Below are 222,724 nucleotides of genomic sequence, written 5' to 3'. Positions count from 1 at the left end.
GGAGTCTCATCACATTGATAATTTTGACGGGTCCAGACCAGTTGTCTTATAGAATACCCCATATTCTCGATTTGTCTAATCCTTCCCTCCCTCTTGCCCCGTAATTAGATTCAGGTTAGTATTTATTTTTATTTTTTTTCCTGCAGAACACACTTGGATAATGTCAATTTGTGTCGTTTTTGGTAATGTGAAGCTTGATCGCTTGGTAAAGGTGGTGTCTGCCCCATTTCTCCAGTGAATGTTACCTTCTTCCATTTGTAATTAACAGGTTCTCTCTGGGACCATCTTCTTCTCTATCAGCCTTTCACTTAGTGATTTTAGCAGCATTGACATATATATAAAAAACTATAGATTATATATATGATAAATATCAGTTATATACCCTCTCTTTCTTTTCTTTTCTTTTTTTTTTGGAGACTCACTATGGATTCCTGGATTTCTTTTTTTTAGTTGCCTTTTGTAATAAATTATTATTGTTTCTGGTCATTTTTCCCCCCCAAATGTGGCCAGGGAAGCCCTTTCAAGACAGTTCTTATGTTCTTTGGGCACTAATCCAACTTCTTTGAGCATTTTCTTGCTTTATGATACGGTAGGATATTTCAGTCATGCCTTCTCCCTGCGGCAGTCATTTCTTCAGGGAGCCTCGGTTACTTTTTAGCAGACAACAGTTCAGAAACCGAGATCTGGATGCCACAAGTGCTCATTGCTCCTGGAGTGTCATTGCTCACAGGTTTGGCACCTGGAATATTAATGAATGGACAAACTACCTGGCCCCAGACACTAAGAATATTGAAACATTTATTTATTTATTTATTTTTGAGGCAGAGTCTCGCTCTGTCGCCCAGGCTGGAGTACAGTGGTGCGATCTCAGCTCACTGCAACCTCTGCCTCCCGGGTTCAAGCGATTCTCTTGCCTCAGCCTCCCGAGTAGCTGGGACTACAGGCACCCGCCACCATGCCCGGCTAATTTTTTGTGTTTTTTGTAGAGACGTGGTTTCACCGTGTTAGCCAGGATGGTCTCGATCTCCTTACCTCATGATCCCCCCGCCTTAGCCTCCCAAAGTGCTGGGATTACAGACGTGAGCCACCGCACCAGGTCCCAGAAACATCTATTAAACAGCAGTGTATCAGCTGCCCATCACTACCACTAATTATAGCCAGCATTTTGTAGAATACTTACTATTTGCCAGCTGTCATCTTAGTGCTTTCATGTGAATTACCTAATTTATGTCCTTTCATAGTCCTACTGTCTCCATTTTTAGATGAGGAAACTGAGGCTTAAAGTAAACTACTTTCCTAAGGTCACATGACTGGTAGCAGGGGAACCAGGGTGATAAACCTGGTCTGTCCGGCTGCAGAGCCTGCACTTAGTAACAGATGGTCCCAGCCAGCACTGGGTTAGATGCCGGTGATTCCAGACTAACCTGGCCCCTGCCATCTGCAGCCCAGTATGGTTGGGAGAAGAGGACCAGAGTGATGAAGCATCAGCAAAGGCCTGGAAGAGCAGAGAGGAAGTCACCTATCAGGTAGGGACTGTTGTCGTTTCCATTTTACAGGTGATAAGATGGCTGCAAAGATTTACTTGCCCACAGTCTGAGAGGCAGAAAGAGCAGAAATGGGTTTTTAACGAAAGTCTGATACAGGGCCTTGGCTCTTAATCACTATACTGCACATTGAAGGGCAGGATGCAAATTATTCTCCTCTGTATTTGTATTTTTTTGAGATGGAATCTCACTCTGTTACTCAGGCTGTAGCACAGTGGTGTGATCTTGGCTCACTGCAACCTCCGCCTCCCAGGTTCAAGCGATTCTCCTGCATCAGCCTCCCGAGTAGCTGGGATTACAGGCACCCACCACCACACCTGGCGAAGTTTTTGTATTTTTGGTAGAGATGGGGTTTCACCATTTTGGCCTGGCTGTTCTCAAAGTCCTGACCTTAGGTGATTTGCACACCTTGGCATCCCAAAGTGTTGGCATTACAGGCGTGAGCCACCACACCCAGCTGCAAGTTATTCTCCTTTTACTGAGGAAACTGAGGCTCAGGGAGGTGAAGTGACTTGCTCAAGTGCTCAGCTAGCAGACTCCATTGGAACTCTTCTGACCACAGAATCTTTTTCCCCTGCCATACTTCAGAGGCTTGAGACAGGTCCTTTTTTGTTTGTTGTTTTTGTTTTTGTTTTGTTTTGAGACATAGTCACCCAGGCTGGAGTGCAGTGGCGCAATCTCGGCTCACTGCAAGCTCCACCTCCTGGGTTCATGCCATTCTCCTGCCTCAGCCTCCCGAATAACTGAGACCCCAGGTGCCCATCACTACACCTGGCTAATTTTTTGTATTTTTAGTAGAGATGGGGTTTCACCAAGTTAGCCAGGATGGTCTTGATCTCCTGACCTTGTGATCCGCTCACCTCGGCCTCCCAAAGTGCTGGGATTTTTTTTTTTTTTTTTTTTGAGACAGAGTCTTGCTGCGTTGCCCAAGCTGGAGTGCAATGGTGTGATCTTGGCTCACTGAAACCTCCGCCTCCTGGGTTCAAGCGATTCGCCTGCTGCAACTTCCCAAGTAGCTGGGATTACAGGTTTGCACCACCACGCCTGGCTAATTTTTGTATTTTTAGTAGCCGTGTTGGTTAGGCTGGTCTCGAACTCCTGACCTCAGGCGATCCACCCACCTCGGCCTCCCTAAGTGCTGGGATTACAGGTGTGAGCCACTGCGCCCAGCAGAAACAGGCCCATTTTGTTCTTCCTTCCTGATGTCCCTTAAGACATTTCCTGGCAGGCTCCTTGTAGCTGTCTCCAGCAGTGACACCACTGTAGATCTCTCTTTTGTCTCTAATCACACAGGTCCTCTCACTCCACACTCAGTGAGTCTTTGCACAGTGGCAGAGAAGAAATGCCTACTGTTTTTTTCTTTAACCTTTCCCTTGCTTCTCACTCCTCCCCCCAACAAGGCTATAAAAGTGATCAAGCATTCCACACCAAAGAAAACCCCCCAAAAATAAAATAAACCTTCACTCAACCTTGCTCCAGGTCTGTCCTACTGTTCCCCCCTCCAAACCCCCATCTCACCTGGGGTGGAATTTTCCATCCTTAGTAGTTGGAGCAGAAGGACAGAGACTAGATTGCAAAGCAGATTCCCAGGCCCCATACCTGGCCTCCTGAGTCAGAAACTCGAGAGCTGGGCGGGAATCTGATCTGCATCTTGATGCTCTCAGTGGATGGTGATCACCTCCACTAACACCTGAGGATCACCCCTTCCCTTCCCTTCCCTTCCCTTCCCTTCCCTTCCCTTCCCTTCCCTTCCCTTCCCTTCCCTTCCCTTCCCTCCCCTCCCCTCCCCTCCCCTCCCCTCCCCTCCCCTCCCCTCCCCTCCCCTCCCCTCCCCTCCCCTCCCCTTCCCGTTTCACTCTGTGACCCAGGCTGGAGTGCAGTGCTGCCATCTCGGCTCACTGCAACCTCCACCTCCTGGGTTCAAATGATTCTCCTGTCTCAGCCTCCCAAGTAGCTGGGATTACAGGTGCCTGCACCACCACGCTTGGCTAATTTTTGTATTTTTAGTAGATACGAGGTTTCACTGTGTTGGCCAGACTGGTCTCAACCTCCTGACCTCAGGTGATCCACCTACCTCGGCCTCTCAGAGTGCCGGGATTACAGGCGTGAGCCACCGTGCCTGGCCAGGACCACTTCTTAAGGCGAGTGCTCCCCAAGACTGTGTTCTTGGGCCACTTCCAGTCCCACTTCCCACTTCCTCCTGGGCAAGCAGCTGACAGCCCTGACGCCATCCATCATCTGTCTCCAGCTCCAGCACCTCTTTCTCCGTAAGTTCAGATCTGTGTATCCTACCTTGTGCCTACTGGATTTTGTTGCATGGACGTCCCACAAGCGTAACAAATAAATGTCTACAACTTCTTCTCAAGCCAGTTCCTGCCTTTGGGTTTCTTATCCCTGGAAAGGGCGTGACCCCTGGGCTGAGAACTCAAGCTGTAAATCTGAGCATCAACCTTGCTTAGTTTTCACCATCACCATCAGTTATCACGTGCTGTGTGACAAGTTGCCCCAATATGTAGTGGTTTAAAGCCACCATGGTTTCTTGCTTCCTGTGACTCTTCTGGGTTCCCTGGGCTCCCTTAATGGGGCTTCATTCAGCCGGAAGGTCCCAAATGGCCTCACTTTCACACTGGCCTTGATTCCTGCCTCGTGGCCTCCCACTCTCATTTTTCAGTGGTCTAGCCTGAGTACCTTTAAATGGCAGCTGGGAATGACAAAACTGGGAAGTGGCTGTCACTTTCACCACGTTCTCTTGGTCAAAGCATCACAGATACGACTCCTCCTCTTGATGAGTGGGGTGGCATAACCATACAGGGACGGGGGTCATTGTTGTCCGTAGAGACGCCCACAGCACCCCCTGCATCCAATCAGACATCAGGCCAGCAGCTGCACCCGCAGGTGGTAGGCTGGTAGCACACATGACCCCAGTTCTCTCCCCGTCTGGATCTGTGCCCTTGACTGGCGAATTTGCAGTGCCCTCCCACGTGCGGGAAGGGGGTTCTCTCCTACCCCTGGACTCTGTGCTCAGGCATGTGACTTATTTTAGCAAATGTGATTCAAGCAAAAGCTGGTAATGGGGCTTTTGCCTGTTTTAATCCCTCTCCGGCTCCCCTGCAATGGCTAGGAGATCTGGGCTGGCCCATGGGAGGTGAAACACATGGAAATGAGCTGAGCCACCCCAGTGCTCTCAGTCAAAGCCGTCCTAAACCAGCGGCCTGAGACACATGAGAAGAGTTCAGCCAAGAGGTGCAGAGCCACCCATCCGGACCCACAGATCCACCCCTCTGGACCCGCCAATCCACCCCTCCGGACCTGCAGATCCACCCCTCCGGACCCGCAGATCCACCCCTCCGGACCCGCCAATCCACCCCTCCGGACCCGCAGATCCACCCCTCCGGACCCGCAGATCCACCCCTCCGGACCCGCCGATCCACCCCTCTGGACCCGCAGATCCACCCCTCCGGACCCGCAGATCCACCCCTCTGGACCCGCCGATCCACCCCTCCGGACCCGCAGATCCACCCCTCCGGACCCGCCGATCCACCCCTCCGGACCCGCAGATCCACCCCTCCGGACCCGCTGATCCACCCCTCCGGACCCGCAGATCCACCCCTCCGGACCCGCTGATCCACCCCTCCGGACCCGCTGATCCACCCCTCTGGACCCGCAGTTCCACCTGTCCAGACCCGCCGATCCACCCATCCGGACCCACAGATCCACCCATCTAGACCCACAGCTGGCTGTAGATGCATGAGTCCTGAAGAACCATCCGGCCAATGCACAGGTTGGTGAACTAGCTAAATGCTGATGGTTTGACACTGCTGAGTTTGGGGTGGCTATAGACAACTGACGCTCCATGCCTTCCAGCATCCCTCCTGCCTCAGCTCAGGCCCCCTCCTCCTCCTGGGCCTGCAGCAATGTCTGTTTCAGCCAGGATAGGCTAGTCTATATACTAAAACAGACATCCCCAAACCGAAGTGGCTCAAGGCAACCAAGTTTATTTTGGCACTTGCTCCATATGTAGTTTCATGGACAGAGGCCCCTGCTCCCTGTGGTTCCTCATGAACACAGACTGAAGCTCCACCGTCTTCTGTGGCCCCTTTTGAACACAGAGGACACAAGCCAGGGGAATTGTATCCTGGTTCTGAAATGCTTCCACTAGAAATGACACCTGTCTGCCCATTTTTCATTGGCTACGATTAGTCACACAGGTCAGCTGCGGTGGTTCACACCTGTAAACCCAGCATTTTAGGAGGCCAAGGCAGGAGTATCGCTTGAGGCCAGGAGTTGGAGAACAACATAGTGAGACCCTGTCTCTACAAAAAATTAAAAAATTAACTGGGCAAGGTGGTGCGTGCCTGTAGTCCCAGCTACTTGGGAGGCTGAGGCAGGAGGATTGCTGGAGTTGGAGGCTGCAATGAGCATTGAGCTGTTATCACACTACTGCCCTCCAGCCTGGGCAGCAGAGTGACACCTCATCTCAAAAAAAAAAAAAAAAAAAAAAAAAAAAAAAAAAGGCCAGGTGTGGTGGCTCATGCCTGTAATCCCAGCACTTTGGGAGGCTGAGGCGAGTGGATCACCTGAGGTCAGGAGTTCAAGACCAGCATGACCAACAGGGTGAAACTCCAGCTCTATTAAAAATAGCAAAAATTAGCTGGGCACAGAGGTGCATGCCTATAATCCCAGCTACTTGGGAGGCTGAGGCAAGAGAATTGCTTGAACCTGGGAGGCGGAGGTTGCAATGAGCCAAGATCCGCCACTGCACTCCAGCCTGGGCAAAAAGAGCAAAACTCTGTTTCAAAAGGAAGAAAGAAAGAAAGAAAAAGCCACATGGTCGTGCCTAAAAAAGTATAGGAAGTACAGTTTTATATGACTGGAAGTGAAGGAAAACCAGATATCCGGGATCACAGTGATGTCTCCCACAGTTCCCTGAATTGTTTCTCAGTCTTAACATTCTTTCCCGATGCAAATCAGACCAAGTCACTCTGCTGCTCATAAACCATCAATGGCTCCCTGTGGCCCACAGGATAAGGCCCAGTTTTCACATGGTGTTCAGTGGCCTCCTTGACTCATTTTGACCCTTCCAGCCTGAGTGTCACGGAGAATGCCGAGTCTACTCACTAAACAGCTGGCCTTTGCCCAGGCACCCTAGTTCATTGCCGTCACTCACACAGGCCTTTCTGCCAGGAATGGCCATTGCCTATCCCTCGCCTACCTGGCTTTGGCCCAGTCCTCTGTGACAGGCCAAGTCTCAGCAGCATCTCCCCACGGAGGCCATTCCTGGCCCGTGGAACTGAACACAGTGCGTTCCAGAAGTCTGAGCACGGTTTTCCATTCTAACAACTTCCAAAGTATGAATGCCATAAACTTAACAAAAATTAGCATTTGAAATTTTGTGTGATTTTCCTTTACACTTAACTTAGTTCTGTGATTTTGAAAGACTAGATTTTAAATTTAAATTTTTTTATTTCAGTCCCTCTGACTGAAGATGGTGAATAATGACTAAAACAAAACGAAAGTTGAATTTACAAAGCTAAGTTAGTGCCAAGGGTTTAAATAGTTAGGCTTCAAAATAATTTTAAAAATAAATTAGTAAAACTATAAAGTCGGAAGATCAGGGTTGCTAGGAGTTTGGTGGGTGGGAGGGGAAAAGGGGTCAACGGGAGTCTGGGGGCACTTTTAGGGCAGGGAAGCTACAGTGTGACACTGTAATGGTGGATGCATGCCATTATACATTCGTCAAATCCCACAGAACCTCTCACACCAAGAGTGAGCCCTAATATAAACCATGGCCTTTATTTAATAATAACGTGTCAATATTGGTTCAGCAACTGTGACAAATGTATCACACTAATGCAAGATGATAAAAATGGGGGAAACTGGCCAGGTGTGGTGCCTCATGCCTGTAATCCCAGCACTTTAGGAGCCCGAGGTGGGTGGATCACCTGAGATCATAAGTTTGAGACCCGCCTGGCCAACATGGTGAAATCCCATCTGTAGTAAACATATAAAAAATTAGTCGGGTGTGGTGGTGGGCACCTGGAGTCCCATCTACTTGGAAGGCTGCAAGGTGGGAGAATTGCTTGAGCCTGGGAGGCGATCTCACTACTGCCCTCCAGCCAGGGCGACACAGCGAGAATCTGTCTCACCAAAAAAAAAAGAAAAAAAAAGATTAGTGAGTGAAACAAGACTGAAACCTGGTTAAAGCGGCTAAAAAGTTAGTTGTTGATTTCAGCCAGACAGGGCCACTTTAAATATTCAAACGAGGTCAGCGAGCGCCCTTAGAAAACATAGGAAGTGCCTGCGGTTCCTTAGTTACACCAGCAGGTGGAACTCTCCCCCCATCTATGATCGAGGTACTCAGGCAATGGAAACAAATTTAGGTTTAGGTATAGACAATTTTCTACTTCTTCCCTGGGATCCGGCAAATATAACAAGGGGCTGTATACACACCAGGTGCTCAACACATAATTGAGTCGAGAAACAAGGCTCAGATGCATTATATAGAGAGAAACTGGAAAGGACATGGATCCTTGAATGCCAGGTGTTCGTGTTCATGCTCCCTGCTTCCTTCTCTGAAAAATGTCAATGATAATATTCAAAGATTTATTACTGGGAAGATTAAACAAGTTAATGAGTAAAAGAGTTTTTTAGAGTGTCTGGCACATTTAAACACTATATAGGTGTTAGTAATTATCAGTTTATTTCTTTTTAATGAGACAGAGTCTCACTGTGTCCCAGGCTGGAGCAGTGGCGCGATCTCAGCTCACTGCAAACTCTGCCTCCCAGGTTCAAGCGATTCTCCTGTGTCAGCCTCCCTGGGATTACAGGCGTGTGTCACCACACCCGACTAATTTTTGTATTTTAGTAGAGACGGGGTTTCACTGTGTTGACAAGGCTGATCTCAAACTCCTGACCTCAAGTGAAATGCCTACCTCAGCTTCCAAAGTGCTGGGTTACAGGCGTGAGCCCCTGCACCCGGCCTGAACATCTTTTCATGAGTTCACTTGACATTACATATTTTTTGTTGAAAGTGTTCATTCAAACCTTCCAGCCCACTTTATAAAATTTGGTGGTTTGTTTTATTATTGAGTTTTGATAATATTATGCATATATTCTGGATGGAAGTCTTTTAAAAATGTTTTTAATTTTTTTTTCCGAGAGAGTCTCACTCTGTTGCCCAGGCTGGAGTGCAAGGGCACGATCTCGGCTCACTGCAACCTCTGCCTCCCCGGTTCAAGCAACTTGACTACCTCAGCCTCCCAAACAGCTGGGACCACAGGCGCATGCCACCATGCCTGGCTAATTTTTGTATTTTTAGTAGAGATGGGGTTTCACTATGTTGTCCAGGCTGGTCTCGAACTCCTGACCTCAGGTGATCCAACTGCTTCAGCCTCCCAAAGTGCTGGGATTACAGACGTGAGCCACCGCACCCAGCCGGAAGTCCTTTATCAATTATGTGTTTGGCAAATGTTTTTTCCTAGACTGTAGCTTGTCGTTTTATTCTCTTAAAAGTTTATTTTGAAGAGTCATTCTTAATTTTGATGAGGTTTTATAGTTCATTTTTTTCTTTTATGTATTCTATTTTTGATACTATATCTAAGAAAGAGTTAACCGAATGCAATGTCAGAAAGATTTTCTCCTGTTTTTCCTTCTAGACATATTATAGTTTTAGACTTTACATTGAGGTCTCTGATCCATTTGGAGTACATTTTTGTAGGTAATTTTGGTATGTGGTGTGAAATATGGGTTGAAGTTCATTTTTTACTGTTTGGATATCCAATTGTTTCAACACCATTGGTTGAAAAGGCTAGCCTTTCTCCACAAAATTAACTTTGTGCCTTCATTGGAAAATAAATGGACCATTTCTGGACTCCCTCTCTCTCAATATAGATATATATTGAGCCAAGCTCTCACTATGTTGCCCAGGCTGGTCTTGAACTTTTAGGCTCAAGCAGTCAGCCTGCTTCAGCCTCTTAAAGTTCTGGGATTACAGGTGTGAGCCCCTGCGCTTGGCCTGGACTCTTTATTCTGTCCATTGATCTATTTGTCTGTCTTTATGCCAGCACCATACTGTAGTTTTATAATAAGGCTTGACCATGATCATTACACTGCACTACAGCCTGGGCAACAGAGTAAGACCCTGTCTCAAAAATAATAATAATAAAAATAGAATAAAAATATATAAAGCTTGAAGTCAGAGAGCCTAAGTCCTCCAACTTTTTCTTTCCAAAATTGTTTTTGTCTGTTCTAGGTCTTTGAATTGTCATACAAATATTAGAATTAGTTTATTAATTTGTACCAAAAAAGCCTACTAGAATTTTGAATGGGTTTAAGTCTGTCCATCAATTTAGGAAGAATTGACATCATAACCATATGAAGCCTTCTGGTCCACACATATGACAGATCTTTCTATTTAAATTTCTATTTTGTCTATTTTAAAATTTCTCTCAGCAGTAGTAGTTTTTTTCCTGTCTTTTTTTTTTTTCTCTTTGTTTTATTTTTGATACTTTCTGATGCCATGTCTTCGACTTCACTAATGTTTTCTTCTACAGGGCCTAATTTGCTTTGTTATGAATGGAATGTTTGTGTCCCCCTCAAATTCACGTGTTGAAGCCCTAACAAAATACCAATGTGGTGATATTTGGGAATGGGGACTTTGGGAGGTAAGTAGAGCTAGATGAGGTCATGAGGATGGGGTCTTCATAATAAACTTTGTGTCTTTATAATAACAGACACCAGAGAGCTTGTGCCGTGTCTCTCTCCATATGTACACACCAAGGAAAGGCCATGTGTAGGCAGAGCCGGAAGCCAGTCTGCAAGCCAGGAAGATAGTCCTCACCAGAACCCAACCATGCTGGTGCCTGGTCTTGGACTTCCAGCCTCCAGAACTGTGAGAAAGTAAGTGTGTAAGCCACCCAGAGTATTATTTTGTTATGGCAGCCTGAGCTAAGACATGTTCTTAATCCCATCTTGCATCAAGATGGATCAATATTTTGCATCTCAGACATTATAGTTTTCATCTCTAGAAGTTCAGCTTAGGTTTTTGTTGTTGTTGTTGTTTGTTTTTAGGTATCATTCATGTCTCGACTAAATGTGCTGAATCTTTTTTCTAGTTTCTTGAACACATAGAATACAGTTACAATAACTTAAAATATCCTAATCCACTAATTCCATTATCTGTGTTATTTCTGGTTTGGTTTCAATTGATTGATTGCTCCCCTTCATTTTGGATCATATTTTCCTGTCTCTGCATGGATACTGCCTCCTCCTTTTCTTCTTCTTCTTTTTTTTTTTTAATTGCGTGCCAGAGTGCTATTTGTGCTTTTACAAATATTCTTGATGTTTTTTTTCTAGGACACAGCTAATTTACTTGGAAACATTTTTATCATTTTGAGACTTCCTTTTAAGCTTTGCTAGATGGGGCTGGGCGCGGTGGCTCATGCCTGTAATCCCAACACTTTGGTAGGCTGAAGTGGGTGGATGGCTTGAGGCCAGGAGTGTGAGACCAGCCTGGACAACATGGTGAAAACCTGGTCTCTACTAATAATACAAAAATTAGCCAGGCCTGGTGGCACACGCCTCTAATCCCAGCTACTTGGGAGGTTGAGGTGGGAGAATTGCTTGAACCAGGAAGCGGAGGTTTCAGTGAGCTGAGATCATGACACTGCACTCCAGCCTGGGCAACAGAGTGAGACCCTGTCTCAAAGGAAAAAAAAAAAAAAAGTTTTGTTAGATGGGACCAGAGTGGTGTAAGTCCAGAGCTCCTTTTGCCCTAATACTGAGGTAAAACCCTTCTGGGATCTGACTTGATGCTACATGAATTATGAAATTTTCTATTGCATCTGTTGGGATCAGGAACTACCCAGCCTTGCATGAGCTCTGGAAATTGTTCCCTTTAATCCTTTTGGGTGGTTCTTTCCCTGGCCTGGGGTTGTTTGCTTGCATGCACACGCTCAGCTGAAGACTTAAGGCAGCCCTCTGCACATCTCAGGGCACTCTTTGCATGGCCTTCTGCTGCCTGTGCTCCATCCTTCACACTCTAGCCACATCGGCACCCCTCCTTCCCAGCTCCATCTCTTGAAGGTCAATGGACTCCCTTTGCCGGACTGTTCGTGTGCCAATGCCTGGAAACTTTCTCCAGGCAGTCAGCTGGGCAATTATAGGACACACTTCATCTCTTTCCCACAGCATGGGGATCGCTGTCCTTCAAGACCTGATAGCCAGTGTCTGGAACACCATTGCTTTATGGATTTTGAGTGTTTTTGGAGTCATTTCAGGTAAGAGGGTAAGATCAATCTGTGTTTACTCAATCTTTTCTAGAAGGTGAAATCTATTAGATTTTTATGGATACACATATATATGTATATTTATATTTAAACACATATATATGTTATATATATGTTTGCTTTTACGTTTTTGAGGAATAAATGTATATATAAATAATGGTATGGAAGGGCTTGATTGAAAAGTAGAAGTCTTCTTCTGTGCCCCATTCCCCTACTCCACACCTGCCTGACCCCCAAAGGTTTCTCACTCTGGCGCTGTTTGTTGTGTACCCTCCCAGAAGTGTTTGGGTGTACAATTCCATATATATCTGCTTAGGTGGTATCACACTTGGTTTCTTGGTTTCTTCACTTTATGTATCTTTTTTTGTTTGGTTGGCTTTTTTTTTTTTTTTTGAGACAAGGTCTTGGTTTGTCACCTGGGCTGGAGTGCAGTGGTATGATCATGGCTCATTGTAGCCTTCACTTCCTTTGCAGCCTCCACTTCCTGGGCTCAAGTGATCCTCCTACCTCAGCCTCCCAAGTAGTTGGGACTATAGGCGTGCACCACCACGCCTGGCTACATTTTTTATTTTTTGTAGAGGTGGAGTCTCACTATGTTGTCTCAAACTTTTGGCCTTAAGTGATCCTCCCACCTCAGCCTCCCAAAATATGTGAGCCACTGTGCCCAGCCACCTAATACAAAAGCTTTCCTTATCAGCCAATACTGGTCTGACTTACTGTTTTTTTTGTTGTTATTGTTTTTGTTTGTTTGTTTTTTTGTTTTGAGATAGAGTCTCTCTCTGTTGCTCAGGCTGGAGTGCAATGGTGCGACCTGAGCGTAATGTAACCTCTGCCTGCCGGGTTCAAGCAATTCTCCTGCCTCAGCCTCCCGAGTAGCTGGAATAATGGGTGCGTGCCACCACAACTGTCTAACTTTTGTATTTTTGGTAGAGACGGGGTGTTGACATGTTGGCCAGGCTGGTCTCGAACTCCTGGCCTCAAGTGATCCACCCGCCTCGACCTCCCAAAGTGCTGGATTACAGGCGTGAGTCACTGTGCCTGGCCACTTAATACGAAAGCTTTCCTTATCAACCAATACTGGTCTGCCTTACTCTTTCTGTGTTGCTGAGCTTTCTGTAGAATGGGTGTTCTATATTTTGTTTAGCTGTCTCTTACTTGGGGATATTTGGTCAGTTCTACTTTTTCACTGCTTGCAGTCAATGCAGCAATGAACGCGGTTCTGCGTGTGTTTTTAGCACACGTGCGTGTGTCTGCAGGTAGATTTCCTGAAAGATTATTGGATCACTGGATGCCAACCAGGGCCAGTGCTCTAAACACCAAAAAGATTTCTTCTGAAATTGAAAGTGAAAAGCAAAATGCTTTGCTATAAATTACATTTTAGGTTTCGAAGGGTACAAATTGATAGCTGGGCGTGGTGGCAGGCGCCTGTAGTCCCAGCTACTGGGGAGGCTGAGGCATGAGAATCACTTAAACCTGGGAGGCACAGGTTGCAGTGAGCCGAGATTGCGCCACTGCACTCCAGCCTGGGTGACAGAGCGAGACTCTGTCTCAAAAAAAAAAAAATGATGATACAGATTGAGATGGATGCTGAATTGTAAGCAGAGCAGGTTCTTTCTGGGTTTTCTCTGTCTGTTTGTGTATTTGTGTGTGTGTGTGTGTATGTGTGTGTGTTTGTCCGCATTTTCCCGTTTCCTAAACACTGCTTAGAGCCACGTCCAGTCACAAATTTTGGCTTCGAGGAAGGCAAAAGTTAGACAAGATTCCTGCCTGCCATAGGGTGCACCAGTGGAACACCTGTTGTCTTGAGTGGCACTGACGACCCATTTGATCTGAGGGATTCTCCCTTTCTTCCCCTCCTCCTCCTCCATGGAGTCTCATGTTGCCTCCAGCACTTGCGGGGATCTGGGGCTAGGTGAACAGGGACGAGGGAGGCTGTGTAGCTGCTCCTGGGCTGGTTGGAGGGTGCTGAGTGCCCACTGCAGGCAGGCCCTGAGTTGGGGCCAGGTGGGGATATGGCCGGGGGATGACACCATGAAGTTCTCAACTCAAGAGACTCTGCCATGACAGGGGCTCAAAACCCAACAGATGCCATTGCTGCCGCTACCACCTTCTATGCTGAGCCCTTAGGAAACATTTCTCTAAGCACAGCCAGTCCCCTGAGTCAAACGTCAGCAAATTAAATTTCCACCATCCTATTGTGTGGTTCTTGCTGAGGGGTTTCCTTTCCCCCTCCCACGCCGGGTTGAGCTCTCCAAGGTCGGAGTTTGTGTCTCATCTGTCTTTCCCTTCCTCGATGACTCCCATGCCTGATCTTACACACAGTGCACACACACGCACCCCCTCTGACACACAGCCTCACACCTCTCCAGGCTCACTCACACACACACAACTCATTCAAACACTCTCACGCTCACCTGTATACATGCACACACGTACTCTTACACTGTCACACACACCTATCCCCACTCACACCCATACTCAGCCACACACACACATTCACACACTCACATTTGCTATTTCTCACACTCACTGTGCATTCTCCCACTGATTCTTTTACAGACTCACGCATCCACACTCACATTTACACACACACTCTCCTCTCACACACCCATCCTCTAACCTACGCACACACAATTGGCATTTGCATATACACACACTCATATCTACTCACACACGCACACAGTCATTCTCACTCCTGTTCTTATACACTCAACACACCCACACTCACAGTCACACTCCCATTTTATCACAGCTATCTGCATGCACACTGTGGCCACATCCCCTGACCCGAGACATATACTATATGCTATAATATACCCATGTAGCATATAATATACCCATATGCTGTAATAATGCCCAGCTATATTCTGCTCCTCCCCTGCAGCCATTTAGCAATACCTTTCAATGGGCTAATATTTGGAATTAGTAATACATTACCATGGTTCAAAATACAAAACGTACAAAAGAGCACACCTGGAAACTCTCCTTCTTGCCCTCTGCCAACTCCTCTCCTGTCCTCAGTCCTTCCGGTGCGATGTGTGCCTCTGCAAAGACCACCCTCCACCCCTGTTTTCAGCCAAATGACAGCAGATTGGACCCTTGCCTCTCCATGCACCTCATGCATCCATCTGCACGGTTACCCCACATTAGCACACATAGATTTTCCAGCCCCGTGCTGTCCAGTATGATAGCCACTGGCCGCATGTGGCGATTTACATTTCAATTAAGAGTTGACTCACCCCATTTCAAGTGCTCAGTAGCCACATGTGGTTAGCACGAAATAGTACATTTCCATTGCTGCAGAAACTTCTGTCAGACAGCGCTGTGCCAGCTGTCACCTAAGACGGTCTCCAGTGTGTTCCTTCAGCAGGCAGATGGGATTCACATCAGGTTCACAGATGCGGCGTGGTTCCTTTCCAGCCCGTGGAGCTCGAGCAGCTGTCTCAAAACAATATGGGCAGGTTCCAGGCAGAGATGGCAGGAAAATGACCCGGCATCCTTGACCTGGAGCATCCAAAGTGCAGGAGGCCCAGGCTGGGGCGCAGGATCGGGAATCCTGCCCCTGGGGACAGTGAGGTCCCTGCCTCTCCCATCTCACCCACCCTCCTCCTCCACTGCCCACACAGGGTAGGATTCTGCTGGCCATCTGGCATTTCAGAAAGAGAATGTCTTTCCCATGAATATGGTTTAAGAGAGATTAATAACGATCTTTTGGTGATGGGCGAGAGGCCTCTAAGCCGTGGTGTAGCTAGGGTATTTGCATTGGAGTACATCATTTTTTAAAATGCTTTCTTTCACTGTACAACATTTTCAGTGATAGTTATGTTTTTGGTTAGTTTTATGGTTTTGTAGCAATTAAATAAAAGGAGAATATAATTCAACTTTCGTGTTTTTTTTTTTTTTTTTTTTTGAGACAGAGTCTTGCTCTATCATCCAGACTAGAGTGCAGTGGTGAGATCATGGCTTATCACAGTCTCAGCCTCCTGGGCTCAAGTGATCCTCTCACCTCAGACTCCCCGAATATCTGGGACTACAGGCGCACACCACCATGCCCGGCTAATTAATTTTTTTTTTTTTTTTAAAGAAATGGGGTCCCGCCACATTGCCCAGGCTGGTCTGGAACTCCTGGGGTCAAGCAATCCTCCTCTCCTCCCAAAGTGCTGGGATTATAGGCATGAGCCATCATGCCTGGCCAATGTTAAAGACATTGTTTGGAATTGGTAAAAGATTTCATGGAGGAACTAAAAATGTCACTTTCCAAACAAAAATATTACACCTTGCAAGCTGCACTCTGCTTTACTGTTGGACTCTTGACATAGGTTCTTATCTGTCTTTACAGCAGGGAAAAATGTGCATGGGTTATACACACATGCACACACGGAAGTAGAGATCATATTTTGTCCATATATATTATATATGCAAAGTCAAATATCAGAAATTTGAGATTCTTTCCTTCAAGGAGCCCCACCTTGCTTAGGAAGATCAAGCAAGAGCCCCAAGTGGATGGCAGACTTTCATGGGGTCTATCCTCACTCGACTCCCCAAATCACTCAAGCAGCTGACCTGGAGCCCAGATGAGCAAGGTCCCAGACACTTCCAGCCTGCAGAGAGCAGTCCACCCTGGAAATTGGCAAGGGACATTTTCTGGCCTCTTGCTGTCTTTTTCAAAGGTTCTGCCTTCCCCTCCACAGCAGCCCTGTCACTGGCATCAGTTTGGGGGAATCTTGGGAAGCCCCTTTCTGGCTTTGGTGTTCATGCCTGAGCTCCCCCACACCCAGAGCACCGTGATCCCAACCAACTCAAACAAGCAGGAGCCACCACACCTGAGTGGGATCTGTTGGCATCTGAGCCAGGGCCCAAGGAGAACCCTGTACGCTCCCCACAGAGACCGTTAGAACAGGATATATGCGCTTACAAAGTACATAGTAATGAAGTGTATAACAGGAGGTCCGCAGGAGCGAGAAATCATCAAGATGATGTATAATGGGGCCGGGCGTGGTGGCTCACGCCTGTAATGCCAGCACTTTGGGAGGCTGAGGGTGGTGGATCACTTGAGGCTAGGAGTTCAAGACCAGCCTGACCAACATGGTGATTCCCCGTCTCTACAAAAAATACAAAAATTAGCTGGGTGTGCTGGCATGCACCTGTAGTCCCAGTTACTTGGGAGGCTGAGGTAGGAGAATCACTTCAACCCGGGAGGTGGAGGTTGCCGTGAGCCGAGATCACACCACTGCACTCCAGCCTGGGCGACAGAGTGAGAGACTCTGTTTGAAAAAAAAAAAAAAGATGATCTATAACCAGTAAAAAATACACATGCTCTTCAATCCTGCAGCTTCTTCTGAAGTTCTCTCACATATGCCCAGAAGCGTATATGGAAGGATATTCATTGCTTTTCACATTATGCTAAATGAGAGTGCTAGACTCAAAAGACTGCATCTTGTATTATTCCTTTTAGGTGACATTTGTGGGGACCAAGGGCCCTATTAGTGGCAGGGGGAAGGGACAAGGAGACTTCCTTGGGTGATGGAAATGCTCTAATCTTGGTTGTGAGTGGGGGCATGCCTGCATGACTTATTCAGGGCTCAGGAGCTGTGTGCTGAAGAAGGAGAATTTCACTGTGTGAACATCGTACCTCGATAAACTTGACTTAAAGAAATCGCACGTGGAAAGATATTTATTGCAGCAATGCTGGTAGTAGCAGAAGTCAGGGAACAACTCAAATGCCCAGCCATAGAGAATGGTCAAATAAATAACGGTATATCTGTACAATGGAGTACTACGCAGCACTAAAAAGGAAGAGAGAGATGTTTGTAACTCGAAGTGCTATGGTCTCCAAGAGCATTTGTTATGTGGAAAATGGTTTGTATGGTATTAACCATTTATATTATATATATATATACACACACACACACACATATATATATACAGATATCATAGATGATATTCTTCATATCATAGTGTGTTAACATTAGGGATATTATAAATATCATAGAAATGATATTCTATTAATACCATTGTGTGTTAACACTAGAGATATTATAAATATCATAGAGACAATATTCTATTAATATCATCATGTGCTAACAACACTGGAAATATTATAAATATTATAGAGATGATATTCTATTAATATCATCATGTGTTAACACTAGAGATTTTATAAATATACAGACAATATTCTATTAATATCATCTTGTGTTAACAACAGTAGAGATATTATAAATATCATAGAGATGATATTTTATAAATTTCATGTGTTGAACTAGGCACTATAAATATTCAGATGATGTTCTATCAACACTGTTAACACTAGACATAAATATTATGTAGATAATATTTTATTAATATAGTGATTTAACACTAGACATTATAAATATGTAGATGATATTTTATTAATATTATAGTATATTAACACTGTGTTAACACTAGACATTATAAATATAATATAGATTATATTTTATTAATATTGTAGTGAGTTAACACTAGACATTATATTTTCTAGATATTTTATTACTATCATAGTGTGATACACTAGACATTATAAATATCTAGATATTTTATTAATATAGTGTGTTAACACTAGACATTACAAATATAATATGGATGATATTTTATTAATATAGTGTGTTAATACTGTGTGTTAACACTAGACATGATAAAATCAGATATATTTTATTAATATGGTGTGTTAACACTAGACATTATAAATATCATCTAGATGATATTTGATTAATATCATAGTGTGTTAACACTGTGTGTTAACATGACATTGTAAATATCTAGATAATATTTTATTACTGTCAGTGTGTTAACACTAAACATTATAAATATCATCTAGATGATGTTTTATTAATATCATAGTGTGTTAATACTGCATGTTAACAGTAGACATTATAAATAGGTGATATTTTATTAATATAGTGTGTTAACAATATACATTTTGAATATAATATAGATATTTTATTAATATGTGTTAACACTAGACAGTGTAAATAGATGATATTTTATTCATATCATGGTGCATTAACACTGTGTGCTAAAATTAGGCATAAATATCTTATAGATGATATTTTATAAACATCATAGTGTGTTAACACTGGATATTATATAGATTATATTTTATTATTAGAGTGTGTTAATACTAGATATTATAAATATATAGATGATATTTTATTAATATAGTGTGTTAACACTGTGTGTTAACACTTGGTATTATAAATATCACATGGATATTTTAATATAGTGTGTTAACACTTATAAATATGTAGATATTTAATATAGTGTGTTAATATTTGATATTATAAATATCATTTAGGTGATATTTTGTTAATATAGTGTGTTAACACTAGATATTGTAAATATCGTGTAGATGATATTTTATTAATGTCATGGTGTGTTAACACTAGATATTATAAATATCATGTAGATGATATCCTATTAATATTATAGTGTGTTAACACTATGTGTTAATACTAAATACTGCAAATATCATACAGGTAATATATATATATTTTTTGAAACAGAGTTTCACTCTTTTTGCCCAGGCTGGAGTGCAATGGTGCAATCTTGGCTCACTGCAAACTCCGCCTCCTGGATTCAAGTGATTCTCAGGCGTCAGCCTCCCAAGTAGCTGGGACTGCAGGCACACACCACCATGCATGGCTAATTTTTGTATTTTTAGTAGAGAGAAGGTTTCACCATGTTGACCAGGCTGGTCTCAAACTCCTGACCTCAGGAGATCTGCCCACCTCAGCCTCCCAAAGTGTTGGGATTACAGGCATGAGCCACTATACCCAGCTGTTAACACTGTGTTAACACTAGATATTAGAAATATCATCTAGATGATATTTTATAAATATCATAAAGTGTTAACACTAGATGTTATAAATATCATCTAGATATTTTATCAATATCATAGTGTGTTAACACTAGATGTTATAAATATGTAGCTAATATTTCATGGATATCATTGTGCGTTAACACTAGATATTATAAATATATAGATGATATTAACATCCTAGTGTGTTAACACTAGATATTGTAAATATATAGATGATATTTTATTAAAATCACAGTGGTTTGACACTAGAGAAGATATAATAAATATCATAGCAATATTTCATTAATACCATAGTGTGTTGACGTTAGATATGATATGACGAATATCACAACAACATTTCATTAATACTATAATGCATTGACACTAGATATAAATATTACAGCAAAATTTTATTAATACCGTAGTTCGTTGACACTAGATATGATATCACAGCGATATTTCGTTAATACCATGGTGCGTTGACAATAAATATGATAAATGTCACAGTGATATTTCGTTAATGCCATAGTTCATTGACACTAGGTATGATATATGTGACAGTGATATTTCATTAATATCATAGTGCATTGACACTAGATATGTTATGATAAATGCCACAGAGGTATTTCATTAATATCATAGTACGTTGACACTACATATGATCAGATAAATGTCATGGCGATATTTCACTCATACCATAGTGCATTGACACTACATATGACAGTATAAATATCACAGCGATATTTCATTAATAAGATAGTGTTGACACTAGATATGAGAAATACCACAGCGATATTTAATTAATACCATAGTGCATTGTCACTAGGTATGATAAATAATCACAGCGATATTCCATGAATACTATAATGTGTTGACTTAGATATGATAACTACCATGGCGATATTTCATTAGTACCGTGGTGCATCAACACTAGATATGATACATATCACAGAGATATTTACTTAATACAACAGTGCATTGACACTAGATATGATAAATATCACAATATTTCACTAATTTCATTAATAATATAGTGCGTTGACACTACGTATGATAAATATCACAGTGATATTTCATTAATACCATAGTACATTGACACTAGATATGATGAATACCATGGCGGTATATCATTAACGCCATAGTGCATTGACACTAAATATTGTAAGTATCACAGCGATATTTCACTAATATCACAAGGTGTAAACACTGTGTGTAAACACTGGTTACTATAAATATCAGAACGATATTTCATTAATATCAGTGTGTCACTGGATATTATCAATATCAGAGCAATATTTTATTAATATTACAGTGTGTAAACACTGGATATTGTAAATATCACAGCAATATTTCTTTTTCTTTCTTTCTTTCTTTTTTTTTTTTTTTTTTTGAGACGGAATTTTTGCTCTTATTGCCTAGGCTCGAGTGCAGTGGTGCAATCTCGGCTCACTGCAGCCTTTGCCTTCTTTCAAGCAATTCTCCTGCCTGAGCCTCCCAAGTCGCTGGGATTACAGGCACGTGCCACCATGCCCAGCTAATTTTTTTGTATTTTTAGTAGAGACAGGGTTTCACCATGTTGGTCAGGCTGGTCTCGATCTGCTGACCTCGTGATCCACCCGCCTTGGCCTCCCAAAGTGCTGGGATTACAGGCGTGAGCCGCCACGCCGGGCCCTTCACAGCAATATTTCATTAATATTACAGTGTGTAGACATTGGATATTATAAATATCAGCGATATTTCGTGAATATCACAGTGTGTAAGTACTGGATATTATAAATATCAGAGCGATATTTCATTATTATCACAGTGTGTAAGTACTGGATATTATAAATATCAGAGCGATATTTCATTAGTATCACAGTGTGCAAACACTGGATATTATAAATATCAGAGTGATATTTCATTAATATCACAGTGTGTAAATACTGGATATTATAAATAACAGAGCTATATTTCATTAATATCACAGTGTGTAAATACTGGACATTATAAATATCAGAGCACCATTTCATTAATATCACAGTGTGTAAACACTGGATATTATAAATATAAGAAAGATATTTATATCACAGTGTGTAAACAGTAGATATTATAAATGTCAGACTGATATTTCAATATTATCACAGTGTGTAAACACGGGGTATTATAAATGCCAGAGTGGTATTTCAGTAATATCACAGTGTGTAAACAATGCATATTATAAATATCAGAGCAATGTTTCATAAGTATCACGGTGTGTAAACACTGGATAATATAAACAGTGATATTTCATTAATATCACAATATGTAAACACTAGATATGTATATATGAGCAATATTTCATTAAAATCACAATGTGTAAACACTAGATATTATAAATATCAAAGCAATATTTCATTAGTATCATAGCATGTAATTATTGGATATTATAAATATCAGAGTGATATTTCATTAATATCACAGTGTATAAATATCCTTGAGATATTGCTGCTCATATCATAGTGGGTGTAATCCTCTGTTATTATGCATAATTCCTTGAGATATTACTTTTAGTATCACCATGGGTGTACACCCTGTGATATTATGCATAGTGTCCTTAAGATATTACTGATAATATTACCGTGGGTTTACACACTGTGATATTATGCATAATATATCCTTGAGACATTACTGGTAATATAAAAGGGAATGTACACCCTGTGTGTGTACACCTGCTGTGATATTATGCATAACATATCCTTGAGATGTTACTGTTAAGATCAGAGAAAGAGTATACCCTGTTTGTGTACAACCCCTGTGATATTATGCATAATATATCTTTGAGGAATTATTGCTAATATCATAGGGGGAGTACACCCTGTGTGTACACCCCCAGTGATAGTATACATAAGATATCCTCGACACGTTACTGGTAATATCACAGAGGTGTGTACACCCTGTGTGTGTAAACCCCTGTGATGTTATGCATAATATATGCTCAAGACATTAAGGCTAATATCACATGGGGTGTAAACGCTGTGTTATTATGCATAACATATTCTCGAAATATTACTGCTAATATCACAGGAGGAGTACCCCCTGTAATATTATTCAAAATATTGTAGAAAGATATTACTTCTAATATCACAGTGGGTGTATACCCTGTGATATTATTTGTCATATTTTACGGCGATATTACTCATATATCACAGAGTGATATTATTTATAATATCAAAAACAGATATGACTCTTAATATCATAATGGGTGTACACCCTGTGATATTATTTGTAACATCATAAGGAGATACTACTCCTAATATCACGGTGTACACCCTGTGATATTATTCATAATATTGTAGAGAGATATTATTCCTGATATCACTGTGGGTGTACACCCTGTGTTATTCATAATATCAAAGAAAGATATTACTCCTAATATCACACTGGGTGTACATAATATGTGTATATCTTGTTACCCTTCAAACAAACAACCTAACACTAATAATTAGTACAGCCCTTATATTCGTTATCATTTTAATCCTAGGCTTAATTTATGAATGAACCCAAAAAGGATTAGATTGAGCTGAATTGATAAATAGTTGAAGTTAAAATAAATGATTTTGACTCATTAGATTATGATAGACCATATTTACCAAATGCCCTTTATTTATATTAACATATTAGCATATACCATAGCACTGCTCTGGGAATATTAATCTATTGATCCCACCTAATATCATCCCTATTATGCTTAGAAGGCATAATGTTATCAATATTTATCATAAGTACTCTTATAACTTTAAATGTACATTTTATTCTAGCATCCATAATGCCCATTATCCTCCTAGTATTTGCTGCCTTATGAGTGGGCCTCGCCTTACCGGTTTCAATCTCCAACACATATGGCCTAGATTACATACAAAATTTAAATTTACTCCAATGCTAAAAGTTATTATTCCGACAATTACACTGTTAACCAATAACATGACTCTCAAAAAACTCTATAATCTGAATTAATGTAACTATTCACAGCACATTCATCGGCCTCATTACTCTACTGTTTTTTAACCAGTTAAATGATAATTCATCTAATTTCTCATTAACCTTCTCTGCTGATCCGCTAACGTCACCCCTTCTAATCTTAACAGCCTGATTACTACCTCTTATAATTCTAGCAAGCCAACATCACCTGTCCAATGAATCACTTCTACGAAAAAATCTCTACATTTCCATATTAATCTCCCTATAAATTTTTTAATTATAGTATTCACAGCCACAGAACTAATTGTATTTTATATCCTCTTTGAAACTACACTTATTTCTACCCTAATTATCATCACCTGCTGAGGTAACCAAACAGAGTGCTTCAATGCAAGCTCATATTTCTTACTCTATACACTAGTGGGATCCCTTCCCCTTCTTGTCACACTTATCTATACTCAAAATGTCTCAGGTTCACTAAGTATGCTAATAATGATGTTTACCACTGAAGAACTATTAAACACGTGATCTAATAACATTATATGACTAGCATGTATCTTGGCTTTTATAGTAAAAATACCTCTATATGGACTTCACCTATGACTTCCCAAAGCCCACGCAGAAGCCCCTATTGCTGGCTCAATAATACTTGCAGCGGTACTCCTAAAACTAGGCAGCTACAGTATCATATGGCTTACCCTTATCCTTAGCCCGCTAACAGAATATATAGCCTACCCTGTCCTCATATTATCCTTATGAGGGATAGTCATGACAAGCTCAATTTGTCTACCACAAACCGATTTAAAATCACTTATCACTTACTCCTCCGTAAGCCATATAGCACTTGTTATTATGGCTATCCTCATCCAAACCTCTTGAACCTCTACAGGCGCAGTCACCCTTATAATTGCCCATGGATTCACTTCATCCTTACTATTCTACCTAGCAAATTGGAACTATGAACGAGTCCATAGCCGAATAATACTACTTACCCAAGGCCTTCAAACATTGCTCCCACTAATAGCCTCCTGATGACTTCTAGCAAATCTTACTAACCTTGCCTTACCCCCGACTATAAATCTAGTAGGAGAACTCTTCATTACTATGGTTTCATTCTCCTGATCAAACATCACCATTATGCTTATAGGACTTAATATGCTAATCACAGCCCTTTTACTCCCTGTGTATGCTAACCACGACACAATGAGGGACACTTGCATATTACGTTAACAGTATTAAACCCTCCTTTACATGAGAAAATACACTAATACTTATACACCTTGCACCTATTTTCCTATTATCCTTAAACTCTAAAATTATTATGGGATTTGCATGCTGTAAATATAGTTTAACCAAAACATTAGACTATGAATCTAACAATAGAAATCCGCGACTTCTTATCTACCGAGAAAGTATTCAAGAACTGCTAACTCATGCCCTTGTGTCTAACAAAATGGCTTTCTCAACTTTTAAAGGATAAGAGTTATCCATTGGTCTCAGGAACCAAAAACATTGGTGCAACTCCAAATAAAAGTAATAAACATGTACTTTTCCACTACTATAACAGTTCTAATTCCCTTAATCTTACCAGTTTTTATTACCTTGGCCAACTCCTGCAAAAAATATTCATACCCATACTATGTTAAAAATATCTATTGCAGGCGTCTTCATTGTTAGCCTCATCCCTACGGCAATATTTATATATACAGACCAAGAAGTAATTATCTCAAACTGACATTGATTAACAATCCAAACTCTTAAACTCTCACTAAGCTTTAAACTAGGTTACTTCTCCACAGTATTTTCCCGGTAGCACTACTTGTTTCTTGATCTATCGTAGATTTCTCAATATGATAAACTCAGGCCCTAACATTAATCAATTTTTCAAATACTCATTTTCCTCATCACAATATTAATTCAAGTTACTGCCAATAACCTCTTTCAACTTTTTATCGGATGAGAAGGCGTAGGAATCATGTCCTTCTTATTAACTGGCTGATGATATGGCCGAGCGGATGCTAATACAGCAACCCTCCAAGCGATTCTGTGACCGCATCGGCGACATTGGCTTCATTTTAGCTGTAGCATGATTCCTCTTGTCCTCCAACACATGGGAGCTTCAACAAGCATTTATTATAGATTCTGCCTCCAATTCCCTTCCGTTAATTAGTCTTCTCCTAGCAGCAGTAGGAAAGTCAATTCAGCCTCCATCCCTGACTTCCTTCCGCCATAAAAGGCTCAACCCCAGTCTCAGCTCTACCCCACTACAGCCCCGTAGTGTAGCCGGAGTTTCCCTGCTCATCCACTTCTACCCTTTAATAGAAAATAAACTCTTAGTTCAAAGCTTTACATTGTGCTTAGGGGCTATGACCACCTTATTTACAGCAATCTGTGCTCTAACACAAAAGGGCATCAAAAAAATCGTAGCTTTCTCCACCTCAAGCCAACTAGGCCTTATAATAGTCACAACTGGCATGAATCAACCACACCTAGCATTTCTTCACATCTGCACCCATGCCTTTTTTTTTTAAAGCTGTGTTATTTATATGTTCAGGATCCATGATCCATAGCCTCAGTGATGAACAGGACATCCAAAAAACCGGGGATCTATTCAGGACTTTACTCCTCACTTCCTCCTCCCTAATTATTGGTAGCTTCACACTTACAGGTATGCCTTTCCTCATAGGCTTTTATTCTAAAGATCTTATTATCGAAACCGTAAACACATCATATACCAACAGCCGAGCCCTCTCTATTACTCTTATTGCAACTTCCCTAAGAGCTGTCTATAGTATCCGAATTATTTTCTTCGCTCTGATAGGACAACCCCGCTTTGCAACCCTGATCACTATTAACAAAAATAACCCCTTCCTAATTAACTCAGTTAAATGCCTAATAACTGGCAGTATTTTCTCTGGATTCCTTATCACCAACAGTATTATTCCTATGTCATCCCCCCAGACAGCTATACCGCGTCACCTAAAACTAACAGCCCTAGCTGTAACCACCCAAATAAATTAAAAACACTATTAACCCCACGAAAGTTCAACACAATACCACAATCTACAGCACCACTAACAATTAACCCTAAGTGTCTATAAATAGGAGACGATTTCAAAGAAAAACGTACAAACCCTATAACCAAAAGAATACTTAATAAAAATAAAGCATATGCCATTATTCCTACATGGACTATAACGATGACTAATGGTATGAAAAACCATCATTGGACTTCAACTATAAGAACACTAATGACTAAAATACACAAAACACACCCACTAATAAAAATTAATTCATTGATTTCCCCACGCCTTCCAACATTTCCACGTGATGAAACTTGGACTCACTTCTTAGTGCCTGCCAAATTCTTCAGATTATCATAGGATTATTTCTCGCCATACGTTATACATCAGATACATCAGCTGCTTTCTCTTCAGTCACCCACATCAGCCGAGATGTAAATTATGGCTGAATAATCCACTATTTTCATGCTGACGGTGCCTCAATATTCTTCATCTGCCTCTTCCTACACATTGACCGAGGCTTATACTACTGGTCATTTATATTTCTAGAAAACTGAAATACTGGTGTTATTCTCCTACTCACAACCATAGCAACAGCATTTATAAGCTACGTACTTCCATGAGGCCAAATATCATTCTGAGGTGCTACAGTAATTACAAACCTATTATCAGCCATTCCATATATTGGAACTGACCTCGTACAATGAATCTGAGGTGGATTCTCAGTTGACAAAGCCACCGTTACACGATTTTTCACCTTCCATTGCATCTTACCTTTCATCATTACAGCTCTAGTAACTGTTTACCATTTATTCTTATATGAAACAGGATCTGACAACCCTTCAGGAGTCTCATCAGACCCAGATAGAATCACCTTCCACCCCTACTGCATGATCAAAGATATTCTAGGTTTAATTTTTCTCCTCCTCCTAACAACTCTAACACTATTGTCACCTGACCTTCTAAGCAATCCAGATTATTACACTTTGGCCAGCCCCCTAAATACCCCACCCCACATTAAGCCAGAGTGATATTTTTTGTTTGCATATGCAATTCTACGATCCATCCCTAACAAACTAGGTGGTGTACTAGCCTTTATATCCTGCTTTCTCTTTCTAGCGATTATCCCATACTTCACATGTCTAAACAACAAAGCATAATATTTCTTCCATTAAGTCGATACCTATTCTGAATCTTAGTAGCTGACCTGCTCACACTCACATGAATCGGAGGACAGCCTGTCTACTACCCTTTCATTATTATTGGACAAACAGCATCCATTATGTATTTCTCCACTATCCTCACCCTTATGCCACTCACTGCCCTAATTGAAAAATAAGCTAGTTAAACTATCCTTGTAGTATAATTCAATACTCTGGTCTTGTAAACCAGAAATGGAGAATTCCCTCCCCAGGACAACTCAGGGAAAAAGCATTCCCACTTCACCGTCAATACCCAAAGCTGAAATTCTAATTAAACTATTTCATGTACTTTTCTCAGCACACATTTTAACTACCACGTCAGTATTAATAAACTAACACTAATACATTAGTGCTTCTGTGTACTTCGTGCATTACTGTTAGTCCCCAGGAATAATATATTGTACTATATATGCTTAATCGCACATAGTGCATTCATATATTAAAGTACATAAAAAAGTTAGCCCACACACATATAAGGACGTATCAAAATTTCTTAATTAACTATAGAACATATACTATTATTAACTGGTCAGTGAAATCTAGCCAACACGAATATTCAACCATATGAAGAACCCTTAATATTACATAGGAATATTACCCCACAATATAGTTTGCAATATCCTGGGGGGAAGATGGGGGTGATATTACTCTTCATATCGGGGGAGGTGTTCACCCACCCACGATATGGTTCATAATATCCAGAGGGGGAGGTGGGGTGATATTACTCCCCATATCACGGGGGGGTGTGATATGGTTCATAATATCCAAGGGGGGACAGGGAGGTGATATTACTCCCCATATTGCAAGAAGTGCTCACCCTCCTGTGATATGGTTCATAATATCCAGGGGGGAAGATGGAGGTGGTATAACTCCCCATATTGTGGGGGTTGTGATAAAATTCGTAATATCCAAGGGCAGAGAGGCGGGTGATATTACTCTCCATATCGTGGGGGGTGTGATATAGTTCGTAACATCCAGGGGGGAGAGGGTGGTAATATTACTCCCTACGTCGCGGGGGGTGTTCTCACCCTTCCGCGATATGGTTGGTAATATCCAGGATGGTAGAGGGGGAGATATTACTCCCCACATCGCAGGAAGTGTTCACCCCTCTGCGATGTGGTTGGTAATATCCAGGGGGGAGAGGGCGGTGACGTTATTCCCCATATCGCGGGGGCTGTTGACGCCACTGCAATGTGCTTCATAATATACCGTACTGCATGGTGTATACCTTCATATGATATTGTTCATAATATCCAGGGTGGAGAGGATGACGTTGCTACCCATATTACAGGGGGTGTAACCTCCTTGCGATATTGTCGGTAATATTCAGGGGTGGAGAGGACGACGCTACTCCCCACATCGCAGTGGGTGTACAACACCCTGCGATAATATCCTTAATATCCAGGGGATAGAGAATGATGTTACTTACCATATTGTAGGAGGTGTACACCCCCCTGTGATATTGTCTGTAATATCCAGGGTGGAAGAGGATGATATTACTCCCAATATCACAGAAAGTATACACCCCCTTGTGATATATTTCATAATATCCAGGAGTGAAGAGAATATTAATCCCCATACTACAGGGAGTGTCCACCTCCCTGTACCATTGTTCATAACATCCAGGGAGGGAGAGGATGATATTACACCCAATATCGCAGAAAGTATATGCCTTGTTATGACATATTTCCTAATATCCAGGGATGAAGAAGATGATATTACTCCCCCTACCTCAGGGGGCGTACAGCCCCCCGTTTTATTTTTCATAATGTCCAGGGAGAGAGAGGGTGATGAGGGTGATATTATTCCCAATATCGCAGGGAATGTACTGAAGACGATATTGCTCCCCATATCGCAGTAGGTGAACACCCCCTTGTGATATTGTTCATAATATCCAGGGGGTGAGAGGATGATGTTACTCTGCATATCGCAGGGCTTGTACACCCCCCTGAGATATTGTCCAGAGTATCCTGGTGAAGAAAGGATAATGTTACTTCCCATATCACAGGGGGTGTATATAGTCCCTAATATCCAGCGGGAAAAAGGATGATATTACACCCCATATCGCAGGGAAATATTATTCTCCTAATATCACAGTGGGTGTACACACCATGTGTACACCCAGAAATATCTGTAATATCCTAAGGATATATTACTCTCCTAATAACCCAGTGGGTGTACACCACATGTGTACACTTTAAGATTATATTCATAATATTCTGAGGAAATATTACACTTCTAATATCACAGTGAGTGTATGCCATGTTTGCTCACCCTGTGATATTACTTGTGATATCCTGGAGAAATACTTCTCTTCGAAAATCACAGTGGGTGTACCCCACGTGTGTGCACCCTGTGATATTATTCATAATATCTGAGGGAGATATTATTCATAATATCATAGGGAGATATTACTGCTAATATCACAGTAAATATACCCATGTGTGTACACCCTGTGATATTATTAATAATATCCTAGGGAAATATTACTCCTAATAGCACAGGGTGTGTACACCATGTGTGTACAGCCTGTGATGTTATTTGTAATATCCTAGAGAGGTATTTCTCCTAATAGCACAGTATGCGCACCCCTTGTGATAATATTTGTAATATCCTAGGGAGATATTACTCCTAATGTCTCATTGAGTGTACATCCTGTGACGTTATTCATAATATCTTTGGAATATATTACTTCTAATATCACAGTGAGTGTACACCTTGTGATATTATTTGTAATATCCTCTGGAGATATCACTTTTATATCACAGTGAGTGTACACACATGGTGTGTACTTTGATATTTGGTGTAATATCTTTGGAGGATATTATGATATTATGATATTATATCCTCCAAAGATATTACACCAAATATCAAAGTAGGTGTGCACCATGTGTGTATACTCTGAGATATTATTTGTAATATCCTCGGGAGATTTTTTTTAATATCACAGTGGGTGTACACCGTGTGTATACACTCTGTGCTATTATTCATAATATTCTTGAGAGATGTTATTCCTAATATTGCAATGGGTGTAAACCATGTGTGTACACCGTGGGATACTATTTGTAATATCCTTGAAAGATATTACTCCTAATATCAAAGTGTGTGTTCAACCTGTGTGTACCCCCTGGGATTGAATTTGTAATATGATGCAGAGATACTACTTACAGTATCACAGCAGGTGTACAACATGTGTGTACACCCTGGGATAGCATTGGTAATATCCTGGAAAATATTACTGCTAATATCGCAGTGACTTGGGGAGATATTACTCCTAATATCACAGTGCATGTACTCCATGTGTGTACACACTGGTATAGTATTCATAACATCCTGGGAGATATTACCCTTAATATCACAGTGGGTGTACACCATGTGTATATATCCTATTATTGTATTCTTAATATTTTGGGGAGACATTACTCCAAATATCACAGTGGTTGTACATCATTTGTGTACACCCTGTGATAGTATTCATAATATCCTAAGAAGATATTTCTCCTAATATCACGGTGGGTGTACACGATGTGTGGGATAGTATTTGTAATATTTTCTGAAGTTATTACTCTTAATATCACAGTGGGTGTACACCATGTGTGTACACCCCGGGATATTATTCATAATATCCTGTTGAGATATTACTCCTAATATCACAGTGGTTGTACACTCTAGGATAGTATTCATAATATCCTAGGGAGATATTACTGTTAATATCACTGTGGCTGTACACCATGTGTACACACCCTGGGATAGTATTTGTAATATTTTGGGGAAATATTACTTTTAATATCATGGGGTATTATTCGTAAACTCCTGGGGAGATATTGCTCCTAATGTCACTGTGGATGTACACCGTGTATTTAAACCCTGAGATAGTATTCATAACATCCTGCGGAGATATTAGTCCTAATATCACAGTGTATGCACACCATGTGTGCACACCCTAGGGAAGTGTTTGTAATGTCTTGGAGCGATATTTCTCCTAAAATCACAGTGAGTGTACACCATGTGTGTACACCCTGGGATAGTATAGTATTTGTAATATCCTGGGGAGCTATTACTTCTAATGTCACGGTGGGTGTACATCATGTGTGTACACCCTTGGATAGTGTTTTTAATAAAGTGAAGAGATATTACTCCTAATATCACAGTAGTTGTACACTATATGTGTAGAGCCTGGTATAGCATTCGTAATAACATTGGATGGAATTACTGGTGATATCACAGTAGTTGCGCACTATGTGTGTACATCCTGAGATAGTATTCATAATATTCTGAGGAAATATACTCCTAATATCACACACATGGTGTACACCCTGCGACAGTATCCATAATATCCTAAGTGGATATTACCCCTAATATTATGGTGGGTGTAAACCATGTGTGTGCACCCTGGGATAGTATTCATAATATCCTGGAAAGATATTACTCCTAGTATCACAGTGGGTGTACACCAGATGTGTACACCCTGGGATAGTGTTCACAATATTCTGGGGATATGTTACTCATAATATCACAGTGGTTTATGCTATGTGTGTACACCTTCAGGTAGTATTCATAGTATTCTTGGGTGATATTTCTTCTAATATCACAGTGGGTGTACACTATATGTGTACAGCAGGCATAGTATTCTTAATATCCTTGGGAGCTATTGCTCCTAATATCACAGTGGTTGTACACCATGTGTGTACACCCTGTTATAGTATCTGTAATATTTTGAGGAGATACTCCTCCTAATATCACAGTGGGTGTACATCATATGTGTACACCCTGTACACCCTCGTATAGTATTCATAATATCCTGGGAAGATATTACTCCTAATATCATGGTGGGTGTACACGACATGTTGGATAGTACTCGAAATGTCCTCAAGAGAGATTACTCCTAATATCACAGTGGGTGTACACCAAGTGTCTATACCCTGTAATAGTATTCATAATATCCTTGGGAGATATTACCCAAAATATCACAGTGGCTGTACACCATGTGGGTACACCCTAGGATAGTATTAGCAGTATCCTGGGGAGATATTACCCCTAATATCTCAGTGGGTATACACACATGGTGTGTACATTATTTGTAATATGCTGGGCAGATATTTCTCCTGATATCACAGTTGGTTGACACGATGTGTGTACACCCTGGGATATTATTCATAATATCCTAAAAAGATGTTACTCCTAATATCACAGTTGTTGTGCACCACATGTGTACACCCTGGGACATTATTTGTAATATCCTGGGGAGATATTACTCCTAATATCACAGTGGGTGTACCCCGTGTCTGTACACCCTAGGACATTGTTGTAATATCCTGGGAAGACATTACTCCTAATATCAAAGTGGGGGTAGGTACACCATGTGTGTACACCCTGGTATATCTGGGGTGATATTACTCCTAATACCACAGTGGATGTACACCATGTGTCTATATCCTGGGATAGTAATCATAATATCCTGGAGAGATACTACTTATAATATCACAGTTGGTGTACACCATGTGTGTACACACTGGTATAGTATTCGTAATATCCTGAGGAGACATTACTCCTAATATTACAGTGGATTTACACAATGTGTGTACACCCTGGGATACTATTCGTAATATCCTGGGGAGGTACTACTTTTAATATGATCGTGTGTGTACACACTGGTATAACATTTGTAATGTCTTGGGGAGATATAACTCCTACTATCACAATGCTTTGACACCATGTATGTACACCCTGGAATAGTATTAGCAATATCCTGGCAATATATTACTCCTAATATCACAGTGGGTGTACACCATGTGTGTATACCCTGAGATAGGATTCATAATTTCTGGGGAGATATTACTTTTAATATCACAGATGGGGTACACCATGTGTGAACACATTGGGATATTATTTGTAGTATCCTGAGGATATATTACTTCTAATATCACAGTGGATGGACACTCTGGGATATTATTTGTAGTATCCTGCAGAGATATTACTCTTAATATCACAGAAGAGTGTACACCATGTGTGTACACCCACTGTGATATTATTTGTAATATTTTAGGGAGATATTACTCCTAATACCATAGTGGGTGAATGCCCTGTGATATTATTCATAATATCCTAGAAAGATATTACTGTTCATATCACAGAGAGTGTATACCCTGTGATAATATTCGTAATATCCTAGAGATATATTACTTCTAATATCACAGTGGGTGTACACCCTGTTGTATGATTCATAATAGCTGAAGGAGATATTACTCCTAATATCCCAGTGGGTATAAACTCTGTGATATTATTTGTAGTATTTTAGGGAGCTATTACTTTTAATATCACAGTGGGTGTACACCTTGTGATATTATTAATAATATCCCAGGGAGATATTACTCCTAATATCACAGTAGATGTACACCCTGTGATAATGTTCATAATATTCTGGGGAGATATTACTCCTAATATCAAAGTGGGCATAAAACTTGTGATATCATTTGTAATATCCTAGGGTGATATTACTCTATTCTTAATATGACAGTGGGCATACACCGTGTGGTATTATTCATAATATATTAGAGAGATAGTACTCCTAATATCACAGTGGGTGTACACCCTGTGATATTATTCATAATTTATTAGGGAGATGTTACTCCTAATATCACAGTGGGTGTACACCCTGTGATATTGGTCATACATCCTAGGGAGATATTACTGCTAATATCACACTGGGTGTACACCCTGTGATATTGATCATAACATCCTAGGGAGATATTACTGCTAATATCACAGTGGGTGTACACCCACTGCGATATTATTTGTAATATCCTATTGAGATATTACTTCTAATATCACAGTGTGTGTACACCATGTGTTTACACCCTCTGATATTATTCATAATATCCTATGGAGATATTACACCTAATATCACAGTGAGCATATGCTCTGTGATATTATTCATAATATCCTAGGGAGATATTACTTCTTATATCACAGTGGGTGTACATCCTGTGATATTATTAGTAATATTCTAGGGAGATATTACTCTTAATATCACAGTGGTTGTACACTCCGTGATATTATCTGTAATATCCTTGGAAGATATTACTCCTAATATCTAGGTAGATTTCCACTCTGTGATATAATTCATAATATCTTAGCGAGATATTACTCCTAATATCACAATGGGTGTATACCCTGTGATATTATTTGTAATATCCTACTGAGAGGTTACTCCTAATATCACAGTGGGTGTACACTCTGTGATAGTATTCCTAATATCCTAGGAAGATGTTACTGTTAATTTCACATAATATCCTAGGGAAGTATTACTCCTAATATCACAGTGGGTGTACACCCTGTGATATTATTCATAATATCCTACAAAGATATTACTTTTAATATCACAGTGTGTGTACACCATGTGGGTACACCCTGTGATATTATTCATAATATCCTAGGTAGATATTACTCCTAATATCACAGTGGGTGTACACTCTATGATTATGATATTATTCATATTAACCTAGGTAGATATTACTCCTTTTGTCACAGTGGGTGTACACCCTGTGATATTTTTTGTAATATCCTAGGAGGATGTTATTTCTAATGTCACAGGTTGTGTACCCCCTTTTGATACCATCAGTAACATTTTAGGGATATGTTACTCCTAATGTCACATGGGGTGTACACTCTGTTATATTATTTGTAATATTTTAGGGTGATGTTACTCCTAATGTCGCAGGGGGTGTATACCCTGTGATATTATTCATAATGTTACAGGGGAATTTTAGTCCTAATATTACAGGGGGTATACACCCTGTGATATTATTTGTAATCTCCTAGGGGGATGTTACTCCTAACATCACAGGATGTATAAAGCCTGTGATGTTGTTCGTAATATCTTAAGGGGATGTTAGTTCTAATGTCACAGGGGATGTACACCCTGTCGTATTATTCCTAATATTCTAAAGGGATGTTATTCCTAATATCACAGGGGGTGTCCACCATGTGTGTACACCCTGTGATGTTATTCATCTTATCCTAGGAGGACGTTACACCTAATGTCACTATGGGTGTACACCATGTGTGTACATTCCCTGTGATATTATTCCTAATATCCTATGGGGATTTTACTCCTAGGATGTTACTCACAGGATGTACACTCTGTGATATTATTCATCATATTCTAGAGAAGTGTTACCCCTAATGTCACAGTGGTTGTACACCATGTGTGTACATCTTGTGATGTTATTCGGCATGTCCTAGGGGGATGTTACTTCTAATGTCACAGTGGGTGTACACCACATGTGTACTTCTTGTGATCGTATTCATAATATCTTAGGGTAATATTACTCCTCTGGTCACAGTGGGAGTACACCATATGATATTATTCATAATATCTTAGGGGGATATTAATCCTAATTTCACAGTGGATGTACATCCTGTTATATTATTTTTAATATCTTAGGGGGATATTACTTCTAATGTCACAGTGGGTGTACACCCTGTGATATTTTTCATAATATCCTAGAAGGGTATTAATCCTAATATCACAGGAGGTGTACACACTGTGATATCATTCGTAATATTATAGGGGATATTACTTCTGTAATATTATAGGGGATTACACCTTGTGATATTATTCATAATGTCCTAGGAAAATATTACTCCTAATGTCACAGGGAGTATACACACTGTGATATTATTCATAATATCCTATGGAGATATTACTCCTAATCACAGAGGGTGTGCACCATGTGTGTACACCCTTCGATATTATTTGGAATATTCTAGGGAGATATTACTCCTAATGTCACAGAAAGTGTACACCATGTGTACACCCTGTGATATTATTCCTAATATCCTAGGGAGATATTACTGCTAATGTCAAAGGAGGTTTACACCGTGTGTGTACACCCTGTGCTATTATTTGTAATATCCTAGTGAGATATTACTCCTAATGTCACCGGAGGTATACACCGTGTGTGGACACTCTGTGACATTACCCGTAATATCCAAGGGAGACATTGCTTCTAATGTCACAGAGGTGTACATCATGTGTGGGCACCCTGTAACATTATTCATAATATCCTAGGGAGATATTACTCCTAATGTCACAGGGAGTGAGATATTATGAATATTTCATTAATATCCTAGTGTGTTAACACTAGATATTATAAATATCGTGGATACTTTCTTAATGGCATAGTGTGTTAGCACCCTGTGATAACATTAGCTATTATGAATATCATAGATATATTATTAGTATCACATGTGTTAATACTAGATAGTATAAATATCGTGGATATTTGATTAATACCATAGTGTGTTAATACTGGGTATTTTATTAATATCATAGTGTGTTAACACTAGATATTATAAATATCATGGAAATTTTATTAATGTCATAGTGTGTTAACACTTGATAATATAAATATCACATATATTTTATTAATATCATACTGTGTTAACACTAAATATTACAAATGTCATAGGTATTTTATTAATAGCATAGTGTGTTAACCCTGTGTGTTAAGGCTATATATTATAAATCTCATAGATATTTTATATCATAGTGTGCTAACAATGTGTATTAACCCTAGCTACTATAAATATGATAGATATTTTATTAATATCTTAGTGTGTTTTAACACTAGATAGTTTCAATATCATAGATACTTTTAATATTATAGTGTGTTAAAACTGTGTGGTAACACTAGATATTATAAATATCATAGATATTTTATTAACATCATTGTGTGTTTACACTAGTTATTATAAATAGCATAGATATTTTATGAATATCATAGTGTGTTAACACAGTGTGCTAACTTTAGATATTATAAATATCATAGATATTTTATTAGTATCATAATGTATTAACCCTGTGTGTTAACACTAGATATTACATTTATCACAGATATTTTATGAATATTATAGTGTGTTTACACTGTATGTTAACATAAGGTCGTGTAAATATCACACATATTTTCTTAATACCATAGTGTGTTATGACTAGATATGATAAATATAAAGTTTTTTTTTTTTTTTTTTTGAGACAGAGTCTCTCTCTGTCTCCCAGGCTGGGGTGCAGTGGCCGGATCTCAGCTCACTGCAAGCTCCGCCTCCCGAGTTTAGGCCATTCTCCTGCCTCAGCCTCCCGAGTAGCTGGGACTACAGGCGCCCGCCACCTCGCCCGGCTAGTTTTTTGTATTTTTTTAGTAGAGACGGGATTTCACCGTGTTAGCCAGGATGGTCTCGATTTCCTGACCTTGTGATCTGCCCGTCTTGGCCTCCCAAAGTGCTGGGATTACAGGCTTGAGCCACCGCGCCCAGCCAAGATATTTTCTTAATATCACAGTGTGTTAACACTATAAACGTCAGATATTATAAATGTCATAGTTTGTTAATATCATCGTGTGTTAACACTAGATATTATAAATATCATATTTTGCTGATATCATAGTGTGTTAACACTAGATATAAATACAGAGATTTTATTAGTATCATTGTGTGTTAACACCATGTGTTAGCACTAGATTTTATAAATATAGATATTTGATTAGTATCACAGTGTGTTAACACTAGAATTTGTAGATGTGTTAGTTTACTAATATCACTTTGTGTTAACACTAGATATGATAAATATCAATATTTTATTAACATCATAGTGTGGTAACACTGTGTGTTAACACTTGATATTATTATAAATATTTTAGATATTTTATTAACATCATAGTGTGTTATATATGATATCATCTATATGTATGCGACATGTGTATGAATTATCTCTGGAAAAATCTGATAATATTAGTTATGTCTGGAGAGGCTACAAGAAGCCAAGGATGATGAGAAACCCTAAATTTCACTTTATACTTGTTGATGTAACACAAAAGACCTTTTTTCCCCTTGCCTCCCCCACACTTCCCTCCAAAATAATACTTTACCATAACCATTTAGTGCTTAAAAAAATACCTGAATCTTTCTCATCAATTTCTTGGCTGCCTTCTGTGTGCAGGCCTCTCCCGTACGTGACTCTTAGAAGATCCTGAGAGGTAAGGGTTGTGAACATCAGGAGGACCAGGGCCCACTTCGTTTCTGATCCCACACTAGAAGATGTGGGTGTGAAGCCTTCCTTAGAGGTTTTCTGTGGGAATGAAATAAATGAGTCTATGTAAAGTGCAAGAGCATTGAAGGTTCTTACTAAATGTTATTTATCTTCACTTTCGCTGCCTTGGTCCTCTCATACCCACTCCTGATTTTAGGCGACTGGGGGAAAATTGCCATTGAACATCATACTCTACTAACAAAGACCATTTGAGAGTTAGATTCATCTCTTTCCCATTTCAACAGCATGAAGAAGCCCCACAAATCAAGCAGTCCTCTTGTTCTATACCTTGTCACTTTGTTGCTACTCCCACTGGCCAAAGAGGGAGCAAAGTTTCTTGGTGTACTTAAAATATTGTTATAGGCTGGGTGGTGGTGGTGGGGTTGGGGTGGAGGGCTCATGCCCTTCCGTCTTGGTGGAGGCCAAGACGGAAGGATCACTTGAGGCCAGGAGTTTGAGACCAGGCTGGGCAACATAGTGAGACCCCCATCTCTACAAAAAAAAAAAAAATTAGCCAGGCATGATGGCATGTATCTGTAGTCCCAGTTACTTGGGAGGCTGAGGGAGAAGGATCACTTGAGCCCAAGGGTTTCAGGCTGCAGTAAGCTACGATCATGCAACTGCACTCCAGCCTAGGCAACACAGCAACACTGTCTTTCTGAAAACAAAAAAAATTGTTACAGAATATAGAGTTAATAACTTCTCTGGAACAAGAAAGCTCTCATTTTAGATACCCATCCATTCACTTATTCAATAGTGTTCTGGATGCCAGGAATTTAGTGGTGAGCAAAATAGACATGGTCTCTGCCTCCTGATGCTCAAGATCCCTCCCTCTATTTTTAGAAACCAAGTTTATTGAAGTATAATTGATGTACAGTAAAATTTACTCTTTTTAGTGGAAACTTTAATGGGTTTCAGCAAATGTGTAACCAACACAATTAAGATCTAGAACATACTGTCTTGCTCTTCCCAATTTTCTTGTGCTCCTTTGGAGTTAGCAACTCTACCCCAACCTCTAGACCCTGGCAGCTACTGATCTGTCCTCTGTCCGTATGGATTTGTCTTTTCGAGAATGCCATATACATGAACTAATACACAATGTCATCTTTTGAGCCTAGCTGCTTCCACATAGCTTAACATTTGAGATTCATTCGTGCTCTTTTGAGTAGTATTGCTGAGTGGTATCCCATGGTACCAATGGTCCTTTTTTTTTCTTGGAGAAAGTCTTGCTCTGTCACCCAGGCTGGAGTGCAGTTGGAGCAATCACAGCTCACTGCCGCTTCCACCTCCTGGACTCAAGTGATCCTCCTGTCTCAGCCTCCTGAGTAGCTGGGACTGCAGGCACCAGCCACTGTGCCCAGCTCATTTTAAAATTCTTTTGTAGAGATGGGGTCTCAATATGTTGCCCAGGCCAGTCTCCCATACTAGTAACTCCTGTACTTGAGCGATCCTCCTGCTGCAGCCTCCCAAAGTGCTGAGGTGACAGGCAAGAGCCACCATGCCTCACCTCAGATGGACCATTTTGATGCCATGTTGGGGACAAAGAAAGAAAGAAAGAAAACAACTTGCTTTGACCAAATTGGCCCTAGCTGATTGAATTCACTGGCTAGACTACATTAATTTTCCCCCCATGGGGCCCAGTTAGGTCTGGGAACACAGTTCCGTTCTAATAGGAAGATAAAATGTCACTTCTTGCCACCAAATCTGTGGATTACGAAACTCACATTCACTTTGCCGATCATTGTTTTGTCTTTTTGTTTTGGACAATATGGCCCCAGCTGGCCTGTAAGTGAGCAAAGGCCCCGCTAAGAGTCCCTCTCCCCAGGCTTTATGACACCAGTGCTGAGTCATAGAGGTTCTGCCAGTCCCCAGGAGAAGCACTTTCCCCTTTCCTGGTGATGACTTTGGATCCTTGAGCAGAGTTTTGCTCGAGGGGGGCTCATGGGGGAACATGGAGTTTCTTGGGACCACTCAGACTGCCAGTTACTGTGGCCCCAAGAAATGCTGTGGCTTGACCTCACTGCCAGCTGTACAGGCTCCAGTGATCCAGGAGTGCTATCAGCCGTACTACCTGCCCGGGTACCGCTACCTCAATTCATGGAGGCCTAGCCTCTTCTACAAGATATCCAACGTCCAGACCTGCCCGGACGAGAGCTCCAGCACCCTGCGGCCGCCCACCACCCTGCCCGCGCTGCGCTCAGCGCTCTTCTCTCGCTATAGCCCCCATGACTGGGACCAGTCCAACCAGCTGCAGGTGCGTGGGGCAGAGGCCTCCCGGCTGTGGGCCAGCCGGCTGACGGACGACTCCGTGAGGCTCTTGCAGGACAAGGACCAGTTGACGCAGCAGATGCAGCAGGGCACCACCCGGAACCTGGGCCAGAGACTGTCAGACATCGGTTTCTGGAAGTCGGAGCTGAGCTATGAGCTGGACAGACTTCTGACTGAGAACCAGAACTTGGAGACAGTCAAGAGGCAGCTGGAGTGCGCGGCCAATGAGGTGAACTGCCCGTTGCAGGTGAGTACAGGGTTGGGGACAGGGCTGTGGCCATGTGTTGGGGATACTGCACACTCATTCCACTTCCCTCGACTGAAGATCAAGGTGGCAGGCGCCTTGCAGGTCGGCTTGAGCTGCACCACCGAATGTGATCAGTAATACAATCTTAGTCAATTCAGGATAATCCCAGTCAAATCAGGGTTTCTTGGACTCAATAGAATTTCCTTTTCTCCTTGAAGCTACATCAAAGTTGCAGGGGTTTCATGAAGATATTGTGTGCATACATATGCATGCCTGAGCATGTGTGTGTTCTGGTCCTTAAAGCACATACTTAAAATAACTGACCTATTTATTTATTTATTTATTTATTACACAGAGTCTCCCTCTGTCACCCAGGCTGGAGTGCAGTGGCTCAATCTTGGCTCACTGCGACCTCTGCCTCCTGGGTTCAAGCGACTCTCGTGCCCCAGCCTCCCGAGGAGCTGGGATTACAGGCGCCCGCCACCATGGCCAGCTAATTTTTGTATTTTTAGTAAAGACAGGGTTTTGCTATGTTAGCCAGGCTGGTCTCGATCTGATCTGCCTGCCTCTACCTACCAGAGTGCTGGGATTACAGGCGTGAGCCACTGCACCTGGCCCATAACTGCCTTATTTTTCCCCGTAATACTTATCCTCTAACATGATGTATACTTGATTAAATATTAGAATATAGGATCGTCTCCATCAAGGCAGAGACTTTTGCCTGTGTTGTCACTGATGTATTCAAGACCTGTATGTCTGTGTGGGTCCGTAATGACCAATATCGGTGCTGATTGATGTTGTTTACACTAACGTTTTGATTGTATTCCCAGCCTAGGACAGGGCGAAGCACAGAGTAGGCATGCAATAAATACATGCTGAATAAATGAGTAAATATCTAAATGTGACTGGGCGCAGTGGCTCACGCCTGGGTCTGGATACAAAGGGGTCTGGATAAGTGAATGTTTCTCACAGCACCCAGGAGAAAGTGATGGAAGGGGTTGAGTGGACACTGGGTAAGGAACCAGCAGCACCTATGGGAACTGACTTTGACCACACAGGAAGATGACTGGCTGCTCCCTGGAGTGTGTGGGGAACTCAGGACCTCTTGCCTGGAAGCCTCCTGCAGCTTCAGGGGCTTCTGTAGGAGAGATCCTGCCTCCGGATCCTCCTGGGAGACATGGCATAGGTTTCCATCACTCTGAGATGTTCAAACCCATGGAATGCAGGGAGCAGATTCCATACAATCCCAGATTCTCCCTGGGAAGGAGGATGGGCAGGGCTGCTTTTCAGAGCCCTACAGCAGCATCCCAAACCTACTGCTCTCTCTCACTCTCTTCTCACTCCCCCATCCTGTCTAGAAAGTCCAGCTCTGCCTGGTCACATCTGGCTTTCTCTGATCAGCCACATGGTGGCAGGGGGACCATCAACATCTCAATTCCATCTCCTGGGCTGCCCCTACAGTCTAGGCAGCCTCTCCCTGCACAATGTCAACCACCTCCTTCCTGGTCTCCCAATTCCTGCTCCCTTCCAACCCATTGTCCTCACAGCAGCCACTGATTGCCTTGATGGCCTCCCAGAAATTAACGTCTTAATTCCTGAATTCCTCCATTCCTCCCCATAACCCCTGTCCCCGCTGTTGCTCCAGTCTCACTTCCTCTAATTCAGTGCCAATGGCTTCCTGTCTGTTTCACTGCTGACCTCAGGGCCTTTGCACCTGCTGTTTTCCCTTCTGGTGCATTTCTATCCAGGTCTGCATCTCTGCTTCTCATGACGCAGTCCTTCTCCTCCTTAGAGAATTCCTCCCTGACCACTCTGCTGGTTACTCCTCACCCACTCACATCACCCTGAATATTTTCATCCTGGCCCTTCACACAGTTGGAAATGATTGAGTTCCTGGTTTGTTGTTGTTTGAGACAAGGTCTTGCTCTGTTGTCCAGGCTGGAGTGCAGTGGCATGATTTTGGCTCATTGCTTGACCTCCTGGAGTCAAGAGATCCTCCAACCTCAGCCTCCCGAGGAGCCGGGACTATAGACACGCACCACCACGCCTGGTTAATTTTAAAATTTTTTGTAGAGATGGGGTCTTGCTATGCTGCCCAGGCTGGTCTCTAACTCCTGAGCTCAAGTGATCCTCCCACCTTGGCTTCCCAAAGCGTTGAGATTACAGGCGTGAAGGAGGCACTGTGCCCAACCTGATTTTCTTATGGGAGTTGTCTCCCCTAGTAGAACACAGGCTGCGTGAGAGCAGGGACTCTCAGCCTGGTTCATTGTGCTATCCCCAGCACCTTAGCAGAGCACGACTCACAGAAGGGGTTCCGGAAATCCTTGTGGCACGGGTCAGTGACCGCCTCCCGTTTCTGAGTTCTCACCTACATTTGCATCATGACATCCAGACCTTGATGTCCTGCTTCCTTCTGCTCCTGGGCCCTTTGTGACATCACGGGCTAGTATGCCAATCGCTGCTGTTCGTCAGCTTCCTATCATAGAGCACCCCTGAAAAGCCCCCTTTCCTGTCCTCTCTTCGGCTCTGCCCAGGTCTGCATGACAGTTGTAAGACCCAGGGCTGTGTGGCAGGGTTGTCCTGACCACTTCCCCAAACTGTGCCTCCACTGGGAGATCTGCAAAGAGGGATTTTCATGCGTATTCACGGGTAATATTTATGGGCAATGTTCTCAGTGATTTACACTTGTCAAGTCGACTTCACCTGCACAATGGACCTGCGAGATAGGCACCAATGTGGCACCCATCAGCATAGGAGGAAACCAGCAGAGAGGTTAAGCAATTTGCCCAAATGCACAAAATAGGAAGTGGCCAAGCCCTGAATGAAGTCAGAAGAGAAGCTACATGGAGGATGGCAGCCAACACCATCTTATCTGAAATTATTATGAAGTTTTACTCTATGTATTATTGTATTTGGGGAAGGCTTGGGGCTGCTGATACAATTATGGGAATCCAAATTGGTTCTTGAGATGCTACCTTGTCCTGCCTTCTCTACATGGGCCTTGCATCTCCAGATGCATTGGTCCTGTGGCAATCCACAGCTCTCATCCGGTGAGAAGGGGAGGCAGAAGCCCATCCAATGCACAGTAATGAGGTCACATGAGGCACCCAGGTTTCCGGCACCTCAGGTCACATGAGGCACCTCAGGTTTCCGGGAGAAAGGAACAGATTGTGGCAAGGGTGGATGTGAGTGCCTTCTGCCCAGGGTCTGCATACAGCTGCAGGAAGAATAAGCTCGTCATGCTGCTTCCCACAGGTGGCCTTGGAGTGTCTGTACCATCGAGAGAAGAGGATTGGGATTGATTTGGTCCATGACAACGTGGAGAAAAACCTTATCCGGGTAAGGTATCTCTTAGGTCTGCCCAGCCCCTGGAAGGAGGTGGGACAGCCAGCAGGTCAGAGAAATTACTGAGCTACCTGTCAGGAGCAGAAGCCACACGTGTCACCCTGTGGAAAGCTAGGGCTCAGGAAGCATGGGTGGAGGCCTAGTTTGCAATTTAGGAACAGGGAGAAATGGAGTTATTTGACTCTCAGTCTTTTCATCTCCAAAATAGGCATGATAATAATACACCAATAACAATAATAAAAACTAGTGTTTATTGAGCACCTACTATATGTCATAGGCTATACCACTTCATATGCATTATTTAATGTAATGATAAAATAATCTATAAGTGAGTGCTTGGCACATAAAGTAGGTGCTAAATTTTCTTTTTTTCTGGGAGTCTATAAAAAGAAAGTAGAAGAAAAAAAAAGAAAAAAAATGGTGGAGCCTCCATAATCAACCCTTAGCTGCCTGGCCCTGGGGTCACGTGGATTGAGGCAGGGGCCCCAAATGACATTTCACCTCCTGGGGTGGAGGGTGGTCAGTGAGAGGGGAGGGGAGAAGTGAGGGCTGTGGCTTGAGAGACAAGACAGGTTCTAAGAGGCACCACTCTTTCTGACATTTTTCATTTCAGGAAGTAGATTTGCTAAAATGTTGCCAACAACAGATGAGAAAATTAGCTCAAAGGATTGATCTCCAGATGCGGTAAGGGTTTTTTTTTTTTTTTTTTTTTTTAATTCCCTCTCCTTGGGGTTTGTTTTGGGACTCCCAGGTTTCTGGGGGACAAGCCAGAGGGGCCCACTTGTCTCTGTGTGGTTCTTTTGGTCAGTGGTGTGCTGGTAAATGTTCAACAACCAGCTTTCTGGGGGAAAAAAAAGAGTCCTGAACGTAGGGTCAGCCAGTTTGGGTGGTGTAAATGCTACCACAATGGCTGATTTTAAGCTGCTAATATGATGTTACTGAGACGTGCACAATTGACTCTCACAAGCCGGTGCGTCGCTTGTTACTCTTGTTTACGACGAGAGCCCTGGCAAGAGGCAGCTGGCCTCCTTGAGGCCCCTCTTAGCCTGTGGTTTCCCCATTTGAGTTCTAAACCTTGGGAGATGACAGAGGGTGGGTGGTATTAGGTAGCAAGGCCAGGGGCTGGGCACCTCTGCAAGGGAGCTGGTGGACGCATTGAGCCAGAAGTCTTCAAAAGAAATCAGCTTTTTGTTCTTACAAGATTATGTAACCGGTATCCCGACAAGCCTGGGGCCCCCCCTCATAATTAAAGGGAGACAAGTTTTACGGGGCTTGGGGCCCATAGCTAAGCCCTTGGCACCAACTCCCCCTGAAAGCAGCTGCCTCACCTCCACCTGTATCTGGCACTCACCTTTAACTCTTTCAGGGCACGCTGCTCTGCTGGTTTTTCCACTTCATTCACTCTTGACACAGAGACACAGAAAGCACGGGACAGGCTGGCAACCTGGCAGTGGCTGTCCGTCCCGCTGCCTGGTGCACATGGGCGGCTGGGGTGGATGCAGAGAGGCCGGGCAGCTTCCAAAGCAGCCCTGGGAGCACACGTCTTGGTTTGCTGTACCCCAGAACCCACCTCCTCCTCTAGGAGCCCTCGGAGCCCCCGAAGTGGTTAGTGCTGGATGTTAGGAAGAAAGACATCACAAGCAAGTTACCCTTAGAGCAAAGAGCTTGGTCAGGGACAGACACATTGGAGACCCCTAGAAAGACATCAGGGGTGGAGGTGTATAGAGAAGATGCAAATATAGCAGGAGGGATGATGGCTGAAAGGACAAAAACAGAGTTGAAGTTCGATGGTTTGTGTGCCCCTGTCGTAATTTCTCACAATTCCACCTGTCACTGGGACTATTGTTACCTATAGTTTGTCTATAAATTGATTTGCTTAAAAAAACCTTAAGCACACCAGGGTGACTACAGTCAACAGTAATTTATTGCACATTTAAAAATAGCTAAAAGAGTATAAATGGGAATGTTTGTAACACAAAGAAATGATAAATGTTGGAGGGGATGGATACCCCAGTTACCTTAATGTGATTGTTACAAATTGCACGCCTGTATCAAAATACCTCCCACAAATATATACACCTACTGTGTACCCGCAAAAGTTCAAAATAAATAAATAATCAATTCAGTAAACAAAATTCCTTAAATATTCATATTTATTTGTTTGTTTGTTTGTTTGAGAAGTCTCACTCTGCTGTCCAGGCTGGAGTGCAGTTGTGCGGACTCAGCTCACTGCAACCTCCACCTCCAAGATTCATGAGTATCTCTGGCCTCAGCCTCCCGAGTAGCTGGGATTACAGGCCCATGCCACCACACCTAGCTATTTTTTTGTATTTTTAGTAGAGACAGTGTTTCACCATGTTGGCCAGGCTGGTCTCAAACTCCTGACCTCAGGTGATCTGCCCACCTCGGGCTGCCAAAGTGCTGAGATTATAGGCGTGAGTCACTGCGCTCGGCCTAAATACTCTTATTTAAACAGACAAACTTTAACAAAGGGAGAATTGGGACAGGCCAGTGTCTTTGTTTTATTGCATTTTTCTTACACTGTTTAAAAAATTACTTATTCATTTTTAATTGACAAAAGTGGTATATGCTGTATCATATAAAACATGATGCTTTGAAATTACGTGTATGTTTCAAAACATTGAAGTAATTTGAACTACTTAACATGTATGTTACCTCACATACTTATTTTTTGTGGTGAGAACAGTTAAAATCTCAGTGATTTTCAAGTACACAGTACATTGTTATTAACTATGGTCACCATGTCTCTGGAACTTATTCCCCCTGACAAACTGAAATTTGTACTCTTTGACCAACATCTCCTCAATCCCCCACCCCCAGCCTCTGGTAACCACCATTCTACTCTGTGCTTTTATTAGTTCGATTGTTTTAGATTCCACATATATGGGGAGATCATGAGATATTTGTCTTTCTGTGCCTGACTTATTTCTTTTTTTTTTTTTTTTTTTTTTTGAGACGGAGTCTCGCTCTGCCGCCCAGGCTGGAGTGCAGTGGCCGGATCTCAGCTCACTGCAAGCTCCGCCTCCCGGGTTCACGCCATTCTCCTGCCTCAGCCTCCCGAGTAGTTGGGACTACAGGCGCCTGCCACCGCGCCCGGCTAGTTTTTTGTATTTTTTAGTAGAGACGGGGTTTCACCGTGTTAGCCAGGATGGTCTCGATCTCCTGGCCTCGTGATCCGCCCGTCTCGGCCTCCCAAAGTGCTGGGATTACAGGCTTGAGCCACCGCGCCCGGCCAATGTGCCTGACTTATTTCACTTTACATTATGTCCTATAGGCTCATCCATGTTGTCGCAAATAACAGGATTTCCTTCTTTTTCAAGGCTGAATAGTATTCTGTCGTGTATACATGCCATATTTTCTTCATCCATTCATCTATTATGAGACACCTAGGGTGATTTCATGTCCTGGCTATTGTAAATTGTGCCGCAATAACTGCCCATTTTAAAGCTAGGTTGTTTTCTTGCTACTGAGTTCCTTATATATTTTGCATAGTAACCCCTTATCAGAGGTATAGTTTGCAAATATTTTCTCCCATTTCTTAGGTTGTCTCTTCACTCTCTTGATTGTTTTGTTTGCTGTGCAGAAGCTTTTTAGTTTGATGTAATCTCATTTGTCTATTTTTGCTTTGATTTCCTGTGCTACTGGGGTCATTGTCCAGACCAATATCATGGAACTTTTCCCCTGTGTTTTCTTCTAGTAGTTTTACCGTTTCAGGTGTTACATTTTAGTCTTTAATCTATTTTTTTTTTTTTTTTTTTTGAGATGGAATCTCCCTCTGTCACCCAGGCTGGAGTGCAGTGGTGCAATCTCGGTTCACTGCAACCTCCTCCTCCCAGGTTCAAGTGATTCTTCTGCCTCGGCCTCCTGAGTAGCAGGGGTTACATGTGCCCGCCACCATGCCCGGCTAATCTTTAATCTATTTTCAGTTGATTTTTGTCTATGGTGTGAGATAGAGCTCTAACTTATTCTTCGGTATGTACATTTCCACTTGTATCAATACCATTTTTACATGATATTGGGAAAGAAAGAAAGGAAGAAGCTGTCCTTTCACCATTGTGTGTTCTTGGCATCTTTGCTGAAAATCCATTGACTGTAAATGCCTGGATTTATTTCTGGGCTCTCTATTCTTCCTTCCAGTTATTTTTGTGATCTTCTATTTATGGCAAGAGAGAGTGGTTTTCCATTTGTAACTGCCATGGGATGTGACAAACCATGGCGCTGGTGGGGACAGGAGGGCTGACGTTTGGGAAGTGGTGTAGTTTGAGCTGGCAGAGTGAACCAATCACAGATTTGAAGTGGGGAGCTGGACCTCAGAGGAGAAATCCTGAGACTGGGGTCAGGAGGCTGCTTGTGCAACCCCAGATGGTGCAAGCAGAGGCTGGGGGAGCTGGGAGAACCAGGGAGACTGAGACAGATGGAGACAGTTCCAGAGACTGAGAGACACACAGAGAGAGATGAGCACTGCCATCAAAAGAGACAGACATGAAGAGATAAACAGAGACAGGGATGGGGAGTAGGGAGACAGAGGGACAGAGAGGCACAGAGTCAGATATGCCAGAAAGCGAAATCAAGAGACGAGATAGAGACAGAGAAAGGCAAAGAGATGAGGAGAGACAGATATGGAGAAAGAGAACAAGAGACCGGGTACAGTGGCTCACGCCTGTAATTCCAGCTTTGGGAGGCTGAGGTGGGTGGATCACTTGCGGTCAGGAGTTCGAGACCAGCCTGGCCAAAATGGTGAAACCCCGTCTCTACTAAAAACACAAAATTAGCTGGGCGGTGACGCATGTCTCTAATCCTAGCTACTCGGGGGACTGAGGCAGGAGAATGGCTTGAACCCAGGAGGCGGAGGTTGTAGTGAGCCAAGATCACGCCACTGCACTCCAGCCTAGGCCACAGAGCAAGACTGTCTGAGAGAGAGAGAGAGAGAGAGAGAGAGAGAGAGAGAGAGAGAGAGATGTTTGAGCTTGGATAGAGACCGAGAGAGATGAGAGCAACGGAGACAGACAGCAAGAGCAAGAGAGAGAGAAAGCAAGCACAGAGTGAGTGAGGGAGAGGATGAGAGCAGGTGAGGGCAGCATTTCGCTTTGTGGAGACTGGAGGCTGAGCCACCCTGGATGGAGACTGTTTGTCGCTGGGCAGTGGCTGTGTGTCAGATGACTCCTGCCATCTCACAGGAGGCAGCTTGTGCTGCCAGAGGGATTGGGATTATACTGATTCACTGAGAGCTGGCCAGAGCCTCATCAGCCAGGCAGAGTCCGGTGTGTCCTCACGCGCTTGGGGAAGCTCTGCCGCTGAACTGCTCAGGTGGCCAACACCAGGCTGCTGGCTCATGGTTTTCTGTGAAGCCTGAGGCCTGCATCTAGGCAGGGTGGTGTCCTTGCCGCACCAGGTGAGAAAAGGCTCTTCCTGACAGAGGAAGTCACGTTTGGGCTTTTCCTGGTGGGCTGACAGCAGGGTGAGCTTGGCACTGGTCCGGCCCTTGGTTGTGGGCCAAGTAGGGAGGACAGGACTGCCTCATCTATCCCCAGGCCTCATGACAAGGGCCAGGCAGCTGGACACGCTGGACTCTGAGGCCCCCAGGTTTCCCTCTAATTCTCTGACATGTTTGCTTTCCACATCCTGGCCTCGCTTCACATTCCAGCTCATTCGGCAGGACAGGGCCCCATTTCTCCAGGGCTCTGCCAATTTGGAAACCCCAAGGGCCCCGGGTCAGGGGTTCCTCCTGCTCCGACGTGACCCGTGCTTCCTGATAGGTGGGAATCCCCACTACTGTCAGAATTTCACTTCCTGGCTCCTGGCCTGCTGGAAATCCCTCACCCGCAACCAACATCCATAAAAGAAAAAAAAAAAAAAAGATATAGATGGAGGAAAGGGAGGGAGACACCCAGAGAGGCACACAGAGGCTGAGACAGAGAGAAACCAAGAAAGAGACAAAGGTTGCAGAGACAGAGACATAGACACAAGAAGGGAGGGAGAGAGAGAGAGACAGAGAACAGAGACACTCAGTTTAGCTGGTGTCTGACATACCCTCACTTAATGGAAGTTATTCCCTTCTCTACTCTTACAATTCTTCTAAACACTCCAAGGCAAAGTTTCAGCTGCCGCTTCTGTGTCTCTAACATCAACTGATCTCTCTTATTTCAGCCAACAGGGAAACAGAAAAAGGACCAGGCTTAGAACCTTCTGGAGGAAGTAGATTCTAGCTAGGATTTAGTAAGTGCCTACTCAGTATTAATATTTATTATTTAGTGAGTGCCTACTTAGTATTAATATTTAGGTCTGAGGTGATCTTCTATCAATGGAAAGGGTGATGGGTTTTTCTTTAAAGACAGGGATGTAAAATTTCCTTTTATCATACATTTATTTACATTTTAAAAGTGATTTTAGGCCAAATGCGGTGGCTCACGCCTATAATCCTAGCACTTTGGGAGACTAAGGCGGGCGGATTGCCTGAGGTCAGGAGTTCAAGACCAACCTGGCCAACATGATGAAACCCCGTCTCTACTAAAAAAATACAAAAATCAGCCAGAAGTGGTGGTGGGTGCCTGTAATCCCAGCTGCTAGGGAGAATGAGGTAGGAGAACCCCTTGAACCCAGGAGGCGGAGGTTTCAGTGAGCTGAGATCCTGCCACTGCACTCCAGCCTAAGCGACAAGAGGGAAACTCCGTCTCAAAAAAATTAATTAATTAAATAAAAGTGATTTTAAAAAGGAAAAATAAGTAGAGTTTGGTATTTGACAAGAATCATGGAAGTGGTTCTCAAATGTCTGGAATTTGGCAGTAATCGTTAAGTCTAAGTTTCTTAGCCAAGATACCAACCATCCCTCCTGGCTTAAGCCCTGGCCCTGATCCATTGTCCTCTCTTTACTTTGGCCCAGTCTCTGACCCCGCCCAGCCCCAACCTACCCAATTCCTGTCTTCACCTAGCCCCTGACCCCGCCCAGTCCCTGAACCCACCCAATCCCTGTCTTCACCCAGTCACTGACTCCACCTAGTCCCTGACCCCACCCAATCCCTGTCCTAACCTAGCCCCTGACTCCGCCCAGTTCCTGATCCCGAGGTCTCTAAACACCTGGTGTTTCTAGCTTCTCTGCGTTGGCACCTGTGATGTTCTCGGCTTGGAATTCTCATTCCCCCAGCAGCAATTCACCCATAATGGCTACTCCAATTTATTGTGAAAACCCAGCTCAGACACCTCCTTGGAAAGCCTTCCCTGACCACCCTCTCATCCTCAATTAACGGTTTCCTCCTCTGTGTTTTTTATATTTTCAAACCTGCACAATGCCCTTACCATTCTGTTCTGTGTGTATATATACACACATATATAGTATTTGTATATATATATACAAATATATAGTATTTGTTCACACAAACCTGTGAGCAACTTGAAGGCAGTGACTGTGTCATCTTATTCATGTCTCATCCCTTGGTGCCCGGCATAGGGTCAGACACAATGATGGATTTACGAAGTGATTTGACTTGCATCAGACTTTGTCCAAAGTATGGGTTGATATCTTCTAAATTAGGTCAGCAAGCTACAGCTGGAGGGACAAATCTGGCCCACAATCTGTTTTTGTAAATAAAGTTTTATTGAGATGAAGCTGCAACCATTTTACATATCTGTGACTGCTTCTGTGCACAGTTCAGTAGTTGCAACAGAGACCATATGACCCACAAAGCCTAAAATATTTATCATGCAACCCTTTACAGTAAATGCCTACCCATCCTTCTTCTAAAGGACAACAGGGGCCAGGTGTGGTGGCTTACGCCTGTAATCTCAACACTTTGGGAAACTGAGGCAGGAGGATCACTTGAGCCTAGGAGTTCAAGACCAGCCTGCACAACACAGCAAGACCGTGTCTACAAAATATTTAAAAAGTTAATCGGTCTGGTGGCTGCACGCCTGTAGTCCCAGCTACTCAGGAGACTGAGGTGGGAAGAGTGCTTGAGCCTGGGAGCTCAAGGCTGCAGTAAACCATGACTGCACCACTGCACTCCAACCCGGTTGACAGTGAGACTCCGGAAAAAAAAAAAAAAGAATAAAGGGCAAATCTGTTTGGACTGGAGGGAGCCTCTGGGTATGTGGTGGGGCATTGAGGTGGGAAGAGGACTGAGAAGCTACTGGGGGGCTTCCTGGGGGGCCAGGGCTTGTAACACACACCTGCCATGTGGCCCAGGCTGGGAATTCTGGGCAGGTGCACAATCCAGGAATGACTCCTCCCTCCCTGCAGGGATAACCGAGATGCTCAGCACGCCCTGGAGAGGGACCTTGAGGACAAAAGCTCGGCGCAGTGCATCGATGAGAAGTGCTTTAACCTGAGAAATACGTCAGACTGCATCAGCTTCTTCCACGGCATGGAGAAAATTGATGGCACGTAAGTATTAGACACCCCCTCCCCATCCCTGGTGTGTCCAACTGGAGTGAGGGCTTCTGCTCCTGCCAACGAATGGCGAAGGGGCATCGTGAGCCAGCTAAGTGGGAAGTAGTGTGGTCGAACGGGGATCCTCCAGTGCAGGTGGCAGAATCCAAGTTGGGTTACCTAAAGACAAAATGGAATTTACCCGAGGGGTTATGGGGGAGCCACGAACTCAAGGGGAAGGCTGGAGAGAAAGGTCCTGGCAGGGGGAGCTGTGTGGTCAGAGTGCGTTCATCTTTCCATCCTTGCCCCACTGTTCAAGATCCAAATTTCAAGAGAGCATGCCATTGGCTTAGTGAGGGTCGCACAGCCATTGCAGCTCAGCAGTTTCACCAAAAAAGAAATTCCCAAATAAGTGACAAGCTTGGCAGGGAGGCCACCTGGGGTCAGCTGGTGCTGATAGTGGTTTAAGAGAGTGAATTCTTGCCTGGCCAGGTGTGGTGGCTTACCCCTGTAGTCGCAGCCCTTTGGGAGGCCGAGGCTGGAGAATTGCTTGAGGCCAGGAGTTCCAGGAGTTTTCCAGACCAGCCAGAGAGAGAGAGAGAGAGAGAGAGAAAGAGAGAGAGAGAGAGTGGAGTCTGGAGCCAGGTTGTCTGGCTTCAAATCCCAGCCTCTACACTAACACTGAGCAAGTCACTTCATTTCTTCGGGCCATTTGTGAATCTATACCCCTGGGAGAAAATTAGTACCCACTTCCCAGGGCTGCTGTGAGTATGAAAAAGGTGGGTGTATGAAGTTTTAAGTACAGAGCCTAGTATAGAATAATAGCAGCCAACATTTATCGAGTGCTTACTTTGTGACCTCATTTTCTCGTCACAGCAGCTACGAGGTGGTGCCTTCTGTGAGCCTGTCATGATCCTGGACATATCACAGAATTGTGAGATTTTATGCAGAATGAAAACATGCTTCCCACTTGGTAGTCTGAGGTCTGAGAGATGCTTAGGATGAGGAAGAAGGTGGGGTCTATCTTAGTTCCGCCTTCTTCAGTTAAAAAAAAAATCTCTAGTACATAGAATTGTGCTTGGCACATGTTGGTATGCAATAAATTTTTATTGAATGGAAGAATGAGTGTAAGGAGGAAGGGAGGGAAGGAAGAACCACAGGAAGGGAGGAAGGGGAGCGAGAAGGACGGTATTCCTTGGCAGTCTCCTTGGCCCAAGCCTGGGGTCACTTTCTGGATCTTACAAATGTCAAAGTGCTGAGGTGACCCTTTGGGACTTCCAGTAATGACAACTCCTGGGGACTTTCTTCCTCTTCCTGACAAGGTGCTGTCCCCCATGGCACTGGCAAGGTGAGCAGGACTTTGGGGGCTTGGCCCCCCTCATCTACACAGGGAGTCCAGAGGGTCTCTCTTCCCAAACAGATTCTTCTCCAGAAACCTGGCAGCCCCAGAGCCTCCAATTTCTACACCCAGGAGGGACCTGCTACTTGAAGTCCCCCATCTAGAGAATCCATCTGCAGAAGAGAGCTGCTGTTTGTGGCAATTAATTGCTCCCCAGATGTGCTAGCTTGGGGCTTTGTATTTGTGGTTTTCTTATGTATTTATTTATTCAAGACGGAGTTTTGCTCTTGTTGCCCAGGCTGGAGTGCAATGGTGCTATCTCAGCTCACTACAACCTCCACCTCTCGGGTTCAAGCGATTCTCCTGCCTCAGCCTCCCGAGTAGCTGGGATTACAGGCATGCGCCACCACGTCCAGCGAATATTTTTTGTATTTTTAGTAGAGATGGGGTTTCTGCATGTTGGTCAGGCTGTTCTCAAACTCCTGACCTCAGGTGATCCTCAGGCCTTGGCCTCCCAGAGTGCTGGGATTACAGGTGTGAGCCACCATGCCCAGCCTTGGGGTTTTCTTAAAGCAGGGCTATGTCTGGGCGGATGAAAGAGGATGTTTGGTGATTGTCTGAATTGCAGTATCTCTATTTTCTGGATTAACAGTGGTGATGATGATGATGATGATGGCAGTAGACACCTTGTTTTTTTTAGACAGAGTCTCGCTCTGTCACTAGGCCAGAGTACAGTGGCACGATCTCAGCTCACTGCAAACTCTGCCTCCCAGGTTCAAGTGATTCTCCTACCTCAGCCTCCCAAGTAGCTGGGACTGCAGGCACGTGCCACCATGCCCAGCTAATTTTTGTATTTTTAGTAGGGACGGGGTTTCACCATGTTGGCCAGGAAGAGATACCTTTTACCTGGTGTCTGCTATGTGCTAGACATTGTGCTGACAGCTTCATGTGCAACATCTCATGAATGATAAATATTTTTCGGGCGCTTACTCTGTCCAGTGCCATGATAAGGACTTCACATTTAAACACTCAGACACCCTGGGGGTTGGTACCATTATCTCCATTTTACAATGAGGAAACTGAGGCTCAGAGAGATGAGTCGATTGGCTCAAGCTCACACAGCAAACGACAGAGCTGTGATTCTGAATCTGCACTGAATACTGAGCCTGTGTGTTTTACCAATGGTGCCTTCCTGCCTCTCCAGCAAGGCCAGCTGTCCTCTCCATCTTTAGTGGACATAGACTCCAGAAAGCACTTCCCCCTACTGAGGCACACTGCCTGCTGAGGAGGCAGACTGTCTTTGGCAAATTCCTCCCCAGGGAGAATGTCATTAAGCGGGTTATTTTCTCTGGGGAGCTCAGCTGTCTGCTGCAGGGGAGGACAAGGGCTTAGAGGTTACTGTTCATGACATTGACAGTGTCCCCCCATTCAGAGGCCACAGAGACACTCAAAGTAAATCTGCGTGTTTCTCTCTGCTGTCCTTATCGTCTCCTCTTTCCTCGGTGTTCTGGGATGGGGCGTTGTTGTGTGTTCTTGAACAAGATGCCTCACTCTCTGAGCCTCAGGTCTTGGTGGGATGAAAGCTCTGAACCTGACATAGTGCCCCTCCTATCTCCAGAAGCCCGAGATGCCTGTTTATTGCTTGATTTTTAACTCCTGCAAAAGCCAGGCAAAACAATCACACACACTATATGATTTTTAAAACTTTCTGTGCACCATGCAACCTAAGTGTGCTTTAAAATGTCGGAAAAGAAGCCGGGTGTGGTGACTCACACCCGTAATTATAGCACTTTGGGAGGCCGAGGTGGGCGAATCACGAGGTCAAGAGATCCAGACCATCCCGGCCAACCTGGTGAAACCCCATCTCTACTAAAAATACAAAAATTAGCCAGACGTGATGGTGCTCGCCTGTAGTCCCAGCTACTTGGGAGGCTGAGGCAGGAGAATTGCTTGAACTTGGAAGACAGAGCTTGCAGTGAGCCAAGATCCTGCCACTGCACTCCAGCCTGGCAACAGAGCGAGACTGTGTCTCAAAAAAAAAAAAAAGAAAGAAAGAAAGAAAGAGAGTTTTATTTCAGAAATGTGAGTTCAATTCCTGCTGCCTAAGTATAAAATTCTGCTTTATTTAAGAACTGGAGACTTCCTGGACCAGAAAAGACCTTGAGAAATTACCTAGTCTGGTTTATCCAGGACCTGAAGCCAACTCAAAGACATGCATGCGCTTGCTCAAAGCCTTCCCAGATGAGAAAACCCCACGTGGTCCATTGGTTGCTTGTTGCAGGGATTTACATGCTCTGCCAGGAAGAACTTTACTGAGGAGTTGCTCATGTGTCACCACCTCCAAGAAGCCTTCCCTGCCTGCCTTTGCCAATGTAGCCTGTGTCCCTGTCCATTGATCTCCCCAGATCCATTCTCCAGCTGCCACACTGTGTGTCCTGCACAACAGACTCTCCTCTGCAGACCTCCTCTCCTGGGCTCTCTGTCCTTTGATTTCCAGATGGGTTCAGCGAGGAGGAGGGGCACCAGCAGAAGACAGAGTGTGGGAGGGGAGAGGCTACGATTTCTTCCCCTGCTGCCTCCCTCCCAGACACTGTGGTCGACCATGGTTCCTTCTCTTCTGGGGCTCTTATAACACCTACTGCTTCCTTTTCTCTTGCCCGTTACAGCTGGGATAATGACAACTTCATGCAGTTTCTTTTTACCTTTTAGTGGTGGGGATAGGGTCTTACTCTGTTGCCCATGCTGGAGTGCAGCAACGTGATCTTGGCTCACTGCAGTCTCTGACTTCCAGTTCAAGTAATTCTCCTGCCTCAGCCTTCTGAGTAGCTGGGGTTACAGGCATGTGCCACTACACCCAGCTAATTTTTGTGTTTTTAGTAGGGACGGGATTTCACTATGTTGGCCAAGCTGGTCTCGAACTCCTGACTTCAAGTGATCCTCCCGCCTTGGGCTCCCAAAGTGCTGGGATTACAGCCATGAGCCACCGCATTCAGCACTTCATGCATTTTCTAATCCCTAACCATCTCAACACCCTTCCGAGTATTCATCTATTCCCATTTACAGCCCTGACCAACACATAATGACACCACTCCGTTTGTCTCTTTTATCCTCCTGCTGCTGCTGCTTCTTTTGAGACAGGGTCTTGTTATGTTGCCCAGGCTGGAGTGCAGTGGTGCAATCACGGCTCACTGCAACCCCGAACTCCTGGGCTCAAGAGATCCTCCCACCTCAGCCTCCCAAGTAGCTGGAACCACAGGCATGTACCGCCACACGTAGGTACTTCTTTTTGGCTTTTTTTATAGAGATGGGGGTTTCACCACATTGACCAGGCTGGTCTTGAACTCCTGGGCTCAACTGATCTGCCTTCCTCAGCCTCCCAGCGTGCTGGGATTAGAGGCATGGCTGGCCTGGCCCTCCAGTTTCTAAATCCCTTCCCAGCACATAACACAATGTGTAACTATCTCCTCGTTCACTGTCAATCTTCCTTCTCTGGCAATTAACCACCATGAGGGCATGGATGTTGCTGTTCTTGTTCATGGCTCTCTCCTAAGTGCCTGGAACAATGCGTGGCATGTGGTAGAAGTTGAAGAAATATTCCATGAATGAACGGCAGTGAAAGTAGCGTGGCCACATTCTCATTGCAGAGTTGGAGGGTCCCTGAACCCTCTCTGTGCCCAATGCCTGCTTCTTGGCTTGTCCGTGTTGTGTTTCTAGTGGCAGTGGTGTGGGTGTTAGAGAAAAGAGCTCTCTGAGGGAGCCCCTCTCTTTGACCCACTCACTGAGTGCCCTTCTGCTGACCAGCTGCTCTCTTTAGGGTTCTTTTGCCTCCCCTGTAAAATGAGGGTATTGGATCAGGACAGTGGTTCTCAGCAAGGGGTGACTGCGCTCTCCCCCGGGAGGGTACTTGGCAATGTCTGGAGCCATTTTTTGGTTGTCACAATGGGGTGGTCTGGGAGCTACTGGCATCTATTAGGTAGAGGCCAGGGATGCTGCTAAACATCCCACAATGCACAGGAGAGAGAATAATCCCGATCCAGAGGCCAAGACTGCCAAGGCTGAGAAACCGCAGATTGTGAGGTCTCCCAGGGCTGCAGCAACTCGCCCCTGTGCCTTTGCAGGATCTCCGTACCCGAGACCTGGGCCAAGTTCAGTAACGACAACATCAAGCACTCTCAGAACATGCGGGCCGACTCCATCCGGCTGCGGGAGGAGGCGGAGCACCTCTTTGAGACCTTGTCGGATCAGATGTGGAGGCAGTTCACAGACACCAACCTGGCCTTCAACGCCCGCATCTCCGAGGTGACGGACGTGAAGAATAAGCTGCAGACACAGCTGGCGAAGGTGAGCAGATCCTCCCAGGACCCCTGCCTTCTCTGCCAAGCCCTCACCCTCCTCCCGTGAATCTGAGCAATTTCTGGGCCAAGCTGGCCCTGCCCCTGGTGCCAAACCAGTACCCTCCCTCCCCAAGGTCTGTGGTCTTGTTCTTTCTAAAAGCGGCCAAGGGCTGAGCTTCCTGGGGATTTAAGCATCCAGGGTCCATCCTCTCTTGCTCACTGGAGGATGGAGCCTGGAACTTAGCCTGGCTGTCCCCAAGAGGCTGTGACGCTCCCAGGACCCCTTATTCTCCATCTAAGACCCATGTGACTGAGCATGACAGGTGCAGGGAACGGAGCCCGGCAGCCCATTGTCTCTGTCACTCCGACATATCTTCTCCGCCCACAGCAGCATCTTTGGAAGTGTAACCTTTGACTTCCAAAGGCCTCAACAGAACCCTAACAGTCTAAAGGGATTTCCTGCTGAGGGATGGGGTGCTTTTCAGATCTGAGGAGTCTGCAGCACTGCCCGATTCTGTCGTCAGCCCGCTATGCCCACACCAGCTTGCCCTTTAGGCATTTTGCGTCATGTTATTTCACACCTCGGGGCTGGCTCCTGGAATCCTCTTTGGATGGAATCTATACTCCCTGCTCAATGCAAATTTAGATTCCCACTGGGTGCCAGATGCTGCGCTAGGCACTAGGAATAAAATGAGGAGCCGTGTAAACATGGGCCCTGGCCTCTGGGAATTTGACATTCTCCTGGAAGAACAGTGGTGGCTGTGAAATTTATATACACAGAAAGAACTTGGATGATAGGTCAGAGGGAACTTGCCTTGAATTTGTATTTGCAGAACAGTACGCCTTTTTAAGGCCAAGCACAGTGGCTCACACCTGTAGTCTCAGCACTTTGCGAGGCCGAGGTGGGCAGATCACTTGAGGCCAGGAATTTGAGACCAGCCTGGCCAACATGGTGAAATCTTGTCTGTACTAAAAATACAAAAAATTAGCCAGGTGTGGTGGTGCATGCCTGTAATCCCAGCTACTTGGGGAGGCTGAGGTGGGAGAATCGCTTGAACTTGGGAGGCAGAGGTTGCAGTGAGCCAAGATCACACCACTGCACTCCAGCCTCGGCGACAGAGTAAGACCCTGTCTCAAAAAGAAACAAACACAAACAACAAAAAAAAAACAACTGTGCTCTTTTTTCTTGTGTCTGTATCTTTGGGGGGATTCGTGGGCTGCAGGCAGGGTTTGATGGAAATTACAGTGGTAGCTTCGGCCCACCTACATCTGCCACCCTTTAGTCTGGTACTCCAGAAGAGACAAAAAATAAATAAAGTTTATTTTTCTTTTGTTCTCTCTCTCTGTCTCTTTTTTTTTTTTTTCTGAGATGATCTTGCCCTGTTGCCCAGGCTGGAGTGCAGTGGCACAATCATTGCTCACTGCAGCCTTGAACTCCTGGACTCAAGCGATCCTCCCGCCTCAGCCTCCCAAGCAGCTGAGACTACATGTATGTGCGACCACACCTGGCTAAGTTTTTTAGTTTTTTTAGAGACAGCGTTTCGCTATGTTGCTCAGGCTGGTCTCAAACTCCTGGGCTCAAGCAGTCCTCCCACTTTGGCCTGTCAAAGTGTTAGGATTACGGGAGTGAGCCACCGTGCCCGGCCTCGAAACAGGAGTTTCCATGAAATCATTCCAACATTTTTATAGGGAGGAAGCAAGGGTGGGTGAGCCAGAGATTCTCATGGGACCCACACTGGGTAGAGCAGAGAAGCAGGGACATTGCCACCCAGAACAGATGAACAGGGAGTTGAGTGGCCAAAAGTTGGTGGGAAGAGGATTCCAGAGAGAGCAGCAAGGCAAAGGATGCGTCCGGGACGAAGCTGGAGGAAGGGGCAGGCAGGTCTGGGTAGGCCTGGTGAAGGGTTTGGATTCTCACCTAAGAACAATGGGGAGCCTTTGAAGGTTTTAAGCGGTTTTGGGTCCAAGCTTGTCCTTTTGTTGATTTCTTTTCTGCCTGGGTGGCAGAAGGGATGCAGCAGTTAAGAATGGATGCAGGGGCCGGACGTGGTGGTTCACACCTGTCATCCCAGCACTTTAGAAGGCGGAGGCAGGAGGATCACTTGAGGTCAGGAGTTAGAGACAAGTCTGGCCAACATAGTGAAACCCCGTCTCTACTAAAAATACAAAAAATCAGCTGGGCGTAGTGGCAGGCACCTGTAATTCCACCTACTCGGGAGGCTGAGGCAGGAGACTCATTTGAACCCATGAGGCAGAGGTTGCAATGAGCTGAGATCTTGCCACTGCACTCCAGCCTGAGCGACAGAGTGAGACTCTGTCTCAAAAAAAAAAAAAAAAAAAAAAAAAAAAAGGAATGGCTGGAGTGGTTAGGAGGCTCTGGAAGAGGCCCAGGGTGTGGGGAAGGCTGCCTGTGCTGTGGTGGTGACATCAAGTGGAAGAAGGACTGGAAGAGGGTAAGATATCTGGGGAAGGCAAAGTTGGCACCGAGTTGGCCTGTGCACCTTCACTTTATCTTTCATGAACTATTTTCCTATTAATTCTCTAGGACAGGGTTGGCAAACTTCTTCTGTCAAGCGCTAGATGATAACTGTGTTCAGCTTTGCAGGCCATATGGTTTCTGCCCCTATGCTGCAAAAGCAGCTATGGACAATCTGTACACAAATGAGCGTGGCTGTGTTCCAATAAAACTTCACAGAACTAGGCGGTGGGCCGGATTTGGTCCACAGGTTGTAGTTTTGACAACCCCTGCTCTGGAACTTAGCTCAAAAGTCTCTTCCTCCAGGAATCCTTCCTAAACTCCACGGCCTATTTGCACTCACCATCTCTGGGTGGTCACTGTGTTCTGAGACTGTGTTTTTTGTTGCTTCTTCCATCTCATACCTTTTGGCTAGAACCACTGACCCTGAGCCACACTGCATGGGTGTGATGAATCCTCTGTAACCTTGGACAACTTTCTTAACTTCTCTGAGCCTCAATCTCCTTGTTTGTAGAATGAGGATAAGAATGACTGTCACAGGAGGCTGAGGCAAGGAGGATCGCTTGAGCCTGGGAGGTGGAGGCTGCAGTGAGTTGTGATTGCACCACTGCACTCCATCCAACCTGGATGACAGAGCAAGACCTTGTCTCCAAAAAAAAAAAAAAAAAAAAAAAAAAGCAAAACCCAAAATGACTACCATGAGGATTATTTGAGTTAATGCAGGTATAACACCTAAAGGAGTGAGGGCACGTAGTAGGCACCATGTCTGTGCTAGTGGCTGTGATCTTACTGTACTAGTTTATTTACTTGCCAATATGTCTTCAGAGCACTGCTCCTGATTTAACCTTGTCCCCCTACTGCTTAGTAACTGCCTGGTACTGCTCACATCTTTGTGCAATGAATAGAAGGACTCTACAATGTTGAGGTGGCTTTTCTGAGACAGTCTCACTTTGTAGCCCAGGCTGGAGTGCAGTGACTCAATGTCAGCTCACTGCAACTTTGCCTCCCTGGTTCAAGTGATTCTCCTGCCTCAGCCTCCTGGGTAGCTGGGATTACAGGCACCCCGCACCCCCACCACACCCCAGCTAATTTTTGTATTTTTTGTAGAGATGGGGTTTTGCCATATTGCCCAGGCTAGTCTTGAACTTCCAGGCTCAAGTCCCCTGGTCTCAAGTGATCCGCCTGCCTCTGCCTCCCAAAGTGCTGGAATTACAAGTGTGAGCCACCATGTCCAGCCTACAATGTTGAGTTTTTTATTGAGGTTTTTTTTTTTTAAAGAATGAAGCATGCATGAATGAATGCTTTTAATGTCTCTTTTTCTTTTTTCATGCAAAAATCCATTTTTTATGGTAAAATATGCATAACATAAAACTTAGCATTTTAACCACTCTTAAGTGTACAGTTCTGTGGCATTAAGTACATTCACACATTGTGCATCCATCATCACCATCCATCTCCAGAACTTTTCCATCTTCCCAAACTGAAACTCTGCACCCTTTAAACACTCCCTCTGCATTTCCATCTTCCCCCATATCCATGGTGATATGGTTTGGTTGTGTTTCCACCCAAATCTCATCTTGAATTGTAGCTCCCATAAACCCCATGTGTCAGTGGAAGGGACCCGGTGGGAGGTAATTGAATCATGGGGGCAGGTTTTTCCCATGCGGTTCTTGTGATAGCGAATAAGTCTTGTGAGACCTGGTGGTTCTATAAAAGGGAGTTCCCCTGCACGTTCTCTTTTGCCTGCTGCCGTGTTAGACGTGCCTTTGCTCCTCCCCTGCCTTCCATCATGATCGTGAGGCCTTCCTAGCCATGTCGAACTGTAAGTCCATTAAATCTTTTTTTCTTTATAAATATCCCAGTCTGGCCGGGCGCGGTGGCTCAAGCCTGTAATCCCAGCACTTTGGGAGGCCGAGACGGGCGGATCACGAGGTCAGGAGATCGAGACCATCCTGGCTAACACGGTGAAACCTCGTCTCTACTAAAAATACAAAAAACTAGCTGGGCGAGGTGGTGGGCGCCTGTAGTCCCAGCTACTTGGGAGGCTGAGGCAGGAGAATGGCGTAAAAACCCAGGAGGCGGAGCTTGCAGTAAGCTGAGATCCGGCCACTGCACTCCAGCCCGGGCAACACAGCGAGACTCCATCTCAAAAAATAAATAAATAAATAAATAAAAATAAATAAATAAATAAATATCCCAGTCTTCGGTATGTCTTTATTAGCAACATGAGAACACATGAATACAAGTAACCTCCATTCTACTTTCTGTCTCTGAGAATTTGACTCCTCTATGGACCTCATATAAGTGGAATTATACAGTAGTTGTCCTTCTGTGACTGGTTAATTTCACTTGACATAATGTCTTCAAGGCTCATCCATGTTGTAGCATGTGTCAGAATTTCCTTCCTTTTCAAGTCAGAATAATATTCCGTTGTCTATACCACATCTTCTTTATCCATTCATCCATTTATGGACACTTGGTGGTGTCCGTCTTTTGGCTCTTGTGCATTTTCTTTTAATGAGGCATCTCATACGGTGGATCAAATGTAGTTCATTGTCATGTTTCATTGCCTGAAGTTTGTGGTCTGGGGATGACTTGGGAAGGCTCTTTTGGTTGGCTCTTGGTGCCTGGTTTCTCACCTGTGAAACAGAGATAAGAATTTCTACATGGTAACATTACTGTATTAATGAATTAATCTCTGGAGCTCTTAAAACAGTGCTTGACAAATGATCAACAGTCAGTAAAAGGTAACTGTAAGTATTAATTCAATTATTGATGGAGAGAGAAAGGATATTTTGAGTGGAGGTGGAGAGAGCTAAACCTTTTCCCTTTCAAAATTTCTCTAGTGAGGATCCCTTGAGTCCAGGAGTTTGATGCTGTAGTGAGCTATGATCGCAGCACTGCACTCCAGCCTGGGTGACAGAGCAAGACTTTGTCTCTAAAAATTAAAATTAAAATAAGTTGAAATAAATAAATAAAAATAAAAATTCCTCCAGGGAAGTTTTGAATTGTTACTAACAACCTCATCACTGCAGACCAGAGGGTTTTTGCAACCTCATGGATTTTTATTAATAGTCATAATTTAATCACCAGCTGTTCTGCAAATAAGCTAGCACCCGTCTGAAATGCACCAAACTCCAACCCTACACTATTGACATTTTCCTGAGTAAAGATTTGTCTTCTGGTTGGTGAATTTCACATGGTGTTTTTCTAAAATAATACAGGAATTTGACTCAATGAAGATAAATATATAGCAACCATTTCACCTTTCGACAGTTTACTTTGGCTGCAGGATTTGAAATGCTCTCTTCTTTTTTTGAGACGGAGTCTCACTCCGTCGTGCAGGCTGGAGTGCGGTGACAAGATCTTGGCTTACTGCAACCTCTGCTTTCCAGGTTCAAGCAATTCTCCCACCTCAGCCTCCTGAGTAGCTGGGTGCCCGCCACCATGCCCAGCTAATTTTTGTATTTTTAGTAGAGACGAGGTTTCACCATGTTGACCAGGCTGTTCTCAAACTCCTGATCCCAGGTGATCCAACCGCCTTGGCCTCCCAAAGTGCTGGGATTACAGGCTTGAGCCACCGTACCTGGCCTGAAATGCTCTCTTTAAAAATGTAACTGTTATTAGTCGAGCTCAGCCTGATTCTCCTTGGCAAAAGGCATTTCTGGAAAATTCCAAGTGCCCATCCGTACCTGTGCTGCAAGGCAGTTATTTCCCAAGCAGTCATAGGAATCCACCTTGTAAGGCCAGATCTACATGGCTCCACATGCAGACAGTGGTTTGGGGCTGTGCAGACAGCCTTACCTGTTCACTGGGATCCTAGAGTTCTGTCACCTCGGCCACACCCCAAGCCTCCTAACTTGCCCTGGGGCCTCATCCTTGCACTTTGGGGCTCTAGGCATCACTGTATCATACTGACCACTGCTAGCAGAGGAGCTGGTGACTTCTCTGGACTAAAGAAGTTGGTGGCCACAGAGTGGGTTGCTGCCTTTGAGTGCTGATTTCTCTGAGACGCAGGGCCCTGGAAACTTCTAGAAAAACAACCCCTCACTTACATGCAATTACCCACGTGAATGTGCATTTGAGTGGGGGATCTCTTCATGTGTAGGGGGAAAAGATGCACAAATATGGCTTTTGGGGGTAGGATATGTGGGGTCAGGGATCCTTCTATGGAGAAAGTGCTTATTCTGACGTGGGAACTAGATCCTGGCAGGTGAAATATTAGATGTGTTACATGGATGTAGCATTAATATCATTGAATCATACAACGGGAAGATTATTCCTTCTTCATTGCTTCTGACTATCTCAAAGGTGCTAGAATGCCTTCCTTACCTCTTTTAACACCTGCCAATCTTCCTTTTATAATTTTTTTTTGGAGACAGGGTCCCTCTTTATTGCCCAGGCTGGAGTACAGTGGCACGATCTCGGCTCACTGCAACCTCCACCTGCCAGTTTCAAGCATTTCTCCTGCCTCAGCCTTCCGAGTAGCTGGGATTGCAGGTGTGCACCACCTTGCCCAGCTAATTTTCTTGTATATTTAGTAGAGATGGGGTTTCACCATGTTGGCCAGGCTGGTCTTCAGGTGATCCACCGGCCTCGGCCTCTCGAAGTGCTGGGATTGCAGGTGTGAGCCACCGCACGTGGCCTCACCTGTTGATAAGCATTTGGGTTGTTTCCATTTGGGGCTGTTACAAGTAGAGCTGCTGTGAACCCTCATGTACACATATTTGTATGCACTCTCACAGAGTTCAAAAAATATTTGGTATAAAATGGGGATTTCACATAAAAATTTTTCAGATTTCCAGCATCTCTTGAAAAATTAGTAGCTCTAGCAATTCAGAGCCCATGTTTCTACAAGGAACAGTGACTAAGGGTTGAGTGGCTGCTGCCTCTCTTTGGGGTCAGGTGCTCCAATTAACCTCAGGCCCCACCACTCCCTATTACAGCACACTTCCCTCATTTGCATTATTTACTTTATCCTGTAGCCCTATATTTGTGCACTCTGCTTTATATATCAGAGGAAATTCAGAGAGGCAGATAAACAGAACATCCAGGCATAGGAAGAGTTTGAACAGAACAGAGAAGGGCTATGAATTTTAACCTTGAAGGGCTTTGGTTTCATTCTGAAGTTTCTTTGGGGTTTTGACTCCCAAGCAGCCATTATTAGCATCAGCAAAACCACCCCTTCCCAGGAAGGCCTGGGCAGGAAAGTCTGGCGTCTGAGGGGTGAGGGCCCCTGCTGGTGATCTGAGGCCATGCGTGCCTACTGCCAATCCCTCTGTTTGTCCAAGGAGGTCTGGAACCCATTGTGCACTGGGAAATGCTTTTGTGCTTTGCAGCCGATTCTTTCCAGCGGCGGAGCCTGCAGCCAAGCTACTGATGGCTGGTTTCTAAAACTGGCCCAGCCCTGGGGAAGTGGAACTGGCAGTCTGGCCCTGTGCTACCCTCCTCATAAAACACCACTGCATCCCGGGGAGAAAGTCTCTGTCTTTTCTGATGGTGTCACAGAGCAAGACTCATCATGATGCCGACTTCTCTTTAACACCTGTCCTTCCTTTGCCCATCTACCTTTCTAGCAAAGGCATCAGGCCTCAGGCTTAGAAGCTTTGGAAAGCAATAGAGCCTAGAGAAAATTATTAACTTCTTTTTCCAGCTAGGCGTGGTGGCTCACATCTGTAATCCCAGCACTTTGGGAAGCCGAGGCAGGCAGATTACCTGAGGTCAGGAGTTCCAGATAAGCCTGGCCAACATGGTGAAACCCTATCTCTACTAAAAATACAAAAATTAGCTGGGCGTGGTGGTGCATGCCTGTAGTTCCAGCTAGTCGGGAGGCTGAAGCAAGAGAATGACTTGAACCTGGGAGGCGGAGGTTGCAGTGAGCCAAGATCATGCCACTGCACTCCAGCCTTGGCGACAGAGTGAGTCTCCATCTCAAAGAAAAAAAAAGAATTATTAACTTATTTTTCCCATTTTCCCTATTGTTATGGTACCCTCTATTAGTGGAAAACAACAGTAGCTTTCCACTTATGGAAATAATTTAAAGATTTCATTTCAAATACATACGTTAAAGGCTGAAACAGGCTGATTTGAAGAAAAATATTAAATGATTATGTAGATGGTATATGGATATGGGAAATGTGATGACAATGCTGCCCAGTACCTGAAATTTGGGAGCGTTAAGAGGAAAACTTAAGGCAGATTAAATTTAACAGAATTTAATTGAGCAAAGAATGATTCGTGAATCGGGCAGCTCCCTGCACCAGAATAGATTCAGAGCAGCCCCAAAGCTGCCACGTGGTCAGATGATATTTACAGACAGAAAAAGGCAAGTGAGGCACAGAAGGCGGAAGTCAGGTGCAGAAACAGCCAGATTGGTTTCTGCTTATTGTTTGTTTGCCTTATTTGAACAGGATTCGAACAGTTGGCTGCCTGCGATTGGCTAAAATTCTGTGATTGGTACAGGAGTCGGTTCCAGGCTATTCACACATCCAGTTAGGTCGCAGTTCACCGTGTACGGGAGAGACCGTTAAGATATGTAAGGAAGGAAGCTGGGCGTGGTGGCTCATGCCTGTAATCTCAGCACTTTTGGAGGCTGAGGTGGGAGAATAGCTTGAGCCAGGAGTTTGAGACCAGCCTGGGCAACATAGTAAGATCTTGTCTCTACAAAAAACATAAAAATTAGCTGGGCATGGTGGCATGCGCCTGTAGTCCCAGCTACTTGGTAGGCTGAGGTGGGAGGATCACTTGAGCCCAGGAGGCCGAGGCTTCGGTGAGCTGTGGTTGTGCCACTGCACTCCAGCCTGTGCAACAGAGCGAGACCCTGTCTCAAAGAAAAAAGAAAATAGTAAGGAGCCAGCGTTAGGCTGAATGAAGTTTAATTTGTTTCATCGGAATCCCTGGCAGAATAGTTACCCCTGCACCAGTGTAGATAGTTCATATGGGCAATTGTGCCCTGAAAGTAACTGCCATGTTTTAGGAAAACACACCCACATCAGTATTCAACTAAGGAAACAGCCGTTTGTCCTGATGGAGGGATGACCAGGTTTCAAGGGCACTTTTGACCAGACGCAATTTTCATGCCTTGTATTGACTTCAGAACAACACCCCATCCCTGGCTTCATAAGATGAGCCGCCCTTACAGATACTCAGTAATCAACGGCCACTGTTCACTCCTGTGCAAGCGCTCCCCTCTCTCTGCAGTCTGCATTTTCTTAGAAGTTGCGGCCTGAGTAATTCTTCAGTGCAGTGGTTGTCAGCTGAAGGCAGTTGTGTTCCCCAGAGGACATTTGAAATGTTTGGAGGCATTTTTGGTTGCTATAGTTGGGTGAGGGGGTGCTGCTGGCATCTACTGGATAGAGGCCAGGGATACTGCTAAACTTCCTACATGGCACAGGACAGCCCCCCACAGCAAAGAATGATTGGGCCTGAATGTCAGTAATGCTGAGGCTGAGAAACCTTGTTTTAAAGGAATTCCAGGCACCACTGAGGAATGGGGGGGAGGGTTTGAGGAGGTAGAAGACCTCCAGAATTCTTCAGATCTGCGTGAGTCCTGAACTCACAGACTGTTGTCTGAAGGAGCCAATTGCCCTCTTATAAACTACAAGATTCCAGAAGGGAGGAAGAATTTGGGTGTATAAAACCTGGGCTGTCCCTACTCCCCGTGGCTTGGTGAACAGGGTGGTTCTTCAGGGCATCCACACCCCTAAATGCCATCCCTGATCTGTTTTTGTTTTGTTTTGCTTTCGAGACAGTGTCTCCCTCTGTTGCCCAGGGTGGAGTGCAGTGGCACGATCTCGGCTCACTGCAACCTCTGCCTCCCAGGTTCAAGCGATTCTCCTGCCTCAGCCTCCCGAGTAGCTGGGATTACGGACGTGCACCACCACGCCCGGCTAATTTTTGTATTTTTAGTAGAGACGAGGTTTCACCATGTTGGTCAGGCTGGTCTCGAACTCCAAGGTCCACCAGCCTCGGCCTCCCAAAGTGCTGGGATTACAGGCCTGAGCCATCGCACCTGGACCCCTGTTCTATTTAAGACTAGGTTGCTGTAGGTCCTGGACTTGGTGTGAATGTGACTTTCAGAGGCTCTGCTATCTATGGTTTCCAGCTATCTCAGGCTGTAGCTCTCAGGAAATGGCTCAGCGTCATATGCATGCATAGGTAGGTCTCTACCTGATGCCCACCTTAGCACCAGGAGGAATCAATAGCCCTACCAGTGTCATGTGGGCTCAGGTCTCATCATAGTACGTATGTGACTGGACGGACCCAGCATGAGGGCTCCCTGGGAGCTCAGACATGGGAAACTCTGAGAACTGTGCCAAAAGGTGGGCTGGTCAGGGGGACTGTGTCACTGGTTATCAGTTCATGGGAACACTGTGCCAAATGGGAGAGGAGCTGCTGGAATCACGAAGGTGGAGCCAAGGTCCAGAGCTGGGGAGGTAGCTGACAGATGCAGGAAGTTGGAGGGACCAGACAGGAGATGGAGAGAACAAACACGGGAGAGGGCAGCACAAATGAGGCTGTTTCTAGCGCATTTTGTGAGCACCACCTATGCTCAGGGACGCTAGTACTTCCTTCCTCCCATGGCTGGCTTCAAATGGTGACAGCCAATCGTATGCTTTGCCTGGAAGCCCTGGGAAGGACAATCACCGGGATTGGTTCCTGGTGAGATGAGAAGAATATAAGGTGCAGCCTGGCCAAGGCAGAGGGTTGTAGTGGCATCTCGCGGGTACTGTTACGCCTCAGCAGTCCCCTGATTTTTTCCAAGTCATGCCTCGTCCACCTTTGTGTCTTTGTCTGCTTGCTAGCATGGGACCTACTGGCTAGCCTCACCTATGCTCCAGCTTTGACATCGGCTGGCCTCCTCCTTGGTCCAGCCTCCCCTTCCATCTCCACCTTCTGTGTCCTCACAGGTAAGACCCATAGTGTATTGCAGAGGGCTGGGCTCAATTCTGGCTTCAGCACTTTCTGGCTGTGTGACCAAAGTCAGGTTCCTCTACCTCTCTGTGCCTCAGTTTTTTTCTTCTGTCAAATGGGAATAATGATGTTTGACAAGCAGTTGTGAGAATAACAGCAGCTGTGCCCATCCCTTAGTGATCAATGACTATTAGTTATAAAAATAGTACAAAGCTATGGTCTGCTTTCTGATCTGCTGAAGTGAGAAGGATGACAAAGTAACTGAAAGAACCTGGCACCTGGTTTGAATTTTGGTACGATTAAGGGGTCTTGAGGAAGTAACTAACCCTTCTGAATCTGTTTCCTAATCTGTAAGAAAGGAACAATGCTACCAGCTGTGAGGAACAAGTGAGAAGGTGCAGGTGAGCCGCTCTCAGCCTTAGTGCGGCATTGGAATCTCCCAGATACCTGGGCCTCGCTCTAGGGATTCTGATTCAATTGGCCAGGGTGTGGCCTGCAGCAGATCTTTTTAAAGATCTCCAGGTGACTCTAATGCACAGCCCAGGACTGAGGACCAAAAGGTCTTCAGACCAGTGGTTTTTAAAGTGTGGTCCTTGGACCATCAGCATCAGCACTACCTGGGAATTTGATAAAAATGCACATTCTCAGGCTCCATCCGGGACCCACTGAATCAGAAAGTCTGCACTTTCTGATCCAAGTGATCCAAGTTTTAACAAGCCCGCTAGGTATATCTTCCGGGTGTAGACATGCAACAATTATCTGTTGTTCCCTCCCTCCCTCTTCCTTCCCTCCCTGCAGCAGATATGTACTTAGCCCATCCTATGTGCTAGACTGAGTGGGACGCTGGGGATACAACAGTGAACAACAGACAAGATCCCTACCCTCAAGGGACTTACATTCTAGAGGGGGAAATAGAGTTTAAAAAAATAAGCAAACACACAATTAATTAGGAACAGTAATAACTCTTTAAGAAGGAGGCCCTCAAAGGCCTGAGATGGTGAATTACCATCAATTTTTTTAAGAACACATTGGTCTCTCAGGCAAGAAAGCTTCTACCCATTTCTAACCCCATTCAGGACTTTCAGGACCTCTGACCTCAGACAGCCTCTCAACAGCTGATGCATGTGTTGGCTTGACATTTTCTGAAAGCAGCGGGGCCACCACTTGACAGAAACAGCTGTGAGCAGGACCTGCTCAACATTTATCTCCTGGAGTACTGGTTCCCAACCAGGGTGAATTTGCACCCCACTGGCATTTGCCAATGTCTGGAGACATTTTTGGTTGTTACAACTGCTGGGGGTGGAGAATGCTATTAACATTTAGTGGGTAGAGACCAAGGATGCTGTGCTAAACAGCTCCCAATGCACAGGACAGTCCCCACAGCTGAGATATATCTGGGCCCAAATGTCAAGAGTGCTGAGGGTTGAGAGTCCCAGCTCTGGGACGTTCATGTTCTGAATCCCTGGCCAGGTCCCTCCGGAGTGCTCTTCTCCTCTTTTTCTCTCTCCTTGCTCCTGAATTTGGCTGAACTTGAGAATCTTCCACCATTTGACCAGAAAAGGATTTCAAGCTGCCTTCCCCCTTCCTGAGCTGGGGATCTGCACTGAGCTAAGCATCTCCTTGGAAACTCCTTGGCTTCGTGCACTTTGGAAAACAATAAATTTGCAAGGTTGCACAAAACATCCAGAAGACTAAAGCTGGCTGGAACTGCTAAATCCATTTTTTTTTCCCTTCCACATCAAAAATAATTTCTTGGCCTTAGAGGCTTTCTCCACTGTCACAAGACACAGGCAGATAGTTTTACATGGCGAACAACCCTGCCAAACATATCTCTGCTTTCAGAGCTGCTGGGTGGATTTCTAGTCCAGCCAGGACTATCAGCACACTTTTCCACCGAGCCGAGGTTGGTTTTATCTGAGGCAGACCTGGTAATTGCCTTTCACACCCCATGCATGGCCGGAGACCATTCCCAGTGCTGACCTCAACCCTTTCCATATTCTGGGTGTAGGGTTGAGGGTGAGTGGGTGGGTGGGTAGAGTGGAGATTTGCTTCTGGCTTCTCCTCTACAGGAGGTGAGAGTGGGTGATCATAATCGAGTTTTCCATCCTGCTGCAAGCAGAAGGAGAAGGAAGAAGATAACTTACTGTAACAACAAAAGACATATTAGCCTTACTGAATGCTTTACTTAGGTGAGCTGATCTTTCCCTCCCATGAAGAAGGGGTTATTATTAGACCTATTTTACAGATGAGGAAACTGAGGACTCATCACAAAAAGTGATTTACCTGAAGTCTCCACCACTAACCACTCCAACTAGGAAACGGCAGAGCTGTGATTTTACTCCAGGTGGTCCTGTCATGGGTGCAATTGACTGGGGCCAGTGTTGTGGGTGGTAAAAGAATTTACCAAGATGGTCATGGGTAAAGAAAGGCAGATGTATTGGACAAAGTACAAGGATACGTTGCAAGAAAGCAATGGGTAGCACAGCACAGAAGGGGCTGTCTGCAAAGAGGCAGGAGCTGGAAGGAAGTTTTACAGAGTTGTGCTGCTGGGGGTACGTGCAGAACAAAGTATTTGGGAACAGAATGCTGTGCAAGTGAGTTGTTTGTGGTTAACCGTCTCTCAGAACAATTGTTCTCCCCAACGTGGGGCCCCCTCCTTGTTGTTGCTAACTTATTAGAATGCCACAAGTCCAGCTCTAGATTCTGGGCTTCAGGTTAATAGGGATGCTTCCCCCGCTACCCAGCCTAATGATAACAATAACAGGTCAACATCTAAAGCAGTAGTTCTCAAACAAGGTGATTTGCCTCCATTTCCCCCAGGGGCATTTGGCAATGTCTGAAGACATTTAGTTGTCACAAATGGCGGTGCGTGCTACTGATGATTGGCATCCAGTGAGTAGAGGCCAAGGATGCTACCAAACATCCCACAGTGCACAGGACAGTCCCCACCCCCCACCATGGAGAATCACCCAGCCTCAAATGTCAATAGTGCTAAGGCTAAGAAACCCTGATCTGCTGGCATTAAGGTTTAATTTAAAAAGACAGAAAGGAAAAAAGATAGTAGATAGGTAGATGGCTAGGCAGATGGAAGGATAGATAGTGTGGAGGCTGAGGGACCCAGGGCTCTGGAAGGCTTGCTATATGCTGGCCGCAGGGCTGAACACATTACACGGGTTACCTAGATCCATCCTAGAAGTCATCTTCTGGGATAGGTGTTATTATCATCCTCTTTATACACATGGGGAAACTGAGGCTCAGAGAGATTTGGTGATTTTCCAAGGCCACACGCTTGGCAGTGGCTCGTGGCTCCCCAACCTCTCTTCTAGAAGGTTCCTCTGGATGGTAGTGAGGTGGGCACACTGGAACCCGAATACCACTGGCCTCTCCTCACTCCACACATTCCATAAGTTCTCAAGTCCTTTCTACTTCAACTTCTGGATACTCTGGTGACCTCATTCCTTCTGCAATTGTCCACACTGCCTAGGTGTGAGTCTTCCTGTCTCTCAGATTGTCCCCTCTGTCCGTCCTCCAAATGGCAGCCAGAGACATCTGCATAAAACTACAAACATAATCATGTCTTTCTCTTGCTTTAAAGCTTTACTATGCACATGAATAGCTTGGGAGTTTGTAAAAATGTAGATTCTGTGCTGAGATCTGGGGTGGGGCCTGGGTTTCTAACAAGCTCTTCAAGTCCAAAGATGCTGGTCCATGGGCCACACTTTGAGTAGCGAGGCACTGGAGAAATTGTTCTCTGAACACAGAAACCCCAGAGGAGCAGCAGACTTGTATGAGATGGGCGGCTTTCGGGGATCATGATTTCCCCTGGAATAGTTTATAACAGCGGTTGCAAACTCACAGCCCCAAGGGCCAAATCCCCGCCCCGCAACCTATTTTTATAAATACTTTTATTGGAGCACAGCCATGCCCAATACATTTTCTTGTTGTCTGCGGCTGCTTTTGTGCTAGAAAGGCCAAGTCGAGTAGTTTCAACAGAGATCATAAAGCTGTATATTGAGACTTGCAGCAATTTAAAGAGGATGGACTTGAAGAAGTAAAAACAAAACACAGCCAGGCATATTGGCTCACGTCTGTATCCCAACACTTTGGGAGGCCAAGGTGGGTCAATCACTTGAGGTCAGGAGTTCGAGACCAGCCTGGCCAATATGGCAAAACCCTGTCTCTACTAAAAATACAAAAATCAGCCAGGTGTGATGTTGTGGGCCTATAGTCCCAGCTACTCAGGAGGCTGAGGCAGGAGAATCTCTTGAACTCAGGAGGTGGAGGTTATAGTGAGCCGAGATTGTGCCACTACACTCCAGCCTGGGCAACAGAGCAAGACTCCATCTTCAAAAAAATAAATAAAAACAGACACACACACACACCCTTGCACTCCTGCTGGTAACATTCTCAGACTAGCTTTTGAAGGAAGTGGCTCCAGGCATGTGTGGGAATTTGAAGATGGAATTCTTAGAGAACATTACCTGGCCAGTCTCTGTTTCCCGGATGAGGAGATAGCGGCTCAGAGCGGTCAGGGGTTCTGAGTGGGAGTCTGGGCCCCATAGTTGGTTTGTGTTAGGGCTGAGATGGGAACCTGGGCCTCCTGACTTCCTACCTAGGGTTTCTACCTCCAGGACGCCCTGCACAGAATTCTGCCAGCAGGTGGGGGTGGGGTGGGGGGAGTTACTTAACACGAAAACCTTTGGTCAGCCAAAGGTGGGGGCATGTGGCCCAAGGAGCCACCTGCCACCTGCCTTGGGCAGGCTTTTTTCTGAGCCACATTCCAAAGACTGTGGAGAGCCCTTTTCCATCACACAGGCAACCCCTGTCTTGACCCCTTACACTGGAATAAGTGGGTTGATGGAGGCTAGGCTGGGGTGGGGGGGCGTTAAATTGGAGCCCATACCGGAGGTCTGGGGATCTGCTTCTCTCCATCTGTGACCTCATCACGTTGCCCTAATGTCTCAGAATGTTGCCTGTGATATCCAGGGAACTGGATTAAATGCTTCTGAAGGTGGATTCCTTTTAAATTAAAATAGTAATAGGTATTGGGGGTGGTGGAGACAAAAATGAGTTTTTTCCTTTATTAAGGTGAAATTCACATAACATAAAATTAACTACTTTAAAGTGAACAATTCGCTGCCGTTTAGTATTCATAATATTGTACAACCACCATCTCTACCCAGTTCCATTTCCGTCACCCCAGAAGAAAACCCTGTGTCCATTGAAATCTATCCTCCCCAAACTTCACCCATTCACCTTTCACCTTTAAGCTATCTTAACACTAATAATGAGCATACAGGCCTTTCATGGTCTTCTTATCTTGAATGTAAACCATTGATTTGTTTTCTCTGCAGTTGCCTTATTAAAACTTTTTTTTAAAGTGAGGTATTGCTGGGCGTGGTGGCTCATGCCCGTAATCCCAGCACTTTGGGAGGTCGAGGTGGGCAGATCACAAGGTCAGGAGGTTGAGATCTTCCTGGCTAACATGGTGAAACCCTGTCTCTACTAAAAATACAAAAAATTAGCCAGGCGTGGTGGCGGGCGACTGTAGTCCCAGCTACTTGGGAGGCTGAGGCAGGAGAATGATGTGAACCCGGGAGGCGGAGCTTGCAGTGAGCCGAGATGGCGCCACTGCGCTCTAGCCTGGGCGACAGAGCAAGGCTCCGTCTCAAAATAAATAAATAAATAAATAAACAAACAAACTGACATATAACACAGCAAAGAACACAACTGTATTAATCTTCAAATTTTAAAAAATGTTTAGTTATTATGGGGACATAGTTGTACATATTCATCAGGTACATGTGACATTTGACTGCATTAATCTGTGTACAGCTTGAATTTGATTTTTACATGTGTGTGCACATGTGTAACCAGTACCTAGTTCAGTGGCTGTCAGTCATGGGGTGATTATGCCCCTCAGGGGATATTTAGCAATGTGGTTGTCACAACTTGCGGGCTGGATGCTACTGGCATTTAGTGGGTAGAGGCCAGGGATGCTACTAAACATCCTTCAATGCACAGGACAGATGCCACACACAGAATTATCTGGTCCCAGACCAGGCACCATGGCTCACATCTGTAATTCTAGCACTTTGGGAGACTGAGGTGGGTGGATCACTTGAGGCCAGAGGTTTGAGACCAGCCTGACCAACATGGTGAAACCCCATCTCTATTAAAAATACAAAAATTAGCCGGGTGTGGTGGTGCATGCCTGTAATCCCAGGTACCCAGGGGGCTGAGGTACAATGATTGCTTGAACCCGGGAGGCAGAGGTTGCAGTGAGTTGAGATGGCACCACTGCACTCCAGCCTGGGTGACAGAATGACTCTGTCTCAAAAAAAAGAAAAAATCTGACCCTAAATGTCAATAGGTGATGAGGTTGGGAAACCCTGTTCCAGATCAAAGCCTAGGACATTTCTAGTTGCAGGAGCCCCCCTCTTGCCCCCTCCCAGTCTACACCCTCTCCCAAAGGAGCCGTCATTCTTACTTCTATCACCAGCCATTAGATTTGCCTGGTCTTGAAATTCATGTTGATGGAATCATGCAATATGTTCTTTGCTTGGTGCTTGGCTGCTTCCACTCAATATAATATCGGTGAGGGTCATCCATTGTATTGTTGTGTGTGTGTTAGAAGTTCTTTTTTTACTGCTGGATAGTAGTCTATTGTGGGACTATTCCACAAATGATCCATCCTCCTGATGACAGATGTTTAAGTTGTTATGAACATTCTTGCACAAGTCTTTTGGTGGACATATGGACTCCTTTCTCATGGGCGTTCCCAGGAATGGAATCCCTGGCTCATAGAGTGGGTGTATCTTCAACTTCAGTAGGTTCTGTCAAACGGCTTTCCAGAAGTTGACAAATATTGACTTCCACCAGGTGCATATAAGTGGTCCAGTTTCTCTGCATCCTAGTCAACACTTAGAATTGTCATCTCTTTCATTTAGATTACAAGACAATAATCAGATTCAAAGACAGGGGATACAAACTTTCTTTTGTGGGTGGGTAATGAAAATGTTCTAAATTAGATTATAGTGATGGCTGGACAACTGTAACTATACTGAAAACCACAGTACATTTTAAGTGGGTGAACTTTTTGGTAAATTGTATCTCAATAAAGATGTTGAAAAAATTGAAAGGGGAATGACTTTCCTACAATGTGACTTATGTTATCATTTACCACTTAAAATCACTTTGGAAGTCATTGGTTACAGCATTGGCTTCACTCCTATTTCTCTACTGTCTTATCCTATTGATTCCTATCCTAAATACAGTTGTTTAAAAGCAGCTCTAGGCTGGGCATGGTGGCCCACGCCTGTAATCCTAGCACTTTGGAAGGCTGAGGCAGGTGGATCACCTGAGGACGGGAGCTTGAGACCAGCCTGGCCAACATGGTGAAACCCCATTTCTACTAAATATACAAAAAAATTGGCTGGGCATGGTGGTGCACGCCTGTAATTCCAGCTACTCAGAAGGCTGAGGCAGGAGAATTGCTTGAACCTGGCAGGCAGAGGTTGCAGTGAGCCGAGATCGCGCCACTGCACTCCAGCCTGGGCAACAAGAGTGAAACTGTCTCAAAAAAAAAAAAAAAAAAAAAAAAAAAAGGCAGCCCTAATTTTTGGCTTTATATACAACTAATTGTCCATGAATCTGAGTCTAGGCTTGAACTTCAAGTCAAAAAGGTAGGCTGGGCGCAATGACTCAGACCTGTAATCCCAGCACTTTGGGAGGCTGAAGTGGGGGGATCACTTGAGCCCAGGAGTTCAAGACCAGCTTGGGCAATCTAGCAAGACCTCATCTCGACACAAAATAATAAATTAGTCAGGCATGGTGGTGTGCATCTGTAGTCCCAGCTACTCAGGAGGCTGAGGCGGGAGGGCCTCTTGAGCCCAGGAGATTGAGGCTGTAGTGAGGAGTGATTGCACCATTGTACTCCAGCCTGGGCAACAAAGCCAAGACACTGTTTCAGAAACAAAACAAAAAATAATTTGCATGTACCCAGTTGAATACTTTTCTGGAGAGATCTGTATAACCCAAATGTTTGTGCCTTTGATTACCTTTTCCTCTTATCAGTTTATTATATCTCAGGTGTTTGTTCATTTCTAGGGGTTCACTTCCATAGGCCTTACCTCTTTGGCTTCCAAATTTCTCAGCAAATAAATCAAGGTGGCTGGGCACGATGGCTCACACTTGTCATCCCAGCACTTTGGGCGGCCAAGGTGGGTGGATTGCTTGAGCCCAGGAGTTAGAGGCCACCCTGGGCAACAAAAAATAAGAATAATTAGCTGGGCGTGGTGGCACATGCCTCTAGTCCCAGGTACTCAGGAGGCTGAGGTGGGAGAATTCCTTGGGCCCAGGAGGCATAGATTGCAGGGAGCTGAGATCATGCCACTGCATTCCAGCCTAAGTGATGAGCAGGACTCTCAAAAAATAAAAATAAAAATAAATAAATCAAAGGCAGTGGTTCTCAACACGGGGCAATTTTTTCTTCTAGGGGGTAGTTGGCAATGTCTGGAGATGATTTAGGTTGTCATGCTGGAAACGAGTACTACTGGTATCTAGTGGGTAGAGACCAGGGATGCTGCTAAACATCCTTCAACGCGCAGGACGGCCTCCTCCACAAATTTTATCAAAGAGTCTATCAAAATGTCAGTAGTGCTGAGGTCAAGATACCCTCATCAGGGATGATTTGCTATGAACTCTTTGGTCATATATGACAACTCATTTGGGATTAGGTTCAGCCGCACGTAATAGAAAACCTCAAATAGCACCAATTTAAGTAAGTTAGAAGTCTACTTTCCTCTCACATAAAATAAATCTTGGGTTGGCAAGTTGGCTTCATGGTGTTATCAGATGCCCAGGCTGCTATTTTTCCACTTCACCATCCAAGCATTTATTTTTCACACTTAGATCTCATGGTCCAAGGGGGCTGCTGGAGCTCCACCATCACATCTTAAGTTTGAGCTAGCAGGAAGATAACCGAGAAAGAGAAGGGCACAACCACCCCCTTTTAAAAGAGACTTCCCAAGAGTCCTGGACAACATTTTGATTCCTTTCTACTGGCTGGAATTAGTCACATGGCCTGGAGCTACAAGGGAGCCTGGGAAATGTAGTCTTTTATAGTGTTCCACAGGTTAAGAGAAAATGGGTATTAATATGGCCCTTTCTATGTGTCAAGTAGCCACAATGCCACCCACATATAAACATATATAATCTTACATAACCCTCACAATAATCCTATATGGCAGGCATTAAAAATATTTCATAATTAAAAAAAAATACTGAGGTTTAGAGAGATTAGGTAATTTGTACAAGGTTGAATAGGGGGTAAGTAGTGGAACTGGGATTGGAACCCAGGAGTTCTGCTGGGTTCTGAAGGCCTACTTTTTCCAATGGACTACACTCCCTCCATTTAGACTGGGAGCAATAAGAATGTGTAAATATGGTTGGAGGCTGTTTGTAAAGGCAACATTTTTTATGTAATCGGCTTTCGAGTTACCCGTTCAGCATTTGTGTATATGTAAAAGAGATAACAATTCTTGAAGGATAAATTTAGTCCTCAATTTTTTTTTGGGGAAAGGTAGTTATTTCTCCAGCAGTAAATCTCTCTTCCTGCATTACAGAATTTAAGTTGCCTGCAAAGACAAATTCTTTCAAGTGAATCTGAATTTCCTATTGTCTTACATTAAAAAACACACATACACACAATGATCCCAAATGAAAAATCTCATCACAGACTGTGGGGGGTTGAGGAAGGGAGGGTGGGGAGCAGGACAGTCCATGGCATGGTGGCAGACACTGGACTAAGCAATGTACACACTGTTTTAGGGGTCTCCAGAGAAACAGAAGCAATAGGATGTACAGAAATATATCTGAGAGGAGATTTATTATAGGAATTGGCTTGTGAGGTTATGGAGTTGAGAAGGCCCACATCCTGCAGTGTGCATGCTGGAGACCTGGGTAACCTGGTAGTGTCATTCAGTTCCAGTCCAAAGGTCTAGGAGTCAGGGGCTGAGGCTATAAGCCTCAGTCTGAGTCTGAACCAGCAACTCTGATGTCCAAGGGAAGGAGAAGGTGGATGTCCCAGCTAAAGCAGAGAGAGCGAATTCATCCTTCCTCTACCTTTTTGTTCTATTCGGACCCTCAGTGGGTTGGGTGATGCTTGCCCACATTGGACATGGCCACTGAGTTCATCCATTCAAATATTAGTTTGTTCCAGAAACACCTTCACAGACACCCCTCAAAATAATGGTTTACCAGCTGGCTACCTGGGTATCCCTTTAAATTAACATATACAATTAACCCAGTCAAGTCAGTCAAATTGACATATAAAATTAACCACTAGCTGGGTGCAGTGGCTCACATCTGTAATCCCAGCACTTTGGGAGGCTGAGGTGGGTGGATTGCTTGAGCCCAGGAGTTTGAGATCAGCCTGGCCAACGTGGCAAAACCTCATCTCTATGAAAAACACAAAAATTACCTGGGTGTGGTAGCATGTGCCTGTAGTTCCAGCAACTTGGGAGGTTGAAGTGGGAGGATCCCTTGAGCCTGGGATGTTGAGGCTGCAGTGAGCCGTAATACTGCCACCGCACTTCAGCCTGGACAATGGGGTGAGAACCTCTCTCAAAAAAATAATAGAGCAGCCACCACACACACACACACATGTGCACACACACACAGTTTTACTTAGTCCCCCCAGTAACCTTGTGGGCAAGTGTTTTTGTTTTTATTTTTTTGAGACAGAGTTTCACTCTTATTCCCCAGGCTGGAGTAAAATAGGTCAGTCTCGGCTCACTGCAACTTCTGCCTCCCAGGTTCATGCGACTCTCCTGCCTCAGCCTCCCAAGTAGCTGAGATTACAGGCACCCGCCACCACACCTGGCTAATTTTTGTATTTTTAGTAGAGACGGGGTTTTGCCATGTTGACCAGGCTGGTCTCAAACTCCTAACCTCAAGTGATCTGCCCGCCTTGGCCTCCCAACGTGTTGGGATTACAGGCATGGGCCACCACACCTGGCCAGGCAAGTTATTATTAAGCCAGTTTTTATAGACAAAAGAACAAGTGCCCTACACAGTGTCTGGCAGCTAGAAAGGGCTCAATTGTTGTTGAGTGCAGATTGCATGAGGCACAGAGAGGTTGTGATCCATGCAAGGTCACACAGCAGGAGGTGGAATTGAACCTACATCTGTGCAACTATAGAGAGGCTCAGGAAGGTGAAGTAACCTGTCCCCAGGTGTATAGCACGTGGGAGGCTTAGGACTCCTGCTCCCCAGGCTCGCCTCATCTCCACTGGCAGGCAGCCTGCTATATGCAGAGCACAGAGTTTGGGCGGGAAAGGGAGTGAGGTGAGTCCTCTACTCCACCGCCCTCTTCCCACCAGAGTTCCAGTTCCCAGGCAGGGCTGGGCGGGGAAGGCAGGGCTGGCTGCCAGACACAGGATGCCAGGACTCCTCCCATGGGGTGACCCCCTGAGCCAATCCCCAGCAGCCTCACCCAGCCACTAGGATATGCCAGGCTGTGCCCCAGAAGCCTCTTTTCCCCAGATTCCTCCAGCTTCGTGGGAACAGGAAGGTTAACATCCCAGCGGAGGGGGCCTGCAGTGGGGGAGCCCCTCAGAGCTTGGGGGATGGGCAGAGAGATGCCAGCTGTGTCTGTGCATGTGTGTGTCTCTGCCTGTGTATATAACAGATCATTCTACCTGACCTGGAGAGGGTGGGGGTGTGTGTGCGTCTCTGCCTGTATATACAAGGAATAGTTCTACCTGACCTGGAGAGGGTGGGGGTGTGTGTGCGTCTCTGCCTGTATATACAAGGAATAGTTCTACCTGACCTGGAGAGGGTGGGGGGGTGTGTGCATCTCTGCCTGTATATACAAGGGATAGTTCTACCTGACCTGGGGAGGGTGGGGGGGTGTGTGCATCTCTGCCTGTATATACAAGGAATAGTTCTACCTGACCTGGGGAGGGTGGGGGTGTGTGTGCGTCTCTGCCTGTATATACAAGGAATAGTTCTACCTGACCTGGGGAGGGTGGGGGTGTGTGTGCGTCTCTGCCTGTATATACAAGGAATAGTTCTACCTGACCTGGGGAGGGTGGGGGGGTGTGTGCGTCTCTGCCTGTATATACAAGGAATAGTTCTACCTGACCTGGGGAGGGTGGGGGGGTGTGTGCGTCTCTGCCTGTGTATACAAGGGATAGTTCTACCTGACCTGGGGAGGGTGGGGGTGTGTGTGCGTCTCTGCCTGTATATACAAGGGATAGTTCTACCTGACCTGGAGAGGGTGGGGGTGTGTGTGCGTCTCTGCCTGTATATACAAGGAATAGTTCTACCTGACCTGGAGAGGGTGGGGGTGTGTGTGCATCTCTGCCTGTATATACAAGGAATAGTTCTACCTGACCTGGAGAGGGTGGGGGTGTGTGTGCGTCTCTGCCTGTGTATACAAGGGATAGTTCTACCTGACCTGGAGAGGGTGGGGGTGTGTGTGCATCTCTGCCTGTATATACAAGGGATAGTTCTACCTGACCTGGAGAGGGTGGGGGTGTGTGTGCGTCTCTGCCTGTGTATACAAGGAATAGTTCTACCTGACCTGGGGAGGGTGGGGGTGTGTGTGCGTCTCTGCCTGTGTATACAAGGAATAGTTCTACCTGGCCTGGAGAGGGTACAGTGTGTGTGCGTCTCTGCCTGTGTCTATAGGGGATCGTTCTACCTGGCCTGGAGAGGGTGGGAGGGCAGATGGGGAGAGGAGCAGGACTTTCCTTTGGCATTTTTCAGATTGTGTGGGAGAAAAGCATGCGCTGTGGGAAGAGCTGCGTGCCACCTTTGCTCTGTGAACAGAGAAGTGTCTGCGTCTGCCAGCTCTGTGTGCCAAGGCAGTGAAGGGGTCCATACCTGCTAAGGTTTTCAAGAGTTCCTTCTCCCAGGCCCTGTGCTAATCACGTTGCTGGATTGTCTCACTAAACCTCGCCTCCAGCCCATGGACTAGGAATGATTATGACCCCTGCTGTAGTGGAAAGGCTCAGAGAGGGTAGGACATTGGCCCAAGGATACCCAGCTTGGATATGCTGGAGCTGGGATTCAGACAGTCTGGTGCCAATGCTTCTCCTCTTGTCTTTTTCATTTTTTGGAGTCTTGCTCTATTGCCCAGGCTGGAGTGCATTCGTGCCATCTTGGCTCACTGCAACCTCTGCCTCCCGGGTTCAAGTGATTCTCCTGCCTCAGTCTCTCAAGTAGCTTGGATTACAGGCGCCCACCACCACACCTGGCTATTTTTTTTCTTTTTGTATTTTTAGTAGAGATGGGGTTTCGCCATGTTGGTCATGCTAGTCTCGAATCCCTGATCTCAGGTGATCCTCCCGCCTCGGCCTCCCAAAGTACTGGGATTACAGGTGTGAGCCACCGCACCCGATTGTGTACTCTTGTCTTAAACACACACCCCATGGTGTGTATTTTTCCATCCAGAGAGACAGTGTTCACTGAGCACCTACTAATTGATTAATATATGCAAAGTCCTTGGAAAAGTACCTGGTACACAATAGCAGTATGCTAAGTGTTGCATATCATCATCATCATCATCATCATTATTTACTGTGTTACTGACATTGATCCCATGTAGGTACTGGGAATTCAGAAGTGAGCAAAACAGACCAAAACCCCTTCCCAGAGGAAAAGCTTGCTTTTTGGTTAGGGGAATTAACGACAAAATTAATGAGTAAAACATACAGTATGTCAGGGATAAGGGCTAGAGAGAAAATGAAGCCGGGGAGCAGGCAATTGGGGGTGCTGGCTGGTTTAGGGCTGCGATTTAAACTGGGATGTCAGGGAAGGGCTTCTTGGCTTTTTAGCCATAGCCTGAAGGAGGTGGGAGAATAAGGCATGTGGATACCTGGGGAGGTACATCCCAGGTGGAGGGGCAGCTCCCCTATTTGATCTTGTTGCATTGGATTGCCCTGTAGAAAGACCATGTCGCTAAACTGTCCCTCCAGCTCGGGATGAAGGTCCCCTGGGCTTCCTCCTCAGCATGAAGCTTCAACCTGCTTTGTCTCCAGCCCCTGCCCCTGGCCAGCCCATGCAGCCATCTGCCTCTCTGGCGTTGGGAGTCCCATTCCTCAAACTTCTGGAAGCTCTCATGGTGCCCCAGTGTTTCTAGTGCACAAGCAGGGGCTGCCCCCCAGACAGAGTGGGTGTGGCTTTTTTTTTTTTTTTTTTTTTTTTTTAGTTGGAATCTTACTCTGTCACCCAGGCTGGAATGCAATGCCACAATCTCGGCTCACTGTAACCTCTGCCTCCCAGGTTCAAGCAATTCTCGTGCCTCAGCCTCATGAGTAGCTGGGATTACAGGCTCACACCACCACGCCTGGCTAATTTTTGTATTTTTAGTAGAGACTGGGTATCACCATGTTGGCCAGGCTGGTCTCAAACTCCTGACCTCAGGTGATCCACCTGCCTTGGCATCCCAAAGTGCTGGGATTACAGGTGTGAGCCACCTACCTGGCCAGATTTCCTCCCTTCTAATGAAGATGACCCTGGCCTTGAGTGACAGAGTCTGGACAAGATGTTAAGGGGCATGTTTTTTGGCAGAGCACACACCCACATGGACAGATTTACGTTGGGTGTGAGTCATTGATAGGTTCTAGGGAAGCCAATTCTGGAAAACCTGCAGACAGGCCCTGTAAAGAAATGGGAGGGGGACCAGGCACAGTGGCTCACACCTGTAATCCCAGCACTTTGGGAGGCCAAGGTGGGCAGATCACCTGAGGTCAGGAGTTCAAGACCTGCTTGGCCAACATGGTGAAACCCTGTCTCCACTAAAAATACAAAAATTATCCAGGCCTTGTGGCACACACCTGTAATCCTAGCTACCAGGGAGTCAGAGGCAGGAGAATTGCTTGAACCCGGGAAGCAGAGGTTGCAGTAAGCTGAGATTGTGCCACTGAACTCCAGCGTGGGCAACAGCGCAAGACTTAGTCTCAAAAATAAAAATAAAAATAAAAAAAGAAATGGTGGGGGGAGGAGGAGGGGACAACAGGGGGAGGAAGAAAGTGGAACGGAGTGGGGGTGGTGGAGAAACAGGCAGCTGTCAGTTCCAGTCTCAACCTGGGAAGGATATGGGGTGGGAACAGGCTCTGCAGTGGTCTCTGCCCCTCAGTGTCCTCCTCCTAGCTCTGCTTCAATTCTCTTTCACCTGTGTTATCTATGTACCAAGTGCAGGAGTGCCATATTCTCAATTTTACCGTATTCATGTGCCACCTGGACCATTACTGACTGTGTATTTCTATTTAAATTGAGTCACCTAAAAATTTCAAAAAATAGACCGAGTGCAGTGGCTCATACTTGTAATCCCAGCACTTTAGGAGGCCGGTGTGGGAGGATCACTTGAGCCCCAGAGTTCGAGAGCAGCCTGGGCAACAAGGCGAGACCCAGTCTCTACAAAAAAACACTAAAACTAGCTGAATATGGTGGTGTATGTCTGTAGTCCTAGCTACTCAGGAGGCTGAGGTGGGAGGATCATTTGAGGCCTAGAAGGTCGAGGCTGCAGTGAGGAAAAATGGTGCCACTTCACTCCAGCCTGGGTAAGAGACCCTGTGTTAAAAAGAAAAAGAAAATTTAAAAAAAAATGTTATTTAAAAGAGACACAGCTGGGTGCATTGGCTTATGCCTATAATTCCAGAACTTTGGGAGGCTGAGGCAGGAGGATGGCTTGAGGCTAGGAGTTCAAGACCAGCCTGGGCAACATAGCAAGACCCCATCTCTACAAAAAATTAGCCAGGCATGGTGGCACACACTTGTAATGCCAGCTACATAGGAGGCTGGGTTGGGAACATCACTTGAGGCCAGGAGTTCTAGGCTGCAGTGAGATACGATAGTGCCACTGCACTCCAGCCTGGGCAACATAGTGAGACCCAATTTCTACAAACAAAATAAAAATAAAAAAATAGCCAAGTACGGTGGCATGTACCTGTAGCACCCGTTACTCAGGAGGCTGAGGCAGGAGGATCACTTGAGCCCAGGAGTTTAAGGTTGCAGTGAGCCGTGATCATGCCATTGCACTCCAGCCTGGGCAACAGAGAGAGACCTTGTCTCTAAAAATAAATATAATTAAAAATGAAAATAAAAGAGAAACTTCAGGTCACTTCAATAAATGGAAAACCATCAGCACTTGCTGTAACCTGAGGGTAGCTAGAAAATAAATATAGGGAAAGCAGAGCCAACCATTCAAATGCAGTCTGAGCCTGTGGCCTGCAGAAACTGCTCCATGCTGAAGCTGCTGTTTGTGAACCATGCAACATGGCCGAGGGCTAGAGAGACAAAGATAGGCTGGCACCACGTGGGGCCTCATGCCTGGAAATGGTCAGCAGGTTTGAAAAAAAACTGACAAGGTGGTAACTGTCGGCCGGGCACGGTGGCTCAAGCCTGTAATCCCAGCACTTTGGGAGGCCGAGACGGGCGGATCAGGAGGTCAGGAGATCGAGACCATCCTGGCTAACACGGTGAAACCCCGTCTCTACTAAAAAATACAAAGAACTAGCTGGGCGCGGTGGCGGGCGCCTGTAGTCCCAGCTGCTCGGGAGGCTGAGGCAGGAGAATGGCGTGAACCCGGGAGGCGGAGCTTGCAGTGATCTGAGATCCGGCCACTGCACTCCAGCCTGGGCGGCAGAGCGAGACTCCGTCTCAAAAAAAAAAAAAAAAAAAAGGTGGTAACTGTCTCACTTCTCTCATCTAAAAACCAGGGAATGCAGGCAGGGTGTGGTGGCTCATGCCTGTAATCCCAGCACTTCGGGAGGCCGAGATAGGCGGATCATTTGAGGCCGGGAGTTTGAGACCAGCGTGGCCAACATGGCGAAACCGTGTCTCTACTAAAAAAATAAATAAATACAAAAATTAGCCAGATGTGGTGGCACACGCCTGTGTCCCAGCTACTCAGGAGGCTGAGGCAGGAGAATCACTTGAACCCAGGAGGTGGAGGTTGCAGTGAGCTGAGATCCGGCCACTGCACTCCAGCCTGGGCGACAGAGTGAGACTTCGTCTCAAAAAAAAAAAAAAAAAAAAGATAAATAAAATAAAAATAAAAGCCAGGGAATGTTGCTAGAACCTTCTGCATAGGATTGGTTTGGTCCTATAATGAGATGATTCATGTGAGAGTCTTGGCGCAGGACCCGGCCTGGAGTAAACACTTGAGAAATGGTCGTGTGTGGCTGTGCCCTTGTTCCTCTGCTTACACAGGAATTCCAGGAGAACTAACATGGTGCCTCTTTTTGTGGCCCTGTCCCCCATCCATGTGCTGTACATCAAAGGCATCTAATAAATGTTTTTAACAGGAGGTGGAAGGGACTTGAGTTCCTGTGATGCTGGAAGTGACCATTTGTCTCACTTGTAGCATGCACTCATATACGCTTAACAAGTGTTTGTTGCATAAAAAGCAAACAGAGTGTAAAGTCCACCCGAATGTCCACTCCACAAGGACAGGGTTTTCCAGCTGTTCTGCTTACTGCTGGATCCACCGCCTGGAACAGTGCTTTGCACTAAGTTGGTGCTCAATGAACATTTGTTACGTTGACACATGAATCAATGACTCTGAATGAGTGAATGAATAAATGAATGAATGAATGAAGAAAGGATTGAGCTTATGAATGAGTATTAGCTCTTCCTTTCCCAGACCCAGGAGACAGGCCTTTTGTAAAGTTTCAGGTCCCCATCAGAGGCTGGCTGAGCCCTGAGCATGGTGACCAGGGAGTGGAGAAAGTGAACAAAGAAAGAGACAAAGTGGGCTCAGGTCACTGGCCTGTGGCATCTCTAGATTTCTCTAGCAGCAGCACCTATTGGTGGAGAGGAGCATCCTGGGAGCTGCCCTGGATGGGCTCAGGGTGAGGCAGGGCCGGTGCGTACCACAGGCAGCTGCTGCTTTTTATTTTATTTTATTTTATTTTGAGACAGGGTCCCACTCTGTCACCCAGGGTAGAGTGCAGTGGCGTGATCACAGCTCACTGCAGCCTCGACATCCCAGGCTTAAGCGATCCTCCTGCTCAGCCTCCTGAGTAGCTGGGACTACTGGTGTGCACCACCACGCCCAGCCCACTGGCAGCTTCTTATCACCCGCTGAACTCTCAGTAATGTCCTCTCCACCCCAGCAATAGGCTCTTCAAGTAAGGACGCCTAGATGGTAGGGGCCGTTTTCCATGACAGGGCAAACACTGGGCAAAGTGGCACCAAGAAGCATTTTTCATCTATATAAGGCTTCATTTTCTTCTGCGCTGGGCTGAAGTGGTGCATTCTAAGGGTTGTACATCCCACCTACTGCCCCCACAAAGGGGAGGTTTCTGAAGAAAATCCCCAGGGCTTCCAAGAGAGGTGTTCCCCCATTGAGTGTTTATATGCCACTCACTTGCTGGGCACAGAACATTCTCATGGGATAATGTTTAACCTGCGTGTGGGCTGAGTTGCTGTGGCACACGGAGGACCAGGTGAGGGGCCGGCCTCCTTCCTAGGTGGGCTCCGGAGAAGGCTGGGCCTCCCTGCCTCCCATAACCCAGCTTCCTGTCTTGACTCCACCAGTAGGAAACAGGCATCCTTTTGTCGTCTTTAGGGAGCAAACTGCTATCTGTTTTTTCTGGATTTTTTCGTAAGCTAATAGAGAAGCCAGGACTTTTATTCTTTGAAAAAATTCTGTTTTAAGCAATTTCTTGGTGTCCATAGGGTATGGACCCAACCTCACTAAAACAGTCATTCCTGCGTATGAAGATGTGTGAATGTTTTACAGCTTATGAGAAAGGAAAAAAACAAAGTGATTGTAAAATCCTTGAAGGCAGGGACTGGGTGTTATACTTGCAATCCCACCTTGTTCAGGAGCAATTTACTGTGTAATCAGTTTTCCCCTATCTTAAAAGCTGAGATGGGCAGGACTCTATAATTTGGAGGGCAGGTTGTTCCCAAATTTGAGTGTGCATAAGAGTCACTGGGGGGAAGCTGGTTAAAAATCTAGACTTCCAGATCCCACTGTGATTCATTCATTCAATTAATGTTTACTGAGCTACTACGGTAGGTAGGGTTTCCAGATTTAGCAAAGACAAATACAGGATGTCCATTTAAACTTGAATGTCAGATCAACAAAATTTTTTTTTTCTTTGAGCCAGAGTCTTACTCTTTTGCCCAGGCTAGAATATAGTACAGTGTTGTGATCATAGCTCAGTGCAACCTCGACCTTCTGGGCTCAAGCAGTCCTTCCTCAGCCCCCCAAGTAGCTGGGACTACAGATGTGCACTATATGCCTGACCAATTTTTCATTTTTTTTTTAGAGGGATGGGGTCTCACTATATTGCCCAGGCTGGTCTCAAACTCCTGGGCTCAAGCAATCCTCCCACCTCAGCAACCCCCCAAAGTGCTGGGATTACAGGCACAAAGGCACCATGGCCGACCGACAAATTATTTTTATTTTATTTTATGTATTTTTTTGAGACAGAGTTTCACTCTTGTTGCCCAGCCTTGCAGCCCAGTGCAATGGTGTGATCTTGGCTCCCTGCAACCTCTGCCTCCCAGGTTCAAGCGATGTTCCTGTCTCCGCCTCCCAGTAGCTGGAATTACAGGTGCCTGCCAACACGCCTGGCCAATTTTTGTATTTTTAGTAGAGGTGGGGTTTTATCATGTTGGCCAGGCTGGTTTTGAACTCCTGACCTCAGGTGATCAGCCTGCCTTGGCCTCCCAAAGTGCTGGGATTACAGGCGTGAACCACTGCGCCCGTCAAATTATTATTATTTTTCGAGACAGGATCTTGCTCCGCTGCCCAGGCTGGAGTGCAGTGATGCATCATGGTTCACTGCAGCCTTCACCTCCTGGGGTCAGGCTAATCCTCCCACCTAAGCCTCCTGAGCAGCTGGGACCACAGGTGCATACCACTACACCTGACTAATTTTTTTGTATTTTTTGTGGAGATGGGTTTTCACCATGTTTCCCAGGCTGGTCTCGAACTCGTGGGCTCAAGCAATCCTCCCACCTCAGCCTCCCAAAGTGTTAGGATTATAGGTATGAGCCACTGTGCCTGACCTACAAATTGTGTTTTAACATCAGCATGTCTCATGCAGTAACTGGGGCTTGCCTCCGTGCATTCATGCTACTATAACCAAGTACCATAGGCTAGGTGGCTTGTAAACAGCGAAATTTATTTCTCACAGTTCTGGAGGCTGAAAGTTCAAGGTCACGGTGCCAGCATGAGCGGGTTCTGGTGAGGGCCCTCTTCCGGGTCGTAGACAGCCTTTGTTTATTCTTCACCTGGCAGAGAGCAACGTAGCTCTTTGGCCTCTTATAAAGGCACTCATCCCATTCACGAGAGCTGCTCTTCTCACCTAATCACCTCTCAGAGGCCCCACCTCCAACACATTGGGACAGATTAAGGTTTCGATATAGGAATTTTGGGGGAACACAAACATTCAGACAGTCCGTTATAGAACATACATGACAAAGTGCTTTGCTGTTTATGTGAAATTCAATTTTAACTAGGAGTCCTATAGTTTAACTGGTAACCCTAATGCTGCACCAAACACTGTTTTAGGCGATGGGAGAACAGCGTGAACAAAACACAGCCCCTGATTTCTGACAGCGTATGTTCTAGTGAGGAAGCAATTTCCTGGTGACCCCATAGGGTCTGGAGACAAATCAATCCACATAGACAAATAGATCCAGGAAGGAAGGGGGAAGCCAGGTGAGGGGTGGAGTGATAGAGGTGGCTGTCCATTTTTACTAGAGTAACAGGGAGGCTCTTTCTTTGGAGGTGACATTTAAACAAGGACCTGGGGAGGTGAGATTTAGATGCAGTAAGTATGTAAGGCTCAAGGATCCGCATAGATAATAAGCCCTTCTGGAAGATTCCGATGTGGGGGTCTGTGAACGCCACTCGGGGAAAAATGACTTTAGGGTTTCAAGGCTCGTGTCCACCTCTGATGATGCACTGAGCTGTTTACTGCCCTTCTCTGGGCCTCAGTTGACTTCATATGTGCAGTGGGGATAGTAGCCACTGACTAGCTTTCTCACAGGGCCGTTGTGGGTATCAAATGACGTAAAAGATGGGAAAGGACTTCATAAACTGAAAAGTGCTCAGCAGGGTCTCGACTAGCGCTGTCCAATAGAAATACAATGCAAGCCCCTTGTGTAACTTTAAAGTGCCTAGTAGCTGCTTGAAAAAGCAAAAAACTGGCCGGGCACGGTGGCTCAAGCCTGTAATCCCAGCACTTTGGGAGGCCGAGACGGGCGGATCACGAGGTCAGGAGATCGAGACCATCCTGGCTAACACGGTGAAACCCCGTCTCTACTAAAAAATACAAAAAACTAGCCGGGCGAGGTGGCGGGCGCCTGTAGTCCCAGCTACTCGGGAGGCTGAGGCAGGAGAATGGCGGGAACCCGGGAGGCGGAGCTTGCAGTGAGCTGAGATCCGGCCACAGCACTCCAGCCTGGGCGACAGAGCGAGACTCCGCCTCAAAAAAAAAAAAAAAAAAAAAAAAAGAAAAAGCAAAAAACTGAAATTTATTTTATTTTATTTTATTTATTTTTTGAGACAGAGTTTTGCTCTTGTTGCCCAGTCTGGAGTACAGTGGAGCGACCTCGGCTCACTGCAACCTCCTCCTCCCGAGTTCAAGCGATTCTCCTGCCTCAGCCTCCCCAGTAGTTGGGATTACAGGCACCCACCACCAGACCCGGCTAATTTTTTTCTTTCTTTAGTAGAGACGGGGTTTCATCATGTGGACTGGGTTGGTCTGGAACTTCTGACCTCAGGTCATCCACCTGTCTCGGCCTTCCAAAGTGCTGGTAAAACAGGCGTGAGCCACCCCGCCCAGCAGGAAATTGATTTTAATATGTTTTATGTAATACATAATACTTTGATAATATACCAAAGTGTTATTTTTACATGTTGTCAATGTAAAAATTACTACAGAGATATTTTATAACAATTTTCTTGTGCTAAGTCTTCAAAATCTGGTGCATGTTATATGCTTACGGCTCACTTACGGCTCATCTCGATTTGCACTAGCCACATTGAAATGCTTAACAGCCATGTGTGACCCTTGGCCTCATGTTGGACAGCACAGGTTATATCATGAATATTATGTGAAGAGCCAGCCTCATTGTGTTAAAACACAGTGTATTAGTGGAAATTTTGAGGTATAATCATACAGCAAATTTTTAAATATTTTTATATTTTACTTTACCTTTTTTTTTTTTTTTTTTAAGAGATGGGGCCGGGCGCGGTGGCTCACACCTGTAATCTCAGTACTTTGGGAGACCAAGGTGGGCGGATCGCAAGGTCAGGAGATCAAGACCATCCTGGCTAACCTGGTGAAACCCCGTCTCTACTAAAAATACAAAAAATTAGCCAGGCGTGGTGGCAGGCACCTGTAGTCCCAGCTGCTCAGGAGGCTGAGGCAGGAGAATGGCATGAACCCAGGAGGCAGAGCTTGTAGTGAGCCGAGATGGCGCCACTGCACTCCAGCCTGGGCGACAGAGCGAGACTGTCTCAAAAAAAAAAAAAAAGAGACAGAGTCTCGCTCTGTCACCCAGCCTGCAGTGCAGTGCTGCCATCACAGCTCACTAGAGCCTCAAACTCATGGGCTCAAGCCATCCTCTCACCTCAGTCTTCTGAGTAGCTAGGACTATAGACATGAGCTACCAGGCCCAGATAATTTTTTTTTTTTTTTTTTTTTTTTTTTAGAGATGGTGTCTCACTGTGTTGCCCAGGCTGGTCTCAAACTCCTGGTCTCAAGTGATTCTCCTGCCTTGGCATCCCAAAGTGCAGGGATTACAGGCGTGAGCCACTGTGCCCAGCCTTTATTTTATTTTTTAAATTGACACAATAATTGTGCATATGTTTTGATGCACACCATGTATAGTGATCAGGATAACTTGCATTTCCATCATATCAAACATCATTTCTTTGTGTTGGAAACATCCACTATCCTCCTTCTAGCTATTTGGAGCTTATGTCATAGTCATCCTACAGTGGCATAAAACACTGGAACTTATTCCTCCCACCTCGCTGTAACTTTGCATCCTTTAAGAACTCACTCTCTATCCCCCGCCCTTTCCCTTCCCCTTCTAGGCCTGTAGTATCCTCTGTTCTACCATTTACTTCTATGAGATCAACACTTTAGATTCACATATGAGTGAGAGCATGCGGTGTTTAACTTTCTGTCCCTGGTTTACTTCGACGGTAGAATATTGAACAGTAAAGTGAAACAGACCAGTGACACAACAATATGAATGATTCTTACAATAGGCTAAGTAAAAGAAGCCAGACTAAGGGCAACAGATCAACAGATGATCACCATTGAAAAGACAGTTCCCAAGAAGAGGGGGCATTCCACACCACAGGGGTCCACAGGGGGAGCACTGGGGTGGCTCAGGAAGGAGGGAGGGAGGGGGAGAATTGTGGGCAGGAGCCTTTGTTATGGTTTCCGTGGGAAGGACAGGGTGGGGCAGGGTAAGAGGCTTAGGAATGGCTAATTAGGATCATTTCAATGGGCTCTGGGGAATAGGGACTGTCCCTAGTTGAATAGTACCTGGCCTGGGGTGATTAGAGCAGGTGTACGGTGGCCTGGTGGATAGTGAATGCCCAGTAAAGGAAGTGGTCGGACTGTGGGCTGTAGGTTGGTTGCTTTGTATTTGAAGCGTGTGCTCCAGGGTGACTTGTCTGCTTATCTCTAGGAACTGGCTAACCCTGGGAGGGCCAGTGCCTGTAGGGTCAGCAAGGCCTCAGATATCAAAGCTCCAGAACACAAAAGATAAGACGTGTGTCATGCAGTCATACAGCAAGAGGTTTGGCCGGGGGCATGACAATCCAGATTGGTTTGGGTGAATGTCAGTAGCTCTGTCATTTCTCGGCCCTGACAGCCTGTGGCCAGCCCCTTAGCTTTTAACAGGAAGAAAGATTTCAAGGAATTGCCTGAACTGAGCTTCTTCAGAGCTTGTTTCTTGTGCTAGAAGTTTTGAAGGCTTTGCCTAATTCCAGTTGAGACATTCAAGGGACAGGATCCCTTTCTCCTTTCGTGTGATTATTTATTTTTTTTTTAGACAGTGTCTCACTCTGTCACCCAGGCTGGGGTGCAGTGGCATGATCTCAGTTCACTGCAGGCTCGATCTCCCCTGCTCAAGTGATGCTCCTGCCTCAGCCTCCCTTGTAGCTGGGACTACAGGCATGCATCACCATACCTGACTAATTTTGTCTATTTTTTGTAGAGACAAGGTCTCACTATGTTGCCCAGGCTGGTCTCAAACTCCTGGACTCAAGTAATCCTCCCACCTCATCCTCCCAGAGTGCTGCAATTATAGTCATGAGCTACCACGTCAGGCCTCTATGTGATATTAATGCCCAACTCCAAACATGATGGGGTCTGGGGGAATCTAGGGGTTTCTAGTGCCTGCTGATAATCACCCAAGTGTATTGGGAGATGAGGAGTGGTATTTTCCTCTCCCTTGGAAATACCAGGTCCCTCTTGGCTGCAACATCTCAGTGGTTGGTGCTTGTGGACCATGGGAGGAGAGTGTAGGGATAGGAGCCTCTTTCGGTTAATATCTCTGATGCCCACCCCTCAGGCCCCACCCCAATCCACCTGTCCACCTGTACCACCTGGGCTAATCCACATGCTTCTCTGAAGACCTGCTCTTCAAAGAGACAAGCACAATGCAAATGAAAACCATAATATACCACTACATTCACAAGAACAGCTGAAATTAAAAAGAGTGACCACACTAAGTACTGGCGAAGGTGTGGAGCAACTGGCACTCTTGAATACTGCTGGTGGGAATGAAAACTGGAAACTTGGGGGAAAACTTTGACAATTTCTTAAAAAGTGAAACATTGACCTAGTCTATGATCCAGCCATTCCACTGCTAGGCATTTACCCAAAAGAGATGAAAGTACACATCTCCCTAGAGACTCAAATACAAATGCTCATAGCAGCTCTTATTTGTAATAGCCCCAGAGTGGAAACAACCCACATGTCCATCAACAGGTGGCTGGATGAAAATTGTGGTGTCGGCCAGGCACGGTGGCTCATGCCTGTAATCCCAGCACCTTGGGAGGCCGAGTCGGGCAGATCACGAGGTCAGGAGATCGAGACCATCCTGGCTAACACGGTGAAACCCCATCTCTACTAAAAATACAAAAAATTAGCCGGGCGTGGTGGCGGGCGCCTGTAGTCCCAGCTGCTCAGGAGGCTGAGGCAGGAGAATGGCATGAACCCAGGAGGCGGAGCTTGCAGTGAGCCGAGATTGTGCCACTGCATTCCAGTCTAGGCGACAAAGCGAGACTCCGTCTCAAAAAAAAAAAAAAAAGAAAGAAAGAAAATTGTGGTGTAGCTATGCAGTGGAATATTGTGCAATGAAATGAAAGAGATCACTGATACATACAACAACATGAATAATTCTCAAAGTAATTATGCTGAATGAAAGAAACCAGACCCACCCCCCTCCAAAAAAAAAAAAATATATATATATAGAGAGAGAGAGAGAGAGTCAGATTCTGATGCTAGAAAGGCAAACTAATGCATTGTGACAGAAGTGTTTATCTGTGATCAGTGGTTGCCTAGGGTAGGAGGGAGGGATTATAAACAGGTATAGAGAAACCTTGGGGAGTGATGGATTCATTCATTATCTTGATTATGGTGATGGTTTCATGGGTATATACATAAGTCAAAACTCAGCTAATTGTAAACATTAAACATGTGTAATTTATTATATATCAACTCTACCTCAAAGCTATAAAGCTTTAAAAAAAAAATCTGTGTTTTAAAAAGTCATGTACAAGCCAGTCATGGTGGCTCGCATGCCTGTATTCTCAGTGCTTCAAGAGGTCGAGGCAGCAGGATCACTTTAGGTCAGGAGTTTGAGACAGGCCTGGGCAACATAGCAAGACACCCTCTCTAAAAATATAAAAAGAAAGTTAACTGAGTGTGGTGGCATGCACCTGTAGTCCCAGCTACTGAGGAAGCTGAGGTGAGAGGATCCCTGGAGCCTGGGAGGCAGAGGTTGCAGTAAGCCATGATCCCGCCGTTGCTCTTTAATCCGAGCAACAGAGACCCTGTGCCACAGAGGAGGAGGAGGGGAAGACGGGGGGAAGAGGAGGGAGGGAAGGAAGGAAGGAAGGAAGGAGAAAAAGAGAAAGAAAAAGGAGGAGGAGGAGGAAGAGAAGGAGAAGGAGGAAGAGAAGGAAGGAGAAGGAGGCAGAGAAAGACTGAGGAGGAGGAAGAGGAGGAAGAAAAAGAAGAAAGAAGCATGCGTAAGCTTTAGGGGTGGGCTGGCGGGAGATCAGACTGTGAGGCAGTGCCAGCCTCCAGTCCCAAGGCAGATCTGGGAGCAGGCGCTAGGATGCAGAGGGGACACAGAAGGGGACAGGTGGGCCTGGACGCTCCCCCGGAGTGGCTCACACTCTGATTGGGGGACCCAACCTACCCTGCTGTGAACCAGTCTGTCTGAGGTGTGTTAGTGGAGACACAAACCTTTGCTTATGCCAGAGATGTGATTTGTTTCAATTGGGAGGATGGGATGAGGCTTCTTGGAAACAATGGTATTTCAATGTATTGGTCTCAAATTTGAAAAATAGGGCCGGGCGCGGTGGCTCAAGCCTGTAATCCCAGCACTTTGGGAGGCCAAGACGGGCGGATCACAAGGTCAGGAGATCGAGACCATCCTGGCTAACACGGTGAAACCCCGTCTCTACTAAAAATACAAAAAACTAGCTGGGCGAGGTGGCGGGCGCCTGTAGTCCCAGCTACTCGGGAGGCTGAGGCAGGAGAATGGCGTAAACCCGGGAGGCAGAGCTTGCAGTGAGCTGAGATCATGCCACTGCACTCCAGCCCGGGCGACAGAGCGAGACTCCATCTCAAAAAAAAAAAAAAAAAATAGAGTGTGATCATTGAAATAGCTGGCCTCTGATGAGCACTTAGTATGTGCTAGGGACTCTTGGAAAGCTGTACATGCAGTATTCCATATTATTCTTGTCACACACTTACTGTGTGGACACTTTTATCACCTCCACATAAGGACATGGATGCCCAAGGTCTTATAGGTATAGGTCTTATAGGTATAGTGGTGATACCAAGATTTGGCCCCTGGTGGTCTAGTTTCCAATTCAGCACTCCTATTATTCCCAATCTGCCTCTAGTGTGTGCGTGTGTGGATGGAGAATATATTGGAATGTACAACTGTTTGAGTTTTTTGTTTTTTGTTTTTTGGAGATAGGGTCTTGCTCTGTTATCTGGGCTGGAGTGCCATGGTGCAATCATAGCTCACTGCAACCTTGAACTCCTGGGCTCAAACAGTCCTCCAGCCTCAGCCTCCCAGGTAATTGGGACTACAGACTTGCGCCACCATGCCTGGCTAACTTTTAAAATTATTTTGTAGAGATAAGGTATGTTGGTATGTTGCCCAGGCTAGTCTCAAACTCCTGGGTTCAAGCAATTCTGCCACCTTGGCCTCCCAAAATGTTGGGATTCCAGGTGTGAGCCACTGCACCCAAACTTGAGTTTGATTTGAAGGTGCGTTTGGGACCCTTCAGTTGTAAATCATTATCACTTATCACTAGTCTAAAATGGAAAAGGTAGACGGTATTGAACAAATGTTGAATGAATTACCCCACGTCACTTGCAGATAGTACTTTTTGTTTTACGTCATAGTCTTGTCTGTCTCTTTCCCCAAACCCCCATGGTTTTGATGATGAACTTTCAAGTAGGGCTTCACTGGTTGTTTCTTTGAATTATCCTCTTCATTAATTACGTGAACAGGGTAGAAATGCTCAAAGATGTTGACTTCCCATGGTCTTGTATCAAGGTAGCAATCACATTCACAAAGCAGATGCCCTTGTATGGAAGAGCAGGTGCATCTCCAGCAGTGGCCCCATGAAGATGTTCCTGGTGGAGCTGATGAATGGCTTCTCTAGGTGGTATAGAGTCTCTGGGAAAATGAAATTGAACTCTTCATGGTCATCAGTTGCTCGGGCATATCCTTCTGAGTGCTGGAGGCCATCATGGCAGGACATCACTGCATCATTTCTAGGCTTCTTAGGGACTGAGCACATGCAACCTCGCCATTGTGTTCTGCTGAGTCTGGGAAGGGGTGTCAGGACAGCTTGTCCTCAAAGGGCCTTGTCACAGGAGAGGGACACCGTGACCAGCAGAACTGCTCACAGGTCGAGGGCCACTGGGTGACAATAGGGCGGAGAGTGGATGTTTCAGTCATGGGGATGTGACATCGTTTAGTGCCAGTGTCTCAGTTCTGGGTGTGTTTGTGGTTGGCCAAGTGCGCAAGGACGGGTTCCTTCTGGAATAAATGCATAGACTTTTGAGCCTATTCTTTGTTCATGCTCTCATTCTTTTATTTTCTGTTGTGGAAAGTTTCCAGTACACAGAAGTAGAGAGAATCATATCAAAGACTCGCAGCAGGTGCTGTGGACCACACCTGTAATCCCAGTACTTTGGGAGGCTGAGGCATGATGGCTGCTTGAGCCCAGGAGTTTGAGACCAGTCTGAGCAACATAGCAAGACCTCATCTCTTGAAAAAAACTAAACAATTAGCCAGGTGTGGTGGTGTGTGACTGTAGTCCCTGCTACTTGTGAGACTGAGGCGGGAAGCTCATTTGAGCCCGGTAGGTCAAGGCTGTGGTGAGCTGTGATTGCGCAACTCCACTCCAGCCTGAGTGACAGAGCAAGACCCTTTCTCAAAAAAATAAAATAAATGAAAGACTTTCATATACCCAACACAAATGTTGACATTTCACCAATCGTGCCTTGTATTTGACTTTTTCTGATTTTCATTGAATTTTCTGTTGAGGCATAACAGTCAGTAAAGCTCACAGCTTGATGGATTTTGAAGATGAATTTTCATCTATGTTTATATCTGTGCAACCTTCAGATCAAGATGTAGAACATTCTCAGACCTCAGCAGGCTCTTGCCTGCGTCTCCCTGAGATCTGCATTTTCATAAATTGTAGGATACAACAGTGACATCGTATTGGGAAAAATATTTTGACAGATAAAAACTTGTTTTCCTTCTTGCCTTCCTGCCTTATTTTCTCCCTCCCTTCCTCTCCCCTTTCTCCCTTTCTCTCCCCTCCCTCCCTCCTTGCATTCTTGTTTCCTTCCCTTCTTTCTTCTTTATTCACTGATTTAGTTGCTAAGAGGGTAAACTCTGGATTTGTTAAAAAAAAAAAAAAAAAAAAAAAAAGCAGACTGGGTGTGGTGGCTCACGCCTGTAATCCCAGCACTTTGTGAGGCTGAGGCAGGTGGATCACTTGAGGTCAGGAGTTTGAGAAAAGCCTGGCCAACATGGCAAAACCCCATCTGTACTAAAAATACAAAAATCAACTAGGTGAGGCAGCAGGTGCCTGTAATCCCAGCTACTTGAGAGACTGAGGCAGGAGAATCACTTGAACTTGGGGGACGGAGTTTGCAGTGAGCCCAGATCATGCCGCTACCTGGGCTCCAGCCTGGGCGACAGAGCGGGACTCCATGTCAAAATAATACTACTAATAATGGAAAATACATACAGATCCAGAGTTTACCTTCTTAGTAATTACCTTCTTAATTACTAAGAAGGTAAACTCTGGGTCTGTTTGAATACATACATACATATATATATTATGGAAAAACCCAGATTAAGTGAAACTGGCTTAGAGATTGGCTTAGAGATTGTTTTAGATGAACAGTCTCTGTCAATCTGAAAGGCCTGCCTTCCTCCTTCCCTTCCTCTCCCTCTTCCTCTCCCTCACTCCCTTCCTTTGCTTTCTTCCTGCTGAGCACTGACAGGCAACTCTAATGGCTATTGGAGATTCAGAACAAAACTAACCATAGTACTGGCCCGTCTTCCATGTCCACAGTGCCCCGGTGACTAGAGGGTACCCGAAGCGGCTTCTCAGGGTTTCTAACCCATTTTTTTTTTTTTTTCCTGAGACGAAGTCTCCCTCTTGTCCCCCAGGCTGGAGTGTGACGGCGTGATCTCTGCTCACTGCAACCTCCACCTCCCAGGTTCAAGCAATTCTCCTGCCTCGGTCCCCCGAGTAGCTGGGATTACAGGTGCCTGCCACCATGCCCGGCTAATTTTTGTATTTTTAGTAGAGATGGGGTTTCACCATGTTGGCCAGGCAGGTCTACGACTCCTGACCTCAGGTGATCCACCCGCCTCGGCCTCCCAAAGTGCTGGGATTACAGGCATGAGCCACCACGCCTGGGGCCTCAGGGTTTCTTAGGAAGGGTGAGCTCCCTGCCCCACAGGTACTCAAGGCCAGGGAAGGGGTATCGTAAGTGCCTGGCTGGAGGCTGACCTAGTTGACTTGAGCTGCCCCCAGGTCCCCAGTCAGACGAGGTCAAAAGGGCCTGGTGGGTGGTGACACCTGTGTTCCCTCGCAGACGCTGCAGGAGATCTTCCAGGCCGAGAACACCATCATGCTGCTGGAAAGGTCCATCATGGCCAAGGAGGGCCCGCTGAAGGTGGCCCAGACGAGGCTGGAGTGCCGGACCTGGCGCCCCAACGTGGAGCTGTGCAGGGACATCCCGCAGTTCAAGTAAGTGAGGGAGGCCAGAGGAGGCAGGAGAACCCCTGGCAATCCAGGAAGGTGGAAGGGTGGGTCTCAGGAGCTCCCAGGTGCACTGGGTCTGAAAAACAGACCCTCCCTCAATCAGGACATCCAGTCCCACAACTCAATAGAGTGCAGGGTGCGGGTGGAGTTCTGAGATGCAGCTCGGGCTGTACCACTGCATGGCTTCCTCATCACTGGGACCCCCACCCTGTGCACTGTGGTCTTCTCACTTGCCTAAACTAGCGGTGGTTTTGTAACTCGGTTGTGCTCTAGAAACCCTCCTGTTTCCCTTGAAAGCCAAGGCAATGAATGGTAGCCTCCCAGGCGGTGGCTTTACCTTCTCTCTCCAGGCTCCCATGAAAGAGGCACCTGGCTCATTCCTCACTCATTTCCCACCTCCTGCTTTGTAAAGTTCTCACCATGAAGCCCTGGAAGAGCCTTATGAGCTCCTGGCTGATGGATTCCACCCAACCTGCTGTGCTAAGGAGGCTGGTGTCTGTTGACGAAGGGCTTTGTCACAGGACAGGGGGTGAAAAACTAATTCCTGCCTAGAAAGGAGGTTTGTGGGGGGCAGGGGGCGGGGATTGTAATAGGATGATGGCCAGGCCAAGAAGGAACAGGTCATCAGACTTGGGGATTATTTCCCGTGAACGTGCTGTATGACTTGGGGCAAACCACCTGGCCACTCTGTTCCCCTATGCTAGGGGCATTATCTTAGTTGTCTATTGCTATGTAATAAATTACCCCAAAAGGCAGTGACTTGAAAGAACCACATTTGTTATCTCAGTTTCTGTGGGTTAGGAATTGGGCTAGGTTCCTTGCTAGGTTCCACATGCCAGGGTCTTCCAGAGGTTGCAATCAAGGTGTCAGCTGGGGCTGTGGTCTTATTCCAAGGCTGGACTGGGGAAGGTTCCACATCCAAGCTCACTCCCATGCTTGTTGGCAGAAATCAGTTCTTTGCTGGCTGTTGGCTGGCAGCCACCCTCACTCACCCATGGGTCTTTCCAGCATGGTGGCTTGCTTCAACAAAGCATGCAAGCCAGAAGAACAATAACAGTACCAGGAGCAAGGACGTCGCAGTCTTTTGTAACCTAACCATGGAAGTGACACCCATCACTCTTTCTGCATGCTCTTCTTTAGAACCAAGTCTCTAGGTTCAGCCCACACTCAAGGGTGTGATACCAGGAGGTGGGGATCATTGAGGGTCATCCTTGGAACATCCTTCTATGGGCACTAACAGGGTTTCTGGTGGAGTGGGAGGAGACTGAGTTTGGCCCCATTGCAGCTGCTCATTTGCTCCATAAACCTTATTCTGCATTAACTGTGCCCAGGGCTGTGCTCACCGGGTTTCATAGCAGTACTTCTTTTGACAAGATACTGAGTTGATATCCCCCATGAGAAGAAGATGGAAAGGACCATCCTCAGGCTTCCTTGTGCACATTATTTCAGCCCTGGCCTACAGCAAGGGAAATTCACCCTGATGTCTAACTGCAATTCCTTGAGCTTCTTTTGAGTTCTGTCCCTTTCAGTCTTATTCCTAGGGGAGTTGAGAAGTCTGTTACTCCTACTATTGTCAAATGGGAAGATAAATTGAGGTCCAGAGAGGTTGAAAAAACTGTCACAGTCACACAGCACGAAGCCAGGGCTTCACTGGGCAGGGAGTACAGGTCTTGGTCCAGCGATGGACCGTGCTTCCTCCATCCTGGTGTGGAGACCCCACTGCTAGAAGTGAAAAGATGTCAAGAAGAAAGCTATCAGTTAGGAGAAAGAGGATGGATAATCCAGAAAATGTGTTGGGTGGCGTCCAAGCGATGATTTTTGCCCAGCTTCAGTTACCGCCTAAGTAACCATTTAGGAAATGGAAAAAGCAGGGTATGTGTTGGTGTGGGGTGGAGGGGCAGGCAACATGATTCAAGGCTTTGAACTTGAGGGCCTGGGGTCCCTCCCACTTTGGGAGGCTGAGGCAGGAGGATCACTTGAGGCCAAGAGTTTGAGACCAGCCTGGACAACATAGCAAGACCCCATCTCTAAAAAAAAAAAATACAAAAATTAGCCAGGGATGGTGGCATGTACCTGTAGTCCCAGCTACTCAGGAGGCTGAGGCAGAAGGATTGCTTAAGCCCAGGAGTTGGAGGCTGCAGTGAGTTATGATTGCACCATTGCAATCCACCCTGGGCAACAGAGCAACACCCAGCAGGCCTGCTTCTGGCTTGCTAGGTCTTCAGCTCTGGAAGTGGGCTGGATGGGGTCTGGGTCCTGGGTGCAGAACAGTGGGGGCTGGGCTCTGCTGACCTGTCTTCCACCTGCCCCTGCTTCTTCGATGCTCAAGCTGAACCCCAGCACCTCCTGGAGTGGAGGGCTCGGGTGATCCCTTCACCTCCCCAACAGGACTATTTTTTTTTTCTTTAAATTGAGTCTCACTCTGTTGCCCAGGCTGGAGTGCAGTGGCACGATCTCGGCTCACTGCAACCTCCACCTCCCAGGTTTGAGAGATTCTCATGCCTCAGCCTCCTGAGTACATGGGATTACAGGTGCCTGCCACCATGCTCGGCTAATTTTTGTATTTTTAGTACAGACAGGGTTTCACCATGTTGGCCAGACTGGTTGCGAACTCCTAACCTCAAGTGATCCAGCCACCTCCACCTCCCAGAGTGCTGGGATTACAGGCATGAGCCACAGTGCCCGGCCCCCACAGGGGACTTCTACAGAACAGGGCTTCTGGGGGAGTTGCCTGGAGGACCTACCGCTTTGGGGCAAGCTCTCTGCCTTCCCGTTTCCTGTTCAACAGTCATACCACTGAGGAGGACAGACAGAGAGCAAGAAGGTAGAGCATGTTTGGTTCAGGAGTCGGGCCGTGTGTGTGTGTGTGTGTGTGTCTGTGTGTCTGTGCATGTTGTGTTTTGGTTTGTATGCATGGCTGTCTTGGGAACTGAGCAGATGATAGGATTCAGGCTGTCTCCCTTCTCCAGTGGCTACATTGTCCCATCTACGCATGATCTTCCTTGTCCCCATCCCCTCCATTCCTGCCTTTGGGCCGTCTTTTTCCTTTTCCTCCTGCAAGTGGTCTCTCTTCTCCTGACCTACTCCAATCACTGGGGTCCCATCCATGCCTATCCCCCAGAAAGTCCATTTAAAATTGAACTTTAAAGGCTAGGTGTGGTGGTTCAGACCTGTAACCCCAGTACTTTGGGAGGCTGAGGTGGGAGGATTGCATGAGGCCAGCAGTTCGAGACCAGCCTGGACAACATAGCAAGACCCCATCTCTACAAAAAATACAAAAATTATCCAGGCGTGGTGGTGTGCCTATAGTCCAAGCTACTCAGGAGGCTGAAGCAGGAGGATTGCTTAAGCACAGAAGTTGGAAGCTGCAGTGAGCTATAATCGTGCCACTGTACTCCATCCTGGGCAACAGAGCAACACCCTGTCAAAAAAAAACACAAAAAACAAAAAACAACTTAATTTTAATTAAAATTAAATAAAGTTAAAAATTCATTTCCTTATTCACACTAACCATATTTCAAGAGCTCAGTATCCACATGTGGCTAGGGTCTACCATATCAGATAACATAGCACAGAACATCTCCCTTGCTCTAGAAAGTTCTATTGGACAGTGCTGGTGGAAGTTTCCAGGCTGCTGCTGTCACTTGTCTTCGCTTCTCTCTAGCCCAGGCTCACCATGGGGAAGTTCACCCAGCTTCATGTCCTCCGGTCCTGAGCACGGTTTCATTGTCTCTTCTCCGCACAGGTGGGACCCCCAGCGCAGTCCCACAGCCAAGCCACCATCACAGCTCAGCTTGCTGCCTTCATTTCCCAGGGCTGCTATCACAAATTACTACAAACTGGGTGGCTACAGAGAACAGAAGTTTATTCCCTCACAGCTTTGGGGGCCCAAAGTTCCAAATCAAGGTTGCTCTTCCTGGAGGCTCTGAGAGAGGCTCTGTCCCCTGCCACTCTCCCGGTTCCGGGGGACTGTCAGCAATCTTTGGCGTCCCTCAGCTTGTACCCGCATCGCTACCATCTCTGCCTCCATCTCCACATGGCCTTCTCCCCTGCATGTCTCCGTGTCTCAAACCTCCCTCTCCTTTCTCTTACGAGGAGATCAGTCATTGGATTTCAGTGTCACCCTAAATCCAGGATGATCTCATCTTAAGATCCTTAACTTCATTACGCCTGCGAAGACCTTATTTCCTAATAACATCACACGCCCACCAAGGCTTAGGACTTGAACATATCTTTCTGGGGAACACCATCCAATCCGCTCCGTGTGGATTCACAATAACCTCCTAACCTTTCTCCTGCCTCTACTCTTGCCCCTTCCAATCTCATCTTACACAGCCGCCTGGAGGTTATCCCGAAACTCCAATCAGCATGTCATTCCCTGTTTCAACCCCCCCGCCCCCACCCCATGGCTTCCCATAGTGCTGAGAACAAACCCAAGCCCTTAATTTTGCATGTGCTTTTCTCTTTTTTTTTTTTTTTGAAATGGAGTCTTGCTCTATCGCCCAGGCTGGAGTGCAGTGGCCAGATCTCAGCTCACTGCAAGCTCCGCCTCCCGGGTTCACGCCATTCTCCTGCCTCAGCCTCCCAAGTAGCTGGGACTACAGGCGCCCGCCGCCTTGCCCGGCTAGTTTTTTGTATTTTTAGTAGAGACGGGGTTTCACCGTGTTCGCCAGGATGGTCTCGAACTCCTGACCTCGTGATCCACCCGTCTCGGCCTCCCAAAGTGCTGGGATTACAGGCTTGAGCCACCGCGCCCGGCCGCAAAATTTAAATTTTAAATTAAAGTAATACAATTAAAAATTCAGTTTCTCAGTTCATTAGCCCTGTGGGGCTGGTGGGTACCACATTGGACGGTGCAGATATAGACCTTCCCATCTTCACAGAAAGTTCTACTCCACAGCACTGCCAAAGCCCACTTTCCCTCTTGGCCTTCACACGTCCAGCTCAGTCTCATCTTCTTCTCTGGTCAAAGTCATCTCATGGGAGGCTGAGGGAGGAGGATCACTTGAGCCCAGGAGTTTGAGACCAACCTGGAGGCAAAAAAAAGAAATCCCATCTCTATAAAACCTTTTTTTTTAAATTAACCAGGTGTGGTGGTGCATGCCTGTAGCCTCAGCTATTTGGGAGGCTGAGACAGGAGGATCTCTTGAACCCAGAGGTTTGAGGCTACAGTAAGCTATGGTGGCACCACTGCACTCCAGCCTGGGTGACAAGGGAGACTTTGTCTAAAAAATAAAAATAAAGGCCGGGCGCGGTGGCTCAAGCCTGTAATCCCAGCACTTTGGGAGGCCGAGATGGGCGGATCACGAGGTCAGGAGATCGAGACCATCCTGGCTAAACCGGTGAAACCCCGTCTCTACTAAAAAATACAAAAAAAACTAGCCGGGTGAGGTGGCGGGCACCTGTAGTCCTAGCTACTCGGGAGGCTGAGGCAGGAGAATGGCGTAAACCCAGGAGGCAGAGCTTGCAGTGAGCTGAGATCCGGCCACTGCACTCCAGCCTGGGCGACAGAGCGAGACTCCGTCTCAAAAAAATAAATAAATAAAAATAAAAAAAAAAATAAAAATTAAAATCAGCTGGGTGTGGTGGCTCATGCCTGTAATCTCAGCATTTTGGGAGGCCAAGTCGGACAGACTGCTTGAGCCCGGGAGTTTGAGACCAGCCTGGGCAACATGGTGAAACCTTGTCTCTACAAAAAATGTAAAATTAGTCAAGTGCGGTTTTGCACACCTGTAGACCCAGCTACTTCAGAGGGTGAGGCTGGAGGAACGCTTAAGCCAAGGAAGTTGAGGCTGCAGTGAGCTATGACTGCGCCATTGCACTCTGGCCTAGACAAAGTGAGACTCTGTCTCAAAAAGAAAAAAGAAAAAAAAGTCCTCTCCTCGGAAAGTTCTAGAAAAGCAAAGCCTCAGAAGGAGGGGGGTGGGGAAGTAGTACGGGGCAGCTCAGCCCCAGCTGATCCTACAAGGGGCTCTAGACCGTGAAGTGCATCATGGAGATGTTTGCACCAGAGACCCTTTGTACCTGAGTCAGCCAGTCATTGCCTTTGGCCACTGGCAGGGACTCTCCTCCCAGGTGAGATAGCTCTGATTGGCTGAGCAACATAATTCTCTGGAGAAGTGCACACCTGTGGGCCGCTAGCATAGCAGCTGGGGATGGTGCCCTGGCCAGTAACGAAGACTGAGTGAGGCTCTTACCTAGACGAGGCTGGCCCTGTTATCCTGTTTAGGAAAAAATTATAGAGCCAGGTACGGTGGCTCCTGCCTGTAATCCCAGCATGTTGGAAGGCTGAGACTGGCAGATTGCCTGAGCTCAGGAGTTCGAGACCAGCCTGGGCAACACGGTGAAACCCTGCCTCTACTAAAACACAAAAAAATTAGCTGAGTGTGGTAGCAGGCTTCTGTAATCCCAGCTATTTGGGAGGCTGAGGCAAGAGAATTGCTTGAACCCGGGAGGTGGAGGTTGCCGTGAGCCGAGATTGCACCACTGCACTCCAGCCTGGGTGACAGGGCGAGACTCCGTCTCAAAAAAAAAAACAAACCAAAAAAACACAAAAAATTGTGATAAAGTACGCATAACACAAACTTTACCATCAGTGACATTTGGTACATTCACGGTGTTTGTGCAACCTTCACTACTCTCTAGTTCTATGACATTTTCATCAACCCAAAAGGAAACCCTGTACCCATTAAAGAATCTTCTACATTCTCCCCACCGCCTGACCTTTGGAAGACACCAGTTAACTTTCTGTCTGTGTGGCTTTGCCTATTCTGGACGTTTCTTATGAATGCAGTCATGTAATATTTGTCCTTTCGTGTCTGACTTCCTTTGTTTAGCATCATGTTTTTCAAGATTCATCCATGTTGTCACAGGTATTAGTATTTCATCACTTTTTTTTTTCTTTTTTTTGGGACGGAGTTTCGCTCAGTCGGAGTGCAATGGTGCGATCTCAGCTCACTGCAACCTCCGCCTCCCGGGTTCAAGAGCTTCCCCCGCCTCAGCCTCTCAAGTGGCTGGGATTACAGGCACGCGCCATCATGCCTGGCTAATTTTTTGTATTTTCAGTAGAGATGGGGTTTCCCCATGTTGGCCAGGCTGGTCCTGAACTCCTGACCTCAAGTGATCCACCTGCCTCGGCTTCCCAAAGTGCTGGAATTACAGACGTGAGCCACCACACCCAGCTGTATTTCATTCCTTTTTATTATAGCTGAATAATCTCCCATTTTGTGGCTTGATTACATTGTGCTTATCTACTCATCCATCCATCCATGGACATTTGAGCTGCTTGCACCTTTTGGCTATCGTGAATAGGGCTGCTGTGAACATTCATGTACACGTTTTGGTTTGAACACCTGTTTTCCGTTCTTTTGGGTATATACCCAAGAGCAGGACTGCTGGACTGTATGGTAAGTCTATGTCTAACTTACCAAGGAATCTCCAGATTGGTCTCCTGTGCCGTTTTACCATCCTGTCTTATTTCTTCCTTTGTGTACATTACCCTTGACAGTTCTCTTGTGTATTTACTCGTCTACCTATTCTGCCTCTGCCTTCCCAGGGAGGGCTGATGAGCCTTGCCTGTCTTGCTTGCTGCTGTCAGGCACAGTTCCCAGTGCACAGTGAGAACATCTACCTTGAACCTAATAACCTGTGCCAGGCTGGGCACCGTGGCTCACACTTGTAATCCCAGCACTTTGGGAGGCCAAGGCAGGTGGGTCACTTGAGGTCAGGAGTTCTTGGCCAGCCTGACCAACATGGTGAAACCCTGCCTCTACTAAAAAAAAATATATATATATATATATACAAAAATTAGCTGGGCGTTGTGGTGTGTGACTGTAATCCCAGCTACTCGGGAGGCTGAAGCAGAATTGCTTGAACCCGGGAGGCAGAGGTTGCAGTGAACCGAGATCATGCCACTGCACTCCAGCCTGGGTGACAGAGTGAGACTCTGTCTCAAAAAAATAAACAAATAAAAATAAATGCATAACCTGTGCCTTCTCCTCTTCCCTCACCCCAGGCTGGTTAACGAGGTATTCACCATCGACGACACCCTGCAGACCCTCAAGCTGCGGCTGCGGGAGACACAGGACATGCTGCAGCTGCTGGTCATGACCAAGTGCCGGCTAGAGCACGAGCTCGCCATCAAGGCCAACACCCTCTGCATCGACAAGGAGAAGTGCATGGGCATGCGTAAGACCTTCCCCTGCACCCCGCGCCTGGTGGGCCACACCTGAGCACCGCCCTGGCGCCTCGTTCCACGCTGGCATAAAATTGGAAAAGGCTGAGAAACAAAGTAAAACAGTATTTTGTTTGGAAGGGGCCGAATTTCTCTTTTTCGTACCTATTTGTTATCTGCATTTTTCTCTCTCTCTCTCACTCTCTCTCTCTGTTACCTGTTTGTCACCTTAGGAGCACAGTGTAGACCATGGTGTTTTAAGATTAGACTTGATAGCTCAAAATCTAGAGCCCAGCACTGTCACTTAGGACCTGTGTGGCCTGGAACAAGTTTCTCACCTGTGGTCCTCATCTATTGAATGAGGAGAGTCCGAGGTGCGGGGGATTGCCAGCAGTGTGGGGCAGAGAGAGAAAAAAAAAAAAAAACCACAAAAATAACCAGGATTTGGAATCAGAAGTTCTGGGTGTGAATCCCAGCCTTGGTAGATGGAGTGTTTGTTTATGTATTTATTTATTTGACATGGAGTTTCACTCTGTCACCCAGGCTGGAGTGCAATGGTGCAATCTCGGCTCACTGCAACCTCCACCTCCTGGGTGCAAGCACTTCCCCTGCCTCGCTAGCTGGGATGACAGGCATCCACCACTACGCCTGGTAATTTTTGTATTTTTAATAGAAAGATAGGGTTTCACCATGTTGACCAGGCTGGCCGCAAACTCCTGACCTCAGGTGATCCACACGTCTCGGCCTCCCAAAGTGTTGGGACTATAGGCGTGAGCCACCACGTCTGGCCGATGGAGTATTTTAGAAATAGCTATGGGAGGCCAGGTGTGGTGGCTTACACCTGTAATTCCAGCACTTTGGGAGGCCGAGGTGGGTGGATCACTTGAGGCCAGGAGTTCCAGACAAGCCTGGCCAATGTGGGGAAACCACATCTCTACTAAAAATACAAAAATTTGCCAGGTGTGTTGGTGCAAACCTGTAATCCCAGCTACTGGGGAGGTTAAGGTGGGAGAATCGCTTGAACCTGGGAGACGGAGGTTTCAGTGAGTCACGATTATGCCACTGCACTCCTCAAAAAGTAGTTAAACATAAAACTGCCCTATGACCCAGCAATTTCACTCCTAGGTGTTTACCCAAGAGAAGTAAAAACGATCCTCATATACTCGTGCACGAATGTTCACAGCAGCACTGATCACATTAGTCAAAGGGTGGAATGACCCAAATGTCTATCCATGGATGGATGGGAAAACAAAGTGTGCTGAGTCCATACCAAGGAGTCTGATTTAGCCATAAAATGGAATGAAGCACTCACTGATCCACGGTGCAACGTGGATGAACCTTGAAAACAGGATGCTAAGTGAAAAAAGCTAGACAGAAATCCCACATAGTGTATGATTCTATTTATATGAAATGTCCAGAATAGGCAAATCCATAGAAATAGATACGGTTGCTGGGAGAGGGGAACGGGGAGTGACGGCTTAGTGGATGCAGGGTTTTACTTTGGAGTGATGAAAATGTTTTGGAACTAGAGAGAGGTGGTTGCATAACATTGTGAATACACTGAATGCCATAGAATTGTTTGTTTATTTTTGAGTTGGAGTTTCTCTCTGTCACCCAGGCTGGAGTGCAATGCTGCGATCTTGGCTCACTGCAAACCTCCGCCTCCCGGGTTCAAGCGATTCTCCTGCTTCAGCCTCCCAAGGAGCTGGGACTACAGGCGCCCACCACCATGCCCAGCTAAATTTTTGTAATTTTAGTAGAGATGGGGTTTCACTGTGTTAGTCAGGATGGTCTCGATCTCCTGATCTCAAGATCCGCCTGCCTTGGCCTCCCAAAGTGCTGGGATTACAGGCATGAGCCACCGCACCCAGCCAGGCCTCAGTTTCTTAATATATCTCTTCCATAGGGGATTTCACTCCTTCCCCTCTTATTTATTTATTTTATTTTTTTCTTTTCTTTTGAGATGGAGTTTCGCTCTTGTCACCCAGGCTAGAGTGCAATGGCATAAACTGGGCTCGCTGCAACATCTCCCTCCCTGGGTTCAAGCGATTCTTCTGCCTCAGCTTCCCAAGTAGCTGGAACTACAGATGCACATCACTGTGCCCAGCTAATTTTTTGTATTTTTAGCAGAGATGGGGTTTCACCATGTTGGCCTGGCTGGTCTCCAACTCCTGACCTCAGGCGATCCACCCACCTCGGCCTTGTAAAGTGCTGGGATTACAGGCATTAGCCCAGCGTACCTTCCCCTCCTTTTAATCCCATTCATCCCCCCACTGACTCCCAAATTTCTGGCTTCTAAATCCAGGCTCCTGAACTCAGCTCCTGACGACATTTCTAGCTTTACCTGCCCAGTTCCAGGCCACCCTCTGTTCTTCCCCAGCTGATCCCCAACCTTAGAGTCATCCTTGATCCCTGTCTTTCTCCCACACCCCACATTTAATTCATCAAAAAGTCACGTGCATACTACCTTCCGAATCTTTCCTGAACTTGGCCACTGCTCGCCTTCTCTTCTGTTACCATCTGAGATAAGCACCTATTATGTCTCACCTGGGCAACAGGTACAGTGGGGAAGGAAGATGAGTCAACTTGGACTGTGGCCCCCCTGGCGCTTATAGGCGCTACAAGGAGACACAGGGACTATACACCACCAGATGCAGCTACATTTAGGCAGACGGGGGCCAGTGATCTTTCAGGAAAAACCAACCTTGAAGTCAGGCGCTTGAGTTGGCAAGGTTCCTGCACTTCAGTGAGCCTCAGTCGCCTTGTCTGTATAATGGGTCCCCCAACATGAGGATGTCTAGGAAAACCTCAGCATTATTGGGACAGAATCCTTGAGCCCATGTGAGCACCAAAACATGGGTAGAAAAAAAGTAGATCTCCAACGCTTTTTAAGCTATGATTGAAATGTTCGTGGATGCCATTGGGTTCAACGAATACGTTATTGAATTGATACTAGCCTTCTATTATTGTAGATTTTCTTTGACAAATCCTGAAAATATAAAGAAGGAGGCCACCTAATCTCATGTGGAGATGGGTTTCTCCTTCTCTGTCATTATTTAAAAGAGGTGGTGGGATGACACCATGGTCAAGAGCAAGACCCTTCCTTCCTTCCTCCCTCCCTCCCTCCCTCCCTCCCTCCCTCCCTTCCTCCCTTCCTCCATTCCCCGCTTCCTTCCCTCCTTCCTTCCTACCATGGTCAAGAGCAGGACCCTCCCTCCCTCCTTCCCTCCCTCCCTCCCTTCCTTCCTTCCTTCCTTCCTTCCTTCCTTCCTTCCTTCCTTCCTTCCTTCCTTCCTCAGGGTTTTGCCATGTTGCCTAAGCTGGTCTTGAACTCCTGGCCTCAAGCGATCCTCCCGCCTCAGTCTCCCAAAGCACTGGGATGTCAGGTGCTAGCCAGTGATCCTGGCATGAGCAGAACTTTCACACTAGATCTAATTTGACTCCACTCCCCACTAGCTGTGTTGCCTTGGGAAGGTCACTGAGTCACTGAACCTCAGTTTCCTTATCTGTCAAAGGGGGCCAATATTCATTTCCCCCATTCATGGGTGACTGTGAGGACTAAGTTAGGATGATAGGACTAATACCTCCATATCTAAGGGGTATTCAGTAATATTTTAAGAATAACAGCTCATATTTATTGAGGATTTGCTCTGTGCCAGGCAATTTTAAAAGTACCATCTCATTTTAATCATCACCAGCCCTGAAACATGGAAATGGAAATTAAGGCACAGAGAGGTTAAGAAACTTAGCCATAGTCACACCGTCTCCTTATCTATATAATGGTCCCCCTAAGTGAGGATTTGCAAATAATAAATGACTGAGACAGTTATGTCCAGTTATGAGAATCCTGGGTCTGAACTACTACTGACCACAGCTTCCCAAAATAAAGAAAAAACTATTGTTTAGGGTGGACCCACAGACCAAAAAGGGTCAGGCAAAGGCCGACCCCACAGGGGCATCTAAAGGAGCAGAGGATCCCACAGCCTTGCTCTCAGAGGGGCCGATTTGATTAAACATTTCTTCATTCTCTGGAGAAGACAGTAATGATAACAGTAACAATTGGAGGCCAAGGTGGGAGGATTCCTTGAGGCCAGGACTTCAAGACCAGCCTGGGCCACATAGCAAGACCCCATCTCTAAAAAAAAAAAATTCGCTGGGCACAGTGGTGTGCACCTGTGGTCCCAGTTGGGAGGCTGAGGCAGGAGAATCACTTGAGTCCAGGAGTTTAAGGCTGCAGTGAGCTATGATGGTGCTACTACACTCCCTCCTGAGTGACTGAGCAAGACCCTGTCTCAAAAAAAAAAAAAAAAAAAAAAAAAAACTGGCACTAACAGCTTGAATGCTTGGGAGATGCCAAGTGCTCTATCTCAGATAATCCCCATGCTCATCCCCACTTTACAGATAAGGAAACTGAGGCACAGAGAGTCTAGGTCCCTTGCCCACAGTTACACAGCTAGGATGGGTTGGCCCTGGCCTTCAGTGCTTATGCACCCACCCAGGTGGCCCCCCGCTGGCGCTTTTGCCCCCACTCCTCTACTCCCAGCCAGTGTCAGTGACAAGGCACTGCCTGGGAGGGAGGCGGCTGCATTTTTTGCCTGGTCCAGAAATGTCAGTGTGTCACTATCACACAAAGTCCTGGCTGTTCGCTCCTGTGATTTCCAAGGCACTCTAAACAAGTGTCCCTGCTCCCAGGGTGAGGCGCGGGAGGAGGAGCAGGAATGGGAGACAGGTTTAAAGCACACAATTAAAATTCCTAAGCCGCGATATGGAGTCTTATTCCACATGCAGAACATTCTTGGTCTCCGTATGGCACAGGGGGCTGGGCTATAAGCCTCTTGCCACACCTTCTCCCATCCCATGTGACCCCAGACATGCTCCCCGGTGGAATTCTCTGTGTCCCCCGAGACAGCCGGCCCCTCCCTCCACCCCCCACCCAGCAAGGCTGCTTGGGATTCCTGGCGCTCCTCCGGGGGCAGGCACGGGTGTGGGCACCCATGGGCCGCAGAACCCTGGACAGCCTGAGTCGGGGATATCTGAGGGGCTGCTGGCCCAGGCCACACGCCTGGTAGGTCAGCACCTGGCAGTGTGTGCGTGTGCTGGGAGTGGGTGTCTGCAGCTGCCTCTGCTGGGCCCTGGGCTGTTGGTGGTCTCCGAAGATAAGGGAGACCCTTCGGCTGAGGGTGTGAATGAGAGAGGCCTGCCTTCCCCAGGGGTGTGGACCTCCTCTGCTGATAAGGGGCTGCCCTTATCTAGGAGCTGAGAGCAGATAAGAGGCTGTGGTTATGGATGAACTGAAAGGCAGATCAGGGAGGACCAGGGCGAGGCAAGGCCGGCAGGACACTGGGGGCGCAAAATCTAAGAAGTCTTCACTTCGGGTCACTTCAAGTTTTTTTTCTCTTTTCTTACTTTTTTTTTTTTTTTTTTTTTTTTTTTTTTTGAGACAGGGTCTTACTCTGTCCCCCAGGCTGGAGTGCAGTGGCGTGATCTCGGCTCACTGCAACCTCTGCCTCCCAGGTTCAAGCGATTCTCATGCCTCAGCCTCCCAAGTAGCTGGGACTACAGGCCCACGCTACCCCACCCGGCTAATTTTTGTATTTTTTGTAGAAACAGGGTTTCACCATGTTGCCTAGGCTGGTCTTTGAACTCCTGAGATCAAGTGATCCACCTGCCTTGGACTCCCAAAGTGCTGGAATTACAGGCGTCAGCCACTGAGCCTGGCTTTTTTTTTTTTTTTCCAGACAGAGTCTCACTCTGTCACCCAGGCTAGAGTGCAGTGGTGTGATCATGGCTCACTGCAGCCTCCAACTCCTGGACTCAAGCAATTCCCTGCTCTCAGCCTCCAGAGTAGCTGGGACTATAGGGCTACAGGCACACACCACCGTATCCAACTAATTTTCTTTATTTTTTGTAGAGAACAGGGTATCACTGTGTTGCCTAAGCTGGTCTCCAACTCCTGGCCTCAAGCGATCCTCCTAAAGAGCCTCCTGAAGTGCTGGGATTACAGGTGTGAGCCATGATGCCTGGCCTCATTTCACCCTTAATGGTCTGGGAGAAGGGACTGGGGAGCAACTGCCCAAGGGTACATGGTCTCCAGTTGGCAATGAAAATGTTTTGGAACTAGATAGAGCTGATGAACATTGTGAATTCACTGTGAATACTCCTGAACACTTTAAAATAGTGAATTTTATGTTGTGCTAATTTCATCTTTTTTTTTTTTTTTTTTTTTTTTTTTTTTGAGACAGAGTCTCACTGTGTTGCCCAGGCTGGAGTGCAGTGGTGCAATCTTGGCTCACTGCAACCTCTGCCTCCCGGGTTCAAGCGATTCTCCTGCCTCAGCCTCCTGATTGCAGGTGCATACCACCGTGCCCGGCTAATTTTTGTATTTGTAGTAGAAACGGGGTTTCACCATGTTAGTCAGACTGGTCTCGAACTTCTTGACCTCGTGATCCGCCTGCCTCGGCCTCCCAAAGTGCTGGGATTACAAGCGTGAGCCACCGCGCCCAGCCTTCACCTTGACTTTTTAAGAAAGAGAAAGGATTCGTTATGGCTGGTGCAGCCCATTCTCTTCCTTCCTGTGATCTTATTCTTAGACCTTTCTTTTTTTTTTTTTTTTTTTTTGAGACGGAGTCTTGCTCTGTCGCCCAGGCTGGAGTGCAGTGGCGGGATCTCGGCTCACTGCAAGCTCCGCCTCCCGGGTTCACGCCTTTCTCCTGCCTCAGCCTCCCGAGTAGCTGGGACTACAGGCGCCTGCCACCTCGCCCGGCTAGTTTTTTTGTATTTTTTTAGTAGAGACGGGGTTTCACCGTGTTAGCCAGGATGGTCTCGATCTCCTGACCTCGTGATCCACCCGTCTCGGCCTCCCAAGGTGCTGGGATTACAGGCTTGAGCCACCGCGCCCAGCCTTCTTAGACCTTTCTAAGGAAATTTCTGCACGGAAATTTCCATTAGATACAAGAAAACTTAGTGATTAAAAAATTGGAAAATATCTTGAAAATTTACGTAATAAATCTATGTACACATAAGAAGGACCTGCTCTCATGGCCTTTCAACTAAAGGGTCTGCATTGGCACAAACCCAAGGACCTCATCACATTATATGCCTCCCTTGGCTCACCTTAGTCCCGATTCAGGCCCCTGTCACCTTTTAAGGGTGCTCTGTGCTTTTGCAGCCAGTCACCCTATGTCCCTCCCAGCACAGATGACAGCTTTTCACCCTCTTTGTGGTCAGCACTTGAGTTGAAAGCACCCACTCTTACGTCTGAAGCCCCTCTGCCTGGATTTAAATCCGAGTTCTTCAGCTCCCCCTCTGGTGGCCTCCGCAACTCACTTACACACTCCAAGCCTCGGTTTTCTCATCTGTAAAATGGGGACAATGACAATAGTCTCTACTCATAAAGGCTTACTTAGCAAGGGTTATTTGAGTGAATGTATATGAGGTCGAGGTCACAGAGACTGGCACATAGCGGGCACTCAGTAGCTGGTCCTGCTGGCCTACGAGCTGTTAGGGACACCCTGCTTCAAAATGGAAAGCGACCCTGCAGGGGCCTTTCCCACGTAGAACTCGCTGACTGGCACTCAGATTTAGCAAGACAGTGGTGCATGCTGGGTGAAGGGGCTTCTCACTCAGCGCTGCCCCTGGAATAAGAGGAGGAGGAGGAGAGAGTTTGAGGACCCCAGGAGTCTGGGGAAGAGAGCAAATGACCCTTGTTGGGATATGACCCCCTCCCTGTCGCACCTCCCCATACTGGTTTCTCAGAAATGCCAGTGGACTTGATTTTTTCCAGAAATGGAAACGGGAGCAGTGTCATCAGTTTGCAGGGTGGGGTTCATTCTGTCCCCAAGCCCCATCTATCTTCCCTGGATTCCAGGAATTTGGTTCAGGAGCATTAAATTTAATCAAAGAGGAGATAACGAGGCTGGGTGGGGGGAAGTCTGGCTGCTGCGGAGGTGGGGAGATCGCAGATCAAGAATTATGGTAGGCAGCATGGCCCCGCCCCTCACAGTTGTATGCAAACGAAGCCACTCTGTAACCCCGCCCCTCGGCGCGCACCACACCCGCCACACCCCTACACAGACCTCGGGCACCTGGCCAGCTCTGTTCCAACCCAGCCCAGCTCACCGTGGATACTGCCCCCCTGCTCCCCTGACTGCCACTGCCTCCTACCCACCAGCTTCTGCGGGATTGAGAAGCGGCTGGGGATCCCCCTGCTCCCCGTTTGCTTCCCAAGACTCTGGAGCATATGAGGAGGTGGTGGTGGGAGCGCGGGGCTGAGTCAGGTGCAGGGATGAGGACTCTGCCCAAGGGGCCGCATGCCTGCTCCTCTGAGCTCCCCGTGGCCCATCTGTTAGTGTCTTGGCAGGTGACCCCTTCTGGTCTGGAGGAGGGGTGGAATGTGTGTTGGGGGATGGGGGGTAGTCCTGACATCACCTTCTGGAGAGCAAAGGGGTTCTTGGCAGTAGGGCCAACGGGTTCCCTAAGGGGTGCCCACCCACCGCTGGGTCTGGGGGGATGCTGAGGCAGACACAGCCGGTGGGAGATGCCAAAACCCAGTCTATAGCTTTCTGTCTGCCAAGACAGGGAGAGGAGCGGAGCTGGGGCCTCCAGGCCACTTGGGCTTCCCCTCCTCCCTCTGCCAAGGCCTGCAGAAGCGGGGCTAGCCAGGGCCTGACAGGGAGAGGGAACTGGGAGAGAAGCCTGATTCTGCCAGAAGCTGGCATGGGGCCTGTATGGCTCAGTACAGGCATCTGCTGAATGAGAAACCTTTTCAAAACAACGATCACAGCAGGCCTTTTGCACAAAACCCTCCCAGGGCTCCCCAGGGCTCCTAGGATACCCCATCTCTGTCTCTGACTCCAACTCACAGCCACCTCTCCAGCTCCCCATTACCCCCAAGCTGCATTTACCCACATCAGGGTCTTCGCACGCGCTGTTCCCTCCTCCTGGAACGTTGGTTCCTGTCCCTCCCTTCTTTCCCCAGTTCACAGCCTTGACCTGTAGTCACAGGTCACAGCTGTCAGTCAGTTTCCCAGGAAAGCCTTACCAGATCTCGCCGAGGGGTCCTCTCAGCTTCTTTTTTTCCCCAGTCCAGTAGATTTCCTTTCCTTAGGATGCAGTTTCCCGAACTGCCTTGAAAATAGTCATGTGAAATATACATGTTTTAAAAATACGGATTCCTTGACCCTTTCCTATCCCTAGAGTCAGAAGCTCCGAGAGAGGGAGCTGGGTGATGCTGAACCACCACCATGGGCTGGCAGCAGAGGGACGCCCCTACCCCAGGTTCTGAGCACCAGGAAGTGAGCACCGCCGTTTCTTTACCGTTGCAACCCCATCTCCAGCACAGCGTCTGGCGTGGGATCTGGCTCAAGACATATTAAGTGGATGGATGGCTATAGAATGAATGAAATTAGTCACAGTAACTAACTGTGATTCAATTCTGAGCATACTGTACTTCTTACCCGGCCTACACAAGACTAGTCCACAAGAAGAATGCCAAGGTGGATGATGTGGGCGCTGGCAATCAGAGCTGAGACAGAGTGAACAGGATGTTAATAAAACCCAAATGGGGTCCAGGATTGAGGCGAGTATGGGAAGAGGACTCTGCCTGTGCAGTGAGCCCTGAGCAGAGGACAGGAGTACCCACCCTGATGTAGCTGGACCCACCTCCTGCTGGGACGGCATCTCTCCCCCAGGTCAGATGGAGGCAGAGAATTGGTTACACCTGTGGGGAGCTGATGACCCAGACAGGACAGGGTAACAACGACAGCAATGAAGATGTGCCTTTTGGGCATCCGGATAATGCTAGGCACTGCTTTGAGCATTTTGCACTTCAGGTCATGCAATCTAGTAGCTGCACCAGCTCCCTTGCTCCCTCTCCCTCTCCAGTTCCTGCCAGGTACCGCTTTCCTCTCTTTTCCCTCCCCTTCCAGTTCCTCCAAGTGTTAAACTTGGAATTGAAGTATTCCTTCCACCATGGCACGTCCTGGATTTCAAACAGCTCCTCTCTCCCTGCCAGTCTCTCCACCGGAGCCCCTCTCCGTCTGTATTTGCTGATTTCGGGTTCTGTGAACATCGCCCCTGCTCTGGAGGCCAAGCGTAGTGGTGGGGCTCCTCCATCTGCTGCGAGAGTATAGGGGTGAAGGGAGGAGGGACTGGGGGTAGCAGAAGGAGCCAGCCCCTTTCCCCAGCTCTCCTGCCTATTGGCTTCCTAACCTGCACCCACAAGAGGCTGCAGCCTGCATTTCAGGATTTCTAGCTTGGCAGGGTGCTGGAGGGGGCAGGAAATGGAAAGAGAGGGCGGGAGGAGCCAGAGGCTTTCCCAATGCCCTGCCCAGGCTGGGATGAACAGTATCTTTGAGATCAAAAACCAACTGGCCCACACCCTGCAGAGCTGGCCTTGTCCCTGCCGCTTGATGGGAGGGGAGGGCTGGATCTGCAAAGTAGGAGGAGTGGGAGGTGGGGGTGCTAGGGAGCGGGTGGCCTCTGCAGTCACTGGGCCCCAGGGGTTACTGTCAGGCCCCACCCCCGGGAGACAGAAAGTACGCATTTCAGAGCTGGGTGGGCTGTGCTGACACTGAACGCTTGTTTGTCTGCCGCCCACACTCTCTGGGAATCGCCTGTGTGGCCGGGCACCCCAGGGGGAGGTTGCCGCTAACACCAGGCCTGTGCCCATCTGCTCCCCCTCCCCAGAGTGGCAGCTCTGAGAGTGCCCCAAAGGACAAGGCACTGGGACCCTGGGTGGTGACCTTTGGGGCAGGACAGGGAGAGACCAGGGTAAGCCAGAGCCCTGGACTTTGCCAGGCCTGGTAAACAAAGTACCCAAAAGGTTTTAATAAAAGGCTCTGAAGACTCTGCCAACCTCCACCCCCACCCCCCTAGGAGAGTGTGGCCAACTGGGTGACTTGAGGGTGAAGGGGGAGTGGGTGAGAGTGTTGGACAGGCCAGGACTCGCTCCTGCTGCTGCGGGCTCCCTGGAGCAGGCGTCCCAGGAAACCAAAAATTCTCAGCCCACTCCTGAGCGCATTTCTCAGAAGCAGTCTGAGCTCTGCCCTTCCTTTCTCCAAAACTGGCCTCCAGCCCAGGGGAGCCCAGCCCCCAGCGCCCCGGAAATCCTGGATCCAGGATTTCACAAGACAGCCAGCATTAGGGCTCCACAGAGCATTTGCTGGAGTTCTTTTTTTTTCTTTTTTTTTTTTTTTCTCAAAATGTGCACCTGGGCTGGGATTCCCTGGGGGCAGAGAGGTGAGATGTGTTCACAGCCAGGAGGTCACGGCCCTCCAGACTCAAGTGGGGTGGAACAGACTGGGTAGTTGGCATCTTGGATTCTGACTTTGCCCTCCTAATCTATAGTCTTATTCACGGCTGGCTTCATGGACGTTCTACCTGTACTGTCACACAGAAGTACCATCTTAAAATTCCTTATAATATTGAACAAGGGACTCTGTGTTTTCATTTTGCACTGAGCTCTGAAAATTATGTAGCCAATCCTGATCTTAAAACACAAGGGGCCGGGTGCAGTGGCTCACACCTGTAATCCCAGCACTTTGGGAGGCGAAGGCGGGTGGATCACCTGAGGTCAGGAGTTTGAAACCAGACTGACCAATATGGTAAAACCCTGTCTCTACTAAAAATACAAAAATTAGCTGGGCGTGGTGGCATGTACCTGTGGTCCCAGCTATTTGGGAGGCTGAGACAGGAGAATCACTTGAACCCGGGAGGCGGAGGTTGCAGTGAGTTGAGATTGCGCCACTGCGCTCCAGCCTGGGTGATACAGTGAGACTGTCTTAAAAAAAAAAAAAAAGGAAACATTAGTGGCTCCAAAATTTCTATTTAGGAGAAGCTTTGAAGTAAAAGGCTCATTAGGAGTGAGGTCTAGGCAATTTATTCTGAAGCTGCACTTGGATAATAATAACAATAACAGCATATTCTTATAGCACTTATGTATCAGTCACTATTCTAAATGCTTTATGTGGGACCAGCTGCGGTGGCTCACACCTGTAATCCCAGCACTTTGGGAGGCTGAGGGGGGCAGATACTTGAGGTCAGCAATTAGAGACCAGCCTGGCCAACATGGTGAAAACCCCCATCTGTACTAAAAATACAAAAATTAGCCAGACGTGGTGGTGGGTGCCCATAATCCCAGCTACTCTGAGGCTGAGGCAGGAGAATAGCTTGACTCCAGGAGGTGGAGGTTGCAGTGAGCCGAGATTGTGCCACTGCACTCCAGCCTGGGCGACAGAGTGAGATTCCTTCTCAAATAAATAAATGCTTTATATGAGTTAGCTCATTTAATCTCCTTTCTTAGTGTATCAATTATACTATTTTTCATCAGAACTACTACTATTCCGATTTTATAGAAAAGGAAACTGAGGCTTATTAAAATTAAAGAAGTGGCCAGGTGTGGTGTTTCATGCCCGTAATCCCAGCACTTTGGGAGACTGAGATGGGAGGATTACTTGAGCCCAGGAGTTTGAGACCAGCCTGGGCAGCAGAGTGAGACCCTGTCTCTATAAAAAAAATAAAAAAATTATCCACGCATGGTGGCGTGCACCTGTAGTCTCAGCTACTTAGGAGGCTGAGGCAGAACGATTGCTTGAGCTCAGGAGGTCAAGGTTGCAGTGAGCTGTGATTGCACTGCTGCACTCCAGCCTGGGAGACAAAGTAAGACGCCGTCTCATAAAAAGAAAGAAAGAAAAGAAGGAAGGGAGGGAAAAGAGGAAGGGAGGGAGGGAGGGAGAGAGGAAGGGAGGAAGGAAAGGAAGGAAGGAAGGAAGGAAGGAAGAAAGTTAGTTAAAGAAGTGGTCCAATAAATCTTGGGCAGTTTGGCTCCACCGCCCTTCACCCTCTGCTAGCACTCCTGTTTGTATTTAAAGTGGGTTTCCTGTGGACAATACATAGTTGGGTCTTGATTTTTTTAATCCATTCTGAGGTCTCTGTCTTTAATTGGTGTATTTAGAGCATTCACATTTAAAGTAGTTGGATTAATACCTACCACATTTGTAACTACTTTGCATTCAGTGCACTTGTTTTTACTTTAAAAAAGTCTCCTCTTTTTCTGCCTTCTCTGGTTTTGAGTGTTTTATGTGATTCCATACTCTCTCCTTTCTTAGCATATCAATTATACTTCTTTTAAGCAACTTTTTGGTGGTTGACCTAGAGGTTTTGTAATGTACATTTACTATACATTTACAAGTAATCTGAGTCTACTTTCTTTTTTGTTTTGTTTTGTGGGTTTTGTTTTTGTTTTTGTTTTTGTGAGATGGAGTCTCCCTCTGTTGCCCAGGCTGGAGTGCAGTGGCACAATCTCAGCTCACTGCAACCTCTGCCTCTGGGGTTCAAGCGATCCTTCCACCTCAGCCTCCCACAGGAGGAGTAGCAGGATTACAGGTGCTCGCCACCACACCCAGCTAACTTTTGTAGTTTTAGTAGAAACGGGGTTTTACCCTGTTGGCCAGGCAGGTCTTGAACTCCTGACCTTGAGTGATATTCCTGCCTCGGCCTCCCAGAGTGCTGGGATTACAGGCGTGAGCCACCGCATCTAACCCTGAGTACACTTTCAAATAACGCTCTAGGGTTTCACTGAGTATCTGCAATTCCTCCCTCCCCTCCTTTATAATGTTGCTGCCATTCATTTCACTTCTGCAAACGCTGTCATCACCCATAACCACCCAACACTTTGTTGCTGGTATTGTTGGTTTACTGCAGTTACTCATGTCTTGAATCCTCACAACAATCTTGTAAGGTGGAGACAGTCCTCAGCCTCATGTCACAGGGGTCTATGGAGCCACAGGAAGTCTCTACAAGTTACTGGGTCACAGTCAGCGAGTGGCAGGGATGAGCTTTGAACTGAAGCATTCCTCACACTGCAGGCGAGCAGCTTGCTTTTGTTTAGTTGAAGTGCTACCTGTCTTCCAACAGAGCAAAGTTTACTAAAGAGAGTTTTTATTCCTATGCCGCTTTTATTTTCAGGCAGAGTTTCACTCCGTCACCCAGGCTTGAATGCAGTGGCGTAATCTCTGCTCACTGCAACCTCCACCTCCCAGGTTCAAGCAATTCTCCTGCCTCAGTCTCCTGAGTAGCTGGTATTACAGGCACGTGCCGTCATACCCAGCTAATTATTATTATTATTATTATTATTATTATTATTATTATTATTATTTTGTAGGTATGGCATTTCATCATGTTGGCCAGGCTGGTCTCAAACTCCTCACCTCAGGTGATCTGCCTATCTCGGCGTCCCAAAGTGCTGGGATTACTGGCATGAGCCACTGCACCAGGCCTAAAGAGAGTTTTAATTTCCATTTTATATGATGTTTTCACTTCACTATTGTTCTGCTTAGCATGTTATTATTACGGGGCCTTTGTAGGGGTTGATGGAGATGGAGGGGGCAACCAAAAAAATTGGGGTTCTGACCTCATCCACTGACTGCTCCCAAATCACATCCTGATTCCCTGAGGGCTCAAGAGTGAGAGGGAGGGGCTCACCGTGCCCACCTTGTGGCATGAAGCGTCAAGGGCTGGGGCATCCCCGTGTAGAAACACAGCCATCTGTTCTCTCAGGTCAACACTCCAGGTCTGCAGTCTGGCCTGTAAACCTTTCTCTAGAGCCTGATCTCTGGATTCTAAGGCTGTCCTCTGGTGACCCAGGGATTGGCTGTGGGTCTTTGGCAAGAGGCCAGAAAGGGCATTCCAGGGACCCTCCCTGTAGTAGCTAAGCAAGGCAGCACTGCTCCTGGAGGTGGACAGGACGGAGCCACCTTCTGTTTGTAAACAGCATCCACATCCTACTGGCATCCTTCCTTCCTCCTGGCCTTCCTGAACTCTGCTCTTTTTGGCAGAGAGAAGCAACGTGGACAAGGTCCTGGGGCAGGAGGGGGCAGGACTGTCCTACCCAACCTTGCTGGGCTGATTTTCTAGGCTAGTGGGGATCCCCCTGAAAAGGCATCTGGAATCAGACCTGAATTTCCCTTCCCTTCCCTTCTCTTCCCTTCTCTTCTTTTTTCTTTTCTTTTCTCTTTTCTTTTCTTTCTTTTTTTGAAACAGAGTCTCATTCTGTCGCCCAGGCTGGAGTGCAGTGGCACAATCTGGGCTTACTGCAACCTGCACCCCTGGGTTCAAACAATTCTCCTGCCTCAGCCTTCTGAGTAGCTGGGGTTAGAGGCACACGTCACCACACCCGGCTGATTTTTGTGTTTTTAGTAGAGATGGGGTTTCACCATGTTGGCCAAGCTGATCTCGAACTCCTGACCTCCAGTGATCTGCCCACCTGGGAGGCTAATTTCCAGCCTCCCAAAGTGCTGGAATTACAGGTGTAATCCCACCATGCCCAGCCTCAGATCTGAATTTCTGGGGCAGACACAACTCTAGCTGATCTTTGAGACGGAAACCTAGATAGAACAGAGGGGATGTGGACTCCCGAGATGCCTACAGAGCTGGGGCTGTGCGGCACCCAGTGTCAGGCTAAGAGGGCAGCTGCATTGTGGTAGGCAGCATTTGGATTGAACAGCATCTGTTCTTTCTGTCGACAGCATCCTACTTTCCCCTTGAGTATCTACCCTTCCCCCTTTCTCAAGTGATACTTCCCCTCTCCTCCTGAGGAAGACAGGGGGATCAGATGTGGCCAATCAGCAGATCCTGTTCTCCCATTGGTTCCATGTTGGTCTAGGCTGTCCAGTGGGAGTTAGTTCTAGGACTCTATTGCCAGGACCATTAGAGAAGAGGAAACCTCTTTTTGCTGAGCTTGTTGAGCTGATCAGATGCAACCCTGGAACTGCTAGAGTCTTACTTCTCTGCTGACAAAGAGAACGTAGACCCTAAAGATGATTTTTTATTTTTATTTATTTTTATTTTTTTAATTGATTTTTTGTTGTTGTTTGTTGGTTTGAGACGGAGTCTGGCTCTCTCACCCAGGCTGGAGTGCAATGGTGCAATTTCGGCTTACTGCAACCTCTGCCTCCTGGGGTTCAAGCAATTCTCTCGCCTCAGCCTCCTAAGTAGCTGGGACTACAGGTGCACACTGCCACGCCTGGCTAATTATTGTATTTTTAGTAGAGACAGGGTTTCACCATGTTGGTCAGGCTAGTGTTGAACTCCTGACCTCAAGTGATCTGCCCGCCTTGGCCTCCCAAAGTGCTGGGATTACAGGAGTGAGCCACCATGCCCAGCCCTAAAACTGATTGTTTTAAATGGCATTTTACATTAGTGGGGAAAGAATGGATTATTCACAAAATAGAACAACTGACTAGCATTTGGGGGGATGGAAATTAAGTTAGACCCCTTCCTCGTATCACGAAACAATTCCAGTTAGATGAAGGAAGTATTAAAAAGTGGACACAGTGAAAGAAAATGCAGGATAATACTTTTTCATACACATGAGAGTGGGCAAGACTTTCCTTAGCATGCCACAAAGTCCAGAAGCTACAAATGGAAAATATTTGCAGCCTGACTTCCTGAAAACAGAAACTTGTATAGCCAAAGATAGCATAGAAAAAGTTGAAAGGCCAACAATGACTGGGAGAAAAGATTTACAACATTGCAATGGACAAAGGTAAATACTCCTAATTACAGAAATAATTGAATTGAACACCAATAGAACAAAAGGAAAAACCACTTACGCTCAAATCGGGCCAAGGACATCAACTACCAAGTTACAGAAAAATAGATCATTGTTCACTCCTAGAAACACTCATCAAAAGAAGCATCCGGGGGAAGGGATTAGAAGTGATGTCATGCACAGAACTGTTGAAGGAATGGAGACTATTTAGCATGGAAGGAAACGCGTTAGCGCAACACAGTGCAATAAAAACATAATGCCAGGGGCCAGGCGTGGTGGCTCACGCCTGTAATCTCAGCACTTTGAGAGGCCAAGGCAGACAGATTGCTTGAGTCTACGATTTCAAGACCAGCCTGGGAAACATGGCAAAACCCTGTCTCTAAACAAAACAAAAATTAGCTGGATGTGGTGGTGCATACCTGTTGTCCCAGCTACTCTAGAGGCTGAGGCGGAAGGATCGCTTGAGCCCTGGGGATTGAAGCTGTAGTGAGCTGTGACCACACCACTGCAATCCAGCCTGGGTGACAGAGCAAGACTGTTGCAAAAAAACCAAAACAAACAAACAACCACCAAAAAGCTAGTATATAGAAAAGGAGTTAAGCCTGCTAAGCACAGTAGACAAAAAAAAAAAAAAACAGATCAACAGAACAGGTAACAATAGCAGGGAGTTAGATTTTAATTCAGCACAAGAGAAAACTATAATTTACACTTGTACTATCCAACACAGTAGCCATGAGCCCCAAGTGACCACTGAGCCCTGATCCAGCTAGTCTGATTGAGAAGTGGTGACGTGTAAAATACACACCAGATTTCTAAGATTTAGTACAATACATATGAATGTAAAACATCCCATTAAATTTCTAACTTTGTTTTTTTCTTTTTGAGACTGAGTCTCGCTCTGTCACCCAGGCTGGAGTGCAGTGGTATGATCTGAGCTCACTGAAACCTCCACCCCCCAGGTTCAAGGAATTCTCCTGCCTCAGCATCCTGAGTAGCTGGGATTACAGGCGTGTGCCACCACGCCCAACTGATTTTTGTATTTTTGGTAAAGACAGGGTTTCACAATGTTGGTCAGGCTGGTATCGAACTCCTGACCTCAGGTGATCCACCCACCTTGGCCTCCCAAAGTGCTCTGATGACAGGTGTGAGCCGCCGTGTCCGGCTTACATTTCTGAATATTGATTACATGTTGAAATGATCGTATTTTAGATCTATTGGGAAAAAGAAAATACATTATTAAAATTCATTTGACTTGTTTCTTTTTACTTTTTAAATATACTTTAAAAAGTAATGTTAACATGTTTACATTATATTTCTGTTGGGTAGCACTGATTAAAACCTGTTACAATGGAATAGAATGGTTTGTGGAGTAGTGAGTTCCCTGTCCTGAGAGCATTTCAAGCCGAAGGTGGATGATTGCAAAGTAGGGACAACATGTGATGACATCAGAGTTGAGAACCCATTCGGCTCCTGGGTCTCCTCGATGTGTAGGGCCTTCTGGGACCACAGCTACGTGCATAGCTAGAGAGCAGCTCATCATCTTCCTGGAAGTGGCCTAGAAAGCAGCTCTCATTCCACACAGCAGAAATCATCTCTTCTTAACAGGAATCCAGAATGAACTACTGTTTGGTTCAGGGTGAAGGATCGGCAGAAGGAGCACCGGACCCTGCCTGCCTTCTGTGCCCTTGTGGCTTAGCCCAGCTCCAGGATCAGCCCCATGAGGCCCCCATTTTCTCCTGCTCCCAGATAGTGTGCAGAGGGAGGACCCCTCATGGCTGTCTGCTCAGTTCCAGGTCCTGGGCAGAGCTCCCACACGAAGGAAGCTCTTGGCTGCCTGGGTGTGGAGAGGCCCTTAGAGTAAGTAGCTTAGCAGATGCAAAGCTGGAAACAGCTACTTCCCACTCCCTACTGGCCAGACTGTTTCCTCCTTGCAGTCTGTGTCTCATCAAGCGAGGATCAATCCAGCACCCCAAGAGTGGGCTGGCCAGGCCCTGATGCATGCTGTGCAACAAAGAAGAAGCATGCATTTTGCTTAATAATAGAAACCCACGAGCGGCGTGATGGCGTGGCCATGGCTCGGAGCCTGGAAGCTGTATTCTGGCCCTGGTGTTCCCCATTTACCATGAGACTTTGAGAAAGTCCCTTCTCTTCTGCTCACTCATCAGACAAGGGAGGGGGACACCAAGCGAGCTTCCCGGCTCTGAAATCCTAGGATTGTTTGATGCATCGATATCAGCTCTGTTTTATGTGCATTTGACTCACTCAGTCTTCCTGACCACTTTATGAGGTAGAGACCATTATTATCTCTGTTTTACGAAGGCGGAAACGGAGAACTATCAATTCCTTATGTAAGTTTCTTACCCTGCCATAACACAGCACCTCAGACTGGGTGGCTGAAACCAGCGGTCCTCAACCTTTTTGGTACCAGGGACTGGTTTCATGGAAGGCAGTTTTTCCACAGATGGGGGTTGGGGGATGGTTTGGGGATGATTCAAGTGCATTCCATTTATTGTGTACTTTATTTCTATTATCATTACATTGTAATATATAGTGAAATAATTATGCAACTCACCATAAGGTAGAATTAATGCGAGCCGTGAGCTTGTTTTCCTGCACCTAGACGGTCCCCTCTGGGGGCGATGGAGGACAGTGACGGATCACCAGGCGTTGGATTCTCATAAGGAGCATGCAACCTAGATCCCTTGAATGTGCAGTTTACAGTAGGGTTCTCGCGCTGATAAAAAAATTTTTTTTTAATTTTTTATTTTATTTATTATTTTTTTTGAGACAGAGTCTTGCTCTGTCACCCAGGTTGGAGTGCAGTGGCACGATCTCGGCTCACTATAATCTCCGCCTCCCAGGTTCAAGTGATTCTTCCACCTCAGCCTCCCAAGCAGCTGGAATTACAGGTGCTTACCACCACGACCAGCTAATTTTTGTATTTTTAATAGAGACAGGGTTTCACCATGTTGGTCAGGCTGGCCTTAAACTCCTGACCTCAGGTGATCTGCCTGCGTTGGCCTTCCAAAGTGCTGGGATTACAGGTGTGAGCCACCACACCCTGCCAGCTCCTATAAGAATTTATTGCCACTGCTGATCTGACAGGAGACGGAGCTCAGGTGGTAATGGAAGCGATGAGGGGTGGCTGTAAAAACAGATGAAGCTTTACTTGCCTGCCCATCGCTCACCTCCTGCTATGTGGCCCGGTTCCTAACTGGTTCCCTGGGGAGTTGGAGACCCTGGCTTAAACCACAGAAATGTATTTTCTCATAGTTCTGGAGGCCGGAAATCCAAGATCAAGGTGTCAGCAGGGATGGTTCTTCCCTCCTTAGCTAGTTGATGGCCTTCTTCTCCCTGTGTCTATACATGATCTTCCCTCTGTACGTGTCTATGTTCAGATTTCCTCTTCTCATAAGGACACTGGTCATACTGGGTTACAGGCCACTTGAGTGGCCTCACTTTAACTTACCTCTTTCAACTTACCTCTTTCTTTTTTTTTTTTTTTTTGAGACGGAGTCTCGCTCTGCCGCCCAGGCTGGAGTGCAGTGGCCGGATCTCAGCTCACTGCAGGCTCCGCCTCCCGGGTTCACGCAATTCTCCTGCCTCAGCCTCCCCAGTAGCTGGGACTAGAGGCGCCCACCACCTCGCCCGGCTAGTTTTTTGTATTTTTTAGTAGAGATGGGGTTTCACCGTGTCAGCCAGGATGGTCTGGATCTCCTGACGTCGTGATCCGCCCGCCTCGGCCTCCCAAAGTGCTGGGATTACAGGCTTGAGCCACCGCGCCCGGCCTCAGCTTACCTCTTTCAAGACACTCTCTCCGAATACAGTCACATTCTGAGATACTGGGGGTCAGGACTTCAGCATATGCATTTTGGGAGTGATGTAATTCACCCTATAACACCTCTCTGAAGTAGGGAGAGCCTCCCCCTTCCCCTGCACCCCTTGCAGAACTGGGTGGGCGTGCAATAGAGATCCTTAGATGATCTTTGGTAAAAGTAAAGTTTGAGGAAGAGGGGGGCAGGGGAGGATCTAAGGTTAAGGAGTTCTCCTCGGGGTTCCCAGGTCCACCTCATAGTATGCAGCTGGGGGCTCAGACCCCTCCCTGCCCTTGTGTGGCGCTGCCAGTCTCGATGAGGGAAATGGTTAAGTGAACAGAAATGTCCTCCTCATCCAGGAAGAACGCAACCCCACTGGGGAGTCAGGAGGCTTCCTGGAGGCAGTTTCATAGGAGGACTAGAATCCAGCAAGGTGAGAGCGCTTTTTGAGCAGAAGGAACAGCTGATGGGCATGAGAGAGTGTGTTCCGTGAAGGGGGCTCCAGGCAGCATGAAGTTCAAAACTGGAAAGAAGGTGGCAGTCAGCAGGGGAAACCAGGAAGGTCTTGAATGCTAAGGAATGTGCTTAGGAGCTAGGGATGCTGTCGAGCATGGGAGTAGAGCCCGGGGATTTATCATGAGCAAGAGCTTTGTGATGCAGTGTGGGGGCTGCACCGGGTGGGTGGACCAGCCAGAGCCCAAGCTGTCACCCGCTTGCTCTCTGTTCCCTGCCACGCCGCTAACTCACTCATGTCCCTTTGTTCCCCTTCCTCTGGGAAGCCAGAGGCCCCCTCTCATCTATTGTTCAGCCAAGAACCTGAGCCATTCAGCTTCCCAACCATTGGTCCTGAACAATCACTTTGCAAACATGATTTGGAGGCACAGTGCTCAGGAGGCTACGTCCCAACCACACCAAAACCAGGATGTAATCTCTGTCTTTACAAGGACTGTGTGTGCCTTGTTGGGACCCCCACTTTCTGGTGGGGGTGGGTCAGGAAGAAGGGTCTCCTCTGGCTGAGTCTCCATAGGGAGGGAGAGAACCCAACAATGCAGTAGGAAGCCTGCAGGAGGCTCCGAGTGGTCTAAATTGAGAACATCCTGTAACACAGAACATCCCCCCTTCAAGCTGCTTTGGCTAACAATAATAATAACAATAACCGCCAATCCTTACTGAGCACTTACTTTGTGTAAGTGAATCACAAAATTCATTTAATCTTCATAGCAACCCTATGCAGTAGGAGCTATCATTATCTCTCTTTTACAAATGAAGAAACTGAGGCATAAAGCCACTAAGCCACTTTCCGAAAGTCACTGGTTGAACTACTCGAATAAAGGATAATGGGAGTCTTTTGCTGAGTACAGAAGATAAAATCTGTCTACAGCTTGGAGAGAGTTACACCATCAGTTTTTGGCCAATGGTTTCATAAAAATTAGTGCAAACTGGTTATCTTCAGTTTTTCCACACAAAGCTTTAAAATTAGATGCTGCTGTTTAAATTGAGATATTTGGGTAGGGAATAGTGTCTCACATCTGTAATCCCAGCCCACTGGGAGGCTGCAGAGGGAGGATTCGCTTGAGCTCAGGAGTTTGAGGCCAGCCTGGGCAACATAGCAAGACTCCATCTCTACAAAAAATTAGCTAGTCATGGTGGCATGCACCTGTAGTCCCAGCTACTTGAGCTGAGGTGGGAGAATCACTTGAGCCCAGGAGTTTGAGGCTGCAGTGAGCTATGATTGCACGACTGCACTCCAGCCTCGGTTACAGAGCAGGGAGCAGGACCCTGTTCTGAAAAAAAATGAATACATTAAAATAAAATAAATTGAGGTTTTTTTTTTTTGAGACAGAGTTTCACTCTGTCACCCAGGCTGGAGTGCAATGGCGTGATCTCAGCTCACCGCAACCTCAGCCTCCTGGGTTGAAGCGATTATCCTGCCTCAACCTCCCGAGTAGCTGGGACTACAGGCGCGTGCTACCACGCCCAGCTAATTTTTTGTATTTTTAGTAGAGACGGAGTTTCATAGTGTTAGCCAGGATGGTCTCGATCTCCTGACCTCGTGATCCGCCCACCTCGGCCTCCCAAAGTGCTGGGATTACAGGCGTGAGCCACCAGCCTCTTACTGTATTTCTGTTGAGCTCACTTCTAGATTAATGAGTAGACTCACTCTATGGGCAAATGGAGAAATCTCCAGTTAAAGAAAGGTGGTTTGGAGATGATGGGCAGCTAGAAGTAGGAGAAAGGCCCCCAGCACACCACTCTACAGGTGAGAAAACGGAGGCACAGAGAGGTCGAGTAACTTGCCCAAGCAACACAGCTAGAAATGGTGGAGGTAAGATTTGAATCCAAGCTGCCTGGATACAGAACTGACATCTCTTGGTTGGGAAGCGTTTGGACAATCCCTGACCCATAGATCGGGAGCAGTGTCTCAATTCCTTCCTTTGCCAAAGGCCCATGAGCTGCTTATGCAAAATTTCCTAACTGCAATCCTCACCACCCTTTTTTTTCTTTTTTTTTTTTTTTTGAGATGGAGTCCTGCTTTGTCGCCAAGGCTGGAGCACAGTGGCGCAATCTCAGCTCACTGCAACTTCTGCCTCCCAGGTTCAAGCAATTCTCCCACCTCAGCCTGCAGAGTAGCTGGGATTACAGGCACATGCTACTATGCCCAGCTAATTTTTGTATTTTTAGTGGAGACAGGGTTTCATCATGTTGGCCAGGCTGTTCTCAAACTTCTGACCTCAAGTGATCCGCCCGCCTCAGCTTCCCAAAATGCTGGGATTTCAAGCATGAGCCACCACGACCGGCTGTCGCCACCTTTAAATTACACATCACAGTTACAATTATGTTTAAACACGGCCAGAGTGGCCGTGTGGGGTCATGTCTCTATGCACAGAAAGTTGGGATACTAAGGGAAGATGTCAGTTCTGGGCTGCAAGGCAGTGGATTCTAAGATCTGCCCGGCGAAGTTCACCATGGCTGCCCCAGGGAAGTGACCAAGAATATAGGAGCCACATGCAAGGTCTGCCTGTGTCACTAACTAGCAGGGACCTAGAAATCCCAGGTCCACTCCAGTTAGGTATTTCTGGGACTGGGGATGTGCCCCCGTGTCCAGAGCCTCAGTGCTTCTCGGTCTCCATCCAACTTCCCAAGGGGAAAGGGGCTGCTCCCGGCTGCAGGAGTCCCGGCTACCGCAGCATCTCCTGTAGCAAACAGGTCTTGTTTCGGATGCTGCACTCAGAGAATGGAGCTCTTTGCCATATGGGTCAGATGTCCTGGTTTTATTTTGGGGAGTTGAGTGACTGACCCTGGGACCTAGTGCAACCCTGGGGTTCTTGTGCTTCTTAAAGGAGAGGGAAGGTTCAGAAGAGCAAGGACACAGGCAGAGGACACTGTCCGCAAACCATAAAGCTGGACACCCTAGACACAAGGAAGATATTCAAAGAGCTGGGCTGGCTGCCTCTTGACTTCCCACCAAGCCTGTAGGAGGGTTTGATCTTCACACCACCACCACGAGGTAGATATTACTATTGTCCCCCTGCTTTGTTAAGGGTCTTGGTTGCAAATAACAGAATTTTAGCGAATTTAAACAGCAAAGGCTTTTTAAAAGTAGGCAGCTCGGCCGGGCGCGGTGGCTCAAGCCTGTAATCCCAGCACTTTGGGAGGCCGAGACGGGCGGATCACGAGGTCAGGAGATCGAGACCATCCTGGCGAACACGGTGAAACCCCGTCTCTACTAAAAAAATAGAAAAAACTAGCCGGGCGAGGTGGCGGGCGCCTGTAGTCCCAGCTACACAGGAGGCTGAGGCAGGAGAATGGCGTAAACCCGGGAGGCGGAGCTTGCAGTGAGCTGAGATCCAGTGGCCACTGCGCTCCAGCCCCGGCGACAGAGCGAGACTCCGTCTCAAAAAAAAAAAAAAAAAAAAAAAAAAGTAGGCAGCTCTCTGAATTCAGGGTGAGGAGACAGAAAACTGGGTCTGGGTGGTAGGTAGTGAGAGATAACACCCAACCATTCTACGGAGGATGCTTTAGCAAATGTGCAACTGCTTCTACAGACACACGAGTTCAGCCATTGATGTCCCCAAAGATCCAATTGTTCCCGCCACCATGTTCACCAAAGAAAAGATAGTGCTTGAGCTAATGATCTGTCTCTCCATGGAAGTCCTACATGGTTGCACCAGATTGATGATCAAACAGGGGTTGGGAAATTGAATTCTGACTTCTACATTCATGAGTACAGACTCATACTATGGACAAATGGAGAAATCTCCAGTTACAGAAAGGGGATTCCGAGATGATGGGCAGTCAGAAATAGAAGAAATGCCCCCAACATGCCACTCTACAGGTGAGAAAACAGGCAGAGAGAGGTTGAGTAACTTGCCCAGGCAACACAGCTAGAAATGGTGGAGGTAAGATTTGAATCCAAGCCATCTGGAGACAGAGCTGAGATCTATGAGTCGGAGAGGGTTTGGACAGGTGGAGGTGGGAGGTGGAGGGACTCTGTTCAAAGGCATAGGAGGAGGGGCAGCTCCTTGCAGAAGGAGCCATTGCTCCCCATATCCTGCCAAATAAAAGGACAAGGAGGGAGGGGAGGGGCTGGAAGTCGTGGGTAGAGGTACGAGGCCCTGTGGAACTCCTGCTGGCTGCCACCCATCTGCTTATGCAATTCCGGGACCCAGAGTGACAATGTGCCTGGATTGGGGTCTGTAACGTAGGGGATCCTGAAGGGAGCTGGGGGGCCCAGGTGTGGCCTGCTCCCATCTCTTAGCCTTGTGTCCCCTGCCAGCCCCCAGAAGGCCTCTGGAAACTGGATGTTCTCCCAGTCAGATTGACATTGACAGTAAACAGAGACATTCCAAACCTGTAGAAATTGGAACAATGTGGCCAGGGCCTGAAGGCTACTGAGGTGACCCTGGGGAAGGCCACTGGGCTGGGGCTCCCTCCAGGCCAGCTGAGGACCCTGCATGTGCTTAGCAAATACTCTAAGTGCCTACTGTGTGCAAGACGGCGGCGGGCGGGGGGGGGAATGAGGCATTCCTGGGACCCCACCCAGAAACGGAGGGGGCTGGGTCAGCCCACTCTTGATGGAGTGGAGTTTTGATCTCACTCTCCTCTCGGCTCCTTGAGAGCCGGGGAGGGGCAGGGTGGGGCAATCTGAGATGCCAGCTCCCTGAATGCTGGGCTGGGACGGTATCACCACCCCACCCCTGTCAACAGCCTGAAGTCTGGCAGATGGAAGCCAGCTGTCCCCAGGCTGGGTGCAGAGAGATGCAAGGCCCTCTGACACTGCCTTCATGTCATGAGCACGCATTCCTCCCGGACTGGAATCTGCACTAGAAGGTACAAGGCAAACATCTCTAGAGGAGTTTAATGACTCCGGGCCAAAGTGGCATGGCGATGACAAGTACGGAGTGGGGCAAAACTGCTCCCTCCCCCAAAGAAGGTTCCCCTGAACTGTGAGAAGGACCAGGAGGCATGGACCCAGCTGGAGGAGTTCCCCACTCCTGCCTGCCTGTCTCCTGTGGTTTGAGGACAGAGGAGATTCCTTCTACTTCCCAGCCCTGGCTCTTTACTGCTGGGGGACACAGGCTTGCACATCAGGTCCCCGCCTCACCCGCACATCCCACCCCGCCCTTCATCCCTCCAACACCCAGCCTCTGGGCAGGTGTCAGGGCCCTTGTAGCTGGCAACACACACCCACCCATCCTGGGCCTTGGCGTATCCAGATCTGTACAGCTCAAAGTGTGGCCTGCAAGCCGTTCACAGTTATCTGTCCTCGAAGAGCTGAGTGCAGTTCCCAGAGGAAGGGTTTGGAAACCTACATAGCAATTAGCCATTGCTGCGACATGTAGGCACAGGGGGATTTTTATGGTAAATTGTGAAAGTATTGGTGTGTGATGAATCAGCAATTGAAAACAGATGCACAGACTGGTCCTTCACCACAAATCATTTGAAAAACACCGAGCTAAGGGACCTGCGGGAAGAGAGCAGGGAGTTTCCCCTGGGAGCTGTCAGGATCACCCTGCCTCACCTCCTTCCCTCCATGTCTCTGAGCTCAGACCCTCCAGGCACTTCCAGGGGACCTGCCAGGGCCTCCCTGAAGGGCAGGGAGTGCGCATGGCCTGGCTGAAGTCTGGAGGACCCAGGAATCCCTCAGTGGATCCCAGGATCCTGGGGTGGGATGCATAAGGCAGCTGGCTCAGGGTCAATTCTTTGCCCTGGGCCTCTCCCCTCCCTCCCAACCCTCTCCCTGAAACCCCCTCAGCAGCCCCACAGATCTGGCTGGTGCACTGTGTTAGGCTCCAGATCCACAAGGTCCCTGCCTTTCTGGGTTTGGGTTCCTGTGACTGCGAACTGGGGCTGAGTGCAGACAGTGAACACATGAGTCAATGAAACAGGTGGTCTCAGGCGGCGTTACGAGCTGTGGGGAAATACAACAGGGTGATGCAAAAAGGGATCAAGGAAGGTGGGCTTGGTGGGGTGCAGTATGTCAAGTGTGGACTGGGGTCAGGGAAAGTCTCTGGGACTTTTGAGTCAAGGAAAGGAGTGAGTGGGCAAAGCTGTCTTTTTGAGAAACAGCCTCAGAAGGTGGGTCACGCCTTTGTAGGGGAGACTGGGTGCAGTAACCTGGATGCATTTGACTATACTTACCTGGCCACAGTGGGGGACCATGGGCCACCCACCGGAAAGGGTGGGTTTTTTTTTGTTTTTTTTTTGTTTTTTTTGAGATGGAGTCTCACTCTGTCGCCCAGGCTGGAGTGCAGTGGTGCAATCTCGGCTCACTGCAGTTCAACCCCCTGGGCTCAAGCAATCCTCCCATCCTCAACCTCCCGAAAAGCTAGAGTGATAAGTGTGTGCCAACATGCCCAACTAATTTTTGTATTTTTTTGTAGAGATGGGGCTTCGCCATGTTGCCCAGGCTGCTCTTGAATTCCAAGGCTCAAGCAATCTGCCCATCTCGGCCTCTCAAAGTACTGGGATTCCAGGCATGAACCACTGTACCTGGCCATACTCTGCTTCTATACGGCTTATGTGATTAGATTAGGTTCACCTAGATAAGTCCCTTTTGATGAACTCAAAGGCAACTGATAAATCCCTTTTGCTAAGTAAGGTAATAGAGGTAATATAGTCACAGGAGCGATAGCTTAGTATATTGTCAGGTCCTACCCATCCTCAAAGTGGGGATTAGAGAAGGGTGAGGGTCACGGGAGCTGATGGTTACAATCACAGCAGGCAGTGGCCCCTAGACCTCCTCCATCAGGGCTGTGCTAGCCTGGGGGTCTAGAGTGTTGGGTTTGAACTCCACTAGCTGCTCTGTGGTCCTGGACAAGTTGCCACGTTCCTCCGGGCCGCAGTTTCCATATGTGTACACCTACGAGACTGGACTCACAGAGCTTCCCCACCTTGCCTGCCCTTGGGAATCACCTGTGAGAGCTCTTTAACAATATACTGCCCAGACGCCATCCTCAGGGATCCTGGCTTAATTGGCCCCGGGTGCAGCTCAGACGTGAGTTCATAATAACATCTACCCAGGTGATTTACGACGACCATTCAAGGCCGGGAACTGCAGGATTGGAAAGGCTTTGAAGCAGTGGCTCTCAACCTTGGCTGTATGTTAGGATCCCCCGGGGGGATCTTTCTTTCTTTTTCTTTTCTTTTCTTTTTTTTTTTTTTAAGACCAGTGCCAGGGCCCCACCCCAGTACCCGACTGAATTGGTCAGAGGTGGGGTCTTGGCAGCAGCACTTTTAAAAGTTCCCCAGATGTTGCCAGTGTGCAGCCAGGCGATTATAATTCCCAACTTCCAACCCTCTTCCTTATCATGGGGCAAGATGGGGACAAGAAAATGCCAGAATGAAGGAGGAAGTGGAGACAGGGAGAGTAAAGAGTCATGGGTCAGCCCCAGAGACCCCTCTGTGGAGCTGTCATCTTCCTCCGGAGCCCCCCAAGGCACTGAGAGGAGCTTGCTTTGGGACAGGACTTTAAACCCATCAATACCCCTGGGCTCTGCTCTTTGAAATGAGGGTTTACTATGCCCCCACTTCCCAGGACTGAGGATTAAAAGTGATCATGCCCCTTCACGTGAGGTCAGGAGTTCGAGACCAGCCTGGCCAACACGGTGAAACCCCATCTCTATTAAAAATACAAATATTAGCCAGGTGTGGTGGCAAGTGCCTGTAATCCCAGCTACTCGGGAGGCTGAGGCAGGAGAATCGCTTGAACCTGGGAGGCATAGTTTGCAGTGAGCCGAGATGGCACCACTGCACTCCAGCCGGGGTAACAACAGCAAAACTCCATCTCCAAAAAAAAAAAAAAAAGTGATTATGCCTCTGAGTGCTTAGCGCATTGCCCCAAGAATGGCATTACACGCAAACTCTTGGAAGCTCCTCGGGGCAAGGCAAAGGGTGCCGAACCGGATCTGATCTTCACAGTCCCGGGAAAGGCCACCAAACGTCTCAGCCACTGAAATCTCAGCTCCAGCGCTCCCAGCTCAGCCCTGGAAATCAGGCCCCAGCCCTATTTTAAACGTGGCCACTGCTCATTCTGCACCATTTCCTTCCAAACAAACGGCTTCCCTTTGGGGAGGTTATCGGTGTGCAGCCCAGGGTGGGCAGGGCCGGATTTCTGCCCTGGGCACTCCCCGGAGGTTGGAAGGAAGCCAGAGCCAGGGCCCTAGCAGGGCTGCTGGAACAAGACTGATTCCTGGCCGGGCGCAGTGGTTCACGCCTGTAATCCCAGTGCTTTGGGAGGCTGAGGCAGGTGGATCACTTGAGGTCAGGAGTTCAAGACCTACCTGGCCAAGGTGGTGAAACCCTGTCTCTACTAAAAATATAAAAATTAGTTGGGTGTGGTGACAGGTGCCTGTTATCCCAGGTACTCAGGAGGCTTCAGGAGGCTGAGGCAGGAGAATTGCTTGAGCCCAGGAGGCGAAGGTTGCAGTGAGCTGAGATTGCACCATTGCACTCCAGCCTGGGTGACTGAGCAAGACTCTCTCTCAAAAAAAAAAAAAAAAAAAAAAAAAGATTGATCCTGGAGCAGGTTCCAGGCAGGGACTCATCTCCAGTTCTCTGCCTAGGGCACCCAGGTTGTATGGAGTTATCCTCTTTCATTGGTGGAATGATGCAGCCTCACAAACAGGGACCACCCGCGGGCCGTGAGCAGTGCTCTTTGATGAGGTGCCCCAGGTGCCTGGCTAAGTGCTCTGTAGGGACCCAAGGATATGTGTCACCACTTCTCAACAGCCTCATGACCAGTCTCTCCTTTTCTAATCTTGTCCCCTCCAATCCATTTCTCCCACAGTAGCCAGAAAACATGAATTGGCTCATTCACTCCACTGCTTCAGCTGTTCACAGGCTTCCACCATCCTTAGGATCAAATTCAAATTCCTACCAAGGTCAAGGAGAGCTGCTTAATGTGGCCCCTGCCTGCCTCTCTGCTTTCTCCTTATCTCCCATTCCCCCAACTCATTCCAGCCATAACAACTTTCTCCTTTCCATCACACACACGTGACTCTTTCCTACCCCAGGGACTTTGCACCTGCTGTTTATGTCCTCTACAAGAAGTTTTTGTTCTGTGGCTGGTTACTCTTCTAACTATCACCATTCAGGGAGATCTTCCCAGATCACTCTGCCTAAACAGCGCCCTCACCACTGTCTCTCTCTGTCACCCTGTTTCATTTCTTCCTAGCACTTGTCACTACTGAAAGTGTCTTGTTTTCGATTGATTTTTTTTCCTCCATGATCTATCTCTACTCCTAGAGAGGGTGGGAACCTTGTCTGGCCTGTTCACCATGAGTGAGGGCATTTGGGCCTGGCAAATGCTCAAAAGGTGTTAGTTGAATGAAGGAACAAAAGAAATTCACAAAGAGTTTCAAAGCATGAAGTGTGTGCAAGGTACTGTAGGGGCTTAGGAACTACACATCACCACTCTGAAGGTAATACACCCCAAGGGTTATTCTAAGTGCTTTGCGTATACGAACTCAACCTTTCCACAATCGTAGGAGGTAGGGAGTAGTAGTAGTAGTCCCGTTTTACAGATGAGAAAATGAAGGCACAGAGAGGTTAAATGATCTGTGTAAGGTCACATAGTCAGTCAAACCCAGGCATAGCCAGCTCCCTAAGCTGTGGTATGTCTATGGGGAAACATGAGGTGTGATGCAAACTTCTTAGCTGGGTTGCACAAGGCAAAGAAAATCCATCTCCTTATATTGTGGCCTCACCCACATGGGTGAAATGAGGCTGCTGAAGGCGTTTGGAACGGGAGACAAGTAATTCCTTCAGGAATCATAAAAGAAGCAGCAGAATTCCATGGTGGGTAAATCAGAAGCACAAAGTTCTAGGACCCATGGCTTCTCACTACACCAGACTCAGTTTCCCCAGCTCCAAAGTGCAACAGTGACAGGATGGTCCTGGGCATTTCTCTTGGTTTTATGATTCTATTAAGTGACAAATGGGTGCCAGCCAGTATGCCAGAAACTCCTGGAGTGGGTAGGAAATGGCGGGGAGTGGGGCTCAGACAGCAGAGAAAGGCATCAGAATCTAGGTCAGAAGTGGGAGTCGGTGGAAAGGAGTGCACAGCTGTGGCTTCTGTTTGCCCAGTGCCCAGTCCTCCTTTCTCCGCTAGCTGCATGCATTCCCCTTTGAGAACTACCCTTTGACCACGCTGTACAGATCTGGGGGGCAGGAGTGTCTAATACAGGGTTCTGGCTTCCCCATGGCCATGGTGGTGGACATAGAACCCAACCTAAACCGATCAGATCCTCTCTCCAAACAGGAGTCCCAGCCCCAGGGAACCAGGGGTGATGAAGGAGGAAGGTGGTTTCCACTTCTGGGCTCCTCCCAAGTCATGCAAGATCCTGTATCTCCTGTGACTGGGGAGCCTCTTGCTGTACACAGAATCCTCAGAGGGCTCCCCACAGGCTCCCACCCCAGCCTTTCCCTCTGACCTCATTCCTGCCACTTTCCCTGTCGTGCGCCACGTTTCAGCAGCACTGTCACTGTTTATGCCTGGGAAGGGCAAGCTCCTAGTCACCCCCGGGCACTTGTACTTGCTGCTTCCTGGCTCAGGACATTCAGCAGCAGACCTTCCTTCTCACGGCCGTTCTTTCTGGCTGTTTCAGCCTCTATCAGCGGTGTCCTCAGAGAGGCCCTGCCCTGCCCCTGTGGTCAGTGTCTCCCATGTCCTCCAGCTGTATTTTCCTCAGGGCACATATCGTGAGCCGAGGTTGGCTGGCTGCCTTGTATGTTGATTTGCTTTTGTCGGCCTCCCCTGTTTGGTGTAAGCCCCTTCTCTGAGTGTCGTGCCTCCCCCTACCTTCCTGGGCCAGGCAGAGCCCTTGGAACTTGGCCAGCGTTTCAAAAAAATGATATGTGAGGCCGAGCACTGTGGCTCAACGCCTGTAATGTCAGCACTTTGGGAGGCCGAGGCAGGTGGATCACTTGAGACCAGGAGTTTGAGACCAGCGTGGCCAACATGGTGAAACCCCATCTCTACTAAAAATACAAAAATTAGCCAGGCGTGGTGGTGGCAGGCTCCTGTAGTCCCAGCTACTCAGGAGACTGAGGCAGGAGGATCACTTGAACCTGGGAGGCAGAGGTTGTAGTGAGCCGAGATGGCACCACTGTACTCCAGCCTAGGCAACAGAGTGAGACTCGTTCTCAAAAAAATTAAAAAATACAAAATTTAGACATATTTGAATAAATGAATAAATTAATGGGGCAATGGAGTGTGTGTAATGCCAAGTAATCCTCCTATGGAATACTTCAGAGAGTTACAATGAGGGAATTCTTTGTCCTGTTTTCAAATGGGGAAACTGAGGCCAGGCAAGAGACAAGGAAGCCATATCAGAATACCAACCTGGCCTTCCGTCCCCTTGGGGAAGAACTTCTCTAACCTCCCTCCATCCAGGAATACTTGGGCTTTGGAATCACTTCCCACAAACGGGAGCCCGGCACCCAGGGGCAGGGAATCCCCAGCACTGAGCCTCCGTGAGCTTCCAGGAAATGACCTGTTTCTCTTCTTTGTGAGACACACAAAGCGCTCTCATGGAGGAGGGGCATGTGCACGGAGCAGCCTTTGAACACCTGGACCTGGGGCACCTGGGAGGTGGGAGGATGGGAGGAACCCAGCAGCCGAGGTCAGGTGGCAGACAAGCTGGGTCATGCTGTGCGCCCGTCCAAATGGATCCACCTGGCATGTGGGTGGTGTGACCCAACTGGTTGGGTGAGTGTAGGGTGTGGGCTGGTGAGGGTGCCAGCCAGTGAACTGTGACACTCCTGCCCTGGAGATGGGGAGGCATCTGGTCTCCCACCCTCAGAGCAGCCCCAGTCTGCATTGACTCTGGGTTTGAGACCATCAACTCAAAGGACACAGAGGTTCCCTGGCATCCTTCCAGGAACCGAGGATGTGCTGGGCACGCGGTCACTTGAGTCAGGTTTCCTGAGAGCATCTCACCTCCTGGTGGAGGGAAAGGAGGAAGTATTCCGGGGCTGGAAATGAACTGGAGATTGGGTCAACATAAATGCATGAAGAAGCCAGTAAGGAGAGAAACCTTGAGGGGGATGCAAGACAGTTGAGTGTGGTCATTAAGAATCTGGAGCTCCGGCCGGGCGCGGTGGCTCAAGCCTGTAATCCCAGCACTTTGGGAGGCCGAGGCGGGCGGATCACAAGGTCAGGAGATCGAGACCACAGTGAAACCCCGTCTCTACTAAAAATACAAAAAATTAGCCGGGCGCGGTGGCGGGCGCCTGTAGTCCTAGCTACTCAGGAGGCTGAGGCAGGAGAATGGCGTGAACCCAGGAGGCGGAGCTTGCAGTGAGCCGAGATCGCGCCACTGCACTCCAGCCTGGGCAACAGCGTGAGACTCCGTCTCAAAAAAAAAAAAAAAAAAAAAAAAAAAAAAAAAGAATCTGGAGCTCCTTGGATATTCCAATTATCCTGATTTGATTATATGAATGTATCAAATTATTACATGTACCCTCAAATATGTACATCTAATATATCACTAAAAATAAATACATTAACTTAAATGAAAAAAATAATTTTGGCCATGCATGGTGGCTCATGCCTGTATTCCCAGCACTTTGGGAGGCCAAGGTGGGAAGATCACTTGAGCCCAGGAGTTCAAGACCAGTCTGGGCAACATAGTGAGACCCTGTCTCTAAAAATAGTAGCAATAATAATAAATTTTTTTTAAAGAATTTGGAGCCTGGGTGCAGAGGCTTATGCTGTAATCCCAGAACTTTGGGAGGCTGAGGCAGGCGGATCATCTGAGATCAGGAGCTTGAGCCCAGCCTCACCAACATGGCAAAACCCCGTCTCTACTGAAAATACAAAAAAAAAAAAAAAAAGCTGGGTGTGGTGGTGGGCACCTGTAATCCCAGCTACTCGGGAGGCTGAGGCAGGGAAATCACTTGAACCCAGAAGGTGGAGGTTGCAGTGAGTCAAGGTTGCGCCATTGCATTCCAGCCTGGGCAACAAGAGTGAAACCATTTCAAAAAAAATTTGGAGTTCCGCAGACCTTTGAGACCTCTTGCCACCTACTTAATTAACCTGTCTGAGCCTCTGCTCCCTCACCTGTAAAACAGGCGTCATAGCACCTACCTTCTAGTGTGGCGAGGATTAGATGAAGCCAGGGCAGGTAAAAAGTGTTCAGCACTTAGGCGTTCAATAAGTTGGGAATAAGGAAGAGAAGCTTAGATGGCCAACACTGAGGACAGCCTGGTGCCTGTTATCACTTGCTGTGCCTCCTTTCTCTCTCACCTAAGTTTTACTTTCCCTTCCTAGAAAATGCAGGGATGGGCCCCACCTCTCTGGACTCTTTCCACTCTATATTCTGTTTTGTCACTTTGCAAAGCTGGTTGCTCATGCTGTAGCTAAAGTGCTAACAGTTGATGTGTAGCTAATGGGATAAATAGCATGCTTTCCCATCTAAGAATTTTACCCAGTGACACCTGGAGAAGCCAAAGGAACATTCTCTGCCGAGCCTGGCACAGAGAAGGGGATAGGAGAGGGTGATTTGGGTTGAAGGGTGCTTCCTGGGCCCTCCTATGTCTGCTAAGTGTCCTTAGACCCAGCCCCGGGTTATTAAATGGACAGGCACTGGATTCAACTGCAGAGGAAAGACAGGAATTAAAGCCCTTAGAATGTTTTTTGGGGTATCCTTTAACTTCCCCTTTGGGGGATGCAAAGGGGGGGATCAATAGATGTGCCGCAAAAGGTCTGGGGGCTGCATGTGGGAAGAGACCCCAAGATTCACTCTCTACTACTCTGTGTTATTATCCTTGATTTCCTAGATTTATGCTGGAACAGAGTTCTGAATTTGGTTGTCCCAATACCACCTTCACAGTTACTGCCTTTTCAGTATCTCCTACCTATATTATTATTTCAGAGTTTGTTCAATTGCAGCCTGTGGGCCAAATATGATCCCAAGTCTGCCTTTGTAAATAAAGTTTTATTGGGACACAGCCAGTCCCAGCCATTTATAGTAGAGATGTATGGCCTGCAATGTTAAAAATAATTGCTATCTGGCCCTTTACAGAAAAAGTTTCGTGACCTTTGATTTTACTTCATTAAAAAAAATCAACTTATGTTTTTGACTTAAATTTATTTTACAATGAAATTTTTTTTTTTACCACTACCATAAACAGAGAATCAGAATTTCTAGCCTAAATGGAAGGAAATTAGAAAAATAGAGCCAAAGCAAAACAATGTTTTTCAATTCTACCTGGAGGCTGTTGCCTAACCAAACTTCTGAGTTGAAGCCTTGTGCTCTTTCTTTAGGAGAGATATTATTCTTTTGTTCATTTGACAGGTATTTGTTGAGCACCTACTATGTGCCATGGTCCCCTCACCCCCTACTCCTTTAGGTCTGACTTATACATTATGTTCCCCACAATATTTCATTTGAACACAAAGATAAAAGATTCTGAATCCTAAAAGGTTGAGACCAGGCATGGTGGCTCACATCTGTAATCCCAGCACTTTGGGAGGCCAAGATGGGAGGATCACTTGAGCCCAGGAATTGAAGACCAGTCTGGGCAACAAAGTGAGACCCCATCTCTTTTAAGAAAAAGAAAAAAGGTTGAAACCAACAAAATTAAGGGAAAATCCACTGGACCAGGAGCTTGGTTCTCTTGACCAACATCTTGTGTTGTCTCCTGACCTGCCATGCACCCTTGAGCAAGTCAAGTCCTCTCTGAGCTTGTTCCTTCCACATCAGACTTTCCAACTCGCCTGGACATACAGTCGCCTAGTGCTCCACCCCTTACTTCTAAAAATGATAATTCCCAGCCCCCTCCCCTGGAGATTCTGATTCAGTGGGTTTGGATGATGGACCCAGTGATGTAAAATTTTCACAAACACTCCCCTCCCACCCAATCCACCCAGGGGATTACCTCCATTGTATTAGGTGGGGAAAAAGTCTTTGTGGTTCCCTCCCTCATCTCTCCAGCTTCCCAGGATTTTTTTCAGCTCTGAGCACCCCCTCCCACCTGGGGCCTCCTCTCTCTGGTTAGGGGAGTCTGGAGTGCTGCCAGGGGAGGGGGTGACCATGTGGAGACTTATGCCGTGGGCTCCTGTCATGCCATCGGAACTGGCTGGTTGGAGAGGTGATTAGTACCCTTGAGAGGGGGAACATTTAGAAACCATTTCAGGAGAAACAGAACAAAACATCTCTTTCCCTAATCTTTAGCCAAAAGCTGATTTGCCAGTTTTCTGGCCACAAAACCTGGGATCCACCCTAGAAGAAGGAGGCCCTAGAATAACAGTTTTCAAGCCCTAGGACTGGTGTCTAACAGGCATTTACAGTCCTGGAGCAAGGAATGGGCCCGGGGAGCCTCAGCCTCCATGCTTCAGCACCAGGCTGAATAGGGCTGGGTTGAAGAGGATCCCATGGGCGCAGATGGACAGGATGAACTTATAACCTTGTATGGTCAGTGCTAGCTGCTTCTCCAGGAATCTTACAATCTGAGCTCCGACATTTCAGGTTCTAATTCACTTGCAGGACAATTCACTTGATCCAGGATAAGACCTGGGCATCCATTCTAGAATCTTCCAACTCCTTCAAGGACCACCCGCTCTCCATGCTTAAAAGACACACCTTCAGAGAGGCCTTCCCTGGCCCTGACTGTCCTTGGTCTTTCCCCTCCTTTTAACTCTGTGTCTATTCTGTCTGCTACAAATCCCTCTCTAAGTCTGTTGTCTTATGACTTTTTTTTTTTTTTAGATGGAGTTTCACTCTTGTTGCCCTGGCTGGAGTACAATGGTGCAATCTTGGCTCACTGCAACCTCCGCCTCCCGGGTTCAAGTGATTCTCCTGCCTCAGCCTCCCAAGTAGTTGGGATTACAGGCATGCGCCACCATGTCCGGCTAATTTTGTATTTTTAGTAGAGACGGGGTTTCTCCATGTTGGTCAGGCTGGTCTTGAACTCCCGACCTCATGTGAGCTGCCCGCCTTGGCCTCCCAAAGTGCTAGGATTACAGGCATGAACCACTGCGCCCGGCCACAACTTTTTTTATACTTTGTCACTTGGATCTTTTTTTCCTTCTTGAATTGTAGCTGACACAATTTGTAATTGAATGTTTGTTTGTTTGGGTATTTATTAATATCTCATAGCTCCCTCACTAGTCTGTTCCCTTCACTGAGTCAGGGACTATGTCATTTTCATTTATTACTGGGCCCCAGCACCGGGACAGAGTCTGGCCCTTGGGAGGCCCTCAAAAAATAGTTGTGGAATGAAGAAATAAGTACAACAGCACTTCTCAAACTTTAACACGCAGGTGATTCACCTAGAGATTCTGTGAAAATGTAGATTCTGAGCCACCAAGTCTGGGTGGGACCTCAGAGTCTACATTTTTCACAAGTTCCCGGGGACGCTGATGCTGCTGGTCCATGGACCACACTTTAAGTAGCAATGTCCTACATAAAGTCTGTCCTTCTCAGTCAGCCACTTCACCATCTATGTCTGCCTCCCATTGCTCAATGCCTGGGGAGAGGTTTCAAGCTTTCAGAAGCAAGGAAGGGGCTACTGAAACCTAAGAAAGGATTATAAAGAAGTACGAGAAAGGGCAAGGAGCACAGAATCAAAGATGCTCTGGAAGCTTAGCTGAGGACAGCACACACACTAGAATTTCAAAGGCATCACATCCCTACACTTCCCAGTTTTTCTGGTCCTGGAGGTTGAGCAAACATGGTCCCACTTTGTCTGCCCAGGATCTCTCCCAGGAAGGGGAGTGGCTGTTCCAGGGCTGGAAATGTTAATCCTTATCTTACCAGCTCATCGTCATTCTCAATGCCAAGTTGACCATGCATATTCCAGCAGTTTACACACTTAGGCTGGTTGTTTCGGTGCTATTTGTGCCATGGTGCCTTGGTGGCAAAATCTGAATCCTACCCTAGCCAAGGATTCACACAAAGTCCTCTCTAGCAACAGAGAGATGCAACTGAAGGTCAAGGTAGTTCAATTGAGTCAATGATGCTCTCCTGTGGGCCACCGCTGTGGGAATATAAGGCGACTCTCCATCAGCCAAGGAAACCTTTCTCAATAGGATGTCAGCTCACCATCGTGCCCAGGGTGTCAGAGGCTCCAACGTTAAATTTGATACTCAGTTACTATGGCCGCATTTGCTGAAAGGATTAAAGCAGTGTTTCTTAAAATGTGGTCCATTCATCACCTATGTCAGAAGCAGTTTGCAGGGAAGGGAGGCTTGTTAAATATGCAGATTCCTAGGCTTTCACCCCTGATCTACTGTACCAGCACCTTAGGAAGTGGGAACCAGAAATTTACATACTTACTGTGTTCCTCAGGTGACTCCTAGGTGCATTCACCTTTCCAAATCTCTGGGCGCATGTATTTGCTTCCTCCTCCATCTGTGTAGTTTGTATTCCTTTTGTGTCAGCTCTATTGTGTCTGTGTCTTTGATGGTAAGCTGCCCTAAGCTTCCCTTTGGAAGCCAGACAGGTAAATACATGAAGCTTCATTTGTGACCAGGCTAGGATGGGAACCGCCCCTGCCCTCTGCTCTGTGGCCAACTAATCCATCATCAAAGTGCAGCTCACATAGAAGCTGCCCAGCAAATTTTTCCTTATTACTTGAGTTAGACCATCCTATCCCCAGAGTCCAGTGCGTCCCCAGCACTTCAAGAAACATGTGCACCATCAGACATTCCAAGGCACTGAGCCAAGCCCTTCACATATGGCCCCCAGAGAAGTGCCCATTTCATCTGACCCCCAGACTCTTCTGTAAATAACATGATTTTCTCTAGACATCTCCCCCAAAAGAATCTCTGAGTCCCCTTTGGGTTATTCTTCTCCCAGACCCAGCATCATTCTGCAGTATGAATGAAATCTTGAATTTCAAGTTACTATCATTTCTCATCTTGTTATTTCTCCACCTGAGCCCACGCTTTCCCTCCCCAAACTTCTCCACACAGCAGTCAATCAGATCATGTTGTTACTGACTTAAAACCTTCGGCTGGGCACAGTGGCTCACCCCTGTAATCCCAGCCCTTTGGGAGGCTGAGGCGGGCAAATAATTTGAGGTCAGGAGTTCAAGACCAGCCTGGCCAATATGGAGAAACCCCGTCTCTACTAAAAATACAAAAATTAGCCAGATGTGGCAGCAGGCACCTGTAATCCCAGCTACTCGGGAGGCTGAGGCAGGAGAATCACTTGAACCCAAAAGGCAGAGGTTGCAGTGAGCCGAGATCATGTCACTGTACTCCTGCCTGGGTGACAGAGTGAGACTCTGTCTCAAAAAAAGGAAAAAAGGAAAAAGAAAAACCTTCAATGGTGTTCCATTGCTCCTAGAACGAATTCCCCGGCCTTACCATAGCCCGACCATCTTTCTAGCCTCATCCTCACTCTGGCCTTTCTAGCTACAATGGTTTCTTTCAGGCCCTCCTGCCTTTCATGTTCCCATCCACAAGGCCTTTGCATGAGCTGCCACCTCCACTTGGTGCTATCTCCCATTGCTTTCTGCCAACCAACTCCTACTTACCATTTGGGCCTCGGCCTAAGCTCCAGCACCCTTCCTCAGGGAAGCCCTCTTGATGTCTCTGCTTGGGTCAATCCCCTTACGCTAGATGTGCAGAGCACTGGGTTTCTCCTCCTTCATAGCACATTGTCACGCTGATACATTCACATTTAGTTGAGGGATTACTTCGTTGATTATAGTTAGCGCAATTGCACATCCCTGTCGCCCTGGGATAGTTCTAGGTGTGCTTACTGTCCCACTGCAATTACTAACAGCACCCTTTTCACTCTCAGAAGTGTCCTACTTTGGATAATAAATGTTGTGGCCATCCTAATAGTAGTGCCCCCCACCAGACTGTAAACTTCATGAGGCATTGAGCTGTATTTGTTTCTGCTCATCACTGTAGTCCCAGTGCCTGGCTCAATGCCAGTAAGTAGGTGCTCAGTAAGTAGGTCCTCCAGAGAACCTGGCTGAGCATATATGGTCTTTCATGACCTAGCCTCGGAAGCCACGTACTTGCTTGCACCATATACTGTTGATTGACTGGACATCGATCAATGGGTCCAAAGCTCTCAATGGGCTGTCATAGAATTTGCAGACATTTTTAAAAACCACCACATATCCCTCAAGGATCTGTCTTTCAACCAATAAATATTTCATCACATATTTATTGGTTCTCATGCCCCTTCCTCTTGTATAATTTGTGTCCTGCACAAGGATTCCTAGCCAAGAGGTTAGAGGGTGAAATCCAGCCTACAGACTGTTCACCAAGCTATGTGCCTGGCTTAGGGCTGTGTCTGCCTAGAGGAAGGGGCATTTTTTTCCCCTTTGCACCAAGGTGCTATCTATTTGTCAAGCTATCTGCCCTGAGAGGTTACTATTTTATAAATCACTGGCTCAGAAGAGGCACCTTTTTCTAATTTTCATATAGACACTGTAAAGACTAGTGGGGCTGGGTGCAGTGGCTCACACCTGTCATCCCAGCACTTTGGGAGGCCGAGGCAGGAGGATCATTTGAGCCCAGGAATTCGAGACCAGCCTGGGCAAAACAGTGAGACTTCATCTCTGCATAAAATAAGAAAATTAGCCGAGCGTGGTGGCACACACCTGTAGTCCCAGCTACTCAGGTGACTGAGGCAGGAGGATCACTTGAGCCCAGGAGTTTGAGGCTGTGGTGAGCTCTGATCTCACCACTGCATTCCAGCCTGAGCTACAGAGTGAGACCTCCATTTCTAATAATAATAATAATAATAATAAAATTTTAAAAATAATAAAAATTTAAAAGACTAATAGGAACACTGATTGTTCACCCACTATGTGAAGACATCGGTGGAAAAGCCACGGGTAAGATAGACGAAACGTCTGCTCTTGGTAAGCTTGTGTTCTACTGGGGAATGAAGACAATAAGTAAGAAAGCACACACTTGAAAACATACAAATGAAATTACAGATTGGAAACAGTATTATGGAAGAAAAGCCCCTCACGTGAGCATCTCCACTGTGCTGGTTGCTGATGGCAGAGGCTGGAGTCTGGAGGCTGAGGCTGCCTTATCTCGGACCCCCACCTCTCAGAGGACATCAAACAAGGGAGGAACCAACAAGAGCAAACAGACATAGCCTGTGTCCAAAAGGATTTTAATCCCACATTACGAGGGAGTTCCAGAATGTCAACGTATAAGGCCTTTAAGATCAAGAATCTCATTCATCCAGAATAGTTTACATACCTTGCTGCCAGGAGGAGAGAATGGGGAGGAATTCCTAGGCCTCCTCCCGCCACGTCATTCTTTGAATTTTGAACTGTTAGACCGTGCACGGGGCAGTAGGGTAGAAATGGAAGGTATCCTTACTTCCCCAGATCCAAAGATTCATAAGGATGCGAGAGTCTGGCCAGAGTCCTAAGGCTGAAGTTGCCTGCAGGGCGGGTAGGCAATTGAGGTCACTCAGATTAGGAAGATATTTCCATGGTTTTATAGCCTAAGAGACACCTCACAAAAGATACCCAGCAATCTTGGAAAGAAAAATAAAACACATATCAGTATGAAGAAGGATAATGAGCAGAACTGACCAGGGTTGGTTAGTGAGTTCCATGAGATCAGGGGGTTTTGGGGACAAGTTGGTTCACTCATTGCTGTATTCCCAATGTCTCCAATAATGTCTGGCACACGGGAGATTCAAAATATGTATACATTGAGTAATTGGAAAAAATCTGGCAGAAGGGAAAGAAATTTTTTGTAAAATTAAAAAAATATATTTAGAAAAGTACAAGGATGGTGCAGTGGCTCACGCATGTAATCCTAGCACTTTGAGAGGCCGAGGTGTGGGGATTGCCTGAGCTCAGGAATTCGAGACCAGCCTGAACAACATAGCGAAACCCCGTCTCTAACAAAAATGTAAAAATTAGCTGGGTGTGGTGGTGGATGCCTGTAATCCCAGCTACTCTGGAGACTGAGGCACAAGAATTGCTTGAACCTGGGAGGTGGAGGTTGCAGTGACCCACGATCATGCCACTGCACTCCAGCCTGGGCAAACCAGCAGGATTCTGTGAAAGGAAAGGAAAGGAAATGGAAATGGAAAGGGAAAGGGAAACGAAAGGAAAGGAAAAGAAGGCTGGGCGCGGTGGCTCACGCCTGTAATCCCAGCACTTTGGGAGGCCGAGATGGGCGGATCACGAGGTCAGGAGATCGAGACCATTCTGGCTAACACGGTGAAACCCCGTCTCTACTAAAAATACAAAAAAAAATTAGCTGGGTATGGTGGTGGGCGCCTGTAGTCCCAGCTACTGGGGAGGCTGAGGCAGGAGAATGGCATGAACCCGGGAGGCGGAGCTTGCAGTGAGCCGAGATGGCGCCACTGCACTCCAGCCTGGGCGACAGAGCAAGACTCCGTCTCAAAAAAAAAAAAAAAAAAAAAAAGAAAAAAGAAAAGAAGAAAAGAAAAGAAGAAAAGAAAAGAGAAAAGAAAAGAAGAAGGATGCTCTCATAGACTGAAGGATCGCTTTTATGACTGTACTTGGGATCCTGGAAAAATGACAGCCCACTCCTGGGACATTATTAACAACAGAAACATCTTTTTTTCTTCTTCTTTGCAGAACTTTTCAGTGCCAAACTGTTCTTTTCAGAAGACAGGCCTAGAGAGCTGGCCTCCATCCTCCTTGCCACTCTGGGGATACCTGGGGACTTTCTTCTGTGACTTGCCAAGAACATCCCATGAGCTGCCGGGTTCCAGACGTTTGGGTAGTGATGATTCTGGTGGTGGAGCACAACCCCCACCCCCTGCTTCCTGTTATCCTTTCTGACCATATTTCAGGGAAATTCAAATCTGGGAGGGCTCTGAGGCTCCATCCCTGTGGTGCCAAACCTCCTAATGAAAACAGAACCAGAGTCAAGCAGCCAGATGTTTCTATAATGGGAAAAGCCCGGGCACAGCCACTTACCTTTGTTCTACTCACAGACATTTGCATTCATTTCATGTGATGGCTTTGGGAGACATGAAACAGCCTAAGACAGCATGGTTTGGGGCTGTTCCTCCAGAAGTTTGGAAATTCTGTGGTTGTTGCCTTTGGTGCTTAGTCAAACCCTCTTTGTCGTAAGTCAAATGGACACTATTTGTACTGTTCATTCTTATTGCATTTGCAGGATGTTTTATGACAGCAGTTTGTAGGTATTTCTGTGACAGAAATCAGAGACAAAAGGAAGGAGGAAAGGTCAGACTCAAAACGTATGGCTCTACCCTCTGACTCATGGGGAGAAGCTATGAGACCCGGAGCTCTGGGCTTTAAGTCGGACGATACTAGGGCTTGAAATCATTATCTCCATCCTTCCCCCAACCCAGTCTGTGGAGGTGGGCGACAGGGAGGAAATGGCCTCAAGAAAGCATGTTTCTCAGATCCCACTCAAGGAATTCCGATTTCCTGACTCTTCATACAGTAAGGACTTGGGGGCTACCTAACCATCTGTCTCACACCAAGATGGCAGCCAGCTGAGCCACACTTAGAAGTGCCTTTGTGGCCGGACATGGTGGCTCACGCCTGTAATCCCAGCACTTTGGGAGGCTGAGTTGGGTGGATCACCTGAGGTCAGGAGTTTGAGACCAGCCCAGCCAACGTGGTGAAACCCCATGTCTACTAAAAATACAAAAATTAGCCAGGCATGGTGGCAGGCACCTGTAATCCCAGCTACTCGGGAGGCTGAGGCAGGAGAATTGCTTGAACCCAGGAGGCTGAGATTTCAGTGAGCCGAGACTGTGCCATTGTACTCTAGCCTGGGCAAGAGAGCGAGACTCTATCTCAAAAAAAAAAAAAAAAAAAAGAAGCAAGTCATTAGGTCCAGCCTACTCTCAAGGGGAGAAAATTACACAAAGGCATGAATAATGTCTGGCACACGGGAGATTCAAAATATGTATACATTGAGTAATTGGAAAAAATCTGGCAGAAGGGAAAGAAATTTTTTGTAAAATTAAAAAAATATATTTAGAAAAGTACAAGGATGGTGCAGTGGCTCACGCATGTAATCCTAGCACTTTGAGAGGCCGAGCATGGGGCATGGGAGTCATCTTAGCAGCCTATGCACCAGTTTGTTTTCAGCTGAAACAGCCACTGAATGGAAGTTAGTAAAACCCCTGGCATCTGTTAAGATTCAGCTAACCCACCAACCAAACGTGGGTTATGATGGTTGAATCACATTCATATTCAATTTATTCCCATCAGGCGTTTGTGGCTATTTGAAAAAAATCTTCATCCTTCTTAACAAGACTCCACGTTGTCTTCTCCATGACCTGTGCTGCTACAACATTGAGTTCTGTTCGGCTTTCTTGAGGTTGGGGATCAGATTTGCACCCAGGCCTGGGCACTCCTTCTAAGAACAAGAAAGAGTGAACAGGATCCAGTTACAAGAGACTGCAGAACCCTAAAATGTTCAAGCCAGAAAAGATACAAGAGAGATCACTGCATAATCAATTATCTTCTATCCCACCCTGAACTAAGCCCCCATCCTCGGTGACTTTCCATACCTTCAAATACCTTCCTTACAGTTCTTTCTCTCTCTCCATATAGACCAGATAGTGCTGTGAAACAAACAACAATGAACTGCAGTGGCATGCAACAATTAGCGTGCATTTCTCATTTACATGTCTGTGGCTTGGCTGGAGTAGCTCTGTGTCTCTGACAGAAGTTCTGTAGGTCCTTTAGGGTAGCTCTACTCCACATGTCTTTCATTTTCTGGGACCACTAAGCTACCAGAGGTATACCATGCTCATGGAAATGGCAAAAGAGAGAGAGGGCAAATCCTACCACCCAGGCACCCTTCCATTCTTTGTGTGTGTCATCTTTGGTAATATCTCACTGGGCAAAGCAAGTCACATGGCCAAGCTCAAGATCAAGTTGAGGAATATACTCCTTCCACCATGAGGCTATGGCTAGAGTCGGGATGTATACTACTACTATAAGGGGCTGAAGGACTGGGACCAGAACTCAATCAAACACACTCTTACTTTTCCCCACACCAGGTTCATTATCGAAACACCAGAAGCAGGAATACAAGCAGGTATGGGGCAGGTTTCTGTCTCCCATCTTCCTAGAGGGACAGGAGTATATTTAGAGACAGAAAACAAAGAATAGCAAGTAGCAGGTGAATGGGACAGACAGGTTGGGCTCTGGAGAGGGTTTAGAAATAAGAGAGAGGAACAATTGGCCCGTTTTTTTCTCTGGGTCTTGGAGAGGGATCTTGGGGGTCTGGACAGGTTCTTTCCTGTTGGGACACACCCTATCAGTTGGTGGCTTGGGAGATAGTACAGGGAGGAGGCATCTCCTGGCTCTGAATCAGAGTGAGAACATGACACTCTCTTCCAATGATCTTGCAATAGTTCTGATAACAGGAAAAAGACTTCTCTGTGTTAGCATGCTTTTAACATCTTGCTGATCACCCCCACTGTTTTTTTTTAAGAGACAGGGTCTTGCTATGTTGCCTAGGCTGCCTGGGAACTCTTAGGCTCGAGCAATCCTCCAACCTCAGCCTCCCAAGCAGCTGGGATTACCAGTAAGCACCACCACACCTGGCTCCCTTTTTAATAGACCCTAAACCTCAGACTCACGGACTCTTTCAGGCAACAGTATCTGGCTACAATTCACTAACACTGTTTTATTTCAATAGTGTTTATATTCATAAGTTTGTCTTCTATTTTTGGCAGATGGCCCTGGTTTCCTGTTTACCAAGGCAATATAGGGCTTTCTTTTCAAATAAACAAAATAAACGGAGTTAATTTAAAGAAAGCAAGTGAATACTAGTTCAGGTGGAAGGTGTACATGGCAAAAATTAGAGCTTGAGTGTGGTTAGCATTTGGTAAATAGTGATAGGGTGGAAAGAGGAGAATGGGGTTTGCTGCAGTGAGTCTGGGTTCAAATCCAAACTTTATCAATTGCATAGAACCTTTGGGTAAGTTACTGGTGTAGCTTCTCTGAGCCTTAGTTTCTTCACGGATAAAATGAGGGCAACTTGTTTTGCAGGGCTGCCATGTTCTCTTGAAGGTTATGTTTGTAAAGTAACCGGCACACACTAAGCCCTCAGCAAATGCAGAAACCTGCCTGCTCCATCCCCTACCTGCCCTTTCCATTCTGGGAGACTTTGGGGTTTTCTCTGTCCTCCACATGGCCACAGGCAGGTAGGTGGGCCCTGCCTGGCCCTCCTCTATAGCAACCAGACCTCACTCTCCTCCCCTATTATGGAGGAAGAGGACTCAGTTCCTATTAGTGCCTTCCTGTCCCCTCTCCAGCTCCACACACACACACACACACACATATACACACACACACAATTATACACACACAATTATCTTGGGGGATGAGAGTCTTGGTTAACAATAGAATTAAAGGAGATTTGGCAGGTCAGACCCTAGGCCAACTTGAGAAGCTCAAGGCGTGGCGGAGGGGATGGCCCTTTAGAGGGGATCTCAAATCCCCCAAGGATCTCTGATTTAGACCCAGCAAGGCCCTCTCGTGACAGAGCTCCGCAGCAGCATTAAAAAAAGATGCTCAACAGAAAATATAAACATGGAGTCCAACCAGAGCACACGATTGCACAATAAATTAACATTTCTTAAAAGGGTTTCTCATTCTCTTGTCAGTGGCACAAGTCAATTGCCTTGTATTCTGGGGTATGTGCAAGTAACATGAACTTGTTACATTAAAAGTTTTAAAATATACTGTTATATGTTGTGACCCTGTTTTGGAATTTCTTCCATTTGTAAAAATACACTGACTCCCACTCACTCCTTCCACACACATGATGGGGCTCAGGCGCCTCTGGTCTCCTCCCCCGTCCTCCCAAGAGCCCCTAGAGTAGATCAGCCCTGCCAGTTTCCAGATGGGGAAACTGAGGCTGGAAAGAAAGGCAGTTCCTTTGATGTCATTTCCAGGGACACTGACTTCCAGGACTGTGGGTTGAAAGGCTGTAGGGAGTGGTTTGTGTGAGTGTGAGTATGTGTGTGTGTGTGTATTGGTGAGGGTAGTGAACGGGGGGCGGTCCTGGAAGAGTCTAAAGACTGGTTGCTGGGCATGTCGCACCAAGGCCAGGACTCCAGGTGAGATGATAAAAATAACAATGGCTGACGTCTATGGAACAGGTACCATGAGCCAAGCACTGTGGACGTATTATCACCTTCAGACCTATAATCACTCCCATTTCCAAAAGAGGAAACTGAGGCAGGGGAGATTATGGACGAGCTCAGGAAGTTCATAAAAGGTCAGAGAAGGAGTACTAGAGCAGGGAGCCCGGATTCCACAACTCCTTAGGGAAGAGGAAGAAAAGGGGAGAAGAGGAGAGGAAAGAGAACGAGAGGGATGTGGAAACCTGCAGAGAAGGCAAGCCCCTTGTTCCCGGGAGCCTCCCTTTCTCCCTCTTCCCCCGGGCCCGTGCCACCGGCTCCGCCCCAAACTTGGCCACAGAGCCGCAGAGAGGCGGGCGGGGACCGGGGGGCGCCAGGGCGCTCCAGGGCTCGGCCTTTCCCTCCAGGGCCCTCTCCCTTCGCCGGCGGCCCCTCCCACTCGGCTCTCCCGGCTCCTGACGTCACGGCCCGGGAGGCGGGACTGGGAAGGAGGGGCCCCGCAGCCAAGAGGGTGGAGGGAGGGCGCGCAGTCCCGGCCCAGAGCTTCAAAACAGCACGGCGGCCTCGCCTCGCACCCCTGCAGGTCCGTCGGTCCAGCAGCCAGCGCAGCCGCCAGCGCCGGGTGAGTTGCGGGCGCGCCCAGGGCGTGGGGCGACATCGGGGGGGGCCCCGGGATCGCGTACGCCGGGGCAGCAGGGACGCGACCCCTCCATTTACTGGACCGGGAGCAACCCCTGGAATTGGTGATAGTAACGGGAGGGCCGAGGTGCCACCCATGCCGCCGACCTGCAGTCTGCGCCACGCTCGCTCGGGCCCCCGAATTCCACTTCGCCACCCCGGGACAGCTTCCCACGCCTTTTGAGCCGAAGCGGGCGGGAAAAGTTTGGGGAGGAGTCAGGGCGCCTCCTCTCGACCCGCCGTACTCACACCCGGGGCTCTTGGAGTCCAGGGAGATCCCCAGGTCGCGTGAGGGACCCCCGGGCAGCGTCCCCAGCCTCGCCGCACGGGCAGGACTGGTGCGCCAGACCGGGCCAGCGGGTCCTCCTGGGCTGCGCACCCCTCTCGGCTCCCACCGCTGCTCCGTCGCGCCCCCGAGCGGCGAGGAGCGACTTCTTGGGGGGTCAGGAGCAGTGGAGAAGCCCGGAGGCGCTGCTGGGATGACACCTCTCTCCCTGCCAACTCTAGTAGGGCTTGGGGGGCTTTAAAGAGGCGAGACCACACCCATGAGTTCCAGAGGGAGGGGAGGCTGCAGCTCGGGGTGTGGATTCTACGAGCTCAGCAAATCCGGAGACCTGAGCACGCTCTAGGGAGGTCTTTTAGGTGAAGGTGTGGGGCTGGACATGGGGACTCCGAAGACGCCACAGGGCAAAGCTCTCCCTCCAGGCCACGGAGTCCAACCCCTGCCAGCTTCAGGTTTGAGGAAGGGAGCACTGCCCCTCCCAAGCTTTGGGTGTGTGTGTGTGTGTGTGTGTGTGCACCTTGATCTTAAAATTCAGCTGTGTCTAAGTAAGGGGCTTGGAGAGGGACTTAAGAAGGTTCCAGTTCAAATACAGCGTGATTCCACTTTTATGAGACACCTAGAATAGGCACATTTTATAGACAGAAAGTAGAATGGTAGTTGCCAGGGGCTGGGGGTACCTGAGAACTGGGAGTTACTGTTTAATGGGACAGAGTTTTTGTTGGGGAGGATGAAAAAGTTTTGGGTATACATAGTGGCAATGGTTACACAGTATTGTGAAGGTATTTAATGCTACTGAATTGTATACTTACCATCGGTTAAAATGATGATTATGATGTTGTGCATATTTTATCATAGATTTTTTTTTTTAAAGCCACCTCTAGCCACCTCTGTACTCCAGTCTGATTCAGAGAGAAATCTAAGAACCGACATGCTATTGCTGGGCACCTTTTCCTGGAATTTGGCCTCCAGTTAAGACAGCTTAAAGAGGACAAGGAAGGGAGGGGGTCCTGGTTTCCCAGGAGTCACACAAGGAGAAGGATGGCGACCTGAGCTGCTGGAGGTTTGCAGTTGGCTAGTGCTCGCCCTTCATCTCCATTTCTCCCTGGGAGCCTCACCCCTGAGCTGTTTCCAGCACACTCTCCTGTTGCAAGTGGGGAAACAGGCTAGAGATCTAAGTCGGTTTGCTCAAGGCCACTGAGCTGGTAAATGCAAAGAACTAGACCTTGAACCTCCATCTGCCTCCCAAGCCCTTCCCTTCTTTCCACCTGGAGATGCCCTGCTGGTTTGCAGGGAATGAGGGGAGACCCTTCTGGGAAAAACAGGGCGTGGATGCCCACGGGGGCCTTGGCAGATGCCAAGACCACAGCCCAGGGAGAGGCATGGAGGTGGCAGGAAGGTGCAGAACCTGTTTTCCCACTGAGGGTTTTTGGATCTCACCACCTCCATCCCGTGGGGAAGCAGGGAGTCGAGTAGGAGGCCGAGGGCTGGCCACATAGCTTGGAGCCTCCTCTGCTCCTCAAGTGGAGAGATTGAGGTGCGCCTGAAATCCAGAGAATGTGTTTGTGTTGGAAACACGGAGTTGACCAGCTGAGTGGGTGAGGGCAGGGCCAGGCGGAAACGTCCCTGTGAGGAGGGTGAGGCTTGGGGCTGACACTGCCCCACCCCGGGGGGGAGGAGGGGGTGCACCCGCTCTGCCTGGCACCACCCCAAATTAGGGTCTAGCTAATGAGGGGCTAAAAGGGCTTGGTGGTATTTTATTGTGGCTACGGAACACATCCATTTAGCAACCCGTCCCTGCTTCTCCACCCCCACCCCAGTAATGGCACTTAAATCCTTTCTTCCTGGAACGGAAGTGACTGTTTCACCTCAGTTTCTTTCCTCTGCCTTTCACATAATATCTTCATAGTAGGAGCTGAAACCACATGCATATGTGCACAGACTCCCCATTTTCCAGCAACAGGTAATTCACAGGGAGGATCAACCAGCCCATTTTTCACCCTAGGCGTAGAGTAGCACTCCTGCCCTCACCTCGGCTGTACAGGCTTCCCGGTCAGTGGAGGGCACAGCAAAGGCCACTTCTTTGTCATAGTAAACTGCGCCACACGGGACCGGGGGGGACGTCTGTCGAGATGAAAATATATAAATGTCTTTCCAGGCTAGATGGGCTGGCGCTGGACTGCTGGCTGCTTGGCGAGGTTTGTTTGGGAAGCAGGAGTCCAGCTACTCTCCTTTTGCGGGGAGCGAGGGAGTCAGATAATTGTGTGTGTGTGTGTGTGTGTGTGTGTGTGTGTGTGTGTGAACATGTGGCTGCTTCCCAGCTCTGTAGCCAAGTGGGGACTCTGACACGGGCTACAGGGGCTAAGGTGGGGATGGGGCGGGTCTCTCCAGCCATGGGAGTTCCAGAGGGGAAGAGGTGACATTACTTACTCAAAGGTGGGATGGGGCCCCAGGCACTGGGATTGAGGAGGCAGAGCTCTCCCAGAGGAGAGAGTTAAAGGCCGGCCTCGGGATGCCTGTGCAGGAGGAGGGTGTGTGTGTGTGTTGGGAGGTCTCAGGAGGGCAGGTGATTGGCAGCTGCAGCTGGAATGAAGGAAGAGGGCAGTTGGCATCATAGAAAGGACTGGAGGCCTGACTCTTGGACAATGGCCTCAGCATGTGCAGGGAAGGAATGGGGATTGGTGAGGTGGTGGCAGAAAGAGGAGTCTCCCCTTCTTACCCCAGGAGTGGTAAAGTCTGGCTCCCTGCAGAAGTTAGCCAAAGAGTGCAATTTCGGCAGCACTGTGGCATGAATCAGATGCATCTGGCTCTTGTTAGGGGCAGGCCAGGGGGGAGTCTAAAAATATCAGAGGCAGAGCTGCCACCCAGCGAGAGTGTCGGGCTGGTAACCTGACACCTGGGCGGAGGCTGGTGGTGGTGAGGAGGGCACCCGTCCTGCTTTGCTCCAGAGGTACTCATGCTCCTCCAGGTGCCTGAAAGGGTGAGCACTCACTGCATTCGGGACAGCCCTGGGCTAAGACTGGAGAATTTAGGGCATAAGGACCTTAGAAAGTCCCAGGTTGACACTGACAGCTAGGGACACTCAGAGAGGTGGAGTGACTTGCCCAGGTCACACAGCAATTTGGTAGCTGACCCAGGACTAGATCTAGGTCACAGCCGAGGGGAGTTCGGTGGGATTCTAGGCCCAGGTCCCCAGGGCCTGGGACCCTTGTAGCACGTGTCATCTGTCCAGGATGCTGGATTTCCGTGCTCCCATGCTGATGGGACAATGGTGAGCAAGAGCCCTGCTCAGGCAGTAGGTCACTTCCCATTGAGCACTGGGTTGCTCCCGGGCAAAGCTGTTGAACCCTGGGAATGCTGGCCCATCTTGGGGCAGGATATGGGGAGGAAGGAGGCTGGAGGAGAACTGGCCGAATAAGTCCCTCCCTCCTTCCCGTGCAGAGACACTGTTGGTTTTGTTCATGCAGTATCTCCGGTGCTTAATGAGTAGTTGTTAAAATGAATAATTGAATTCCTGGGGCCCTCATCTTCCTTGGCAAGCTGGGCTTCTGTTGATGTAAAAGGGACTGAGGATGAAGAAGAGACTTCTCCAGTTTCTGCTCTTTAGGGACAGGCTAGATGATATCAGCTTCTAGAAGCTTCCTGGAACTCTGGGTCCAGAGCTGAGGGAGGGGTCACCAGGGTGATATCTGACACCAGGATTGTCCTGAGAAATCTAGGATGCAAAATAGCCATCACCATGCAGGATGTGAAGACAGACAAGCCAAGCCCCTCAGTGCAGACCGCTCATAGTCTCATAGTCTAAGATCAAGCAAGGTTTTCCCAATAGCAAAGTCGTGTGCTTTGAAGATTTCGCTTTTTGACGACCTGATCACAAACTTCTCTGAACTGTCTTTCCTCAAAATGCAATGAATTTAAAGAATTTGCAGTGAATAAATAAGACCCAAAGTTTTTTTGTTGATCTTATGAATGTTTTCCAAAACGTGTTACCGCTGGTGGCACACAAGATAATTCTCAAAGTCCCATGGCATAAACACAGAAAAGAATAATTATGTCTTCTTCTTGATTGGCATTGGGGGAAAAAATGTAAGTAGCACACAAACCCATGGTTTCACAGATACTTCTGCTTAGGTTGAAACAAAAGTTGATGCTGTAAACTTTAAAACAGTTTAAGATACTCAAAGAATTTAGTTAATAAGCACAGTGGTCCTTGCATTTGGCAAAAATCTGAGTACTAGAGTGCCTGCTTTTTGGGACATGGTTTTATAAGAGGGGCTGGGATGGACTTGTCACACTTTTTTGAAACACGACTCATCCTGAAAGATTATCTGAGAGCTCCCAACCCAAGCCCCTCTTTTGCAAAGAGGCCCTTATGTTCAGCTTCAGACCGAGACCTGCCACTTAACTTCCAAGGGATTCCCTTCATTTTTAATGAGGGTCATGATTCCCCTCTGATGACCTTCGCCAGTTGTCTGAGGATCAGAGGAGATGATATATTGATGCACATGGAAGTGGCTTGATTTGTTTGTGGTTTGCTTGAAGCAAAGGAAGGCTGAGGGAGAGGTTGGCTTCCTTACTTTAATCTTGATGGGTTATTATTAAGCAACTCTGTGCAATGAGCTGCTGCAGGCTTTGGCAATACAATGGGAAATTTCCCTGTCTTCAGAGGAGGTTATCATCTAGCGTTGGGGGTGACAAGTCCAAGAATGCAAGCTCCAGGAGCAGGGCCATAAGATGTGGTTTCAGGGAAGCCCACCATATGTGGTGTGCAAAGGTTTCCTCAAGCTCGTAGTGTTGGAGATGGGCTTGGGAGGATATTTCAAATTCCCCAAGCAGTGATGGTTCCAGAAAGGTCAGGCAACAAGGAACAGTGAGAGAGTAGGCAGAGGTTAGCTGGATCTGGTGGCACACACCTATATTCCCAGCTACTCGGGAGGCTGGGGCGGGAGGATTGCTTGAACCCAGGGCTTTGAGGCTGTCACTTCAAGGCTGCTGACACTTTGAGGATGCAGTGAGCTATGATTGTTCCACATACTCCAGCCTGGGAGACAGAGTGAAACCCATCTCTTAAATTAAAAAAAAAATATATATATATATATGGGCTGGGCGCGGTGGCTCACGCCTGCAATCCCAGCACTTTGGGAGGCCAAGGTGGGTGGATCATGAGGTCAGGAGATCGAGACCATCCTGGCTAACACGGTGAAACCCTGTCTCTACTAAAAATACAAAAAAATTAGCCAGGCATGGTGGCACGCACCTGTAGTCCCAGCTACGCAGGAGGCTGAGGCAGGAGAATGGTGTGAACCTAGGAGACAGAGCTTGCAGTGAGCCGAGATTGCACCACTGCACTCGAGCCTGGGTGACAGAAAAAAAAAAAGTATAATTTTTAAAAAAAATGTATAATGTTTAAAAAGAAAAGGCAGAGATTGTGAGCAGGGACCCTGCTGGAGGAGAAGTGGGTGCCTGGTTTGTCTTCAGTGCTGGGTACATGAAGGGAGGGAGATGGAGCAGGGAGGGATGAGTGGGGCCACAGTGTGGAGCCAGCTTCCCTTCCATATCCCCAAGAACCTGGCTAAGGAGGCAGGCGTGAGGATACTCATGGAGCATTATTGGAATAGAATATCCAATGATAGGTAAGAAACAGAGAAAAGGAAAAGTGGAAGCAACTTACATATCCATCAGCCATTTTGCAGAATGTTTTACAGCAGTTAAAAAGAACAAGGGTCCGGGCGCGGTAGCTGACACCTCTAATCCCAGCACTTTGGGAGACCAAGGCAGGCGGATCACTTGAGTTCAGGAATTCAGGGTCAGCCTGGTCAATCTAGTGAAACCCCATCTCTACCAAAAATACAAAAATTAGTTGGGCGTGGTGGTGTGCGCCTGTAATCCCAGCTACTTGGGAGGCTGAGGCACAAGAATGGCTTGAACCTGGGAGATGGGGGTGGCAGAGAGCTGAGATCGTGCCACTGCACTCCAGCCTGGGTGACAGAGTAAGATTCTGTCTCAAAAAAAAAAAAAAAAAAACCAGAAAACAAGGTTTATCCATTGTACTCATATGGAAAGTGTTTTATGGCATTACTGAGTTTAAAAAAAGAACAACCAGGAGAAGTGTATGTGGGAAAATGTATTATTCATATAAACATAAACAGAAATTCTTGTTGTATTTTCTGTGGCCTCACATGTTTATATGAGGAACAATGTCTGGAAGGAGACTTCGGAGTAGGTCTGTGTGGTTGTCTCTGATGGGAGGGGAGGGAAGGAACTGGATTGAAAGGATACAATCTTATCTCAAGTCTTATCTGTAACCAAGAGAGTATCTTCATGAATTACCGACTTCAATAATAATGCACTCATTTTCCCTGAGCTTGAAAGCAATGGAGGTTGTGCAGGTGTGAGGATGGGGAGAGATGATGCTTTTGGCTGTGGGGGGGGGTCAGAGACTCTGTGGATAGACCAGTTAGGGACTGTTTTGGAAATCCAGAGACAAGGAAATGGTGACCAATCTGAGCAGGTGTTGTCCAGTGCCCATGAAGCATCCCCCTTGGAACATCACATTGCAGATACCAGTGAACATAATGTGTTTCCAGTCTGGTTGCTGTTCACGGGGGTTAACCGTGGCCAGGTGTGGTGGCTCAGGCCTGTGGTTTTAGAACTTTGGGAGGCTTAGGCAGGAGGATTGCTTGAGCACAGGAGTTTGAGACCAGCCTGGGCAACATAATGAGACCCTGTTTCTACAAAAAAATAGAAAAATGAGCCAGGCATGGTGACACGGACTTGTAGTCCCAGCTGCTCTGAAGGCTGAGGTGGGAGGATCGCTTGAGCGCAGGAGTTTGAGGCTGCAATGAGCTGAGATTGCGCCACTGCCCTCTAGTCTGGGTGACAGAGCAAGACCCCATCTCTTAAAAAAAAAACAAGAACAAAAACAAAAAAACTAACAAACCCATGCTGACCACTCCCTTCCACTGTGAAGCGAAGGGTTCTGTTTCTCTCCTAGAACTGATGGCGGAGAAGCTTTGGGGTCCCAGTTGTCTTATAGTGGACATTTGTCTTTGGAGTGGGGATGGGAGCTTCTCTAACTCATCACAGTGTTCCAGCCTTGAGGTCCTCATCTGTCCCAGAATGAGTGCTTCGTAATTGTGGCACGAATAAAATGGTGTCTGCTGAAGGGTGGCAGGTGCATTCTGAAGACAGTAGGCAGATGCCAGTGGCATCAGAGAATTGGATTGTGGGGTGCTGCAGGGGGCTGTGTACAGACATGTGGAGGGTCGAGGGGATGCTGTTTGCAAACTGACTCCCAGGCTGTGACATTTTTTTCCGCAGATAATCCTTAATTCCTGAACTTGGGAGTTCTGTGACAGGTCATCTGTGCTGATTTATTTCCTCATGTGTTCATTCTAACATTTATTGGCCTCGTACTATGTGCCGGGCAGTGAACAAAAATAGACTCGGCCCCTGTAATGGAATTTATCTAGCAGTGGATGGAAGATCATCTATGGGGGGGTCAAGAGAAACCCAAATTTTTTTTTTTTTTTTTTTGAGACAGGATCTCGCTGGATCACCCAGGCTGGAGTACAGTGGTACCATCATAGCTCACAGCAGCCTCGAACACCTGGGCTTAAGTGATCCTCTGTCCTCAGCCTCCCAAAGTGCTGGGGTTACAGGCATGAACCTCTATGCCCAACTGAAACCCAAATCTTTTTTTTTTTTTTTTTTTTTTTTGAGACAGGATCTCGCTGGGTCACCCAGGCTGGAGTACAGTGGTGCCGTCATAGCTCACAGCAGCCTCGAACATGCGGGCTTAAGTGATCCTCTGTCCTCAGCCTCCCAAAGTGCTGGGATTACAGGCGTGAACCACTGTGCCCAACTGAAACCCAAGTCTTTTCAGGGTCTTTGCCCTTGTCTGTCTAGGGTACAGAAGAAAACTGAAAAATCCCCTTTCTTTCCCGCTCCCTCATTTACTTTTCTGAATATATTCAGATCATGAGATGGTACGATCTTTTGAGTAAAATATGGCAAGCTATAGCCTTGAATCCTCTCTCTTATTAATGCGGAAAGTGTCTTGAAATTCAGATGAATGGTCATGAGCCCTAAAGCCCAGGGCCTAGAGCACAGGAGAGGCTGAGAGCAGTGGACCAGGCTGGTCTTTGAGCCACCAGTGGTGGCCTCTCAGTATACACCACCACCACCCTTCACTGGCTTACAGTGGAAGCCTGGAGCAGTCCTCTGTCTCTTCATGCAAACCTTCAGTCCTTCTGGAATCCATCCCCTCTCTTCAGCTCAGTGGTTTCTATCTTGGCCCAGACCACTGCCATCTTTTGCCTTGACAATTGCACAAGCTCCATGACCTCTGTCCCCGCAGCCACTCTGGCCTTGAGGTCCATTTCCCGTATGCATCCAGAAGGATCTGATAGAGACACAAAGCTGACCAAGTCACTCTTCCCCTGCCCCACTTAAAATTCTTCAGTAGTTTCAGCTGTTCCTAAGCAAAAACCAGGCCTTACATGATCTAACTTAGAGGGCCTTGGCTGGCTGCCCCTCAGACTCTCCTGGACAATCTGGATAGAATGCTGATTTCCAGTCCCCACCTGAGAGCGATGATATCAGAATCTCTGGAAGCAGGGGCCAGGGCACAGGGGGTTTAAGGTGCCCCGGTGCGGTTGGTGGTGGGACGTACTGGTCTAACCCCTTCTCTGGACTCATGACTCTCCCCTGTTGCTTTCTACTCTAGCCCACTGTTTTTCCTTAGTTCCTGCAACTCTTTTTTTTTTTTTTTTTTTTTTAATTTGAGACAGTCTTGCTCTGTCGCCAGGCTGGAGTGCAGTGGTGCAATCTCAGCTCACTGCAGCCTCCGACTCCCTGGTTCAAGCGATTCTCCTGCCTCAGCCTCCCAAGTAGCTGGAACTACAGGCGCATGCCACCATGCCTGGCTAATTTTGGTATTTTTAGTAGAGGCAGGGCTTCACCATGTTGGCCAGGCTGGTCTCTATCTCTTGACCTCATGATCCACCCACCTCAGCCTCCCAAAGTGCTGGCATTACAGGCATGAGCCACCGGGCCCGGCCATTTCCTGCATCTCTTAATCCTCTCTCACCACTGCTTCTACCTGCTCTTTCCCTTGTCCTTCTTCTTCCATGTTCCCTTCTTCTCTCTGTCCAGCTAATTCTCTTTATCTTTTAAGACCTTTAAGACTCATACCAGGCCAGGCATGGTGGCTTATGCCTATAATCCCAGCACTTTGGGAGGCTGAGGCAGAAGGATCACTTCAGGCGAGGAGTTTGAGACCAACCTGGGCAAGATAGTGAGACCCCATCTGTACAAAAAATAAAATAAAAATTAGCCAACCAGCCGCGGTGGCTCATGCCTATAATCCCAGCACTTTGGGAGGCCGAGGTGGGTGGATCACTTGAGGTTAGGAGTTCGAGACCAGCCTGGCCAATGAAGAAACCCTGTTTCTACTAAAAATACAAAAATAAGCTGGGTGTGGTGGCGCATGGCTGTAGTCCCAGTTACTCGGGAGGCTGAGGCAGGAGAATTGCTTGAACTCAAGAGGCAGAGGTTACAGTGAGTTGAGATCACGCCACTGCACTTAAGCTCTGGGTGACAGGGCAAGACTCTGTCTCAAAAATAAAATGAAATAAAAATTAGCCAGGTGTTGTGGTGTGCACCTGTAGTCCTAGGTACTCCAGAGGCTAAGGCAGGAGGATCGCTTGAGGCTAGGAATTCAAGGCTACAGTGAGCTGTGATTGTACCACTGCACTCTAGCCTGGGTGACAGAGTGAGACTCTGTCTTTAAAAAGAAAAAAAAAAAGACTCATATTTTTTCAGGGATGCTTTCTAGCCCTAAGTTAAGTCAGATTTTCTCCTCTGCCATTAGTTCTGATGGTATTTGTTTAAGCCCAGCAAGGGCTGGCAGGCACTGGGACCATCGATTCCTATCCAGTAGTTCACCAGGGCACCCCAGTAACCATCATAATGTATCCCTAGCGTCTCAGCGGACCCAGGGGAGGAGTGGGAGAAGGGAGACCCCGAGCGTTGGGTGAGCATTGAGCTGGAGGCTGCAGGGGCAGGGGGTTTGGAAGCCCTGAGAAGTCACTAGGATCAGGGCAGCTGCTCCCTCTCCCTCCTGCAGTTGGCTCTGTCTGGAGCCACATCAGGCCCGAGTGGCATGATCAGCATCCGTTTATACCAGTGTGACACGGGGTCACATTCTTCCCAGACCAGAGCCTGAGAGAGGCTTAATCATCGACACACCCTGAGTGGGGTCTGCACGCCCGCAAGCATTTGGAAATGCCTGCTGCAGCATAGAGGCGATGTTAAACACTGTATTATGCTCGTGTTCATTTCGGTATATTACTTAAATGTCTCTTGGCAAGTGATGCTGATTTTCCATTTACAGTGTAATACATGTTTAAAAAATGAATCGGGCTGGCTGTGGTGGCTCATGCCTGTAAACCCAGCACTTTGGGAGGTTGAGGTGGGAGGATCACTTGAGCCCAGGAGTTCAAGACCAGCCTGGGAAACCTAGGGAGACCCCCATCTCTACAAAAAATAAAAAAATTATCCAGGTGTGGTGGCATGCATCTGTAGGAGGCTGAGGCAAAAGGATCACGTGAGCGCAGGAGGTCAAGGCTGCAGCAAGCTGGGATCATGCCACTGCACTCCAGCCTGGGCAACAGAGTGAGATCCTGTTTTAAAAACAAAAAACGAAACAGAATAAATATTTTAAAAATGAATCAATTTAAGCTTAATGTGTTTTAAGGAAAACTGTGAGTAATGAGTAGAACAGGTGGTGCACCCACAGAAATGGTCACAGTGGGGGCCCACCCAGGTCCCATTTGCTGAATCATGTACCCGTCACCTCCGGCTGTCATGGGTGTGGGCTTCAAATGACTTTCTTCTCGGTTTCACCCAAGAGTATCCCTTAGAAAATCCCTAGCACAGCTGGGCGCGGTGGCTCACGCCTGTGATCCCAGCACTTTGGGGGGCCAAGGTGGGTGGATCACCTGAGGTCAGGAGTTCTAGACCAGCCTAGCCAACATGGTGAAACCCCATCTTTACTAAAAATACAAAAAATTAGCCGGGCGTGGTGGCGGGCACATGTAATCCCAGCTACTCAGGAGGCTGAGGCAGGAGAATTGCTTGAACCTGGGAGACAGAGGTTGCAATGAGCCGAGATTGCGCCACTGTACTCCAGCCTGGGTGACAAGAGTGAAACTCCATCTCAAAAAAAAAAAAAAAAAAAAAAAGAAGAAAAGAAAATCCTAGCACAGGAATCCGCACCCCAGCCTTTGCTTCTAGGTAACCGGACCTAAGGCGGTGATGCTTAGGGAATGCGGCTTTAATCCGATCATCCTCTTGGTTTGTGTCGGAGGAACTGTGGCCCAGTGAGCAGGTGCCATTTGCCCCAGGTTACCCTGTGACTCCCTGGCAGGGCCCGTTGGAGGCAACAAAAGCTAAAGGAAGATGCACCAACGACTTTTCTTCACTCCTGGTGTGTTAGTGGGACCAGGTTTACCACTCTAGCAGCAGGGTCTTGGTGTTGGGAAAATAAGTCTGTTCTCTTTCCCAGGAGACATCGTGAAAAAAGGATTTAGTTCTCTCTCTGGAACCAAGCAATCTGAGAGGCACCTGTGGATACACATGTAAATATATTTTATATATATATGTGTGTATAAGCTATACTTGACCTCAATTCACCAGGAACATGAGGCAGCTGGTGCTTTGAATGTTTTCATTTAAGGGCCAAGGGAAGTGGCTTGCAAACCTTGCTGTTTATTGGAATCACCGGGCATCTTTTAGCATCTATTGGTGGGGACTGTCCCCAGAGGTTCGGATTTAATTGGTTTAGCGTAAAGCCCCAATGCTGTGCCCTTCTACTTCCTACAGCCTGATTTCTCTGCAGCCCTGGTATTGCTGTAAATTGATCACGTCTAAGCCTTTGCTGTGTTCTCTGTGTCTATCTTCCTTTATTCCATAGCTCTGGCCTTCCTGAGGCAAGATGGTGGGGAAGGGTATGACTGTTCCACTCGCAGCTCTGCCACTTACTGGGTGTGTGACCTTTGACAAGGTACCTAACCTTGCTACCCCTCCGTTTTCTCATCTATAAAAGGGGGGTTGCAATGAACTCAAGCAGACAGTATTCTGGTGGAGACTAGCTTGAACTCCTCAATTCTTCCGTTTCCCCTTGCTTTTGTGGTATTTCATGCTGCACACAGCAGGAGTCCATGTACAACCCTGGTAGGATACAAATCAAGAAGAGCTTTGTTTTGCTGTATGAGGGTGTTAGGGCCCTGGCAGTCCTCTTTGGGGAAACCCAAGTCTCTCCACTTTGCCTTTTCCTCAGAAGGTCTTAGGGCTCCTGGAGAACCAGTGTCCCGTCCTGCTAGAGCCCCACTTTGGACTTGACCCTCCACACCTGGCCTTACCTTGAGTTTCCTGGCCCTCCCTGGGCTGTGGACCAAATGCCTGGCTCTCCCACCCTCGTGTGTTCCAGAGCCTGGTCTGAGCCCCTACTCCCCCTGCCTCAAGCATCCTCATTGTGTTTTTACCACAGTTTCCAAGCAGATCATGAGCCATGGAATTATTCATGCTCCCTGCCCTCAGAGGATAGTCAGAGAGCTGGAGGCCGTGGGAAGAGAATGCTACACTGTCATCTCGAGGCTTGAGGCTTCTTGACGAGACCTGGCATGGGGAGGAGAGTGCTCCTGAAAACAGCATTCCTTGCTCCGCTGATAATGACTTCAGTATCTGCTGTGGGCCAGGCACTGTGCTGGGCACCAGCACAGAGCAGTGATGAGACAGACATAAATCCCTGCCCTCTGGGAGCTTCCACTCCAGAGAGGCAAGACAGAAAAAAGAAGTGCACAGAGATAAATAAGAAAATAGCATGTAATGTTTAGTGATTCAGGAGCTGAAGGCAGGCAGGTCACATAGACCAGAGAAGTCGGGGAGGCTTCTCTGCTGACTGAGGAGTTGGGGCTGAATGAGGAGAAGAAGTCAGTTACATCAAGATCTAAGAACGTTCCAGAAAGAGGGATCTGCACATGCAAAGGTCCCACTACTCTGAGGGGTGGGAGGTGAGCTTGGTTTGTTGGGAAAAAAGAAGGGGCACTGATTTGAGGCATGAAACCAATCTCACAGTTTTTTTTAGCTCTCTGTGAGGACCCGGGCCCTGTGGTCCATGTCTTTCTGTCCTCCCATAGTGCCTGCAAAGAGCCTTGCATGCTCCGTGTACTCAGCAAACACCCTGATGGACAGGTAGCCACCTGGGAAAATGGGGACACACACGCCCCACGTCTTGGGGCATTCAGAGAAGTGGAGAACTGGCTTCCTGGTTGGAGACCACTGAAGACAGACCTGGAATCAATGGAAGAGAGATCCCTGTTTAATGCTGTCCCAGGCCCTGGAGGGTAGCTGATCAGTTGCTGCTGTGGCGTGGTCTGAGGGTTGAGAGGCTTCCCAGCCCAGACCAGCCCTTTCCAACTCAAGACCCTGGCTCCTGACCCATGGTTTCCACCCTCCCTCCCACAGCAGAGGCAACAGAGACTGTCCTTCTTGCATTAGACCCAGGGGGACAGAGGCCTTTAAATACCAGCTTCCAGTGAACTCAGAATTTCCTGGTTTTTAAAAACTTTGTTTAAGGAGGGTTTTTGTTTTTGTTTTTGTTTTTTTGACAGGGTCTTGCTCTGTTGCCCAGGCTGGAGTACAGTGGCTCAATCATAGCTCACTGCAGCCTCAAAGTCCTGGGTTCATGCAACCCTTCTCCCTCCGCCTCCTGAGTCTCTGGGACTCCAGGTGTGTGCCACCACACCTGACTAATTTTTTGATTTTGTAGAGATGGGATCTTGCTCTGTTGCCAGGGGTGGTCTCAAACTTCTGGCTTCAAGCTATCCCCCCACCTCTGCCTCCCAAAGTGTTGGGATTATAGGTGTGAGCCACTATACCTGGCCTGTTTAATGAGTTTCTGAAAGCGTACTATTCGTTGTATTTTCGTGTATTCACAGATACATGCGACTATCACCACAGACAATTTTAGAATATTTTCATCACCTCAAAAAGAAATTGTATACATTTTAGATATCACTTCCCCTTTTTCCTATCCTCCTTCAGTTCTAATCAGCCAAGAATCCACTTTCTGTCTTTTCTTTTCTTTTTTTTTTTTTTTTTTTTTGAGACGGAGAGTCTCACTCTGTCGCCCAGGCCGGAGTGCGGTGGCGCAGTTTTGGCTCACTGCAACCTCTGCCTCCTGGGTTTAAGCGATTCTCCTGCCTCAGCCTCCAGAGTAGCTGGAACTACAGGCGCCCGCCACCATACCTGGCTAATTCTTGTGTTTTTAGTGGAGACGGGGTTTCACCATATTGGCCAGGCTGGTCTCAAACTCCTGACCTTGTGATCCACCTGCCTCGGCCTCCCAAAGTGCTGGGATTACAGGTGTGAGCCACCACCCCCAGCCGACTTAGCATAATATTTTCAAGGTTCATCCATGTTGTGGCGTGAATCAGTGCTTTGTTCCTTTTTATGGCTAATACTTCATTGCATGGATGTACATATCCTATTCATCCGTTGACGGATGTGTGAGTTGTTTCCATCTTTTGGCAATTGTGAATAATGCTATAAACGTTCATGTGCAAGCTTTTTGTGGACATCTGTTTTCATTTCTCTTGGGTGTATATCCAGGAGGGAAATTGCTGGGTCACAGGGTGACTCTGTGTTTAATTATTTGAGGACTGACAGACTTTTTCACAGTAGCTGCACCATTTTATCTTCCTACCAGCCGTCTGTGAGGGGTCGACTTCTCTGCTTCCCTAGGTTTTAATTTAAGGCCTGTCCTGATACCTAGCTCAAAGGAAGCTTCCAGTGGGGAAATTCTTATAGGTCTAGACCAGGTTCCTAGGGGCCAGGGCTCCTGTGTCTAAGCTAGGCCCTGCCAGAGCTTCTGGGACAGGCTGGGCCCAGGGCAGTGGGCTGGGTGGGGTGGAAGGAAGTGAGGGCACCCGCTTTGTGGCTTCCTGGTTGGAGACCACTGAAGACAGAACTGGAATCAATGGAAGAGAGATCCCTGTTTAATGCTGTTTTCTACACAGTGGGATTCATGATGCTGGGGTGATTTTAGGTGGCTCTGTCATTAAGTGACATTAAATCACTCAGTGGGAAAGCAATTCCCTTTTCAGTTCTCTTTCAGTTCTTCTGATTCCATCAAGGGGGAATCTTAGCTGAGGCTAAGGTGTTTAGTGCCTCTTTAAGTCTAGTTTCCCTTCTTTAACTTAGAGCAGGTCTGCAGCTTAGTTCCTATGGCAGGGAACAGCTTTGAACCAGAATTTGTGAACTTTGGGGGTAGGGGGTATTTATTGTCACAATTAATTTCTATTTATGGCAAGTGATGCTGATTTTCCATTCCCAGGGAGCCAAAAGATTTCTTTTAAAAATACATGTATTTGTGTTAGAAAGTGGGTTGATTTAAGGACAGTTATGAAGGAAAATCTTCCAGCTGTACTCGAGAAGGTGGTAGACAAATGACTGAAGTTTGGGAACCCTTGTTCTGGAACTTAGGGTCCAGTAATCAGATGTGGTCTTGGCAATGGTGAGGTCCCCAGTCCCGGGGCATGTTCAGATGGAAACTGGATGCTAGAAAAATAATCCAGGCAGAGGCCGGGGGTGGGGTGTTCTCATGATCACACCAGCGCCTTTCAGCTGAGACTGCATGAGTGCGTGATTCCCATTGTGTTGAGTCGGTTTCCCAATTGCACAGCCGGACAATGTCAATGAGCAGATGCAACATCATCAGAAGCACTCCAGTGGGACGGGCAAGAGGTTGAGAGGTTGCCTTTCTTTCCAGCATGGTCACCTCATAGCCCCCTAGGCGTGCTAGCAGGGAAATGTTACTGTGGGATTCCAAGTTCTTGGGAATGACTTCCCATGGTGCTGGCTCAGCGTCTGCCCTGGTGTCAAATTTTTCATGGTGGTATCACTTCCTGTTGGATCCCTCCCCACCTCAAGTCCCCAGTTAAGGGGCTCAACCTTCCAGCTCTCAGGTTGGTGAGTCCATATGGCCTGGGTACCCTGAGAGAATGATGCTGTATTAGTCAGTGTTCTGCAGAGAAACCAAAGGGGTGCATATATATTTACAGAGAGAGTTTGTTTTAGGGAATTGGCTCATGAGATTATGGAGGCTGGCAAGTTCAAAATCTGCTGGCCCGCCCTTGACCCCAAGTCTGAAGGTCATTTGCTGACAGAATTCTGTCTTGTTCGGAGGAAGTCAGCCTTTTGTTCTACCAGGCCATCAACTGATTGGATGAGGCCCATCCCGTTAGGGAGGGCAGTCTGCTTGACTCAGAGTTCACTGATTCGAATGTGAATCTCATCCCAGAACACCTTCATAGAAACACCGTGAGCCAGACAAGTTGACTTATTAAGTGAACTATCTGAGATGCTTTTGTTGGACCAGACACATAACATTAAGTAACATAGAATACCTTTCAAATCACTCCCTTTTAAATTCTCTTTCACCTCTTCAAAGAGGAAATCTCAGTTTTGTGCGAATATGTCTTTAAAAGTTCCCAAACATGTGTGACATCCTGTTTTAGCAAAGAAATAGAAACCTAGCCTTGGACTTGGAGCTTTTGAGCAGCAAGAGCTTGGAGCTGGAATTTAATAACAATGTTTTGTTTTCATTGTATTTATTTTTTCCAGCACCTTCTATTTATGGCAGGTGATGCTGACTTTCCATCTCAGTTGTGATATAAGGTTTCCTTTTATAAAAATAAAAGTTTAAAAAGTGAATAAGCTAAGCAGGAATGGCAGATTTGGGGAAACGTTGACATAAGAGTCACTGGGACAGTGCCTGAAATGTCCCCTACTTGTCCACATGCTCCGCGCTGCCTGTTTGCATTTCCTTCCCTCCTGGAGGCTGCCCTGGCGGTTTATTTCCATTTGGTGGCTTCCTTTCTGAGAATGGTGGTAGTCGATGGGAGGAGAGAACACTAGCTTTCTGGGGAAGAAAAAGGCCTGGGGGTGTCTGTTCTATGACAGAGTCATTGACTACAATGCTGGCGATGATTGGTAATGAGGCAGGAGATGGGACTGGGAGGTAGGGCTCACATATCAGACTATCACACTAGCTAAAATAGGGACAGGGCAGAAGTACCTTTTTGTTTTTTTTTTTGAGACAAAGTCTCACTTTATCGCCCAGGCTGGAGTGCAGTGGCACAATCTCGGCTCACTGCAACCTCCACTTCCCAGGTTCAAGCAATTCTCCTGCCTCAGCCTCCCAAATAGCTGGGATTACAGGTGCCTGCCACCACGCCCAGCTAATTTTTGTATTTTTAGGAGAGACAGGGTTTCACCAGGTTGGCCAGGCTGGTCTCAAACTCCTGACCTCAGGTGATCCACCCACCTCAACCTAACAGAGTATTGGGATTACAGGCGTGAGCCACTGCACCTGGCCACCGTAAGACATGTCCATGCAGAAGTGACTGCACGTTTCTATGGCAACTGCCTGATGCCTCATTTTTCCTAGAAATTTATGCATAACCCACTGCCTAATTTGCATATACTTAAAAGTAGTGAACTACCTCCAGGCATACTGCCTATGGGGTAGCCCTGCTCCCCAAGGAGCAGTCCCTCTGCTGCTATTGTACACTGCCACTTCAATAAAAGTTGCTAACACCACTGGTTCACTCTTGAATTCTTTCCTGGGTGAAGCCCCAATTTGGGGGCTCGCCTACCCTGTGTCAGTAACACTTCATAGCATTTGCTACATGCCAGATGCTGTTCTGACTACTTTCACTTCATTATCTCCCAACAGTTCAGGGGGTAGGGATACCAATGTCATCCCCACTTTAGAGATAAGAGGAGAAATAGGCACACTGAGTGGTTAAGTTGCTAGTCTACAATCCAGTCAGTCTGGCTTAAGTCTGTGCTCTTACCTCATTTCACTCAAATTACTTCCTGTTCATGTTCTACCCTGTGGCTCCTTCCTATGTTAACTTCCTGGTTAACCAGGTGGGGCCCTGGTTTCCTAGTCCTGAGACTCCTTGGGCCTGGCTGAGTTGTTGACAGTGATGCACAGTCTTTAACTTGCCAGCAAAGATCCATCTATAAAAATGATACATCTTGTCACTTATGAAAGAGGAAAAAGTGACTGGGTTCATGCCTATAATCCCAGCACTTTGGGAGACCAAGGCGGGTGGATCATTTGAGGTCAGGAGTTTGAGAACAGTTTGGCCAACATGGTATAACCGCATCTCTACTGAAAATACAAAAATTAGCTGGATGTGGTGGTGTATGCCTGTAGTTCCAGCTACTTGGGAGACTGAGGCAGGAAAATCGCTCGAATGCAGGAGACAGAGGTTGCAGTGAGCTGAGATTGTGCCACTGCACTCCAGCCTGGGTGACAGGGTAAGACTCCGTCTCAAAAAAAAAAAAAGGAAAAAGAAAGAGGAAAAACTGTTAAACCAAGAGTGACTGATGGGCCTGGGGATTACTTGAGAGTCACCAAGACAAGATGCTCTGTGAAGGAAAGAATAGTCCTAAACTAATGGGTGTGAGGCTGGGGAACACCTTGTATTTGACACCTGCCTCACCCCGAGCAACGTAATCCATATCAACCTAACTCTCACGCTGACATGCTCTGTGCCTGTAGGTATATCATTAACCCTCTCTGGGCTGCAGTGTGGTTTTACTGGGTGGTGTAATTATAGGAGCTCCTTGGGTGACAGCAGCCAGCAGTGAGCTCTTTAATTGACAGGGTCAGGCAGCAGTCATTGGCAGGATGGCAGTTATTAGCTGCTCTGTGAAAGCTGCACAAATTAGCAAACATTTAACAAGTATTTGCTGAGCAACCTTGGGCACTGGGGAAGGTCAGTGAGTCATGGTTTCTGTCCTTGAGGAATTCTGAATCTGATAAAGCGGCATCTCCATTGTATCAGTTAGCTCTTGCTGGGTAACAAACCACCACAGAATGTAATGGCTTAAAATAGAAAACATTGATTTTGTTCATGATTCTGTCGGTGGGGAATTTGGGCTGAGCTCAGCCGGGTGGTTTTTCTGATCTCAGCTGGGCTTATTCATGTGTCTGTGGTCAGCTAGTGGGTCAGCTGGGGGCTGGCTGGTCTAGGGTGTCCTTCACCAAAGTGTCCTTCACTTGTCTGTCTTCCAAGTGGTATCTTACCTTCCAGCAGACCAGCCTGGGCTTGTTCACACAGTTACTGGGCAGAGAGAGAAAAAGAGGACATGCATGAGGCTTATTGAGGCTTTGGCTCAGAATTGGCACAATGTCACACTTCTGCCACCTTTTATTGATTTAAAAAAAAAAATCACAAGGCCAGCTGGTTCTCAGCAGGTGGAGAAATAGATTGCACCTCTTGATGGGAATATTTGATCTGCTAAAATTTTGTTTAAATTTTTTTCACTTGTGCACATGTGGGCTATTGGTCTGTCTTTCCCTTTCTTGTGTAATGTCTTTGTCTGCTTTTGGAATCAAGGCAATGCTGGCTTCACAGAGTGAGTTGGGGGTGTCCACTTCTCTTCAATTTATTGGAACAGTTTGTTTAGAATTGGTATTATTCTGCGTTAAGTGTTTGGCAGAATTCATCCATGAAGCCATCTGTGCCTGGAGTTTCCTCTATGAGAAGAGACTCCAGGCCCTGGATAAACCTTTTTTTCTCCTTTTATTGCCAGATTTTAAAGAAAGATCTAGCTTTATGTTTTGACTTGTTATTAGCCCTTTAGCTCCTTGAAATCTGACTCCTTTAGTCATTCATTCAACACATATTCACCGAGCACCATCTATAAGGAAGACGTGTTCTAAGTGCTGGGAATACTGTCCTGCAAAAACCTGCCAGGCGCCTGACACTGTAGCAGGCAGATACGTAATATCCAAGTAAACAACTACAGGGTAACATCAGGCCCTGAGAGATACTACAGGGAGAAAAATAAAGGGCTTTAGTTCACTTCTTTAAAATTGTGGTTGCCGAGTCGGCCAATGAGCTAATTCTCCCTCCTTGTCCCATTTTTCTAGTCTTTTCTCTCTTGGCTTCTGGGTCCCACCATGTGCTCTTGGTTGTCCTCCCACCTCTGTGCCCACTCCTCCGTCTCCTTCTCTGGCTTTCTCTCTTCCATCCTTTCTTCTCCCTTAATGCTTTCTCCCTGGGCAGGATTACCAGTGGCTTTGTCTGCCATCTGTGTACCCATGACACCAGCATTCCTGTTTCCAGCCCGTTTTCTCCTGAGTGACAGTCCTGACTATATTTCCAACCACCTGAACACATTTTTACCATGTCACCAATTTCTAAAACCAAATGAACTGTTTCCAACCACCTGAACACATTTCTACCATGTCACCAATTTCTAAAACCAAATGAACTATTTCCTTCATTCTTCAAACATGCTCCTTCTGCTCCTCGTCCCACTGCAGATCATGGCACTAGAATCCTTGCCCCGTTCCCCAGCCCATCATCAAGTCCTGTTGCTTCTGCTTCTGGAAGCTCTCTCTGCTCCCTCCCTTCTGCCCGCCCCTCTGTTCCCACCTCATTTGCTACCCTCATCATTTCTCAACAGGGCTGCTGCAACAGCTTCCCCACATTTGCCTCCTGCTACTCCATCCTTCTGAGTGTGGAATGGTTTTCTTCTAGAAGTAGATCATGCCTTTCTGCTTACAAAGCTTCCCCAGCCCCCATGGCCTCCAGGATAACATTCGCTCTCTTTTGTGTGGTCTCCAAGGCCCTTAAACTTCTTGCTCAGTGGAGAGTCCTGGTCCATCTTGGGGCCCAGCCCAGCACATGCTCTCCTCCCAAGTGTGCCACTCTGCACCGTGGGGTGCCCCGAACTCCTTGCCTGTGACACCCTCTCCCCACCACTCTGCCCATCGTTAGAGACCCAGCTCAGGTGTCGCTTCTTCCATGAAACTTCTGATGCTGCTCCCACCCCAACACAAGTGTCTCCCATCGCGTGCCATCACGTCATGTCCGTCCGTTTATACACCCTTGCCCTTTAGGGACCCGGAAGTCCCAAGGCACACAGAGCATGCCTTACTCGTGCCCAGTACATACCAGGTGCTCAATAAACGCTGGGTGAATAACTGCTCCATTTTTAAAGAACGGGCAATGGGGCAGTGATCAGAAGGCTGGGATTAGAGCTCTGGCTCTGCCACCTGCAAAGTGGATGATGTGAATAAACTCCTTAACTTTGATTTCTCACCCACAAAGTGGATCGTAGTCCTTGCCCATCCTTCTGACAGGACTGTCCCCTCACTGACAGGTGTCTGCCCTGCATGCAGTGGTGGGAAGAGCCGTCAGCCTGGAGGACTTGGGGATGACCTGTGTTCTCTGCTTCCCTTGTCCCCCGTGTGCTTTGCAAAGCATGTTCCCAGGATGTGGGACCTGGAGGAACAACTTAGCAGTGGCCAGCATCTGAAGCTACGTGTGTGGGCCTAGGACTTTGGCTAGATCCCTGATCAGCTCTTAAAGTAACAGGACCCCAAAAGGGAAGGGAAATTCAGATTAAAGTGGGCTACATAATGGTTTGTCTGGTGCCAGGCTGCTTGAGTTGAGATGCCAGCTCCAGCTTTTACTAGCTGTGTGACATTGGGGAAGTTGTCTAACCTCTCTAGGCCTTATTTTCTTTACCTGTAAAACAAGGCTGCTGGGCACGGCGGTTCATGTCTGTAAGCCCAGCACTTTGGGAGGCCGAGGCAGGCAGATCACATGAGGTCAGGAGTTCAAGACCTGCCTGGCCAACATGGTGATACTCTGTCTCTACTAAAAGTACAAAAATTAGCCGGGCATGGTGGCAGGTGCCTGTAATCCCAGCTATTTGGGAGGCTGAGGCAGGAGAATTGCTTGAACCTGGAAGATGAAGGTTACAGTGAGCTGAGATCACACCACGGCACTCCAGCCCAGGCAACACAGCGAGACTCTGTCTCAAAAAATTAAAAATAAAGCAAGGCTAATTAAAACACCTTCATCATAGTGTTTTGGTGAATAATGAATAAATTAATCCAGGCAAAAGGGCTTGGAACTGTGCCTGGGACACACTAGGCAACAAATGTTGGCTATCATTATTGTTGCAATTGTGGTTGTTATTATTCCAAGAGATTGGAAGACAGAATGATCCTCAGTGACTTCTACCCTGGGGCACTGCCAAATTCCAGTGTCCCGCCTGTTGCCATTTCCGGAGAGAGCCAAATGCTGACTTTGTGCCCAGAGCTCCAGCCACAGTGAGCATGGAGCTGGGCGGCCCAGGGTAAATGGGCTTCCTCCTTCCCCATAACATCTCAGACGCCTGAATATTCCTGGCTGGCTGGTGTCCAGATACTAGGGCAGAAGGCTGGGCTGACCTCTGCCTTCCTGAAAACAGAGGCCAAAGCCACCGTCCCCTCGGAGTGCTCTGGGCAGTGGGAGGGGCCTGGGTTCTGGCCAGCCTGGGGTTGAACCATCAGCCCCGGAGCAGGCCTGGGAGTCACTGCAGGGTGGCCTGGGTGACTGCTCACTAGCCTGGCCCTCCCCAGGGTTCTGGGCCAGAGCCTTCCTGGCCGTTGGAGCAGGAGCTGTGGGTGGAACACTTTTGAGTTGGGAGATTGCCTCGGACCTCCAGACGCCAAACATCTCAGGTCTGTATGGAAAGGTTCCACACCTCGGGATTGTCCTCTTGCCTACAGTTCCGGGAAAAGGCTCCAACTCAGGCTGGGAATCGGCTGTGGTTTAAATAGTAGGAAGAACTCCCGAGGGTGGGAATGGAGTTGGGCGGACGGAGTGGTCATCTTAACAGCACGTTCTCCCTCCACGGGAAGCCAGCTGGGCTCTCTGACTCTTGTTCTCTGGCACGTAAGGGAGCATGTGCCAAAGTGACTTCCTTTGGCAACAGCAGGCAGGGGCTGGGGCTCACGGGTGGAGATTCGTGTTGTTATGAAGAAGAGGGCAGGAGTGGACCCTTACCCTGTCCGTGGGCAGATTTATCCACGAGACCCTCATAGTGACTTTCCACGAGCAAAAGCAAACCAAATGTTGCTTCTGGAAGAGGAAGGGCCAGTGAGCCTCCAGAAGGTTGTTTGTGTTTCTCCACACCCGGAGCTAGACGTGCGACACACACACACACTTTAAGCAAACACTGGACTAAGGCATAAGCAGGACGGCACCTCTACTTAGGAAACATTGAGGATAATTCTCTTTGTTATCTGGGGTCAGGATGGACATTTCTGGGAGCACTATCCTTCTTCCTGTCAAACTATAGAACTTGAAACTCCAGCTGGGCACCGTGACTCATGCCTGTGATCCCAGCACTTTGGGAGGCCAAGGTGGGAGGATGGCTTGAGGCCAGGAGTTTGAGACCAGCCTGGGCAACACAGCAAGACTCCATTTCTACAAAAAATAAAATTAGGCGGGCATGGTGGTGCACAGCTGTAGTCCCAGCTACTGGGGAGGCTAAGGCAGGAGGATCGCTTGAGCCCAAAAGTTCGAGGTTGCCGTGAGCAATGTTTGAGCCACTGCACTCCAGCCTGGGCGAGAGAGAGAGATCCTGTTTAAAAAAAACAAAACAAAAACTTGAAACTCACTGAGCCACAAATGTTCCACTTTGTGTGCGGAATTTCCATAGCACCACCCACACTTCCCAGTGTTTCACCCCTTTCTCCTCCCTCTTGTTCCTCCTCCACAGCCCCACTCTCTCCAGTTCTGATGCCTGGAGGATGCTTGTTGCTGCTTGAAAAACCCATTTGCTCTTCTTTTATCCTGGTTATGGGTTCTTTTTCTGTTAAAAAGAAATTTAAGTCTGAAGTTGTACTTTCCTGTGTTCTGTATTATTTTATGTGATTCTTTTTATGCGTATTTTTATGGGTATTTATGGGGAGTATTCAGGTCTTGAATGTGAAGACAGCTTACCATGGTACCTACAATGCATCGAATCAAGGTTGGGGCATCCAGGCCATTTAGTGTCCTCAGTGAGATCCACCTCACCGAGTTTCTGGATACTCAGAAAAAGTGATTCATTTAGAAATTAATTTCGAAAACATAATTGAACCCATTGTACCACATGTGCTTAGTTCCTTTTAGATATCAAGGAAAAATTTTATCCATGATCCAAACCAGTCTCAAAGTTAGATCAATAAAGACAGCAAGTGCTTCAGCTTGGCCAGTGAGCTAACAGGATGAAAAATGCAGCCAACCCTATGCAGCCTAAAGCATGTTTTTTGTTTGTTTGTTTGCTTTCTGGGGTTTTTTTTGAGACGGAGTCTCACTCTGTCACTCAGGCAGCAGTGCAGCAATGGGATCTCGGCTCAATGCAACTTCCACCTCCCGGGTTCAGGCCATTCTCATGCCTCAGCCTCACGAGTTAGCTGGGATGATAGGCACCTGCCACCATGCCTGGATAATATTTGTATTTTTAGTAGAGACAGGGTTTCGCCATGTTGGCCAGGCTGGTCTCGAACTCCTGGCCTCAAGCGATCCACCTGCCTTGGCCTCCCAAAGTGCTGGGATTATAGGCATGAGCCACTGCACCCAGCCTAAAGCATGGTTCTTATTCAGGCCCTCTCTTAATTAGCCCAGTCATCCCTCAACCTTAGCGAATGGGCCAGTGCAGAGAGAGGCTACCTTGACACATTCCTCCTGTCTGGTACAGAGCTCAGTGGGCACAGAGATGATTTGACACTGCCTTGCGCCCTCTCTCCTGATCTTAGTTAGGCTGCTGTGTGGTTTTCACTAGGCCCTAAGCATGTGAGTAGGAAAGAGAGTCGTAGAAAAATGCCCTGTATTTGGAACTGAAAAACTAGTGAGTTCCAGTCCTGTGAATTTTGGCAAATCACCCAGAGCCATTAGGAGCCTTGGTTTCTCACCTGTAAAATGGGGATAATGATACCTTGTTCTGCCAGCATCATAAAGTTGACATGAAAACCCCGTGCGGGATGTGTTGTGTAAGCTGAAGCTTGACGTTTAATCATAAAGAGTCTCGTTTTCATGTGGCATGACCCCTATGGGCACCCCTTCCCCAGGGATCTGCCTTATCACCTACTCATCTTGGGGTTATGTTGAACCCCTGTGTCCTGCCCACAGTTAGAAGCGAATTTGCTGTCTTCCCTGAAAAGTGCCACACATGGATTGCTTGTCCTACTTGTCCTGTGACAGCAGCAGTTGCTGAGGCTGCACCTGGCAGGCAGCAGGGAAAGGCAGAGGCAGGAGAGAGACTGGCTGGAGAATGTGCACTGCAAAGAATCAGGCCAACCACAGGCTTGTAACCAAAACCATACATTTGTTGCATTTGGGGTTCTGCAACAGAAGACTTGAAATTATTAAAAAAAAAAAAATTGGAAGGAACTGAAGCAATATGGAAAATAGGTGGAACCACAGAGAGGAAGGAAAGACGGAAGAAAGAAAAGAAGGAAGGAAACTAGAAATGCTAGGGGAAAAGGAGTTTTTCAAGGAAAAGTGCAATCATAGTACACTATTTGGCTCTGTAGAGTACAATATTTATATAGCAATCATGTAAATGACAAATTATTGATCTAAATGTAGACTGTATTGAGGTGATGGAAGGAGGGGCAAATTATGGTGGAAAAGAGAAACCTTTCCTTGAGCAGGAAGTGAATAATTAAGTTAACCAGGAAATAGAAGTTCATGAATATTGTTTGGAAATATGGAGATGGGAAGTAGAGTAGAAACACCTGAAAAGATTAAAAGTGATTGCTTTGGCCAGGTGTGGTGGCTTATGCCTGTAATCTCAGCACTTTGGGAGACTGAGGTAGGAGGATCACCTGAGATAGGGAGTTCAAGACCAGCCTGACCAACATGGAGAAACCCCGTCTCTCTGAAAATACAGAATTAGGCAGGCGTGGTGGTGCATGCCTGTAATCCCAGCTACTCGGGAGGCTGAGGCATGAGAATCACTTGGACTCGGGAGGCAGAGGTTGTGGTGAGCTGAGATCGCTCCATTGCACTCCAGCCCGGGAAAAAAAACCAAAACTCCATCTTAAAAAAAAAAAAAAAAGTGACTGCTTCCAGGTTGTAGGACAGGGGTATGACGGAAGACTGTTTTTTCACCATATGCCTTTTGGTTCTATTACCTTCTTTAAAAAATCATCATTTTATGTAGATCAAAACATTTTTAAAAGAGAAGTTCTGCAAATCATATGACTTTGATTTCTACATAGAAACTTGAACATTTCATCTAGTGCAGTCTCCTACCTTCAGGTGGGTAAATGCCAAAACTCAGGTGGCCTTTTGGAATGTGCTGCGTGGCCCCTGAACAAATTGAAGAAGGAAAAAAGCAGTTTGTATTCCACAGCGAAAGTTATGCTTCAAAGTGGCAGAGGCTTTTGGGGAACATCATTGACTCTTGAAAGATTGTCATGGGCCTTCTGAGGTGTCTCCCACTGAGACAGGGTGATTGGAATAGTAGCCAGGAGACCCTGGTCTAGTCCTGACCTTGTTCGTGCTTTGCTGTGACATGGAGCAAGTATTGGCCCTCCTTGGTTTCTGTTAATGCCCCTGGACAATAGGGCTTTGAGTTTTCCAAGGGCCTTTATAGCTCTACATTTCTAGAACTGGACAATGATAGCAAATAGCTATCAGAGGGGGAGAGACAATAAACAACTGAACAAATAAGATGCTTTCAGACCATGCAAATCCTCCAAAGAAAATAAACTAAGGGGATGGGCTAAATTATGCTGGAGGGGGCATGGTTAATTTACATGGTATGCTCAGGGGCACTTTTCTGGGGAGGTGATGTTTGAATTAAGACCCAGACAATGCCAGAGAGCCAGCTGAGGGTGAAACGGAGAGACCGCTCCAGGGAACCATGTTCCCGGAACCAAGATTAGTTCCCCTAAAGCAGCAGAGCACTGAAGCCTGCAGGCACAAGGGCGGGCATAGGGGTTGGGGTGTGATAGGGGAAGGAGATGGATCCGTATTTACTATTACACTTTTCAAAGGGAAAATAACTTTTTGTGAATGGCAAGGATTAATTCTGATGCCACCTTGGACTTAGTGGACCAGCCTTCATCCGACACACAGCCCCGGGAGCTGTTTGTTCTTTCCTATCATCAGAGAGGGCAGGATGCAACATGGGTGTATGTGGTGGCAAGGAGATAGCACCACTTGGAAAATCCCTAGGGAAGCTGGTCTCTAGGGACCAAAATTATATTTCTGGGGAGCAACTTATGTCAGGAGTCAAAGACATAACATCAAGGCTTCCCCACCCACTCACATAAGTGCTTAAGAGTTGGTCCAATGCTTGGTCGGGCACGGTGACTCACACCTGTAATCCTAGCGCTCTGGGCCGCCAAGACTGGTGGATCACCTGAGGTTAAGAGTTCGAGACCAGCCTGGCCAACATAGTGAAACCCTGTCTCTACTAACAATACAAAAATTAGGTGGACATGGTGGTGCACTCCTGTAATCCCGGCTACTCAGGAGGCCGAGGCAGGAGAATCGCTTGAACCCAGGAGGTGGAGGTTGCAGTGAGCCGATATCACGCCACTGTACTCCAGCCTGGGTGACAGAGCGAGACGCCATCTCAAAAAAACAAAAAAGGTTTCGATACCCTCTGAAGACCCTGTGAAGATCAGGGCTGACACAGTATGGACAATGTCCAGTATACATGGCAGTAAATTAAATTGTTTAAATTACAAGTAAAATAAATGCACATACTCTTTGATTCAACGCCTTCACTACTAGGAATCTATCTTTAAATATATTAATGCAAGGTGTGCAAAGAAATAAGTGGAAGGATGCTCGTTGGCAGTGCCGTATGGAGCAGCAGAAAGTCTGGGAGCAACCTAAATGGCTACCAATAGTAAACTAGTTAAGTAAATTGTGGTGTAGCCGCACAACGGAACACCAGGCAGCAATTCAAGGAATGAGGTGTATTCGTAGGCAAGGGAAAGAATGTTCTCTGAGGGGTATTATTAGAAAAGCTAGGTTGGAGGTTGGGGCTTAGACTTGTGGCCAAAGGAGTTTGCTGGAACTCCCAGCTCCACGCTTCTGTCCCCTACTAGCCCTCGGCCTGTCCAGCCAAAGAAAGTTGACTGGGGCGCGGTGGGAGCAGCCATGCCCAGGAGGCGGTGCAGTCGAGGGCAAAGCACTGCACCGGGGCCTGAATAAATGCGCTCCACCAATCCAGAAAGCGAACAGTGGCGCTTCCTCCAATCAGGTGTGAAGGGATGAGTGAGGGGCGGGACAAGAGGCCGGGAGTGTTACTCTGGTACAGCTCCCGCCACACGGAAACGTGGAGTGAAGGATAAGTGTTCTCCCAGTAAATACCTCTGGAAGGAGGCACAGGAAACTGAGAAGCGTGGTTCCCCCTAAGAGGGCAGTGGCTGACTGGCGTCGGGAATGGTGGCGCAGAAGGGAGACTTATTTTGGTATAGAGTTGCAGGAGTAAAGAGTTATTTTTATTCCCTCTTAAACATTCGGGGGATTTCCGCTACTTGTGAATAACTTCCTCCAAAGCCTCGGGTGAAGTCACCAGCAATGTCCTGGGTTCACAAGTCCTAAAATTGAGCTACCCCATTTTGGTTTTTACTGGAGATCTGAATTCCAGATGTCATAGGAGACGTTTACTTCTCTGTTATTTTTCAGAGTGCCTGGTGGTTCAAACCAACCTCTAGCCGCCATTTCTCTTACACTGTACTTGAAACCTTACTTGACTTCTCATTAAAACGTATCCCTTTCTCTGTAGAAGCTTGTTCCTGATGTCTGAAATGTCCAATTGAAACCATTCCCAGAGCTTAAAGCAGTACCTCCCAGACATCAGCATTTGACAACCACCCTGAGGATTTCTGCTGACACTGAGGACCACCTGTCCTTTTACTTACATAACATTTTCCCTGAATTGTTCACTTTTAAAGCTTTAATAACTTGGTTTTAAAATGATACTTTATATCACTACTATAAGTGGTGTTTATTCCTTATAAAAAGAACTTTACAAATAAATACAATAAACTCAAAATGATGTTATTAAATTCTAGCTACAAATACGTTCTAACCAAAGATCTGCTTTCTCTTTTTGTTAAAAAGAAATTAGCAAGTATTGGAGACTGACTAGCACCAAACTGGGTCTTTTCCTTGGTGAACTCAGAAGGATTAGAATGGAGACTTTTTCACTATGTGGTTCAGTGTTGCTTAATGCCCTATCAATGCACTATCCAAAACCATGCCTTGTAACATTTTAATTCCATCCTTTGGGAAAGAATGGGTTAAAATCATTTTTTTCTAGAAAGTTTTAGTTACATGTCCATATGCATTTGTGTCATCTGAGCTGAACAGCATATGAAGCCATTATCACCGTGGAGTTAATGGCCCTGGTGAAGTTGGCATTTGGGCATTCCTGCTGATGTTAAAGTAACAGGGCATTCAGCATGGTACATGAGCCCTTTTTCCCCCCAGGGTCAGAAATGCATCTATTTAAAAGAAAAAAAAAAGGAATGCATCATTTTGGAGGCAGCAGCATATGATGGCAGCTAAGAATGATGCAGGCCTAAACAAAGGGGAATTTGTCCTTTTTGAAAGAATTAGAAGAATCTCTAAGCTGGTTCGTTGGGTCTTTCTAATTGTTGATGCACAGACTCACAGCCACGACCTCTCAGACTGAGTTCTACAGCCATACAGCTCTTGGCTCATTGTTAATGCATCCTAGGTCTCAAGGAGTGGACCCTGTATGAGCCCAGGAGCCTTGTTCCATTCCGTGAGGGGATAATGGGGGTGAGAATGAGCATGGTTGGAGAGGAGAGCTGGCAGTGAAAAGGTGGAGGGTTTGTGCAGTCAGTGCATGTCCACTAGAGGAGGGGGAATAGTTGGTACCAGAAAAACGCCTTTTAAAATGATCCTGTTTTGGGCTGGGGATGGTGGTTCACGTCTGTAATCCCAGCGCTTTGGGAGACCAAGGCGGGCAGATCACCTGAGGTGGAGGGTTTGAGACCAGCCTGGCCAACATGGTGAAACTCCGTCTCTACTAAAATATAAAATAAGCCGGGTGTAGTAGCACATGCCTGTAGTCCCAGCTGCTGAGGAGGCTGAAGCAGGAGAATCACTTGAACCCGGGAGGCAGAGGTTGCAGTGAGCCAAGATTGTGCCACTGCACTCCAGCCTGGGCAACAAAGCAAGACTCTGTCTCAAAACCAAAACAAAAAAAGTCCTATTTCAGAAATATCAGTGAATGCTTAAACTCGGAGTGAAAGTTTCATGAGAGATAGGATCTTTACAATATCTCAAAATACCTTCCCATACATGCCACAATATGGATGACTACTCAGGAGGCTGAGGCAGGAGACTCACTTGAACCTGGGAGGTGGAGGTTGCAGTGAGCCGAGATCACGCCACTGTACTCCAGCCTGGGCGACAGAGTGAGACTCTGTCTCAAAAAAAAAAAAAAAAAGAAAGAAAAAAAGAAAAGAAAAGAAAGAAAATGTCCTTGTTTTTCAGAAACACACACTAAAGCACTTAGTTATATGGTTTAGGCAACTTACTCTCAAGTAGTTCAGAAAGAGAGAGAGAGAGAGACAGTGTGTGTGTGCGTGTATGTGTGTGCATTAATCCATTTAAAACTGGGGCTACAATTTCATCCCAGTGAACAGTGAACAAAAGGTCTGATTTGCACAGTACTTCAAAACATGAAACTACAAATTAATTTTTTTCCAAAAAATTTAGTAACTGTCTGGTCACAAATTATTGGAATAAAAGAAGAATGAACCAAGTGTTGATATTAGGAGGTTGCATCTTCCAACCAGATCATTTGATGTGACATCTTCTCTTGACATTTGAGTTTTGTTGACCAAGATGATGGTTATACTCAAAGATTTTATCAATTTTCCCCAGTGTGACTTTTAATTGTTTCATAGTTAAAGCATTCTTTTGAATGCTTTTTCCTCATTTATTGGGAACTTGTCCAGCTCAGACAAGTCCTCATGTATTCATGCCCCAGTGGCTTTTCTTCTGATCTCTCATGACATTTTCATCAACTTTGGACAGCTGTAGCTCTGTTGTAACACTTGCAGTTTCACTTTGCAGTTCCTTTGTATATCATTCAAACTGTCCTGCCAAAGTAAAGCATTACCCTGAAATCTCAGTGGTTTAACATTCAGAGGCTTATTAATTCCCCAGTCATGATATCTGTCCAAGATGTGAGGCTTCAACCTACTATGGCTGCACCATCCCCAGCTACTTCCTTAGGGAGAGGGAGCATGGAAAACTCATACCTGCTCTCCTCTGCATCAGCCTGAAAATGGCCATGTCATGCAGTTCTGGCCCATTGGTTAAAATTAGTCATGAGTACCTGCTCTCCTCTTCATCAGCCTGGAAATGGCCATGCCATGCAGTTCTGGCCTATTAGTCACGAGTTCCCCCCCTAGCTGCAAGGGAGTCCAGGAAATGTAGTCTTCCTGTGTGATCAGAGAGGGAAAAATTAAATGTATTTTTTTGGGGTCCAGTGTTGTTCAAATGGGAATATATATTAAGAAGAATGGTTTCTGAGTAGATATTTTATTTTATTTTATTTTTATTTTTTTGAGATGGGGTCTTGCTGTGTCACCCAGGCTAGTGTGCAGTGGTGAGATCATGGTTTATTGCAGCCTCCACCCCCTGGGCTCAAGCAATCCTTCTGCCTTAGTTTACCAAGTAGCTGGGGCCACAGGCACATGCCACAACACTAGGCTAGTTTTTCAAATGTTTTGTAGAGATGGAGTTTTGCTCTGTTGCCCAAGCTGATCTCAAACTCCTGGGCTTAATTAACATCCTCTTGCCTTGGCCTCCCGAAGTGGTGAGATTACAGGCATAAGCCACCATGCCCAGCTGGGTATTAATTTTATAAATGATCAGATCATTAGGAAATATTTCTGCATTGTGATAACTTTTTCTTTATTATGAAGCAGGGGCTCTGATCAGGAATCCTGAATGAGCTTCTGGGCGTGGGGAATCAGGAACAGCATCTTAGCACACACAAAGCCACTCCTTCTGCCGAAGAGGTGTGATGCTTTTCTGAATAAGGGATTCTAATGAGTCCTCACCCTCCTCCTCCACAAGGAATATTTGTCATCTGAATGCAATAGCAGACAGCCCCTCTCATGCCAGACTTTTGTCCAGTAAAGTCTCCAGGCGAGTAAAGATGGGGAGCCACTGTTTTTGCTTTTCCAAGACCCTATGAAATGTTGCCTTTTCTTTTTAAGAGACAGAGCCTTGCTTTGTTGCCCAGGCTGGAGTGCAGTGGTGCAATTATGGCTCACTGCATCCTCAGCCTCCTAGGCTCAAGCAATCTTCCTGCCTCAGCCTCCTAAGTAGCTGGGCCTGCAGGTATGACTATGAGGCCCAGCTAATTTTCTTTTATTGTTTTTAGAGACAGTGGCTACTATGTTTCCCCAGCTGGTCTCAATCTCCTGGGCCCAAGCTATCTTCCTGCCTTCTCCCAAAGTTCCAGGATTATGGGCATGAGCCACCACACCCAGCTAAAAGGTGTTTATTTTTTATTGTAATTTTGTTTTGTCATTGACAGATTTTGAATTTCTCTTTCTTAACCCCTTCAGCACATCCCGCTCTGGGCTTTAAACGTGACCCCTCGCCTCGCCCTGCCCTGTGAAAATGTTGGTGCTTCTTGCTTTCATCATCGCCTTCCACATCACCTCTGCAGCCTTGCTGTTCATTGCCACCATCGACAATGTAAGTTTCCTTTCCTTCCACTCACGCAGAACCCCGGGTCCTGGAGTCAATAGAAGTGGGTTATGTTGGTCTATTTTCATGCTGCTAATAAAGGCATACCAGAGACTGGGTAATTTATAAAGAAAATGAGGTCTAATGGACTCACAATTCCATGTGTCTGGGGAGGCCTCTGCAGAAGGCAAAGGAGGAGCAAAGACACGTCTTACATGGCGGCAGGCAAGAGAGCGTGTGCAGGGCAACTGCCCTTTATAAATCCATCAGATCTTGTGAGACCCATTCACTACCACAAGAACAGTACGGGAAAAACTCGACCCCATGATTACCTCCCAGCGGGTCCCTGCCATGACATGGGGGAATTATGGGAACTACAATTCGAGATTTGGGTGGGGACACAGCCAAACCATATCACAGGTTGAGAACCCTGCCAAGGTTCTCCACGTTGAACCTGCGAAGGTTCAACCATAGTTTGGGGTTGTCCTCCCTGCGAAGGCACACCCATCTTCTGACCCAAGGGCTAAGGACTCTTGGCCTGAATGTGAAGGTTCAGGCCGTCCCATGTTCAGGTTTTGGGGGCAGGTCCTGGCAGGCAGGGACGTTTGTCCTCCCATCCCTGATTCCTTCATAGAGCTGGGCTCTAGGAAGCCCTTTGAGGATGTTGTGTGACTTCAGCTTTCCTCTAGATCAGAGTTCTCAACCTTGCCACTATTGTCATTTTGGGCTGGATAATCCTTTGTTGTGGGGGCCTCCCTGTGCATTGTAGGAAGTTCAGCAATATGTCTTGCCTTACCCGCTAGATGCAGTAGCACCCCCACCCCTGGTTATGACAATCCAAAATATCGTCAGACATTGTCAAATGTCCCATGGAGAACAAAATCACCCTCTGTTGAGGACCACTGCCCTAGATCCTCCAGGGGACCTATCCCAGGTGGCCTCTGCCCCCAACTCCTGACACCTCCTTATCAACCAGGGTCCCTTGTTGCTAGCCCACCCGGCCATGTCCTCCCCAGCAGAGCTCATGCATGGAACTTCCCAGACTCTACCTATGCCCCTATGAAAAATTTAACGTTTTCCTTTAGTATCCAGCTTGCAGCCATATGGCAGGAATGTATTGGATAAATAACCTCTTGGCATAGATTAATATCCCCCCAAGCAGGGAGTGACATTAGGGAAGCTTCTTAACAGAGCTTCTCTCTGGCTTATACACCGATCCAAAGACCTGGCGTCCATCCTGCTCATTTTAGACTGCAGAGATAATTAAAGGGCAGAAACATTGCTCAGAAAGCCAAGAAGTACACCATACGAGTGGCCACCAACTCTGTCTACATATACGGCTCCTGTTGAATCATCATGATAATAATAACATAAACGATAACACCTGTCACTTAGCGATCAGTATGGCCCTTTTATGCATGTCATCTCATGTGATCTCCACCCCAACTGTACCAGGTAGGGCACCAACCTCTCCTTGCACTGGGTTACAGGTGAAGGAGCTGAGCCTCAGGGCCATTCGGGCACTTGGCAGAGTTTACAGTGCAGTAAGCAGCAGAGCCAGGATTTGAGCCATTCCAGAGGCTCCTGGTCCTGGATCCTGTCAGGGGAGATGAGCACAGTAATCGCATTTGGGTTCTGGAGCTTCTTGCTGAGCTGCTGTGAGTGGCCTGGGTAGGGACCACATTGATGCTATGGAGTATAGCAGTGGTCCCCAACCTTTTTGGCACCAGGGACTTGTTTCATGGAAGACAATTTTTCCACAGATTGGGGAGGGGGCATTGCAGGGGGATGGTTTCAGAATGATTGAAGTGCGTTACATTTATTACGTACTTTATTATTATTAAATTGTAATATATAATGGAGTAATTATATAACTCGTCATAATGGAATCAGTGGGAGCCCTGAGCTTGTTTTTCTGGACTAGACGGTCCCATCTGGGGGTGATGGGAGACAATGACAGATCATCAGGCATTAGAGTCTCATAAGGAGCGTGCGGCCTAGATCCCTGGCATGCACCGTTCACAATAAGGTTGACCCTCCTATAAGAATCTAATGTCCCTGGTGACCTGACAGGAGGCAGAGCTCAGGCAGTAGTGTGAGCGATGGGGAACAGCTATAAATACAGATGAAGCTTCCTTCACTGGCTGCTCACCTCCTACTGCATGGCCTGGTTCCTAACAGGCCACAGACAGGTACCAGTCTGTGGCCCATGGGTTGGGGAACCCTGGATTATAGTATTTGGACCCACCATTCCAGGAGCCACTGTGAAATCAATGGGACCGAATGTTATTTTAGAATCTTTTTTCTATTTCTTCCCATCTAGTCCTTTGGGATCCAGAAAAGGCCCCAGACTTAGTGAAAAGGATACACAGACATTAGGGGCAGGAAACCATCAGCCTTAGTGAACCGTATCTAGCACCCCCAGGGCGTGTATATTATCGTGGCACATACTGAGAAGACGCAGATGGACTCTTTGTCCATCAGTGAGTCGAAGGTATTCATTACGCATTTGGAATTGTGCTTGGCAACTGGAAAGTAGAAGGAAGGCCATCTTGGGCAGTAGGTGAAGGACAGCAGCCACCAAAGCACAGAGGGAAATGAATGCTTTGGGCTGAAGACAGGACAATCTTGTCTGGTCATCCCATCCATTGCAGTGTTTGTTTGTTTGTGACAGGGTCTCTCTCTGTCACCCAGGCTGGAGTGTAGTGTTGCGATCATGGCTCACTGCAGCCTCTACTGCCCAGGCTCAAGCGATCCTCCCACCTCCGGCTCCTGAGTAGCTGGGACTACAGTCATGCACCACCACGCCTGACTAATTTTTTTGTATTTTTTTGTAGAGATGAGTTGCCCCGGCTGGTCTCAAACTCCTGGGCTCAAGCAATCCTCCCACCTCGGCCTCCCAAAGTGCTGAAATTACAGGCATGAGCCACCGTGCCCAGCCCTGTCTGCTAATATTTCCACCAACTCAGCCTTATCTTTTCTCCCATACTCTCTGAGGGCCTGGACCACCTCTTATCCTTTGGGAGACAGTAGCAGGGCATCACCTGGAGCCGGTTAGAAATGTAGAATCCCGGCCGGGCGTGGTGGCTCATGCCTGTAATTCCAGCACTTTGGGAGGCCGAGGCAGCTGGATCACCTGAGGTCAGGAGTTTGAGACCAGCCTGACCAACATGGCGAAACTCTATGTCTACTAAAACTACAAAATTAGCCAGGTGTGGTGGTGCATGCCCCTAAATCCCAGCTACTCAGGAGGCTGAGGCAGGAGAATCACTCGAACTCAGTATGGGAAGGCTGCAGTGAGCTGAGATCATGTACTGCACTCCAGCCTGGGCAACAAGAGTGAAACTCCATCTCAAAAAAAACAAAAAAAGAAGAAAAAAAAGAAATGTAGAATCCTGGCTGGGCACAGTGGCTCATGTTTGTAATCCCAGCACTGTGGGAGACTGAGGTGGGTGGATCACCTGAGGTCAGGAGTTCAAGACTAGCCTGGCAACACGGTAAACCCTGACTCTACAAAATATACAAAAATTAGTCAGGCATGGTGATATGCACCTGTAGTCCCAGATACTCAGGAAGCTGAGGTGGGAGGATTGCTTGAGCCCAAGAGATGGAGGCTGCAGTGAGCCAAGACTGTGCCACTGCCCTCCAGCCTGGGCGTCGGAGCAAGACCCTGTCTCAAAAAAATAAATAAATAAGAAAGAAATGCAGAACCCCAGGCCCCACCCCAGACCTCCTGAGTCAGTCTGCGTTAGAATAAGCTCCCTAGGAATTCTCAAATGCACTGCAGTTTGCGAATCCCAGAAGCCCCCCATGCCTCGTGCCTAGTTAGGAGTCAGTGTTTGCATCATTAACAGACAGCCTTTCTCTCTGTTTCCATTTTGTGTTACAGGCCTGGTGGGTAGGAGATGAGTTTTTTGCAGATGTCTGGAGAATATGTACCAACAACACGAATTGTACAGTAATCAATGACAGCTTTCAAGGTGAGTGTGAATGAAGGAAGCTGACTGAGAAGCACTGAGGGAGGAAAGAACGTTCAGGAGTGAGGCTTTCGGGTTCCCTGACTCCGCACCCGCTCCTCCACTCGCTGCATACTCCGGTGGGCCTGGCCGCGTTTGCTCAGTATGTGTTGGAGTGGAGGACCCAGAAGCTGGAGATGTCAGGGGTGTGGAGAGGCCGGAGGCTGGAGGGAGACCAATTCCAGCTGAGTTGGACCTCATGCCTTCTCTTCTCTGTCTCTTGGCATAGCCGAGTTTCCCTTCCTCATCTTTTCTCCAGCTTCAGCTCTCATCTAGAATTTTCTCTTCCCTTCTTTTTTATCCAAGACTTGCCTCTGAATGGTCTCAGAGACCATGATTTATGCTCCAGTCACTTTTCCCCGTCCAGCAGTAAGAAATCCGAGATCTGGCCGGGCACAGTAGCTCATGCCTGTAATCCCAGCACTTTGGGAGACAGAGGCAGATGGATCACTTGAGATCAGGAATTTGAGACCAGCCTGGTCAATATGGCAAAACCCTGTCTCTACTAAAAATACAAAAATTAGCTGGGCGTGGTGGTGCACACCTATAATCCCACCTACTGAGGAGGCCGAAGCAAGAGAATTGCTTGAACGAAGGAGGCGGAGGTTGCGTTTTCTGAGCCGAGATCACGCCACTGCACTCCACCCTGGGTGACAGAGTGAGACCCTGTCTCAAAAACAAGCAAACAGAACTCTGAGATCTGGCTTCCGTTCCTAGACAAGCTGTGTAGCCTCGCATTGGGCAGGCCAATTTCAACATCCTCAGCTGTAGAATAGAAGTAATAACGATGCCCTTGCTGTGCCCACCTCTTCAATAAGCTAAAATATATGAAAAGGCTTTGAAATACAGAAAATCCCATTCAAAAACATGCTGACCACTGTTTTTCATTATGAAGTGAACAGTTCTGTTTTTCTTCATAGAACCGATGGAATAGATACTTTGGGATCCCAGTTGCCTGATAAAATACAGTATACCCGGTTATATTGGAGATTTCAGATAAATAATAAGTACTTTTTTTTAGTATGACTATGCCCCAAATGTTAATATAACATGGTTATATTTAGCATAGCATAAGTATGCTAAAAATTATTGGTTATGTTGGGGGGGAGGGCTTAGTTTTTAGTTTTTTGTTTGTTTGTTTTTTGAGACAGGGTCTCACTCTGTCACCCAGGCTGGAGTGCAGTGGTGTGATCACAGCTCACTGCAGCCTTGACCTCCTGGGCTCAAGTGATCTTCCCATCTCAGCCTCTCAGATAGCTGGGGCTACAGGCAGTCACCACCATGCCCAGCTAATTTTTATAATTTTTGTAGAGATGGAGTTTCACCACGTTGCCCAGGCTGGTCTCAAACTCGTGGGCTCAAGAGATCTGCCTGCCTCAGCCTAAAGGAGGAGGACGAGCCACCATGCCTCGCCTAAAAATTGTTAGTTGTCTATTGGATATTCATTTACTGGGCATCCTGCCTTTGTGTTTGTTTTGGTTTGTTTGCCAAATCTGACAATCCTGTTAGGGAGCAAAGGAGTGTACTCCCTGGGTCCCAGATTCTCACCACACTCAATCACAATATCCATATTCATCATAAAAGCAGCAAAAATACCAGTAGAAGGCACCACTTACTTAACTGTGAGGCATGGGTCTCAGTCCTTTACATAGGTGATCTCATAGCCCCATCAGGCAGGGAACATAGGCCCCATTTTAAGATGGGGAAACTGAGGCACAGAGCAGTTAAGTTACCCAAAGCCACATAGCCAGGAGCGAATGATGGCGGCAGGATTCCAGTCTCGATGTGACCAACTCTAAAGCCGGTGCCCTTAACCACGGAACACCATCGGTGCTCCCTTCCATCTCATCTGTTATTCTGTCGCTCTAACCTCTGGCCCTGGGAACAGCCCTCCTTCCCTGTGCTCTGCAAGCGCCAGCTGTCGCCATTGTGCAAGGCCAGCTGGGAGGGCTTGCTGTGCACTGTGGCTGTTCCGCATCCTCCACATGGGATTATTCACTTAGTTTTCTTTAAAACGGGTTGGCGAACCACTGGCCAAATGCAGTCCAAGGCCTGTTTTTGTTTGGCCTGGGAGCTAAGAACAGTTTTTACATTTTTAAAAGTTGTTTACACACGCACACACACACACGCACACACACACCCCTAAAAACAAAAAGAACATTTGACAAGAGACCATATGGTTCACAAAACCGAAAATATTCACTCTCTGTCCCTCTCCTGAAGTTTGCCAATTTTTTTTTTTACTTTAAAAAGTTTACTTTTAAAGTAGCCCACTTTTCTGTACATAAATCTACTGTATTTATTTATTTAGTAGAGACAGGGTCTTGCTATGTTGCCCAGGCTGGTTTTTCATGCCTGGCTTCGAGTGATCCTCCCACCTTGGCCTCCCAAAGTGCTGGGATTTATAGGCATGAGCCACTGCACTCGCCCATAAATCTATTTTATTTTATTTTTTGAATCAGGGTCTCGCTCTGTCACCCTGGCTGGAGTGCAGTGGTGCAATTACGGCTCACTGTAACCTCTGCCCCCCACGTTCCAGTGATCCTCCCACCTCAGCCTCCCCAGTACACGAGTGTGTGCCACCACACCTGGCTAATTTTTGTATTTTCTGTAGAGACAGGGTTTCACCATGTTGCCCATGCTGGTCTTGAACTCCTGAGCTGAAGCGCTTCTCCCGCTTCACCCGCTTCGGCCTCCCAAACCATAAGTCTATGTTAAAGAGAAGTGATAAACTAGTCTCACTTGCCATAAAAGAAGAGAAGCTTTCCGAAAATACTAGATCGGAAGCCCGGTGATGTTATGAAAGTCTGGCCAGACACACTTCCCTCCTGAGGCCTCTGAGCCTGTTTCTGGCCCTTTTCATGTTAAAACACAACCCCAAACACCCAGATATTAGTGGGTGTTTTTACAGCGCAAAAGCAGCTGGTGAAGAACTCCTCCTTGAGGTCCTTAGAGAAATCTATTTATTTATTTTTATTTATTTATTTTTTAGAGACACAGTCTTGCTCTGTCACCCAGGTTGGAATGCAGTGGCGCAATCTCGGCTCACTGCAGCCCCCGCCTTCTGGGTTCAAGCCATCCTCCTCCCTCCATCTCCCGAGTAGCTGGGATTACAGGTGTGTGTCACCACGCCCAGCTAATTTTTGTATTTTTAGTAGAGACAGGGTTTTGCCATGTTGGACAGGCTGGTCTCAAACTCCTGACCTCAGGTGATCCACCCGCCTCTGCCTCCCAAAGTGCTGGGATTACAGGCTGAGTCACCGTGCCCGGCCCTTAGAGGAATTTAAACTGAGCAAAGTAAGCATCCCTCTCATTCAGTGAATTTTCGTTGTTTCCCGTCCTCATTGGGTTCCACATGCACTCATCTTAGGGGCTGCCTTGTGGGCACATCCTGCACCCCCTCCCAGCTTTGAGAAACCCTGTTCTAGGAACATGAATTCATCCTTTCCCCCAAAGGCATGTTTTCCCCATTTGCCCCATCGTGGGTCACTTGTTGCTGAAAATACAAATTCCTGGTGCCCACTCCAGGACAATGGTAGCAGAATCTCCAGGGGGAGAGGCCTAAGAATCTGCATTTTTAATAAACAATCCCAGGTGATCCCTGGGATTGGGCAGATTTGGGAAGTGCTGCTCTAAGCCAGAGGGTCACCACTTGGGCCCCGCACTGGAATTCCCTCGGTGGCTTTATGAAGCCCTCATGCCTGGTCTCAATGCCCGACATTCTGATTTATTTCATCTCAGTAGAGCCTGCTGGGTTTTTCGTTTTTGTTTTTGTTTTTTAATGGAGTTATAATTTACAAACAAGGTGCAGGCTTCTTAAGGGCTCAGTTTGGTGGGTTTTGACAATTGTATAAACACCCATGTAACCACCATCCAAAAGAAGACAGAGAACATTCCCAACTCTCCAGAAAGTTCCTCGGGCCCCCGTCCACACAGTTGCCACCACTTTCTGCCCTGAAGGCAACCACTTCTGACTTCTGTCACTGTAACTCACTTCCACCTGTTCCTGGGCCTCGTAGGAACGGGGTCATGTGGTGTGTGTCATAGAGGGGGAGCCGGTCTGACTTCTTTTGCTCCCCGTAAGGAATTGGAGGAGAGGCTAGATGCTCTCCAAGTAACCATGATGTGTAGCCAGAATGGATTAAATCCACAGCTCTAGACGTTTCGTTAAGTACTTACAAATTATGTTCACTCTAGTGAGTTTTTGGGCAAAACTGCAAAATTTTAGGAAAAAAAAGAAAAAGAAAAGGAAGGTGTGCCTTAGGTTTGCTGTGCAGCATGGACACTGTCCCCTCACCTTATCTTTTGGCCTCATCCTGGTGGTTAACATTCAGCATTCAGCTCTTATACAGGACTCCCACCTTGCCTGCACCCTCTAAACGCCCTTACGTAGACGAGTTTACTCTCCCTTCCCAGCCCGATGAGGGAGGAGCTATTAGTATCCCCATTTTAGAGTTCAAGACCAGCGTGAGCAACATAGTGAGACTCCATCCCTACAAAACTTTTTTAAAAATTAGCCAGACATGCCTGTAGTCCCAGCTACACAGGAGACTGAGGCAGGAGGATCACTTGAGCCCAAGAGTTCACGGCTGCAGTGAGCTATGGTTGTGCCACTGCACTCCAGCCTGGATGTCAGAGTGAGACCCTGTCTCAAAAAAAAAAAATGTATCCCCATTTTACAGGTGAGGAAACTGAGGCCCACGAAGGTGGCTGTAACCCATGTGCAGGACACCTTCCTTACGCCACATAGCTTTCTACGCATAGCTTCACTGTGACCTGCCCGCATGTGACACCCTCCACCCTAGACCTCCCTTCTCCACTGAAACTTCTCTGTACTGAGCCCCAAACCTTGACACCCCAGTCTCTGTTAAGGCTGACCTGAAGAGAAAGGAGCTCTCCTTCTCCTTGTAAGTAGTGACCGTGAAGATCAGCCTCTGATACCTGCAGGCTACTATGGGGTCCACAGAGCACTTCACAAGGTCACGGTCCCGTGAGCCCCGAGTCCACAAGAATCCCTCTCTAAAATGTAGACCCCCAAGGCCCCATCCTGACTTGTTGAGTCAGAATCTACCACGTTGGAACGTGGGATTTGTACTTCAAAAGAATCCCCTGTTCATGAGCCAAGCATTTGGGAGCTGTGACCCAGACCGGGAAGAATGCAGAGCAAGTGGTTCTTGCCTCGTCTTCCAGATAAGGGTGCTGAGGATTGTCCGGTCAAATGGACACTGGAGGTGAAGGGCAGGGGGTCTGGAAGACTCCTTGGCTGCCCTTGTGCTCGGACCGTGTAGACGACAGCCTGAACCCCTGCCTGTTTGCCTCCTGTCACCCCTACTCTGGAGCTGCCGCAGTTACCGTGCACCCCGCAGTGCCGGCTGGCCAATGTCCTCAGTCCTGCGCCCCCACCCTTTTCCCGCAGAGTACTCCACGCTGCAGGCGGTCCAGGCCACGATGATCCTCTCCACCATTCTCTGCTGCATCGCCTTCTTCATCTTCGTGCTCCAGCTCTTCCGCCTGAAGCAGGGAGAGAGGTTTGTCCTAACCTCCATCATCCAGCTAATGGCATGTAAGTAAATCGACGGGCTTCCCTAACAAGTGGCTTCCTGGAATAAGCACTCCCTTCCCAGCCGCCAGGAGGGAAGCCAGGAGGAGGGAGGATTTGGAAAGGAGAAATTGGCAGCCGTGCGGTGCTGTGTGCATGTGTGTGTATGTGTGTGTGTGTGTGTGTGTGTGTGTGTGTATGTGTGTGTGCGCACACATGCTGTACCACAGTGGGACATTTTATAGTCGGGAGTTTGGATTGAGTTGGGAGTCCAGGGAAGGCGTCCTGGAGACATGAAGCCAGAGGATCTGGAGGGTGAGTAGGAGTTGCTGTTGACAGTGTTCTGTCTCAGTACGGAGAGGAGGGAACAGTGTCCTGGGTAGAGGGAACAGCATGATGGAAGCCCTGCGATGGGAGGGACAGAGAGCTGCCCAGTGGGGCTGGAGTGCAGTGGGAAATGAGCCAGCAGGGCAGGCAGGGCCATGCTCCATGGATTCTTGCAGGCCATAGAAAGGGTTTGGGGTGTTTGTTCTAAGCTGGTGGGAAGCCATCAACAAGTTTCAGGCTGGTGGGTGACAGATGTGCCCACATTGCGCCAGGCCTGTGCTGGCTGCAGGGGCTCAAGAGATGAACAAGGCACAGCCTCAGTCCTGGAGAAACTTGGAGGAAGCAGAGGTCTCAGAGCATTTTTTTTCTACTTAGGAATTTTAGCAAGGCTGAAGTCAGATCAGAAGTCAGAAGCCACGTCATGATCTTTTGTCGCTTCTCAGTGACGATTTAAAGCTTTATGATGACAAAATGCGGAAGTCCCTTCTAGGGTGCTTTCCGGTCAGGAGTTAACGAGTGGCTTGATGAAGGCAAGAAATCCGGGTGTCAGAGCCAGCTTAGGCTGCCTGGACGTAATCACCCTAACTACCACCTCCTTCCAGCCCTCCACCTCCCCAGCTAGGTTCAAGTCCAAACCTGCCATACCCTCAGGATGACCCTGAAACGTGTCATCAGTGCAGTGACAACTTGTTCTAGTTTGCCTGGGACCATCCTCTGTTTTAAAACTAAAAGTCCTGACCAGGTGCAGGAACACTTTGGGAGGCCCATGCAGGAGGATTGCTTGAGCCCAGGAGTTCAAGAACAGCCTGGGCAACATAGTGAGATCTCATCTATACAAAAAAAAAAAAAAAAAATTAGCCAAGCATGGCGGAGCACACCTATAGTCCCAGCTACTCGGGAGGCTGGAGTGGGAGATCATTTGGGCCTGAGAGGTGAAGGCTGCCATGAGCTGTGGGGTACTTTACCACTTGTATTAGTCCATTCTCATGCTGCTAATAAAGACATACCTGAGACTGGGTAATCTGTAAAGGAAAGAGACTTAATGGACTTACAGTTCCACATGGCTGGGAAGGCCTCACAGTCATAGTGGAAGACAAGGGAGAACAAAAGGGCTTAGATGGCGGCGGGAAAGAACGTGTGCAGGGGAACTCCCATTTGTAAAACCATCATATCTCGCGAGACTTACTACCACGAGAACAGTATGGGGGAACCGCCCCCTTGATTCAGTGACCTCCACCGGCCCCACCCTTGACACGTGGGGATTATTACAATTCAAGGTCAGATTTGGGTGGGGACCAGCCCAGCCAAACCATAGCACCACTGCACTCCAGCCTGAGGGACAGAGTGAGACTCTGTCTTGAAAAAATTATAAAATAAAATAAAATACAACATAAAATAAAAACACTGAAAGTTCCACATCCTAGGAAACCCCAGGCCAGGGCAAAGTAGGGTGGTTGGTCACACTCAGCGTCCCCTCCCCTTGGGGCACTTTCACTGGATAGCCAGATACCATGCCTTCTAGGCAGAGAATGGAAGTGTTTTCAAGTGCAAAAGACTCCAGATGGTCACTTGATCTTGAGAACCCCCCAAATCCACCCCAATCCTTCCAGGGACCTTTCTAAAGTGCAGACTCCCAAGGCTCCAGCCTGCCCTCTTGAATCAGAATCTGCTGGGTTAGAACCTGGGGACTTGTACTCCTGTCCCTGAGCCAAGCGTTGGAGAGCAATGAGCCAGAACAAATGAGGCCTAAAGGGGGAATGCGACCTTCCCAAGGACCCCAGGCGAGGTAGTGAGGAGGTGTCTGTTCCCCCTCCTTTACTGTCTGTATCTGCCAGTTAGAGGCGTGGACCCCCACCCTCCCCAACCCCATTAAAGGCAATTGAATCCCGTCATTCAACTTGGGGTGGGGGGGTTTGGGTGGTTACTCTATTGCCCAGGCTGAAGTACAGTGGTGTGATCGTGGCTCACTGTAGCCTCAGCCTCCATGGCTCAGGCAATGCTCCCACCTCAGCCTCCCGAATAGCCGGGACTACAGACATGCGCCATTATGCCTGGCTAATTTCTATACTTCTCATAGAGATGGAGTTTCACCGTGTTGCCCAGGCTGGTCTGGCAGTCCGCCAGTGTCAGCCTATCCAAATGCCGGGATTCCGACCATGAGCCACCGCGCCCAGCTTCTGAAGTTTATGTTCCGTTATTGTCTCTGTTTGTCTGTTGATCTGTAAAGCCACTTAGTCAAAACTGATTACCCTAATGTATATATTTAGGAATTTTATATATAAATTTTCATATATATGAAAATTCCCCCATATTTTTAATATGAAACTCACACGTCTTCCTATTTTCCTTCCATAGCATCCCCTTCTCCCCAATTTCTTTGGCCATTTTCTGGTCCAAAGACCTGGCCCTCCCTGTTCTGCTTCAAACTGCAGAGTGTTTAGATGCCATATCAGGCAGACGCAAGCGGCAGATACCCTTACTCATGTGAGAGATGGGATTCTGGGGGTAGCTTGCAGGAATCAAAGGAAAAGCTGAAAATCCAGGTCTTGGATAGAAGATCCAGGCACCAGCCACTGACAGGCAGCGGCTTCAGGGAGATGCCGTCAGAATCAAGGAAGCCTAACAGGGTCACTGTTTAGATTCAGGTTTCCAGGAGTGAGAGTCTGATTGGCAGAGATTGCGTGCTTGGCCCCAGGCTAGAGACTGTCTAGGCATCTTGAAGGACAGTCCCACCAAAACTGCCTGGCCAGGAGGGGGATAGGTCCCCCAAGGAAAACCACAGCACTTAACCTCATCTTAGCTCTAATGTCTGTAAGTATTGGGACAGCAAGTATTTCTTTTTTTATTTTTTGAGATAGGATTTTGCTCTGTCACCCAAGCTGGAGTGCAGTGGTGCGACCTTGGCTCTCTGCAACCTCTGCCTCCCGGGTTCAGGCGATTCTCGTGCCTCAGCCTCCCGAGTAGCTGGGACTACAAGGTGTACACCAACACACTGAGCTAATTTTTGTATTTTTAGTAGAGATGAGGTTTTGCTCTGTTGGCCAGGCTGGTCTTGAACTCCTGGGCTCAAGTGATCGGCCCGCCTTAACCTCCCAAAGTGCTGGGATTACAGGCATGATCCACCACACCCGGCCAAGGACCACAAGTATTACAGTTAGGGTGCTTTTGGCCTTATGTAAGAGGAAATCAATTAACTGTGTCTTCAGTCGCAAAGATAGTTACTATTTTTACGTAAAAAGTACTCTGGAGGTAGAAAAGGCTCTAGAGCTGATTTGGCAGCGTCAGCGTCAGCGTCAAGCACTTCCACTCATTCATTCCATCCTTCTATTCTGTCATTTTTAGTGTTGGTGTTGACCTTTTCATGGCTCCAAAAAGGCTGTTGCAACTCCAGACATTTCATCCTGCCCCTACAATATCTAAAGCAGTCAGCAAGAGAAAGTGGAGCAACTTAAAAAAGCTTTCTCCTCCCTCATCTCTCTCTTTTCAGGCTGTTGCATTTTTCTTTTTTTTCTTTTTTTTTTTTTGAGAGGAAGTTTTAGCTCTTGTTATCCAGGCTGGAGTGCAATGGCGCGATCTTGGCTCACTGCAACCTCCACCTCCTGAGTTCAAGCGATTCTCCTGCCTCAGCCTCCCTAGTAGCTGAGATTACAGGCGCCTGCCACTACGCCTGGCTAATTTTTTGTATTTTTAGTAGAGACGAGGTTTCACCATGTTGGCCAGGCTGGTCTCAAACTACTGACCTCAGGTGATCCACCTGCCTTGGCCTTGCAAAGTGCTGGGATTACAGGAGTGAGTCACAGTGCCTGGCCCAGGTAGTCATATTTTTCAGTGAAGGTTTTCTGTGGTCAGGACTGGTACACATACTGACCCATCGACTGTAACAAGTAAACAGGAACCAGATTGCCAAGAAGAAGGCCTGGCAAACTATGGCTCATAGGTCAAATCTGGCCTGCCATGTGTTTTTGTAAATAAAATTTTATTGTAACACCACCATTATCATTCATTTTTGTATCTTCTATGGGTGTTGTCATGCAACTGTGGCGGACTTGTGTGACTATGGCCCACAGAAAACCTAAACTGCTTCCTGTCTACGGGACACATCTGTTCACGCTCTGGGTTGGTGATGTGGCTGCCCAAACAAAACTGGGTTTAGTTAGCAGGAATGGGAAGCAAAATAGCTACAGGGTAGGTGACAATATCCTTCCACAAAACATCAGTTGTAATTTTTCCAATAGACTAAAATAAATACCTGTTAATAACAAGAGCTTAAGGCTGGCCGCGGTGGCTCACGTCTGTAATCCCAGCACTTTGAGAGGCCAAGGCAGGCGGATTGCTTGAACTCAGGAGTTCAAGACCAGCCTGGGTGACATGACAAAATCCTGTCTCTTCAACAAAATAATAATAAACAAAGAGTAAAAGCTGAAGTTTGTACCCAGGGTGCGCTGTGGTCCATGATTTATTCAAAATTCACCTTTCTTCCTGACAGGTCTGTGTGTCATGATTGCGGCCTCCATTTATACAGACAGGCGTGAAGATATTCACGAGAAAAACATGCAATTCTATTACATGACCGAAGGCGGCAGCTACGGCTACTCCTACATCCTGGCATGGGTGGCGTTCGCCTGCACCTTCGTCAGCGGCATGATGTACCTGATACTGAGGAAGCGCAAATAGAGCCCGGAGCTGGGTTGCTTTCACTGCCGTACAGAATCCACATTCAGATAACCATTTTGTATATAATCATTATTTTTTTGAGGTTTTTCTAGCAAACGTATTGTTTCCTTTAAAAGCCAAAAAGAAAAAAAAAAAAGAAAAAAGAAAAAAAATCCAAAAGAGAGAAGAGTTTTTGCATTCTTGAGATCAGAGAATAGACTATGAAGGCTGGTATTCAGAACTCCTGCCCACTCAAAAGTCTCAGCAAGACACAAGCAAAAATCCAGCAATGCTCAAATCCAAAAGCGCTCGACCGGACATTTCTTAACTGTGGGGCTGTGATGGGAGGAGACGAGAGGCTGGGAAAGCCGGGTCTCTGGGGATGCGCTTCCTATAGGTTTCAGCCGGCCCAAGCCCCGCCCGAATCTCTCTGCTAGTGGTGGGTGGAAGAGGGTGAAGTGCGGTATAGAAGAATGACAGCTTCCTGAGAGGTTTAGGCCGAGTTCCAAGTGAGAAGCAGGTGTAGCCCCTGGCATTCTGTCTGTATCCAAACCAGAGCTCAAACAACCCTCTGGCATAGGGGCAGGTCAGAAAAAGTCTCACCTCAATTTGCCAACAGTGTCACCTGCTTGCCTTAGGAATGGTGATCCTTTACCTGTGTGCCAGATTTCGACTCACCTTCAGGCAAGACCTACAGCGCACCCCCCTCACCCCAGATCTACAGAATCGGAGTCTTCAAGGGATGGGGCTGGGGAATCTGCATTTCTAACACGCTCCCTGGGCAACGCTTCAGATGCATTGGAGTTGGGACCATAGTCCCTGGGCCGGGTGAGCAGAACTGCCTCAAAAATGCTAGGATGTCATCATGTGGAGATGGGGAGGTGAATGTAACCCCCACAGCAGGCCAAAACCTTGGCCTCCATTGCCACAGCTGTCTACATCTAGGGCCCCCAAACCCCATTCCTGGGCCATGTGAACTCATAGACACCTTCAGGGAGTGGGGTGCAGCCTCCTTCCTATCCTATCCCAGAAGGCCTCTCCCTTCTTGTCCAGCCCTTTATGCTACACCTGGCTGGCCTCTCACCCCTATTTCTAGAGCCTCAGAGGACCCACCCACCATTCATTCATTCATTCATTCATTCATTCATCAACATAAATCATGACTTGCATGCGTGTGCCAGGCACAGGGGATACCCTCTCAAAACAATGTCCTCTTAGGGCTCATGGCCTAGTGGAGAAGATAGATTAAAACTTAATTAGAAAAACTGGCTGTGTGCAGTGGCTCACCGTTGTAATCCCAGTACTTTGGGAGGCCAAGGCGGGTAGATCACCTGAGGTCAGGAGTTCGAGACCAGCCTGGCCAAAATGGTGAAACCCCGTCTCTACTAAAAATACAAAAATGAGCTGGGCATGGTGATGCGCACCTGTAATCCCAGCTATCAGGAGGCGGAGGCAGGAGAATCACTTGAACCAGGAGGCAGAGGTTGCAGTGAGCCAAGATTGTGCCACTGCACTCCAGCCTAGGCAACAGAGCGAGACTCCATCTCAAAAAAAGAAACTAATTACACACTGTGATGGAGGCTGCAAAGAACGCCACTAAGAATTCAAAATCATCTGGGTGCAGTGGCTCACACCTGTAATCCCAGCACTTTGGAAGGCTGAGGCAGGTGGATCACGAAGTCAGGAGTTTAAGACTAGCCTGGCCAACATAGTGAAACCCTGTCTCTACTAAAAATACAACAAAATTAGCCAGGCATGGTGGCAGGTGCCTGTAATACCAACTACTTGGGAGGCTGAGGCAAGGAGAATCACTTGAACCTGGGAGGTGGAGGTTGCAGTGAGCCGAGATTGCACCGCTGCACTCCAACCCGGGCGACAGTCTGAGACTGTCTCAAAAAATACATATAAAATAAAATAATTCAAAATCGAGACCTGTGACATGGGAGGGAATCTGCTTTATGCGTGCCTATTTTTAAATGCTCCTGGAAGCATTTAGGCATTTGGATCAGTCTAAATATAGCTCCATTCAGTTCGTGCAGATGACATTTATTGGACAGTACCTGTCTGTAACACCCAGAAAACATGTCTGTGGAGAGGCCCATGGTCCCAACAGTAAATGTGGTGAGAGGGTCCCATAGAGCCAGAGTTTTCAAGCTTTAGGGGTTCCCATGCCACTTGGGACAGGCTGATTCAGCGGGTCTGGGTGAATGTTTTGAAGGTGATTTTAAGACTGTGGTGAGAAATAGGGCTTTTAGGGGCTCGTCCTTCAGGATCAAAGCCTGATGTGCCTTGTGGCAATGCAGGCCACCCAGGAACCATCCCAGGAGAGAAGCTGTTTGCACCTCATTGTTTTTTTCTGCTTAAGTTGGAGCAGGATGCTGGGGGCTGTCCTGGGAGGGGGTGTGAGACCTTGTGCTATTTAAATACTTGTGCACTTGACCTTCTGCTGAGTGGAGTGATGATTTGCCACCAGCTCAGTTCCAGTGGAGCTGAAGACACGTCTGGCTTGAGTAGTTTTAGGGCCACCATGGATATCTCTTCAATGCAAGATTGGCTCTTTGCATCTACTCTTTCATTCATTTGTTTTTGACAGATAGTATTAAATGTTTATCATGTTCCAGGCACTGTGTGGGGCTCTGAAAATACAGGGGTGAGCAAATTCAGATATCTCCCCTGCCCTCATGAAGTTTGGACTCTGAGATATGACCCCCTCCCTATGGAGAAGCCGCCAATGCAGTACGGGGTGGCCTGGGGCCAGAGACAGGACAAATGTCACCTCCTGCCTCCATGAGATACTATCACTGATCATATCGTGGGCAAGAATGTGGTTTACACCCCTAGGATTAACAGGATGCTAGCCAGGCTCATAGAGGAAGTTGAATCTTAAGTTCCCTTGAAACTTTCTACCTTGGTGGCTTTCCTATAATTTTCTTCTTTTTTTTTTTTTTTCCGCTGAATTTCGCTCTTGTTGCCCAGGCTGGAGTGGTGCAATGGCACCATCTTGGCTCACTGCAACCTCTGCCTCCTGGGTTCAAGTGATTCTCCTGCCTCAGCCTCCTGAGTAGCTGGGATTACAGGCGCACGCCACCACGCCCAGCTAATTTTTGTATTTTTAGTAGAGATGGGGTTTCTCCATGTTGGTCAGGCTGGTCTTGAACTCCCGACCTCAGGTGATCCACCGTCTCAGCCTTCCAAAGTGCTGGGATTACAGGCGTGAGCCACTGTGCCCAGCCATCTATAATTTTCTGGTAGTCACACTGGCAACAAAACACCTTAGAACCAGAGATCAACCCCCTCCAAGCAATACGTGAATTCCCTTCACAAGAAACGTCAGGGCTACGTGAGTATCTGTGTTGAATGCAGTCTGAAATGACCCTGTGGATTTTCCTGGCTGGTTGCCACTACTGTACAACATTCAGTGCCCACACCCACCTGTGCCATTAAGGTTTTTTGAGACATGAGAGATGCCTCTTCCCTGCTGTGTGACACGGATTTGGGAAGTTGGAAAGAAATGACAACATCAGGGAGAAAACATCCAAGCTTCTCACCTGTAGGTAGAATCTGCCGCCACTTGGTGCTTATTACCAGTTATTCAAGAACAATAACAACAACAAAATTAGTCGACATCCAAGAAGCAAATATTAGGACCAAAGATAGCATCAACTGTATTTGAAGGAACCGTAGTTTGCGCATTTTATGACATTTTTATAAAGTACTGTAATTCTTTCATTGAGGGGCGATGTGATGGAGACTAACTCATTTTGTTATTTGCATTAAAATTATTTTGGGTCTCTGTTCAAATGAGTTTGGAGAATGCTTGACTTGTTGGTCTGTGTGAATGTGTATACATATACCTGAATACAGGAACATCAGACCTCCTCACTCCCACACACTCTGCTATAGTTTGCGTGCTTTTGTGCACACCCCTCATGAACAGGCTGGTGCTCTAGGATGCTCTGTGTTCACTGATGATGAAGAAACCGAGAACTCCAAGCCTGTTTGTAAACACACTAAACACAGTGGCCTAGATAGAAGCTGTATCATAGTTTAAAATCTGCCTTACGGGATATTACTAAACTCGCTAATAGTTAAAAGGTTACTTACAATAGAGCAAGTTGGCCAGTTTTGTGGTGTTGGGGAAATGTTAGGGCAAGGCCTAGAGGTTCATTTGGAATCTTGGTTTGTGATTTTAGGGTAGTTAGGAACTTCCTACTTAATGTACCTTTAAAATAGTCTATTTTCTATGTTTTGTATAATCTGAAACTGTACATGGAAAATAAAGTTTAAAACCAGATTGCCCAGAGCAAGACTCTAATGTTCCCAACGATGATGACCTCTAGGGGAGAATGCTGCCGTTTTGAGGGGCAGGGGGTCAGTCGATTTCTCATCAAGATAATAATGTATGGTTTTTACAGTGAGCAATTGATAAATGGACAATTTATCACTGGACAGTCTCCCTCTGCTTCTTTAATGGAGCCAGCTTTGCAGCCCTGCAACCTGTGTAGTTGCACACAGTTCCATGCATCCAAGGCCCCCATGCTTGGGAGAATGATCTGCTCGTGCCATTTTAAATTATTTTATATATATCTCTTGTAGAGACAAAGTCTCGCTATGTTGCCTATGCTGGTCTAGAACTCCTGGCCTCAAGCGATCCTCCTGCCTTGGCCTCCCAAAGTGCTGGGATTGCAGATGTGAGCCACTCACTGTGTCTGGCATCAAGTAGAACATTCTTACAAGAAATAAATATTTCATAGTCATGGAGAAGAATGCTCCTAAAATTTATGTATTCGTTCATCCATCCATCCATTCATTCATTCTTTTATGGCGGGGGGTGGTCTCACTATGTTGCCTATGCTGGCTTTGAACTCCTGGGCTCATGTTATCCTCCCACCTTGGCTCCCCAAAGCATTGGAATTGCCAGTGGGAGCCACTGCGCTCAGCTTTAAAGTTCTTCGTATTTGAACAAGTAGCCCAATTTTTTCACTTCTCAGGGATCCCCACAAATGACTGATCCTGTTCTTTTTTTTCAGCCTTCCTGTTCATTGTTACTAGATTGTGTTCTTTCATTTCATTTGTATTTAATAAAGACCTCTGCTTTAAAGGATGAGGTCATGATGGAATGAGACTATTTTCTACTGCATACTCTGCTGAAAACTGAAAAATTCAGACAGAGAGAGAAGGAGAGAGAGAAGGAGAGAGAGAAAGAGATCCCTCTAACTTCTATCTAAGGAATGCCAAAGGTAGCAAAAGCTATCTTTGTATCTTGAGAACACTCATTTCCTTACTGTCACACAGGGTTTGCAAACTAAAATCTTCAGAGACTACTGTCTGCCTTCTTTGTGTTTCTAGATTGGATTTTTTTTTTCCATGTGGCTGGGGGATGATGATCATCCCAGAACACTCAATTTCGTATTTCTTCAATTCAGGAAATCAGCCTCTCATTCATTCATTCATTCACCAAATATTTGCATAGCTGTAATGGTACAAGCATTGTGCTAGGTGTTACGGTGACATCCTGTGTCTTTGTCTCCATTACATACTAGGGACTTTTGGGAGGACATGATTGAACCTTTAGCCACCCATTAGCAGGCCATAAGGAACCCCAACTGGACCCCATTGAGATCACAGCACATCACCCATTGCCTTGATGAACTTAGTCCCTGCCTTGATCTAGATGATATTAGTCTCAGTTTCAAGTTTCCAGGGCTAGATTCTGATGGGTCCATCTTGGGTAACACACTCACTCATCATTGCCCCAGTACTTGGCTGGAGTCAGGAGTGAGATCAAATTATGTAAACATGAGGGTCTGGGTGCAGTGGCTCACGCTTGTAATCCCATCACTGGGAAGTGAAGGCAGAAGGATCACTTGAGGTCATTAGTTTGAGATCAGCCTGGGCAGCACAGTGAGACCCCATCTCTATAAAAACTGAAAAATTAGCTAGGCATGGTGGTGTGCTCCTGTAGTCCCAACTTCTCAGGAGGCTGAGGCGGAGAATCGCTTAAACCTGGGAGGTCAAGGCTACAGTGAGCTGTGATCATGCCACTGCACTCTAGCCTGGGCAACAGAAACTGTTTCAAAAAATAAAAATTCTTACACATTCATGAAATGAACTAACCCCTTTCCAAGAGGCATCTAACCTGAAGTCTCAACCAGTTTCCACTTCCAGCTCCCACTCCAGGGCTATGGGTGATATGCTGTGATCTCAATGGGGTCCAGTTGGGGCTCCTTATGGCCTGGTAATGGGTGACTAAAGGTTCAATCATGTCCTCCCAAAAGTCCCTAGTATGTAATGGAGACAAAGGCACAGGGTGTCACCATGAATTGTCCCCTTGGAAAAGGGACAGGCAGAGAATCAATGTCCAGTGGCCACAGGTTCATTAGTGGTCACAAATAGCAGGAAGCCGCTTCCCTGGCGGGAGGGAGACTTGTGGATGCTCAATCCGTTGCTCTTGGTTCTGCTCAGTGGAACCATCTCTCTCATCCACTGTCCCCTGTGGTCAGATTTAAGATGGGCAGTGTGGAGGAGGTCCTTTCTTTCTTCCTCCGGGTGTGAGGCCTAGTGTCTCAGAGGTGATTTTCAGGGTTGCACAGTTAGAGGCCCTTCTCAGTCACGGATGGGATTCCTTTGGCCATGCAAGATCTTGTCTTTACTTTTTTTTTTTTTTTTCCCCAAAGTACAAAACATTTATTATCACAGAGAATTTGACAGGAATCCAGTAGTGGCTTATGTAGGTAATTCTGCCTATGGCTTTTATGTGATGGGCCTAATAATTTGAGCCACATAAATCCTGGCCCCATGCCTCTGAGCTTTACTGCAGCCTTGAGGCAATAACTGCAAAGCCCTTCTAATCTGAGCTCTCTCTCTCTGCCTGTCCCTCTGTCTGATGAAAAATACTAAAGGACCTAGCATATCTTTTGCTGGAATCCCATATATCTTATCTTCTGCTTAGCTTTTTGCAGCCACACTATTGATCCTTAGTTTATAGCAGGGCTTAGCAGATTATTTGCTTTTATATGGTTTACAAGCTGAGAATTTATTTTGCGTTCTTAAAAAGTTGTGAAAATGGCTGGGTACAGTGACTCACACTGGTAATCCCAGCACTTTGGGAGAGTGAGACAGGAGGATCGCTTGAGCCCAGGAATTTGAGACCAACCTAGGCAACATCACAAAACACTGTTTCTACCAAAACAAAAAAAAGGCAAACTGTGAATGGTGGCGGAGGCCTGTGGTCCCAGCTACCTGAGAGGCTGAGGCAGGAAGATTGCTTGAGCTTGGGAGGTGAAGGCTGCAGTAAGCCGTGATCTTGCCGCTGCACTCCAGCTTGGGCAACAGAGTGAGACTCTGTTTCATCAAAAAGGAAAAAAATGTTGTAGGCCGGGCGCAGTGACCCACACCTGTAATCCCAGCACTTTGGGAGGCCGAAGTGGGTGGATCACTTGAGATCAGGAGTTTGATACCAGCCTGGCCAACATGGTGATACTCCATCTCTACTAAAAATACAAAACTTAGCCAGGTGTGGTGGTGGGCGCCTGTAATCCCAGCTATCTGGGAGGCTGAGGCAGGAGAATCATTTGAACCAGGGCAGTGGAGGTTGCAGTGAGCTGAGATCATGCCACTGCATTCCAGCCTGGGCAACAGAGCAAGACTCTGTCTTTAAGGAAAAAAAAAAAAGTAAAATAATGCAAAGAAGAATATACAACAAAGACTTTATGTCGGCTGGGCATGGTGGCTCATGCCTGTAATACCTGTATTCTGGGAGGCCGAGGTGGGTGAATAACCTGAGATCAGGAGTTTAAGACCAGCCTGGCCAACATGATGAAACCTCGTCTCTACTAAAAATACAAAAAATTAGCCAGGTATGGTGGCGGGTGCCTGTAATCCCAGTTACTCAGGAGGCTGAGGCAGGAGAATTGCTTGAACCTCGGAGGCGGAGGTTGCAGTGAGCCAAGATCACGCCACTGCACTCCAGCCTGGGTGACAAGAGCGAAACTCTGTCTCAAAACAAAAAACAAAAAACAAAAACAAAAACAAAACCTTATGTGGCCTGCAACGCCTGAAATATATACTATCGGCACTTCATAAGAGAAAGTTTATCAACTCCTGGTCTAGCACTTGACTTGTTTATTTCTGTAACTCTCTGAATCTTTGGATTCTCCATCAATGTAGATTGCAGGCTTCAGGCAGAAGGAATCTTAGCAAAGCCACATTTGCTTCCATTTTGCCATTGGACCATGTTTGACCGAAGATTTACTTTTTCTTGTTGGATCTTACTGAAGGGTCTATGAAGTTGAACTTGCCAACATCCTGTTGTATTTCTCCAGTTTCTCCTGATACTACAACATCCACAGGTTCATGGTTGGTGTAAAATAGGTGACAGTTTGAACCAGGCTTCAGCTATGGCCCATGGACCACGTCCAGCCCACCACCTGATTTTGTAAATTAAGTTTTATTGGGACACAGCCACACCCACTCATTTACATAGCATTCATGGATGCTTTCCAAAGCAGAGTTGGGTAGTCTCAATAGAGACCATATAGACCACAAAGTCCGAAATATTTACTATCTGGCCCTTTCCAGAAAAATTTTGTCTAAACCAAATGTTTTGCCATAGCGTGACAAGGGTGACAGCTTCCCAGCCTGAATAACAGTCTCCATTGCCCTCTGACCTGCCACTGCCATTCAGCCAATTCCACATGAGTGTCTGTTGCTTGCAGCACCAACATAAGCTACCAAACTTAGTATTAGTCAAGGGTCTTAGTTGCAAGCAATAGTGACTCTGGCTGATTTAAACAGAAAGGAAATTTATTAAAGGGAAAGCTAGTAGTGCCCAGGCTTGAAAGCATGCAGCCAAATCCCCCCCAGTTGCCTCAGATCGTTCCACAGAACAATTTGGTAAGAAACCCACTGCTGTCGGGGTGGGGCACAGTGGCTCACACCTGTAATCTCAGCACTTTGGGAGGCCGAGGCAGGTGGATCACGAGGTCAAGAGATCAAGACCATCCTGGCCAACATGGTGAAACCTTGTCTCTACTAAAAATACAAAACTTAGCTGGGCATGGCTATGCATGCCTGTACTCCCAGCCACTTTTGAGGCTGAGGCGGGAGAATCACTTGAACCCAGGAGGCGGAAGTTGCAGTGAGCTGAGATGGCACCACTGCACTCTAACCTGGCAACAGAGCAAGACCCCATCTCAAAAAACAAAAAAAGAAAACCACTGCCATCACCACAAGATGGTACCATTTGCAGTCAATATTTGCACCTGTGCTATCCCGCCTTCTGTGGATTGGGAGCCTGGCATGGTGCCTCTGATTGGTGAAGCCTGGATCACATGACCATGTCCTGGCTGCAGGGAAGGTTGGGAAATGATGAGCAGCCAACTTCAGTTTACATCGTGGTGGTTAGTTCTGCAACCCACCAAGACTCAGAGGGAAGGGAATTCCCCAACATACGAGGGAAGTTCAGATGTTGGGCAAACAAAATATCAAATGTCTACTAAATCCTATCAAGTCCAGTTCCCTGTCTACCCACAGCTAATCCCAAACCATATTCATCCATATCATACCTACATATTCTTTGCTATATTATGTATAGTCTGCACTGTTACATACTTAACTTTTTTTTTTTTTTTCCTTTTTGAGACAGAGTCTCACTCTGTCACCCAGGTTGGAGTGCAGTGACAAACTCATAGCTCACTGCAGCTTCAACCTCCTGGGCTCAAGCAATCTTCCCATCTAAGCCTCCCAAGTAGCAGGGACCATGAGCATGCACCACCACATCTGGCTAATTTTTTATTTTTGGGGAGATAGGGTCTTGCTATGTTTCCCAGGCAATCTGGAATTCCTGGGCTCAAGCAATCTTCCACCTTGGCTTCCCAAAGTGTTTTTTTTGTTTGTTTGTTTTTAAGACAGAGTCTCACTCTGTCACCCAGGCTGGAGTGCAGTGACATGATTTTGGCTCATTGCAACCTTCACCTCCCAGGTTCAAGCAATTCTTCTGCCTGAGCCTCCTGAGTAGGTGGAATTAAAGGCATGTGTCATTACCTCCAGCTAATTTTTTTTTTTTTTTTTTTTAATAAACAGAGTCTCGCTCTGTTGCCCATGCTGGAGTGCAGTGGCACAATCTTGGCTCACTGCAACCTCCGCTTCCCGGGTTCAAGCGATTCTCCTGCCTCAGCCTCCTGAGTAGCTGATATTACAGGCACGCGCCACCCACCACTTCCGCCTAATTTTCGTTTTAGTAGAGACAGGGTTTCACGATGTTGGTCAGGCTTGTCTCAAACTCCTGACCTAATGATCCGCCTGCCTCAGCCTCCCAAAGTGCTGGGATTACAGGCGTGAGCCACTATGCCCGACCCACCCCCAGCTAATTTTTGTATTTTTAGTAGAGACAAGGTTTCACCATGTTGGCCAGGGTGGTCTCGAACTCCTGACCTCAAGTGATCTGCCCATCTCAGCTTCCCAAAGTGTTGGGATTACAGGCATGAGCCACCACGCCCAAACCCAAAATGTTTTACATGTCAATATGTAGTATGAATCTCTACTCCTCCCTCAAAACATGTATCTCAAAATTTTCCAGCTTCCAATGCATTTGCTTTATGGCCAGGGGAAGCCAAGCGTCCAGAAAGTGAAAGAGCAGGTACTACTACCACCCCCTAGTGGTGGTGTGTGACAACATGGTATAGCAATAAAGCATTGAAGCAAAGATACCAATTGCACATCCAACTTAGCCAAACCCAGTGCAGCTGATAAAAGCTAATGTGCACAAATCCTGATTAATTTAGAGTTAAATCTGTTACTGCTAGAACATGGCTATGTACCTATTTTCATTTGTCTCAATTTATTAATATATAGTCATGGGATTAGCCATGTGATTTTTGTACTTTTTTTTGGTTAGTAGACTATTACTACATTGAGACAGATTTAGTTTGCAACGGAATGTCAGTGTAGAATTGACTATACTTGCATGAGAAAAAGAATATATTTTCAGTACAAACCTATTATGAACTCTTTATTTATTTATTTACTTATTTATTTTTGAGACAGAGTCTTACTCTGTCGCCCAAGCTGGAGTGCAATAGTGAGATCTCAGCTCACTGCAATCTTTGCCTTCCGGGCTCAAATGATCCTCCCACCTCAGCTCCCGAGTAGGTGGGAGGATCACAGGCACATGCCACTACCCCTGGCTAATTTTTGTATTTTTTTGTAGAGATGGGATTTCGCCATATTGCTCAGGCTGGTCTTGAACTCCTGGGCTCAAGTGATCCGCATGTCTCAGCCTCCCAAAGTGCTGAGATTACAGGCAAGAGCTACCGCACCCGGCCTTGAACTCATTTTAAATAGGTGTATTATGAAAAGTCTTTGTGAGCGTTTTCTTTCAAAAGTTTCTTTCTTTCTCAAGTTTTTCTTGTAAGAACTCCATATTGTATACCTGTAGGGTAAAGTTTTGCTGCATCACCACAATTGACATTTGGGCTGCAGAATTCTTGGTGGGGACTGTCGTGTATGCACACTGTAGGATGTGTGGCAGCATCCCTGGCCTCTACCCACTAGATGTTAACAGTGCTCCCCAACCCCTACCACTGTTGTGACAACCAAAAATATCTCCAGACATTGCCAAATGCCCCATGCAAGGGGTGGGGACAAAATTGCCTACGAGGGAGAGCCACTGCTGTTGGGTCCTGTATACACCAGGAAATACGGTGATTGGCAGCCATGAGGGTGGGGCTACTGGGAGCTATTGCAAATTGCCAGGGAAGGTGATTGGTCTAGAGCAGCTCACACCCATCTGGAAGGAAAGCCAATGACAGTCTCCCCCACCATGGCCCTTGGCGTCTCTGAACAGCACAGGATGTTCCCCATCACAAAGCTGAAAGGGCACATTGGCTCGATTTTTGTCATCATCTAGAACAAACAGACCAGAGAAACCAGGAAGAAACGGCTTCTCTGTGTTTGTAGAAGGACAATAGTGTAATTTCACCAGGGTCCTGAACACATGTGAGGGAAGAGAGGTGTTACTTCACCTTGGCACAGGGTTACTTTAAAGCCCAGATTTTTTTATGTTTATTTATTTATTTATTTTTTGACCTGGAAGGGAAGTTCAGTTGCTGTGGTCTGCCATTGCCTCATCCAGAAAGAAATGATGGCAGGCCAGATGTGGTGGCTCATGCTTGTAAGCCTGGCACTTTGGGCGGCTGAAGCAGGAGGATTACCTGAGCTCAGGAGTTCAAGACCAACTTGGGCAATGTAGTGTGACCCTGTCTCTACAAAAAATTTTAAAAATTAGCTAGGTGAGGTGGCACACACTTGTGGCCCCAACTACTCAGGAGGCTGCTGAGGTGGGAGGATCACTTGAGCCCAGGAGATTGAGGCTAAGTGAGCTGTGATTGTGCCACTGCTCTCCAGCAGTAGAGCAAGACACTGTCTCAAAAAGGAAATGAGGCCAGGCCCAGTGGCCTGCAATCTCAGCACTTCGGGAGCTGAGGCAGGCAGATCACTTGAGGTCAGGAGTTTGAGACCAGCCTAACCGACATGGTGAAACCCCGTCTCTCCTAAAAATACAAAAAAAAAAAAAAAAAAAAAAACTAGCCAGGCGTGATGGCACGTGCCTATAGTCCCAGCCAATCAGAGGCTGAGGCAGGGGAATCACTTGAACCCGGGAGGCAGAGGTTGCAGTGAGCCGAGATCATGGCATTATACTTCAGCCTGGGCGACAGAGTAAGACTCCATTTCAAAAAACAAACAAAAAAAAAAGGGAAGGGAAGGGAGGGGAGGGGAAGGGAAGGGGAAGGGAGGGGTAGGGAGAGGAGGGGAAGGGGAAGAGAAGGGAAGGGAGGAGAGGGGAAGGGGAAGGGAAGGGAGGAGAGGGGAAGGGAAGGGAACGGAAGGGAGGAGAGGGGAAGGGAAGGGAGGAGAGGGAAAGGGAAAGGAAGGGAAGGGAAGGGAGGAGAGGGGAAGGGGAAGGGAAGGGAAGGGAGGAGAGGGGAAGGGAAGGGAAGGGAAGGGAGGAGAAGGGAGGGGAGGGGAAGGAGAGGGGAAGGGAAGGGGGAAGGGGAATGGAAAGGGAGGGGAAGGGAGGGGAAGAGGAAGGGAGGGGAAGGGAAGGGAGGGGAGGGGGAAGGGGAAGGGGAATGGGAAGGGAGGGGAAGGGAGGGGAAGGGGAAGAGAAGGGAGGGGAAGGGAGGGGAGGGAGAAGGGGAAGGGGAATGGAAACGGAGGTGAAGGGGAAGGGAAGGGAGGGGAAGGGAAGGGAGGGGAAGGGAAGGGAGGGAAGGGGGAAGGGGAAGGGGAATAGGAAGGAAGGGGAAAGGAGATGAAGGGGAAGTGGAAGGGAAGGGAAGGGAGGGGAGGGAGGGGAGCCCTTTGGGAAGCTGAGGTAGGAGGGTTGCCTGAGGCCAGGAGTTCGAGACCAGCCTGGGCAACATAGAGAGACCCCATCTCTACAAAAGTTTAAAAATTGTCTGGGTGTGGTGGTGTGCTCTTGTAGTTCCAGCTACGCAGAAGACTGAGGCAAGAGGATTCCTTGAGCCCAGGAGTTTGAGCTTGCTGTGGGCTAAGATCATGCTACTGAACTCCATCCAGCCTGGGCAACAGAGTGGGACTCTGTCTCAAGGAAGGAAAGAAGGAAGGAAGGAAGGAAGGAAGGAAGGAAGGAAGGAAGGAAGGAAGGAAGGAAGGAAGGGAGGGAGGGAGGGAGGGAGGGAAAAAGGAAGGAAGGAAAGAAGAGAGGGAGGAAGGAAGGGAGGGAGGAAGGAAAGAAGGACGGGAGGAAGGAAGGGAGGGAGAGAGGAAGAGAGGGAGGGAGGGAGGAAGAGAGGAAGGAAGGGAGGGAGGGAAGGAGGAAGGAAGGGAGGGAAGGAGGAAGGAAAGAAGAGGGGGAGGAAGGGAGGGAGGAATCAAGGGAGGGAGGGAAAAATGAAGGAAGGAAAGAAGAGAGGGAGGGAGGGAGGGAAGAAGGAAGGAAGGAAGGAAGGAAGGAAGGAAGGAAGGAAGGAAAGGCGGGAGGAAGAGAGGGAAGGAGGGAAGGAAGGAAAAGAAAAAACAGTGACACCTGAAACATGGTTACAGAAGTGCTGAAGCCACTAAAGTGGGGAGGCTGCAAACGGTAGGATTGAATCAGAAGGGTCTTCTAGAGCAGGCGGTGGATGATCTTGTCATTGGGAGAGGAGAGGAGTTGAGGAAGAGCAGCAAGGTGTGCAGTTAGCACGTGGAGCAGCTGCTGGCTTATCCTGTAGGTTTTCCTATGGGATGAACATGAGGCAGGTTGTTGGGAGTTCCGAGCAGGATTAAGAGCCTTCAGTCTGAACTGCAGACATCCAACCTCAAGAGTTGCCTCCAGGTTGGGTGTGGTGGCTTACACCCGTAATCCCAGCACTTTGGGAGGCTGTGGCAGGAGGATCACTTGAGGTCAGAAGTTTGAGACCAGCCTGGCCAACGTGGTGAAACCCCATCTCTACTAAAAATACAAAAATGAGCACCCCACATGGTGGCGGGTGCTGGTAATCCCAACTACTCAGGAGGCTGAGGCAGGAGAATCCCTTGAAACCAGGAGGCAGAGGTTGCAGTGAGCCGAGATTGCACCACTGCACTCCAGCATGGGTGACAGTGACTCTGTCTCAAAAAAAAATAAAAGAATATTCACACATGAAAAAGAGTTGCCTCCACTTGATAGCAAGGTGTGGCCTGCAGGCTCCGCCTCCCTGTCCATGTGTGAGTTGACCCAGTAACCAGAGCACCTGCTAAAGGACAGGCGACTCCGCCCCCTATGCTCCAGCCTCATCAGCTGGGCCTGTTTCCTGGCAGAGGATGCGCAGAGCCAGAGGGTGATATGGGGCAAGTACCCGCTTAGCAGATTTAGCCAGCAGGTCAACTAATTTTAAGTTCCACCTGGCTTTCTGTCTCGTTGTACTTGAAAAAGTCTTTATAATTTGCTGGCTGGGAAAATAGTTGCTTAAAGCATGGTGTATGGATGTTCTGCCTTAGAATCCATGGCGGACATCTTGAGATTGCAAATTCCTGGGCTGTGCACCAGACTTGCTGAGTCAGAACCTCAAGGGCTGGGGCCCTGTGATCTGCCATTTTGACAGGCTTTCCAGGGATTTGGATTGAGGGACATTGGTGATTGCAATTGGGAATACTTTGTGGGATGCTTGATTCCGTAAACTAGACCAATGAGCTCAGTTTAGGAGGTGGTTATGACCCAGAGCATTGAAGCTTCCTTCTTCCCTGTCAGTTCTCTTCTTTCCCTCTCTAAGCACAATAAATACAGTGGCCCTAAGAGGTGTCTTGAAAATATAATAACAGGCTGGGCACGGTGGCTCATGCCTGTAATCCCAGCACTTTGGGAGGCCAAGGTAGGTGGATCACTTAAGGTCAGGTGTTCAAGACCAGCCTGGCCAACACGGCAAAACCCCGTGTTTACCAAAAATACAAAAATTAGCTGGGTGTGGTGGTGGGCATCTGTAGTCCCAGCTACTTGGGAGGCTGAGGCAGGAGAATTGCTTGAACCCAGGAGGTGGTGGTTGCAGTGAGCCAAGATCACACCACTGCACTCCAGCCTGGGTGACAGAGCCTCAGTCTCAAAAAAAAGAAGGAGGAGGAGGAGGAGGAGGAGGAAGAGGAAGAAGAAGAAAAAGGAGGAGGAGGAGGAGGAGAAGAAAGAAAGAAACATCTGAGACTAGGTAATTTATAAAGAAAAGAGGTTTAAGGCTGGACATGGTGCCTCACACCCATAATCCCACCACTTTGAGAGGCAGAGGCAGGCGGATCACAAGGTCAGGAGTTTGAGACCAGCCTGACCAATATGGTGAGACCATGTCTCTACTAAAACTACAAAAATTAGCCAGGTGTGGTGGCAGGCGCCTGTAGTCCCAGCTACTCGGGAGGCTGAGGTAGGATAATCAGTTGAACCCAAGAGGTGGAGGTTGCAGTGAGCCGAGATCGCGCCACTGCACTCTAGCCTGGGCGACAGAGAGAAACTCTGTCTCAAAAAAAAAAAAAAAAAAAAAAAAAAGAGGTTTAATTGGCTCATGGTTCTGCAGGCTTTATGGGAAGCATGATGCTGACATGTGCTCAGCTTCCGGGGAAGCCTCAGGAAGCTTGCAGTTATGGCAGAAGGCAAAGGGGAAGCAGGCATGTCACATGGCCAGGGCAGGAGCAAAGGTGGGGGTGCCACACATTTTTATTTATTTATTTATTTATTTATTTATTTATTTATTTTTATTTATGAGACAGAGTTTCACTCTTTTTGCCCAGGCTGGAGTGCAATGGCGTGATCTCGGCTCACTGCAACCTCCACCTCCCAGGTTCAAGTGATTCTCCTGCCTCAGCCTCCTGAGTAGCTGGGATTACAGGCAGGTGCCAACACCCCCAGCTAATTTTGTATTTTTAGTAGAGACAGGGTTTCACCATGTTGGGCAGTCTGGCCTCAAACTCATGACCTCAGGTGATCTGCCCCCTCGGTCTCCCAAAGTGCTGGGATTACAGGCGTGAGCTACCACGCCCAGTCATCACACACTTTTAAATGACCAGATCTCACAAGAACTCACCACCACAAGGACAGAACCAAGTGGATGGCGCTGAACCATTCATAAGAAACCATCTCCATGATCCAATTACCTCCAACCAGGCCCTACCTCCAACACTGGGAAGTACAATTCAATGTGAGATTTGGGTGAGGACCAATGTGAGATTTGGGTGGGGACAAATATACAAACTACATCAACACCCCGAATTCCTTCTGAGCGTTCTGTCTCCCTCCCTGTGGGCAATCTCTTGTAGAGGTCAATCAAAGTGATTTGTAGCATATGACCTAAGCCAGGCCAATCAAATTCTCTCTTTCGGAGCCTCTCCTGGGCTCCCCAGTGGGATGCCACAAGGATGGAAACCCAGTTGGTCTTGATTCCTCCAGCACCTGTCTCCTATCAAGTCTCCCCTTCAGCCTCTTCTCTGATTTTCTCCTTGCTGTGTGTTGAGACTTGTCTAGCCCACACGGGGCTACCCAGTGTGCTTCCCCCAGCTCCTCTCCTGATTAAGTTCTGGTTCTCTCAGCAACTCTGAGAAGGTTTTCTCTCTTTTTTCTTTCTTTCTTCTTCTTCTTTTTTTTTTTTTGAGACAGAGTCTCGCTCTGTTATCCAGGCTGGAGTACAGTGGCACAACCTCGGCTCACTGCAACCTCTGCCTCCCGGGTTCAAATGATTCTTGTGCCTCAGCCTCCCTAGTAGCTAGGACTACAGGTGGATGTCACCATGCCTGGCTAATTTTTTTTGTATTTTTAGTAGAGACAGGGTTTCACCATGTTGGCCAGGCTGGTCTCGAACTCCTGACCTCAAGTGATCCTCCTGCCTTGTCCTTTCAAAGTCCTGGGATTACAGGTGTGAGCCACCACACCTGGCAGAAAATGTTCTCTCTTATTCCATGACTACATCCTGCTGCAATGCTCTAGAAACCTTTGTCCTGTTTTATATTTTCGCAGGGAGCAGAAAAGAGTTGAGGTTTCCTATGTGGTTTATTTGGCCACATTCGACTTAGTCCGTCAGATAAGCTTTGTCATCATCGACTATATAGACTACATGGCTTCTGTGGTTTCAATGAGATTGGAACACTTTTCCACTTGTGTTGGATTTGCAGCTTAAACTAATTTATTTTAATCGACATCATTCAATTCCAATTTTATAAAAGGATCAACGCACGACGGAAAACAGTAGGGAAAGTTGCTGATGAGAAAATCCACCAGCAAGGACGCTGGGTTCTAAGCAGAATTGAAGCTCTGGAATTAAGAAAACAGCCAAAGAAAAGCTTTGTAGTCTGAGTTTAGAGAAGCTGACTGACTCGTAAGGCAATTCCAGGTAAGATTTGTGAATGACGTTAAGAATAAAAAGCAACTGAGATCAACATGGAGGCCTGCAAGGTAAGGGCCACATTTTATCTAGATACTAGCTTAGAGACTTGCTACATTGGCACTATATTTTAAATGTTATTTAGTAGCATTGTGAAATCAACTGGTTTCAGCACTGAAAAGGATAAAAATAGCTTATGAAAACCAAATGGTTTTTTTTTTAAAAAAGGATAAGATGTATGTTTAATTTCAATTGCAGAAATGAAGGGAAGAGGCACTCCTGCCACCTGGTGGGCATTTAGCCAAATTGTTTGTTCAGGTGTTTTAGGGGTGAAATTCGTGTCGTTGAATCTAAGTTGAACACAGAAACATTCCAGCTGCAGCCGTGGTTGGGTCTCATTTCCTTCCCCTTAACCTGGGATCTGTACCTTTCTGTTTCCAACTAAGGCCTTTATAAACGAAAGCAACCTGGTTTGGCCAGATAAAAGTTCATGTCTCCTTGCCCCTGTCCTCGTGAACTGTATCACAGTGCTCTCTGGAGATCTCGTGTACTTTTCACTTGTCAACCTCCTGTGTCCCCCACTAGAAGGTCAGCTGCAAGAAGGCAGGGATTCTGTCTGGTCTTGCTATCCATCATAGTGCCTGGTACCAGTGCCCGGCATATTGGTTGATAGTTCCCTGATGAATGAAAATTTAACAAATAGGTGAAAATAGAGTTTTGGGTTGCCGGAGTGGCATGTTCCAGGCCTTTACTATGTCATAAACCTCTTCGTTCAACTGCTAATAGTTTCTCCTGTGTCTTGGGTTACAATCAACCTAGCCAAGTTTGGCCTCCATCTTGCTGCAAGAAGTAACCCCTGCCCATAGATGTACCAGATCAGATTGATACAGGACCCGCTGGCCTGAACGACCTCCAATCCTA

The 222,724-nt window shown here is 47.1% G+C and overlaps 2 protein-coding genes and 6 long non-coding RNA genes across 23 annotated transcripts; 4 read left to right on the top strand and 4 right to left on the bottom strand.

Moving 5' to 3' along the window:
* The first annotated feature begins 3,491 nt into the window (after positions 1-3,491).
* On the top strand, positions 3,492-109,067 carry TEKT5 (tektin 5). 3 transcript variants are annotated; one of them, XM_077987210.1, is made up of 10 exons: positions 3,492-5,325; positions 10,277-10,442; positions 11,733-11,821; positions 40,927-41,414; positions 44,670-44,753; positions 45,373-45,443; positions 53,014-53,157; positions 58,600-58,822; positions 100,585-100,739; positions 108,769-109,067. In XM_077987210.1, exons 1-10 carry the CDS (start codon positions 5,292-5,294, stop codon positions 108,983-108,985), a joined length of 1,671 nt encoding a protein of 556 aa, XP_077843336.1. In that variant the 5' UTR covers positions 3,492-5,291; the 3' UTR covers positions 108,986-109,067. The 3 variants fall into 3 exon arrangements, with proteins under 3 accessions (XP_077843336.1, XP_077843338.1, XP_014981093.2); XM_077987212.1 differs by lacking the exon at positions 3,492-5,325 and having other exon boundaries at positions 10,141-10,442; XM_015125607.3 differs by lacking the exons at positions 3,492-5,325; positions 10,277-10,442; positions 11,733-11,821 and having other exon boundaries at positions 39,328-41,414.
* LOC106994947 (uncharacterized) lies at positions 101,511-118,201 on the bottom strand. Its single transcript, XR_003725307.2, has 4 exons — positions 117,968-118,201; positions 116,183-116,282; positions 105,622-105,784; positions 101,511-102,473 (listed from the first exon to the last, which is right to left on the bottom strand). It is a non-coding gene; the product is annotated as an uncharacterized LOC106994947 (long non-coding RNA).
* Positions 118,202-143,868: 25,667 nt separating this feature from the next.
* On the bottom strand, positions 143,869-157,035 carry LOC144338377 (uncharacterized). The gene is made up of 5 exons (XR_013412408.1): positions 156,777-157,035; positions 152,901-153,106; positions 151,687-151,919; positions 149,978-150,164; positions 143,869-146,906 (listed from the first exon to the last, which is right to left on the bottom strand). It is a non-coding gene; the product is annotated as an uncharacterized LOC144338377 (long non-coding RNA).
* On the top strand, positions 153,104-211,651 carry EMP2 (epithelial membrane protein 2). Of its 14 annotated transcripts, XR_013410912.1 has the most exons (7): positions 179,210-179,413; positions 189,308-189,440; positions 193,321-193,411; positions 198,864-199,010; positions 203,800-205,244; positions 205,591-206,948; positions 207,137-208,260. XR_013410912.1 is itself a non-coding variant. In NM_001265948.1 (5 exon segments), coding segments are annotated over 4 exon segments (504 nt in total). In that variant the 5' UTR covers positions 156,398-156,471; positions 189,308-189,362; the 3' UTR covers positions 203,988-204,112.
* Positions 162,784-168,066, bottom strand: LOC144338379 (uncharacterized). Its single transcript, XR_013412410.1, has 2 exons — positions 167,467-168,066; positions 162,784-164,536 (listed from the first exon to the last, which is right to left on the bottom strand). It is a non-coding gene; the product is annotated as an uncharacterized LOC144338379 (long non-coding RNA).
* LOC144338381 (uncharacterized) lies at positions 164,324-175,238 on the top strand. Its single transcript, XR_013412412.1, has 2 exons — positions 164,324-164,426; positions 174,187-175,238. It is a non-coding gene; the product is annotated as an uncharacterized LOC144338381 (long non-coding RNA).
* On the top strand, positions 186,626-187,198 carry LOC144338378 (uncharacterized). The gene is made up of 2 exons (XR_013412409.1): positions 186,626-186,836; positions 187,081-187,198. It is a non-coding gene; the product is annotated as an uncharacterized LOC144338378 (long non-coding RNA).
* A 2,526-nt stretch (positions 211,652-214,177) lies between the features above and the next one.
* LOC144338380 (uncharacterized) lies at positions 214,178-216,550 on the bottom strand. The gene is made up of 2 exons (XR_013412411.1): positions 215,147-216,550; positions 214,178-214,332 (listed from the first exon to the last, which is right to left on the bottom strand). It is a non-coding gene; the product is annotated as an uncharacterized LOC144338380 (long non-coding RNA).
* Positions 216,551-222,724: the final 6,174 nt, after the last annotated feature.

This window comes from Macaca mulatta, chromosome 20 (assembly GCF_049350105.2).
Source record: "Macaca mulatta isolate MMU2019108-1 chromosome 20, T2T-MMU8v2.0, whole genome shotgun sequence".
Taxonomy (NCBI): domain Eukaryota; kingdom Metazoa; phylum Chordata; class Mammalia; order Primates; family Cercopithecidae; genus Macaca; species Macaca mulatta.
Note: the sequence above shows the minus strand (reverse complement) of the source record. Positions and strands in the feature narration are given on the sequence as shown.

Coding starts and splice junctions, on each gene's coding strand:
- EMP2 (XM_077983892.1), top strand. CDS start 189,363: ATGTTGGTGCTTCTTGCTTTCATCATCGCCTTCCACATCACCTCTGCA. Junction 189,441..193,320: donor TCATTGCCACCATCGACAAT/GTAAGTTTCCTT, acceptor TTTGTGTTACAG/GCCTGGTGGGTAGGAGATGA. Junction 199,011..203,799: donor CATCATCCAGCTAATGGCAT/GTAAGTAAATCG, acceptor TCTTCCTGACAG/GTCTGTGTGTCATGATTGCG.
- TEKT5 (XM_077987210.1), top strand. CDS start 5,292: ATGAGTCCTGAAGAACCATCCGGCCAATGCACAG. Junction 11,822..40,926: donor TGTTTTTGGAGTCATTTCAG/GTAAGAGGGTAA, acceptor CCTCACTGCCAG/CTGTACAGGCTCCAGTGATC. Junction 41,415..44,669: donor AGGTGAACTGCCCGTTGCAG/GTGAGTACAGGG, acceptor TGCTTCCCACAG/GTGGCCTTGGAGTGTCTGTA.